The 260,173-nt window shown below is 46.6% G+C and overlaps 5 protein-coding genes across 14 annotated transcripts; 4 read left to right on the top strand and 1 right to left on the bottom strand.

The window, feature by feature from the left end:
• Window positions 1-4,630: 4,630 nt before the first annotated feature.
• On the top strand, window positions 4,631-22,898 carry LOC126542302 (serine hydrolase-like protein). Of its 2 annotated transcripts, none has more exons than XM_050189321.3 (4): window positions 4,631-4,861; window positions 9,646-9,750; window positions 16,972-17,422; window positions 20,075-22,898. In XM_050189321.3, exons 2-4 carry the CDS (start codon window positions 9,725-9,727, stop codon window positions 20,600-20,602), a joined length of 1,005 nt encoding a protein of 334 aa, XP_050045278.1. In that variant the 5' UTR covers window positions 4,631-4,861; window positions 9,646-9,724; the 3' UTR covers window positions 20,603-22,898. The 2 variants fall into 2 exon arrangements, with proteins under 2 accessions (XP_050045278.1, XP_054933130.1); XM_055077155.1 differs by lacking the exon at window positions 4,631-4,861 and adding an exon at window positions 6,571-6,661.
• Window positions 22,899-23,799: 901 nt separating this feature from the next.
• On the top strand, window positions 23,800-36,719 carry LOC126542301 (serine hydrolase-like protein). Of its 4 annotated transcripts, none has more exons than XM_055077153.2 (4): window positions 23,800-23,990; window positions 25,766-25,862; window positions 33,814-34,264; window positions 36,164-36,719. In XM_055077153.2, exons 2-4 carry the CDS (start codon window positions 25,837-25,839, stop codon window positions 36,695-36,697), a joined length of 1,011 nt encoding a protein of 336 aa, XP_054933128.1. In that variant the 5' UTR covers window positions 23,800-23,990; window positions 25,766-25,836; the 3' UTR covers window positions 36,698-36,719. The 4 variants fall into 4 exon arrangements, with proteins under 4 accessions (XP_054933128.1, XP_050045276.1, XP_054933127.1 ...); XM_050189319.2 differs by lacking the exon at window positions 23,800-23,990 and adding an exon at window positions 23,997-24,453; XM_055077152.1 differs by lacking the exon at window positions 23,800-23,990 and adding an exon at window positions 23,997-24,392.
• Window positions 36,720-50,058: 13,339 nt separating this feature from the next.
• Window positions 50,059-66,244, top strand: LOC126542296 (phospholipase ABHD3-like). Its single transcript, XM_050189313.3, has 6 exons — window positions 50,059-50,391; window positions 53,475-53,772; window positions 60,094-60,375; window positions 63,491-63,760; window positions 64,428-64,550; window positions 65,361-66,244. Exons 2-6 carry the CDS (start codon window positions 53,524-53,526, stop codon window positions 65,640-65,642), a joined length of 1,206 nt encoding a protein of 401 aa, XP_050045270.1. The 5' UTR covers window positions 50,059-50,391; window positions 53,475-53,523; the 3' UTR covers window positions 65,643-66,244.
• An 11,805-nt stretch (window positions 66,245-78,049) lies between these two features.
• Window positions 78,050-82,690, top strand: LOC126542305 (uncharacterized). Of its 3 annotated transcripts, none has more exons than XR_011892754.1 (5): window positions 78,050-78,569; window positions 78,675-78,794; window positions 78,996-79,134; window positions 81,545-81,796; window positions 82,249-82,690. XR_011892754.1 is itself a non-coding variant. In XM_050189324.3 (5 exons), exons 1-5 carry the CDS (start codon window positions 78,427-78,429, stop codon window positions 82,371-82,373), a joined length of 768 nt encoding a protein of 255 aa, XP_050045281.1. In that variant the 5' UTR covers window positions 78,061-78,426; the 3' UTR covers window positions 82,374-82,690. The 3 variants fall into 3 exon arrangements, 1 of the variants encoding a protein (XP_050045281.1); XM_050189324.3 differs by having other exon boundaries at window positions 78,061-78,569; window positions 81,545-81,785; XR_011892755.1 differs by lacking the exon at window positions 81,545-81,796 and having other exon boundaries at window positions 78,071-78,569.
• On the bottom strand, window positions 82,425-241,225 carry ninaC (STKc_myosinIII_N_like and MYSc_Myo21 domain-containing protein ninaC). 4 transcript variants are annotated; one of them, XM_050189309.3, is made up of 34 exons: window positions 241,133-241,225; window positions 168,187-168,225; window positions 166,746-166,856; window positions 161,444-161,620; window positions 159,211-159,386; window positions 152,005-152,109; window positions 146,933-147,032; window positions 144,881-144,957; window positions 142,108-142,253; window positions 121,992-122,057; window positions 118,662-118,752; window positions 118,019-118,183; window positions 114,409-114,525; window positions 113,584-113,688; window positions 113,372-113,455; window positions 112,657-112,807; window positions 111,750-111,801; window positions 111,538-111,642; window positions 110,569-110,671; window positions 105,928-106,054; window positions 103,813-104,023; window positions 103,003-103,144; window positions 102,706-102,859; window positions 100,663-100,751; window positions 99,732-99,899; window positions 97,902-98,170; window positions 96,498-96,609; window positions 95,277-95,430; window positions 92,027-92,148; window positions 86,012-86,140; window positions 85,579-85,724; window positions 83,866-83,978; window positions 83,629-83,728; window positions 82,425-83,543 (listed from the first exon to the last, which is right to left on the bottom strand). In XM_050189309.3, exons 3-34 carry the CDS (start codon window positions 166,831-166,833, stop codon window positions 83,303-83,305), a joined length of 4,185 nt encoding a protein of 1,394 aa, XP_050045266.1. In that variant the 5' UTR covers window positions 166,834-166,856; window positions 168,187-168,225; window positions 241,133-241,225; the 3' UTR covers window positions 82,425-83,302. The 4 variants fall into 4 exon arrangements, with proteins under 4 accessions (XP_050045266.1, XP_054933125.1, XP_050045265.2 ...); XM_055077150.2 differs by lacking the exon at window positions 241,133-241,225 and adding an exon at window positions 240,153-240,190; XM_050189308.2 differs by lacking the exon at window positions 241,133-241,225 and adding an exon at window positions 168,310-168,667.
• Window positions 241,226-260,173: the final 18,948 nt, after the last annotated feature.

The following is a 260,173-nucleotide window of genomic DNA, read 5'->3' on the forward strand; positions in this document are numbered from 1 at the left end:
GCTTGTTCTGCTTCACATGTGTAGCACCAGATGTCATACTTTGTATGAAAACCTCCAATAATGTTTCATTACCCACTTTGGTACACATTAAAGTTCGTTAGTGATGATGCCACTTGATCACCAGAAATGCATATATATAGTAGTACTTGCACGAGCTTATGCGATAACTGTTGTCTTGCAGTTTACCAGGAGTGGGAGAACAATTACATAGAGCACAAATTCATTTGCATGTGAACATTGGGATAACTATTAGTTGGTGCTATGTATCGACAAAAAGTATTTTGTTGCACTGTATTTATTACTTCTTTAAATGATTATCAATTTGATATTTGTGCAATCTTACAATGGTATAAAATCAAGGGTTTTACTATAGCTCATCTGGTCGGGAATTAACTTGGTACAAGAAAGACACTGACCACACTCAAAGTGAAAATTTTACTTTCGTTGTTGCCTTTCTTTCACTTTTGTAGTGACATGTAGAATAAGAATTCAACCTTCAAGGATTGTCAACATGGTAAGTAGAGAGAGAGAGAGAAGGGAAGAAGGAAAGGCAGGGAGGTTAACCAGACTGAGTCCAGTTTGCTACCCTACATGTGGTAAGTAGAGCTAACTATAACACCTACAAAGCTGAAACAAGCCTGGACATTGAATGTCTACACCACAGCTGCAGCAGTGCTTCCCAAGATGGCTACTAGCCGTAAGTGGAGGGAGCATTAGCTGAGCTACCAGCTGGTTTGCAGAGGTCTAGGTCTAGAGTACAGCTTACAAAAGATGGCTACTAACTGTGGCATTAGCTAGATCAAGATGAAGGTAGACATCTACTAGTTAGCTGCCTGCTTCCTGGGCAGCTTCCAGGAGCAGTTATCTAGGTTGCATCCAATAGGCTACCCCAGCTACTGTGTCACCACGGCTTGTAACAAGTGCTTAAAATGGGTCAAACGGATGGGAGAATGAGTAGAGCACTGCCATGAAAAGAGGCCAGTTGTCATGCCATATGTACACAAGTTGTCGCATAATCTGAAGAATATTGCTAACAGAGACAGCATTGATGCTGTGTTTTCCTTACCAGTTAAGCTAATGAGACTATAATCTTGTTAGAACTAAGCTAACATATATATAGAGAAAGATGGTGGTATGCGTGGTTGTGGTGTTAGGCATGTGCATTTATTTGTGGTGGTGTTGTTTACCAGCTGCCATTGTCTTATGAAAAGACATACGTTGGTCAGAGCAGCAGATGCGTCAATGCGAGATTAAAAGAACACAAGCATGGCCTGACCAGTTCACCTTGTTCCCACTTAGCAGACCATTGCAAGAAGTGCGGTTGTTTGCCTTGTTACACTAACACCATCGTTCTCGCCCGCAGTCATAATCAGCTTAATTGAAGAATCATAGCGTCTTTTCATATTTATCAACTTCAAGATGATTGTATAAGCCAACCATCGATACCTCTGCCACATGAATTAAGAAGTCAAATATCAGCTACATTCTTGCGCCTCGTAATCTGGTAGTACATGCGACTGTATGAATTCCTGTTTATATTGTCCCTATCCATGCCTTTTTTCTTTTCCTGTTTTCTTCATTTTGTTTCTATATGCTTTTTATATTGTGTCCGCCAGGTGGCATTTTTTAAAGGCTTATATTCCGTGTTTCTTCAACTGCATTTGCGTCAGTGCACAGTCCTGTTGTTTCTTTTCGCAGTCTGCATTTCTCTGGCGCTGTTTTATGAAAATATATGTGTGTGTGTGTGTCATGACTTGAATGGCATGAATGACAAGATGCTCGTGGTCATGATGCCATCATGGTCATTTCTTTAAATGTATATGTTGTTGTGCCATACTACGAGCACCTGGTGGCTACCACGAGGCGACGGGAGCCCCCACTTCTCCGCAACGAATCAAGGATTCAACACGGGAGGCGACTTCAAGAAGCAGCCAGCCATCTCCGCAGCGCCCAGCCATCTTCGCGACGAATTAAGAATTCGACGCGGCTGACGTCATCGCCCTGCCCCGCCTGGTTCCTGTCGACGCCCAAACTGGGCCGGTGTAACGTAAAACTATTCCATTTTGTTTTTATTCCAAATGGGCCATCACCGCTCGCTCATTAGTCAAAATATTTCAGGCCATGCCCATTTTGCCTGCCTGTTCCCTGCCGACGAGGGGTCGCCGAAGGGATTTAAGGGAGAACCGGCCCATTGTGAGGACAGAGAGTCGCTTCCAGCCGCCCAGTCAGTCTGATGTGCTCTTACTGCTACCTGTATGCTATCATCCACTATTTGTAAACATTGTATAAATTTTTTCGTTTCTTCTTCGTCTGCGGAAAGAGTCCATCTTTCGTCCTCCACCCCAAAGTCACAGCAATGTACTTGGGGGACTGACTAGATATTTGAATTGTAATCGTGATGCCGTCGTGGTTGTTTAACAGTATACATATGAGGATATGCATGACATGACACAACATAAATGACACCCGGTAACACTTCGCGGAACCCCAAATGATTCTGGATAGCCAGCTAATCTATAGCTACTTACCTGGCCAATTACGCTTCGCATAACATTGATTAACAAAGTGCGTGAGATCTCTGCATAACTTTTGTGAGAGTTTCTTTGCGTATTTATTAACTTTGCCGACAGAAACTGATTTTTGTTTTACTTTAGACTCAACTTCAGTTAGTAGCGTGCCATTCTCCATCACTCTACAACAGAACGCCAGAGAACATGGCCCAGTCACTATGTTTCGCCGTAGTGGTGAAAGCTGGCGCCGCCGTTCAGCTGCATAGAAACTCGATGGTTGCAGTATGCCTCGACATCGCATTCGGAAGGTGGCGCTGATATTGAGGTGGCCTTAAACACAACCTCTAGAGAACTTAAGGCCTTCTGGCTGTACCCTCTCCCCTTGAGCTACGTCACGCAAAAGAGGCCCACATAGAAGTTCCATGTGGTGTGCTACGAAGCTACGAGCGGTGCACCTGTGTTTAAAATAAGACGCGGAAGACCGAGTGGGCTACAATGGCGATAACAATTCGATTAGTTCCGGGAACCCTGCCGTTCTTTGGATAGCTTGGGGGTTAGAAAAGTCCTGGCACGCTACGACATGCTTCCGAGCGCACTGTTTTTTTGGATGTGAACCGTGCATGTAGTCTCTGTGCTTGTGGTGCGATTGCGGTTGTGTGTCCTGCAAGCCTTCATTGCCACGGAATGTGGATTACGTTCATGCCAGGATATGCCTAATAAGTGCTGCGTGCCCAATAGCTGGAGCAATGGCAAATCGGGGCAGAAAAATCATGCATTCATGTTTCCGCAAGATCAATGACAGAATATTGGGTGCCCATGCTAAGGCAAAGAAGAGAAAAGCTGGAATTCTGTGGAATAAGGCAGCTGTTTCTTTGTAAATAGTTGCACGAATGTTTTGTATCTCCATTGCTAAACTCATTCAAGGCGCTGTAAATACATGGACTGCGGTACTGTATGTAAGAATTCCTCGAAAGCTTACTTATTCGTTTAGAGCCTAATCTAGACTGGAATAAATACATGTGTCCCGAATGTGAAGAAGGGCACACTAGTGAAGTTGTCATGAGATATGTGTTATGGTGCAGTGCTAACATTGTGTTGAAGAATTTTTGTGGTCACATGAACGGCAAACAGTTTGACACCGACGATAAATCAAGGCAAAGCAGCTACTCTGAAAAAGAGGGCAGCACTGTGACTTTTCAATATAAGCGTTGCTCCCTGTCATCATTTACCCGAAATTCGTTCTCAATCCTAAGGTAGAACCATTTCATTTTTTATAAACTGGCTTTTTAATATTTAATAATGCAACGCGTAAATAGTTGTGCATAAATAAACTAATCTTGGAACACCCTCTGCGGGCCATATGCTCAACTATGCCTACAAAAATATAATAACTGCGCTTTGGCTAACGTTGCCCATAAGGGCGCGATCCCTTCGTTCAACCAATGCCTGGTTCAACCCGTATCCCTGAGTACGCCGCCGGCCTCTTCTCCGTGACGTCACTCGCCGAGCGCTCAGGCCTTCTCTTGTAGAGGTGGTGCCTTAAAGCCCCTGAATTTATTTTTCAGTAGCTTTAGGCGCCCTAGTCATAAGATTGAAGCAGCCGTTGCTGCAGCATCAGCGGTAGCGTCGTTCCAGACGATGCGAACATCGAATTTATTTAAGAAGAAACTAGTAATGTCCGCAAACATGGTACGTATTAAAGAAGCTTCATGCAAAATAGTACCTCTCTGCGAAATCTGAGATCAGCCTGCGGTTAAACACTGCTGTTTCGATGCAAAACACAGTAGAATGCTCTCTTTTTTAAAGGACATTGCAATTTACGTCAGATACTATGATCTCACTTTGCTCAAATCCTAATTTACTCGTTATTACTTGCCAGAATCGGCAAAGAGAGAAATTAACACCATAAAGCAGGATAGCAAATTGTTTTAAATGCTACTTCTGCGTTTATCCAAGTAGACGTTGATGCCTGAGCCTGCCAGAGCCATATGCCTGAGCAATGGCCTGAGCCGCCTCAGCTTTATACTCCGAGTTCGTAGTATCACAGCCGCCGACCGGATCAAGTTAGTAGCAGCAACGTAGCAGTTATTTATTGATAAAATTATACACGCAGATAACGCGAAATTTGTGTTACTGTGTATAAAAACACATACGGCACATTGGTATCGTCATCATCACAAGTGTTTTGCCGGTTGGTTTCGGTTGCGTCCCCCGGACCCCTGCTCTTGCCGGCTGTTGCTTATCTTGTCGGTTGTGTAGTGTAGCCGGTGTAACGCCTGGTTCGTCGTGTCAGTGTTCTGGATTGCCCACGTGTGCATAGACGGAAGGCACTGGCATGCATGAATGACTGCGTAAGTGGTGAAAGGACCAAACGCAGCTTGCGATATGCTCCTTTGTGTGCCACAAGCTACTGGCTTCATAGGCGGGCTGCTGTAATCAAGAACAACTCTTTGAGTAAATGGCTAAGTTTTATCGTTGTCTTCAAAGACACCTGCCTTTCGCTTCCGGTAGACGTAGGCGTTTCCTCACACATGCCTCATGCATGTCGCAACGTTTTGAGGAAGCGCTAGCACAGAACACCTATGCGCTAGCACGGAGTTTGGCGCTAGTTCCGAATCCGAGCAGTCGCTGTAGTTGCGGCAGCTGGTGAGCACTTCTGTCATTTGTCGACCGCTTAATAATGAAGCTAAACATTGCAAGCATTGTATCGTACTCATATCAGTGGTCAAGCTTGTGTTAGTCAAACATATGTTTTGTTATATGATGCGGAAATGAAATTGCTGGGTTTGCTGCATACAAGATGACTTGTCGTTTATTGTTGTTTGCTCTTTGCCGCCCCCTAGTGTCGAAAGTGTGGGCACGCTCAACGCCTCCTATAATAGGAGGTGTTGGCACGCTATATATGTACAACGCCTCCTATAACTATTATATTATAGGAGGCGTTGATATGTAGGAAGGAAAGAGAGAGAGCAGCCAGCTTTGGCATGGGAAAGCTCCTATACGCCAGTCCCTTTACTACTGCGATGATATAGTGAACTAAAGAAGGGAAGGATGCTTGATTCTGCAACCTGTGCTCCCGTATGGGCTGCAGAATTAAGCGTAATTTCGCTCACCCAAACCACGAAGAAGAATAAAGTCCCTTTGCTCTGTGTCGGCCCAATGCATGACCTCTTGCGTGGAGATCGTGATCTCGACGCAGCAAGAATCGAGATTTGCCGAGACGTTTGGTGCCCGGTAGTTATCTATTCTGTGGGTAGTCCCTAATCGATGTGAGCTCAGCCGGCAGCTGCTCGGCTGCTTTGACTGTGTCTGTCACGTGTTGGGACGACACACTCGACTTCAATCGCGTTGCGCGATGCTTCCTCCGATCCTTTTCCTCCCACCATGTGTAGCAAGCTTTGTGCTTAACAGTTGTCAGCGTAGCGCTGTCTTTCTTTGTAATATATCTGTCGCTGTTAATCTTTCCTTTCCGGTATTTTTATGCGACAATAGTATGTCGTTCAGCAAGCACCAACTCGGCCTAGATAAAGTTAGAATGCAACTATGCAGTTGCTTTATTTCGGAACTGTGATTGTGCGCGTATTGCAACCAAGACTGTTTTATTCTGTGGCACAAAACAATGTCTTATTGTTCTCACGTAAAACCCCGATAATACGCCATTTCTCCACCCCGGGTAAGTTTTATAACAGTCGGATTAAACATGATTTCTTCCCAAAGTTAGTTCTGCCCTTTCGTAGAGGGAATAAATGGAGATGTTAAAAAACCGATAAACTCTTCCTGCCTTGAGTGAGCAAGTGGTGAGGATTTGTGTAATAATTAACATGCAATTAGCATTTGAACTTCATCTAGTTTGCCATATGTTCGTCAGTACGTATGCTTGTACGCAGCTTACCTATTTGCCACCAACGTGGGTGCATGGGTCACTGGGTAGTCTATAGTATAATGTGTAGAGTATCGGGCTGCTGGGCTGAAGGAACTGTGTTCGAAACCAACCGTTGGACCAACTTCAACGGCTGAGTATGTGACATGACATGTGCCGCTCTTCAATGAAGCGCTTTCATGCCAACTTGGGTCGCTGGGTATGTGCTACTGGGTATATGCTGCTCTTCAATGAAAAAATTCTGCAGATCTTGCGTGCTGTGGGAATCGATGTAAGCAAAGATTTCTTTGTTGTTTGCTTTGATTGAAGATAGCCAATGGTGATGTTGATGGAAAATGTTTAATTTCTTCAACGTTTAGTCCAATACGAACGTAGTAAATAGATGTTAAATGTTACCTTGTGTGCACCACTTCTGTTTGTATGCATAGTACACGGAAAACACAAGGAGACATGTTTGCTTGAGGTGGTGTTGTGCGGCATTGTTCATAATCCCTTGATAGGGCTGGGCATTGTCATTGCCTCACACGGCACATCACATTATGGCAGAAGTGTTAACCTTTTGAATTATGGGACCAGACGTGCCAAAACCACAATTGGATTATGAGGCACGCTGTTGTGGCCGACTCCAGAATAATTGTGACCCTGTGGTGTTCCTTCATGTGCACTTAGATCTAAAACACAAGCGTTTTTGTATTTAGCCCCCTTCGAAATGCAGCTGCCGTGGTCGGGATTGAACCCACAACCTCAAGCAATGCCTCAGCCATGAAGCTACCGTGGCAAGCACAGAAGTGTTGATTTGATGTTCAATCGCTTCCATAGTGTCGCCTAGATGGTACGGTGCTTTAATGCGGCTTTGCGTCTGTACACCTTGCATCAGTTGTCTGCTCGACAAACTTGCATGGTGTTAATTTTTCAGAAATGGCAAATACGTACCGTATCGTACCTTGAACTGAAATTTATCCAGTTTGTCCACAACCAGTGTCGTGTCTGGTAGCAGCATTTGCTCACCTTACGTCACCTTTTCCCTCTCCCACCCTCCTCCTCATGTATGGAAACTGCAAGCAAAGAATGGCAAGGCTGTCACTCGCTCATTTCGGGACTGCATCGGTTCTGCCCATTCACTGCCTCCTCTCCATACGTCCTCTCTACCATTCTATCTACCTCACTTCTGGACTGTTGCATGTTGGTAGAAACATAAGCACTGCAGTTCCTGCAATGCTTTTTCAGGGGTCACAGATAATTACAGTTGTCAATAGGATATTGTGGCGACACCCAGGGAGCTCCAGAGGGCACTGTGAACGTATAACACGATGGAAAGGTTCAAACGAGTTTCTTGCATTGCCTTACCTCTCTCACACTCCACATGTATACGCACATTGTGTCCCCCCCCCCCCGCTACGCAGTGTGAAAGACAGCAGCAGAAGCATTGGAAAAGTTGAAGAAAAAGGCAAAGAAAGCGTCGCTTAAAAAAAATTTTCTTTTTAATTTCTCCAGTGCTGGTCTGAATAAAACACACATTATATATACTCAAGGCATATGCCATACAACTTCACAGTGGCGGTGCTAGATGTTTTAGCGTGTCTCGGGGGAAGCACGACAGGAGAGCAGCAGCAGTGCATGCCTCACACGTGACTTGTTTCGGTGCTAGCAATACGGGATGCCACTACGTGGCTCCAATGCTAACTGCATTAAAGTCGACATTTATTGTGAGATAGGTGCCGCCAGAATTATTATTGTTCGTGTATGAACAGGATATATGCTTCCTTTTTCTAAATGTCTAGGAAGAAAATACATATTCAATGCCTGCGGCCTTGAGTAAATGATGACAGTGTTGCCATATTAGTAGTCACGTTTACAGGAATGAGGCAGTGACACGTTACATTTCCTGCATGTTGCTTACATGTAAACGGCTGCAATGTGTTGGGGAGCAAAAGCAGGGCTGACATTGCTCTGCATTGTGAATGGTCGCTTTGACGTTGAGAGGATGTTATCCCAAGTCAGGTACATTCAAAGGCTTGACAGGTCTAGGACGGACACAAATGCTCAAAACGAAATGATAATGAATGTTTTGCTTGTTTAAGTAAACATCTGTGTCTGAACTGAGACCATTGCTTGTGTTAATTTAATCGTTTGTTAAAGGTACCAGGAATGTATCCTGAACTATGGGCACCAGACAACAAGAACCATTATTTCTCCCCTGTTTACCTCATTAAAAATAACACACGATTTTAACCACCCAGATTTTAAAGAACATGAGACAAGTACAAAGGACCCTACACGTAATCGAACGAAACACCTGCAGTATTGTAAATGCATGTGGTGCATTCGTCGCAACACCCTCGCTTGATTCTTGTTTACATGTCGTCACCAGCAAGTGCTCTGTGTACAGTGTGTCCTGTACCATTTTGCAGCAGGTGCTTTCTCCTGTCAATGTACAACTGCAGTTTGAGGTCAAACATCGAGCTCATAGCTAACAAAACACATCTCGAGCTTGCAATCCTGCATTGGCGTGCAACTTATGAACATTAAGTATGTTTGACGTCTTACCCATGCAAGAGGCATTCAGGAGCATTCGGACAATCTAAAAGGGCATCAAATTACGCAGTAGTTCATTCTGCCCTTCAGCAAGCTAACACATGAATGGTAATTTCTCGTAGCATACCTTGTACATAGAAGTGTCCAAATAATGCAACATTTTAATGTGGTCGAATACAAATACTCCTGAAAACGACCTTCGTATATCAAATATAATACTAAATCAAATACTTGTGCGAAGCCCGCTCGACACAAAGAAAAGGCTTACTTATGTTATTTCATGCATGTAATGCAGTTAATGAATGGATGGCAGGTCAATGCAGAAGCTTGTACATGAGAAACAACTGAAAGATGACAGCATCTTCTGCATCATGACTACGACAGTAATGAAACTACAGGACAACATGTCGCCACATTTACATAGTAGAATATTGCGTTTGTTGAGGGATCTAAGTATAAAGCGCAGCCCTGCACATCATTTTAAAGAAATTCAGTGATGGTGAGATTGTCCAAATAAATTGCTTTCCCCAAATCCAGACAACATAATTGTACTCTGTCTAAGGGAAGCATGCTTATTGGATGACGGAACAATTATGCAGAAATGATCTCCACTCAGGAACTTCAGCTCTGTGAATGCTGTTACTTGAATATGTAATCTAAAATATCTTGGCTTTGTCAAGCCCTCATTTGTTTTACTGGTGGCACTCCTTTCTCCTACAGTGACCTGTCTGTGCCAGGCTTGCCTTGATAGCTCATTTTAACGAAGATCGGAGTCAGCAGACCCTCCCTGTTTTTCAGCATGTTTCAAATAACAGCTGCTCTTAGGTGAGTGCATACTGTGCAATTTTTTTGATGCTGGATTAAGAGCAGAGTTCTCTCTTTTTAACCACTCAATATATGCTGTGAAGTAACACTGAAGCATCATAGAACTGATTATTTCTTTTTTCTTTTATGATCATGGTTGCATCTGTGCAATTTGTTCAGTGTTCAACATTGAGGTTTCTCTCACTGCATTCATGTAGTTATTCTGTGCTTGCTGTCTACTTATTTTTTGTTATTGTCTTGCTCCTTCTTTACACAGCACCATCTCAAAGCTTTCATAGTGTTCTGTGAAAAGAATTGGCAGTTATGTGTAACCTTATTCATTTGTAAAGTAAGGGCACTTCATCCAAATTTGTGCCACACTTTTACTGTAGCTTGGAGTGCTTATTTCTCATGAATGTTTTTAAAAGGGTGCATTGGTTCCATAATGGTGTGACAGCTGACGTTGTTATCATTGATATAGCAGGTAATTAAGTCACTGCAGTTACAATCAGCTAATAGCTTCATTAATTGTTCATGACTGAGCTGATGAGTCATGTAATGGTTGGCGCATTAGATGTTCATGATAAACTCGAAAACCTTGGGTTGCAAAAATTTAACTATGGCTGCAAAGAAAACTCAGTGACACATTTGTTTATAAAAAGCTTGTGAACCTGAATGTCTACATATAGTAAAATGCTTGTCTGGTGTGCCTTATTTGACCAATGGGTTTAATTTACAACAGTTGCTAAAATGCACGTGAAAGAAGTGTAATGTTTGTTTAAGCCAGTGTAGTTAATAGCTATTGGTACACATAAAATGCAGTTAGGCTTGTTTATGATAATTTTAAATTTATGTAACATATGCTTATTTTATTGTTTAGCACTATTATCACAATTCCAGGGGGGATGACCCGCCGTGGTTGCTCAGTGGCTATGGTGTTAGGCTGCTGAGCACAAGGTCGCGGGATCGAATCCCGGCCATGGCGGCCGCATTTCGATGGGGGCGAAATGCGAAAACACCCGTGTACTTAGATTTAGGTGCACGTTAAAGAACCCCAGGTGGTCGAAATTTCCGGAGTCCCCCACTACGGCGTGCCTCATAATCAGAGAGTGGTTTTGGCACGTAAAACCCCATAATTTAATTTTTTTCCAGGGGGGCATGGACTATGGGCCCCCTCCCAGTAAAGTTCATTGGAAAAAAATTAAGGATTTCTCTCTCGCTTTAGGGTTATAATGAAGAGAGCACATTTCGTTTTCCATTTATGCCTTAATGAGCTTTTTTATCACTTTTGTTACATTAAAGGAGTAGCAACAGGATATATTCTACTCCATTTTTTTTCCGTTAAAGGAATATTTTATACCTCTAAATTATAAAGAAAATACTGGCATGCCTCAGAGCACCCTGAATACTTTAATATAATAGCTTAATATAATAGCTCTGAAGTCAGTCTCTGTATCTGTTCCCAGGAGGTGACCATGTTGTTAAGTCATGATGCTGAAGGTGGTAACATCAGAGCAGAACATTGCAATGTTTTGACACTAGCTCCAGCTCGCTTGGTTGCCTCCTATGCTGCTACTTGTTGCGACACCTGCTCTAACAGCACAGCAGATGACTGAGTAAGCTAGAGCAAGTGCCAAAATGTTGAGATGTCCTGCTCCTATACATATTACCACCTTCTGCTTCATGACCTCAAAACATAGTCACATTATGGAAAGAGAAACAGAAACTGGCTGTAAAAAAGCTACTATAATAATTTATTCAGACCACCCTGAGGCATGCCAGTATTTTTTTTATGGTTTAGCAGCATGGGACCTTCATTTAACATATAATAAATGGAATAGAAGATATTGTCACTACTCCTTCATCCTAGAGGCATATTTGCGTTTTCCTTATACACATTTAATCAAGGCACATTTCAGGGCATAAGGTCCAGATCACAGTGCTGTATATGGCTTGCTCAGACTAAAAGAAACAGTTATGAGTGCTTGAACAGCACTGAGTGTTGCCTAAATACAGAACCAGTTATAGACCCCTTTTTGTGACACTCCCGTGAGCACCATTGCTTTCCTCAGCCGACCTCTGTTGCCTCTGTTCACAATAGCTGTGTGAATGACACAAAACATTTTCCAAACCTTCAGAAGACGTAAATGTTGCGTATTCATTTTCTTCTGAGCTTATTACGCCTTCTCCAAATGGTGTGAGCACTGCTGTATGGTGTGCATATTAGAAGGCAAAGATAGAAATAGTTTTCCCAAGACACGGCGGTATGTACTTTCAGTCTATGTAATAAACCAGCATTACTGTCATTCGCCCATCAGTGTTTCTTAATTGCCAATGGCTTAGAAACCACCATTTGTCATGTTTTTGATGCAGTAATGTTTTTGGTGCGATGTCATCACATTATTTTATACATAATCACCTGTAAATTTGTCAGTCGCACTAAATTTTATTATGCCACGCTCCAAGCTTAAAACATTTATCTTTTGAAGTTTTACAGTAGCTTACAGAACACATACCATATCATTCGTAACTCATTTACATTGTAACTTGGGTTGAAATGTTTAGCTTTGAACATTCTTATGTAACATATGTAAACCACTCATTGGTCAGCATACTCTACAACGAATGCACTCATATCTAATATGTGACTGAGTCTCCAAGTTTCAATGAATGGGGCTGGACATTAGTGGAGACAAAATAACACTTACGAGGGCGAGCGAGTCTCTACTAAATTTTCGGTGCTATATGGCCATCATATTTTTCTATGAGCTTTGCCTTTGATCAAGAATAATGGAAATATTTATTGGCTACTGCGACTCCTTGGTTTGAGTTAGATGACAGTTCAAAATTTTATTCCGAGGTTGTGGCAAAAAGAAACAAGGATGAATAGACTCGAGGAGAGTGTGTTGGGAGGCTAGTTGGGAGGACATCTTTTAGAGAACTTAAACTGTGCTAGGGACGAAACACCGAGGTAGATGAAGACAGGACGAACCCAGACTAACAACTGGTTTATTGAAATCACACAATGCTGCCTCTTCGAACTATGCACATGGCCAAGCCAGATCGTAACTGCATGACCATGGAACACTCCCTCGCCAAGCCCCTATCTACAACAAAAAATCAAGCTCTTTCTTGAACATATGCTCTGACAGTTCGCTGACGCACCTATTTGAACCATGTCTTGCTATCAAGGAAGCTTCCAAGATTTCACATGCCCTTTGGTCTTTTGCTCGCCCTAACACCTTTGTTTTTTCAAACATCGGCTTGCACTTCTTCACACATGACCTACAATGAACTGGCCGGTACTTTCCGCTGCCATATTTTAATGAATTAGAGTGGTCCGAGTTAGAGTTCTCCATTGAATGATTGTTAATACATCTTCCGGTTTGCCCCACATAGAACATTCCGTAGGTCAGCGGAAACTCATACACTTCCTCTGTGTCTGTCGCATAAAATACAGGTGCACATATGTACCATGTAGAACAGAGGTGGTGTACGAGTTTCCACTGACCTTTGGAATGTTCTATGTGGGGCAAACCAAGAAGATGTATTAACAATCATTTAATGGAGCAGTCTAACTGATTAAAAGATGCCAGCAGAAAGCATCTGCCAGCTCATTGTAGGTCATGTGCGAAGAAGTACGAGCCGATGTTTGACAAAATGAAGGTGTTAGGGCGAGCAAAGGACCGAAGGGCGCGTGAAATCTTGGAAGCTTCCTTGGAAGCAAGACATGGCCTAGATGGGTGCATCAGCAAACCGTCAGTCTATCTTTTCAAGAAAGAGCTTGATTTTTTGGTGTAGATAGGGGCTTAGCAAGGGAGTCTCCCATGGTCACTCGATTATGATCTGGTTTGGGCATGCGCATAGTTCGAGGAGGCAGCATTGTGTGATTTCAATAAACCAGTTGTTAGTCTGCGTTCGTCCTGAAATCATCTACCTTGGTGTCTTGTCCCTAGCGCAGTTTAAGTTCACAAAAGAAAGGACGAATAAAGCCTGGGAGGACAGTACCTACAATGAGGCAGAGTTAACAGAACACCATTAAGGAGCGCTACATTTTTATGCTCCTCCACTGTGAACACAAAGCACTGCGAGCTTTTAAGCTCTTAGCACAAAGATCCATGTGAGCATGCCACAGTTATCACTCCACTAGCCAGGAAGCAGCCTTACCATACAGCATATTTAGCAGATTTTTTTAATGCGTGCTTTAGGCATGCTTAAACTGCACAGTGGGTTATGAGGGACATAGTAGTGCTGCAGCTCCAGATTCATTTCGACCATCTTGTATTCTTTACCCTGTGCCTGAACCTAAGTAGTACCGGAGCGTTTTTGCATTCCTCTCCTTTCCGAACGCGCCCACTGCAGCCAGGAATCAAACTTTCACAGAGGCGATGTAGCAGGTCTCGAGGCAACAAGAGTCTAGGCACGGCACAAGTGACATCTGTTTGTAACGAGTAAACTTGCCGGTGAAAAGGGTCTATACATGACTCTTCTTGCTAAACTGCTGGCTGATCTCCACTCAGATTTTGAATAGAAGTACCATTTTGCATTAAGTTTAGTTTCACTCCATGTTTGTGGGTATTACATACCCCTCCAGTGCTGTCCACAATAGACCCAAAGTTGGTGTTGTCTGCGGTGATGCCACTAAAAAATGTTCGATTCTGCTGCAACAGAACAATGGCGTCTGTTATGGCTATGACGAGAACACCATGTTCACCATAGCTAGGACTGACGGCGCCACCATGATGTTGCAGTGCTGCCACTAGGGCTTCATGCTCTGGGCAGCTGGTCCTGTAGCTTTACAACCTTTTGCCATTGTGAGGCTCTCGTCTGCACCTACATTCTCTGTGTACACTCGTGTTGCTGTCATCACAAGTAATTATTGTTTACTCAAAACAATCATCATGCCACAAGATGAAAGTAATTGGGGCACAGAGTACCTGGAAATTATGTCACCAGCACTATAATGATGATGACGCATTGAAGAAATAATCACTGAAATCACTAATACAAGGAAGCTGCAGTCCCTTTCTTTTCAACCTAAATGGCTACAAGCACATACCTTGCATTTTTTTCTAGATCAGGGTCAGGCATGTAATTCTTTGTGTGCTTTTTGATACGAACTGATGGTGCAACTCCTCTCTCAACAATAGGCACTCGAGCATGTCTATGCTATTTATGAATTTATGAACATGTATATGAAATGCGTATTAATTTATTTATCTGACTTAAAATTGTGAAAAGTTATATGCCTGACCGCATGCTCATCACAAAATTGTATTGGTTAAAATTGTGCAAGTATAAAAGTTAAGAAATGACAAACAAATGTTGCATCTCCCTGTAGGAAACCCACAAAGAGGAGGTGAATAGCCATAAGAGCACCACTTGCAGTCAACTCTTTATGTAAAGTTGCTACTTAAACATCCCATAACAGCCAATTATCTGCACAGGTCTAGCAGTCTCAGTAAGCTATCATGAGAACAAACTCAAAAATAGCAAAGAAACGAAAAGTTGCCTAATTTGAAATATTTTCTGCATTGTCTTTTTCACCAGACAGTCTCTAGCACTTACTGGGCTCCCCATGCCTCACCTTGCACATTTTAGGCCACTCAAGTTGTGACGGTATTCTACACCCTTGTGATTATTGACTATTGCTTCTGCAACTGCAAACGGAAAACTGGCAGGCATTCTTGGAAGTACGTGTACTTTATTAGAACGTTCTTGAGGGCTAGTTGGTTCATACTTGAAGGGAGGATAAAACTCTGCAAAAAAATGAGGACAAGCTTGTTTTTTTGCAGGAGGCACCTTAGCCCAACATTGCAAAGGATGTAAAGGTAAAGGTGAGGGTAAGCAAAAGACTCCTTGCAAGCCGATCTTGGAAAACACAACCTTTTTGTTCAGATGGAGAGACCAGACAGAAAGGGAGATTGTGGACGCATTTCACATTAAAAACTCTAGCGACAAGTGTGTCAGCGCGCCGTCTGTTTCGGTTTTACTTGAAGAAATTGTTTTTTTGGGAAGCCACTCGTCAAAAAAAAAAAAAAGTTGCCCTTGCGCTCGGTTTGTTTGGTTTTTTTCCATGCATGTAATGGCTCGCAGGTTCAGGCTGAGCTTAATCATATACAGGGTCCATTATGAAAGTAATGCGTATGATTTTATTATGCTGCGACTATCCATGGCAGCACAGTAAAACCGGTCGGGAAATGTGGGGAGGGTTCTGCCCTACCAACGCAGCCGGTCGCCAGTTTACTCCGAGCAGTGTGAGCGGATAACACGGCACGATGGAGCGTTCGCTTGAACAGCAATACACTATCAAGTTTTGCATGAAGCTTGGAAAGAATGCAACCAAAACATTCCAGATGCTTCAGGAGGCCTTCAAGGATGATTGAATTTCAAGGTCACACTCCGGGAGGTGGCACAAGGCGTTCAAGGAGGGCCGGGAAGAGGTCACCAACGAACCCTGTTCAGGACACCCAACATTGACCAGAACCGACGAAAAGGTGGATCGTGTGCGCGAAGTTTTGCGTTCCGTCCGTCGATTGAGCATCCAGCAAATTGCTGACACACTACACATGTCCACATTTGCGGTACATGGGATAGTCACCGAGGATCTGCAAATGCGCAAGGTCTCATGAAGCTTGTGCCGAAAGTGTTGACGGAAGATCAGAAAGAACTTCGAGTTTCGTGCTGTCAAGAATTGTTGGATTTGATTCAAAATAAGCCGGGCTTTCTTGACTCTGTCGTAACCGAAGACTAATCCTGGATGTTCGAGTACGGCCCAGAATCGAAAAGGCAGAGCTACGATTGGCACACAAAATCATCCCCCCGCTCCAAGAAAGCGCGAATGAGCATTCTCTTAGAGTTTGCATTCTCTTATGTTATCTGCACAAGTGTGAGTGACGATGTGGTCAAGTACTGGAGATCCTGCTTGAAATAGCCTGTGCTCTGATTTTTAAGAATGAACAGTTGGCAGTCTGTGCTCATGGTGTGTTGTGTGTTTCTTTCTCTTGTCCTCGTTTTTTCATGCACTTTTAACCTCCCTTCATTCTTGGAAAGCTTATTGCCTCTATGAAAGGAGACAGTGTTGAATACTGCAAGAGCATTTGCCCTCACTGGCCACACCACAATGCTACATGCTGTGAGGTGCAAGTTCCCGGTACAACATAAAACCTTGTGTTAAAGCAGTATGGTGTTAATTGTAATGAATTGTAATTAACATAAGAATGACATATGCCTCTCTTGCAGTTCTGCAAAGCACCTGCGGTGGGTGCCTTTCAGGTGCAGGTTTATTAGTCAGTGCCACACTACCGCCAGTGAGGTCCCAGTTGTGGAGCGTGAGGTCCGAGAGCTTCAGATCCCCATTCCGTATGGGCACCTGGCTGCTAAACAGTGGCTGCCCACGTCTGCCGAGGACCCACACCGACGCGTTCTCCTGCTGCACGGTTACCAGGACAATGCTGGTAGCTTTGACCACCTTGTGCCAAAGCTTGACTCTCGATGGCACGCTGTGGCCATTGACTTCACAGGCCACGGCCTATCTTCACACTTGCCCAAAGGGATACCGTGCATTTCAATGCAGTTTTGGCTCGACATATCACGTGCGGCTAACCACCTTGGCTGGAGTCAATTCTCCCTGATTGGACATAGTGTAGGAGGTCAAGTGGGCCTGCACTATGCCTGCATCTTTCCTGAGAAGGTGTGTATTACAATGTCTGCCTTTTAGTTTGAGCCACTAATGCTATTTAAGGGCAACATAGAAAAAAATCTGTGGGCTCTTGCATCAGCGCAATCATCTACGGCATGAGAATGTCACTACTTCCTTCTATCAATGACTCCGAGTGGCATACCTAAAATATGACCCTGGCAACTCAAAATATATTGTGCACCCGTAGCTATGGCTTAGCGTGGCATCATATTTGTGTTCATGCCTTTCCTCAGTAAAGTGCCCCATTTAAATGGTGTCTCTTTGGTACTTGTTGTCAAGTCACCGAGTCTATGACAGTTAAGTTCGAGAACCGCTGCCGAGTGTCATCACACAAGGCACTTAAATCAGACTCTCAGAAAGCAGCTATATCGCTTTAAAAGGCATTTCTTTACAGTGAATGAAGTGTTCATAATGCCGGCAGAGTGGCTACGGAAGCTTGGATGTACCTGTCACGGTAACTTAGTGGCTATGGCATTGCACTGCTGAGCTCGAGGACACGGGTTCAATACCGACCGCAGCGGCCGCATTTCGATGGGGGTGAAATTCAGAAATGCCCGTGTACTTGGATTTAGGTGCACGGTTAAGAACCCCAGGGGGTCAAAATTAATCCATAGTCCCTAACTGCAGCATGCCTCATAATCATATTGTGGTTCTTTATGTAAAACCCCATAATTTAATTCATTTTTTTTTAGCTTGGATGCAATGCTCCTCTGTACATTTCATATTATAGTGTGTTCAGAACAAATTCAGAGCCAGAAAGACCTTGAACTTGACATTTTGATGCTCCATTCCTGACCTGAAACAATAACTAATGGTTCTTGTAGGTTGCACCTCTGAGCATCTTCTCTGGCTTTCTACAAATTCTAAAGTGTTCTAGTGAGCCTTCTACAATTTTCTGCATAGTTAACCTCCAGTAATTTAAAACTTATGTAGCTAAACATAAGCTATACATAATCCTACATACTACAGTAGAACCTCATTGATACATTTTTTGGGGACCACAGAAAATAAATGTATAATCCGGGGAAATCTAACATCTGATAGCACTTGTAGCAGTGGTATTGATGAGACAAAAAGCTACCCTCATGTGAAACTTTAATTTAACTTTAATAGAAAGCCAGCAAATTATTGAAAACTCACTCAGTAAGGCTCATTATTGTTGTCTGGCAGTTAGATTGAATGTTGAACATTTTTTTTTAGCAATTGTAGCCATATGAGTCGCACTAAACATAGCTTGTAATTTCCATTTGTCATTGAGTGAAATCTTCAATAATAACAGCCTCTTTTCGAGCCCTCACAGTCATTTTTCAGTTACCACGCAGCCTTGTATGTCGAAGTAACTGCAAGGCATCGAAGGTCATCAGACAGCATCCACAAACATAGATGCAGGCAAGCCCTTGCGCCTTTGTCCACCTCCTCTTGGGTTTCAACTTCATGAGATATGTTTAGGTTGGTGATCGCCAATGAAACATAAGTGATTGCAATTCTTTAGTGCTACATGGCAGGTTCTGTGAAGTGACCATTTTCAATGGTGACATGTGCAGCAGTCAACATAGGCACCATCGACAGGTGATGCCTTGTGTATTGGTGGTGCGCCTGTAAAGTCTGAAGACCTTGTCGTCCGGTAGACCACAGACTTCAAGTACAAAAAATTATTGTGAGGCTATTAAAAGAATATAAAAGAGCAGCCTCACCTAGGCCACCGTGGTACTACAGGCTAGACTTCAAGTGCAGTGAAGGACAGTACACTCAGAGAGCCTCCACTGCCGTTTATTCCAAAAAGAAGATGAACGCCCAGGCCAAGTCTGCTCAATCGCCACACGTTGCTTTCCTTTCTATTTTCGCAAGCTAGTTCTTTGATTTTATTAACAGTGCTGTCACAGTTTATGGACCTAACAGCTAGAAAGAAAAACATAGTAGACTGGAAACTAGTACACGTAACCTTATGGAAACTAAAGGGGACGAGTGCTTCACAGTGTCAAAGTGGGGAAAATGTAACAAACATGAATATATTGATGAGGATCTGCTGTAGTTGCTAGAAAAAATGCCACAGGTTTGCTCTCACTTATGGCGTCATTTCTCCGTGACGACATATTGCTAAGTCAGCGTGGATATCGAGCAGATTTAATTCATTCAAATAAAGCAGAGCACAATTTTAGGATATAGCTAAGTGCACCAACATGCGGCCTAATTGGTATTATAGAAGGTGTGTTCATATGTTGTTGCATGATTGGCATGGTTATGCATGATGTTGCAAGATCGTGAAACAATCTGCTTTAATGGCAGTACCACTGACTGATTGGCAACATGACATTTGCTCAGTGTATAGGCTGTCATAGCACAATAAGGGCATATTGCATCATGATTAGTTAAGTTTAATGAGTGAATTAATGAGTGATTTTTTTAGTCAATTACGCTCACCCACAGAATCTGTCAGCACATTCTCAATGCAAACATTGCTTGTATCATTGTCATTATTGTTTCCTTTCCTAGCATTTTTGATGTATTTAATTCATCACATCCATGGCATGCTCATGGGTGCTGTCAGCGTCCTTGCACAAAGCATTCTGTGAGCAATCTCATAGTGGAGCAGTTTGCTTCAGAATAGGTATCTACAAATACCCTTTATGTTTCTTTTTTCAGGTCCAAAATTTAGTGATGATTGATGCCTTGGCTCCTATGTTCGATCGACGTAGCAAACTTTCACGAAGCTTAAGAGAATTGTTAGAAGGCAACTTGCGGCTTGAACAGAAGGATCTCAGCAAGCCACCTATCTACACGGAAGAGGAAGTGATAAAGCTTTACAAGCATAGTGTAGTTCCAGGCTACCTTCCAGACAACATTAGAACGCTGATGAAACGTGGTTGCAAGCCTGCTGGAGATGGTCGCTACATCCTGACCAAAGACACACGGCTTAGGTACATCCAGTGGACTCGGATTGACAGTGATGCTCTAAAAAAATACTATAGCGGCTACACCAACAACCTCTTGGTAGTGATGGCCGTTCCTGGCTTTGGTGCCACATCTGCGAAGCACAAGATACTGTCCGACGTCTGTGAACAAAACTGCCGCACGTTTCAGATTGTTCAAGTAGAGGGCAACCACCATGTTCACATGACTTATCCAGATGCAGTGGCTAGTCACATACGTCCCTTTTTAGAACCACAGTGATGTCATAAACAATATAATAATGTCAATTTTCTATTGTCATACCTTATTCTTCCAAGCAGCCATGGAGATAATTTTTGCTCTGTGGTGATGCATTTCTTCCCCAATGTTTCATGTTGTGGATGATGTCATCTATGGCCTCAAGATGACTGTGCTGTGTATACTGCTGTTATTTGGTGAATCTGGAGGTGCATTTAAAATTTATACTGTGAGAAAACCTAACTATATAAGTTGGAATCAGTGTCACAAAAAAGAAAAGCCAGCATGCAGAACCCGGTTAACTTGGATGAATATGAAAATTGGTGGCTGGCATTCATCATCACTTCTGCGTTCCTTCTGCCTTCTTATCGTCTTTGTGCTACTTTCATTCACCGTGTCCCAACTAGACAATAAAAATGCCCTACTTTATTTCAAAACTTATCATCTTTCTGCTTTGCATATAGAAAATGCAGTTGGAGCCATTTTACCACAAGTAGAATATGATGCTCCATATTTAGCTATTTGGGAAGCTTGCTTAAAAAAATTATTCAGGACGGACCTTCTGGGCACTTGCACAGAAAGCATCTGAATTGACAATTTAAGACTGTAGCTTGGATGTCTATGTTCTAACATTTTTCTATCATAATATTGCACATGAACCTTTTACAAGAGAAAGTACAAATCCAATAAGATTTTGTCATATAGAAGTTACTGAGACAATGAGGAAGCTGTTTGGAGCAGTCTTTCGATAAGAATAACATTCACACAATTATATTGAAGCAGTGCACTTCAGCACAGCATAATCCTCTTGAACAAAGATCATTGTTGCAAAATGCTTGTTACCACCTGTGCAAGAGCACATTCATTCTGTCACAAAAAAATATGTACTACTTGACAAGCCTGCCACCTCTAATGGTTTGCTTAGTGTCTTAGCCAGCCCCAGAAGTTTGTTTTTGCCACTGCTGCATTTCACTTCACTATGAAGCAAGTGCAAATTGTATGATCTCCTTGAATGGACGCTGAAGAGGCATATTAGGCTGTATTAGTAAATTATGCAATATAAATACAGCTATCCTTAATAAGGAGACTTGGTAAACCAGAGAAGACCTATAAACAATATACCATTGGCAACACTGCCCTGACATTCTTGCATCAGCTTGGCATGACTTCAAGGATTTAAATAGTGTATGTCTGCTTGAGTATAGTTAATTGTTCATCGTTAAAAGGCTACATTGTATTCTAAAATAGCCAGACTTATCCTAGCAGTAACTGATCCTGCACAATAGTGGCCCAAATACAAGGAAATGCATACTACATAGAATTCTGTGATGTCACATTGATGTACCTGTGCCACGATTTCTGCATGAAATTCAGAAATTGGGCCACCAAAAGACACAGGAATGACATGCAACATCATTTCTGTCTGCCGTGTCTTGTCGTTTGTCAGTACTACTCAGCGCATTATAATATGAACAACCACCAGCTAGCCTAATTTCTTGCCATACTGAGAAAATGGAAGTTCTGCCTTTATTTGCTTGAGTTATAATCAACCATTTATTACAACATCAATGAAAATGAAGTTTTGAAACAATAAATTACCAGCTGCAGTCTTAACTCGTTTAGTCTTCCTCCTTAGTGACTCTTTAATGCCACTGGCATCTTCATTTGTCCGCCTATTCTTCGCATTCTCATAATGGGCACAGTAAGGGCTGTTTGCACTTCAAAGTAAGCGAAGCCTTCATCCGTTATTTATTGAACTGTCCAATATGAAACATACTATTTGTTTTGGATAGCAGCAGAACTTTGAGTAATTTCCTTATAAACGAGTGCTTGCCGTAAAAGCAGATCAGTCCTCGATTAAATGGAAGTATTGCATAAGTATAGTAGATTTCTTGGGCTGTTGGTGATGCCTCACCCCTCTTGCAGCATGCAAAATCAGTCTCTCGCACACAGTATGATTAGTTATATAACATATTTGATGAGGAACGTACCTCTGAAGCGTAGAGACGACCTCAAATGCCGATTTAAGTCTGAACACTCACCTTTCCTAAACACAAAACCGAAATCGAAGAGCTAGAAGTAATATTTCTTCATGCTCACAGTGGGAATATGCTTACTGTAACTGATACTACAGTCTAGTATGGAAATGTTGCTACTATAGTCTTTGTAATTACATGCGTGGGGAGTGCTGCATGCCATACATGGAACATTTGCAGTGGGTATTTCTCATATGTGTGGTCCACAGTTGCATACATCATTTGCTGTGTCTGTGGCTAAGATGTAACGACAACTGTACGACGTGGAAAACAGAAAATAAAAACAGCTGAATGTCATGATGCATATCGATAGGCACTCTTGGAATGTCGTTGGCGGATACCTTGCATGGCAACATTTATAGTGGTAATTGCTTGCATCTTACCTGCTTTTGAGACACGGTTAATTTCTTAATTTCCTCAATCTGTAAGCAGGAAAGTTAAGGTGATGGTTTTATTCCATTTCTCTATTATTTGAATAGAACTGGCGTGCACAGCTGATAATGACACTTGTCAGTAGCTTTGCCTGCGGGCTTGCAACATTCTAACAACATTCAAGATGTCCACAGTTGACGTATAGACCACCCTTGTGGCTTTTCCTCAAAGCTGGCAATGACAATGCACCTAATATGATTACGGCCAATTTTATCCTTGCTAATTGCTGTGGTCATTCGTCTCGATTCTCCGCGGATCACGAGCTGCGGATCTCGAGCGCGAAGGATTTGATGCATTTCATAACATGGGAGCACCTCACGAGGCCTCCGCACATAGACAGCCTCATAATACAGAAACATACAGTACTACATAAATTAGGAATAGGCAGTGGGAGGCATATGACTTGCGGACGAGGGCCGGGAGAGCCAGTAGGCCGCCTTCTGGACCAAGCGACCAAGCCCAGCTAAGCCCTTCGAGCCGCTCGTGCCAGTGGGTCTCTGGAATAGGGGCCCAAACCATCGCGCTCTATTTTATTTTCAATAAAGTTTTCACTCACTCACTCACTCACTCACTCATAATAATCTTGGCAGACGGCCAAAGATTTCGTGGTGAAAGAACTTTCAAAAGGTGATAAGCTAGTCTCTGCACCACTTCCCAGAATCACACACACACAAATAACCATCATCAAGCAGGATAGCAATTTGAACATGCTACGACTTTTTAAGCAGACGATATGATGCGAGCGTCCTCTACTCCTAGGTCGTCGGCGAGTCGCAGCACGTCACAAATGAAAAAAAAAAAAGGCGTTAAGTTGTGCAGACAAGGTTTCTAGCAGCAACGTAGCATTTAATCAGTTATTGATGGAAATAACTAGGCAAATAACGTAAAATATAAAAACGCATCCAGCGTATTAGTATCCATCATCATCAATATATCAACGCTATGTAAGTAGTTTCGTTTGGGCGAACTCGTGTATTTAGTAGTTTCGCCGGTTGGTTTCGGCTGTCTGCATAGTTGTCTCTTATGCTTGTGTCCCCCTGCTCCTGCTAACCTTGTTGGCTGCTGTTTGGTGTGCAGAGATGATTGTGCGCGTGCGTAAAGAACGCACGCAGCCTACAGCCGCTCGGGGCAAAAGTTGAACGATGCGTGATGCACCCCCAAGTTGCCCGTCTCATGGGCCGGCTGATGTAATCAAGAGCAACACTACCTGAATGGCATTTTTGTTTTTAATTTTTTTATTGTTGGCTTCAAGGTTCAAGGACACTTTTCGCTGGCGGTAGACGCAGGCATTTCCTCATGCATGTTGCAACGTTATAGGGAAACCTGAGTTAATTCCGCTCATTCTGGTACGTACGTCACTCCGCGCAGTGACCGTATTCGTCAGTTAATTTCGGCCGCTCGAACTTGGTAAGCAACTTTAAAATTTGGTGACCTCCTAATTATAAACCTATGCACAAGAGCACATTCAATAGTTTTTTTTTTTCTTTGAAGCTGAGGTTGCGTGCGTACTACAAGCCAAACAAACTATTACCGGTGTCACACGGCCACTTTCGATCACGATCCAGCCCAGCCCGGATCGAAATTCTCGACTGCGATTGGCTCCCTCCCGCAGCTTGCACGAAGGAGTCAGCGGCGACCGACAACTTCGATCCAGATCGGGCTCGATCGCTAATCGAAAGTGCGCCGTGTGACACCGGTATATGTTTCGTGTGGCACTAATTGCGGCCTGCCATGATCTTAAAAGTTACGTACCCTGCGGTGCACATAACAACGCTTTCGATCGATCCTTGTTAGCGAGAGCTCTAACCGACGCCTGATAGATTAGAATAGTTTTACGTTATACCGGTCCTGAACGGCAATTCCTTGCAGCATGTCCTTGGGGAATATTTCCAAGAGTTCTAGCTAGCTAAATCATTTTCCGTTGCGTCCTGCGCCAGTTGGTAGTGGTGCTCTATGCTGTCACTGCGCGAGGACAGTTTGAGGTCAAAAGTCGTCTTGACCTTGTGATCCTGACCTTGTGTGCGGCTTCTAAACTTCGAATATATTCGACGTCTTGTCTATGCAAGAGGCTTTCAAAAGCAATCAGACAATTAAGATGACAGTGCATCAAATATTGCATTGCAATTCATTCTACCTTTGAGCTAACCGACAACTGAATGGGAATTCTTTGTAACATATTTAAGGTGAACATTTCCGGGTGTTCTCACTAGATCATGGTAGAGTTCTAGGTGCTAGCCAGCTGAAACCGTAACCATGCGGCAAAACAGCAGCTATGCAAGCTGTAAATTGGACAGCAAACGAGGGTGACTGGACAGCTATTTTCACACTGTCACATCTTGCGTCCTGATTTAATGCTGGCTGTTGCTGGGGTATGCAAAATGTAAAAATAGGAAGAAGCTTCGAAGGTGACGCCACATCTGTAAACTTTGCATGTCTGTTTCAAGCTATACGTGCACATTGTCTGACACCAAACTGTAAATACTCGTTCATTTGGTTTCAGACAGTATTCATGAAATTTATATCATTGCAGATACTTTAAAGTTTGCAGTTTTATTTGTACACACCATGAGGTTTTGATTGCAAATATTAGCACATATTTATGGAAACAAAAATTGCTTATCTCCAACTCTGCGGGTGCTGTCACTTGAGCGTATAATTTAAAACATGTTGCCTGTGTTAACTCCTCATTTGTTTTACTACTGGCACATTTTTCTTCTAGTGACCTGCCCATGTCGGGCTCGCCTCATTTTAACAAAAATCAAAGTCGGGAGAACCTGTCTGCTTTTCAACATGTTTCAAATAATAACTGCTTTGAGGTGAGTATATACTCTAGTTTTTTTGGTGCTGCATCAAACTGGTGCTAAGTTTTCTCTTTGTGAGCACTCAGTATGTGTTGTGAAGCAACGTTAAAGCTGCATTGAACTGATGATTTATTTTTCCTTTTATCACCATAGTTATATCTTTGTGCACATTGTTCGATGTTAAACATTGAATTAAGTTGCTCTCACCGCAGTCATATGTTATTTGATGTTTGCAATTTACTTATTTTTGTTACTGTTTTTGTTCCTTCACATAGCAACACCTCAAAGTTTTCACAGCATTCAGTGAAAAGAATTAGTGGTTATGCATAACGTTATTCATTTGTTTAAAGTGCCACTGAGGGCACTGTAGTCATCCATATTTATGTTGTACATTTACTGCAGCTTAGAGTGCTTATTTCTGATGAACATGTTTTTAAAAGAGCATCAGTTGCCATGATGGTGTGATGGCTAACCTAGTTATCACTCACATAGCAGGTAATTAATAAGCCACTGCTATTGCAGTCGGTGGATAATGGCTTCATTAATTTTCCATAGCTGTGAGCTGATGTGTCATTTCATGGCCTGCACATCAGATGTTTGTGATAAACTTGAACCTCAAAACCATGGATTACAAAGAACTTAACTACTATATGGCTGCAAAGGAAACTCTGTGACGTATTTGTCTAAAAAAGAACTTGTGAGCCTGAATGCCTATATATATATATATTGTAAGCACTATTAACGTACTTCGTCGTTTTCATTTGTACATAGCCATCATCATCTTCACTGTTCTTCGTCTTCTTCGCGCGTGAGCTGGGGGCGTTGCCTTTGGTGGAATAAACAGCGCTGGACAACTTGATCGGTCTCGGTATTATAAAGTGGTGGAGGTACGTCAAGATCCCGACGTCCTCTCGCGTTCCCGTCCTCCCTGGAGCTCCGTTCCGGTCGCCGCCTGCACCCAACTACCCCTACAACAATGGACACTTCCGACCCCGGCCCTTCCGGCGCCTCAAACCCTACCACACAGACGACCCCACCTGCGGCGCCCTCTTGGACTGTGACGAGCCCTCAGCGCGATCCCCCTGTCTTTGCGGGACTCCGCGGTGATGACGTAGACGATTGGATCGACCACTACGACCGCGTGAGTTCTTGTAACAAGTGGAACGACACCCAGAAATTGAGGCACGTCGCCTTCTACTTGACCGGTGTTGCAAAGACGTGGTATTTCAACCACGAATCCGACATCGCGGATTGGTCCACGTTTACCTCGAAGCTGCGGCAAATCTTCGCTTCCTCGTCTGGCCGTGCAGAAGTCGCCAAACAGAAGCTGGGAACGCGCCGCCAACTTCCCCAAGAGTCTTACACCTCATACATAGAGGATGTCTTGGCTCTGTGCCGCCGTGCGAATCCTAGCATGACGGAAGCCGAACGCGTTCGCCACATCTTAAAAGGCATTGGGCCTGTCGCGTTCAACGCCTTAATCGTGCAAAATCCGGCTTCTGTCCAAGACATCACTTCAACGTGTCAACGCCTCGACGAGCTGCAGTCTATTCGTCTTCCACATGACAGCAGCGATCCTCAGGTTGCTCATTCTCCAGATCTACGTGCTCTTATCCGCACCATCATCCGCGAGGAGCTTCAACTAAAAGACCTAAAGCGTCCCCCTGCTGCCTGCGCACCAACCCCCACCTTCGACTTGCGCGAGGTCGTAAAGCAGGAGTTGACAGCGATGACTACACCCACGACGCATCTTGCTCCGGTAGCGCGCTCCACCCCTACCTACGCGGATGTTGTTTCGCTACCCACCCCTACCGTGACTTCCGTGCCTACTGGCGTTTCCTATGACCATTTGGCTTCGATGGGAACCAGAGCACTTGCTGCGCCATCGTACCCTCAGTGGCGTCCACCTCGTCCGGTTTGTTTTTACTGTGGCATACGCGGCCATATATCTCGCTTCTGCCGCCGGCGCCAGCAGGATGAAAGGCGAGGCTATGCTGAGCACGAAAGAGACCGCACTCGCCGATCAGACGACTACTATCCCGGACCGCACTCATTCCCTCAACAGCGTTCTCCGTCTCCACCAGCTGCTCCCAATCTGCCTCATAGTTCCCGTTCGGCCAGACGTCGTTCTCCATCCCCTTACCGGCGCTCTACATCACCACTTCGTCCCACTTCCCATTTTGTCGACCAGCACTCGGAAAACTAACTGTTGCAGTTTTTGGAGGGGAAACTGCTTCTTATCGGTCTTCAAAAATTCCTCCTGTTCGCCCGGCCAACATGCTTTCTGTGACTGTCGAAGGTGTTCCCGCATCAGCTCTCATCGATACCGGTGCCGCCGTTTCTGTTCTTCGGAGTGATCTGTGTTCCCGGCTCCGTAAAGTAAAAACGCCTTATCTTGGACCTATTTTGCGTGGCGCTAATAATGCATTCATTCACCCTGACGGACAGTGTACTGCTCGTGTTCTCATCGACGGCATACGCCACCACATCGAGTTTATCATCCTTCCAACGTGTATCCATGAACTTATACTTGGTTGGGACTTCCTACATTCTGCTTCAGCCGTCATTTCATGTAGAGAAGAAGTTGTCCACATCACAGATACAGAGCTTGAACCTGTTGCGGACTCTTCACTTTCATGCGTGAACTTGGTCCTCGCTTCAGACTACGTCCTGCGTCCTGGTCACGAAGACGTTGTAGCCGTAACGTCCAGTCAGATCGCCGACGGAGACGCCCTAGTCGCCCCTTCTTCCCACTGTACTTCTCGCGGAATTCTCATTGCCACCTGTCTCGTCCGGTTTTCACGCGGCCGCGCCCTTCTGTCTGCTTGCAACACGACCCCAGATCCTGTGATGCTGCCCAAAGGGATGACTGTGGCAACCCTCGCCGACACTCAACCAATCTCTCTAGTCACGCTTTGCCCTTCTTCATCGCCAGCACCAACCTCAGGTTTGGATGATTCTTTCCCTCCTCCAGCCGTTCTTGGTTCTGACCTAACAGCCGCGCAGTCCGAAGCCTTAATGGTGGTCTTGGCAAAACACAAAGCCTGTTTCGATAGCTGTTCCTCTGTGTTGAGCCAAACTCCTGCGGCTACACACCGTATCGAAACCGAAGGTTCCGCTATAATACGACGACGCCCCTATCGTGTATCGCCGTCCGAACGAAAGGTCATTGAACAACAGGTCGCTGACATGCTTGCGCGGAAGATAATACGACCTTCATCTAGCCCATGGGCGTCTCCCGTGGTCCTGGTAAAGAAGAAAGATGGCTCAGTTCGCTTTTGCGTGGATTATCGAGCGCTCAATAAGATCACACGCAAGGACGTATATCCAATACCTCGAATTGACGACGCTTTGGACACACTACAAGGGGCGGAGTATTTCTCCAGCATTGATCTTCGATCAGGATATTGGCAAATTCCGATGAACGAGACTGACAAAGAAAAGACCGCATTCGCTACACCGGATGGCCTTTATGAATTTAACGTGATGCCTTTTGGCCTTTGCAATGCTCCTGCCACATTTGAGCGCATGATAGACAACGTACTTCGTGGTCTAAAATGGAAGACATGCCTCTGTTATCTGGACGATATTGTCATCTTTTCGTCTGACTTCAGCCAACATCTTCAACGATTAGACGAAGTTCTCAAGTGCCTTGCGAATGCTGGTCTCCAGATCAATACAAAAAAATGCAAATTTGCAACCAAAACAATAAAAGTATTGGGTCACGTCGTCTCAAAAGATGGCATCCAGCCTGACCCCGACAAGATTAGTGCCGTTCTTCAGTTTCCTCGCCCCCAGCAACAGAAAGATCTACGTAGTTTCCTCGGCTTGGCGTCATATTTTCGTAGGTTTATACGCAACTTCGCAGCAATAGCAGCTCCTCTACACAAGCTACTGGTTACCGGTGCCTCTTTCACGTGGACTAGCGACTGCGAGTCGGCTTTTCAAGCTCTTAAGCGGCATCTTACTTCCGGACCAGTGCTTCGCCACTTCGTTAATCGTGCCCCCACCATACTCCATACTGACGCAAGCGCACAAGGTATTGGCGCAGTACTTCTGCAACGTGATACAGCATCTAAAGAGCAAGTCATAGCATATGCCAGCCGAACACTTTCTCCAGCTGAGCGGAACTACACCATTACAGAGCAAGAGTGCCTGGCTATCGTTTGGTCGATTCATAAATTTCGCCCATACCTTTACGGCCGCCACTTCACCATCGTCACCGACCATCATGCTCTGTGTTGGCTGTCATCAATGAAAAACATGTCAGGACGCTTAGGACGCTGGATACTCCGCTTGCAGGAATATGACTTCACTATAACGTACAAGTCTGGAAAACACCATCATGATGCAGACGCATTGTCTCGCTGCCCACTCTCACTCTCTCCAGGTAACGCGCCGTCGTCTTCCCAACCACGTCGTTCCGATGCTACGCCTGCCTCTCACCAACTCTCGATAACATCCCTGGACCAAGTTACGCTTTCATCACGCTCTGATTTCGTCTCGCTTCAGCGGGCCGACTCCTACTGTCGAGCTCTCATGGATCGCCTTAGTGGGTTCGCCGAACCGCCCAACAGCCGCTTGCGACGCCAACTTCGACAATTCCGCCTTCAAGGTGGCGTGCTACACCGCTACATTTACCACCCAACAGGTCACCGGTGGGTCCCAGTTCTACCTCGCTGCCTTCGTTTGCGGGTATTAGAGGCACTTCACGACGATGTATCGGCTGGCCACTTAGGCTTCCACAAGACTTACGACCGCGTAAAGACCCGCTGCTTCTGGCCTGGCCTATCCTCAACGGTGGCCAAATACATTGCCTCTTGTGCGTCATGTCAGCACCGCAAACGCTCGACATCCCCTCCTGCCGGTTTACTACAACCTCTCCCTTGCCCGGACGCACCTTTTGAATTTGTTGGCATTGATTTATATGGTCCCTTGCCGTTGACACCCTCCGGTCACCGTTGGATTGTCACTTCGGTCGACCATTTAACAAGATATGCCGAGACTGCCCCTCTGCGATCCGGCACCGCTTCTGAGGTCGCCGACTTTTTCTTGCGCGCCATCGTCTTGCGCCATGGGGCTCCTCGCGTTCTTCTCAGTGACCGTGGCAAGGCGTTCATTTCACAAGTCCTCGAGGAAGTTCTTCGAGCCACTAATACCGTCCACAAATCTACGTCCACTTATCATCCGCAAACCAATGGCCTTACTGAGCGCTTCCACCGTACGCTGTCTGACATGATTTCCATGTACATCCGTCCTGACCACACTGACTGGGATAAAATTCTTCCTTTTGTGACATTCGCATATAACACTGCTATTCAACGAACTACCGGCTACAGCCCTTTCTTCCTTGTGTATGGACGATCTCCTTCCACCATATTCGACAGAGAACTATTTTTCGCACCTTCTTCGCCTAACGCGTCGCTTCCGGAAGATTTCGCTGCCCGAGTTGCACATTGCCGTCAAATCGCCCGGCAAAGCACAGAAGCTACCCAAGCTGAGCGCAAGCGTTACTGCGACAACAAACGCCGTGACCTACGTTTTCACCCTGGAGACCAAGTCCTGCTTTGGACTCCAGTCCGCACCCCAGGCCTCTGTGAGAAGTTCCTTCCACGCTACATTGGCCCATACACCGTTGTGCAGCAAACATCTGCAGTGAACTATCTCGTTCGCCCAGTACACTCCGTCACTGACCGGCGCCGCCGGAATGCTGAAATTGTTCACGTCTCGCGGATGAAGCCCTTCACTCCCCGTTTAGATAATCTCTAATCTGCGGCCAGGCTGGCCGCTTCCATGACGGGGGGAAGTTAGTGTAAGCACTATTAACGTACTTCGTCGTTTTCATTTGTACATAGCCATCATCATCTTCACTGTTCTTCGTCTTCTTCGCGCGTGAGCTGGGGGCGTTGCCTTTGGTGGAATAAACAGCGCTGGACAACTTGATCGGTCTCGGTATTATAATATATATATATATATATATATATAAACCGTAATGGTAGAATGCCTAATGGTTTGCTTGATTTGACCACGGAGTGTAATGTTCAAAAGTTGCTTAAATGCACTTGAAAGAAATGTGATGATATGGAAGCTTGGGCGAGTTGGTGATTCAATGCCAACATGTGTGCACAGCGCAAAAGACGAGGACTGAAGCAAGAACACAATACAGGTGCTGACCTCAACTGATCTTTATTTGTGAAATCGCCTGAACTATGTGCACAAACAAAAGTAATGAAAAAAAAAGACATGTTTAAATGAGTGATTGAAAGAGCACTTGCACCGCCGTGCAAGGTCACCTTGGCATTCACTGCAGAGTCTGACTGCCATTGTGACCCTGAATTTGAAAACTGCGTTGTAATCTCCAAACACCGAGAACAGCTTACACGTGAAATCATAGAGGCTGACAAGACACAGTGGCTGGGCGACCTTTGCAAGTTCCAATAGAAACTTTTCTTTTTGTTCCATATTATAGGAACATGATAAACAGGTAAAACTGACAGCATGTACTTATATTAGCTTGCAGTTGTATTTGTGCAAAGAGAAGCAGTGTGTACAAAAACAGTTTGCTCTACAAAGGTGCATTAATTGTTCATTTTAAAGCAAAGCATTCTAAGCTAACCCTCCTGGACTGATTGTGGTTACTGCTGCTTGCCAAATAGCTCTTTCTTTTTTGGTTCCATATTATAGGAACATGATAAACAGGTAAAACTGACAGCCTGTACTTATATTAGCTTGCAGTTGTATTGGTGCAAAGAGGAGCAGTGTGTACAAAAACAGTTTGCTCTACAAAGGTGGATTAATTGTTCATGTTAAAGCAGAGCATTCTAGGCTAACCCTCCTAGACTGATTGTGGTTACTGCTGCTTAACAAATAGCTCACACAGAGGACGACACTCATATATAATGAATTGTGGCCTATTGATAGCCCCATCTGTACTACCCCTACAAATGTGCTGGCGGCCACCTGTGTTTTCTACAAAGTTACGCAGTGAAACACGAAACAGTACTTGTGAAAATTTTGGATGACAATTTGCCCTTTCATGACACTTCCTCCACCTTGCAGGATTCCACAGAAATGATTTACCATATTCAGTGTTCCTGTGCTTGAAGTTATCGATTAATTTGCCCTCGCACTGCAATTTGCTAGCCTCCTGGTTTGTTCAGATGGTAGAACGACTACCCCGAAAAGGCATTGGTCCCGGGTTCAAATGCCACACAAGGATGAATTTTTCATCAACTGCGCAGCTGTTTTTTTTTTTTTTAGAAGCCCACATGGGTTTCCTTTGTAGCTTCATGCTGCATTCAGGTGGATGACAATTTTTTCTTTCATAATGCTTCCTCTGCCTTGTGGGATTCCGCAAAACTGATTTGCTAAATATCCTCAGTGCAAGAAATGTACAGCTTACAATGCATAATTCCTTTATTAAAGCAAAGTCTTCTGTGCCTTCGTTCTTGATTTTTGGAGTGTGTGCTTTGTTGGCTTCTTGCCAAGCATTACAGTCAAGCACTTCTACGATGAAATTACCTGGGTAACGAAGGAATAATTCTGTCCCGGTTCTATTGTGAGCATCGTGGTGCCCGACCTTTACAGTGAAGTATTTCAGAGGCCTCAAGGACTTCTTTACAAAGGCGTTCAACTGTACTACCAATACAAGTTTCTATCACAACTACTTCTATTGCATCTATTTGGATCTATAAAGCATTTTATTCGTCCCATACATGTTTATACCATTACTTCTATTGCTTCAATTGGGACCCATCAAGCCTTCTTTTTATGAGACATCGTGCTGCCCTGTAGAAGGAACTACAAAACTGGAAAAAATCTATGTTGGACCTATAAGTTTTGCTGTTGGACATATAATTCTTCTATAGTACCAGTAAAACTTTTCATTGGAATAATCCCTAGAGAATTGTAATTAACTTTGTTAATTGTAATTAATATTGCAATTATACATACATACCTCTTGCAGGTCCACAAGGCACCTGCGGTGGGTGCCTTTCAGGTGCCGAGGTATTAGTCGGTGCCGCACTGCCACCGATGAGGTCCCAGTTGTGGAGCGCGAGTTCCACGAACTGCAGATCCCCATTCCGTATGGGCACTTAGCTGCTAAGCAGTGGTTGCCCATGTGTGTTGAGGACCCACACCAACGCGTTCTCCTGCTGCATGGTTTCCAAGACAATGCTGGGAGCTTTGACCCCCTTGTACCAAGGCTTGACCCTCGATGGCATGCTGTGGCTCTTGACTTCACGGGCCATGGCTTATCTTCACATTTACCCAAAGGGGCACCGTATCTTTCGATGCAGTTTTTGCTCGATATATCACGTGCAGTAAACCACCTTGGCTGGAGTCAGTTCTCTATGATCGGACACAGCATGGGAGGCGGTGCAGCCCTGAACTATGCCTGCATCTTTCCTGAGAGGGTTTGTATTACAATGCTTGCCTTTTAGTTTGGACCACTAATGCTATTTAATGACAGCATAAGAAAAATCTGTGAGTTTGTACATGCACATACCTTATAGCCATAAAAAATATTGTCAAGGCAACAAGTGTTTTCTGTTGGTTGCTGTGTTCTACACTAGAGAACAGGTCAAGTAAAAAAACTTAATAGGCAACTTCGTGTCTGCATGCTCAAGAAACAGCATGAAAATGTCAATGCTTCATTCTAACAATGACGGCAAGTGACGTGTAAAATATGACCCTGGCAGCATAATATATAATATATGCCATTATTTGTGGTCCAGCATGGCATCATATTAATTCTGTTCATGCAGTTCCAAAATGAAGTGTCTTATATAAATGGTGCCATTTTGACTTGTTATGAAGTCCCTGTGTCTATGACTGCTGAGCATGAGGACCACAGCGAAATGTAATTACATGTAGTGCCTAACTCATACTCTCGAAAGGTAGTTACATTACTTTAAAAGCTATTTCTCCATACTGAATGAAGTGTTTGCAATGGTGGCAGAGTGGATATGAGAGCTTGGATGCAATACAGTTGTGTGTGTCTCATAGCTTAAGTCTTCAGAACAGACACTGAGCCAGAAAACTTTGAACTTGATGTTCTGATGCTCTATTTTTGAATTACATGAGTAGCGCAAGCACGCAGTCACAATGAAGAGGCGCGCAGAACATGTCACTTTTTTCTCTTCGTCTTGTGTCTCTTCTTTGTGCTTGTGCCCTTGCGCTACACTATGTCATTAAATGAACACCAAGTAGCTGAGCAACAGATCCTTCTGCTCTATTTTTGTCCTGAAACAATGAACAATAAGAAAAATTTCTGGTAAGAAACACCTCAAAGCATATTCTTTGGCTTTCTACAAATTTTACATAGAGCCTTCTGCATCTTTCTGCATAGTTATTCTTCAGTAATATAGAACGTTTGCAACCTATCGTAAATATCTGTAGAGAATCCCACCTACTGGTTGCTAAAAAAATATCCTACAGGGCCACCATCATTTGTAACTTTATTTCTCCCCCACCATTTGTTGCTGTCAGTTGGGTCATTCAGTAGGTTTAAGCATGTGTTGCATTGAAAGGAAGCAGGATGAAGCACTTGCAAGACTGCGTACGTGCAAACTCTCCTGACCTTTTTGTAAAGTTGGCAAATTTGAGGCTTGTTCTGCAATTTAACGAATGTGGTGTCACGTCTTGCGTCTTACGTCAGTTCACGAAACAGTTCAAAGGTGTTCAAAGATGGGGCTGCACAAGATGCCATATACAGGGTACTTCATTTGATCAAGCTTATTCATTATAGTTTGTGAAGCAGGTGAAATCAGTGACAGCGAAGTTGCAGAAAAATCAGTGTGATCGAGAAACATTGCGTTGCTTATCAGTCTCTGCTGTTCCAAGTTTGCCGTTGCTTTGGTGCTTCTTTTAAAGTTAGGTTATCCTTAATGAAGTGCCTATGTAAAGCATAGAACTGCATGCTAAGGACAAAGTTCTTACAAATGCATGTATGAAATTGTGAAACAGTATGGTTTAGTCCTAGTACCATAAGTGACCTCTCAATGTCACATATGCTCGTTGCATGTGCTGAAATAACATGATGAGGGCATGCCACATAATATTATTCACTCATTAAAATGCCTCCACCGCATGTTTCAGCGCATTCTTAATGCTAACCTTGCTTGTCTCATCATCAATGTTTTCCTTCCCACAGCATCTTTTGGGCATATTGAATTCATCACATCCATGGCATGCTCATGGGTGATGTCATCATCCTTGCACAATGTGTGGTTTGAGAAGGCCTCATAATTGAGCTGCTTGCTTTCTGTAACTTTATGAATTGATATCTACAAATACCCCTTTTTTATTTTCAGGTGCAAAATTTGGTGTTGATCGACGTCTTTGCCCCTTGGTATGAGCAACCAAGCAAAGTTTCACAAACCATTAGAGCAGTGTTGGAGGGCAACATGCAACTTGAACAGAAGGATCTCAGCAGGCCACCTGTCTACACAGAAGAAGAAGTGATAAAGCTTTACAGGCACAGCATAGTTCCGGGCTACCTTCCTGACAACATTAGAACATTGATGAAACGTGGTTGCAAGCCTGTTGGGGATGGTCGTTATATCCTGACCAAAGACATCCGGCTTAAATACATCCACTGGATTCGGGCTGACCGTGCTGCTCTGAAAGAGTACTACCGTGGCTACACCAACAACCTCCTAGTAGTGATGGCTGTTCCTGGCCTAGGGGGCTTGCCTGCAAATCACAAGATAGTGTCTGACATCTGTGCACAAAACTGCCGTACGTTTCAGATCGTTGAAGTAGAGGGCAATCACCATGTGCACATGACTCATCCAGATGAAGTGGCTAGTCACATACGCCGTTTTTGTAAATCCACACTTATGTGATAATACATTAACCTAAATTTTCTTTTGTCATACTTTATCCTTCCAGGCAGCCAAGGTGATAATTTTTTCTGAGTGTTGCTGCATCTTTACTGATGCTGCACATTGTGGATGATGTCACCTGTGGCCTCAAGGTGGCTGTGCTGGGTACACTGCACTTAATTGCCAAGTGTGTAAGCTACATTTGAAATTCATGCTATGAGATACCTTAGATACTAGTTGGCATATTATAGCTCCACGAAAAAAGAAATACAACAGACAAAATACAATGAACTAGTATGAGCATGAACTGCAAACTCTTAGTAGCTGGCGTTCATCAAATCTTTTGCATTCCTTTTGCATTACTTTCATTGTGTGCTGCTTCCGTTGGCTGTATAGTAACTAGGCACACAATTTGTCATTTTCTGCTTTTTTGTATTGAAAATGCAGCTTGTGTCATTTTATCACAAATAGACCATGTTACTCTATGTTTAGCTGTTTGTAAAGCTTACTATAAAAAATATCCGGGGTCGACCTTCTAGGCATTCGCTCAGAAATTGTGTGAATTGACAATTTAAGAGATTTGTTTGAACTTAAATACTTTTACATATACAGTTGACTCAATAACAGTTGACTCAAATAAAATACAGTTGACTTCCGTTAATTCGACCCTAACGGGATGGACGAAACTGGCCGAATTATCCGGAGGGTCGAATTAAACGCGCCGTTGATTCACATAGCTATTTTCCCCTTTAAAGTTAGCTTCGACACAATACAACCGTGTTGAAGCATACTAGGGAAAAGGTGCCATTGTTACGGGATATAGCACGTGTTTTTTTTTAAATTTGAACACGTACATGCGTCGACCCCAGCCACAGTACGAGCACCAGGACGCCTAATCAGCTTACTGTCAAATAAGTTAGCAGTTTCAGATAGAGCCCCGCCTTTTGTTGGCCCTAAACGTCCCCTCGACTTTCGGAGTTTTTAATTTGACCTCCTTTCTCACTAGCTTTCCCGAAACACAGATGGTTTTTGTCCGTATCTCGGTGCACGGCGCGCGCGTAGACGCGTACTGGGGCCCGTTAACGTCTCGTATGTGCAGGGATGGGACTCCTGCGCCAAGTGCTCCATTTTGATACAAATGCCAATTCCTGCGCCAAACACAGGAACTTGACGAAAATTGCGTCATGCTGCGCCAGAACGGCTTCGGCATGTGTGCTCCGGCTGTGGCCGCGAACAGCGAGCGGATTTGTTGAGTGCGGCCGTTCATATGCCGCCCATCGCGTGACGGCGCCTTCCGCACAGAATTTTCGCGCTTATAACACTGAACTTTTCGGCGCTTCCGACATGTGGCCGGTGCGCGCGCGACAACTTGGGCGGTTGCATTTAGAGTGTACTAGAATACGGTTGAGTGGGCCGGGCGGCGCGGCACTCCCTGTAATGAAGTTTGCCTTAGAGTTACTGTATATGCTACCAAAGGTATATGCTACCTTTGGTAGCATATACAGTAACTCTAGTTTGCCTGTACATGTCGCGCCACCTAGCAGCGGCGGTGAGCACCCGCGGGTAGGCCTTCACCGTCATTTCACCATTGTCCGCGGTGCGTTCAGGCCCGCCTGAAAGCCTGCTTTTCCAATTTTCCAATGGATTCACAGCGGCCTCTTGGCAGCTCATTCGTGAGAAGTGTGAAGAAAAATAAGCGCCGATACCGCTGCGTTAAGGATTGTCACAACCGCAAAAGGGATGTCGCATCAAATTGTACCTCTTCCCCACAAAACCGGGGGAAGCAACCCGGTGGCTGAAGTGGGTCGTCGTGGTTCCTGTCGGTCTTGCGAATTTCTGTTAAACGAAATGCAAAAATAAGAATAAAGAAATAAAAAAGAACCAGCAGCGGCATCCATAAAAACACAATAAAGCGTCAACTGCATAAAAACGCGTGAACTGATTCCCGCTGTAGTAAATCAGTTTATATTGTTGTTTGGCTCGTCTTGCTCCAAAACAAATGCGAAGTGGTTGTTACGTGTCAAATCTAGCTTCGTAAGCGCTCCATGCTGGAGCTTTGTACGCACTGTGCTTCTTCCTGCGCCAAGGTCACGACGTGAATGCTGGAACCGAGCTCATTCGTGCCGATGTTTTCTCGCGCTTAGAACAACAGAACTAAGGTTGGAGTACACTGCAGCACACGTCGAGTATTCAAAAATTAGCATTTCTCTCGCCCACGCTAGCGCATATTTGTTCAGTCTTCACGTTGTTAGTCTCAGCTGATTGCTCTCTATGATGCTTCAGCAGTAATAACCTCTCACATTCGAGCACGAACGGGAATACCAGAATATGCTCGAGGCACTTTGTCAACGGCTAAAAGAAGCACTTATCTGCCAGTTCGCCAAAACCTCTGCAATTGTGAGATGCAAGGCACGCTCCAACTAATGAAGCTACAAATGACTTGAAAGACGTCCACGGCCGCGTTTGCTCACTTAAGTGGCATAAAATAATGATTTCTTAATTCACTTTGAGTGACCTCGTAGGCATGCTTGCTTCGTTCTGACAAATACTTCGCGACCTGCGGTGGTTGCTTAGTGTCTATGGTGTTGGGCTGCTAAGCACGAGGTCGCGGGATCAAATCGCTGCCACGGCGGCCGAATTTCGATGAGGTCGAAATACCAAAACACCTGTGTCATTAGATTTAGGTCCACGTTAAAGAACCCCAGGTGGTCCAAATTATTCCGGAGTCCCCCACCACGGCGTGCCTCCCAATCAGATCGTGGTTTTGGCATCTGAAACACCATAATTTAATTTAAGCACCTCACTGTGATGTCCGTGCTGTTTACTTCTTTGTCACGATATACATGGTTGTAGTTGTTTGACGTCCTTTCTAAAGCGTCGGTGGTCCAAAATGGGCCTCGATGGTTTCGATTGCCTTAAAACCGCAATTAAAACGTCCGACGGATTTCAAACGAGCGTCGCAAAAGCATGCCTCCGTAGCAGTGGCTGCCTCAGTGTTTCGCGTAACTGACACGGTGGCGCTGACGGCTGAGCCGATCGCTGCGCCGCCTGACCATTGCAGGGAGCCCATAGTTGAGGCCCAAAACAACAAAAAGTAGGCTGAAGGCGCTGCGAGCAAACTAGATATTACAGATATATAGATAGATGAGGGGCTTTATGGGCCAGCGGAGACGGCAGCGGAGCGCCGCACTAGAGTGTACTAGCCGCACGAAGCGAAGAGCGATCCCTCGCTCGGTCGAGTGGTGTGTTCGTGTAAAATTGAGTAAGCGGAGCGCTTTGCTGCGCCACCTGTCGAACAAGGTTGGAGTTACCGTAAAAGATCAGTACCAACGATGTCCGTTGCAGTTGCAATATTAAATTCCCCAAGGGAGCTGCTTGGAAACGTACAAAGCAGCACAAGTCAAAGTAGATAAGCGCTGGCGGCAAGGCCGGGTGTAGTCCTCTGCGTCTTAAGCGTAATAAGAAAGAATTCAGTTGAGTACAAAATTCACATGCAAAAAGAGTACGTTGTGAAACAAACATCACTCGGCGTGGTAAGTCTGCTCGGACAGCATCGAGGTGTGGTGCCTTCCCAAACGTGACGCGACCTTTTCAGCGAAAATGGAACAAAAATACCATATGCAACAACTATTAGCAATTCTCGCCCTGAACTACCTATTTTCTAAACACATTAAAAAAAAACAGTATCTAAGATGCCCGCGGGCGAAAAGAATAAAGCTGTTAAAGAAGCACTTGCTTGGTATAATTCCGATAAGACAGCGTGATTTAGACCCTTTACGAACGAGGGAGGGTGAAAACCTCGCACCTAAAAAAAAAATCAACACTTATGCATGAAGCAACTAGCGACAGTTCAACATGCGCGAAGCCACGCATTAGATAGATGAAAAAGCACGAAGTGTGCGACAGCTGGTGGGAGGATTTACCGGGCCGCATAAAACCAACAATTTCAGTTCTTGCAAGCTTCAGTAGCTTTAACATACAACACAATGCGCTCGTGCCGTCGTGGTGCCTAGCTAGCGCAACGCGGTAAAGAGGCGGCAATCAGTAGAAGCGGCAAACGGCATCCAGAACTTTAGCAAAATGCATGCTGCACTGCAGACGAACTTCGTCGATTACTCGTCTAAATATGATCGAGTTGAAAAAGCACCGACACGACAAAGGAAAGGATGAGAACAAACAATTTCCCGCCGAACGGCGGGCGATACATTGCTACCGTTTCTCCCACTGATGTGGCTTTGCGAGGAATGATTAGAACCGTATCACCGGCACGTCTTCACCGGTATTTGATCCCCCCACCGTGACACAACTCTTCTTCGACATTCCTTGAAGCTTTAGTCACCCCACACATGCGAAGGGTGTTGCTTATTTTGCTTTGAAAACGTGAATAAGACAGAGAAGCACGATCAACGTCGCAGCAAACTACGGCGCGCGGCTGGCTCCTTTCCCGAGTGTTCTGCGCAAGGCCGCCACCAGTGGCGCGTCCATCGGCGCGCACTATGCGCATAGTGGTACGGAAGGAGCACCAACAGCAGGTTTCGCGGCTTCGCAGCTATTCCTTCCTCTCTACGTCACACTTATTATCCGTCTCTCAAGGTCGACTGATCACATTGATAACAAAAGCCCCTTGATAACGCGGCAGAACCGCCGCTCTTAACACGCACGAAACACGAAAAGCAATGTAACATGCATAGCATATTTCGAAATCCCGGCTTTGCTTGCACCGCATCGACAGAGTGCGCGCGCAGCTATATTTCGTGCTAGAAATTTGCTTCGTACCAAACCAAATTAAAGTGACGGTTTTATTTTTCATGCGAGTGTATACCTTCCGCAAAAACAAACTCGCGGCAAAAAAATAAAAGCGAATAAACAAACCGGGAAGCGAACCACGTGTAGAGAAAATGCAAAACCGATGCGGTCAGTAAAGTAAGTGTACCACTTTTAAATGAGCCGAATTGGCAATCAGGACGTCTGTAGAATAAACAGAAAAAGAAAACCATAAGATTTCAATGCGCCTTGATCATCTGTGAATTCGTAAGCGCCGTTCATGCCTAGAGGACGTGTTCGAATAGATGTCCTTCTGGAGCTACGCAGCGCAGTACTGAGTCCGCTTTACCATATCTTCAGTATGGCTTTCTTGATGACAGGTGCTGGAATTCTACGGCAGACATCCGTTATCCTTGCCTTGAGCTCATGTGACGTCGTCGTCTCGATCATGTAAACGCGATATTTCCCATGACCCCAAGGAAAGAAATCGAGTGGACAGAGGTCAGGTGACCTAGCCGGCCAATTCACTGACCCGCGCCTTCTAATGCGCGTGAAAAGTCGCATCCAGCCAGTTTCGTGCTCGGCTGCTGCTGTATACTGGTGCCCCATCCTGCTGATACCACAGAAGTATAAGATGTCACAGCGGGTCTTCGCTGAGAAACTAATCCACCACACCAAGTACTTCGTCCACGTAACCCTATCCAGTCAATGTGTCATCGAAGAACGTGGGACCGATTATAGCACCGGCGTAATTTCCGCACCACACATGGAACGCCCACTGGTACTGGTGCCGAGTACGCTTTACCCAGTGTGGATTGGAGTCACTCCAATGTGTGCATTGTGCAAGTTTACCGGGCCGTTTCTGCAAAAATTGCTTCATCTGTGCACATGATGTTGCTCAAAAAGTCCGGTGACTCATCGGTTTTTGTGAGGAACCAATCCAAGAAATCTAGACGATTCTGCAGGTCCGTATCTTCCAAGATTGTTGCTGGTTAAGGTGAGGCGAGAGAAAGGCCGAGTGATTTATAATCCTCCAAACTGATCACTTGGAAAATGGTACCTGGGCGGCCACGTCCCACACGCTAGCATGAGGGTTTGAGGCCATAAATGCGAGAACAACCGTGCGTAGGCTAGGACTCGAAGATCCGCCGCTTTTTCTGGAAGCTGCTGGTTTGTCTGAGGTTTTCATAATTTCTGATTATAGTCGACGCTTGTGGTCTACCGCCGCACTTCCATGACTGACATATATTTCCGGTCTTCCTCTTATTGCAATTTGCAGCTCCCAAGGCAAGGATCATGTTTTCCTTCTGCTCATTAGAGAAAGACATGGCGACTGGGACGAAACAAAGTGCACCTTTAAACTTTTGCACTGACATTATCAGTTTGCTTTCGTAAAAAAAAGAAAAATGCCATCCGTGCACTTTATCTACGCTAAGACAACAGCTATCACAGCTTGTTTCCAACTAACAATAAACACGACGTGTAATTACTTCGGCATGGGCGCGGCAGGTAAGGCTGGGTCACGATGATTTTCTTTGTTTCCTTAATTTTGTTCTAATTCAGAAAGGACCTATTCGAGGGCGTTGCTTTATGATGCGGGTTGGAGCGCAGTCACGTGGTATTTTTCATATTTCTCGAAGTTTATTTATCAGTCGGAAAAACTTAGTACGCAATTAGCACGTCCCTGAAAATACTGCAGTTAGTGTCCCTTGGATGCGCCTACAAATGCCTCATTGACCATTTGATAATTCGGATAGTACGTCTCGAGTTAGATAATTAATTACAGTTATAACTAAATAACTCTCAGTAATGAAAAATAATTACTGGCGGCTACTCCACTGTACTGGAAACAATATGCACTAGGTTTTCTTCGAGTAACGCAATTGCTCCTTCTTTAAATCTTGGTGCATCATAGTTAATTGGGACACCCTGTATATATTTATGACCTCTGCAAGCAAGTGACGATGTTTCTATCCCTAATAAAGGTAACTTATTGAAAGAGTTTCTCTTTTTCTTTCATGAGTCGTTAGTATTGCTTAGTGGAAAGAGAAGCAACACTGAAACACATATCATTCACGTGCATTTCACACGCCGTTGATAGAAGACTCTGTCGAAGGGGTCACTGCGGTCTGCAGGTTTTTTTCAGGGTCAAAAAGCACGCAAAGCTGTTTGAAGCGAGTTGAACATACAGCAATATATTCCTTCTCTAGGCATGGGCTATCCATACCTTTAGAAATATTTTTTGATTGGCTACATCCTCCTCTTTCAAAAAATAATTAATTGTGGGGTTTTATGTTCCAGAACCACGAATTGATTATGAGGCAATCTTCTTTCAAAAATGTAATAAACTTTGTCCTGTGTATATATTTAAATATATTGTGCATGTGCAGGGTGTTTACAGCGGAAACTTAAAACAATGTTGTAGTGATAAAATACGGATGAAGCAGCCGCCGTTGATGCTTCTAACGCGCTTGTCATCCTACTGTCAGGATTTGAAGAAATAAAGCGAAATTATGAATTAAAAGCTGTGCACGTACGCGCCAATAACGATGCAGGAAGCTATTAGCCCCAATAAAATTTTAGGTGAAAACGTAGAGGCAAGTCAAAAACCTGAAATGGTGTGGGTGACAAAACTCTGGTAATGAAATTTTAGGTGTGTGTGTGTGGGGAGGGGGGTAGCCTTCAGCATCGCTGGGGGGGGGGGGGAGTCTCGGGCCTCTGCCCATTATAAGGAACATCACGGCGATGTCGACGGCAGAAATGCGCCTGGAGTGTCCATATAATTGATATCACAATGAAAATAGATTGGAATAGCTTTACGTTATACCAGTTCGGGGTTGATCGCGGCTCTCTAGGCCTGCGGTGACGTATGGTGACCAATTATGTTACCCTGTCGACTGGACCTCATAATTTGAGAACACTTTCCGCTATCATCATGAGCGTCGGCGCGGGAATATATCGCTCGGTCGTAGTACCACCGATGTTCTCGGCTTTATAGGAAAGCGTGCGCTCGACACACACTTCCATATTCTAGTACACTATAGCTACAAAGCGCGCTTCTACTACGCGCTTCGTGTTGGTTTATTCTGTGTTACATCGTGGTTTCGAAGTGCGCTGCCTCATTCCATTATTCCAGCAAAATTCAGATTGGCCTGCTCTAAACTGCTTCAAAATGAAATTTTATCAGCTCCATCTCAGCTAAGTGAAATTTAGACTGTTAACCAAGTTGCTCCAAAACGCAATTTTACTTTGTCCAAAAACTGCTCCAATATAACTTTGGGCACTCTCACCCCTGTATATACAGGGTGTCCCACGTAACTTGAGCCAAGTTTTTATATGAAGGGCGCGTCGGCAGCGAATTGAACAGAACGCATACTATTCGCACTGTAGCCTACAGTAACTCGGGCAATATTTTGTTGAGTAACTCAATGAGTAACTCACTCATTACTCACTCAAGTTTATTTACCCAACCTTTTTAATTATTGACTGAGGACCCCAAGTATGACACGCAGATTTGTAGAGCACCTTCAGAAACCACCGATCGACTTGTTTGCCGTACGATACGTCCCACGTAGTCCTTTTTTCCAAGTTGCAAAGAGAGGCCGCGAAATACGAAAAAAGCCACGTGACGGAGCGCTTGCGCAGTGGTATTGTAGTGCTCTCGAGCAGACACTCCAGGGCATATGGACACTCCAGGCGCATTCTTTCCGTCCGCATCGCCGTTGCCTTGATGTTCCGTACAAAGTTCAAGGGCGATAACACCGTCGCCGCGCGTCGTACGCTGTATGGGCGACTGAAAGCACGCGAGGCAAGCCGGCCATCGCGGCTCAATCTGGCGCATGCGATGGAGAAAGCGAAGAGCAAACGCGCCATCTTCTGTCGCGCGAGAGGCCGTGTTGGGATGGAAGGGAGGGCAGTAGGCGGCGTCGTGCTCCGGCAGCAACTGCGCATTTCGCGGCCAGGTGCAACAGGAACTGGTGATCGCGGCTCAATCTCGCGCGCCAACAATGGCGGAAAGCTGGCAGGCAGCGCGGGAGGGAGGAGGTCGGCCGCGAGCCGTACCTCGAAAGGGATCTGCAGATGGCTCATACCTTTGCGCTTCTCGCCGCTCTTGCGCTGAAGCGACAGACCGCAGGGCACGGAGGAAGGAAACCATGCCACACGGCCACTTCGCTCGCTGCTGCTGCCGCGCTTGTTCGCACCAGCGTCCAAGCGTTTTGCAGCGAGCGTGTGTTCATGTTTGCTTGTGTGCGCTGACACCACGCTTGTTAATTCAGTTAGTAAGGGAATGTATCTAAGTTTATGCGGCCGATAAAACTATCATCCTTACTTCGCAAAGCTGTGTACTGATTTACTATCGCAACCGATGTTTCGCATTTCGGGCGAAACTGCGACTTTTTTTCAGTAAAGAAGGACTTCATAGTATTTTGAAATAATCGGGCTGGAACTGGCAAATGTCAGTAGCTTTTCCTGCGCCATATTGGTCCAAAATATGATAAAATACTTGGAAATCTGATTTCACAGCGACATACCGGTGCTGAGATTTAGCCATGAAATGCAAGAAACGGAAACATGAAAAGACACTACACAGGAACGACGTCTTTAGCCATGAAATGCAAGAAACGGAAACATGAAAAGACACTACACAGGAACGACGTCTCCCTCTATCGTTTCCGTCTGACATGTCTTTTCGTGGTTGGTCAGTAATACTTAGTTAATCTTACGCTGCTAAGAACGAGGTCATGGGTTAGATTCTCGGCACCGCGATCTGCATTCCGATGGGGGCAGAAATGCAAAAAAAAAAAAAAAACGCCCGTGTACCGTGCATTGGGTGCACGTTAAAGGACCCTAGATAATCAAAATTAATTCAGCCCCCCCACCTCCAACCCACTACGACGTGCCTCATAATCATATCATATATATATATAGCTTTGGCATGGGAAACTCCACAATTTAACTTTTAGCACTATAGTTAATCGCAAGATGTTCAGCCACCAACTGTCCCAATTGTTTTCCGCCATACTTAACAAATAGAAGTTTGTCCTTTATTTGCTTGCATGAGTATCAGCATTTGTTTTCCCAAATGTAGCAAAATAAAATTTTGAAACAATAATTTACCAGTTTAAACTCACTTAGTGTTGCTCCTTAGTGGCCCTCGAACGCCACTGGCGCCTACCGATGTTCTTGGTCCACCGCTTCGCATTATAGTAACATGCAAGATCAGGGCTGTTAGCCGTTCATTGTAAGTGAGGCCTTCTTCCTCTGCTGATTGCATACCAGTAGAAAATGTGCTGTTTGTTCTAGATAGTGGTTATTTCATTACAATGAGTGCTTACAGTAAAAGTACAATCAGTCTGACTAAATCTAAGCCTTGCATCAATATAGTTAATTTTCGGGCCTGTTGGTGATGCATCGCATCTTTTGCAGCATAAAAGAACAGTCGCACACAGTATGATTTTTTTGGTGAGGAACCTTCCTCTGAAGAATATGTAGACTGCTTCAAGTGCTGATTCAGCTTTGGATATTCACCTTTCCTAAACACACAAACCCAAATTCAGAGAGCTAGACGTAATAATTCTTCATGATTGTTGTGGCGAATTGTATAGTGGGAAAGCAGCGTACTGTTAGTGCAGTGATTCTTCATTTTTCAGCAATGTGGAAGCGTCTCTAACTAGTCTTTGTAGTTACATGCGTAGGGAGTGTTGCATGTCATGCATGGAACGTTTTCAATGGCCATTTATCGAAAGTGTGGTCCACGGTAGCATGATCACTTTCATAGAGTTTCATACAATTACTAGAGGGAACTATTGCGCTGCGATCGTTCAGCCACCATGAGAATGATGACTATAGGACATGGATTTGTCCGATCTTCGTGCTTCGAGTTTCAGACATTCTTGTTGCTCCATTTATTACGCTTTATCTGGGCTTAAATTGACCTAATTTCAAAGCAGTTTATGCTTTTATTTAATGCAGAAGGTAGTATATATAAGACTCTGCAAGCACGCATAATCACTGCTAACTGCAGTGGCGCCACTTGTCCATCCGTCCGTCGAGTAATGGTTTCGATATCGGGCATCTGTGCTAGAAGTCCTGTGTGCAAATGGTCATTATAATTATTATAATAACCATTCATTTTATAATAACCATTATAAAATGATTAGTTTACAAAGTCACGAATCCGTTTGAAGTCAGAAGGACGAAGTATCGGCAAATGTATGCATCAGCCATCTCTCCCATGCTGACTGACAAAACACCCGCCGTGGTGGCGGAGTGGCGATAGCGTTGTTGTACTAAGCAGGGCGCGGGATCGAATCCCGGTGGCCGCGTTTCAATGGAGGTGAGATGCAAAAACACCCGTGTACCGTACATTAGGTGCACGTTAAAGAGTCCCAGGGGGTCAAGATTGATCAGCAGTCTCTCACTACGGCGTGCCTCATTATCAGATCGTGGTTTTGGCACTTAAAAACCCAGAATGTATTATTCGCTGACAACATACCGCGTCGGAGGTTCGTGCGCCCACAAATAGGTGGCGGTAAGCGCACAGAAGTTTGTGTATTTATAGAAATTCACCTATCCAAGCCTGGACGACTGTATGGCTTTTTGGGGATACGATACGGAAGGACTAACGGAACGGAGCACTAACGGAACGGAGCAGATAATGACCCCGGCCACCTATGGCCAAAGATTGCTACGCATGAATATTTGTTTTGCCGTTGCAAATGCCTTATCCTACAGCCAAATTTCCTTTCTGCGCGAGACAGAAAATACAGAAAAAGAATCATATCTCATCCATAAGTTCAAGACATTGCAACCAATATGCATAAACATTTCAACGGGAGTTAAGAATCTATTCGCTATGCTAAAATTAAAGCTATAGTCAACAGCGCACTTAGTTATTTTTCATTGGGTTGCTTAGTGTTTTGTTTCTTCCTCTTCTCTTTCCTCCTTTTCTTTTTTTTTTCTTTTATTATAGATTTATTCCATCTTAGTGCATTTTTCTCCACGAGCACCATTTCCTCCCGCTTCTTTTATTCTCTCAGAGAGACGATAGCTCACTGACTTGCAGCGGAGCAGATAATCTCCCCACCTGGAGGGGAGATTATCCAGCGAAGCTGTTAGCCTGTCGGTCATCGGCATTTTTCGCCTCCACGTCCGTTACCAAAAATGTGGGCCGATTCCGGCGGTAGTGCAGGGTATAGCGCAGTGGCTCCTACCCCCGTAAAGCAGATGCGTCAAGCATTCAGCCAAGTGAAGCGAGAAGTGCATACATTATTTGGAATCACGCATACCATATACAGATCAGCATTCGTTTCAATAAACAAGCATCCGAACCACATAATTGATGACAAGGCGCTCCTGAGAACGACGCGAAGCACGTAGCACTCCCCGCGTACGTTTCCCGGTATTGATTGATTGATTGATTGATTGATTGATTGATTGATTGATTGATTGATTGATTGATTGATTGATTGATTGATTGATTGATTGATTGAAAACTTTATTATTCCACACAGCTGGGGTGCCCGCCTCTTAACATATATATATATACACGCAGGTAGGGCGGGGAGGACGAAGCAGTCCCTGCGCGTTGAGGACGGTGAAAGATTACAGTTGCGCAAGTTGCCGTCGCCGCGGCAGATTGCGCATAAGTGACTTCTCTGGCAATTCATATATAAAAGAACCTGCCTAGCAACTGATTTCATTGTTGCTGTAACACCGCAACGGGTACGCAACGCATAACTCCCAAGGAGCACCGTATACGAGGAGCGGCAACGGGAAAAAGAAACGGCGATACGAACAGCGGCGTGCTGCCAAAATTACCATTACTCCCATTACTCTAGATTACCATTACTCTGAAGAATAACGCATACCCCCTTCCGTTGTGGTGGAACAGCGGCGTGCTGCCAAAATTACCATTACTCCCTTTACTCTAGATTACCATTACTCTGAAGAATAACGCATACCCCCTTCCGTTGTAGTGGTGGTTTTCAGCAGCTTCGCTGGGCATTCACTTTCGAATGCATTCATATTTTTTTCCGAATGCTAATGAAACGAGGAGCCACACGATATATTTTAATGACGGACCATCGCCGCCCAAGGTGGCATGCATGGGCACTGGCGGCGATGCCAGGTTTGGACCTTCGCGGAGTAAACATTGCTCTCCTAGGCCGCAAAAGATGTCAGCAAAAAAAAAAAAAAAAGAAAAAGAGGTTGAAAAATGCTCACGAAAAGGGCATTAAGCTGTGAAAGAAGCAGATCACTCTGGGTGGTAAGCTTGCTCAGACAGCAGCGAGCTACTATTAGTGACTTCACAACCTGGAACCTTCGACGAGTCACGTAATAAAAGCCGACGCGCTTGACCCGCAGATCTCAACCCGTCGCACAGGTGCGACATAATGCTAACGCATTTCTATCGATCGCGTTAAACTTACCGCTAAATCCCCGCTAAATTTCTAAACACACCTTCGTTGAGTGTTTGTTTTCTTGCGTTGCTAACTCTTTAATTTCCTTGTATTTCATCTGCACGTTCTACACTTTCGGGTCGCCTGGCATCTTGTCCTCGTTGATGCGTCGAGGCGTAAAAGTCGACTGCGTAGAAACCGGGTCCGGAATGAGCAGAAAAAAGAAGAAGGGGTAGATATTAGGAGCGATAGCTTCAAGAAGCTTTATCGCCGGCTAACTCGCATGTACACTACTGGGAGGCAGCCTATCTCCTGAGGCAAGTTCACCGTTCCCTCTCGTGAAAAGGGTGAAATTATAGTAGCTCTTCTCGAGGGACGGAGACCTTCGGGCGAAGCGAGAGCGATACGATGTCATAGCAGGCAGGCCGAGACCCTGACACGTCACGACCACGGTATGTGATGCGATCGTGACCGAACTTTACGAGTCCGTCAGTGAACTGGGGCGTCCGAGGAGCAAGCAGCTGAACGACTTGTTCGCGGCGCACTTTGGTGAGAGCTTTCATTTCTTCACTGTGCAACTCTGGCTTAACCCACCACCGCATCTCTGACCCTGTGGGCTTTTGTATGGACGGCCGGATTACAAAATCCAAAGGTGGAGATGCGGGATGGGTTGCTGAGGTGAAAACGGTGGGAGGAGGTGGGGCGGGGGGGGGGGGGGGGCATGGCTATTCCTCGGGTGTCATTATAAATGGGGTCAACTTTTTATAACTGTTAGGCTTCGGGTAAGTGGCTACAGCCTCCTATAATATGATTATCGGTGAGAGCATATAAGTTACGAAATTAAATAATCGATTTATAAAGGTGCACGATCAGACAAGGAATGAATAGCAAGCAGCGTGTTGGAGCCTTTAGTTTGGCTTACTGGTTGCCAATACTCTAGTTTATGTCAAACGTCACGAAACAGGCAAGGGCCCGGGCAAGAAAAATAGGATAAATGCTTGCGGCGGGCTTCTTTCTTCTGTTTGTGTTGTTGTGCCATAAAAGCCTGACAAATGGCGTAATGCTTTACATTACATGTTCGTTGTAATGCCTATGCTGTTTAAGGGTTCAGTAAGTGTTTTGCGGTACCTGTTGTCGAGAGGTCACAACATTATGGGCCACCATATTAGAAGACAGAAATTAGGCATACCTGTTGCGAGGCGCTGGGCAAGCACATATTATAAAGTGGCAGGCATTTGGTGTTGGCAAGGGGACAGCATAAATGCACTCTGGAAAAGATATATAGTTCGGACATGTTATGTTCAGTGGAGCATATGCGGTGTGTTCCAGGTTCCAGAGGCTGTATTCTCTGTCGACCATTTTTCGGGTTTAACTTTTGCGTGACGTAACGACCAGCGTGGCGTCTCATTAGAGCGATAGACGTCCTATCCGCTGCATTTTAACCCATGAACGCGCTCTGAAAGTGATATCTCCGAACGTGATCGATCGATAATGTGGCCCCATGGTGGCAGCCACTGTAAGGGCCCACTTAGGCCCGCAAACTTCTCAGTAACTAGTGACGAGGGAGGGGGCAGACAGACGGCGGGATGTGTGTCCTGCAGGAGCGAATATTTATGGTCACAAATTATGGGTCAGTGATCATGACGGAAATTGAATTTAATGACGGCAAACGAAATGAACGTTTCGAGCATGTCCTTGAAATCAGTGTACATTTTTTTACTCATGTACTGGACGCATGTATACCAGACAGCCGTCATCGTTCCTCGGCGCTTGGTGAAAGCAGTGAAGCGTGTGGCGTTTTGTGTATACATATGCTGCGCCCTCGATAAAACAGCTGTGCGCGTGCGGTCAAGGTTCACGGATTCGCATTCGCGAGTGCTCAGTCGACGGCAGTGTTTCGTCCCTGTGACAGCGTAGCGGAGCCTCGCAAACGATCCCGCTTTTAAAAGTGCCATTGCATACACCCCCTGCAGGAGTTAAAGTGCGGGGTAAGCGACCGATAACTGAGAGAAGTAATATACAGAAGAAAAACTGGCTGCCGCTTTTGCACTCCATGCCAAGCATCCACCCGGAAATGTATGGTTGCCGCCCTCGCTGCATGCATTAACACTCCTATCTCATCTATGATGCAACACAGCGCGCACATAACCATGCGTGCGCGTACCGGTGCTTCCTGAATCCACCCCGACGCTCGCTCGGGATTTTTACGCCAGCCTCTCAACCAAAGTATCTTCAATTAATTTATTGTCTATCCCGCACAGGGCGCCAGAGCTTGCCACCTGCTCGTCGGCTGTCTATAAAGAAAAAAGCTTCAGCTGTAATTCTGATCGTATACGGGTTCAGCATATTCCGTTCCCTCCGCATTTCTATATCCCTCGGACGCCTCCATGTGTGTACGTTTGCTTTGCTGCTGCTAACTACTTAGATATCACTGGCGAGAGAAAAGCGACATCGTGTCGCTCACCTCACACCTGAAACAAATGCGTCGCGAAAGGCGGAGGTTTGCAGCGACCCGCCAGCATGGCGATGTTGCGCGGTCGAGTCCGTGACGATGCCGGCCACATGCGTGAGAACAGGGATCGGCACGTGTATGCCGCTTGCGCGAGCTGCTGTTTTAACATGTGATTGGCAGCGTAGATTAAACTGCTACGAGTTGCGTGAGTGCGCCGCGGAGTCGCATTCCGTCCCTGTAACAAATACGCTATTGGTATGATATATATGGCGTAAGAAATGCCTACAGTTTTCATTCAAGCGCCCGCAAGTAGTTATTCCCGTTTCGAACGTAGAATTGTGCTCTCTATAGACACGGCCCTGCTCAGTACTTCGCCCTGTTCAACGAGGGAGGTCGAAACTCACCTTTAGGTGTAGAGTCATCGGTTGTATGCCAAGGGGATTTCTAGGCAGCCGCAATGAACCGCGAAGACGAATGGGCACAATCAAATACCGTCACAATTGTGTCAATGAGTGGGTCTTTACCCTTCCAGAAGAAACCGAAGACTGATGCACGTTGTTGACGTCCTGACAGATCTCAAAATTCTCAACAGTATTTTTTTTTCTAATTTATAAATTATATTTCTTTAACCCACGCTATTCTGTGCAAATGTGTTTTTCGATCGCTTTAATCCTAACATACACATTCTCGAAACCGCCTGCACTTTGGCCCGTCCAGTTGTGGGTACGCGTCAGTATTTGGGGACAAGGCAAGATGGTGCGAATGCGGTGGAATTGGCCAGTCGAGTTGTTTTAATGCGAGAGGTAAAATGTACACGTTTGCACATAAAAATTTGACAGAAACGTCGTGCAAAATACGTAAATCGGCGTAATGCGAAATAAACGAATATTCTAGCGAGGCAAGGCGCTTGCTCTCAAGAAGAGCGCAGTCGTTGACTGCCGATCAAATATAAATGGAAAGGCCTTTGTGGCGTTCCCACTGCAATTTCGTTGCCTCGCGAGGTCGCTCTAAATGCAAACGCTGTTCGTTTTTTTCTCGAGTGCTCTGTCTCCCGCTCGGGCGTGCTAATAATTCTGCGCGAACACATGTGGTGCGCCCAGGGCACGCGCTGAGGAACCCGAGGTCGTGCGTGCGCGTGCCCGTGTTCGAGCACTTCCTCAAGACCTTTCCCGAACCGCAGGCGGTTCTGTTCGGTCGACAGCGCGAAGGCGGCGCCGTCGGCGAAGAAGATGAAGCCGCCCGAAGACGGCGCGGCGACGGGGACGTCCAAGCTGGAGATGCTGCTGTGCGCCTTGTGCGCGTTGTACGTCTTCTACTACGTCCTGGCGGTGGAGCGCAGGCCGCGCCTCGTCGGCCGCCTGGGCAGCATGCGGCGCTTCATGCATAGCAGGTTCGGCAACTTCCTCAGCGCCTTCTATCGCACGCCCATCTGGTGCGTCGGTGCCAACTTCCAGTCGCTCGTGAGCTTCGTGTACCAGGTGTGCAATTCCTCTGCGAGTTCCATCCTGTCCGCCTGTCGGTCCTTTTTTGTCTCTGCCACTCGCGCGACACTATCACTGTGCTGTTCCTTCAAATGAACATATTCGCCCTTGAATCTTCATTCATGTGCCCAGATCTACCCGGTGTCTTGCCTTTTTTTTTTTTTTTCTGACTATACAGAATTTTTAAACACCGCCTGTATCACACGGAAATATTCTAGCCCATGAGACGGATTACTCGAAGAGGTGAACATACTTCTATGAGAAGTAGACATACATTATAATCTAATAAACGAAATTCATAAAGCTTTTAACTGGTTAAGTTACGGCACATATTGTGTTTCACGAATTGTAGCCGCGATGAGTCCGTAAGACATCTCCAATGAAAAAAAAAATTGTGAGGTTGTCACCGGTTTCGAGATATGCGCCGTCAATCTTGCGGTGAACATGCACTGTTGATCCACTTACTCCTTGGACAAAACGCCGTTGTATAGACATTGAAGCCAAAAGCAACCTGAACACCAGCGTATTTCGTCGCAGACTTTGAAAACAACTATCTCGAAATGATGTTGTCATCCTGATAACCTGTTCCAAGTGGATACGCCTTCCAAAAGTCATCGGCTGCAATTGATAAATTGCTACGTACGTGCCTCAAAGTAATTAGTTAAGAACTTAATGAAATATCTTTAATTTATCGATTGTGCCTTTCGATTTCTCGCGAATGTCCGCCTCTTCGAGTAATCCACATCAAGGACTAGAGTTGTGCTATCTACCCCGGACAATTTTTAAAAATTCTGCATTGTTACGTTTCGCCTACAACGCGCGGTAATGCCGGCGCGGATGCAACGGACGCCGGGGCTTTGTTCAAAACGGCGGACATTTTGGCCTGTTCAACGACGCCGCAACGCCTACCCGCCAAGCGTGTCCAGGCGTGTTTCAGTGCCACGTGTCTTCGTGTGTGCGTGTGTGTGTGTGTGCCCTCGCTTGTCAAAGCGCGGCAGCCGGGGAGCGGAGTTCCCCGAATGAGGGGCCTGGAGGTCTCTCGGCTCAACCGCTCGCGCCGTCGTGGGCCCCTGCTGCGCCGTCCCGTGACCTTCATCCCGTGACCTTCCCTCCTTCCCTTTTGGACCGCGACGCCGAGGGTATAAGAGCAGCTGCCCCCGGACGCCAGAAGAGAGGCTCCGATTTGTACTATTGAGTTACGTGCTCTCCCGTCTCTCCACTCCGGTCGACCTGACCGGCCGCTCTTTTGCTATGTTAGAATAAACAAGTTGTTTTGTTACCAGTCTTCTCTTGCTTTGCCGGGACCTTCGGATGCTTCCAGTGCCCCAGGCCGCCAGGCCAACGCTACCCTTGGGGCTTGCGACCCATTGGCAATAACGGGCGTCGGCACCGAGACCCCAACAACTCGTGCCAGCGGTACGATTCCAACATCTGGTTGCCAGCGGTGAGATCGCGACAACGGAGGCCAGCAGCGAAGAGATGCGGTTGACTGTATGCTGAGCAGCACAACGACCATCCGGGAGCAGCGCAACGAGCCCTGTGTGATGACTGGTTGCCTGCAGCGGAACGACTGCGCTGAAGTCTTGGCTGCAAGGTTTGGTGAGTGCGGGACTTTCTTCTTCTGAGTTTTGCCAGGCTTTTGTTAGTGTTAGAAACAGAGCTGGTAATTGTGGTTGTCGTTGCTACCGGGTTAGTTTGCGGCAAGACAATAGTAGGCAGTAGAGAAAGCAGCATTCAGAGCAGCCATGGATTTGAAGTCGTTGCGCAAACCGAAATTGTTGGAGCTTGCGAGAGAGTTGGGTCTGGATGTCTCAGACAAACTCAGAAAACCAGAACTGCTAAGGGCTATTCTTGAGTTAGAAGCTGAGGATGACGAGCTGTCGGAATGCCTTGAGACCATTGAGGAGAGGGAGACGGCAAAAAGACAGGAGCGCGAACGAAAAGAACAGAAAGAAAAAGAAGAGCGTGAACGTAAAGAACAGATAGAACGAGAGCAACAAGAAAAAAAAGAAGAGCGCGACCGTCAACACGCTTTGGAAATGAAGCGTCTCGAGTTAGAGATGGAACGCGCTCGTAATGGAAGTCAGGCACACGGTGCAGGAGAACGAGTATTGTTCAAAATGACTGACCTGATGCGGCCGTTTAAGCTTGGAGAGGACATTGGTTTGTTCCTGGTTAACTTTGAGCGAACGTGCGAGAAGCAGGGGTTCTCTCGGGAAACGTGGCCACAGCGCTTGCTCACTTTGCTACCCGGCGAGGCGGCCGACGTAGTCGCTCGCTTGGAGAGAGAGGAGGCAGAGGATTTCGACAAAGTGAAATCGAGTCTGCTAAAAAAGTACCGGCTGTCAGCGGAGGCGTTCCGTCGGAAGTTTCGGGAAAATGAGAAAGGCAGAAGTGAGTCATATACAGAGTTTGCGTACAGGCTTATGTCAAACATGCAGGAGTGGCTCAAAGAAGAGAAAGCGTTTGGTGACCATGAGAAAGTTCTGCAGTGTTTCGGGCTAGAACAGTTTTATAGTCGGTTACCTGAGAACGTGCGGTACTGGGTCTTGGATAGGCCAGACGTTAGTACGGTGGCTAGAGCCGCTGAGTTAGCCGAGGAGTTTGTGACGCGTCGGGCTCGTGGAGCTAAGGACGGTCAAAAGGGTGAATTTGGCTCCAAGTTTGAGAGGCCAAAGTTCACGCCCATGAGAGCAAAGGGGGACACACGTAGTTCGGATGCGAGTGAAAGCAGTCCGACCGAACGTAAGGAGACGGCGGCAACCGAAGCCGAACGCAGAAGGCGGTTCGAGATGAGGCAAGCGCGCGTTTGTTATACGTGCCAGAAGCCGGGTCACTTTTCGGCGCAGTGTCCGACCGAACGTAAGGAGACGGCGGCAGCCGAAGCCGAACGCAGAAAGCGGTTCGAGGCGAGGCAAGCGCGCCTGTGTTATACGTGCCAGAAGCCGGGTCACTTTTCGGCGCAGTGCCCAGAAACAAAACCAAAAGTCGTGTTTTTTTCATTAGGCAGCACTGACGAGAACATCAAGCTTCTCGAGCCTTACATGCGAGACCTCCTCGTGAACGGGAAAGAGTGCCGAGTGCTTCGCGATACCGCAGCTACGATGGATGTCGTTCACCCCTCTTACGTAGAACCCGATATGTTCACGGGCGAGTGCGCATGGATCAAGCAAGCTGTGGAAGCTCATAGCGTGTGTCTGCCGGTAGCAAAAGTGCTTATTGAAGGACCTTTCGGAGCACTTGAGACGGAGGCCGCAGTGTCATCTATGCTGCCCCCCCAGTACCCGTACTTATTTTCGAACAGGTCCGATCACCTCCTGCGCGAGAAGGGGCTTTTGTTTGGTGAGGCTAGCGTTCAGGCCTTAACCAGATCGAAGGTTCGGGAGCTCGCTGCAAAGGCGGTAGTTGCGGGGCCGACGTTGTTGAACGATGAAAAAGGGTCAGAGGCGCAGCAAGCTGGTATTCGGAGCACGCCCGAACGGGATAAAATTGAGCCTGTAGCGTTAAGGGTACCAGATACTGGAGAGGAAATTCCCGATGCGGGAAAGTTAGAAGAGCTTCCGGTCGAGCTTCCGGGACTAGGCTCAGTGACAAACAGGAAAGACGCCGATCAAGTCATTAGTGACTTAATAAGTAAAGCATCGCTGTCGCCTGAGCAGAAAACAGAACTACACCAGCTCTTACAAGAGTTTCAAGGTCTGTTCTCTGAGAGGCCTGGTAGGACTTCTGTCCTTACTCATGACATAGAACTTACCTCCCCAGAGCCAGTACGATCCAAGGCGTACCGGGTGTCACCCCGCCAGAGCGATATTATGGAGGCTGAGGTAAAGAAAATGCTACAGCTCGGTGTTATTGAAGCGGGTGAGAGTGATTATACCTCCCCTTTGATTTTAGTTGAGGTACCGGGCAAGGAACCTCGTCCTTGCGTCGACTACCGCAGGCTTAATTCCATCACTAAGGATCAAATTTATCCGATCCCTAACATCGAGGAGCGCCTTGAGAGAGTGAGTAGCGCTCAGTTTATTTCCACCCTAGATCTTGTCAGGGGTTATTGGCAGGTTCCACTTACAGAAGAGGCTAGTAGGTATGCGGCGTTCATTTCACCAATGGGGACATTCCGTCCTAAAGTTTTGAGTTTTGGTTTGAAGAACGCGCCATACTGCTTTTCAAGCCTCATGGATAAAGTGTTGCGGGGACAGCAAGAATTCGCTTTACCGTATCTAGACGACGTAGCGATATTCTCCGCATCCTGGCCGGAACATATGGCGCACTTGCGGGCAGTGCTAACCCGCCTGCGCGATGCGGGCTTGACAGTCAAGGCTCCCAAGTGCCAGTTAGCACAGGCCGAGGTTGTCTACCTCGGACACGTGATTGGTCGGGGTCGTCGCCGCCCCTCTGAAATAAAAGTGGCCGCTGTGCGAGACTTCCCGCAACCGCGCACGAAGACCGATATTCGGTCGTTCTTAGGTGTCGCCGGCTATTATCAGAGGTACATTCCCAGGTACTCTGATATCGCGGCTCCCTTGACGGATGCTCTAAGAAAGACAGAGCCGCAAACAGTCGTCTGGGATGAGACGAAGGAAAGAGCTTTTAGCGCCCTAAAAAGCGCCCTAACAAGCCAGCCTGTGCTACGATCGCCCGACTACACAAAAGGGTTCGTTGTTCAGTGTGATGCTAGTGAGCGAGGCATGGGCGTTGTACTGTGCCAACGGGAAAATGGAGAAGTAGAACACCCCGTCCTGTATGCTAGTCGTAAGCTGACGAGTCGTGAGCAGGCGTATAGCGCCACCGAGAAAGAGTGTGCGTGTATCGTGTGGGCCGTTCAGAAATTGTCATGTTACCTAGCTGGCTCGAGGTTTATCATTGAAACGGATCACTGCCCTCTCCAATGGCTGCAGACCATCTCTCCCAAAAATGGCCGCCTCCTGCGCTGGAGCCTCGCTTTGCAACAATATTCCTTTGAGGTGCGTTACAAAAAGGGGAGTCTCAACGGTAACGCCGATGGCTTAAGTCGAAGCCCCTAACGTGGGAATCAGCCTCAAAATTGCTTGTTACTGATGTTTTTCTTCCTGAGGCAGGATTTTTTTCTAACTTATTGCTTTTGTGTAGTGTTTCAAAGTGATGATGTGCTTTTTAGTGCAATTTTTCCGATTTGTGGACGCGTTCTGAGTGCTGCTAAACTACTGTAAGGCACTAGGCAGCAGTATAAAAGGGGAAAGAGCCTGGCAGGGCTTAGTGAGGGTTGTGCCGTGCTTGCTGACTGAGCGGTTGACTTTCAGGCGTGGTTCTAACGCTTACCGGAAACGAGAACAAAAATGTCAACTCTCCCGAAGTCACTTTGCAGTGTCCTGTGTGCACCTGAACGTGAGAACGAGGCCTTCTCTGTGCGCTGCGCTCAAGAAACGCCAAGGACGCCCAACTTCGGTTATGAGCATCATCGAGCGACATCCCTCCGGACAGCGGATGCAGTCCCCTGACCATCGGGATCTCCTTCCCCCGGCGGGGCGGTCTGTTACGTTTCGCCTACAACGCGCGGTAATGCCGGCGCGGATGCAACGGACGCCGGGGCTTTGTTCAAAACGGCGGACATTTTGGCCTGTTCAACGACGCCGCAACGCCTACCCGCCAAGCGTGTCCAGGCGTGTTTCAGTGCCACGTGTCTTCGTGTGTGCGTGTGTGTGTGTGTGCCCTCGCTTGTCAAAGCGCGGCAGCCGGGGAGCGGAGTTCCCCGAATGAGGGGCCTGGAGGTCTCTCGGCTCAACCGCTCGCGCCGTCGTGGGCCCCTGCTGCGCCGTCCCGTGACCTTCATCCCGTGACCTTCCCTCCTTCCCTTTTGGACCGCGACGCCGAGGGTATAAGAGCAGCTGCCCCCGGACGCCAGAAGAGAGGCTCCGATTTGTACTATTGAGTTACGTGCTCTCCCGTCTCTCCACTCCGGTCGACCTGACCGGCCGCTCTTTTGCTATGTTAGAATAAACAAGTTGTTTTGTTACCAGTCTTCTCTTGCTTTGCCGGGACCTTCGGATGCTTCCAGTGCCCCAGGCCGCCAGGCCAACGCTACCCTTGGGGCTTGCGACCCATTGGCAATAACGGGCGTCGGCACCGAGACCCCAACAACTCGTGCCAGCGGTACGATTCCAACAGCATGTAGTCCACCCGTATACCGGGACGATGCGGCTTCAGTGCTTAATTATGTGATTTCCAGGGCGAAGCAAGCAAGACCCTCGTGCTTTTGTCTCTTTTCCTCGACCCCGCGGTTTCCTAACCTTTTCGGAAGCTGCGAAGCGGAAGGAGCTGCGAAACGGTGTAACACTGCAGAGCTGGCTGCCGGAGCTGTCCTACCGGCGCGAGTACCTGGTCCTGTCGGACGGCGGGCGGCTGGCGCTGGACTGGCTCCACGAGGAGGCCGAGGCGGTCCCCGTGCTGCTCGTGCTGCCGGGCCTGTGCGGCGACAGCCAGGCCTACTACCTGCGCTCGTTCATCCCGCTGGTGGAAAAACTGCGCTGCCCGTGCGTCGTCATGAACGGCCGCGGCCGCGGAGGCCTGCCGCTCATCACGCACCGCATCACCCACATGGCCAGCGTGGGAGACCTCACGGAGGTGCGCGATGTGTATGAGCACAGCCCGGCGAGCATCGGGGCAGGCGCTCTTTGAAAGCAGCCGCGGAGGGCATGCAGTTGCCCCCACTTTGCTGTTTTCGAACGGACTCGTATTAGCACTCCAGGCAGACATGCCATCGCCTCTTTAATAATACCGGCATTGGATCTTGTTCTAGCACTGTTACATTATCGTCGCTATGTATACCATCACTTTGTTGTCGTCGTAACCGCGCTGCCCTTCTTTTTCTGTTCGAACTCTACCATGTAGCTTCACCTACTTCAAACTTCTCAGTTGTATCGCGCCTCGAATTCCGCGTAAGATCACCAGGGAGCATTGACCTTCCCACCTTCGTGCCTGTCATAGCCAGCACTCAACATTGTAGTGCCCGCGGACTACTCTCGTTGGGGCAGGTACACGTCACGTGATGTAAATCGAGCCACTGAAAAAACAAAAGCATAATTTATTCAATGGGACCTTGCAGATCACGCCACATATGTTATGTGACGCGCAGGCTCGTAAATTACCGATAGGAGTTATAGTGGGCGCGAGGTATACCAGTGAAAGTGGAAGGTTGCTGTTTAGTATTAACCACCTGGAGAGTGCACGACTTCTTAAATGTTTTTCTTCTCTCTCTCTCTTTTATTCCGTCCCATGCATATACTCGACGTTTCTTTTTTTTTTTTTTTGCGGAATGATTTATTTTAAAAGAAACGCATATTTAAGCGCCTGCCATGTTGCAGATAGGCTAGGTGGCTAGGCTGACGTTAGCAGTGCGAAAAAGAAAAAGAGTCGACCGTAATTTTTTTTATTACCTAAAGTTTGCTCATCAACTTTTTAATTGCTCGCTTTAGGGTGTAAATTTTAACTGCGAAATTAAAGCCGAAGAGTTGTGATCGAAGTCACGCCTGCTTAACAGAAATCCTGATACTGCACCACTTTTGACATATCTGTTCCCAAAATCTGCTTTTGGGAAACTGTTAACTGGAACGCCAATGTATTTCTTACCACGTTTTACCGGTCGAATATCGTACCTCACTCACGTATACACCTCACTCGGCGCTACGCCGAGACGTAGCGGAAACACAGCAGCTGAAGAAGCTCAATACTTTGTCGGAAACGTCCACCTCATAAAAGCGGTATCCCGGCCGTGGTAATTACAGACAGGGGAACCTCGTTCTGGGCCCCGAAATTCTAAATGCAGCTTTGAGACTTGGTGAAACCGCTCACCGGAAAACGTATACCGTATCTGCCACCCGAATCAGTGTCGCGATGTCACAAACGCAGGAGCCAAGAGCACCGATCGAGAAAATCAGAAAACAGGACAGCTAGTTTTTATTGCTCCTAGCCAAGGACGCCCTCTTTCTTTTATGTTTTCCGCAAATGCCGGTATACGCGTCCTTATCGCCGCCTTCAGGTGCACTACAGATGCGGCACACTATAGGCTCCCTTCAAGAGGAAATCGAAGGGACCGTGAACAATTTTTGTTTAATCAAAACTTCGCATTTATGGCAGAAGCGATCCACAAAATTCAAAGCATATACTGTTCCTGACGCACTCAAATATCCACGGCAGAGAACAATAAATGAAGCAGCAACAAAACCAAAAGGGAGATGCAAGAATCGATATTTATTGATTTTTAATTATATAAATATTGCAATTCAGCAAGCAAACGTGTGCGCTGTCACAATTACCATTACAAATTGTATTAAAAAAAATCACCGCCCCTTTGAGTCCGAACAGCGAAGCTGTGTTAATTGCACCGAGTGTTACACCATGCAAGTCAAACTTCGCAAGCAGCCTATATTGTAAATGTTTTGTTTCAGCATTCTTTCACCTCGTTTTCGCTTTTGCGTGCTTCGCGTGATGAGCATGCTTTAGGAGTGCTATTTTTTTTTTTTTTTTTTTTTGCGGTTCTCTCAGAGCTTTTTTTTTTTTTTTCGTGAGACAGGCCCTACGACGAAGAGGCCGTTCATGAGCCAACTCTCGCTGACGCTCGCGGTAGGCAGCTTCTTCCTCAGGAGTACCTGCTACTCGTGGTCTTCCCATAGTTGTAGCTGGGATGGAATCTGCGGAACCACTAATCCAAAGCGCCGTATATTGGGCGCGAGGCTCACCACTGGAGATGCGAGCGCTGCAATCGTTCTTTTTTTTTGACGATTGGTTAGATTGGTTTGACGATTGACGGGACTGCCGGCACCCACACGCTCCTATAGTATAGCGTTTCAATCGCTGAGCACTGTTCGCTGGCCGCAAACAGCCAGCACACTTGTTTCTTTCGCGGCACGGTGGAATCAATCGTCGATAAATTCGATGCCGATCTGCCTCGATCGCCAAAAATGCACCTTGTGACAACCATATAAGATTTGCGTATAAGATAGCATTCTCACAGTGGAAAAGGGGTTGGTGTGACCCCTTTCCCCTGGTAAACTCTTTTCCTCTCCCGCAAGGCCACGTGGGCCCTTTTTAGCGAAGTCCGACAACGACCGCGCAGGGTCCGCATAAACAGCTTCACTGTAAAATTCTTCAGCGTCCCCATGTGCGTTGCTGAAAAAAAAGAAAAGAAAAGGAAAAGCACGAACGTATCGGGGCGTTCTCGATCACCTGCATAACGTGTGAAGAGCCGCTGATTTCTGTGATACCTGGGCAGTGACCTCGCCATAAACTATCATACCGCTGAGGCACCTCTGGAATCTCCTCAACTGTTGTGTCTGCTGTCGGCCCAGCAAGTTTCCGCCTCATAGGTGACGCTGTTGCCACGTCATCATTTCTACGTCATGGTCCACAGAAACGCCATTTGCCTCTCAGGTAGAGAACAGAGTCGCGTCTGCCGATCCGGGCCTATCGCTCACTCAGTAGCAGGCGTCTGTAACGTCTGCGTAAGGTCTGCTTAACCAAATTTGCGGTTCGTGCTAAACGTCCTTTCTTTTTCCTTTTTTTTCTTGCATTGGGTATATGGGGCAGCCAAATGCTTACACGCTGTTTCTCATATTGGAAACTTCAATAGGGGCTCTACTGCAGATACATCGACGGTCGCTTGCTCGAGGTCCAACATAAAGGATCCGAGCGTGAACGTGCTGACCGAAGCGTTAATCAAGACTCGTACGCACGCGCGTAGGTCGTCGACGAGGTTCGCCGACGGTATCCCGGCCGAGCCCTCCTGGCGGTGGGCCACTCGCTGGGCGGCCTGCTCATCAGCCTGTACCTGATCAAGTACGGGCAGGAGGCGCGCATCGACGCCGCGCTGGCCATCTCGACGCCGTTCCACCTGGCCACCGCCAAGCGGAATCTCGAACAGTGGTGGAACTCGAATTACGGCGTGCTCATGTACATGGCCAGCAACCTGGTCGAACACCTCAAGATTAACGAAGACGTGCTACGCTTCAGCGTGAGTCACTTTGCTCCGACGGCGGCTGTCTATAGAGAGCGCTGGAATCCAGGCGCACAAGCTCGGGGCAGTGACGCTATTTTATTTTGGTCACATTTCGCAGGCTTTCTACGAAAAAAAAGAGACTCATGTAGATGATAATGACATGGAAACAACTTTGTGGACTTCTGCAACTATCCAAATCCGACTAGTGCCTTAAAACAAATATTTATAATTTTGCATAATCAAACAACTAATTACTTAACTAACCGCAATTAAAAAAACGCTGTCAGTAGCTCAAGACGACTTTATGAACGAATTATGCCGTTGGTATCACTCGCGCAAAGTGTATCGCTCAGTTTTTAATGTTTAGTTCTAAACTTCTAGCTGCGTGAAATAGACGGTAGACTAGCCAGCCATAGCCATGTCGGAGAACGCGGCATGCAAAACAGCGAACCGTGGTCTATAGTGATTGTTTCACACCGCTGCCACAGCAGCCACCGACGGCAAAAGGTCACGATAGTGGGAGGAAAGAACGCAGGAAACGAACCTCGATAATTATTTTCACTCTGACCACGCAGCGAAAACGGCAACAATATTCGTGGTTGATTCCTATAGCTTTCTGTATGCAATTAAACCTGTTCATTGCGGTTTATGCGTCAGACCGTCGACCATGTCGTAAACGCAGGAGGAGGTCAACGCGGACGACGTTCTCTCCTGTTGGACGCTGTCTCAGTTCGACAGGACCTACACGGCTCCGGTATTCGGCTTCAAATCGACGGAGGAGCTCTACGAAAGTTGCAGCCTAAAGGTAATGTTACTTGCTTGCGCTCGTGAATTGGAATTTTATATGGAGGACGGAAACGGTCTGTAGGAGGGAGCATGTATAGGAAACTATATATATCCTCGACAAGGTAACCTCCCTTCACGCCGCCTCTCCCACTCTATATATTCGGGGCTCATCGGCGCTTGTTGACGTAGAATTTTGCGAAATAGCAAGGCAAACAGATCTACGCTGTTTTTGGACATTATAAAGCCATTATATTTGGCTCGCTGTAGCTCTTAGTGGCGCCCTCATCACTATTGGCTCTCGCCCGTGGAGTTTCCCCATGACGCTCTCCGCTCTACTATTCCGCCCTATGGGCGGCCAGAAATTACCGCTAGCCTATCACGTGGTTCTGGAAGGAAACCAAGGACAAACTAAGGAAACACGTTCACGTTATGCCGATACGCGCGTGTCCGTGTCTGTTATGTTGTTCTCGCGTTTTCCTTGCGCCGTTTCAAAGGTGCTCTTGCCACCGCGGGGGGTATCTAAAGGGACCGGCCGCAATATAGACTCTCTCTACGTGCTTCTCCACATGTAACAATATTGTACCCGAAACAAGTAATCACAACGCTCGTTGTTGGGCGAGTTGGCACTTAGTAGATGCAATGGTGTATCGCCGCAGCGCGAAGAATGAGGATACGAACAGAAACGTTTGTTGGCGTTCGTGCCTGTTTTTGTTCTTACCAGCTTTCTTCGCGCCGGCTATACAATAGTATGCAGTACCAAGTCGGCCAATCTGCTATACAGCTACAAGTACGCCTGGCAAGGTTCTAATGGCGCAGCGTATATACGCAGGGCAAGCTGTCTCGCGTCCGGCGGCCGCTGGTGTTCCTGCTGGCCGGCGACGACGTGTTCGGCTCGTGGCACACCTTTCCCGAGGACGAGATCATCGCCTCGCCGTGGCTGGCCGCCGTGGTGACACCGAGCGGCGGCCATCTTGGATTCGTCGAAGGCTGGCTCTTCCCGCGGCCGCCCTTTTACGCGGAGCGCTTCGCGGCCGCTTACGTGCGAGAGATGCTGCGAGTCGTCGAGACTCGCGGCGTCGACGGGCTCGCCCAGCTAGGCAGTGATATGTAACCGCTCGACCCTGCGTCGTTCGATTATGCAGCGCAACTAAATCTCCATATTGCAGTTCGTCCTACGGATTTCTGAGCATGGTTTCTCATCCTGTCTCTCTCGTTCTAACCTCCACCTTAGTTTCAGTTTCCAATTTGCATTGTTATGCGGTGAATGAGGAATAAGTATAACGCCCACCTACTGGCATTAAAATGTTACCGGGAATCGACCGTAACACGAATAATCTAAAGGATGCTGCTCGCTCATGAATCTATCTTGGTAGAGATTACTTCTCGTAACCCTCCCACATATGTCCTTTCACGCTCACTCATCGAACCTGTTCGTCGGCGCATGTCTCTAACTCATATATATATATATATATATATATATATATATATATATATATATAATGCAATTTTCAAGGATCTATGAAAATGAGTACTTCCGCCCGAGATTATTGCGTCTTCTACATGGGACAGCTTTTCATGGGGCTGGTGTGTTCGTCTCCATACCACGTCTGTGATGTCGTGCGCGCACGTGCGTGTGCAGGCGTACGTGTGTGTGCCTCTGTGTTATGCGCTCACCCCGCTTGCGTGAAATAAAATTTGCCATGCGCGTTTAAACCGTATAGGCCTTCGCTCTGGATCAAGGCACAACAGAACTGCGCCGCACATCCAGTGGTGCAGCGTGGGTGGCAGCCAGTCCGAATGCCGCGCGTTGGTTGGTTGGGCACGCACGATGGCGACGCTGACGGAAATTCGCGTCATACGAATTCTGTGTTGCAGCGTGGGCTGTAATCTGTTTCTGAGCTTAGTGGGTTGTAATCTGTTTCTGAACTTAGTCGAAAAACAAACATCGGGAGACGTGCTGTCGTCAAGGCGCTTGGCTAAAGTGCCAGCTAATTCTGCAGCTTGGTAAGCAAGCAGACTTAACCTGAAATATGCTGTACGTATGTCGCAATTTATCTACATGTGCCTGTGTTTAACTTGTGCGTTCTATGCGGCCTCATGAGTATCGGTTGTACATGAAGTCGTACCTCGTTATAACGAAAAAGTACACGAACCAGGGTTCTCGCGGTAAAGCTGAATACCCTCACCGCCTATGTAACTCGAAATCGCGTGTGGACTGCATGCAGTTCAAACTTGGCATCGTGAGCTTTCCAGTGCAGCCGTCAGTTTCACTTAGTGCATCTCCATTACGAAGAAAATTAGAAGACTATTCGGCGAGGCTCTGGCCTGTGTGCTTTTACTTACGGGCACGTATAATACATGCAGTCCACGCTGCGCCGTTAAATCGCGCCCGCAATAACCTGCTGAATACGCTGAGCAAAGAGATCGTATATTTAACAATCCGTTTAACTTTCCATTCTGTTCGCCCTTCGTTTTTGGCTCTGACAAAACCGCGTCGCTGTTATCGTCGGGATTAGGCGCGGGACGAATGATAGGAATAGGAAATCAAATGTACAACTTCCTCTGCTTTCTGTCCATCGTGGTGCATGCTTTCACCCCTTGCTCAGTTTCTCAAAATGCACTTGCACAATTCCTTTCTGCGCGCAGACCTCATTCCACCTCCAACCTACGTCTCACCATGCAGTGATCACCGTCACAAAGTTGGAATTTTGCGGTGTTGCACTAGGGAGCCTGTATGTCCCCCTGTACTGAGTCATTTCCAGTAGACGAGAACCACCTGCCTGCCGCGATTATTGCTACTGAAGACGGTGCACTATTTCGCACGGCTGTTGCTGACATCGCCACAGGCTTCGCATGCTTAACACCACCTTTTGCCGCGGGCTTTAAAGAAAAAGCTTTCATTGCCTCTTCTCGGAGGTATGGCGTTCGTTGTCGTTTCCTCGCCGCGTATATTTGTGGATATGCGTATACATATGTACGTATATGAATGTGCGTGCCGTGTGCAAATTTCGGAGACTAATACCCTAGTTACACGGGCAGCTTAACCGCGGTTAAACTTAACCGTGGTTAACTCGCTCAACCGTGGTTAACGCGAACCCTAGTCCGCCAGAATTACACGGGCTATCCCGATCACGGTTAATGGTCTGATGACGCGTCACGTCATCTCTTGCGTAAAGGCTTCATTCTGAATAATTTTTCTTGGACATTTGATTACAGTGGTATAAAGATGTTATTTTTCAGCAAAACAATTGTCATATTTGAGAGTTTTAACGTGTAAGACTGCGTTTTGCAGGTGTAGGTCATTTATTTTCGATACTCCTACTCTCAGTTGTGAGCATGCCTGGTGGGCATACAACTATTTAAAAAGTCAGAATTAAGGGTCACAAATGGGTAAATATTAAATAAAATTAATTCCACTGAACGAAAAGGTAAAAAAATATTCTTAATGAACAAATGAATGTTTCGACTAACAAACATTGGCTACATAATTAAAAGGAGTACAACTTTACGCGAATGCACTTTGGAACTATACGCTTGCATTTACAAAAGAAAGAAAAGAATTAAAAAGGAAGAAAAGGCAGTGCTTTCAGGTGTTAATGTATGTACTTTGCGATTTCACACTGCACAAATTATCACAAAAAAAGTACATGTTAAAAATACTGAAGTTATAAGTTTAAAAGCAGCGCCATCAAACTGGACGAGAAAGTGAGACGCACACAAACACACAGCGTTTGTCTGGGTCTCACTTGTCCAGTTTGATTGCGCTATTCTTAAATTTCGAAATTTGTGCGTAGCCGTCATCACTGTGTAGAGGCGCGCGTTTCGACTAATTGAGTGCAGAGCGGCCAGATTATCTGCCCAAATGTGTCGTATCAGTGCCTCAGTTGTCGCGTCAGGCCATATGATACGCTTTTTGGAAGGTATCTGGGAAGCGCCAGCGCTGCACTCGGGAGAAGTACTGTGCGCAATTTTGCCCGTTTCCGAAACGTCGGTTACACTAAACTGAGGTTACCAAGCTCGGTTGGCGGTCAACCGCGGTTAGCAGCCTAACCACAGTTTCGCCTGCCGTGTAACCGCGCTAACCGCGTTTAGCGATAACCGCGGTTACGTTAACCGCGCTTAAGGTCACCCGTGTAACAAGGGTATAAGTGTTCAGTCCCTGGTTGGAAAGAGAGCAACGGTAGGACGAACGACAACAGTTACTCCCCATGCACTTCGCTCCATGCAGTTACTCCCCACATCGCTCCATGCACTTCGTGTCATGGAGCGATGCGGCGAAAACGGTATTGTTTATAAATCGTGAATAGATCGAATTTCGTGCACTGTCTATTGAACTACATGCAAAGCTGCACTTTGCCTCCTCGTGAGAAAATTGCGTGAAACTTAAAAGCTGGAATGTGAAGAGCCATGCCCTTCGTGCGCACACCATAAGTGAACGATGCACATTAAACGCACAAGTCATTAATAGACGGCTAGATTGTCTTGGTCAATAGTACCTAAGTTCCTTCTGTTCCAAGGAGGCCGCGAACTTAACTGAAGCGATGTGTAGCTCAAACGGGACACGTATAAGCGACAGAGAAAGTGACCCTCTCTGTCGTCTTGGGTGTCCCGTTTGAGCTCGCTATATACACGTATACATCGCGTGGTGACTCAGTTTAAATCACCCTGTAGAATACTCTGGCTGATTTATTTTCGCAGTCGCCTATGGTTTCAAGAACACTCAACGTTAGACTCTCACCGCATAGCATGCACAAAATGCCGAGTCGCTTTTATATTGCCGCACTTGCGTTCCGATGCTTAACCTTGTGTCAATATCCGGTCCTGTCAATAAGCGAGCACCGTGGTGAATGTTGACCACGGTACAAAGCAACCCCTCGAATTCAACCAAGTTTTAACATGGAGTGTTTCTGAACGTAATTTAAAGAAAAATGTATTTTTACTCCAGGAGGTACACACATTTTTCGGACGCGCTTAAGTACATCCTGATAAGGTCGGCTTAAGTTAGGTTCACGATACAAAGGATCTGGGAAAATAGAGTCCACTAGTGCCGCAGAAATTGCTTTTCGACTGGCAGTGAACATGTACTCCAGGCTGAATCTAACTTTTAAGAAAAGAAATGTGTCAACAACCTCCTTGAGAAATCCCCAATGAGTATGTGGGACATCTTTGGCATTTGATGACACTAGTATATTAGGAACATAATGAACTAAACGGAGTTGAGACATTTTACGCCAGAACGGATGATCACTTTCCCGAAAGAAAAACAGGCGAGAAACAATTTGCCTGACAAAGAGGTGGACTAATCCTAGACCACCACGTTCGACTCTGTCGACTCCGTCGACGTGCCGAAACCATAGATCACTATTTCATAGACTGTAGGGATGCTGTATCTTTTGGGGACATTCTCCAATGGACGCTTAAAAAGTACATTGACATCACTCCATATTCAATTACGTTTCTTCCGTTTAAGGTTACGGGTGATCCTCCCTATGACATGTTCATAGTATTTGGCTTATACAGCCTATAAAGATGTAGACCGTGTGATCGCCAAGCCGAAAGCCCGGGATCTGCAAAATCCTTCTTTCGCGAAAGTGCTGCTTATGTAAGAAACGTGTACGCTGCGCAGGAACCTCCGCCAGACTGGATGCACTTGTTGGATGCATGTGTGTGTTTGCCTGAGTTTTAAGTGTGTAGTTGTGTCCACTTTGTAATGTACCTTCAGTTTTGTTTTCCATATAATAATAAATAAATACGGCCACCGTGGTGGAGTGGTTAGAATACCTGACTTGAGAGCGAGAGGAATTGAGTTCGAATCCTACTTTCGGACACTTCATTTTTTCGGCTCAGTAATTTTTTTATTTGGGTATAAATGCCTAATTTCATTAATTCCACCTTTGCGGAGCATCGGAAAGAATTACCGTTACTCCCTTGAGGATCGTCGGAAAAAGGCCACTGTTAGACCTCGAAGGAGTAAGCGCATGGGGAGTAACAGTTCAACCCATGTCAGTTAGTCCCCAAAAGGACTAATGGTTGTGGCAAATCAGTTAGTCCCCAAAAGGACTAACCTCCCTGGTCCCTTTTTTTTTTTTCTTATAGAGTGTATCGGCAACTTGGGCCACTGGGCATGCATGTGCCCGGACAGACAACTTGCTGCTGGCCCAGTGCACAACTTAGATCACCGGATGCGTGGCACTGGGCACGCGCCCATTCTTAACCAATCGCCCGAATGGAAGTGATAAGCTTTTATCACCGCGCGCATGGCCGATCCTCCAGAGTGGGTTGCGCCATTTCACTTGGGAACAAGGATGTGCAAATGTTACACAAGCGATATGGAGCCTTAAATCTATTGTGATATGTGTCGTACTTGCATGTGCATGCACCTAGATCTCGTCAACGTTCTTCCTTCGCCAAGCACGTGTTCATGTTCGTCCTCGTGACGCAGACGCAGGCGACGAGGCACTCGTGTCATTCGTCACTGCTGCTACCTCGCCAAACAAGAAACAAGCTTCGCGCGTCATTTAGATTCCAACATTGCGTTGGACTTTCTCATGTTTTTACCCACTTTCGTCTGTAATATCATTGGTCTTCGGGGCAGAATATGATAAATAAATAAATTGATCGTCACAAGTTACGACCATGCGCTTCCTTGTTCTCGGCGATCATTTGGGTTATCAGCATTTCTAGAACGTGCTGGCGAAGCGCTGCTAGCCTCCGATTCAATGCACCTCCCATTATTGGACGCAATGCGTAAAGAAATGCAATTAGCATTCTAGGGAAATCTGTGGAAAGGTAGGGAGGTCAGCCCGACAAGCGTCCAATTTACTAACCTACACTGCGGGGTAAGAGAATAGGAGGGAAGTGTGAGAGAGCAAACACTGTGTGCACGCTTCACTGTGCGCAGCGAAGCACCGTGGCACCGAAGTTCAAGCGGCTGCTGTATATGTCTTGCCTCGCAATTATACTTTGGGCTGCCGTCATCCAAACAGCGCATTCTTAATATACTTCACGCACTTTCCCAGATGATCCTCTTGATTTTCTCCCGCAAACTCGGGTAATGGGTCGTCCATGGTCTAATTGACAGAGCATAGGGCTGCTGTACTGAGGGAATCGTGTTTGAAACCAACCATTTGACCGACTTAGGTCACTGGGTATTTGCCGCTCTTCAATGAACCTCTTCGATGCCATCTTGGGCATCGATGCCATCTTGGGTTACTGGGTACGTAACGCTCCTCAATGATGAAAAATAAACCCTTTAAAGAAGTAAGCAGGAATAGACGGAAAGACAGGGAGGTTAGCCACTTATCATACCGGCTGGCTACCCTGTGCTGGGGAAAGGTGGTAAGGGGAATAAAAAAGGAATAAAAGACATTATAAAAGAGATGTTACAAAAAAAAAGAAGAGCGATAAAGAAAGGGGAAAAAGGAAAGGAGAATACCGCACTGCTTATAAACTCTCTAAGACCAATTATCCTCAACATGTGCAACAACCCTTTAAAATTTCTCCGGTGCTGGGCGGAATCAAACCCGCTCAACACAAAAATACGCGCCACACGCGTATTTCGCGGCGGTGCCGCTAGATGGTGCAGCGTGTCAGATGGATGTAGAGCTACTGTATAGGCTCCCTGTGCCTATGCAGTAACTCTAAATGGATACGCAAGATAGGAGCCCTGCTGCATACACGCCTCGTACATGACGCGTCGACAGTCATCGTCAGATGGGTTCTGCCGGCATTTTGTTGTCTATAAGCGTCCGTTTGCGAACGGCAAAGGGCGTGGTACGAAATAAGAGGCTTGCAACGCTCGGCTGGCACGGTCACGAAACACCTACTTGAGCGCGCACGACGATGGCGAAAAAGGGATTAGCGTTGACAGCTGCATTAGAGCAAGCTGTCACCTCGCTGACGAAGACGCGATTCTAAACAATTTCTTATTGAGCCTCAGTGGTGCGCAGCGGGCTTTTTTTTTTTTTCGCATAGTGGTCACTAACTGCACACCCTCGACTTTCTTGGCGGCCATGAGGGCGGACGATCGTTATAACGAAATAATGAATATAGCGAAATGTAGCTCTCCCTTCATCTTCGTTGTAGCGAGCTTTCACTATAACGATGATGCAAACCAAGCGAATTTTTTTTCTATGTCTCACTGGTATTCACTGGTAAGGTTACGTGTCATGCTGACTTGTCTACACGGGGACCACTGCGACAGGCAAGCGCGTACTCTACACAACGCACGCGGGAGCTTGCAGCACTTTCCGATGCCAGAAAACTAGCGGCTACAAAAAATAAATCATGAACGTAACAGGTGACCAAGCTGATTGGAACGCTAAGATCGTTGTCATCAGCGTAAATTTCTGCATGACAAGAAAAAAGTCGAGATGACTCTTCCGGCATTCTCTAGTTAATCCTCAGCCACGTCAACCAAACACCTCCCCCCCCCCCCCACCCCGGCCAAGCAATATACAGGTACACGAGAAACAAAAATCGAATTTTATTTAAAAGAACAAGGAACACCGCAATAAACTACGGCGTCTGGCATCAAAAAAAAAAAAAAAGGGGGGGGGGGGGGTTGCACACCGACTGTGTCAGCCATGCGTAAACAGTACGAGTTTATATACCAGAAGTTGCAGGAAGAGCGGTCAGGCGAACCGTAATCGTAGGTCACAGAGGCCCTAAAGAAACGTTGTGAGCGGGGGAGTCCTGTACTTTGGCTACAATCCTGCTCGTATCCTGGCGTGCAGGCGTGCGTACATATGGCTACAGCCTCTCGGTGCGATTGCGCGCACGTGGCCAGATGTCTGTGGTTATCTAACGCACAGTCATTGCTGTCACTCGTCCACGAGAACGCAGCCACGCGCAGCTTATGTGCCGATTTATCTGTACGGGCTTTTAACGGGAAGCATTATCTAGGAAGCTAGGAGCAAGATCACGCAAGGTCATTTTCAAATTCTCGGGCCACCTTGAAAATTCAATTTTCCGCTTACAGTCATGGAAAAATAGAGCTACAATCTTAAACTATACCTAATAATGTCAATAATAATGAAAAATCATGATGACATATGCAGTAATTTATTAATGAAATTTAAGATAAACCTCAAGCTCTTGGTTTTGTGAGGAGTGTGAAGAGATAACTTACAAGTCTGAAGATAGCCAACCTGTGTTGCTTTAGTAAGGGCACATTTAAAGTGAGTAAAGTGACAATACGGCACCTTGGGGGGCATGGGTCCTCTGGCCCTCTGGACACGAAAGTCACATCACCTGTCACCGCCACCTTCACGCGTCAGCGGCGTAACTACTGCGCAGCTGGCGCGCGCTTATTGATTGGTGCAGTGATTGAACGACAGTCGCCGCTCGCCATTCTCCACAGCTAAGGTCCCTCGACAAACCTTTCTTAATCTAGGAACCTCATCCAAAGCTCCACAGCTGATTTTGCTCTCGCGAGGGCTGCAAACATACTTTGACCAAAGAAGGTGAGCGTTGCTTCTACGTCATGCGCCAGAACAGCCAGGGATGGGCAGCGCTACCCTTATCTAACGGAAGAGAAGCAAGAACGTTTAGCTCGCAAACGCGGAGATAATAAGGAGCCACTATTGTAATGCTTCGCACCACGATAACTCCCTTTAATTTCGGTCGTGTATTTTTTTTTAATAACGAAAATTTCTGAGCAGTTCGAGTGTCAAAAAATAAATAATAATAACAATTATGGGATTTAACGTCTTGATTCTGCAGAGTGTCTTTTTAGGGACGCCGTGGTGGAGCGCTGTGGATTCATTTTGACCAGCTTAGCTTAAGCTTAGCGTGCACCCAAAGAACAGTACACGTGCTTTTTTGCGCAACAGCGCTTTAGTCGAACTTCGTATGTGCCTGCACCCTTCAGTGAAGAAGTCGTGCTTATTCTTTGAGAGGACATTAACGCCGTCATCTAGTTCTGACTACCGCCGGCGAAACGAAACAAAGACACTGCTTCAAAGTGCTTCACACTTGCGTTTACCAATGTGTTTATGCGTGTGCGTTGCAGCTACGAGCACGTGTATACGGGTTTGATTCCTCGTTCGAGTAAGAAACAGACAAAAAGATTGTGCAGATCCCACGCACTGTGGGAATCTACTTCATGCGAAGCATTTTTCAGGTACCTGGCTATCTGGCATTGTTTACTGTTTCGCAAAACGGCGCCAGGTGTGTCAACGCGTTCATGTAATTGAGTAATTGTGTGCGTGGGTCGCGAGCGTACGTGCGTGTGACGACAGCAGCACGACGACAACCAAGTGGTAGACGATCGTATATGATGGCCATGGTATGCTTTGCACGCCGGCCGTTCGACGCGAGCCTACGACATGGCGACTTTGGTTTCTACATAGTTAGTGGACGAGAGTAAGCGAGAGAAACCGACGTCATCAGCCACCACGTGTTATACAATCGTATACGTATGCATATGGCTATCTAATGCGGTGCATGTCAAAACGACGATGGCATTTGTACTTCGGTGAAAAAATGTTAAAACTTAATAAGTTTGGGCCATCATGAAATCTGTACAACGTCGCAGAGTTTCTACGTACAGCGTAAGCTACAACGAAGAATGTACTGGGTAAAGTGGTCCGGTCCCGGAGATCGTACAGTCTATAACACGGCGCCTCAAAGCGCGAGCTGTCACAAGAAAAGACGAGAAAACGGCACGGCGTGCTTGCGCCAATTGTGTCAAAGACCTGGCTGGCTTTGGAACGAGGGACAGCATGCGTGCGACCTTGGCCTAATGACAAGCAATTGACTTATCACGAGGTGGTATCAGTCCACTTGAAACTCTGTTAGCTCATGCATGTCGTTCAGTTGACCAATCATTTAAGTATACTGAAATTCCGACGAACAATGGGCTCACTGTTTCGGTCCAACGTGCCTATCTTCCATAATCTAGTCCAAGTTAGGAAAAAAAAAACATATCAAATGGCACGCCTTCTCCGTGGGGTGCAAGCAAGTATCGGATGATATACTGATTCAAAATGAAGTCTTTCTTAAGAGTCCGTTGAAGCACATCCCAAAACAATATTGCATCTTTAGAACTTACGAATTGTCATGCTCTACAGTTTCAGTTACGTCATAAAGGCTACAATTAGATACAAGCAGACACAGCGTCGCAAGTACGGGCAACGTACCAGCTCGCTTTCCTTTGTCGAGCTCATTGCCCTCCTCTACAAGAAAACGTCACCCATTTGGCCCTTGCCACTCCCTGAGCTGATGCGGAGGCAACAAAGCAAGCCATGAATGGGAGGCCATTGACGTCACAAATCGACAAGAGGACCAAAAGTCTGCGGTGGGCACTCAGGCACTGGTACCTCTATGAACGCACCCACAGACCTCCCTGAGGTGACTGCGACAACCAAAGGTTTATTCGATTCAGCCAAGTTTCTCTGCGCCTTCTGCACCTATTACCAGTGCACTATGCCTAAGCCTTTTATTCGGCGAGGTGCAGAGGTGCGCCCTGCACCCCCGCACTCGACTGAACAGGGTGCAAGGCAAGGTGCCGCCGTGGTACAGTGAACCCTTGAACCTTGCAAGTGGGTGTGAGTGGGTGCAGCCCGGCACACCATAACTGGCACCACCTATACCTTTTCGTTTGTGGTGCCGTGTACCTTTTCGGAATCGAACAAACCTTAAAAAGTACGAGCAGCGGCGCTGCCAGGTGCAGGGAGCACACCGGGCACGTGTACGGTGTCAGGTAGTGTGGCAGTCGAATGAAAAAAGACCAATTTAGATATGGCGATACAATACCTACACTTGCCTTCTCTTCACAGACGGAAGCATCTGTCGATATAGCGGTATTATAGGGTCTTATAAAATACCATGCAAGTATTGATGGGGCAAATGTTTAGCATTGTTAGCAAAAATGCCACCAAATTCAGTCTTAGTGACTGAAACAAAGGAGTCCGACGAAACCCCGCGTAGGTGAACATTTATTGGGGTGCAATGGTTTTTGTAAGAAAACAACTTGAGGGCAGCGTAAGCGAGATGACCTTGTACAAATGATGTAAATACATTTCTTCTAGTTTTTCATCACGATGCCCGCTTTCGTCGTCGTCTCCCGATTCCTGCGGTGAAACCACGCCTCGCTCGGTTCAGATCATATCACCAGCAAACGGAGGCCTCAGGAGAGCACCCGAGATTGTAATAAAGCAAGCGGCGCAGGATCTCCGGGGTGATCAAACGCTGGAAGCAGGGCGGTTCGCATGGATTGGGGCCGCGGAGGCTGGAGCGTTGCCCAGGGGTGTTCGCATATAAAATTTACGGTCCGTGATAGTGGATAGCCGATCATTTATACACCCCTGGCACACGCAGGCCTTAGAGATCGAGCGCGAACCCACGGACCAGTCCGGGTTCCAGCTTAAGTGTCCTAGAGGCGCCGCCAATAATACCATATAATGACATGTTGTTACAACTAGTAAAAAGAGAGAGAGAGAGAGAGACAGAGAGGAAAACGAAAAAAAAAAAACCCGCCTAAATAAATGTAATCACACTTTAGCGCTGCAGTGACTCATGCACTCTAAAAAAAGTTTGCACCCTTTGGGGTGTATATCTGCCACAGAACGATAATCGTCATCTGCCTTAATGCGTTTCCTTTCTTTAACGCTGCGAGCCCGGTACTTTCCAGTAACGAACGGCATGCGCCGGGGTTATCAGCATGACATAGCATTCCCGACAGGAAAGTAGCGGGCGCGGCGTTTTCAAGGAAGGAAACGCATCAAGGTAGATGACGATTATCGTTGTGTGGCAGAGATACACTCCAAAGTGTGCAAACTTTTTTTAGAGTGTGGAATACTGCAACGTCAGTTAGAACCTTGCACATTTCGGCAGCCCATAATTCACGTTCGTCGGAACTGTAAAATGTGCAGCGGTAAAACTCAGGTAGTGACGAAAATAAAGTACGGAACTCGTACACACCGCGAATCAAAATAAGCAAGCTTATGCACTCTAAGAAATGTTTACACCCTTAGGAGTGCCCCTTCTGCCACACAACGATAATCGTCATCTGCCTTGATGCGTTTCCTTTCTTTAACGCTGCGAGCCCGGTACTTTCCAGTAACGAACGGCATGCGCGTTATCAGCATGATTGCATTCCCGACAGGAAAGTAGCGGGCGCGGCGTTTTCAAGAAAGTAAACGCATCAAGGCAGATGACGATTATCGTTGTGTGGCAGAAGGGGCACTCCAAAGGGTGTAAACATTTCTCCGAGTGTACACTCTAAAAAAAAGTTTACACCCTTTGCGTTGTATTTTGTCCCCAAACGATTGTCCGCATTTCGAGCCCGGTACTTCCTAGTCACGAACGGCTTGCGCGTTGTCAGCTTGACACAGCATTCTCTACAGGAAAGTAGCGAGCGCCGAGTTTTCAAGAGAGGAAACGCAAGCAAGGCAGATGGCGATTATTGTTTGGGGACAAGATAAGCCCTAAAGGGTGTAAACCATTTTATAGAGTGTACCACGACCACTCGCCGAATATACGCGCGGACATGGGTATCCATCTGGCGCAAACGGGCGCCAAAACTGTTCCGACGATCGAGTCATATATGGTATATGGAATAATGATAGTTTACGGGACTTCGTGGCATCTGGACAGCGTCGATATCGCCGCGTTGTGTGCATCCTGACGAAGCTTACGAAAGCGAATGGAAAAGTGAGATAATGCTTGATGAATGGCTTAGCAGATGGCAACACAGGCAACACTGTCGTGAGGAAATTCCGTAAGACTGCATAAGACCTCGTGATCGCGGATCGCGTGTCATAGCAATCGGTCGTGAACAAATATCCCCAGTTCTAATGAATATATCCTAAGCTAGCGTTGCTTTCCAGAGAAGCTTTGGCCTTATTTATGTTTAGATATCTCAACTACTGAACAGTATTCCCGCCATCGCAATGTCCGACAATCCGGGTACGAGATCCGCGAGCGCACCCAGCCAGTGGGCTGCGGATGCTGTGGCCTTCGTCCTGAAACATTCGAGAGCTGGCATCGTGCCCCTTTGCACCAACGTTGCCGCGATACTGGAACAACGGGATAGGTAACGAAATGCTAAGATTTCAGCATGCCCGTGCGCAACGGCGATAAAAACACATGTTTTGGTGGTGTCTAAGTAACGTTTTCATCCGTAATTCCATGTTTCTAGGCTCGCCCACGAAAATGAAAACCTGGGTCGTGAACTGAAGAACTGCAAGGCAATGCTTTCACTGCCCGAAATGGATGAGAAAGTTACTCCGAATGCACATTCGCCGCAGCATGATCCAGAGTAAGTTTGCTCATTACCTAATGGTTTAGTTCACAGCTTTGCTTCTTCAGGACCCACTCTTACCGTTGCATATGGCGAAGACGAATAATACAGATGTAATGGTTAAGTACAGTTGCTCCCACATGCCTCCGTCTACTTTTTATTTGCATCTCGAGCCCCATCATATATATACGAGCCCTTGTTTGCTTCTTTCTTTGACAGACGAGCATGTGCCACAGGACATGATGCATCTACGAGCAGTTTCCAACCACTAACTGTAAGCGACACAGAAAATTGTGGCAGTGTTATTGTGGCACCACTTGTCAACAGGGAAAAGAAAGGTATCATCGATACACTAAAGGTAAGGCACAATTAAATCCTATTTTGTAGGTGGGTGTCATGTTTATTTATATTGGAAATTACAACTGACCGGTGAGTGTTGTCAAGTCTGAAATTCTGTACACAGCACAGGTAGATATTCATGCTGCTCTTGAGGAAATAGTGTGCGGCAGAGAAAACAATCTGTTAAATGGGTGCAAGTTTTGAGTTCAATGCACGGCTCTCAAAACTGTGTGGTTGCCCCCTGGAAAATAAGCAGTCCCTTTCAGGCCCAGCACGTAAGCCAGTATGCATTTGCACCACAGTCAACTGGTTGAGCATTCTTGACAGCACCGATGCCTGTACCAGTGTATCAGTAAAGGCATTCTATGAACTGCGCATGGAAGTTATGAAACTAATGGTTGCAAATACTGCTGCTCACTCTTAAAGGCATTTATATGTTTCTTTGTATGGTGAAGTTCATAAAATAGAATATTTGGCTGCTGCTGCTCTTTTTCTCTTTCCTTTTCTTGCATGTTTGCACATTGAAATGGTTGGAAGTGCATGGTAACTCATCACTTAAATAGTTTTGCTAGCAATTGCTTAACTGATTAAAACAACTACTTTATCTGCATATAAGCTGCACTAGTGCTTATCAGTGAAAAACTACAAGAAATAGCTGGGCTGAGCAGTGCCCTTATCAGAAGTGAAATTGCTTATAATTGATACTTTGTAAAGTAACCTTTTATTGCTGCATGCATGTTACTATCTAGCCTACTGTACTGCAGCAGGCAGTGCTAATTGAGGTACTGTCCCCACTGGGCCACTGGTATGTGCTCGAGTGATATCTTTTTAGGTGCATAAATGAAGCCTCGAACTGAACTACCTCCTTATAACATCCGACATCTTGCTCACCTTACATAATATTATATCGACAAGAATGATCTGTGTTACATCACTATTTTCTGTCAACTGGTGGCACAGGAATATGTACCAGAATAAGCAATTGAGGTCCTCATCATTGAACAGTTATGCAAGTTATGTCACTGATGGCATAAATAACTTGAATAAACGACAGGTCTGAGCTAGTCCACACCAAGTAAACATGGTGTATTTCAGCACAGAAGCTGAAGTGCAAGAAAAAAAGAATATAGATACAACAAAAGCATGTTTACAACTGCATTCTTACTTGGAAAAAAAACAAGCACTCACTGTATGAGAAATAGAAATATGAGGCTCTAGGTTGTCTGCAGTCTCAAAAGCAGTTACAACTACTGCATAAAGGAAAGAATGACATTAGGTATACCATGAGGGTCGTTAGTTCAGTTTTCGCTGGATGCAGAGTCAAGCTTTCTTTAATTGTATCCTTTTGTGATTTTCACACCACTGTCTGTGTGCCCTCCTTTTGAGCTTCGTCTTCTTTTGCTACGGTACTTCAGCTTTATATAACAAATTATATTAATTAATCCAGTGTATGACGTTCAAATATGTATTAGTCTGGTGTGTTAACTCTATTCTTTCGTTAGTGTGCCAATGACATGAAATTTATTGTTACATTACTGCAAGCCTTCTTAATTTTCTGTGAAAGCAATGAAAAACACATGCGAGCATCCTACCACATTGCTGCAGGCCTGGCTCCAATTTTTTTTCCTTATGCCTCTTTGCACGAATTAAACTTACACAAGTATGTCCAGCGATCAACTTATTGGCCAAATTCATAGCTTTTCTAACACCTTGGAAATGTTTTAATTACTGCGTCAGTGATCCATTGCTGCTGTACAAAATATTTTATGTTTGCAAGATGTGCAAGTGGCCACATTGCAATATGTAAGCTTCTTATACATTTTAGCTGTTTCCTGTTGACTGTGCACTGCATTAAAATATTAAGTTTACACATTACATTTCTTGTTGCCTGCCAGTGAGTGAGACAAATATGTTGAAACACAATCAATTTATGAGCTCCTTGGCACCAGTTTGTATGGGAGTACTTTTTTTTTATATGTCAGAATGAGCAAGCACCCAGCATCCTTACTGGCAAAATATTTTGCAAACATATGCAGAGTTACTTAAGCTGCAATAATTATGATGGTGGCAACTGTGAGTAAGGCAGGGAAAGATGTGAAATAGCAGTACTTGTCCTTAAAGCCAGCTTGAGCTTGTAGCCTGTCTTGCCATATCTAACTACCCAAGTGAAATTTGTGGCTATAAGCTTGCTGCTTCCTGTGTTGCTGCTAATTTCAGTGGCTGCTTGCGTGCACATATTGCACAAACGTTACTGTGAAAATGGAGCACTTTGTAAATTTCCAATTACCCTTATTCAGTACACATAATGCAGCACACTCACTTTTGCCTAATGAACGTCTTTTATTGCCAGGTGCTATTTGGAGTAAATATTAGGTGCTCTAAATGCAGACAGCAGTTACTAATAACTTTTATTACACTGTATTGAAAAGGTTCTACGGCAGTTGCATCAGTTTGGGAACCCTTGGGTGCCCTTAGACAGCTGTCTTTGTGAAGCCTGCAAATCCTTTGAAGGAACCAAGGCTTCGCTGAAGGCTCTTACCTTCAACCTTCTTGACAAAGGCCACACCGCCATAATTCGAAGAAAACTCTTGGGAAAGATTTGTTATGTTGGCCACCTCGACACGAGTGCACCACACTGGATTTGGCTGGGTCTTGACCTGCCTTACCCTGGTTAGTATGAGGTAACTGAGAACAAGGACCTATTGCACGCAATACCTAGTGCAGAACAAAAGTGTAGAACATATACATGCCATATAGCTAGTGTTGCATATGATAACGATTCAAGTCAACTTAGTTTTATTTAGTGACAGCTCAGATTTTTCTTTCTTATGCCAAAGAATGCATGTCAATTACTTTCACAAGGGCATATGCATAATGACATGATGCTATGTGTTGTATCATAGTTACACTTTGTGTTATGCTTTATAGTTCTTTGTAATACCGCTAGTTAAGGTTCACAAACGCGTAAAGCTTTATCTAGTTACGATTGCATGCCATCCATCAAACGCACCTTATGCTATTGCTATAAGTATCAATATTAATTTTGTAGCCACAGTAGCCATTATCTTTGTAGCCTTAATTCTAAGTTAGGTTAAAATATTAACTTCTTTTTGCCTTTCTCTGTCACTGGCAGTGGGATTCTGTGATGGGAGACTTGGTGGAAAGACCTACTTTGAGTGCAAGCCATGTCATGGAGCATTCTTCAACGTTTCAAGTGTCACTGCAATAATTGCTCAACACAGCTTGCAGCTAGGCTGAACACATGCGAGCACATCATGAGAGGCAATGTGAAAAATACAATGCATGATGTGAGGAAATATCACACTTTTATTACTGAATAGTTTCACTCTGATGAAAAATGCTTTGTACATCTTTTGTACAGATTGTTTTATTTACACATTTCACATTGTTAGAAATTATAAGTATTTACTTCAGTAGAGCATACATGCTCTTCCTCCTCTGCAAAGGGAATATGAAGGTTCAGGGCCCTGAGAATCTTTGTTACATATTCCGTTCTTGCACAAACAAGGTGTGCAGTGTGATCTTGAATAAATACCTTTCTTTTTCATGAGAAACCTCGTTTAACTTTCTGTGCGTCTATATATGCAATTGTTTTTTGGTGTGTGGGCATTCTGTTGAGGCTGCGTTCTGGCTTAAAATGTGGCAAAACCGGCCTTGTAGTTGCACAATATTGCTTTCAGCGACTGTACACAAAATGTGTTCTTCATAGCCACTAGTGTTTTCTTTAGCTGTAACAGCCAGTGCAACAGCACACACAGTAAGTGTGAGCATAATACTGCTACTAAAAGGTTTATAAAAGCTTTATAAAAGCCCCAATTTCTTTATCACAGTTGGTACTTGCTGGTGTCATGGCTATTCCTTTTCTTGTACTTCACCTGCATTGTTTGTATAGTACCACATTTACATATTTGGTTAAAGGCGATTTGAACAATACCTCTTTGCTAAACCTGATTTCCCCTAAAAGTGGGCGTGGCGTCCTTGAACTTGAATGAGCTAGAAATAAAACTCGCGGTGTGTGCTTACTGTGTATGACATACACATTGCAGCATGGCATAAAGAGCTGCAAGGACGGAAACGAAGAGACTAGTTGTCCTGTAGTGCTTTCACTAGAAGCAGGACCAGACATCCTGCAGCTTGTACAGTTGATGCCATTGTAGTTGTAAGGATCATGTGACTGAAGTTGATGACGATATCAAGCCCTTGCAACGCTTCAAAGTCTCTGTCGGTGCATTATCTGTCTTACGCAATAGCTTGCGAAAATCGAACACGCCAGGCGTTTGCCTGTTCGGCGATGGCTTCGGTGAAGGAGGAGGTTTTCGCAGGATCTTCTTAAACTGGTAGGGACCTTGATTTGGGTCGCTGTCCTGCTGTGTGGGCATCTCACAGTGGACTGGTGTGGTGGGCTCACTATAAAGAACAGAAAAGTTGCCGTAACTCTGTGACATTCTAATGAAAGCACTGAAGATAAATGCCATCTACTGGCTGTGCTCACATTGTGTGGTTTTCTTTAAGTGAGCCTTCTTGCCACCAGGATTCAACTTCAACAATTGTAGGCCTGGGACCACTGCTTAGGCTGCTTGAGTTTCCAGAAGCTGAAAGGAGCAGATAGTCATGGTAGTATTTCTGTTGTTGATTAAGCTTTATTGCCAACAAGTACCAACTAGTAGTGCAAGTACCACTTTGTGTGCCTCTATTTCTTTGTAACTTAAAGAAGACATGGACAACTCACCTGAACTTGCATCTGTCTCATGCTGTCTCCTCTGGTCCATGTTGACTCCATTAACTCCATTGCGCAACTCCCTTGGAGCTGGTTTCACAGGAACCTCTGTGACCAGTATTTTCCTGTAAAATGGTGATGTTTTCATTTGTGAAACTTATGTGACACTTCTGAAAATATGATGTTTTCTATTACAATTCGAAGCAAATGCAAACATAAGCTTCCGCTTCTTAGATTACTGTGAACGTATATTAAGACTGTTTGAATTTGCTTCACTACTACTGCTCTTTTTTAATAAATCAGGTGGATACATGTATACATATTCTGGTGTGGCATTGCCAGAGCAGGAATTTCCTTAAATTTTGTATTCTAGATTGCTCAGTGTACCTCTATTTCACAACAAATAGCACACGGAATCTGCCTGTATTTCCTAATTACTTTTGCAGATTGCATGCTCCTTCAAGCAGTGGAATGGGTTTTGCCGCATTGAGCACAAAATTTCTGCTGGTTATGAGAACTAAAAATAAACATTACCCTTCATGTCAGCTCTCTACAACATATCCACTTTGCAGTGTGCAAAGCACTAAGGACAGATGCTCAGCATTAGTACTCCAGTGTGGACATCAGCCAAGCACAGCAGCACTCTATTTCAAGCCATCCTCATGTTGGCACCAAAAACATTATTCTGCCATTGAGTCATAATGAAGGGACTATAGTATCATACTTTCATTCCAATGACTTCATATTCTCATTGCAATCCCAGTGTATTCTGATTACACTTTGCAACCCCCAAAAATGTGACCATAACATTGTGCGCTTCAAACAATAACACAGAGACAGACAATTAACATTTAAATTATGCCTTTCGTCTTCTTCTTTGTTGTGTTTGCATAAGATTCCATTGCAGAGACTTGCAGTGACAATTTGGCAAGTATGAAAAACAGTAACTGTTATCGCTTGTTGCAAGGCTATTTGTTTCATACTAATAGGATGTGAAACAATGTGAAATACATTCTGCTATAACAGGACATGAAACAGTGTGAAGGTTTCCTGTCCTGGTTTTACTCCACATTGTTTCACATCCTGTTAACCTACAATAATACCTTCTTTCCCATTGCATAGTACTAGTACATTACTATATACTCTGTGTCGTGCTTAGCAGGCAACATTGCAGAAGCTACGCTAGTAGTGCAGTCATAAAAGTCTCACTCCGCCCATTTTGCAGCGCAATCGCTTTTGATGTGCAACGCTTTCTACTGAATAGCTACTTAATATATACAACTACAACTTGCGAACATAGGGCTATGTCAGTCCACATATTTTTGTGCGCAATTGTGTTTTCAGCATGCGACGTAGTATGCTAAGGCTGTGAGCATTAAGAGTGTGCTGTGGTCACTGGTCGCAGGAATGTGCAACTCTGCTTGTTCTGTGGTAAATAGATTCAGGTCTACAGCATAATAATGTAACATTATGCGACATAATGCTACATTGAATTGCATGAAAGTTACGTATGTTTTCCTTTCATAAGGAATGCCTCATTTTTTGGTTGTGAATGCGAACAGTAAGAGAAGTCTCTTGTAACCATCGTAGCATTGTCTGTTATGCATGAAATGGGTTATAGTGTCACTTGAGGGTCATTTCCCCCCCCTTTCCTTGCTGAATTGGTCACATTTACATTGGTTCTGAAAGGCTGATAGCAATACATGCTTTCTTTTTTTACTGTACCTTTCTTCTGCTGGGAGCTTGTGAGTGCAGAGATCAAAGTTGTTGAGATGCAAAGCTTTCTTAGGTTGTGGCCTTTGTTGGTGGTGGTGATCTTGGTTTCTGCACCGACCATTGATTCTTCGCTCACTTGGCACAGGAGTCTCATCCTGTATCATTGAAGGCAACAGTGGCATGACCACATTTTAGTAAGCTGCTCTCCAATGTTTCTTGATGGGCTGTTCTTTTTTTGCTTTTGTGGGAACTAAACAGAAGCCAGATAGTAATCCATTAAAACATGCTTAGAAAAAATTAGGTTTACAGGTCCGTACTCAGCACTGCTAGTAGGCTGATGGGACATAGATGCAGCTTTGAGAATAATTGTACAGAGCTCAGTGTCTAAAGCTGTATGGAGTTATAGTATGCAACTACACTTCTCAATACAAGAATCACGTACCACAATGGTTTCACCGTTCCTGGGAGAGAGACCAGGCACCTGGTGGCAAGTCATGATAAGCTGTGTGATGTTGGTGTTCGGGTGCGCCTTCTTTAGACAGCGATTCCTGCTGCTTGGGCAGTGGTGTACCTGCAAAAGCAGTGCATGTATGCCGCTTTCAATACCGACAGAAAAATGACAATTGATCAGCTGTACTTCCCTAGCCATAAAGCTGTAAAACCTGTATGCTTTCTTTATATTTAATTCGCCGTGTTTTCACAACAACATTACACGTGCTAGAAGTCCATTATTAAGCACAAACTGGGTTGCGGCACATGCGCCAACTTTGCCTTGCGATTCGGCTTCGTGTGAATGCGGCGTGCATTGTCGTGAAACCACACTGCAGGGTGAAATTGCTGTTGTGAAGCCGTACCGCACCGGTGAGAGCAATAATGGTTGAACATTCAACAAATTTTTATATTTGTACCTATTACTCTGCGAAAGCATTTTAAACCATGGATTCAATGATTTACACGCAAGATTATTCGTGAAAGTTGTACGCGCGGTTTTTCCCTTATTTTCGGAGGCTTGGGGTACTTGGAGAACAGCTGAAATCCGGGCTACAACATTTGGGTACAGAATGATTGTGGTGTCTTTGGCACCAAGCAAGAACACAAAGGAAGAGCAGAAACAGCAGGTCAACAACGCTGTATTTGAGATGTTAGTTTTATGTAGGAATGGCTTATACACGCGGAAATGCCACACATGATTTGTTCTCCGAGCAAAAAACGCCAACTTTGTATGCACTTCTGGAACCACCAAGCACAGTTAAGAGCACAGGGGTTTATTTGCAACTCCATCGTTTTCTAACTCCTCTTTCTCCTCTCTTAAGCCATACCCCACTACTGGCTCATGTCTAAAACTAGCTATGCGCCAGAAGAAGAAAAGTTTGCCACAGGTGCCCCCCCCCCTCCCCCTCCCTCCTCCTGCGGACAAGTGGTCGTGGTCACTTGCACAGGTGGTTGAGCCGGTTGGATTCTTGTGATGGCAACTCTGTCTTCATGCCCATTGTGCAGGATTGTGAAATGGTGTTCAGAATGTTTGATAATGGGAAAAGGGCCGTCTTAGCGGGGCTGGAGAGAACGGCAAGGCATGTCAACATGGACAAAAACGTATGAGGATGTCTGCAGGTTTGGGGGTAGGAAATGTGCTTGTTCATGCGAACAGAGGTTGGCGGTGGACGCAAGTTGTGCATGAACATGCATAGATGCTGGACAAACGAAGATGGATCCGCAACATTCGGTGTAGATATGGGGCTGACGAGGTCATCGAGGAAGCGGAGGGTGCAGCTGTAAGGCATCTCAGCTTCAGAGCAGGCAAGTTCTCGGACTGTTGACCGAAGGCCGAGCAGCACGATTGGAAGGTGCAATACCCAATCCTCTGTCTCTCGACGATGCTGTTGGATGCAGAATGGTAAGCAGTTGTGTGTATGTGTGCACAACCCAGAAGGGATGTTACAGACGTGAAAAGTGCAGTCTCAAACTCTGCCCCGGTCGCGGGATCGAATCCCGGCCACGGCGGCCGCATTTCGATGGGGGCGAAATGCGAAAACACCCGCGTACTTAGATTTAGGTGCACGTTAAAGAACCCCAGGTGGTCGAAATTTCCGGAGTCCTCCGCTACGGCGTGCCTCATAATCAGAAAGTGGTTTTGGCACGTAAAACCCCATAATGTAAATGTAATGTCAAACTCTGCCCCGATCAATGGTCGTCCTTGATGGTACACAAAAATGGCTAAATCAGATAGACTGATAAGTATGAACGTAGTCTCTGCCATTATGTCGGGCATTGGAGCTGCTTCAGGCCACCGTGTGTACCTAACCATACACGTAAGCAAATACACATAACCACGGCATGGTGGCAAAAAGCCAACAATGTCTAAATGAATGGTGTCGAAACGTGCATCGGGGAGAGAGAATTTGCCCAATGGAGGCTTGGTGTGTCGTTGCCCCTCGATACGTTGACACGCTGTACAAGTGCGGACCCAGTCGTGCATATCAGCGCGTATACGTGGCCAAATGTAACATTCGGTGACAAGTTGTTGTGCGGCACGTATGTACACCTGGATGGCAGATTGAGTGCAGTGTATCAAAAACAGCACGACGAAGAAGAGCAGTAACAAATGCGGGTACTGTTAGGTGGAATGTCGCGCCAGAGTATGACGTCGTGGTCGGGAAAGTTGACTTGCTCCAAGCGGAGGGATGCAGAAGTTCATCGTCGGATGCTTGAGCCGCCGTGAGTGAAAAGGAAAGGTGGATGGAACTTCTCATGGCGTCTGTGGTAATATGACTGAGAGCGTCCGCTGCCTTGTTAAGGCTGCCTTTGACGTAGCGTATGCCTGCCGTGAATTTGGCAATAAAAGCAAGATGCCAGAGCTCTCTAGGAGTATGGGTGGCACTGCAGGAACGTGAAGCCGAGACAAGTTGTTTGTGGTTGGTAAGAATTATAAATTGTCACCCTTCCAGGAACTAACTGAAATGTTTCACTGTGAGGTAGGCCGCGAGTAGCTCCCGTCTGAAAATACTAGAGCTTTAGTTTAGGGGACGCAAGCAGCTTGCGTACGCAAGAATTAGGGGCAACGGTACTGCGTATGCGCAGACCGCTACGTCTCCATGAGTCTTGGGTTGTTGGGGCAGCTGAAAACATCGCTGCCCCTAAGAGGTCGCATTACCCACGTGACTTCTGCGGTGTATGAGAACTTACGAGAAGCGAGACAAGCCGTGACAAGCCGCCCGTCCCGCCACACAGATGGTGAACATGGCTGCACCGACGAGGACGTGTGCATTTCTCGGCCGATGTGGTAAAGCTGGTCGCAGAGCACACCGGCACGCTGTTGCCGCAACGGCGGCATGTCAAAATTTGCAGGAGGCTCTAAATAACCAAAACATAGACCACAACGGATTATGCTGCGTGAGACGCCTAACTACAGTTTACCAAATGCATGTTTGGATCGCTTTGGCTCGGCCTCAGTCGTATTGTAGGTGCGTAGATAATCTTATAAATCTTTTGCCTAGTGTCAATAGATATCGTTTTTGTATATATAAACTGCTTTTAAGAAAAATAGTTTAATGTACTTTACTTCGTATGCTCGATTTCATATTTCAGAAAATGATAATGCAGCAACGATCAGACGTTGATGGCGCTGCGAGCACATGCGACCTCACTGCGACTTTGCATTTGGCGCCGCTAGCGGCGCCAAACGCAAGCTGCACTGATGTCGCATGCACGATCAGCGTCTGATCTTTCCTGCGTTATAATTTTTTGAAACATGAAATCATACACATGAGGTAAAGCACATAAAACTATTCTTATTAAAAGCAGTTAATAGAGAGGTTTAGAGTGTCCGGTATTCGGGTAAACGCAGGCGGACACCCGTTGGGACGTAGCCGTAAAAGGGAGCGGCCTGCATGGTGCAGCCACCTGGTGGCGCAAAGCTCAAACAGACAAAAACAGCTAATATTGCAGTAACCAAGTGTATTTTACTTTGCTGCGGGTGTAAGTTTTTGGCAGCAACAGGATTACGCCAGTGCCGCAAATTTACACCAGCAGCGAAGTAGAATAGACTTGGTTACAGCAATATCAGCTGCTTTTGTCCGTTTGAGCTTTGCGCCACCAGGTGGATGCACCATGCAGACCACTCCCATTTACTCCCCCACCCCAACTGCGTTTATCCGAATACCGGACATGCTAAACCTCTCTAACATATAAAAACGACGTCTGTCGACACTTGGCGAAATATTTACAAGATTATCTGCCCGCTAGCTACTCGTAAGTTCTCGTACACCGCGAGAGTCTCGTGGGTAACGTGACCGCTTAGGGGCAGCGGCCGCCCCTACAACCCGAGGACGCAAGTAGACGTAGCGGTCTGGACATGCGCAGTACCGTCGCCCCTAGTTCTTGCGTACGCAAGCCGCTTGCGTCCCCAAGCGCTAGGCAGGCCAACGCCTTGCGTCCCCTAAACTAAAACTTTCTACTGTATCGGCGTTGTTACGATTGGCCAGCGGAGGTAGTGACCTGCTAGCATTTCCTGCCTCCCCGCTACGAATCGCTTCGTGAACCCAACAATGCGCCACCCTCGGACAGTGCTACGGCGCAAGCAGGGCGAGACACGTTTGGCGGTCCGTTCACTGTCGCCCTTCACGGACCAATAGGAGAAAGAAAGTCTTGGAGAAGGGTGACCTAAAGCGTTCCCTCACGGACTCCGGTAACCGCCACGGTCGTTTGACAGACGCCTCAGCTAACTGCTGGGTCCTCCCAGGAACCAAGACGCGCCAGCTTGAGTCAAGCGTGACAGATCCTGCCTTCGAATGTCCCTTCTGTTTGTTCAGTGAACAAAGGTGCAGGAGCGAGTGTGCGAACACTTGCCCTCAACACTGGCCCTTCGACGACTTTGGACGCTCCGATTGGACGAAGGTTGGACGGCATTTTCCCTCGCCTAGGGATCTAGGGAGGACAGAGGGGGTGCAGACGTTTTTGGCTCCTTGGTGTACTTAACTTCAGTCATGCTAGACTGATGAGAAACGTTCTCCACTCTTCATGTAGATATTCTAAATAAACCCAGTACGCCTCTTTCTCGATGAGAACACGTTCCTCCTTTCAACAACGTACTTGCGTGGATGAGTCGGACGACGCCATGAGCCACCTACTCCTTTTACATGACCGGCCCCAACTCTTACAGCGTTCAGTGTCGCGTAACTTGCGGGAAAAGAACGAGATGGGGGCCCATGCACCATTAATCCACTGATGAAGAGCGGCTCCCACGCCTTCCGAAGAAGCGTCCACAAGAAATAGTCATCGCGCAGCTGCCTTTGCGCTGCGCGACGAACCGAGTACAGCAGCCGATGCCGCCCATGTCGATCCACCATGTCCACCCATGCCGATCAAACATGATCGGCATGGGTGGACGCAGGCGATGTGGGACAAGACGCGCAATGATGCGACGGTTCAAATGGCGAGAGCGGTTGTGACTAAGCGCTCGAGGCGACATAGTGAGCAAGGAAGGCTGCCCGCAAGTCGTAGAAGTGCGAAAACACCCGTGTGTTTAGATTTAGGCAGTGTGTCGAAATAGAACGAAACGAAAAAAATAATTAAAAAAAGAACGAGAAAGAAAACCATTTTAACCTTAACAAAAACATAAACCGAAAAGTTATTTATTATTTTGTTTCCGAGTGAAATCTCAATATTGATCGGTGTTTGGTTCGAGAGGAAAGTCCGCAATCCGAAACAACCGACGTCAGGCAACTTCAGAATTCACGTGTATCTCAGGGATCTGCGTATGCGCGTATCTCAGGCAGGGATAGTGCGAGTGATAGCCGGTCGAGCGCTTCAGTAATCTAAGCCTGCTGCTCGGTGCACTAGCAGATTGGGATCGTAGCAAAACCCGAGGCCTGCGCGCTGAAGAGCTTAGCGTTTCGTTATCTGTGGGTACAACGCTTTGTTACCGAAGTTTTATCGTTCATTTCTGTTTGTTTAAGTTCATTTTAAGTTAAATACTATGTTTTTATAGTTACATTGCTTCGAAAACTTTTGCATGCGAACCAAAACAGTTATGAACCGTTACGGATAATTTATTTTTGTCATTCTGGAGCAGAACTGAACGTTTTCAGTGGAACGAAACTTAAACCAGAACGAAAAGCATTTTGTTCCGACAGCCTGGATTTAGGTGCACGTTAGAGAACACCAGGTGGTAGAAATTATTCCGGAGTCACCCACTACACCGTGCCCCATAATCATATCGTGGCTTTGGCACGTAGAACCCCAGAGTTTAATTTTGACATTGTGTAGCACATTGCGTGGTCTTAAACCATTTGAGCTCATCCATGATTGTGCACGATACAGCGCCAGGGCTAACAGATGCACCAAGGCATATATAGGGCCACCCACCAGACTACCAAACGTTCGAAGCGGGCCAAAGTTGAGATTTTTTTTATTTGACTGCCATTGGGCGTAATAAAAATGCGCTCTATCGCACACGTACCTTCTGGCAAAAGTCGAGTATCTTGAGGCACTTCCAAGTGGAGCCGTTTGGATCGGCACACTTATGATGCGCCATCTTTCTTCGGTTCGCCGCCTCCTTGTTCTTCTGGATCTTCATTTGACCTGCAGTGTTAGGTGAAATCCCGGCTGAGACAGTAGATGGGCCGTGCCATTTGTATTTTGCTGTTAAAGGCCAACTGCAACCAAATAGCAGATCGTGTGAAAAGCCTAGCTTCAAGGGGCCCTTAAACACTTCTAATCATAGAATGACATCACTATTACGTCGCCTCACGAATCTCCTGCTGCAATTATTTTTCGAATCCTTATCGGAGTTATCGGACCGATCAGCGGCTTTCTGTATGTTTACATTTCCATTAGCGCGCAGGAAGCTACACAGGGTAGACGGCAAGGGGGCGTAAGCAAACGTGTTGGCCTAGAGTTACTGTATATGCTACCAAAAAAAATGGTAGCATATCACGGAGGAAGGAAACTAAGGAGAGGCCCTACCCCACGGAGGAAGGAAACTAAGGAGAGGCCCTACCCCCTCCGCGCGCTAGGAGAAAAGTGTGGCGGAAATGACGTATAGGTTCTCATTTCTTTTGCTGCTTTTTTATTTTTTTTGCTGCATGGCCACGCCTTTTGGGCCACAATGGCGGCGTTGTTCTGATTTTTTGAGCGCGCACACGTGTTGCTCTGGTAGGTTTCGTGCCGTGGCAAAGGCGCTGTGTGGGCGGGTTTGCGTTAGTCACCGTGTCTTGTTGCGCTGTGTTACCTGCACCGTGCTCTGCCGGATGTTGCGCGAGCGCGCGCGCTCCGCGTGCGATACCACGCGCAGCGCGGCGTGGTTTCGCGAAAGATGTAAACAAGAGAGGAGGGTGGCACAAAAGGCGGAGCATCGCCATGAGCAACGCCAACTTCCGGCTTCACTTTTGCTTCACAAAGAGTGACGTCAGGGCCTCTCCTTAGTTTCCTTCCTCCGTGCCCTACCCCCTCCGCGCGCTAGGAGAAAAGTGTGGCGGAAATGACGTAGTAGGTTTGTCATTTTTTTGCTGCTTTTTTATTTTTTTTGTTATATGGCCACGCCTTTTGGGTCACAATGGCGGCGTTGTTATGGTTTTGAGCGCTCACACGTGTTGCTCTGGTAGGTTTCGGGCCGTGGCAAAGGCGCTGAGTGGGCGGGTTTGCGTTAGTCACCGTGTCTTGTTGCGCTGTGTTACCTGCACCGTGCTCTGCCAGATGTTGCGCGAGCGCGCGCGCTCCGCGCGCGACACCACGCGCAGCGCGGCATGGTTTTGCGAAAGATGTAAACAAGAGAGGAGGGTGGCCCAAAAGGCGGAGCATCGCCATGAGCAACGCCAAATTCCGGCTTCACTTTTGCTTCACAAAGAGTGACGTCAGGGCCTCTCCTTAGTTTCCTTCCTCCGTGTAGCATATACAGTAACTCTATGTTGGCCCACTGGCCCCGCCCAAAGGTTGCACGCGATACTGCTCGTGGCGGCACCCCGTGGCGGCTGCGGTATCTACGCTACGCTTTTAATCTCGGAGGCCACCTGCAGTAGACGCAGCAACGCGCAGCTGTCGTGTTTAGACCATGCATGCAAATATGCAATGGTTTTTCTGTCATTTTGAGATCGCAGACATGCGTATATTTCATTTAACTCATATGAACAATAACTGTATTACTAAGAACGTTCTCGCGATCACGAAATCAGCCAATAGCTGCTGTGGGTTCACCTGCTTGCGGAAGCGAGAGCAAGCGATTTTCCTCTGCTTTTGACATGATATTTTAAATTCCCTGCTACGTGCAGTGCAATAATATTTGGGTCGCATGTTCATTGGAGTCTCGTTAAAGGGACCGACAACAAGTTTTCATGGTACCTATTTTTCTTAATGCAATGAATAGCTTACGGTCAGTGTCTAATGATGAAATGGTAACGAGGAAAACCCAGTGGCACATTTTGTATCAGAATTTTTCGATCCGCAGTGAGGACGTAGTCGTTCACTGGAAGCATGCTGAAAACGGTGATAGGTGAGCCATAGCCTCCTAAAATATAGGAGGCTATGGGTGAGCGCGATAGCAATTATACGCTGGCATTAGTGGGAGGCAGGCGACAAGTGCGGACGTAATTGTGAGAGTCTTATTTTGTTTATCAAGTCAATGTTCCTGCGATTCGTGTTTTCCGAAGTGTTAAAGTATTTCTGCGACAATAGCTGCGTGTTTTCGTGGTTTTCTGTCCAACTGCTTTGGTATTTAACCAGCCAAACGAAACCAATAGGATCGAAAACGAAACGACGCTTTCAGACGTGATACGCAGTTCATCGTGTTGCCGTAGCCATGCGTGCGCTTTTGGTTTCCTAAGCATAGAATAAAGCGCAATTGTGTAATAATGTAGCAACTGCAATTTTAAGCAATAATGATGTTGTACCTAATAACAGCCGACTTACGTACAGCAATATCGTAGACTACATCCGAAATACCAAGATTTCACCGCCGGGCCTCGCCACTTACTGGTTTTTTAGACTTACCTTGCCAATTTAAGGTTATAATTCCTATTTAAATCGTGAACGGCGTGCTGGGCTGTATCATTATATATAAATCATGGTCATTTCATTTCCATCAACGTCTTACAACACATTCTGGCCAACTGTCAGTCCCTTTAACAGATCGGCAGCGTTTTTTTTTTCTTTTACCATGTTCAAAAAGTGTTTCAGGGTCCCTATAAGAACACTGTAGCTTAGAAGAGTCTCCTTGCAATATTTAACGTTTGAAATACGCATGAATGCACCACGGAAAGCTCGTTTCTGATACCCAAATTGAGAAAACCGGCGCCATCACTGCTCGTCGGAAGTGACGCGTGCCCATGAGCCGCGTTCCTCGCATACAATGTGGGGCGGCGCCTGCATGTACGCGCGGGCTCTACGCGCGGGGCACTGGAAAAGCTCCGAGGCGACGGCGTGCTGGGACTTACGTTATATATCGACAACCACTAAGTGCATGCGTTGTCTGCTTAGGTGCTGTTTAAAGGCTGCCAATGAGAAAAATACGCAACTACCAGCCCTACGTCTTTGCCAAGATTGCTTTAGTGGTATATATAGAATACTCGAAGCACATTTAGCGTAAGTGAAATTTTTTTGCAGTTGGCCTTTAACAGTAATTGCTTTGACAGTGTTGCACCAAGCAGATTGCATTATCGCAATGTCAGTGCAACATATAATCTAAACAGAACGTTGCGCCTTGCGGCTAGACTTACACCGCTGGGCGACCAGTGCAATGGCAAGTCTCCTCTTCTGCACGTAGCGTTTTGCGAGCCACCTCCGGACAGCCGACTGCGCGATCACTATCTTCCGTATTTGCTGCTCATAAAGTCGAGAAAGGTATTCCACGTGGTAGTACTTCAGGAATACCTGCAAGAAGTGCGCAACCGTGGCAGTTACTTCAAACTCGAGATGCATTCGCTGCACTGAAACGCCCGTTTTCCAGTAGCACCATGCAGCGGAGTGCAGATGTCTTGCTATCGTTTGACAACTTTCGGGGATATCTTTGCGCGACGTCGTGACATCAAGTGCGGCGACGCTTGCAGGCCCAGCCGATAAACGGACGCGGAAAGTGATATCCCTGAAAGCGATCTATTGACAATGTTGCCCCTGCCAGGTTATTATTTTGGTATTAATATTTCCATTCGTGCACACTTGCAAACCTGCTGCAGCGATTCCGCACTGGAGCTGAGGAATGTAAACCTTTTTAATGAGATATCTCGAAGAAGTAGACTCGAAGTGGTTGGGGAAGGAAGTCGAGGAACGCTTCGGCTTTTCAGAATGCGTCAGTCGGTGGTTTGAACTGACAGCGTATGTCTCGACGTGCCATCGCGCTTGAGAAAAAAAGAAAAAAAAAAAAAAACTTCACGAAATGGTATATGACCCAGGAGAAAGAACACGCTTCAAATCTAAAGCGCTATCGTGTGACCGAAGCGCCGCATCAGATAGAGAAAATACTCGTTGATTGTGTCACTCTTATATATCGATGTTATGTATAATGAAAACTATGTTCCGACGTTCTGCTCGACTCGACGCGGGGCGATTAGTGGCTATGTTGTTATGTTGCTGAGCACGAGGTCGCGGGTTCGACTCACGGCCTCGGCGGCCGCATTCGGATGATGCCGGCAAGCAAAAATTAAAAAAAGAAAGAAAGAATAAAAATAACGTTTATGTACCGAGTTTCGGATGCATACTAAAGAACCTCAGGCGGTCAGAATTTGGTTTCGGGACGTGAAAACCTGCAATAAAATTTAACATCTGTTCGAATTATAAACACAAGTGTGCACAAGACCCCTGGTGCGTGCGCGATGTGAGAATAGAGCACGTGGATTTCTGTGCACTGATGTGCGCCGCACGTACCTACATGGATAGCGTCGAAAGATCCCGTGTCTTGTCACTCTCCATTAGCAGCAAATGAAATGCTGATAGCGCCTTACCTTCGACTTTCCGATAGCGTAGTCGTCCATCTTGAGTCGCACGAGAAGTTGATGACACGTATCCCGGTTGGGGACGACCTTCTCGTCGAAGGAGAACGCCAAGAAGCCGTACCTGGAGTTGCAAATTGTAAGTTTTTGCGATCTTGCAATAGCGTTTGTTAAAGCATCAGCACACATTTCTTTACCGTAGGACGGGAACAAACAGTGCTTAATATGGGACGATGAGAGCACGACAGACAAGGGTCTGACAAGACACAGCACCTTGTCTGTCGTGCTCTCACCTTAAGACTTAAGTCTTAAGGGAGGTTTGTTCCCGTGCTAATGATATACAAGCCAGCCCAGTTTAGCACACTCCTGCAGTTAATTTCTTTACTGTAAAGCGCTTCACCGTATTCATAGAGTTATCTTGATCCCGAGAGGGAACATTGTGACGAGTCATATGGCACAGTCTGTACTGACTGCATTATGTTTATACCTTTAAATCGTGAAGCAGTATAAGTGCGTGTCGCTTTAAAGCGACCACTGCTCGAACATAAGCTTTTACGCTGCCTCACTATAAAAATAAACGGAGTATATATAGATATGTGCCATTATCTCAGCTGGATGCAGCGCAGCCATCAGATGCTGGCTTCTAAATGAGCGGTTTTCCAGGGAGAATTGAGTATGAAATAGCATACTGTAATTTCATTCGTCAGTGTACGAGGTTCAGTACGCGATCGACGTCTGAAAGAAAGTCGTGTGCGCTTAGCAATCGAGCAACGGTGGCTGCTTGCCACGCACGGCATACAAGACGCGGCCGCGGCTTCTCGTGCGGTGCATCACTGCGAAGCCCCTCTTCGGTCAAGGCGGCGGACTCCACGTGCTAGAGCCACTGGAAAAAGTCAGTTTCGTCCGAAAGGCAGAGCATCGATTGCGATAGCAAATTATTGCACAGCCATACGAAGTAAGAATAATAGTTTTATCGGCCGTAGAAACTTGTAAACATTCGTTCACAAACTAAATTAACAAGAATGATGCCACGCGCGCACAGGCAAACATGAACACATCTCATTAGATGACCGCGGACACTCGCTGTCAAAACGCCGGCGTGAGGAAGGGCTGCAGCAGCAGCGAGAGAACGGCCCGTCGTGCTGCCTCTCCATTCGACGCGAACTAAGCGGTGATAACACGGCGCACACGAAGCTATCAGCCCTCGGTGCGCCTATAGACTCTGTACCCACCGCAGATCGCTTTCAAGATAAGGGCCGCGCTCAGCCGTGCCATACGCAGGCGCCGCCGCAATGGCCCGGCTCCCAACAGTTGCAGGAGAATGCAACAGCCTGTGCATTGCATCGCATAACGCTCTGCTTCTGGAAATACTTATCCATTAAAACAAAGATGGGATACGACAAGGTGCGCGCTCACCTCTTGAGCAGCTCGGTGAACGAGTACCGGTGCGAGAAGCCCTGCTGGCGGATGTAGATGGTCTCGAGGACGCCCGTGTAACGCAGCTGGCAGAGCACCTTGTCGCGCGAAAAGCCGCCAGCGAGCCGGTAGTCGTTAGGCTTCAGGCAGCGCACGAAGTGTGGCAGCCCAGCGCTCATCTTCTGCAGCAGGTCCATGAGCGAGAAGCGGAACGAGGTGCTCGTCGTCTGCAGCGCCTTCGCCTGGCTCACCAGGCTCTGGGTCGACAGCTGCGCAGGTGGGGAGTGCGCATTAGCGCATTTAGGACGTTTCCTTTTTCTTTTTTAAGCATGAAGCGCTTTTAGCTTTCGTTGTCGGCGACTTTTTAGGGACCTTGAGCCAAAAGCTAGAGCTGTTATCCGGGCAAGTTGCGAGAACAAAACGAGATCACTCGGGCAACCAGTCAAAACAAAATGCGGTCTCTGGCGCCCAACCCTTTGTACAGGACCGCGTTAGATAGGCTAGTTGTTACCCAAACAAGTTACAAAAATATTGTTTCTGAGTTCTTCCTGTTTGTTCCCAACATCACTCAAGCTGGAACTTCTAGCATGCTGCAGTTTTATTTGTCATTTCCAATCGGGCGACCTTCAAAAGGCAGATGCCTTTGGCAGATGCCAAAAGGCATCTGCCGAAGGCATCTGGCAGATGCCTTTTGGCGCTGAGACAGAGTTGCCTGTTCTGTTTTGAACACCAGCGGTCCGTGAGTTCCGTGGCGCGGGTTTCGCGTCGCCTCTAGAGATGGCACCATGAGGCTTCAGGTGCTTCTAGCTGGGCAGTGAGCTCTGTCTCCCTGGCGTCTTTCGCTGCCTGTCGTGCCGCCTGCAGCCGGTCTCCTTCTCCTAGCTGGGCAGCGTCCATATGGACCAGCGCCCAGCTGGTCGGTATGGCGTGGTGCGGTATGGTGTGCCGTTGCGAACATGCAGAACACCGATTTTAAGATTGCGGCTAGTATCATCTCCTATCAATCTGCTTTGCCTGTTGCTATTTCATGCTTACATCTACTCTCGATTACGAGAGAGCCAGCACTTTTTTTTTCGGGAAGTGCTTTCCACCTGCTCATATATATATCTATATATATATATATATATATATATATATATATATATATATATATATATATATATATATATATATATATAATTTGCTTGCAACTTGAGCTTTCTCTTTTTTGTGAAGAAATTCGTGTGAATAAAATTTTACTAGGTGATCTGGCAACGAGACCAATTGTCCGGCTACCCCCTGCTTGTGTAGTAGTGCGTCTTTGTAGTGCATTATTAACGAATGTAACCACGGAAGGCGTGGAACCAGGAGCTCCAGAAGTGTGTCTTGAATGGGGGAGCAGGACCTGGGGCTCACTTCGCCTACACAAACTTATTTTTGGTGTTGTGAAACCGAGGCTTAATTTGCTATATTAGAGAGGGGAGGGAGGGCTGGCCCACAGAGCTCGAGGGGCACTGCCCACCAATTGCCGATGGAACCTGTGCGGTTGCTGTCTCCTAATGCTCCAAGGTTCCGGAGCTCCTGCGCGGAACACTGACTGAAGTTCCTGCGTCTCTCTCTCTCTCTCTCTCTCTCTCTCTCTCCTGGTTGACCAGAAACGTGTCAAGAACATGCTCAGCTTCAGACGGTTACTTGCTGTTCTTTGTATATTTAGTAGTTCTATACTCCTGTAGGAACTAGGCGGGACTCTAAAAGGCATCAGATGCCACGTGCAGACCACGGACCGCGTGTTTGAGACACCTGGCATGCAGCAACTCTTCCGCAAACGATTACGCCGTAATAGCTCCTTACATTTTGGCAGGCGTACTGAGATGGCGTGTACAGCTGACCCGTCTTGGTGAGGGGCGACTGAAAGAGGGTCTGCACAACGGGCAGCTTGGACTGTCGCAGAAGCTGCACGATCTCCGTGGGGAGGAAGTTGCGGTTCTTCTCCACGAAGCAGCGGGCGTCGTACAATACCTGCAATCGTGGAAACGGCCCTACTGAGCACTCTACACTGTGCTTATGGAATTATCAAAATGTGCCCACGCGGCGAGAAAGATTTCTTTAGTTGGTGAGCGTAATCGAAAGCCGTACGATACGCTATACGATATACTTATGATATTAACACCACGACCCGTACTTGCTACCACTGCTAGCCGTGACATGGTGCAGGGTAAAATGAAATCAAAATTTCACGCATATTGATCGACTCGCCTGTCAGCTCGACCACTGAGGCATTCTGCACCATCGTGTGCGAGGCTCTCCTGTGCCTGCTCTCATTGCGCCAACATCGTCAAGACACACACGCTTAGTACGTAGCGTATACCAGTGACGCTATCACATATGCCGGAGCGGAGACAAAGTACCGTGTTAGAAGTTTACTACTGGGTTTAAACGAAATGAAAAAAAAAATAAGAAGTGCTGCGGAAACTAGCAATCGCTATATATTAACTTCTTGGAAGAAAGCATGCTTCCACGTGAAAGGTTCCCCATAACTTATAGCATGATACTGCGCAAATTTATCGTACTTTTTCACCCGCTATTGATGAGGACGAGTAAATGGTCGTCATGACATTAGGCAGTGTATGCCGCTGAAGATATATATATATATATATATATATATATATATATATATATATATATATATATATATATATATATATATATATATATATATAAGGCGTATGAAAAAAGCAAAAGAAAAAGTAAATTGGGTGGTCATAGATTGCGAAGTGCTCACCTTGCCAGCATGATGCCTGATGGTAAATTGCAGGGCATTGGACTTCGGTCGGATGTAATACTTGGACTTGATGTTGTTGTGGAACTTGTCTGTGCATATAAAACAGATGTCCATATTCACAGCTAGTAAACTTGAAGCGCGAAGGAAAAAAGAGGGACGAAAGTACAGACACGCACATGCGCAAATCACCAGTTTAATTTTTATTTCGAAACAGCACTACTATATACACAGCGAAAAAAAAATGATATATTAAAGTATGTGGAGGAACGAGGGACCAGAACAGCCTGCCCATCACCGCACTACGGCAAGGCACGTGCAGGGTTGATATCCAGGAAGGCTAGGTATTTTCGAAGAAGGTGAATGGACGAGATCCTGAGACCCCGTACACGCCTGGCACTGCACGAACCCTTGCAACCACGAGACCCAGCACGTGCCGTGCCGTATATATATATATATAGTGCGGTATAGTGGGCACACTGTTTTGCTGCCTCACCTCCCTTCCTGAATATTTTTTGCGTGTGTATGTGCGTGCGCGCGCGCCCTCTGCGTAACTGTGGCGAATTGTAAGATTTTTCTTTTTCAATTTTCGTCGCGAGGCGAATCCGTATACTCTGAATCCGAATCCACATTCCCTAACCTTACTTAAGTATATTGTCACGTTCCTCCAAATTTCTTGCTGTGTTTATTTGTGAATTAATAATGCTTTCATAATAGTTGTCGCTGGATGCGTAGACTGAAAGGCAAAAGAAGAGACGCACAGTGGTTGGAAACCTGGTCAAATTGATATCGGTATCGAGGGTCATAAGTAAAGCCGTCTCTGTTCGACGTTTGGAGAATAGGAAACGTATATTGCAGAATACGAAACGTAGACAGGAAAGGTGACTAAAGTCGAGAAACACGGAATTCGGAGTTCCAAGTGTCGCGCAGCTAAATAGGAAGTGTCCCACGGCTAAAGAGGAAGACAAGTAGGGCGCAGTAGACAGTGCATTGTTTTCTGCGCACGGATTATCAGCGCTACGTTCAACACTTCCTGTTTTCACAGACGAAGGTATCATCTGCAGTAGGGAGCATCGAACTTACACTCCAGAAGACTCCTTTTCTAACTCAACACTATAAAACATGCAAAGGATTAATTATGTGTCACTGGCGTACAAACATGTGAATGCGTTTTAGCAACCTGTATGTACGGCCACTTACTTGAGTCTAGTTTCAGTATGCAGCTGCTGAGCACGTAAGCGTACCTAGCTATTTCTTCATTCAGGACAACACGTGTACCAGACGTATAATCACCAGGTCACCTGTCGTGTGTCGGTGTCCATTTTAATACCGACATTTTGTATTTTGTTTGAAAGATTGTGTGAAAGATTGTCTTGTTACTGCCTTAAGGGCACGTGTAACCGATGCCACTCATAAAACTATAATACGAGCTCTACCGTAATGTGCCTGGGATCGCAGCCTCACGGGCGCGTTATTTACGCAGGTTCTTCCAGAGTATTGTGTATTTTACATGACGCGCAATCCACTATATACGCGGAACGTAACCTTGAAGTACCTCGACTAGGTCAGAACATGTTGCACCATTTGGTTATCATTCCTGTCCTGGACATATTTATCGCGTTCTGGATTATCTCGGGCTCAAACCTAGCTTCTGTGTTTGGCTAACCCCATTGGAATCGGCGCCCTTTACTTGTTTGAAAGTGGATGCTACGTGGACGAAGCACAGCTCTTGACTCGGTGGCCGTAGGCTTCACAGCACGTCTAGTTGCTACGCAACGGTGCAGATACACCATGCATGGTGCCTTTGCACCAAATTTTTGCTGTCCTTGGCATGACAGGAACATCAGAAATTATGTTATTCACTTCAGGGACTGAACAGGCATGTGACAGTATTTGACAGCAACGGTGACAAATCTGGGCATACGGGTATGAGCATGTCGGCTATATCTGGGCATGCACGTTTAAATAACCGAGTTCGTAGCTCCTGACATCGGAGGTTGCACCACCGGCGTGAACGTTGGATTAGCCGCAGTGTTTCGCACTCACCGATGAGCGACTGGTCCGTTGCGCTGGGGAAGTGGCTCTCCTCGTCGAGAAGCGCCAGCAGTCCCAGCGGTCGGCCCAGGAACATGTCCAGCACGGGTCGGTTGTCGCCGAACGATACCGGCTGGACACTCAGGCCCTCGTTCAGGTACTCTTGCTGCACGCGACGCGGAACGCGTACAAAGGGCGTCATACATAGCTGTCGCCGGTGCCATGTGGCTACTTGGAAGGATAGTTTAACTCCAGACATGCGAGCATCTCACACAAGTCGACATTTGCGACGTGAGCTGCTGGCCTCACCTGTTCCCACGCAAACACGTGCTGGTTGAAGAAGAACTGAATCTGCTCGTTGGCGATGTTGATGCATAGCTGCTCCAGCGAGTTCTTCTGCAGGTCCTCAAAGCCAAAGATGTCGAGCAGGGCAACGGATAGCGGAAGGCCGCTGAAACGAGAGAGAAAATGTTTGAATGCGTGGTGTTTCGCGCGCAACGGGCATATTACGAGTCGGTAAGGACGCCGCAGACCTCCCTGTTGAACCCGAATATAAAGCTAAGCGTTCAGCACTGCTTTCGAATCATGTCACACTAACGTTTAAAGAATATATATTTAGACATTGTTCTCAAATTTCACTGCGTGCATCAGCTTTGGTGTCGTAGCTGACACGCACTTCGAGAAATTCTGCTTTATTACGTTTTAGGTTAGGTTAGGTAAACGAAGTGGACGTTTCACGATAGTGTAGCCAGTGGTAATTGCCTTCACTCTTTTTTTTGTGCATTCCTTAAATCTCGTTCGAGGTAAGAAGAAGGAGATACAGGCGAATGGCATACCTCCAACAAGTGCTGCTCATATTATTGAGTTAGCAGCCATCGCTATACGATTTGCTGAAACCTAGAGGGTTTCAGCAAATCGTATGCCCGTAAATTATTTCCAAATTCAATTTGAGTGCGCAGGCTTCTATTCCTCCTCTTAGAGAGGTCACAACAATGCGCCTCTTAATGGCTTCAGTGTCGACTCACTGTATAGTACCACAATGCCAAATTTAAAAAGCACAGCGAGGGAGAAGGAAACAAGTGGAATGCGCAGCATTTGGAAAATAATTGTAATACTGACATGGCGATGCGTCCCAGCGCTAGATGTCGGTTGATCTGGTTGACGATCCAGTCGAAGAGCCGCGCGTACAGGGCCTTGGCCATGGCGTCCCGCGCGCACTCGGCCTCCTGTGCCGAGTTGCAGCGCGTGATCACCTCGCCACGCATCACCATGCTGCTCGAGGTGAGCGCGTCCCGCAGCGCGTTTCCCTGCAGACCCAGCAGCTGCGCAACTGTCGTCAAGGGAGAACGGGCGAGTAGGTGACAAACGAGAAGGCACATAGACCTCAGGTCATGTCCGCTGGAATGAAGCCATATATAGCCTCTGAGGTGAAGCGCACTGCGCACGCTCTATCGCAGGGGCTGTATTTTGGGTCGATCACTTTTGAGGATATCACTTTAATTGCACATTTCATCGTATAAGCGGATTTGACACCCATTGGTCTGATGAGACGCCGCGCTGGTCGTTAACGTCACGCAAAACTGAAAGTGTCCCTTAATGTGATCGACCAAGAATACGGCGAAAACATTTTTAGAAAATGACGAAGTTCAAAAGGTTCTAAATAGACAGAACTAAATTTAACCACGATGTCTTCGAGGCTAACTCGCACAGTAACAACGATGCATCCGTATATTTTTCCACGTAAGAGCGCAGAGGAAACGTGGTATCCGTGCGGTTATCAATATAGAAGAGTGGTGCGCGTCACTCTCACGTGATACGGTAGCGCTCTCAGTGTGACCTGCAACGACAGCGGCGACAATAACGTATTCCGCAGTTCGTAACAAAGCGTGAATGCCACGGAAAATCAGCGAAGCGAGAACACAAGAATCAAGCCTTTACATCAAACATTCTGAGACGCATCGGCCCAGTGAAAAGCATGGTGCGCCATGCTTAGGATCCAGCTCGTGCGGTCCGTGCGATACTTTGCGTCGCTTTACACATTTTCATTGGAACGCGCCTGAAAAAGGCAAGGTATAATATAAAACCCGTGCCAGGTGAATGAATTGACAGACGCCCCCCCCCCCCTTCCCAACAAACAAAAAGAAAATGAAAAAAAAGAACCAACTATACGACATACGTGCTGGGGAATCCAGCCACAAAATATATTTTTGCTTCTGTTTTTTTTTTTCTTTTTGGCTACTTAGACAAGTCGGAGGTAATAGCTTACTCACTAAAACATCTGGAGCACAATATGTATACGAGGCTGGCCGGGCCCTTTCTCGTACATCATATGCGCATATAAGAAAAACGAATACAGTAGCCACTTATGCAACAAAAAAGAGCTGAGGCGTGCAGACAGGACACAAGAGTAGAGAAGTGGACAACACGAACGCCGACAACGCGAACAGTAGCCACGAAGCGCAGCTGGAGCTGCATGTGATTGTGATCAATTGAAGTCACAGCTCTGCTAGTCTGACACGTTGTTTTTCCTGCAGCGGCAACTATACCAGCTCCACTGTCAGCTGTACCAGCTCCGCCGTCAATTATACCAGCTCCACCGTCAAAGCGACGGTGCAACCTAGAGCAGTAGTCGGCCAAATTCGCGCAACTATTTATCTTCCGCAGAAACTAAGTCCTCGCTTTGCAATGTAGTTCGGGCTATAGTTAAAGATGATCAATTTCAGATTGCTTCGATCTGTGCAAGATAGCATGGACAGTGCACCGAAAAACTAGAAGCTTCGTACACAAGCGGAGTTTCGCTTGCATGTTTTATTCTCCCCGGGGTTGGGCTAGCTCGGAGACGGTGGGTAAAGGAGGATATTTTGCGCTGATGCTGCGCGGATTAGCCGCTACCCCGACTCGCTTGGCTGAGTACGGTAACGAGTTGCAGTGCGATGAAAATGTAGAGGGCCGTCATCAAGGTGAATCCGTGGCGAGTGAAAGGCGGGGCGAATCGCAAAGCACTTTTCGCAACAAAGCAACCAGTGCGATTTCCACGCACAGCGAGAGCGCCGTCAGACCCGGAAGCACGCGCGTTGTAGACGCGTGCGATGGCACGGTGCACCGGCCGGGATTCGCCATGCGTATCCCTGGGCCGCTGACGGTGCTGGCGTGTGCAGCGCACGCTAGACGAAAAAGAGAAGCGGCACTCGCGTGCTTAAGCGTCGAGGGATTGCAGCGATCTTTCTCTCTCACCGATGGGGATCTTTTCGGCGTTGACGATGATGCATGTGTCGTTCTGGAAGGTGGTCTCCGCCTTGCGCACTTCCACGTCTCCCAGATGCACGATGGCCGCCAGGATGCGGTAGATGGTGTCCGTCTCCTGAGCCACCCAGGTGAAAGGAAAAAAAAAGCAAAATAAACAATATATTCCAACCATTGGGCTGCGTGCGGTGTTGAACAAGAAGCGAAGGGGTCCCGCTTGCAGTCTTTATTTTGGGATCCCTTCCTGTGTACAACTCCGTAATTACTTTGTTTAGCGCAAGACAACGGACACAAAAAAGACGACCAGGACAAGGCGCTACTCTCAACTCTCAATATTTCTCTCTGTATACTACTGTTTTTCTACTAATTTACTTATCAATAAAATTGAATTGAATTGAATTAAACGTAATACTTCTCACTTGGGTGCCATTGATGCGCGATGCCGAGCTATATATATAGTAATCAAAAGAAATTGTGCATAAAACAACGCTTATTTTTTCTTCCCCGCTTTTTTTTCCTTGCTTTCTTTACAGCGAAGCTGTTAGCTACTAGTTGGTGAGGAATTTTCCTTTCCGCGTGCGCGGTGCTCACAAAAATGTGGGCCGATCCCGGAGACAGTGCGAAGAAGCAGGAATCGCACAGTGTGCTGCTTCTCCAAGAGGCATCACGTGAAGTAATCAGGTGACATCATCACTTGACGAAGACTTCATTGCGTGACGTTACGTTTAAAGTGGACGTTATCAGATTACGTCGTCAGGCGATATCGTCACGTGACGATGCCGTTGTATATTCGAATTGCAATCCGAAGCTATCATGTTTGCAGCTTGTGTGTAATGCTATGTTCAGACTACGTGCGCTACGTACGGATCGTTCGCACGGAACGTAAGCGTAAACGCAAAAAGCGCAAGTACTTTGTTCACACTACTGCTGCATTTAGCGGAAAGTACGCAACAATCGCAACCAGCCTGGGCGTAAATGTTGGAGTACCCGCTACTTTTACGACTGTTACGACGCCGCCAATGCACGAAGCAGTTTCGGTTTGCATCTTCCGCTCACGGAGCTTCCGGCCTCCCCATATTCCGCGTTTTCATCCGGTGACCGCCTTCCCAGCCATCCGGCGTTGCAACGCTGTTCCTTGCTGCTGCTGCCGACGCCAACCGCCTTTTCCCGGGTTCGCGCCGAACGCGCGCGGTGTCCCTGAGTGCAGTGCGGTTTTCCGGTCTCATTGTGTTGTGTACATTGCCCGTGCCTAGTGATGATGCTAAGTGCGGAAGCTTCTTCGCTGTGCAGCGATGAATAACTAATTGAAGAAGTGGGACAGAGGCCGTTACTTTATGACTAGCGCCTGAAAACTTTGGGCTTGAAGAGCCTCGACCTGCGCTAACAGCCGCTTGCTGATCGGCGCCATGTTAAAAAATGCTAAACGCGGCTGTCCCAGAACGGTGATTGGCCAGTCGTAAAAAACGTATCTTATCGAAAGGCTCAATGGGAACGTAGGCGGTTGCTAACTGCGTAAACAGTCGTTCCAGCAGTTGCGTAAATTGCAATAAATACGCCACTTATAGCGGATGCGACTGTAGTCTGAACGCGGCATAAGTCGTACTTTACGAATTTTCTGACGCAATTTGATAAATTCGATTAGTTCAATAACGCACTTGCGCTTGGGGCAGGGCCGAAGAATGAGGATGTATCCTGCACTTCCGTACATGTGCGTGCGCGTGTGACGTACGTGTGCACATAATGTATCCATCCTTGATGCCTGGGCGCTCTGCCCGTTGCATCGGTCGCACAGCGTATGCTGCGACCGTGATCGACATTATTGCAGGCACTGTCGAAAAAACGTACCTCCACCTAGCTGTCGCGGCCACTCAGCCAGACCTCAAACGGCAGCTGGAAAAGGGCTTTGTCTGAGTTTGCGCGTAACCGAAATATGTTTTCTAGTATATTCGAATTACAATCCAAAGCTATCATGTCTGCAGATACTCTCTGTGCAGGATTCTCTGACGCAATTTACTTTGAAAAATTGAATTAGTTCAATAAGGCGCTTGGAGGAGGGCCTAGAGGAATCAGCATTTATGCTGCACTTCCGCACTTGTGCGTGCGCGTGCGACTTACGTCGCTTGTGGTGGTAGTGCTTGTCTAATGTCGTCTAACGTCGGTTGTACTTGTCTAACGTTGGCAACAGCTTCGCTGTACATGCACTTTACAGGGTGGAATGATGACGGATTTTTTATCCCTGTGCCTGCCATGACAAAAACGAGGAGGCGAGAAGTGGGGCGGAGGGTCTAAGGTGGCTATATATATATTATATTACAAAGTGCGCGCAAGAAATGACATTTTGTTAAGGAGAAACTAAAATTCAGTAATTCAAGGTCACTTTGCATGTTATAAACATAGTGGCCGGTTAGATAAGTTATTCTTGGCTATCGGCGCGCTCCTTTATCTTCACACTGTCACTTGACATGTATTCCTCCTTGCATCTGCTGGAGCTGTCGATGCCTGATGCTACCTCGTGAAAATTTTCTCGTTTCGTCGAGGCTGTTAGTGGCGCCATACCACTTTCGAATACAACTGAGCCTAAACTTGCGTTCACACATTTTTCTGGCTCCTTCATGCCAAAGAAAGAGCATGAGGGGTTTTCTTATATTCCGGAGGTTCTTAAGCTTGAGACATGTTATCTAATAATTGTTTCATTCAAATATATGGGCAGTGTCTGTGTAATTTCAAGGCACCAAACTTTAACTCAAATTCGACACCCTAACGTGAGAACATAGTTACAATGACAAGCCAACTAGTTTTACGAATGAACCACATAATAGAAATGCCGCCATAATGCGCTGTTGTTTTCGAAGAAGAAGAAGAAGAAGAAGAAGAAGAACAAAACTTTATTGGTAGAAAGAACTTCGTTGCCCTTAAAACGGGGTAACGTCGTGTGGTCGGGCCCCTATTCCAAGGCACCGCTGGCCCTCGCCATCCTTTCTGCCCTCCGGACGAGCCTGAGCTGATCCCCGAGGGCGGAGTTGGATAGCAATGCGAAATATTTTTTTTTTTTTTTTGTGACTTAGATTCCACCAATGCAGGCCATCGCACCAACTGCTTTCTTCCAAACTTGGGAGCAACATCTTGCCCACAGGCGCGTTCGGCGATATGCAGCTCGAATAATCGAGCCATGTCTACATGAGGTTGCTCTGTCTGAACTGTGACGCCAATGTAACAAAGTGAGTGACACCGGAATTACATGTCACCGAAAGAGCAAATGTACTGAGCACACTTGCGTAGACTGCGTGACGACGTGGCAGTATGCATCATGGCAAATGTCGCCCACTTCTGCGTGAATACCATACATATAGTACATACGGCAAATTTGAGAGTTCTGGTTACAACTGTACTATTACTAAACCCCATTACTATTACTACTGTCGCGTCCGCTGTATGAAGCTAAATGGTGAAAGCGTCATCCACCTAACCTTATTTCATTTCAATGGCAGGACATTACCGCCGATTCCTTGTTTTTAAGATTCATCGTATACCCCCGTTGCTTTAACATCGTATGCTCTAACGAAGGACGCTGTAGTTGGCTTGGTTGATCTTTACTATATGGCACAGCAGGCTGCAGCTCAGGTTATGCGTAATATTCCGTGACCATATAGAAGCGTCCTCAAAGCCTCTCTTTAGTAGATGTAGCTAATAGGATGCGGACATTTCGCATGCGTCTACGCAGGTGCAGTCATGTCTGCTAGAAGTCTGTTCGAGGAGATGCGATTAGCGTGTGAATTGCTGCTCTGTGCGTGCATTCACGAAAGCTACGCCGGAGATAAACATTGGATTCGGTGTGCATATGCGTGCGCGGTATACGTTACGAAGCACTCTGTGTTTCGCGCACGCGCGCGTGGCTTACGTAGATGTTATAGTTAACGACATGACTAGGCGCGTTGTTAGAGCGAAATGCCACGGTAAGCACAGATGCGCGCCGAAGACGAAATTTACCGCTGTACTTTTAATACTGGCCGATCCAGGGGAGGAGGCGCCCTGCACTCACTCCGCTTCCCCTCGAAACATGCCGGCACTTCAGAGCTGAAATTGAGCGTGCAGTGAGCAACAACGCAACCCGTCCCTCACCTTCCTTGATCCTGTCCTGAATCCGCCCCTGATGCTGTATACTATTTTTCACGTTTGTCCAGTTTGTGTGACCCGCTATCGCCCAGTTTTACAGTTTTACCTTCACATCGGCGACAGAGCACTGGTGATAATTTGTTTTTAACATACGTTCTCCGCTTTAGTCATTTAGACTTAAAATGCTCTAACGCTACAACGCTGACCGTATCGTCGTCACGAAAGTTCTCCGAGTCTTCTTTGCCAGAGTGCCAGCGATACGCAAAGCGTCACTAATAGCCTCTCAGGGGAGATGTGGTTAGCGGTCCGTATATAGGCGCTATGCGTGCGTCCACGGCAAGCGCCCCTAGCGGAACACTAAAGCTATCCAGAGGCACCACAGCGGATGCGCATGATAAGAAGCGATCTGTCACTGCCAGAGCAACCGCACGGGATGATGGAGTTCAGTTTTGTATACGTGTGGCCTGGTTATATCCTTCTCCGCACACTTTCCGCAATTTCGCGCGTGGCTGCACTTACGGCTGACCGAAACCCAAGCAGTTGGAAGCCTTGCTTGATGTTGTTCAGCCTGTCGACGTGAGTCGACGCGGTCTCCTTATCCGACGCCGCACCGTTGAGGTACCTGCGGAGAAAGCGCAATCTTCAGGTGGCTCGAGGCCGAATCGCTGCTCGCTGCGCGTGGATGACGCGCTCGATGTTGTTGCAGACACTTTCGAAGAATCTCAATTACGTGCGCATTTCGTTCCTTCTCGGCAGCTAGCCCGCCCCTCTATACGCTTGTCATGGTCTGTAAGCATGACATATGCGTGACGCGTACCGTCTGGGCCGCAAAAAATAAAAGTGTAGCTCACCGCAAGCGTGACCGCAGCGCGCGTGGCGCTTAGTGAACGTGCTACAGTTGTCGACGCTGACCTGCTTTGATAGAGCAGAAACTCAAGAGGCTATGCAGACATTCTACGCCCTCAAATCGTGTCTGCCCATGTAACTCCAAAAGCACTGCGGTGCTTCGCAGTCGCTGATAGGTACAGTTTTCTTTTGAAAGCCCCCGGACGTACATACGTTACATACGGATCCTCATATCCAGCGTGAATGGTTCCATAACTTTATTTAGTCGCAAAAAAGGTGCCCTGGGATCAGGAGCATTGAACAAGTTGCATAGAGAGCGGGAAAACACCTTTAAGAATATTCTGTGGTTCTGAACGCGTATTTTGCGAGAGACCTGTCGTGGTAAATACTCTTGTTTCTATATGCCATACATTGGGGCGCGTCCTGTACATTCACGTATGTCCCTGTAGACGGCGCTAAGAACGTTTGGAGCTGCCATGGAACAGCTCGCTTTCTTTTCTAGACAATCATTGGCGCTGTTATGAAAACGGGAGCAATTATGTATAGTCTCTCAGCTGTCCATTCCAGCTCAGAGCTCAAGGAAAATGTGCGTTGTTTTAATCACACGTTCTTGAATTGCAACCCTTGGCACTAGTCACTTGCCTGTGCTGCCTTTTGCCAGTGGTATCGAGGTAGTAATTTCCGAGCTGCCTGATGTCGGCCAGACCGTCGTACAGGTAGTAGAAAATGTGGAAGTTGCGCTCTTGTCTGCAAAAAAATAAAACAAAAAAGAAACAGGATTCCCATGATGCTTCGTACTAACCAACGTTTCTATTATTGCTCTATGCCAGTAAAAGGCAATACAAAACACTTACGGTGCTTGCCACACCACCCGAGACTGCTCCAGGAGGTAGACCGATAGCTTACCTAAACATGTGGAAAAAGAGGCATATTTAGCGCTTGTGCTGCCGGATACGCCGGCGGTGGTTTGGTGCGCAGATATGAGAACCAATCACAACAGCGGCCTACAATTTACTTCTGCAGACATGAACAATTGCATACACCCTGCACCGTAGGTATACGTCTTGCACTCTCTTTTGACACCACGCTCTCATTCGCAAAAGTCACACTCAAGGACTAAGCGTTCTCACAACGAATTCGGCGTCGTCACATTGTACTAACCATCCGTGGCGTAAACGCATATGGAAGAAATGAAAAGTTCGTAAATGGATAAATCCAAAAAGAATTGAAACATAGAGAATGGTAGAGGTTCATTCTTAAACATAAAAGGAGTGCTGGCAATGTCTTTGGCCCTGAGGGTATACTAAATAAAGTACTAAAAAATAATAAAACAAAATAAGCTGTCTGTCCCATTTATTAACTCCGTTTTCATTTTTTATTGACCTCAATGTTGTGCGTTCAATTGGTGTACATTAGTGTGCTTTCACCATCACCTCGATGACGTGAGATTACTCTGCTTCGGCCTGCGCCCAAGCAGAGTAAAACTACTCCACGGGGAGGTACAAGAATTCTAAATAAAAATGGAGTTTAGTATAGACTAACTATAGTTAGTTACTACCCGAACTCGAGCTGCCATCTGCAGCAGCAGTTCCTTCGTTTTGAGAACGTAAGCAAGTGTCGACATTCAGTGTATTGCGAAGGCTTCAAAAAGGGCTGGCCCTCTCTCCGTAATGCAGGTTACATATACACATCAGGATTTGGTGCTGACCGCACGGACGGGCCTATTCTATGCACACGGTCCATGCGTCGAGGTATACGCACCTCCGGTGATCTTTCCCTGCTCTGTGAAGGTCAGGTCTAGGAACTTTCCAAATCGACTCGAGTTGTCGTTGATGCCCGTCTTGGCGTTGCCGAACGCCTCCATGATGGGGTTCACCTGCAAGATCTTGTCCTCCAGGTTGCGGTTGGTCGCCTGTGCAGCGCAGCGTCGAGGAGTAATTCTCGTTAAGTCCGTCAGCAAATCCTTCGCGGAACGCATGCGGAGAATGCTAACAAACAAGCCAACGCGCTGTGACAGGAGTAGTATACCATGCCTCCAGAGACTTCAGGGATAAGGCATGGGCGTACGTCACTACAGAGTATATATGTATATATAGGCGCTGAAGACACCTCGCTGAATTTCATGTAGGAGATGCAGCTGTGTACCATACGTGGCGAGATGTTGTGGATTGTGATAGGTTTCATAACGTATAGCACTTGCACAGCAAAGCATAGTATACGCGATGGCACTAATACAGCAGTTCTGAAAGAAGCAGCATAACCGGGAGCAGTTCGTTTTAGCCACCTACAGTAGTGTACTTTAATTGAATACAAGCAAAATAATTCTTGCTTGGATGCTGATTAGCCCTACCATTTTGTTAAGTTACGGATATACAGTGTGCCGGAAAGATGTTGGAGGCCTGATGAGTGCAAGAAAGCAGGTCTGCTAGACAGCGTTAGCGGCCTATGGCGACGCGCTTTCGCTGTTGTCACGCACCTTTCCCAGAGCCACAAGTTGCCTGAGAAGGAGGTTGGCGCTCTCGGTTTTGCCGGCTCCGCTTTCTCCGCTGATGACGATGCACTAAAAAGAAAAAAAAAATGCTTTCGCAAACTGATGCCGTTTCCGAATAAGCATTTCGGAGCATTTACCGATCTTGTTATGATAAATGTCATTACGGTGGCTCAAAAATCAGAGGTACCGAATCTCACCTGGTTCCTCTTTTGGTGCAACATGCTGTGGTAGGCAGCATCCGCGACTGCGAATATGTGCGGCGGGTTGTCCAGTTTGGCACGATTGCGGTACCTCAACGAGACCTGCAGCGTGGACACGTGGATGGGGAGCACGCAGGGAAAGATTTATCGAAAGTGACACTGCGGGCCCTACGCCATGTGATTACTATGGGCACCGTTTCATAAACTAACGTGATATCTGTTTTATTTCAGGGCACTAATAAACTATTAAGCTCGCTTCGTATTATATAGTGATAACAGGTGGTAGTAACATTCCAGGGAAACGTGTTAAGCCGTACAGCTGTATGGTAAAAAAATAAAATAATAAGCGATAGTCCGTGGTCCGCAGGTGAGAAGCAGATTGACCTATTTATCATAAGTGCGCTCACAATGTAGTACCGGCTTACTAATGAGGCAGTGTGGTTGAAGGGTTAAATGCAATGTTTGGAAGTTTCGACAAAGTATGAAATAGAGTAACGGCGATCATGTCACACTCAAGTTTTAGATGGCTCGGCTCAGGATAGCGAAAGCAAACAACAAACTTTGCAATTTGCGGGCCGCATATGCTAGGGACTCAGTGTTTTGCTTCGAATTGCAGCGGGGATAATAAGTGCGTCGCGGTTGCAGATGGGCAGCCTGTACAAAACTTATCCAGAATACCGTGTTTCAGTGTAGCAACGATGCCAGAGCTCCTTTTAGTACTGTGGAGATATACGAATTGCAATACGTCGGAGCAGACTAAAGGCCTTTCATACTCCTAAATAAATGAGAGAAAGAAAAGGTACTCCGGTAGTACGATCTTACCTCTTCGGAGTAGATAGGAAGCTTCTGGAATGGGTTCATGGCGAGCAGTATGTCGCCGATGTACGTGTATATCTGGCCCCGCATGAATCTTTGGTACAGCTGGTCAACGATGATCTCCTGCAAGAGCGGACATCCGATAGCATTATCCCGTCGGTCGTCTCGTAACAATAGAACAGTTTTGATTAACGTGCATTTGGCAAAACAGCCCCAACACATGAGGCGCAGACATATGGTCTTGCCCTGTTAGCATGGAAGCGCGCTATGCACAGCGAATTAGTTTCCATTCATTCCCTGCTATAATTGGTTGTTTCGTGAACTACATGTTCAGAAGTCATTTGCCACTATTGAGTATCTCATTAAGCTTGAGGCTGGAGCTTCTGAAATGATAATTCGAAGGTTCCAAGCACATTTTTTATACTTCTACATGTCTCACCCTTATACTCGTGCTCCGCTACAGTTAAATATGGTCAGCCGCATAGGGCTTCCCCATGGAGCTTGCTGCTTTCGTGAGTCACTTGTGAAGTTATTCAGTCGTTTGTCGCGGTTTTTATACAAAGGCTTCTGGGTGTTGGGGCTTCCTCTAATAGGTAAAAAAAATTATGCTTTGATGTTTGCTTTACCATAATTAGCCCTGTGAAACTTAGTCAAATTTTCCTGTGGACTGCTGTGAACCTTTGGTTTAGATCCGTGAACCTCGTCTGGAATGGCAAGCTACCCAAAAGTTATCAACGCGGTTATTTAGCGTAAAGCTATGTCGTAATCAATTTTATGTAAAGCAGTTTCTGACCGTTTTAGTATATGATGTTTTTCTCAGAAACTAGGCCGTTACCAAAAACATATACATTTACATAAAACTACAATCTGTGGATAGACTATTGTGCTCGCTGTGGGCAATTTCAGGCAGGCTGATTGGGCTTGTTCTGAGAGAGCTATCCGTTTGTCGACCCGAATTAACGTGGTGATTTTACCGGCAGTGCACAGATTAACCATTAATATTTATGGCAGGGTTTGGCATGCAAAGAACTGCCAAATAATTAGGACCTTCGATCGTGGCACTCAGTAAGCGTCTCGTATGGGGAGCAAGAATATCTTCGTTGTTGCAGTGCAGCGATCGGTTATGCACCCGACGACATGAGAAATCGCTGCTATAAACGCAAAGGCGCTAGGGCACTAAAGTCTCTGTCCCACGCACGTCCTGTTGAATTCCTACGGACCGCGAGGACCTTCCAGATGATCTTAATATCGGTTTAATATTTATTTTGTTGTTAATGTTCGGCGCTCTTAACTAGTTTCCTGACATGGAATACATAGCGGTTTGTCTTTTGTTGACGTACGTGGGCGCCCGGCTTATGTCAAAATTCTAGTCGCATCAACGCTTCTTTCTTGTTTATTTCTTCCCTCGTCGAACCGAAACAATGCTAGTAAAGGCGCTTAAGTGGACAGAACAAAACAGAGCGTGATTAAAACACGTGGACCTTGTTTAGCAAGCCTCACACGGTAATTTATTCTTGTTACTTATAGGCCTAAGCTAACAGTGCCCGATTGTTTGTCAAAAGGGTAAATTACTGTTCCACTGCTTTTACAATTCGAACACGACAGTACAATTAAAATGGGATGCATAAGCGTGCGCGTAAGTTTATCCCACGGGAGCACATGAGCACTTTTTTTTCGGAGCACCGGAAATTATAGCTTCGGTTACGTGAATGTCTCATCCGTATTATAGGCTGCTCATGATGGTCTCCTAGACAACTCCGCAAACAGACGATTCACATAAATAGGTCACTGGGCTCACACGAAACGCTTCTGTTCAGCAGCAATTAAACACACGACGTGCTGCGTTTATAGCGTCCTGCAAAATGACCTGATTGCGAGACGTTCCGGTTGCTTGGAAGATTACAGTCGCACAAAAGGCTCTTTCTTATACGGTTCCACGAATTTCAGTGTCTGCACGAAGAAACGCTGCAGACTCAAATAGGTCCAGAAAGAGATGTACGCAGGCTAATTGCCACCGTTACTCATTCAACCCTTCTATTTTCTCTCCTTCATCTCGCGATGAAATTCGGTCGATCGTGCATAGGAGTCACCATCGTCTTATCGAGCTGACCGTTATACCAGACGAAGTTTAATGACCGGCATCGTTATTTTTTTTTCTTTCCTGATTTAAAGAGCGATAGAGAAACGAGAAATGAGGCACAGCTGGAAGAGAGACATTAGTCAGAGGTAGTTTAATTGACTGCACTGCAGGAGGGCTGGGAAAAGGTAGAAAAAAGAAAGGAAATAAGCACGACGACTTTAAGAGCGTACACAATTTAAGCGTAGCATTCGGCACAACGCTTCGGCATGCAACTGAAAGAAGCGCGCTTGCGGCCTGTTGCCCGGACGTCCCCTGGGATCACTGAAACAAAACCCCAGAGTGTGCTGTTCTAATAGCGTTCGATTTGTTCAGTCGATCCAGCACGCCGTCTTGAATCTGTCTTTCTATCTTAATCTTTTTTCTTGCTGATTTCATTCTGCTGAATGAAATCAGCAGAATGAAATCAGCAGAATCACCACAGCAGAATGAAATCAGCAAGAAAAAAAGATTAAGATAGAAAGACAGATTCAAGACGGCGTTCTGGAACGGTTGAACAAATCGAACGCTATTAGAACAGCATACTCTGGGGTTTTGTTTCAGCGCTCCCAGGGGACGTCCGGGCAACAGGCCGCAAGCGCGCTTCTTTCAGTTGCATGCCGAAGCGTTGTGCCGAATGCTACGCTTAAATTGTGTACGCTCTTAAAGTCGTCGTGCTTATTTCCTTTCTTTTTTCTACCTTTTCCCAGCCCTCCTGCAGTGCAGTCAATTAAACTACCTCTGATTAATGTCTCTCTTCCAGTCTCGTAAATGTGATTACGGCGCCATTTCCTTGTTTCCTAAATTATTTACAGTTCGAGGACATTAATAAGAAGCAGTAATTTCTACTTTTGCTGTCGGATTACTGAGTGCTGTTTTTAGTATCTCATAAAAAAGAATAAAGAAAGGAAACTTTTGTAGCAAGCAGATAATTCAACTAAAAATTATAAATTAGCAAATCACATTCACAATAAAATTCGTGAACAAAAGGAATGTCCATGCGCTAATCATCGTTTTTATCGCCTTGATCGACTGTAACGATAGACTTCCTTCATGGCAATGCTTGCATGTAACTCCAATGTGGCCGAATGCGTTTGCACGCGCAAACAGCATAGATGCACGAGCAATATATGCCTTAAACACCCACCGTTCGCGTTAACAAATCATTGACCGTGTAGGAAATTCATTGCTCTAAAATCTGTTCTTTTATGTTCCCTGCTTTTGTGCCACTAGTACTGCAGTCATCTTTACTAATGTCCACCGCAGATTCATTCAGGTTTCCTTCACTATACCTAAATCCCAGATCCCAGATTCATGCCAGATTCATGCTCACTGACACCTCTTGGTGTATAATGCGCCACGCTGACAAAATATGCTCTATGACAAAATATGCTCTATCTCCACACGGCGCAGAAGTAATGTAGAAATCGGCAAAATTTTCTCCCACGGCGCCCTGCTTGACCGGAACCGGTTTCCTCTGCGGTATGAGCGCACACGTACCTCGGTGAGCGTCTCGAGGGCGGACAGGTCGTCCATGAGGATGGGCGTGGGCCTGGACTTGCGGTCGGTCTTGAGCTGGCCATGCTTGGTTGTCACTTCGGGCAGCCGCTTGCTGTAGCCTACCTTGCGCTGCGCCTTCAGTATCCGCATCAGCTCCTGGCGGATCTGGCCACAAGACACGTATCTTTATGTGACGTGTCTCAGTACGCGGCCATATAAGGCCGTGGGGGCGTGTATAGCCTTACGGTTAAACGTGGCACGCTTCGCAATTACGCTCGATTTAGGCAACAGGTGCACTCAACGGCTATAAATGTAACACCTTCATAAGCAACAGAGAGCAGTCGATATTATTCTGCTGATCAATAGAAACTCGTGAATCCGCGTTCGTTTCGACAAAATCTACTGTGGTCTGAACACAGCCTTACACATTTCTGCCGTGCTCTGTTTCGTGAATATTAGTCTATGTATATGGAAGCTACTTATTCTCCGCACGGTCATAAAATGGTAGCCTCACGGTGATTATAGACCCTTATCATGGAAATTGACAATGAAAATTTCCCGCTCAGCGCAATTTTGAGAGAAAACAACGATGCGCACCTACAATGCGTTACATGCGCATATATAGAAGAAGGTCTATAGGTACCTCTTCAGGATGCTTCGGGACCTGAGCGATGAACTTGTGGTTCATCAGGTCCGACATCAAGGGCCTCTTCTCGTAATCCTTAACCAAGCACCTGCGGTAGTCAAAGAACGCAGTTGTCCTCAAGGGTCAACCAAAAAACAAAAGCAAATGCTTCACAGCGTCTTACTGTCGTGTTCTTTTTGTTGCTTTCTAAGCTTTAGCACTCAGAAGATTGCAAACTTCGCTACGCTCACAACGGGTGTGCTGTGCCATGGTACCTAAAGTTAGTGCTTGAGCGAACGGGGTAACCATACCGTTTCTCATATATACTACACAGAGGGATATCCGGCGCCACCGTCTCGAGGGTTTCTTAAAGAGCGCTTTGACACCATATATCAGTGCCGCAATCTGGTAGGTTAAGCTTGTGTGGAAAGTGGCTTGACCTAAAAAGCCATGACTGCTGAAATAAAGCTTTTTTAAATTAAGTATTCATAAGAAAGTTGTGGTGCTTCCGTAATATATGATGCATTTATGTTTGCTCTCTTACGCTGCTTGCTTGCCCTCTGGGCAAATGTAAGAAACTGTGTGTGGCTAGCGCTTCTAAAGTATACTACAGTTACGACTCTTTTATATTCTCTTATAGCCACATTTCTCGGATCTAAATGAGGCTGTTCCAACTGAAGTTTGACTCTGAAAATACGTTGGAAGGTTACCACAAGATAGCGTTAGTAATGCTAGCTCTTGTTATTCTTAACATGAAAAAAAAAAATTACGGTGGTGCAACGATTGTACGACCGCAATAAGATAAACTTGTGTAGCAACGGAAGCAAGTGAAAGAGTACAGATGCTCGAAGGCAGCGATCGAAGACCGAAATAGCGTTGTTGTCAAATTTTCCGAGGGATATAGGCGCTGATTAACCTTCTTCGTGTAGGGTCAGATATCTTGCGCGAGCCTTCAAGGCACAGAAACCGGGTCTCACACCGCAGAACCATATGTGCTTGCGCTTATAGGCGACACTTCAATTGATCTGTCTCAACAATTCCGTGCAGCGCGGCGAAACCTGCTGGTCGCGTCAGCCGGCCAGAAAAGAAAGCCGGAATAAGAGCTCCTCTATTATGCGCCTTTGATCGCTCTCGGCGTGATGCCCACTGAATGGTAGCTTCATGGAAGGATCAGTAGCGCACAATAAGCGAGCGCCTCTCCCTTCTCAGAACATACAACACGCTCTCGTTGCTAATAGGTTGACATGGGCCCTGCCCTTCCTTGCCGTCAGTGAGACGGAGTGTAGTCACAGCGCACCTACAACCAAATTGAATAGTACTTTCATTTAAAGCTTTCGAAGTTAACGCTAGGTCGCTCACAAAATCCGCCCGTCATGTTCACCTTTTTCTGGCACTGGGATACCTTCTTGCTGTAGTTTGTTCATTTGCAAACTTTGCAAACGAACAAACCACGTTTGCAATTTGGAGACCGTTCGATATCGATGTGAAGGCCACCAAGGTAATAAGCTTGCTCAAATTCGCTAATCGTGCTGAACTCTAGGTGCCAAGCAGTATGCACTATATGGGCGTACAAGACACGCAGAGCGCGGTCACGCTCAATTTTGTGCTCGCCGACTGAAGTTTAGTTTAAGTGCGGACAGATCAGGGCGAAAGAAGAGACGCGGAAGCGTACCTACAGGACGTGAGCGCGCCAGTTCCAATACAACCAGCGTTCGAGAGGAAAGGTGCAGCAGGGTCCCCCGCTGGGCTTAAATCTGCGGCCAGGTGCGAAGAAGAGCACGCCGCCGTGAAAAACGCGTCTTCGTCGAGCCGCGCCCGTCTTCTCCGACTCGCGAAGTAGGTGGCCCCGATTCAAGCCTTTATACAAAACCAGTACCTCACCGCCGCCTTCTTGTGCGGACCGCGTCGGGAAGGCACGAGACATTATTATACGTCTGTGCGCGCACCCTCTCATCGGAGCAACCGCGTCATAAGCGACGCGCGTTAGCGTCTAGCGGGAAAACTAATTTTCTCCAATGCCTATACCTCATAGTTGGCCAAGCGGTTCTAATGCATCGCGGTTTTCTCGACACCGTATGTACTTACGCGGTGGCTAAAAATAGAACGACACCGCTCTGCAGCTGTTAACTTGCTCCTGCTCTGCAATGCATGCGCCGGTGCAGGACCTGGGAGCAGACGGGCGTGTGGCTTGCCGTATAGTGTGAATGCATCCTGTATGACTGCGGTCTTTGTTAAGCAACAATTACAAAAAGACTACCTGTTCTCCCCGAACGTCATGGGTTGACTAACAGAGCGTCAGCTGGGCGGGCATTGTGCTTTGGTCAGGAGAGCTTAAGTCTGCAAGCCGTGAAGTCACATCGACTAATGCAGTTCATTTTGGCTAAAGAAATGTTCGCTATACTCCTTTCTATGCATACATTTCTTTAAAAAATTTAAACGTATATTGGTTGCACATCCGTACAGTACCATTAGATGTGTGCGTATGTCCTTTATAAACGTGAGAGCCAATGTCTCAATATCTAGCTCTCTGAATATGACCTTACGTGGAACTGATTTGGGCGGCCGCCGACGGCCGCCAAAATCAGTATAAAAACGTGAAGGGTGTCTCTTGGTCTCCTGACTTTTCTATCTCTCGAATAGGAACAGAGGATTTCTCGATGGTTCTTCTCGTTGCGCAAATGTTATTCTTTTAAGAGCTTTCCGACGCGTGTGAACGGCGCGACATTTCTCACCTGCACTGTCCATTCGATCATGCATGAGCCACGCGAATAAACCCGTGACGTTATTAAGGTGGTGAATACCAATAGAATCCGCGTCTAGATCATCCACGCAGCGTGATTTACGGCAAATGAAATTATGCCTTTCAAGGGCATGGGATGCATGGGAGGCTTTACGATTTCTTCGGTCTGCAGCCAAAACTTAAAAGGCACGGGGCGGGGAACAAGTGCCCAGTAGCCACCGCCAGCTTCTGTGCGTGTTCTCGCCGCCTTATCAGCTGACAAATAGGAAATGCGCATCACATAGGTATGAGGCTAATTTTTCTCGCTCATAGTAGTTCAGCCGATAACTATGGTCGCAAGTGATAAAGGGAGAACATTAGAACAGACTTTACTGTTAGCCGACATCTCAATCGCCGACAGACACCTGCTTGGTATCTGCAACTTCGTACGCTGAATGCGCCTGAGCGGCGGTCCATCGTCAAAGCGAAACTGCTAAGCCCGTCCTAGCTCAGCCCACTCGAGCGCTACGAGCCGGTGCGTACCGGCCTACACTGCAACAAAGTGCCGCAAACGAACGCGAAGCAGGCATGCAGCTACGCACGAGAGGAACAACGCGCTATATACTCACACTGAGAGGAAATCGTTGAAGTCATCGGACCACTCGGCCGGGTTCTTCAGCTTGGGCGGCGGGTTCCTGCGTCAGAGGAGATGCGCCAGCTCGCTGAATTCGGCCGCTCGGTCGCCGAGCACATCATGCACACTGCACTCGCGCCTGTGGCGGGCGCGCGAACCATTACGGGCGCCGCCAGAAGCGCCGCTCCTCAGCGAGGAGAAAGATGCGCGGACGCGTGCGCCGGCAGCGTCCACGGCATTCTCGCTTATTTGCCTCTCTCTCCCTCTCTCTCTATCTCCTCGTTTTTCCTCGGGGCATCATCAGCATCCTTACCTGCTTGTGTACGTACGGTCTCGTATACCGTTCCCCCTCCGATCCCGTTCCCCTCTTTCTCCGGGTCACGTTTCCTTGGCTACTCGTTGCTCTTGTTGCTTCTCGCTCTCATTGCCCCTCTCTCTATCTTTTTTCTTTTTTTTTCTATGCACTCGCTGCTTCTTTTTTGAGTTTCACACGTCTCCTTACGCGGGTTATTATCGCCGTTACGATTCTATTGTCCGTGTGACTCCATTACGCGGCGGTGGCGATCCAAGGACTTTCTTCTTCAACACCGCCGCACTGACCCAGCTTCTCGTGGTTTTTCGTTGCTGTGTAGCTGTTGTTGTTTCTTTTCCGACTTGACCATCTGCATCGGTTCTTGGTTGCGCTTCAAGGTCTAAACGTGCCCTGCGACGTTATGCCGTGGGAGCATCATTCCGCGCCGCTCAGAGACAAGGCCGTGGGATCAATTTTCGGTCGCGGTGGTCGCGTTCCGACGGAGGCGATATGCGTGTATTTGCAAACGCCGTATAGGTGGCCTCCTTCGCGACTCCTCGCATCTTCTGGACGCCCTGAACGTATACACGGCGTTCCGGTGCTTCGAAATGACGCTTGGAACATAAATAGGTCGGTGCATATCACGAGTTCATCACTGGGTGTTTCTAAATACTTGTACAGTTTAAATGAGAAAGGAGACGCTTCTAGCGCGACATTTTTCACATGCTTGATAGGATACAACGTGATATGACATGATATGATATGATACAACTTCATATGATTTTAGTTCCATTATTGTGGAACTTCCGTATCAATTCTGCGTCATCTCATATATATATATATATATATATATATATATATATATATATATATGACGAAATGCGCACGAGCCCCGTACCCCGTACGTAACATTTCAGCATGGACAAAGTGTGCCGGTCAGAGGAACGACGAAAATAAAAAGGTCAGAGTTCTCGCACAGCTGCATTTGAGGTCCATGAGATACTCACACTGCGTTACAAATGTACTCAACGCACCTGCGGACCAACTCACATTCTAGAAGAGCAGTCAGTTATATGAAGTATGCGGTCACGAGACAAACGACGAAGTACAAGTCCCACGCACGTGCCTGTGACCTCTTTTTTACAACTGGTCCTTTCTGCGGGACACCTCGAACAGGAAGCTTCCTCAGTAGGCCACGATTCGCATATGCAGATCGTTAATAGGCAGACGCGCTTGAATTCAGGGCACAGGTAAACTGTACTATAGGTGCCACACACAAAGTACCTTCGCCACGCGGTTACAAACAACCAATTAAGTATGCATAATGTTCGTTGAAAGATAGAAAACGCTTACTCTTTCTCTCTCTCTCTCTGTATATATCCATTATATATTCGTGCTGTAGCCATTCTTCCGCCATTCTTCAAATATCTATTTGTGGTAAAAAAAAAAAAAAACTCGGAAATGGGGCTAAAATCTCTGAAAGAAATTAGCTTCCGCCAGTTGGCGGCCATTACTTTCCATGTCCATCTAGGTGCACATGCACAAATTACGTTATGAACCGCCGTCGTCATTGTCAGTCGAGTCGGAGAGGCGGTATGTGAAGATTGCGTTTAGAAAAAGAAGAGCGCTCGGGAACTAAATCAGGGACAGATCAAATTGACCAAGCTTTGCGCTTATAAACGCTGTCTGTCATTAGCAGATGTGATTCGCCGAATAATCATCATTATCATCATAATAATCATAATCATCATGTTATGGCCACTGCAGGATGAAGGCGGGTGGGGGCATAAAATAAATACTATGTTTTCGACATTACCATTTGACAAATGTCACACGAACCACCGTAGCGGATGGGCAACTTTTTTGAATGTGGGCCCAGATGATCAGGATTGGTAGGGAAAATATACTGAAGTCAAATGCACTTCTATCTCTGTAGTGAAAAAATACGAAGTGGGAAGCGTTGTCGTGATGCACCAGTCAACGCCGTTCTTTTCAAATTCAGAGGCAGTGGTTTCGCAGATTTGCCTGCAGCTACAGGTATATATGCCACAGCAGTGGGTGAAACGGGACGTTTTCACTACTGTGACCGCATCTATGTGCGCAGCTATTGAAGACTGCGAGCCAACTGCTGAAACGCGGTGACTGTGCGAGTTGTCGTGCGGCTGGCCTCCCTCGGTTTCATTCTCAGTGCAAGTCCATTGATCCTAGCCAAAGAATTACACTGGCACGACTCAGGCTGCCTTTGCCAAACACTCGTTGAATAGTGCCTAAAGCTGGAACTCTCTATAGTGGAACTACTACACGTGGAACTACCTGGTTTCCTAAGGAATACTTGAGGGAGCTCATTGTTCCGTTTCTAATACGCTGCGAAAATCGTCAGTGGTCATATGAACTGCGCCAAAGAGACCCACGCAATAAACCCGAACGTGCGCCCACCTGCATGAAAAGTTTCAATGACACAAACATCTGACGTTAAAGCAGGCGACTACAATCCAAATGGATCCGCCGCGGTACGGTAGCCCAGTGGCCATGGTGTAGCGCTGCTGAGCTCGAGGCAAGGGGTGCGATATCCCGCCTGCGTGTACTTAGATTTAGGTGTACGTTAAGGAAACCCACACTGTACAAATATTCAGACCTTTAAGGGTGTTTTCTTGTCGGACTGGTTTTCTTACACCCTTACTGTTAGGGCCTTACAAAAATTTATAGAGGCCGACAACGGAGCTCTAACTAGACGTGCGATGACAAAACAGGTAGTTAAAAACTATGTAATCATTCTGACAGCCTTGGGGTCACAGAAATATCCGACAGAAGAGTTTCATATCTCTCCCATGTGAAATTACCTTGTCGGATATTTCTGTGCGCCCAAGGCTGTCAAAATAATTACACAGTTTTGAACTACGTCTTTTGGCATCGCACCTCTAGTTACAGCTGCATTGTCACCATCTATATATATTTAGAAAGCCCTAACAGTAAGAGTGTTACCGGTGCGACAAGAAAGCACACTTGAGGGCGTAAACATTCTTATAGTGCAGTTGGTCAAAATTATTGGCATGCCTCATAGTCGTGATTTTGTCGTGTAAGACCCCAACACTTAAAAAAACAATTTGTTTGCAATTCCAATGACAGCATTAGTCCCCGAACCTTTGAATCACACATTGTGCGCAGCGAGAAAAGGTTATTCATTTATAGCACGCCTAGGTTTGTGTTTAAGAAGGCAAGATAACACGCCCAGCGCCAACCAATGTAACAAGTACTCACGTCAAGCAGTGCTCACAGCGTATGTCTCTTTATGTAACGGCGTCAACGTACTGCCAGCCATTTCGGAGCCGCACGCTCTCTCTCTCTCTCTCCCCTTCCCTTTTCTTTTTATTCGTTTCTCGCTTCCTGTTATTGTAGATAGAAAACACGCTGGTTCTACTCCAGCCAGCATGTTTTATAGCTTCCTGCCATTCACGCGGTCAGCGCAAAGCGCAGGGAGCGGTTCCTCCTTGTTGAGCTACATATTCACCTGGGTTAACACGTTTCCTTTCTTTCCTTATCTTCGCGGCATGTTAAGAGAGACGGCGACCACTTTGAATTTGCTTGCCTTTTGCACCCATTCATTCTAGTGGCAACCAGAGGCAGGCGAATGCTTTCATTCTGGCGTTCTTCCCTGTCCTCTACGTTAAAAGGGTACGGGCATGATATTTTCGACTGTTCATTTTTTTCTTCTTTCTTGCGTTAAATGACGTGTAAATAATTTATAATAATAGCATTCCTGCAGTCAGTTTTGGTTTCGTTTCTTAGGAGGATATAGTGTCGCGACGTCACGGCACAGTATGGAGTTATGTGGAAGGAAGACATTGCGACATTTTGACACGTGCTCATGGCTTACTCGGTCGCCTCGTATGCGGTTACTCGTTGTGAGGGCCAGTGTAGCAGCATAGCGGACGACTGAGCGAGTCACACTCCCACGTGACCACGCACTGTGCCGTGACGTCACGACAAAGGAGAAACCAAAGCGAAACTGGCTGTAGAAAATCCATTATAGTACATTATTTAGAGCGCTGTGAGGATTGACAGTATCTTTTCTGGAATTTAAAGGTACCGGACCTTCACTTAAAGAAAAAAAAAGGCTAGAAAATATCGTGTAAGTAACTCTTTAAGCATCGTTTTCACCTTACACTTATACAAACGTTGTAATGTTAACACTACCTTCTTCGCCCTCACCCTAAATAGGTAATTGTCAGTCACAGTCATAAGCCACCCGCGCCCTCGCTTTGCTTGCAACGTGGAAGCACTATTCGTTGAGTTTTCAAGGTGATCGAATGTGTTGTGTTCACATGCGTTAACAGGAAGTAATATAGATATGCCATCAACATCGCGTTACTCAAATAAAACATGTTTGAATTGATTAATGTTAGCCAACGGCTAGATGAAGATTTGCGTAGCGTATTGTACTAACTTTGGTAACAAAAATGCACCTTTCGCCCTTGGTTCAAATTTGAAAGCTTTCAGAGAAGCGTGATTGAAAACTGGTTCGCTAGTTTGACGTAATAGTTCTGCGGAAAGCCGCAAGGTGGAGAGAAGTAATTTATAAAGGGTATATGAGACATCTACCCAAACGTAGTTAAGTGCTACAAAGGAAACCCATGCGGGTTCCTCAAAAGAAAAGCTTCGCAGTTGAAGAAAAATTCGCTAGCTTCGCTAGTTAATAAAATTGAATAGAGAAGTAAAAACGCGGCTGTCGCACAAGTTGTGTTGTAATGTGCACAACATCTGCAGCAAGCGACGGCACTGCTTGATCCACAGGTGTTCAATATCGTGCGATACACCGCACAAGCATTCGCTTTTTATAGAACTTGCAGGAAGAAAAAGAAAAATAGGAAGAAAGGAAAGAGTGTACTGTCGCATCCACGCGCGCTCCGTTCTGTGCGCTCTGTGTGAGGCCTTATGTGTCAGCGCTGCATGATAAACGTATACCACGACAGTGGAGTGCATGACTGCGCTTTAGCTTTTCGAGATATGCAGGACTACCCTGACTGTTGGCAACGTTGCAACACTTGCGGGGTGTGTAGACGGACCCGCCAAAGTCGAAACACCCGGCATTTCTGAACCTGTTCATCGAACGTATGGCGAGGTCACGAAATTCTAGCTATGCGCGTGCGACGTCCGATGCACGCGGTGGCAGACGAATTGCAGTCAGGAGCAGTTGAACATCGTCGTTGACGTGAAGCAGATGTAACGCTACTATGTTGCAGCGGAAGTAAGGCTACTTCCATGATATTGACGTGCATCCAAAGTACCAGCTACAGCGGAGGACAGTTTTGCACACACGTGCAGTAATGCGCTCGCAAATAATATGCGCCCGTAATCACGAAACTTCGAAACGGCCTTTTCTGATTAACTGGTGCTCGGGCGCCCGCAGCTCATGATTGGAACCATCTTCCCGCCTCCATCGCTGCAATCTGTGGCACCACTAATTTCAAGAAGATTGCCAACGACTACATATGTACTCGCCAGTCCTCTCTGCAATGCCCTCGGGCCTTAAGAGTATGCAAATAAATAAATAAATAAATAAATAAATAAATAAATAAATAAATAAATAAATAAATAAATAAATAAATAAATAAATGTTCTGTGGGACTGCCAACGCCAGTCCCACAGAACATTTACATTTATGAATTTGGGCCCCGATCTCAAGGTATCGCCGGGCTTCCCGTGCGGAAGCCTACTATAGAATTTATACGGGTTCTGTATCTACGACTATTTAGGCGTCGATCGAATAACCACATAGTCTTAACGTACATGGTACAAACGCCGGAATGATCGCACTTGAGAACAAGGGCATATGCAAGAAACGAATGTCCATGTCTATCATACAATTGAAACTACCACTTGAGCGATTTCTGGCACATGCGCGTTGAAGCTCGTCAGCAATTAGTAAACTGATTTGGTGCAAGTCTCAGTACATCCATTATTTTTAAGGTACAGTAGTAAGAAAAACTTCAATACCAACACGCTTGGTGATGAATTATCACTAGATTGCATTTAGGAGGTGTTACTGAATATTGACGGGAATGTAGACATGAAAGAAAAAAATAAATTACACGCATGCGTAACGTGACACACAAACCATCGTTGAATGCGTAAGCAGCTCACCGAGATGGAAGAGAAATGCCAGTGCGATGCATTACTAACACCATAAAGGATTTATCGGCCGGTGTTTTTCAAGCACATTCACATACATAAAATGCTAATTGCATTTAGAGCGCACGATTAAAAATAAAACCAAACGACATCTGTGGGCTTGTCGTTTTGTTTCGTGCTGCCCTCACAGAAAGGCAAACACAAGGTCGGCGTAGCCTCGATCATATATATTAAAATACAAATGGAGAAAATACGCGCCGTAATACTGGTATGTAGACTAGAGATCAAGTTGCTCTCGAGTTTCTACTCCCCGTCTATAACAAGCGACAAGAATGCGCTACACCTTTATTGATGTTGCCTTCTCCGAACTAAGCATCTAGGACATATTGTATCTCTCTCTGCACTGTTGCCGTCGGTGAACTGCGCGCCCGCTAGTGCAGGCCAAGTGTAACTCCCGTTCCAGGACGCCCAGTACCGTGTAGTTCTGTTCTCCAGATTCGCAGTATAGAACAACAGTAGTGCAGGCGAGAGCAGACGCGATAATGACCGCTTTCCGCTCTGCTAGCAAGCGTTGTTTCCAGCCCCGCCTACCCCAACGGGATGTTTTCCTTCGCTACGTCAGGCGTGGATAACTACTAGTACGCTCAAGTTAAAAAATAAATAAAAAGAAAAGATTACAAGTAGTCGTTCACAGACTCGCGATTTGAGATTTCGAGGCGGTCGCTTTACGTGTGCGCGTGTGCGTAAAGGCTTGTAATGATACGCAAATCCCTTTTCGCGCGGTCTACGGATTCGATGATGAATGAGCGTAGGCATTCACGACGTTTGCGCTGATAGTCACGAAACGAAAGATCCGCTTCTGCTATACACTTAAGTGACCTGATGTGTCAGTATTCACTTGTATTTTACGTCCCGATTTAATGGCTCTTATGGAGTGCTCGCGGCGTCATTGCTTGGGCACGATGGCCACGCGGCCCTCTCTAAATGAATAAATAAGCGATGAAATAAAGTAAACTCGGCAACGGGATCAAAGGCAAGCCTTTTCACGATGCTAAATCGTTTACACTATTAGAACGTTGGAAGTATTGTATGCACTAGAAGAACCTTTCTGGGAATTTCCGGACAGATCTCGAGCGAACAGGGTAAAGGGTATATTGACATGGTTCCGGGAAGTCTGAATAATTGTGGAGGATATTAGAGAAACCGCTGTACCAAATTCAGTATTAAAAATTCAGTGTATCTCATCCACATTGATGATGATGATCCACATTAAGGATTTTCGTGAGGGAAGGTGACGTTAACAAGATCCATCATATGTTCTTAAAAGAGCTCTGTTGTTATGGGGTCGGGCCGGAATAATTAGCCTCTTTTTATCTTCAGGGTGTCTACCAACGGGGAAAACCGGGAATTCTCAGCGATATTGAACAGTCTAGAAAAACTCAGGGAAAACTCAGGGAAATTGTGCTTCAGACAGGGAAAATTACCTGTCATTTTATTGAAAGGGAACAAAAGTCGCCCCACTGCTGGCTCGAGTAAAAGACAGGAATCGTAACGAATTGTCTTTGACGCGGTGCCGTCGGCTGGAGGAGTTGCCAGTGTGCAGTCAACGACTGATTTTCCGGACGCCCGATTTTTGTGAAATGCCCGGTAATGCGGACCGCTTCGCGGCACCACCACGTGCCCCATAGAGTCAATTGATGTATAAGAACATCTGTAATTTAAGACGCAAGAACCCTTCGCTGTCCGTTTTTCCGAACTTTTTGCCGCGACCGCAGGTCCGAAACGGCATTAATCAAAGCCACCACCGCCGTTTTGATTATCCCGCCGCCTCGAACCAGCGCACTCGCACGCAGATACGCACGCAGATACCGCGGCAACGCTAGACTTAGCTGTTTCGACGTTCGCTATTAAAGGGCCCCTCACCAGGCCCCATAGTAAATTTTGGTTATATGCTGGGAGTTGTTACGTGTCCTCTAGGGAGCGTTCTGCCGCAAATTTTTTTCAAATCGGCTCATATTAATAGCCGAGATAGAAATATTTCAGTGCCGCGAACCCATGATTTCAGCAGGCGGGCTCCACTGCCAAGCAAGACGCTCTCTCCAAATGGCCACGTCTAGGCTACGCAAGCGAAATTCCTTCCCAGCCTTCTCCCATATCGGACCTCGAGGATCGCGTGACGCATACGTCACAGGCCCTGCCTTCATTTTTGTTTGCTCCTCGCCTTTCTTTTTCGGCGCCACGCACTTCCGCCGACGACGTCGCGCGCGAGATGTCTCGTTCGCGCAGCGCACGATTTTGCACGCTGTGCACAAGAAAACATGACTAGCGGTATAATTCAATGCTACACGAATACTGAGGAAGAACAAGCGGATCGCACAGCATGAACACGCACTGGAACACGGTAGAAAATGGCATAGTTTCGGTACTTGCGCACGTGACCGCACGACCGTGGGAACAAGCAGGCGAAGCGGAAGTACCATCTCTCTTGCTTCGGTGCGAAGTAAAACAAAAAAAAAACACGCAGAAATTCCGTTTGTGTTTTATTATTTCTATAAACTTCAATTCGTCAATTCAAGCAACAGGTTGCACAGATAACAGATGTCTTGGATAATTCTCGAAGTCACGTGTCACTACGAGCGGCGTCACACTGCGGGCACGACTACGTAGGCGCAGTGGCACGACTACATCATCGTCCGGCTTGGCGCGCGGCGGCAGCAAAGAGAAGGAAGAACGGCGTTCTGTTTGAAATTTCAGATCTTTCCGCGGCGCGCAGCGATGTAATACTGTGCAGACACGATTTGTTATCGCGCATTGTATGCTCTGCGCTTGTCAGCCCAAAATGGCCAGAACTGGTGAGGGACCCTTTAAGGTTCTTGCCGTTCGGCGCCGTGTTTTTCATTGAAAGAGTTCGCCGCTGTCAGTAGTGGCACCGACTCCACCTCTGTAATCCTCGCGATTGGCTCCGAAGCTTAGGAAGCGTAGCGCATTGCATAGTCCCGGTTCCCGAAAGGTAGCTTCGCCTCAGCACCGAGATGTTACGCGGTGAAGCGTACGTGAAGTATTGCGGTGAAGCTTTACAAGCGTGGGAAAGGACAGTTGTCACGGGACACAGTACGTATTCTATAATTATACATGCGTGCACTCGCCGTCTCCTGTCAGAGTACGAGCACCGATATGGATAATAAGTGTACTGGCAGGCCTTCAGAGCTTTTTCGGACGTGTTTGTGAGGATTTGAGCCTTAAGTAAAAGACATGCATTGATTTTTTCGGACTGCCCGATTTGATTTTTCGGACGTTTTCGTGTCCCCTAGGGAGTACGAAAAATCGGACGTTGACTGTACAATTGACCAAGAGGATGCTTAAAATGGTCCGTGGAACGATCGCGCGGCGGAACGAGGACAAGAACAGAAAACCGTCGCATTGAGGAATGATCGGGAAAGGAACTGTGCCGCCTCTTCTTTGAAGGAGCTTGAATCCGCTGTGGTTGCTCAGTGTCTATGGTGTTGGGATGCTGGGTACGAGGTCGCGGGATTGAATCCTGGTCACGGCGGCCGCATTTCGATGGGGGCGAAATGCGAAAACACCCGTGTACTTAGATTTAAGTGCACGTTAAAGAACCCAAGGTAGTCGAAATTTCCGGAGTCCTCCGCTACGGCGTGCCTCATAATCAGAAAGTAGTTTTGATACGTAAAACCCGATAATTTAATTAAGGAGCTTGAGCTCAAGAAGTGTTGGCTGACGCAAAGATGCTGGTCACCCTCATCCAAACCAAAATACACTCTTGAAATCAGTGAAACACAAAACGGAGATATTGTGCGTGGGCTATGAGTATGTGAGGACAGTCGAGGTTGACTTTCCAACTGGTGAGAAAATCTCACTTGTGACAAAGTTCAGGCTCAATACCAATGATTTTGCTGTCACTTGATAGAAATAGCTCATTTTCAAAAATATTTGATTCTGTATGCATCTCTTTTTATTCGTATTTGGAGATGTACGACTCTATTTACAATTGGCTTTATCATTTTTCTTTTTCGAAGATATTTTATTTGCTGTGCATTTTACTATCCCCTACCTTCAGTTTTCTATTTTGAATAAGATAAACACTACTCCTTACTATTCAAACTGGATTAAGTTTTCTTTAATTTTTAATATGCTTACTTGAGAGTGACGGCATCGCGTGACGTGGTGTCAGCCTGTCTTGACATAAAATAGAGTTCTGCATCGCTCAGGGAACTCGAATATGTCAACTTGGTAGACACCCTGATCTTCCTAGTTTCCTTCTCATTCGCCAGTTGTTTTTCGCTTTCTTTTTTCTCGAGAGCTCCGTTTTTCAAGTTCTGAGAGCACATATTGTTTTTCGCAGTGCCTCATCTCAATCCAAGGCGTGCGTTTCGACCTCTTTTGCTTTCCTCCATTATGTTTAAGAGCGATCTTTCTTATTCAAACACCAACTCTTTTAAATCTCCAAACCGTCTTTTCACGAGCAACAGACCGGTGCATTTTGATAGAGATCGTGTCATCCCTGACAAACGCCAATTAACCCATATACAAAACCCAGAGAAAGCTTTATTTCTAGCCATGTTCATGCAAAATAGAAAACTAACAGCAACAAAATGTTGCCTGAGTAAGAAATTGGGTAGTATAGTGGTTCATTAATAGTTCTTCTGCTGCACTCTACTAAGAAACGCTACGGGTACTGCCTGTTTCCCAAATTAGAATTGCGAGATATCAAACTCAGCGTAGCAAAATATGATACTTTCTACTTTAGTTACGCACGTTTTTCCCCCCTTACTGTCACAGCAGTCCTTACTGATGTCAGTAGAGCTTCGGTGGCACGTGTGTAACGGAGTGATATACTATTTTGTGGTGGCCTGGAGTTACGTAATTGATTTATATAGCGCTTGACGTAGTAATGTTAGCGTATTATTTAATGTATTTAATGCGCCGATGCAAAGAAGGGACGTGTTCAAACTGCTTCTCAGCCAATATGCGTAATATTTATGATAATTTCATTCCCTGCTGGCTATCATTGCTTAATTGTGCTGCTTAATAGTGTCGAGTGCGAATCTTCGGATGCATCTTTGTTGTCCTGAAAACAAGTGCGATAACTATTTTGTATTATTTTTTGTGAGTCATGTGAAACACAACACAACAGTCGAGCGATGGCTTTGTCCTGTCCTCCAACGGACAGGCGATAGCTGAATATTTGCGCCCGGACATGTTACAGCACTCCTATTTCGACACCGTTCGCCGAGCTGTCCTGGGTTCAATTAACCATTGTCAACCTGGCAACACCTAAGTTGGTTTGGATATGCCTGACCTGCACACTACCGCATTTGTGCCGGCTCCACACCAATACCTCGTTACTGAACGCTGCAAACCTCCTCATCCTTCAGTCTTCACTATCATCATCAGCGTGCTGCGTTGCAAAGCGTTTAATTGTTTCAGCGAATACCCGCCGCAGTTGCTCTGTGGCGGTGACATCTTGTTGATGACCACGAGGTTGCAAGTTCAATTCTCGGCCACGGAGAGTGCAATTCAGTGCGATGGAGAAACCAAAACGCTTGCCTACTTGTGGTTGCACTGCCTCTCACCAACTACTTGCAGCGCAGCGAAAGGTACGGCTTGTTTCAGGTAATCGGCAACGAGGGCTGGCTGCGTGTTTCAGAGAAGGGACGGGGGTTCGCCCACCTGTGCATTGCTAATCTTCCCGGTACCTCTCCATACAGCCTGTGTCCTCGGAGGGACATTGGCGGCCGACGGTGGGCGAGCCTTTCTTAATTCTAGGCCCGTATACACAAAAAGCTCTTGCGCTAGAACCGTTCGTCAAAGCAAAGTCCAACCAATCCTGATGCAGGACATAATATTTGCCAAGGCAGTGAGCTTGTGGCAAAGAGCACTTGCGAAAAATTACATTATGGCGTTTTACGTTTCATAGCCACGATCTGATTATGAGGCATGCCGTAGTGGGCGACTCCGAATTAATTTTGGCCGCCAGTTTTTTAATGTACTCATAACTCTAAGTACACGAGCCGGAATTTCGCCGCATCGAAATGCAGCTACTGCGGCCGGAATCGAACCTACGACCTCGAGCTCAGCAGTGCAAAACTAGAGACCAGCCTGCTACCGAGTCGGGGACAATTACGAACGAAAATGTTTGTTGATTCTGTGCCTGGTTCTCTTTTGCGTTTGTCTGAGGTACGCCGCAAGCTTCGCTGCACTGCACAGTTTTGAGGCGGAGCCTTCCTTTATTGCGTGTCTTACTGCAAACAGTGCAGCGACGAATTTTAAAACCTTATTAATTCACTAGGGTAATTCAGTTGGTAATTCAGTTGCTTCCTGCCAATAACGAGGTATTTCCGTGTGGTTATGATGTTTACCGGTGTGACAGAAACACACATGGTGGCGGCGTTTTTCTTCTCATTAATGAGTGCCTTCACAGTACTGAACTCCCTACTTCTTTCAATCAATCTGAATCCATATGGTGCAGGGTTAGAATGAGCAATGGCAATTACCTTGCTGTTGGGTCTTTTTACCGGTCTCCTAGTTCTTGTAATCCGGAATCATTTACCGAGCTATCAAACTTTTTAACTGCCGTAAATACTGAGTATATACTTGGGGGTGACTTTAACATGCCTGCTGTTGTCTGGGAAGATGGCAAACCTGTGTTCACAGACTCGACTGCCATATCTCTTGCCTTTTCAGAGTTTATTATAACTAATGACCTAACCCAATTCGTCTCCGAATGCACGCGACGAGATCATTTTTCTGCCAGCACTTTAGATTTGTTTTCTGCTAGCTCTGAGTCGCTGATCCAAAATGTAGCTGTCATCTCTGTTATCAGTGATCACGATTGCGTTGTTGCCACGTCTAGTGCCGCTTCAGTTAGACCAGCCCATAAATATCCAAGAAAGGTTTTTTTCTACGACCGAGGGGATTACATGTCTTTATCACGAGAGCTTTCAAATTTCTTCCCTATCTTTATGAGGTCAGCCAGTCAGTGGACATAGATGAAGCTTGTATTCTTTTTAGAGATAAATTAAAGGCGTTAATTGAAAAATACATACCTTCCAAACTTTTGACAACTAGGCGCCGGAAAGATAAACCTTGGGTAGATAAGAAAATTCGCTCGCTAATTAACAAAAAACGCCGCCTGTATGCTTCGTATTTGAAGACTCGCAATCAGTCTGTTTTCCATGAAATGCGTCACGTGAACTACAAAATTAAGCAAGAAATAAAAATAAATAAACAAACTTATATCTCATCGCTTGACGCAAAGTTGAGGGATAATCCTAAAGAATTTTGGAAATTTGTTAAAATAAATGGTAAAGTGGGCACCACTGTCCCTATTTTGTCAGTTGGCGAGAAAACAGTGCTTGATGATTATGAGAAGGCTTGCTGTCTGAATTCCTATTTTAAAAGTGTTTTTTCTGAGACGTACACTGGTGAACTGCCTGAAATACAAGAAATAGTCTACGAGAATATGCCTATGGTTACTGTCACATATAACGGTGTTCTGAAGCTTATTTCCAATCTGAACAACAAATCGGCTGGCGGTCCTGATGGTATTCCGTCGCAGGTATTGAAATCCTGCTCTCAAGAAATTGCGCATTTTTTGTAGCTCTGTTTATTAAATCATTAAATACCATTTCATTACCTGCAGAGTGGAAGGTAGCCCACGTCGTTCCCATTCATAAAAACGGTCCCAAAAATGTACTAGAAAACTACAGGCCTATTTCTCTAACATGTGTATGTTGCAAAACAATAGAACACATTATATACAGTGCTGTGATGAAACACCTTCAAAGCAATAATTTCTTTTCGAATTTTCAACATGAATTCAGGCCTGGCTTGTCATGTACGACTCAACTGGTAGAGTTATCCCATGATCTCTTTTACTATTTTGACCTTGGATTTCAGGTAGACTGCATATTTTTGGATTTCCGGAAAGCTTTTGACACCGTTTCTCATGCATTGCTTTTACATGAATTATCTTGTCTCGGTATACACCCTGCAATAGTACATTGGATTGGAAATTACCTGTCTGGACGAACACAGCATGTTTTAATAAACGGCACTAAATCAACACCTGTCACCGTAACCTCTAGCGTGCCCCAAGGGTCTGTTTCGGGGCCCTTGTTATTTTTAGTCTTTATAAATGACATTGTCCACACTCTAGAATGCAAAGTGAGGTTATATGCTGATGATTGTGCCATATACAAGAATGTAGAAAATGATTGTGATGTTAGTAGTTTGCAGAATGATCTAAACAAAATTCATGCTTGGTGCATTAAGTCGGGCATGTCCTTGAACAGTGCTAAATGCTAACTTGTGTCATTCACCCGTAAACGCTTTCCTGTGAGATCAGTGTATAAATTGGACGGACTACTTCTTGATAAGGTCCAACACTACAAATACCTCGGGGTCTATTTTTCAGACAATTTAACATGGAACAGACATATTGAATAATTAACCTTAAAATCATGTCGTATGCTAAACCTTGTTAGACGTAATTTTTATAACGCCCCCCAGAAAGTAAAAGAACTGCTTTACATAACAAATGTTCATCCGGTACTCGAATACGCTTGCCAAGTATGGGACCCTCGAAGCTCTAAACTTATAGAAAAGCTTGAACGCGTCCAAAACCGCGCTGCAAGATTTGTTTCTGGTAATTATAACTTCCGTAGCAATATTACATTAGTTAAAAAGGACCTTGGTTGGAAAACACTAGCACACCGCCGATTAACTGCAAAATTAGAACTATTTTTCCGAATCTACTCTGATCTCACAGGAATAAATAAGAACTTGTACATTTTCCCTCCCCACTTCATTTCTAAACGATGGGATCACGAACTGAAAGTTCTTGAAATGCGCTGTCGTACTGATGTCTACCGTAATTCATTTTTTCCGCATGCTTCCGCACACTGGAATAGGCTTCCCAGGAGCATTAGTGAATGTAAAACGTGTTCAGAGTTTCTGTCTTTATTGTCACGCAGTCTGTCGTAGTATAATATCATCCAGTTTTCTTTATATCATTTGGCTGGCATTGCCCTTCATGCGATAGTGTACCCTTTCCATTTCTGTCTTGCAATTTTGCACCGCATTTCACTGAAGGCCGTTTTGCCGTCGAGATGACTCATCGATGTTACGTATTTTGTTACTTTTACCATCTGTGCTTGGCTGTATCAAGCTTTTGTCGAATGTTCATTTTTCTTCAATTTGTCCCCCCTGCAATAATGCCCTTGTGGTGCTGCAGGTACTTGCATAAATAAATAAAATAAAAATAAATTAAGGACATGCTGACGTGCTTTTTACTGATTGCTGAATAGCTTTATCGGCAGCAAAGGGGTGTGTGTGGATAAGCTTGATTTCAGGCAGTATGTTTTGCTTTCTCGTTTGGTCATTAATTTAGGATAGCATCTGTCGTTGTGATTTACTCTTTCGATTACGCGCACTCGCTGTTGTTTCAAGTGCTTACTGACTAAAACGAAGGACCACAGAAGCAGGCTTCTCTGTAGAGCGTAGAGAGAAAAGGCAACTTCAACGCACACTATTGGAGAACACTTACTTAAAATTGCGCCGAGAATTTAGCATTGCCCTTAAAAAAAGGCAGGCAAGTCCTTGTGGAGTCATCTGCTTCGGCAGTATGTAGTAAATGTGTGCCGATCAGTGGTAACGAGGCAGCGCTACCGTGGCCAGTCTCCGTTGGCTCTGTATTAGCGATGGCTTCTCTGCAGTACACGGAAGCTTTAGAAGCGTGCAACAAGACTCTTCAAAGGAGGAGCAGGCGTCGTTCGGAAAACGAACGCGCAACTGGCGGTGCTCCGATAAACTTCATCGCAGTGTTGCACGTGGCGCGTGCATCGTTCAAGTCTTCAAGTCATTCCTCGGCCCCCGCTGTGTGCTCAGTCTGTCGGGTTTGCAATCCTGACTGTCTTGGTCAGAGCCAGTGAGGCGCTTGGTCGTGGTATCGTTCACACCTTGACGGAGACAGTCTAGGGCTCTTGGAAGCTTGCTAGCTGGTGAAACGGTTTAAACTGGCGCCGTACACCTTCAGCACGGGAAGACTAAGGACGAAGCTATAGTACGCGAAGGAGAAATCGTTTTTCTCGGCGACCACTGCACCGAGTTTAATGAGGTTTATTGCATTTAAAAGTAAAGTAAAATGTAGTGATTCTAGGAAGCAGGGCTCGCATTCACAAAATGGCTTCAAGCTAGAATTGTTCGTAAGAGAATATTTCAGTCAGTTCCGATGCTGGACATATTATTAGCGAAGGCGGCCGGTCAAGGAAAAAAGAAAAGAACACTTACAATGAAAAGTGTCGTGAATTTGGCTCCAGATATTTTATTTATTCCTATAACATTTAAAGAAAGTCTCACGATAACAAACTATCAAAAACTGAAGTATCAGATTTACAACTCTGTCTCAGCAATGAAAAGCGATATTATATTTCTGTTAAGTGCACCTAATAGTGGATCTAAAACGGAAGAAATTGGGTGTATGTTACACGGCTCGGAAATATACGGCTAATTTGTGCGTAGGATTTTCCCAAAACCCTCCTAAACATTGTAATAAGTTCACGTACGGTGTAATTGCATACATCTAATTTGTCCGCTTAAGAAGCTTTAACAGATGCAGTTTATAGACCGTTTCATCGGCGAGGAGGAATGTAGCCTCGAACCAGCGCGTCGCGCCGCTTTCCTCCTGGCACCGGTATATGTGGATTTCGTTTTCTCCCATCTGCACCTTTGAACAACAGATGTTTAATTGCGAACTAGTGCAATTCTAACGTGTTTTGTCTGCGCTTGTTGCGATGTCAGATGACTCAACGTCAACGGGCTACCACTGCGCTGTATTCAGCTGCAAAAATAACTTTCGGAAGAGAACGTGAAGTGCTTCTTCAGCTGCGGCGACTTCATGGACTCCGCCGCTTCCGTTGCAGACAAGAAGAGTCCGCTATGTGTTGCCAGCACAAACAGAAAAGGCTTGAAAAGAGTTGGCTTGGCTCGTCTATCGACAGAACAACGGTGACAGGGGCCAGCCAGCCATGACGTAGGCGTGTACTTGGGGGAAGAAACGCGGTACAAATATAAGAAATGGCTTTACAACAACGCGAACTGATTGCGCCAACTTTTTATTGTGAAAAGTGGTTGAAAAGGTGAAAATATAGGTGGTTAACCCAAGTCACGCTCTCTCCTGTGAAACCAGAACGATGGGCGGCTTTCAGAATATGCGAGGTGGGCTATCGACATCACTCTCACTTCTCATCGTTGCTGGAGGAGGGACTCTTACTTTTATAAAGGCTGCTCAGATAAAAACAGGTAAAAAATACTGCTTACTAAATATCCACGCGCTTTTGGAAGCAACGGCTGCAGATGTAAGCACCACCGAAGGTGCAACTTTGCGTTGCGCCATAAGAAACTGGGCCCCTAAAAATCGGTTGTCAGTCCCTTTAATAGAGTTCAAGGCTACTCATACAATAATAACACGTTGCAACTGTGTTACGTATCGACAATGTTCAGTCTTGACTAGCCTCCTATTTCTATCGTGGGCAGAGCTGTAGCAGCGCCTCTAGGCCCGTCGCCGTTCGATAATGAGGCTATTTCTAAATTACAAGCTTAGTAAGGGCACGCGAAGAGGTTTCCCAATCCCAAAAACTTGTTGACACCTGTTGGGAAAACGCGGAAACTTTCCACTCGTCGTCAACAGCACGTTCGCATTGCACCCTCTAAGCGCAATCCCATTTACCAGCATGGCGTCGGACGATAGACGGTGCTGTTATCTCATAATGGCGGTGGCCTCAATAAAACGGTCTATATAACAGCAATATCGGTTTTTGGTGCACAGTTCTGTGCTTGTCAGCTTCGTTCTTCTGCCTTACTTTTAACTTGCATATTATTGGTAATTAAAAAAGTACCCTGTCTAAAATTAAAATTGTACTTCTTAGAGTAGCTAGAGTTGAACGCTTTCTTTCAAATGCAGCAAATTTCATTCCAATTGGTTCAGCTGTTGTCTCATAAAAGCATTTCTGAGCATTTCGCGAAAGGTACAGGTCATGTACTTCAAGTAACGCAGAGGTACAAAGGGAATTTATGCGGGTTCATCAGAAGAAACGCTTAGCAGTTGAAGAAAGAAACATCCGTGTTGGCATTGGGATCGGCGCCTCAGCTTTCAGATCGGCTTTCCAAGGTCCGCACTGTACCAACTGAGCTTCGCAGAGGGTGGGGCAGTATGAGGACGCTGGCACGGTGAGCGGCATCGGAGCCAGCTGAGGTGGAAAACGACGTCGAAAGCGCGAGTGCATTCGTGCGGTTACGCCGAGGGACGCCGACGAGCCAGCTGTGGTAGTAGACGACGACGACGAAGGGGCGAGCAGTGGCACGAGCGCATTCGCGAGGTTACACCGAGCACGGCCGCCGACGCTCAACCCACGAACGGGCTTCCAAGAGCTGCGCTCTAAAAACGGAGCTGCCTTCACAGGGCCGTAGCCTTCGACTGTCGTAAGACAAGGTGGCGCGTCATGTGGCGGAACGGTCGAGTTGTGGTGCTTGTCGAAAAAAAAAAAATATCTTAAGAGGAAGCTTTAACTCGGGCCCAATGCTGACGCGCCTATTCAAATACATGTAAAACGCTGAAACACTTTTCTGAGATAACCCTGGACCGATTTTAATGAAATTTGTTGCATTTGAGAGAGAAAGGTAAATTCTAGTGACTGCATGTTGGAAGCGGAATTTCTATTTAGGGCTTCAATTTTGTTAAAAGAATTTTCAAAAATTCGTAAGTTCGAGAAAAATAAAAGCACAAATTTTACAAATTAGTAGCTCTGCATCAAGAACAGATATCGCAGTTCTGTAAACGGCATCGATTACATCACTAAAAGCAGACAAATCCGATATGTCAATTTATATCTTACGCGAATTCGTTACGTTGTGTAAAAGGATTCTGAAGCAGCTGTATTTCCATATTACTAAACTTCTGAGATTCATGTGCAACATATCAATTTTGTCTGCTTTAGATGTACTATTAGATGCAATTCACATAATTGTGATATCGTTTTTCATTGCTGAGTTACAGAGTTGTAAACTTGAGAGTTTCATCTTCTGAAAATTTGTGATTTTTGCCAATTACTAATAAAAAGTGACGACCTAAATCAAGGATTCGAAACGAACATTCGCCAGATTTTAAGTTTTTCAACAAACCTCGTCAAATTTGGTACAGTGGTTGTCGAGAAAAACGAATTCTCCGTTTACATGATTTAGATAGGAGCACCCAAGCTAAAGCTTCCTCTTAAGCAACGTACATATCGCATGTGTCACTTAATATGAAGCAAACTTTTAAATAAAGTCATAGATCCTAGGACGTTCACTGTAGAACGCTCTACAATTTCCTAATTGGAAGTTTTTCTCTAGATTTACGACTTGCAGGGTTGATTAATTCATTTTGACTAATTATGCAAATACAGATATTGCACAAATTGTGTGGTTTGCTCGATTTAGTGGTCAACAAGATTTCTTTAGTCGTGACCTCCTACAGCTCCACAAATATTTTTTAAACCTTGGCCGAAGATAGCTGGGACACCATGTATATTACGACGGTAATTGATACCGGAGGCACATCGTACAGAGATTGGCGCTGCGACTGTTATGTGTACAAATTGTATTCCTATGTCCACTAAGGAGTATAGCTTACCTCGGTATCTGAAAGAGCGCCCTCATGGGGTGGATGTCGGCGAGCGGCGGCTCTCCCTCGGCCAGCTCGATGGCGGTGATGCCCAATGACCAGACGTCGCAGCGGATGTCATATGAGTAGTCTAGCTGCCGCTCGCACGCCACCACCTGTGCCGGGAGAATGGACCACATTCCAGCTTGCTCACTTTCTTCGTCTCACGTTGGCTTTGTCTCGCTTACAGTTGCCTTTCATATTTCTAAATAAAACTACTCTCTCTCACTGTGAGCGGTCGTCACCTCAAACAAGAGTTTTCTGTTACTATACTGCATCTGAAAGACAAGTGTTGACATGGCGCATTTATAATGCTGCACAATGTTTTCACGTTACTTGAATGTTCACACATCACTTGCACGAGTGCAGTCGAACAAAAGATTGAACCGTTCAGTATATATATATATATATATATATATATATATATATATATATATATATATATATATATATATATATATATATATATATATATATATATATATATATATATATATGTGTGTGTGTGTGTGTGTGTGTGTGTGTGTGTGTGTGTGTGCGTGTGTGTGTGTGTGTGTGTGTGTGTGTGTGTGTGTGAGAAACCAAAATCAAGCTTCTCCTCAAAGCACCAACGTCGCAGGTAAAAACAGTTCCTGCGTTGCCGAGGAGCCTGCTTTTATGCTTGGTGGTGGTGGTGTTTCTCTGAGTGAGTGAGTGAGTGAGTGAGTGAGTGAATAAACCTTTATTTGGTCCAGCAAAGCGCGATAAAACGCGCACCCGGCTAATCCCACGACGGGACTGACAGATCTAGTCTACCGGCCCGATCGCGGGCGCGCTGAACGGCCAGGATTTGGTCTTCAAAGACGGGACTTCGCAGGAGCGCAGGAGCGTGTTTCTCTGATAGTTTTGATAAAATAAACCGTTTCAAAACTTGCACGGTAACTAAAACAATAATGGTCCTTCCGTGCGTTGTAACCGCAGAAGTATTACAACTGACAAATGACATCAACAGAATTCTGCTAGCCAGCTTCTCTGCAAAGCGAGATGCTGCTTGCCTGCTTGCCAGCGACATTCAGCGAAGAAACTTTTTTTGCCTATACATAAACTTTACAAGGGAGAATATTGTTACGGAGTGACAGGACAGCAACAGGTCGCCGGGACGAAGTAAACGGCGTTCAGCCTGCGCGAGCTGTTTGTCCACCATTTGTTTTGCCCGTAGGCAAAACATTCATAGATGGTGGACAGATGCACCTGTACACATCTAACTAGTCTTGTAATATATTTTAAAAGCGAAGCGTTTCCTTGCGAACCTCGCCGGGTTTCGTTACCGTGGGTGCTGCGGCCTCGCCGTTCTCTAACGGAACCGATCAACCAATCACAGCGGAGGCCGTGCGCCGCGCACGCCACTGGGTTCTTTGCACCACCTCCAGACGGCGCTCGCCACCGCGCATTCGCGGCAGTGGCGGCGGCATTGCATTAGCCTCTCTACAATGTCTGAATAAAGCCTTCCGCGTGACTTTGTGCCGATATTCAATAAACACAAACTTGTGTTTCGACTCTTTGTGCCCTCACACAAAGCTTCGCTCTATATAGATTCCAACTCGTTGGATCTACTACATTGTTTCTTTTCCTTCCGCCTCCTTAAAACCAAGCGGAGGTGCTGGGTTTCGATACCAATATCTCTTGCTTTCATAGCAGCCGACGCTCTCAAAATTAGGCATTCACTACTGTAAAATGCCCCATGCCTTGCCGCACTGTGAAAGCGGAAGCTGCACGCTTACAGCATCACCAGCTGCTGTACCGACCTCTGGCTCAACACACGGCATTTTCTGTCCTTTGTGGAGAGGCACATGGTCGGCATGACGAGGACATTGGAAGTATTGGATATGCCCTTCCCACGGGAAGAACACACAACTTTAGCAGCACATACTGCGAAAACTCGACGACCGCTTGAAGCCTAAGAACTTCACGAAGGTCGTGTCTATCGAATCGGCCACCCCGCTGACTTGCGACGTGTTAGATGACTTCCGAACCTTATCGCAGATATGATGAACCGCTTTAAAGAAATGACGAAATCGGTGACCTGGTATGAATATATGATGGCCAATAGCGTTAACAAACGAGGACAGAACAGGGAGAAAGGACGAGGTGCACCGGCACCATATGAAAGGTTTGCTGTCGAAAAAAGTGGTAAAATAATGTTACAAGAAAGTTAAAACCACATTTCTGGTTTTTAACTGTTCTATGCGCTTATGTAGTGTACCTTGGATTTTCCAAAATACCTTAAATTGGCAGTCAGCGCTCGTGCCTTCCGCTCTTCTTGTGACCTTGTCTTTTTGTTTTCTTTTTTTTTCTGCGATGTACCGAAATTTGCGCTGATATTGCAACACTATGACAATATTTGGGGCTGCGTGCTGTCTAACATCATTGTTCGACATATCTGAATTGAAAATAGCCACTAAGATGGCTCAGTGGCTATGGCTTTTTGCTGCTGATCACGAGGTAGAGGGTTCGATTCTCTGCCGCGCTGACCATGCTCTGATAGAGGCGGAATGAAAGAGCACTCGTTTGCCCAGTAAATGGTAGACAACATTTTTCCGGAGTTCCACATTGCTGGATATATAATAGCTCGTAAATTCCTTTAGGGCGTTTAAACACCATAAATTCATCTCGTGATATGAAAACAAAATCAACTTGATCACGCCTCCATGCGTTAGGCTATCTTGTGTGTGTAAAAGAGCAAGCTTTCTCTCAGGCCACCCACCTCAGGCGCCATCCAATAGGGTGTCCCAACGGAGGTGTTGCGCCTGCCCATCGTCTCGTCCAGGTGAGATGACACACCTGCGACCAGAAAACGTGTTCACAGTTCAGGACACTTCCATGGTGTATAATTGACGCGGTCTAATTTCAAATTAGCTGCTAGTCCATTTTTCTGTCTGGGAAAGGTGTGAACTGAATATGAATAAAAGGTGACAGTATTGCGGCGACGTGTGATAGCTGAATGTTAGGAAGAGTATTTGGAGAGCAAAATACCAAGAGCTCTGCCCATGCACATGGTGGTCGTGAATCACAATTCAAAAAACTACAACGAGGAACAATTACTTCAAGGACATTTCACGAAGGTTCCATCACAGACCCCATATTGGTGTTTAGGAATGATAGGTTTTGTTTAATCATGCGTTGCTTTCCGCTATTATAGGGACCAAACGCCTAGCGTTGCAAGCGGAAATTGGGAAATTAATTTTTAAAGCCTCCGCACTGTACTGACGCGAAGACTCGGTGCCAGAGACAGCTACGGTCTACCATACGAAGGCCATGTTTAACATCCCGAGTGTCCGGCCACAGCGCGCGCGCCTGCAACGGACGGGTGTAATCTTGTTAGGCATGTTTCGGTACAAGGACTATCTGAGAACGGGCGCTCCGGGCTGTGAAGTAACGAACTAACGAACCTGACGACTATTACAGATCAGGATAACACTTTTCTTAACTCACTCTTGCAGTAGGTGCATGAAGCGAACCTACATGCTTCCATTTAATTGCATTCCCCCGTTATGCCGCATGGAAGCCGACGCGATATTAAGGAAAAAAGAAAAGAGAGACAGAGAGAGCTTGTCTGTGACATACTTTTATACACTGGCTATTTCGCGGTGCAGCATGACGCTTTTCATTCTTCGAGAGATCTTGGAAGTGCAGAAAAATGAGCAACAAGTTGTGGTCGTAAAAAGGCTAGAACTTAATCTGACCGCAACATAGCTTCTCTGCGCAGATTGTTGGCAATGCCATGGGCATTGCCTTGCTTTATGAAAAAAACAAAACATTTATTCAGGGTTTCCTCGAATTCAATGTAGATATCATTGTAGAAGTTATTCATTCTAATAATCATTAAGTAAACCACTGCTTCGTTATTTAGCCAGCACTCTGTTAAAAATGAGGTAGCTAAAGGAGGTCCCAGTTAGTCGTATGAGGATATGTGAGTTTGTACAGGTTTCCCCGCTCAATTTAATCGAAGCGCCAGTCAATTTAATCCGAGCGCCACTCACTTAATCCAAGCACCACTCAGTTTAATTCAAACACCAGTGAATTTAATCCAGGCATAACGGAATTAAGAATCTTTGAATTTCAAGGCTTCTGAAAATTTGCGGACATATTATGAATTAATACCTTGAAAATGAAAGCGAGGTCAGAGACCAGTAACTATCCTGCCACGTGACTAACGACCACTTTTGGAAGTTCTTATTTTCTACTTCGCTATGAGAGCGGCACAGCAGATGACAATTCTCGAAATAGATTGAGAGGTAACGTCAAAATGAGTACGTTTAGTTAATGATACACATGCGATTTGGTCGGGGCTATCAAACGAAACAATAACGAGTGATTCGATGATAATCACTAGGCCCTCGCCGGGAGGCTTCTGTCGCTAGCGAATACGATTCACTATTCTACTGCGATATCCGCAGCCTCTAATCGAACACCTTGTCATCGATACCACTAAAACACTCATGAATAACATTTGCATAATACACCTAACTGATATGGTCCAGTCACTAGTGAGCACAAGTGAAATATAATGCGCAGTTCAGGGTTCTCGGTGTTTTGCACAACATAACTTCATATATAGCCAATGAAATGCGATGAAACGAGTGAGTGACTGACTATGCATACTATAACACAGTGCTTTAGTTCTGTTCCTCTTTGCGAGCCGCGATGTGGAGAATGAGCAGCAGCAGTGTGGTGCGCCGCTTGTGATGACGCAGCCGCATTGCTCGGCGTCGATTCTATACCGTCGCGAATCACGTCAATTGGTGGCGGTACTTACCGAAGTCAACCAGCTTGACGGTACCGGTGTCTGTGAGCAGGACGTTGTGCCCCTTCACGTCTCGGTGCATGCAGTGGTGGGCGTGCAGAAACCGCAGCGCCTGCACATATTGTATCAGAGAAGAAAGGGTTGGTTGGTGAGAAAACATTCGTTGCTGTGCGTCTACAGAAACAACGGTGTTCGACTCTCCCTGTAGTGACCACACCATATTAACCAAGCCGACATTGGAAACGCGATGGGATGGTGTGCCAAAGAACTGTAGTGCGACTAAAGAAAATCTGGAAGGACGTCGTTATGAAGGCTCGAATAAAGGAACTGCGTCTGTGAAAGGACCACTGAAAGATATCAACTTGAAACGTATAGCCCAATAGCCTCGTAGCCATTGGATGATCTTTGTCGCACGGTATGAGTGTGCTTAATATTTAACCGAGCTCTGCAATACATGACTGAAAACAAATGTAATCATGAAGCGTAATCACGCAGGACACAGAGAATAAACAGGAGAACTAGGGTGCCGTTATGCGCTCCTTCTCGCCTTCTTCAGAGCCGGGTGAGCGAAAACGCATCGAGGCACCCTAAGTAGAACATGTCACCAGTGCCGCGTTCGTTGTCTTGTTTTACGAACTTCCGTTCATAGACACTGATAGTACGATACAATGTGAATCGACAAGCGGCGTAGGGAGGCGTGCATTCGAACATTCTTAATTAGCTACTTTCAGCTGTGTCTCTTGCACATTATTGCGGGACCGAGTACAGACAGTTCACCGTGCTTTGGCAAGACTTACGTTGTTAGGTATGCTCAAGTTCTATGTAAAACTGGACACACATGTAGAGGAAACATGTAGCAGCGAAACGACTCAGCACATTTTTTTTGTTAAACTGCGCGAAGAAGACGGGACAAACAGAAACATAGACGCGCATGCAGAGCGCAGACTTCCAACTGGCTTTATTTTGTGAAGGTAGATAATTTATAGGGTTCTCCAAAATATAAGGTTCTTCACAAAATAAAGACAGTTGGAGGTCTGGGCCTTGTGTGTGAGTCTATGTTTCTGTTCATGTCCCGTCTTTTTCACGCAGTTTAAAATTTTGCTAAACCTATGAACTGACTAGCCCAACAACATGCCTTACTACGAAACGACTCTCAGCCTTGCTGAGATGCTGGGCTCGATTCTCTGATCGAAACGGATCATTGTCCAGGGGCACTATAAAGGAGAGATATTCCAAAGTTTTCTATTCCAATTATGCACTCAGCCCTTGGCGATTGGTCAAAAACTTTTTGGACCACCCCCACTTCGCCTATCTGTCATGCGACGGCACGAAAACAGGGATGGCTTCTAATCAGACATGACGTGTACACACTGATTATGCATGATTCAACCGAACAAAAGAAAAATAATTATTTCTGACTCGACGCCTTTTCGCCATTAACCATCTGCTATTGGTCAAAAGGTTTCAGGCTGCACCTATTTCACCTGTATGTCACTCGACGTCAAAAAATCGCGAAAGCTCATTGCGTCGAAGTGACGTGTACGCGTTAAATATGCATTAATATGCCGAACAAAACTGGACTTTTTTCTGAATAGCCGAAGACTGCCTCGTTCCGAAAGGAATAGAAGATTTATTCATTTATTTACTTATTTACTTTATTCCCCACAGTGCCTTAACAGGCATTACAGTGGGGAAGGGTGTACACAAAAAAGATAAAGAAATGCATACAGTGTGAGTCACACAACCAATAAAAATAACCACTAATCACAATCAGTCACAATATACACATGTCATTGGAACAAATTTAAACGCGGTTATGCTAACATAGAAAAGAAAACATCATTAGACATAACAGAGGCAATATTTGACGGCAATTGGTTCCATTCGCGGATTGTTCTAGGAAAGAAAGACAATCAAAATAAATCAGTTTTGCATGCGATTTCCCGTACCTTGAACATATGATCAACTCGGTCTGAGACATAGTGAGGTGCAAGCAAATATTTTGTGTTCTCAATACCGACCGCCCCGACCATGGTAAACAGTATGAAATAATTTCAATCGCAACTTACGTCGACGATTATCTAAATGCTTCCAATTCAGTGTGTCTTTTATACTTTGTGCCCCAATAGTCCTGCGGTAATCGCCTGACACAAACCGTGCAGCCGAATTTTGAATCCTTTCCAAATTATCATTGTCTCGCTTTGCTGGAGGGTCCCAGACTGTGCAGGCAAATTCAAGAAGTGATCTAACATTGATTTTGTACAATGATTCTTCAGTAGGTACAGGAAAAGTTGTGGCATTCCGACGCAAAAAGCTCAACACTTTCCCAGCTTTGGCTGCAACGTAATCAACGTTTCTGCCACCTTAGCGAAGATGTAAAATAAAAACCTAAGTATTTGTAATCTGATAGTTGTTTTAAAGGTATGCTGCTCAGATTATAACTGCTCATGTGTGGATACCTTTTTCTGGTAAATGTCATGTACACAGTTTTTTTCTCATTTAACTTCATATGCCACTTTACACACCACTCGTTGATTTGCCTATATCTTGTTCGAGAACAGCCACATCATCAATGCATTTCACTTTCCTGTATAGCACACAATCATCGGCGAACAAACGCACCTGAGACTGGATACCATCAGTTATATCATTTATCTATAATAGAAATAACAGTGGACCCAACACATATCCTTGAGGTACACCGGACGTGACACTCGCGATGTGAGATTGAGCCCCGTTAACAATGAGAAACTGCTTTCGTGATGCGAGATATCATCTTATCCAAGAAATAACCTGTGGATGTATATTATAAGCTCCAAATTTTTCCATTAAGGAAGCATGGAGTACAGTGTCAAATGCCTTCTGGAACTCCAAGAAAGCACAGTCTACTGAGAGTCGATGATCGAGGGATTCAGCTATGTCGTGTGTAAATTCTGTTAATTGTGTAACGCAGGAAAGACCTTTCCGAAACCCGTGCAGAGCTGGATTAAACAGACAGTGTTCATTAATATGCGCTACAACTGTAGTACACAAGATATGCTCTAAAATCTTGCAAGAAATACATGTCAAGGACACTGGTCGGTAATTCGCTACTTCACTGCGAGCGCCCGACTTAGAGATCGGCACAAGGCTCCCAACTTTCCACTCGTCCGGAAGACAGGACTGTTCTAGAGATTGGTCATAAATTATCTTGAAATATGGCGCGACTGATATTGCACAGAGCTGGAGAACTCTGTTTGGAAAGCTGTCTGGACCACAGGCCTTTGAAGCATTTAATCCCAGCAACAACACCTCAATACCACGTGCGGGAAATTTAATGTTATCCATCTCGCCTATTTCGCTCCGAGGGTCCTGTGTCTTCCCATCAGTTCTGACCACTGGGGTGAAGACAGAGCTGAAGTATTGATTAAAATTTTCGGCCTTGGCAATGTCGTCATGTACCGTGTTACCGCCAACGACCAATGACGGAACAGCTACCTTGTCCTTACCATTTCTTTTAACATGCTTCAAAATTCTTTGGGATTTTGTTTTAATCTAATGTGCATAACAATCCTTTAACATCAATCCTTTAACATCAATACAATAACAATCCTTTGCATTACGAGTAGCAACTTTAACTTCACATGTTATATCCTGCAATGTTATTTTATCCTCTTCTGTAGGTACCTCTCGAAAATTGCGATAGCATCTCTTCCTTTTCTGTGTTAGTCCGTACAACAGTTTTGTAAACCAGGGTTTACTTTTAGCGCGCCTTGGGGTTAACACCCAGGAAGGAACAAACTGATGCTTTAGTTCCACTATTTCTTGTTTAAATAATGTCCACAGATGAGCTACACTTTCATTCTCAAAGTTGAAAACCCGCATGGCTGTCACCGATCGCTCAGGCACTGGCTACTCGCACTTACCGGAGAGCATGGGTTTATTTGCGTGTAACAAAACTTTTTTTCGTGGCCGTATATCGTTATCGAGCCCTTTCGGCCCGTATACAACATTGCTCTGCCAACTCTTCTTTGCTGAGGATCCGTTTTAGCGGCATTTTTACCTGTCCGTTGCACGCCGCCGCGATTTTCGACAAGCCACCGCAAGCTAAGTAAGGGAAAACGGACCAATCGCAGACGCCGGAATCTCCCTCATTATCCGGTTATCTTTCTTCCGCAAGCTCGTTCGGCCCCATCCAAGCCATCTCCACGTCAGCATGCTCCTCGCCTCTTGTCAGCCAATTAGATAAGAAAAACAGCTCAATGTAGGCAATGTTATTCGTTTTGAAAGCAAACAAAAGTGACTTCCTATAAACGAGGAGAGCGTTTGATTGGGCTGTTCAGGCAACGCTGCGGATCACCGCCTGATGCTTGCGTCGGCGGTTACGTAAATATGATGTCAGGAGATTGGAATAAAACATATTGGAATAGTTTTACGTTATAGGGCTCCAGTTGTATCGTTTGCTCTCAGAGTGGAGTTTGTATACTTTAAGGCGTCTTCATACTATTAGAAATGCCGCCATCTCTTTCACTTCGCAGATGCATTCTGTCGTGCTCCCAGTGTAGTGTCGAATAGTCTGGCATCGCAGATGCATTCTGTCGGGCTCCCAGTGTAGTGTCGAATAGTTTGGCATCGCAGATGAACAGCAATGTTGGCTGATTGGTCCACATCCGCGAGATGTCGAGTGATCTTCTCGCCTTCAGACTAGCTCCAAATGTAGGCGCTAGCTTCGGTTTGAATCAGCAGATTAGAACTTTCTTTTTCTTTACTAAAAGTACTTGGCTTCGATAATCTGAGCTAGTTTTTGTTTCAGCGCTCAGCTAATTAGCTACAACACTCAAATTTTCTTCGTGAAACAAAGACTCTTACAGATAACATTGCACTTGAAGGCACAGAGTGATGCGAGAATATGGGAAAGCTTTCGTCAGCTGGCGTGGTCTCTGGCGCCGACGAAAACAAGCGAAAGAGCTTCCTGTAGTCGAACAGTGCTGCTGTTAGTGCCTGATGGCTGTTCTTCGTCACGCGCAAACGCAACAACTGTCGCTTCTTGTCTTAGTTTTTTTTTTCCTTTCTGCAGGGAACGCGTGTCACATGGAAGCACTTACGTCGATGGTTTCCCTCAGGATGTAAGCGATGATGGGCTCGGGAAGGTTGCTGCCTGACTTGCGCAGGTTCTGCACCAGGTCGGTGACTGAGCCGCCCGTGCAGAGCTGCGGAGAAAGAAATGGAACATAAAAAGAAAAATAAGGACACCGCCGCAACATTCTCGCACGACACGCTTCAACGTACGACGCTTCTGCAAGGCATTACATTCTTAGAATTATCAAGAGATGCAGCGGATTCTGCAAGGCTCACTAACTGATGGAATGTTGTTGTCTGTAGAACTAACGGCTTACAAATGCTAAAAAGCACTTTACTACGAATTCTCAAAGTTCACGTGAATTTGAAGTAAACGCCACAAACCTTAGCTTCAAGTACACCTTGGCGTTGTTCATCAATTTATAGGATACCTATTATAAAATGACAATAGATTGTGAATAGACTCGTCCAGAGAACGAACGAACATTTATCCTCCAATGAGCTTATTAAACGCATTTTAGAAATAAGTTAAAACGATATAAGTCGACTTCCGTTAATTCAACTCCGGTTAATTTGACCTTTTGGTTAATTGTATCCCTGTCAAAGGTCCCGACTGCACATATGCATTTCTATGGGCCCAAATTTTGAATTTTATTGAATACTTAGTGCAGATACAAAAGTATAGATATTTAGTACAGAAAAGGGAAATTTTCGATACTAAAATTAGCCTTCGCCGGATAATTCGAACTTTACCAGTCAACGCGTACGCGCCCAACCCCTGTGGAGATTCGAATAGCGACCACTTTAGGCAGCGTCTGTCTCGGCGGAGATTAGGGGTAAATGCGGAAAACACATGTCATCTCCCGTCGAAAACGCATATTTGTGGCCTTCCTTAGGAAGGTTTTCAAGCAATAACCATAGCTCACAATGTCTGATTACGGTATTTACCCGATTCTAACAAGCGCTTTTTCTCATTTTTTTTTCACGATAATTCGGCCGCAAATTCCCTGAGCGGTGCAATCAGATACAAAACCGAATATCAAAACTGCTTTCGAGGTGTTTGTATGCTTTACCGCAATACAATATTGTCTTGCGGCAAAGTTAATTTTAAAAACGATGCGGCAAAGCTAACTTTAGAAAACTAGCTACCATTGTGCAACACGTATTAGATCCTTGCCCATATTTCTTGCTAAAATATCGGCTGCTCGTTAGATCTCCAATTTGTTTAGGAGCTTAAATGTAATTTCTACGTTAGTTTTTTACTTTGGACACATAGAAAGTGGGCGCGCGTTTGATTCGGAGTGTGTAAGAACCGGGCATATACTGCCAAATGAATAAGCGGTGTGTTTGACGGTTTTTCTAGGTTTTGTTCAATTCGACCCGCTGGATAATATGATCAGTTTTGTCGCTCCTGTCAAGGTCGAATTAACGGAAGTGGACTGTATTATCATCTTGTTCAAATGTAGCTGTTGCAGTGACTATATTCACCACTGTCACTGTCATCGTTGTAATAATCTACATCACGCGATATAAGTCCACACCAGAGCACGAAGGCCCCTTCAGTAATATTTCAATAACTTTGTCCTGGGCCGTCCGAACTCATCCCAGGCCTGCAAATTTCCTAGTTTCATATTGCTTCTTCTAATCCTATCCCTCCGCGCATAGACTGCGTCTCCGGTTCCTTGGCAACCATTATGTTATTGTAACAGACCAGCGGTTTTCTCTGCCACGCGTTGCATGATGTGCTCAACTCCACTTTTTAATCTCAACTTGGCAACCTTGGCAACCATTATGGTCCAACTTGGTCCCTTGGCAACCATTATGTTATTGTAACAGACCAGCGGTTTTCTCTGCCACGCGTTGCACATCTGCCTTCGTTTGCTTTCTAATCCATACTGCCGTCTTTCCCTCTGTGGATGCTACCTTGATGCAGTGATGTTAAATCGTCTTTATCATATCTCAGGATAAGAAAAGGGCTGGCACTTTAGGGCGCGCTTTACTGCTATAGCAATTATACGGACACCCTAGACGCACTTTCGCCATCGTCATTGCTGTCGCCGTGCTTTCCTGTAAAGTTCAATTGCAACGAGAAGGAGCGGCCCGCGCACCGTATGTTGGTGGCCATATGATGCGGCAGGTCATCTGCTGCTGCGGGGGACAGGGTGCAGGGCGAGCATGCAGACTTGATGTGCGTAGATGCGCGTCTTCCCACGCGCCTCCTGTCGGAGGTCGCATAGGCTGTGTTTTAAAGACGCTGCACAATTGAAATGTTGAAGCGAGAGACATCCGAAAACTTTCGCTTTGGAATAAACACGCGAGCTTCCGGCTGCCGGCACTCCTTATCACACCTGCGTTGCAATAGTGAGTGCTCGCGGTCACCGAGGGAAATCTGTTCATGTTTGCCTCTTCGCTCGTTACACAATATCTGTTTAGTTAGTAAGCGATCGAAGGTTTACAGCAGTTTATGCAACCTAAAGAACTACGAATCATACTTCATGTGATTGTCTAATACCCTGCTATCGCTGTCATTGCTGCGCTTTTCGGACGAATCTGCGACTTTTAGTTGGCAAGGAATAAAATAGTCCAGTCACGAGTTAACGGCGGTGTAGCGCAGTCTCTGTCAGGAGTGCAGCCACAAGGCGTAGGGTTACTACCAACTGGGAAAACTGGGAATGCTCAGGGATTTTGAATAATCTGGAAATACTCAGGGAAAACTCGGAATGTGTGCTTCGATCAGGGAAAATGAGCAGTTATCTTGTTGAAAGGGAACGAAAGTCGCAGTAATGCTGGCTAGAATAGCAGAGTAATCGTAACGAGTCCACCTTGACGCCGCGTCGTCCGCTGGAGAAATTGTCAACGACCGACTTTCCGGACGCCTGATAATTCGAACGGCATCGCGGCACTACCACGTACCCCATGGAGTCACTGTAGAAGAACGTCTAAAATTTCGAACGCGAAAACCCTTCGCCGTCCGATTTTTCGGGCTTTTTGCCGTGACCGCAAGGTCCGAAACGGCATTAATCAAACGACCACCACTGCCGCCATTTTGATTACCTTGCTGCCTAGCTCGAACCGGCCCTTTCGCACGCAGATCCGCTGGCAACCGTACCACCACCGCGGCAACGCTAGGCCTAGCTGCTGCGATGTTCGCTATTAAGCTTCTTGCCGTTCTATGCCGTGTTTTTCATTGAAAGACTTCGCCGCTGTGAGCAATGGTATCGACTCCGCCTTTGTGGTCCTCGCGATTGGCTTCGAAGCTTGCAAAGCACAACGCGTTGCATAATGCTGGTTTCCGAAAGTCAGCTTTGCCTCAGTATGGAAGTGTTACGCAGTGAAGCATACGCAAAAGTACTGCGGTGAAGCATAACAAGCGTGGGAAGGGGCAATTGTCAACGGACACAGTATGCGTTCCTTAATTATACACGCATGCATCCGCCATCACCTGTCACAGTACGAGCACCTATATGCCTAATACGTGTACTATCAGGCCTTCGGAGCTTGTTCGGATGTGCCTGTGGCGATTTGAGCCTTTAAGGGCAGTAAAAGGCATGCATTCATTTTTTCGAACTGCCCGATTTTTCGGACGTATTCGCGGCCCCTAAGGAGCACAAAAAATCGGACGTTGACTGTACAAGTGACTAAGAGGAAGCTTCAAATGGTCCATGGGGTGAACGCGCGGCAGAACGAGGACGACAATAGAAACGACTTACGCATTGAAAAGTGAATGGGAAGGAAAGTGTGCCGCCGCTTCTTTGAAGGAGGTTGAGCTCAAAAAGCAAAGTGTTGGCTGACGCCGACATGCAGGTGTCCCTTATCCAAACCAAAATAAACTCTTTAAAGCAGTGAAACGCAACACTGAGGCTTTGTGCGCAGGCTGAGAGTATGTCAGGACAGTTGAGGTTGACTTACTAAATCTTGAGAGAATCTCACTTGTGACAAAGTTCAGGCCTCATACCAATGAGCTTGCTATCAGTTGATAGAAATAGCTCACATTCGAAAATATTTGCTTCTATATGCATCTCCTTTTTATTCGTATTTGAGAACGTTCGATTCGATTTGCAATGGGTTTTACCAATTTCTTTTTCAAATATATTTTATTCGCTGTGAATTTACTAACTTCTGCCTTTTGTTTTCTTTTTGAGTAAAATAAACACTACTCCTTACTGTTCAAACTCGATTAAGTCGTGTTTTATTTTTTAACATGCTTACTAGGGAGTGACGACATCGGGCGACATGGTGTCAACCTGTCTTTACATAAAACGAAGTTTTGTGTCACTCAGGAGATTTCGCAAAGGCGCTCACGCAAAACCTGGAAAACTCAGGGAATTTGGAAATGTCAACTTGGTAGACACCCTGAAGGAGCCTCCCAGTACCTACGGCCAAGGCTTTGGTGCTCGTATTGCATTAGCAGCGCTAGCGAGCGCAGCTCTGGAGGCCGGCGAAGATACGCGCTTTTTTTTTTCAGTTTCGAGGCGCAGGGTACGTAAAGGGGTCCGCGCGACCTCAGTACTTGTGCGTGCGCATTTCCCCGTACACTATTGACAAAAGCTGCGCGTAGAGTAATGAGATAACACTGTGTTCTTATGACTAAGTAATAATTATCTTTGTGTTTGCTTGGACGTTATCATGATCACAACGTTTGTGTCACTTAAATTAACCCAGCAAACACGGCAGAAGGACCAACTAAGTACACATGTGAATTCTGTTTTCGCTTGTTTGTCGTGTGCGTGATTGCGCATAACAGACTGACTTACTTGGTATTATTTCGCACCAACTGTGGCTTAATGTGTGTAGTGGACCGACAATACGTAAGGTCCGTATTGGGCCATTAAGCATCTTCTCCGCCATATACTATATAAACTGGTAGAGGCTGATCTATACTATACGTGCTGTTAGCGTGAAACGTGCTTTAGCGGAGCTTCGCACGTGACTCTAACTGCTGCAATTGAGGACAGACTAGGTCTTGCGTAAAAAAGTAGTGAAGGCGACATAAACTGCCTTCATTTTTTTGTATTCCTGGAATATCCGAAAGGCTACACATACCTATCGCCTCCTCTGGAAATACCATATCCTTATGAAAATGTAAAGTTATATTTTTGCAATGCCGCATCGCGCTATGTATGGGGCCGGTATATCCTTGACAAGATGACTACATGTTAAGCTGACGCGTTATTTTCGGGTCTCCGCTGTACGGATGCGGCACTCAAAGTTACCTTGCGGACATTGTTCACCAGTTGCATCCCGCCTTACCGGCGAGTCCTGCCGCCATGACATGGATACCGCAGCTATTCCAGAAAGTCAGTTCATCAGTTTACAAAGAAACCGCGCGCGCGGATTTGCAGTGTGGACCTGTAAGCATGTATATGTGGTCGTTCCTCGCTGCGTGAATCTGCTTGCTCTGATTGTGTCTTTTTATTGACGAAGAAAAGAACCTTAGCCAGAACTTAACTCAGCACCTTGAATTCTCTAAGTGTGCGATAACATACTTAGACTGTGACGTCGCGACAGCTGCGCCAGCGCGCGTCACGGGCGATCTGGCACACTCTCATTTATCAAATTGGCGTTTATAAACCACGCATCTTTCACAAACTTGCGATTTTGTGCACACTGTGACACCGCTCGCATACGCTCAACATACTTCGAGTTTTCTGTTAAATATCTACAAAGTGCGTCAAGTTCGCATACATTGCTGAAAAGAAATGCGTGACCGATGGTGGAATCGAGCGTCTGTCTTCCAGCGCAGCAGCCTAATGCTCGCAACGCGTGCCCCTCTCTTGCCTATAAGCCACTCTTTGAGACGTCTGGCGCGTGCGTCACGTGGCAATTTCTCGCATTCTTCCCTCGTGAAAGCTAGCGCATTGAAGTGCTGTGTTAGACTGCACTGCCCTCGGAATCGGCCCGTATTTTCTATCAGATGCATCCAAAGTGGCTGAAGTCTGCTTATAATGCTATCGCATTGAAATAACGCGTTGCAGGGGATGCACTAACAAAGAAGAGAAGCGCTGTCATTGGTTCGATTACGAGCTCAGTATCTGAGGGTCTCATCGACGAAATCTGTTGTTTCATAGGAAAGTCAAGCTCGGTCACGAGGCTGAAAGGTGCGAATGCTGCTTCTGATAATTATTTTTGCTGCCAAGAATTGCTCACTGTTGAATGTAAGATACCTGTTTTTAACGTCTAGGGAAAACACGGAGAAGGAGAGAGATGGAAATTCAAGACGATGAGCAAACCGAGAACAAGGTAAAAGCGGGAACCAACGTTTCGACAAGTGGACTTGTCTTTTTTGAAAAAAGACAGGTCTACCTGTCAAAACGTTGGCTCCTGCTTTTACCTTGTTCTCGGTTTGCTCACTGTTTTTAACATGTTATTCAATCCCATCAAGGATGTATACCTGAATGTTGGTTTTGAATGATTCGACTTCAATGAAGAAGGGGCTTTGTTTTACACATGTAGATCGAAGTAAACTGTTGATGTAAAAGAAACTGAACGTGTAACTTTCTGGTGCTGCTGCGGAGCAATTCAAACAGGAAATTGTTTGTCTGAACAAGTCTGACATCAAGAGCATCATTGTGCGATCAGAAAATCATACAAAAAGAAGGACATTTAGTGCGCGTCGTTTGTCAAAGCAATATAAACGATTAGTGAGCATTAGGGGAGGCATGATAGTTAATCTAGGTACATTAGTCCTCGCTTTCTCGTGCAACATCGATGCAGCAGCCATTCTTTCCGTGTACTTATGCCATTTCTTGCGAGATAGCAATTAAGGGCTAGTGCAAGTAGAAGGCCCTGTGTAGATAACATCTTACACATTACGCGTGTCCATAAAAACGTGTACCTGTGTTGATACCTGCCGAAAAACAAGTAAATCAGATTTTCGGTTGGCCAGGCTTTTCCCGAAATGATAGCAAGAAAGTTCATGCCGGCGTAAAACACGGTATATATGCTTAGAACAAGTATCATTGCAACTGCGTAGCCCCGATGTAAACTATCAAGTGGGTGCATCGGGTATTGAATACGCGTGCCTCGCATACGTAATACAAAAGAAATAACTCAAGATATTGTCTCGATGTTTTCAACTAACGTATTGCACCTGCGGCGTAAGTCTAATTGTTTGCCCTTCTCAAACTGCTTGGACTGTGTACAAGGGTGCTCGAATGTTATCGCACGTCGAGTGACGTTACGGGAACACGTAGCTGCACGATTTCTTTCGTCCGAAGTTTGTGTGCACGCACCTCCATAACGAACCAGACTTGGTCGTCCTCCCTGCAGGGCGCCGGCTGGAAGAAGATGCCGAAGTAGGTGGGGATGTTCGGGTGGACGCAGAGGTCGCGCAGCACTCGGTGCTCCTCCTCCATCTCTTCCACGTTGTCCGCGATATTCTCCATGATTTTGACCGCCACCAGCCGGTCTGCGAGCACAGAGCCGGAGACCAATAAGGTAACGCTGTCGGGCAGTTTCCTGCGGCACTTCATGCGGCATTTCTTCCCGCATTACTGCATGCCGTACTGTATGACCACTAAACAGGATGGGAACAAAGTGGTTGCTGAGTGCTTCGAAAAAAAAAAAAGAATGGACCGTAGTGCGAGAACTATAGCTATTCTACGGCAAAGGAGATAGGCGAAATTAGCAGACCATAGAAATCACTTTAGAAAGGACAAAAGTAAAGGGGATGAAGGGTGGATAGGGGGGCGGGGGGGGGGGGGGCTGTCGCTTTTTTTAGCCCCATTCTAACGGTAATATAGCGGCTTGCGCTCAACTTCAACAAGTGATGTCGATGTGCGACACAAGTTATCATTCAAGTTGGTCCAGGACAGGCTCGGAAACATTTAATTTCCAGCCCACATTTCCTTTCTACCGGCGTCACCGAGTTTTCGCTCCCGCTACATCATTGTATATACCGCAACGCCTGCCGGAGAGGCGCTTCAATTGGTCGCAACAAATTCCGTGGATATCGCTGTCGTACGAGTTGACCGTAAACATTGTGAAAAGACAACGAAAGAGAGCGAGGCGTAGGGTGTGGTGCAAGAGACTGAACACATTTCCGTGTCTCCGCAAGGGCCTGCACAATCGATGAGCTCTAGGGGATAGTAAGCGCAAAGGTGTGAGTGATCTTAAACGAGAAAAGGAAGAGATAGGTACAGCGCCGTTACTGCCTCTCGTGCGAGGGCACTTCCACAGCGCTGTACTGGTGGGGGAAAGGGATAAAAATAGTAGGGGAGAAAGAGTGTATAGAGAGGAGAGAGGAGCCGAGCGGTAAGGCACGTCAAATGTATCGCGCATAAGCGCAAGATCTAACGCATCCCGCTCGCGCGGACGCCTACTGCTAACTGCACGCGTGGTATAAGCCTATTTAGGACCGCTTTCGAAGCTTCGCGAGGCGCCTTTCAACCAGAACACTTTGAATCTGACAAAAAAATAAATGCCATCATCACCGATAGATCTTTATATACGCTGTAGTTGTACGTATGAGCTTCGATATTGCATTATCTTTAGTGGCGACGCAGAATGCATCGCGTATATTGCAAATGCACAATGTCTTTATTATACTTCCCTTTCCCAAAGACGAACATAGGGTCGCCTTTACTCTCTTGGCGCATATGAACCATCCCCCGTAATAAAGCTTTAGCTTCAACATCAAAGCTATTTGTGAGGCAACATTAAAGCGCTAAAAGGTTGAGTGCATCAAAGCATTGCGCGCTTAAATGAAGCGACGTCTGACACGGGTCCAGCAGACAACGAGAAATTCCTCTAGGTATAGCGACGAACGTAACAGAGCACGACCAAAACAGCTCCGGGACGAAAATAGCCCTGCCATATGTGGTAAGCGCTACGTTGTTATCATGTGCTGCTCTGCCGATCTGCTGTTGTGTCTACCTCGTTTGTGCCTGTGCTGCTTTGCCAGCGCTTTGACGTACGCTCTTTCGTACTAGTGAACACCAGTACACCGGAGTGGCTCCGGCGGGATTGGAACTTCGTGCATTCCGACAGGACGCGAGTCTTAAAGCCATGCAAAAAAAAAAAAAAAAATCACATGTTTAGACTGGCGAAGTATCATTTCAAAACTCTTTCGAACTCTTTGCCAGAAAAACAATTATTGACGTATTTCACTGTATTTTTACGTTTTCCTGTTGTTTTTATGTAATAAAGGTTACCGAATGTTTCCTGCTCGTTTCTTTGTTTTGCTTTTGTTTACTTCATTACGCACACCAGTCTCTAATCAGAATAAACTCCGAGCAGATGGTGGAAAACCCATAACGCGGCGTAGACCTGGTACGACAATTTCAGGACGTTGTCGCCGCCGTTGTCCCGTTCTTACGTTTTCTCTGATCTAACAAGCCTCCGCTCGCAGTCCAACTCACGCATTCGGTATCCCAATGAGTGTAACACACCTATCTGGTGTGCGTGTGGACGCCAAGCGGGCGTGTGCGGAGCAGGGAGCTTAGTAAAACGGGAGAGGGCGCATACCTGTGAGCTTGTCCCTTGCTGCGTACACTTCGCCGTACGTGCCTTCACCGACCACCTTGACCAGCTGGAACCGGTCACCCGGCGCCGGCATGCACAGCAGGTCCAGGTGCTTCGAGATGCCCCGGTAGTAGGCGGCCACCTTAGGATCATGCTGCTGGTGCTGCTCGGGAGACGCGCCTGCGCGTGCGCAGCTGCATTAAGGAACTCGAGCATTTTCGATTCTGGGCGCTTTAAGCACACTTAACCGTTGTGCCAAAGAAAAAAGAAAGGTAACTTACACATCATATCACCAACGCTTCGCACCCTAAAGGAGTTTTATTTTATACTTTCATGTCGACCCACCATCTTAACGACAACGAATGCACTTGTCACTCAAATCTGGAGGTACCATGGGAGCGGCGTACGCTTTAGATACAGATTATTTATTATTTATTTATTATTTACAGATACTACCATCTTGCGTTAGCAAGCCATGTCAGGAGTGAGTTCATAAGTCTTGAAAACAAAGAAAGATTAGCAAACATAATTGGGCAAATGAATGAATTGAAGCGTCCTTGCGTGAATGAATTCATGCAAGGACGCTTCAATGTTATTCCAAAGTTCAATGGGGGGGGGAGAGAAGGAAAACCTAAATTAATCCAAAGATGGCTTTAGGGAAACAAGGTTCAAGGGATGGTGCCATCTGGTACGGGGTGCTGTGCAACTTATGAAAACAGTGGGCAATAAATGCTGGAGTGTTGATTAACCATTTTCTGCATGAGACTGATGCGCTCGCGTTTACGTCTGAATTCTAGCGGAAGCAGTGATAGCTCGGCTGCACAAGAGGTAGGGGAGAAGAGGCGATCATGGCGGCGAAAAATAATTTGCACTGCTTTCTTTTGCTCTGATTCAATATTATGTACATCGCAGACATGGTGAAAGGACCAGACAATGGAAGCGTATTCGAGTACTGGTCTTACCAAGCTTTTGTAGGCGGTCAATTTGCATTCTTTAAGTGCATTCTTAAGGGTTCGCTTTAAGTAGCCTAACTTTCTCTGTGCTTCGCGCAAAATTTTGTCTGTGTGCCTGTGCCATTTCAAGTTAGACATGAAAGTTATTCCTAAGTATTTATACTCTTTAACACTGGCCAGAATATTACAGTTATAACCACACGTGAACCTTAGATGTTATTTTTTTTTACTTGTAAATGTAATCGATACAATTTTCGTAAAATTAATAGCCATCTATACCATTTCCTGCTCTAGTGACAGAAAAGTGAAAACGCTTCGTTTAGTTTCTCTTGGTTAGTTCGGTTAGAAACACTGGAATAAAGCCCGCAATCATCAGCGTATAATCTTATTTTAACAGAAGAATCACCGATGGCCTCAACAACATCATTAATATAAATAAGAAGCGCGAGTGGCCCCAAGACCGAGCCTTGTGGGACCCCCGAAGTCACACTGATTGTTTCCGACTGTGCATGAATCAAATCAACGTACTGAGACCTCGAACGTAAATAATCAGTTAACCAGGCAAGGAGCTTATCTTGTTTAATGATTAATCCAAGTTTATGGAGGAGCTTAGTGTGACATATCGTATCAAATGCTCTTCAGTAATCTATGGATACTGCGTATTTCTGTCCTAATAAATTTAATGCTGAGGCAGTGTCGTGGCTGAACTAGATTAGTTGCGATGAAGTAGAAAAGCCTGACAGAAAGCCGTGCTGTGTCTGAGATAGAACGTTAACGTTCGGCTAAGTACTCCGCAATATGTTTGCGAATTATATGTTCTAAGAATTTACAGTGGGATGGTCTCAAGAATATTGGCGTGTAGTTGGTTATAATACGCCTGCTGCCGAATTCCCGAATAGGGATGATTCGGGCATTTTTCCAGAGTAAAGGTACAGTTGATGTTTCCAACGACTGCTTAAATATTACTGTGAAGTATCGCGAGCTCGACTCGAATATCGTCTTAAGAACATATATGGAATACCATCTGGTCCTTCACTCATTGTTGTGTCTAAATTAAGCAATAGGTTATGCACACCGGGTGCGACAATGTATGCTTGGGAAGGGGGCTAATATTACAGCGGCATTAAAAAGGGGTGTGGTTCCGTCGTCCAAAGTGAAGACGGATCTGAAATGATCGCTGAAAGCCCGAGAAATGGCCGAAGGGTCAGAGCAGGATACATAATTGAGAATGAATGAAGAAGGGTTCTGATCAGGAGGAACGGCTGCTTTCCAAAACTTGGCAGCTTTTTTTTTTCTTTCATGAAAGTAACCAAAGTATTTTTGAAGCAAAATGTTTCGCTTCAGTGATTCTAGCATTTAGTGAAGCTTTTAGTGACGCCATTAGGCAGGCCTCGTTGGGAGAAAGAAAGCTGCGGCGCTTCCGGAGCCTTCTAATGCGACGAATGAGCTGAATTATTTCTCGCGGGTAGCAAGGTTTTCGACCGTTGCGCTTTACAGGCCTGTAAGGGACGTAGTGATGCATACAATGTTTTACCGTGCTACAAAATATTGCCTGCAATCTGTCTACATCGCAAGAGTTACTACATGATAAGAAGTCTTCAAACGATGAAGCAAGCATGTCAATAATACAATTGTCGTCCGCACAGGAAAAATTAGGAACATTTCTGTAGGATGGCTGTAGGAGCACAATTAATTTTTCCTAATGTTTAGTTTTCATTGTTGTAAGTCTTGGTTGACAAGTAGATGAAGTTATGATTGCCGCACTGAAACTGTCTAGCTTTTAGGTCGACACCTCGACAATGGCCAGCAGGCAGGTTGATTGAATATGGCAAATAATCGAGATAGAAACAGACGAAATAATGTAGAAGGCAGGGGTGATAGCGAAAAGTAGTTGCAATATTGCAGCTAGCTCTACGTTCATTTTAGCTTGCGTGTGTGCTGCACACCACCAGGTTTGCCAGATTGGGCTATTAGTAGCCAAATTGGGCTACTTTTTGTCCGAGTTGGCGTCAGAATTTTCCTTCTGGCTATGTGGCTATTTTCGGGCTACATCTTTTTCCTGCGTAAAAAAAAAGTAAGAATAGTTTAGCAGAAATGAAAAGCACGCTGGAATCAAAATGCAGACGACAGCAGGTTAAAAAAATTGAGCGCGTCTGTTAAAAAATCAAAATTTGCAAGTTCTACGTGAGAGAACACATATGCATGTCAAAAGGTCAAGTATCGCATCCTTTTGGTAATTTGAATTAAGCTGGCCTCAGGAAACGCGTCTCCATCCGCGAACTAACGCTACCCGCGCGCGCGCGCGTCAGTGAGCATAAGACTGTTGCTAGCTGTCTCTACATGTGAGCTTTCGGCGTCCTAGGTACGTTTTAAGCCTGAGATGCTTTTATCTCCCGTTGACGGTGCGCTTCGGGTGACCTCGGTGCCAGAACGGAGGGACAACACCGAGCTGAACCTAACCGACATTTGCCGAAATTTCTGCCTGCCGCATGGCGCCTACGAGGCAATTCATTCGGACCCTTCCTAGCCAAATTGCCCTTGCTCCAACCCCAACGTAGAACATATCCTCTTCCGTTGCCCCACAGCCACCACAGCCATCCGTTCCATACACAACTGCAAACCCTCCTCCGGTTTTTGCTATCACTACCCGTATCAAATGCCGCCATCGAACGAGTGTTCAGCCAGGTCTCGCTCATTAAAACCGACCTTCGAAATAGAATGTCGAACGAGACATTGATAGCGCTCCTTCACGTGATGTTTGTCCTGTCCAGGAACGAAGGCTGCTGCAAGGATTTTAAACCGGGCCAAGAACTTTTGTCCCGTTTCAGCTATGTCATTTTGTAAGGACCAAGCAGTTCCACTTCGCAATAAGCTCGTGATGCTTAATCACAGCATACATTTTATGTCTATATAGCGTACTATATTTTGTGTTAGACTTTGTCTTGCAATTTTTTTGTAGTTTTACGTTTAGTGTATTCTGTGGTGTTAAGCGAAATTATCATGAGCTGTAAGTAATAATACTAAACGCCTGAATGCATGCCATGGCTTAGCGTGTTTAGTGCGCGGTGCTATTTGTGTGTCGTTCTTCTCGTGATATTTTGGTGCTCTGAGAAAAATAAAACAGTGCATTTGCAATGAAGACCGCATTCGCCTTATCATGAATTTGCATGCATGCCAGTGTTTCTGCCCTTCTTGCGCTTGTGCAGCATCTGTTTTCCGTGCCGCATGACCTCCGTGACGATGCGCGCGGAGGTCATGCGTGGTCATGCGTGGGAAAACTAATATGAAGGTATTCTTGCCGAAAATTAATGCAATATGCTTAAGAAATGACTTTACAAAAAGACAAAGCTTTTTGGCTACTTTTGGACCACTCAAAAGTGTCGCTTTTGGCTACATTTGGGCTACTGCGGATGCCAGTTTGGCTAGATACCTGTGGTTGGGGCGATCTGGCAACCCTGCACACCACGTATGCAATGTTTACGGCACTGTACTGACTACGTCGTTCGCCAACTATAGAAGAGTTAGGCTGTGAATCGCGACTGCTCTAGCAAGTCACAAAAAGTGTATGGCGATCTCTGCGCCGCAGACGCAAGGGCCGCTTGAACGGTTGCGTTGGAACACGTTCGGAGTTTTCATTCATTCGTGATAGCACTAGCCGTTGTGTTTTCGATAAACACGGGGAAGCACACGCTGGAACACAGCGCAACATTTACAGCAAAAGCTGTATATGACTAACCTTCCTTAGTTTTTTCGGCCTCCGGCAACAGAAACAGGCTTAGCGGTTTCTAACAAACCCGTACACAATGGGTTTCAAAGTTTGTTTGTGATCACGTTCGGGTGCAGTGCGGCGGCGCAGATGTTAAAATTCGGAACAGATTAGAACGCTCACCGTGAAAAATAGCGTGACGTCAAAGTTATCGCGGTATATAAGCAGGACAGGTATAACGGCGCTAAAGAACAGCCGCGTTATCGATGAGGTGGACACGTATAGTTAGTACACCCGAAGAACAACATGCGTACGAGGAGCGCCGGAGGGAACAGCAACGAGCATGTAAACGGCGCCGGCGCGAAACGACCACCGACGAAGAACGTTCCCGCGATGCTGAATGAACAAACGACAACCATTCCACTCTGTGAAGATCGAATGGCAGCGAAAGCACTTTGCTTTTCGTTTGAGAGCTTTGACTGTCGTCAGCTTTCGCTGACATTTCATCTTCACAGAGTGGAATTGTTGTTATGGTGCCTCTTATGTGTCCCGTTTGAATTTAGCTTGCTAAGGCGAGAATCCGTCAATGCCACGCAACAAGTACTCGTCATTGTTCATAATAAAAATTTTTACCATGAGCACCTACCTCCTCCTCCGCCTGCTCCGCCATTGTAGCTGCTGCCAGTGTTGAGGGGAAGGGGCTTCAGCAGGCGGTACCGGTGAGACTCCTCCATTATTTCACTGTGTCTAGCGAGGCCTGCGACCCAATGAAAAGAATTCTGCATTACTGACAGGTCATTAGCATTGCTGTCACAACTGTTGCCAACAATAGTGCCACTACATCCCTACTACTAAGAACTCGCGGTGCTTGCTTGTTTGCTTCGTAAGGAAGTCTCACGATCTCTACCGCGAAATGTGAAGAGCTTTATTGAAATTACTGTCAACCAGTGAATGACAAAATGTGCCGAGCATACCGAAGATGAATAAGCGAATACTTCCAGGTGGTCTTGTGGACTTAAAACTGCGGTGTTGGTTTTGAATAGGGAACATCGCACTTGGTCCGTCTGAACATGTGCTAGTTGGCGTGGCTCCATATTAACAAACCGCTCAACAGATTCTACGTGGTTAGAGACTGCGCTTTGCCCTCTCCTTACCTATGTCCACACTTTTGCAAAGCTTGTTAACATGAAATCGTGCTTGGTACCACATTATTTGCGGCAGTTATATTGTTCAGGCTTGTTATGTACCAAACATCGCGGGGCCAATGTATGAACCGGTGTTCGGAATGCTTCTATTTCTAAAGCGCCATCAACTATTTGCCGTCGTAGGGGCTATCGTATGGTCATCACGCCGACTGGAACGAGGGGCGAACACCCGAACTCGGTCCTCCGAGGATGCGCTCATACGCATGAAACGTTGTGTATATGGGGCGTGGACTTCCAAATAGTCATTTCGTAGAAAACTTGTTCCAAATGTTGAGTGAGAACGTTGCAACTCTAGTATGCAATACGCTTCTTTCGCGTAGGGATAGCCATAGAAACTTTCACTCAATATGATTAAAGTAGCACATGGTCGCTTGGCATATATATGCTAAAAATAGTAGGCAGCGCTACCATACGTTCTTCACAGTAAACTTTACCACCGTGAAAATGATGTTTCTACCGTTAAATTTTGTATGTTTTTAGTGCGTCTCGGCAAGTCCGGACGATTCGTTACAAACGACGGAGTCAGTTATTTTGTTGAACAATACGCACCAAAGAAGGCAACCTTGTCATCAAGATAGCGTGCCCCTCCCCCCCCTTCAAAAAAAAATGAGAGAGAGAGAGAGAGAGAGAGAGAGAAAAGCAGCTGTAAACCCTTAGCATTCTCTTAAAGTTATTAGGATCAAAACGCAGGTCGCTGTACAGCAGTAAGCCTACTATCGAGCAGCACATAATTTAGCAAGTAGTGTTGACTCTCAATTCAGAATAAATAAAGGCATGCAGGAGATCACTGAGACGCATCCACTCAGTTGCAACCAAAACGTCGGCTCCGAAGAGCACACCGGGTTGCGTTCCGATTAAAGAAGCAACGGTCAAGCAACGCACCTTCGCCTTCGTTCTTGGGTAGTTCATCTTGACACGGACCTGGAATGGCAGAGCAGGAGGCGCCATTAGGTAACGGCAACCAGACGCACGTACACTTCGGCACAAGCATAAAAACAAGCGCACTCTTAACGGCCGTGATCCCGTGCATCCTTTTGACCTGTTCCCGCTGAACGGCCCAACACTGACGCCTTCGGCGTTCCACGCGAATGGCCATAGCCATGCGGACGTGGTTCCTTTCCGAGAAGCTCCCTTTCACGGCCATGATATTTACTTGCGATGCTGTCGGCATCGGTAGTTGCTACGTAGATTTCGGTCTGTGCTTGCCTCGCGGCGACGGGCGGGAATTTTGACGAAGTGAGTCCAATTCGCTTAGCCTAAGCTTGAGGCGGACGACAGAGAAGTCCCAGTCACCCCGGACTGGGGCAGAACCCCGGCTGGGGGTTGACCAGCCGCCCGTCCACGCCGGCGGCCATTGTGGACACTTCGTTGTCCTTATAGTTTACCTTTGAGGGCTATATCCCACAGTGGGTTTGTGCCATTATACAAGGGATCATCATCATCGTCGTCATAATCGTTTGCGAGCGTTTCCGTCTGCTTCGCAATCGACCGTTCAGCTGTAGCAGTTACGACCCTCTATCTCACTGAGAAAATCCTAAGGCAGACTCGTATATATCATTCTTGCACTTGCTCGTCAGGACCACCCTGATACACTGGCCGAGCAAACGCAGCCCAGAGGACGACGGCCGGCAGTTCAAGAAGAATGACCTTAGACATCTGAGAAGCTCGCTATAGTGACAACGTAATAGCTACTGACGCTTTTTTTGTGCAACGAGAAGCCAGAGGTGGGGATATTCTTTGACTCTCTGCAGGGATTTTACCATGTTCAAGGCTTTCCACACTTCACGTCCATATTTCAGCCAGAATTACTAGCGATTGCCTTACCCTTACGAAAACGTCCCCAGAACGCTTCGTTATCTATTATTGTGACTGACTTCCTTTCTGCATATGCACAACACTTACCGCATCCCCAAATTCGACAATTATGTGACCGTTTTGTTAAGTGGTTCCTCCGCAGTTACGACAAGTTCGCTTGCTCGAGCTCGGGCTGGATCGCAAGCGTGGTCGGCTGCGGCGTCCGCCGAGCTTTAGGCCTATAACCGGCCTTATCGCTGGCTGTCAGCGGAGCCGTCAATGGACAATGCGCCGTTGTAAAGTGTTTCGTCGTGCGCAAAAGCTTAATTTCAACGAACTGGCGGATGCACTCGCAAAAACACCTTTCGGTGGCCCTGTTGTCTCTGTTGTGCCGACTTTTGACCGCGGCTAGATATGCTACCGCGGATAGGTACACAGACATTTCTCCATATCTGAAAATTTTGCAAAATCCACTCTCACACCTTCTTCTCACTTCCATAATCTGTGTTTCCCCTGGAATAATAATTGGTGTCCCTCAAGACAATTTGGAAATGTTATTTTACAACACAGCGCTGTCGTACTGTGCCGTTAAAATCTTATATAAATAGGTCTGACCTGGCTTTGTCCCCTCTGTGTTATTTTCGCAATGTACCTGAATCTATTGGGAATTATTTTTCTACCGCTGGTTGTCAAGACAAAAAAAAAGAAGTTTAATTCGGCCAAGCTTGCCTATCACTAACTATTTTGAAACGGCAACAACGTATATGAAAGCCATTCTCTCCCTCGGGGCGTCTTCGTTGTGATTCAGCCTTTATTACAAGCGATTTTATTGCGATCTATAACTTTATTAGAGACACAAGACGATTGCGTTATTAAACTTTTTAAATTATTTATTGATACTTTCATATTATTTCTTGGTATTACATTATCGCAAAATGTATTATAACGTCTCGTTTCTACATTTTTTTTCTATAATTCACGCTTTAACATTCTAGGTTTCATTTTGATTGTAATCGTATTAAAGACCCTTGTAAAACACTTATAAAACAGCTTGCTTCTTGCCCCATCCCCCGTAGTGGGTATTAGCCATTGTTGGGAAACAAAATGAAAAAAAAAATCATTATCGCTCGCGGACATTCTCACAATAGGGGCCCTTTATATGTAACGTTACCGTGTCTAGAAGAGTAGCCACGTTTTAAAAGATGTATGCGGGTACCTTCGCGACTTCAATGCCGCCACTGGAAAGCTTCGTTGCTAAATTCTATTCGACACCCACCATTGTCTTACATTTACATTTACGTTTACTTTACTTGTTATGTTTGCATTAAAGAAATTTATTCTTTTTATTTTCTTATGCGTATGGGTTGCTAGGCTGTCGTGTGTAATAATTTACATTTTTGCGTCGAGCCCTGGCTACAGCCCCTCCCCCCTCGCCATTTTTTTTCTTTTATGTGCGGCGTCTTATTACATTCTGGGCGCAGCAGCAACAAGAACGATGACGACAGCGATGACAACGAATTCACCTGCATTTATCGAGCTGGTGGGAAAATATTCATTATTCAGGCTCAACTTTTTTCCGCGTAACAACTCTCTCTGTCATCTCTCTCTCATCAAGCTCACTTCATTTAGGTATATCGATTACCCCGCTCTCTGTCCTCCAACGATGAGCTGTGATCGCTTATATGAAAGGTTCAAAGAGAGTGGCCGTATCCTAATGAAATAAGGGTGTGTTAATCAACCGAACAAATAACCGCAATAATATATGCCATTTACTTAAAGAAAGTACCTTGATGTCTTAAGTTGGCAAGTTGTTTGTAGAAGGACACCATGGGAGGGCCTTAGCGTCGCCGGAGATCGCGGGGGGTTAGATAAGCGCTTAATTACTTATTTCTTGACATCAGTATTAGACAATTTCATGCACCTTAAGGTTAGCTCACAAGGTTATGTTAGAACCGACGACCCCTAGAGGGGTGCACGGATAGATACTGCACGTAAGGTACACGGTTATGACACAAGTTCTCAATCCTGCCTGAACACTTCGTTTCCCTGAATGCTCATCATGGGCGATTCAACATCAGGTCCGCAGCACCAAATTTTTGACATTCCCATTACCTAGTAGAAGCGGCATACTCGAATTCCTACATATCTACATATTCAGCGCATTTTTTTTTTTTTACCTAATAGCTAAACGTCGCTTGCTCTATTGTGGGGAACTCGTCATGAAATGGGGCTGAGCGATCACGTTCGGAACGCTGAATCGCCTTTAGCTTGCAACCAGGCTTTAATTTACCCTTTCCTCCTTTTGCTCCATCATAAACCGTCATGCTTGTGGCAAAGCGTCAAACAGAAGAGAAATTTTTACTACTATTTCTTCTTTGCGGCCTCTGCCTGTTCTCTGCCGAACAATGAGTCTTGGAGCTAGTGTGGAGGACACACCCCACTTCCTCCAGTGGCAATGTTGTCCTTCGAATGTCGGTGCCCTACAGCACCTGACTCAGTCTGCCAATGGGTGTGAAGCGACGGCTCGTGCGGCGGGCCACAGACGATTATCGTGTTTAATTAAAGATCCATGACCCTGACTGCTCTGCCAGGCGACGAGCGCTGCACAGTGTAGCAACACGTCCGGCGAGCGGTCGTTCGAGTCTGTGCGGCTGATGATTCATAGGAGGAGACAAGAGGGGCCTGTTGTACGCGATCAAACCGTGCTCTCTATAAGATCGATGGCCCTGAAAGCTGCGCTCGAACACTACAATGTGTCTCACATGTCCGCAAAAAAAAAAAAAAAGACGTCCTTACGCGACGGCCGACCACACGCGCGCCTGCCCATACGAGGAGGAGACAAGTGGGCGGGATATGTGACCAGGTCGTGAGCGCGCGGGAGGTTGCACAATGGATAGCACACGGTGGTGCGACTACGGCAGCATGCGAGGTCACCCCTGGGCCAATTTGCTCCGTCGACACAGCGCGCTCTCGCGGTGGCTAATAATGGCGTTGCGCGGCATTTTGGGGCGACTCCGGGCCCTGTGTCGCCCCCCCCCCCCCCCCCCTTTTCTCTCGCCGCCACCCTGCCGGTGGCTTTCCTTTGTGGTGCGCTCGGCTGTGGCCGCCCGGCGACGACACGTCTTTGTGGAGCGCAACAAGGTCGCCCGTCACGGTCTCCCGGCGCCCAACTAGCACCGCGGAGGAGAGGCCTGGAAGAGGACGCCGCCGCCCCGAAGCCAGGAAGATGGAGATCTACACCGTCAGCCACGCGCCAAGTTTGTCACGTGCCAGCGACTCTCCAGACAACGGCACGCCAGCAACTCGTCTCTTCAAAATAAAAAAATAAAGAAATAGAGGGAGAGAGAGAGAAGCCAATTTGCTCGCGCCTATGGCAACGACGGCTCTGCACTGTGCGCGTGGTCTCGAGCGTAGCGCTGCAAGAAACGCGTAAAGAAAACGCAACGGCGCGCGGTGGTTCGTCTTCGCCGCACCGAACGCACACACGGCAACCTATCTTCACCGCAGTGCGTCGGACCCGCGACGCGGTGAGGCGCGTCGTGATTTTTCCACGCGGGTAAAGTATACACGGGAGCCAAGTTCTTTAACGGAAATGAACAAACAACTGCGTGTATTATGTGCGAACCGCGTACTGCTCAGGCCGTAATAAGCAGTTAAGCACCAGACGGCATCGTCTCCCGCCACAAACAAACAGACGGCTTGATTTTAACGTTCGGTGTTTTGTATCCCCCTAGTTATTTTCTCTGCACACCACATTGCAAACCTTTGTGCACTGTTTTGATCTCTTGTAGTCAGGCTTTGCTGTTGCTCTGCCTGGCTGCGATGCAGGCAGGAACTGCTTTGCGTCTCACATCATAAGTCAGTCCTCTCTCCTCGCACAATGCGAAGGTGCAAGTTCATTCCTAACACCCCTTGTACAATATGTGGCCCGTTGCCTCCAAATCCCTTTTTTTATTTTTTTTCATTCACTCCAATGCGATTATTCAAAATATTCATTCCAGATATGAAGTCCGGTGCATGTGGAACTTTGCAGAAGTGAGTCACTCATATTCTTGTCATACGCTTTCCAGAAATTTGGCACTGAATTTATCTAGACCTCTGTGCTGTCACAGACGGCGGAAAGCAACCTTGAAGTGTGTTTCTAATTCTTTGAAATTGCGTGAAAATCCAGGATGCAACAGTTACATGGCCAATGTACTCACGTAGTTTCATATTCAACTTTGCGTTTAGGCAATGAAATGCCGTTTCCATCATTGCAAGCATGAGGAGATTACTTCTTTCACGTACTAGGAGTCGCAGCTTTTGACATCTTATTGCGGTATTTAAATTTGAACAAAAAAATTACGAACCATTCCCCTACCGGAAAATGGGGGTAAGCGAAGCTTGTCCTGCGTGCACCTGACCTTCGTCACGGTTAGGTAACCCACAGGTAACGGTAACGGGGAGCTATGCAAAGGGGGAAGGCAGCTGGGGAGGATCAGGTAACAGCAGATTTGTTGAAGGATGGTGGGCAGATTGTTCTAGAGAAACTGGCCACCCTGTATACGCAATGCCTCATGACTTCGAGCGTACCGGAATCTTGGAAAAACGCTAACATAATCCTAATCCATAAGAAAGGGGACGCCAATGACTTGAAAAATTATAGACCGATCAGTTTACTGTCCGTTGCCTACAAAGTATTTACTAAGGTAATTGCGAATAGAATCAGGAACACCTTAGACTTCCGTCAACCAAAGGACCAGGCAGGATTCCGTAAAGGCTACTCAACAATAGACCATATTCACACTACCAATCAGGTGATAGAAGAATGTGCGGAATATAACCAACCTTTATATATAGCTTTCGTTGATTACGAGAAAGCGTTTGATTCAGTCGAAACCTCAGCAGACATGGAGGTATTGCGGAATCAGGGTGTAGACGAGCCGTATGTAAAAATACTGAAAGATATCTATAGCGGCTCCACAGCCACCGTAGTCCTCCATAAAGAAAGCAACAAAATCCTAATAAAGAAAGGCGTCAGGCAGGGAGATATGATCTCTCCGATGTTATTCACAGCGTGTTTACAGGAGGTATTCAGAGAACTGGAGTGGGACGAATTGGGGATAAGAGTTAATTGAGAATACCTTAGTAACTTGCGATTCGCTGATGATATTGCCTTGCTTAGTAACTCAGGGGACCAACTGCAATGCATGCTCACTGACCTGGAGAGGCAAAGCAGAAGGGTGGGTCTAAAAATTAATCTGCAGAAAACTAAAGTAATGTTTAACAGTCTAGGAAGAGAACAGCAGTTTACGATAGGTAGCGAGGCACTGGAAGTGGTAAGGGAATACAACTACTTAGGACATGTAGTGACTGGGGATCCGGATCATGAGACTGAAATAATCAGAAGAATAAGAATGGGCTGGGGTGCGTTTGGCAGGCATTCTCAGATCATGAACAGCAGGTTGCCATCATCCCTCAAGAGAAAAGTTTATAACAGCTGTGTCTCACCAGTACTCACGTACGGGGCAGAACCCTGGAGGCTTACGAAAAGGGTTCTACATAAATTGAGGACGACGCAACGAGCTATGGAAAGGAAAATGATAGGTTTAACGTTAAGGGATAAGAAAAGAGCAGATTGGGTGAGGGAACAAACGTGAGTTAATGATATCTTAGTTGAAATCAAGAAAAAGAAATGTGCATGGGCAGGACACGTAATGAGGAGGGAAGATAACAGATGGTCATTAAGAGTTACGGAATGGATTCCAAGGGAAGGAAAGCGTAGCAGAGGGCGGCAGAAAGTTAGGCGGGCGGATGAGATTAAGAAGTTTGCAGGGACAACATGGCCACAATTAGTACATGACAGGGGTAGTTGGAGAAGTATGGGAGTGGCCTTGGCCCTGCAGTGGGCATAACCAGGCTGATGATGATGATGATGATGATGATGATGATTAACGGTACCGGGTTGCTTCGGTATCCCGCTCCCTCAGCTCGGGATCTTCTCGTTGCTGTCGGATTGCCTGGGCTGGGGCGACTCTAAAGGCGCGTTTATAGTGCGACGTTATCGGCGCGCGGGCGAGCGTCGTTAGACGCCGGGCGCGTCGGAGCGCGTTTGCCGCTTCCGGTTACGTTGGCGGCGCCTGTGCGTCGGATGATCGGTCGAATTATAGACGCTGTTGTTCCCGCCAACGTGACGTAACGGGCGCGCTCGTTCACGCTACGGCTGACTATGTTTAGGCCTTAAGGCCCGTTTATAGTCCGACGTTATCGGCGCGCGGGCGAACGTCGTTCGCGGTCAGTCACGCTACGTCGGTTGCGCTGCGCCAGCCGAGATGCCATCCCCTCTATACTTCAACGCGCGCGCCGTAGGCTGATATCGTCGGAGCATGCGCAGAAGGTTCGCCAAGTCGCGCGCCGTCCGCAAAAGCCGTCTGCGGAGTTGTGTTGGCGCCTTTTTCTTCGCGCGCAATGCATTGTGGTGCCAGAGTTCCGCCGACTTCGACGCGCGAATGGCTCAGGAGCCATATCGGCGCCGGGCCCGTCGGAGCGCGTTGGAAGCCGCCGGTAGCGCGTGCGCGCGCGCGCGCGCGCGTGCGTTACGTCGGACTATAAACGGCCCTTTAACGGCTGGGTCGGCGCGTCGACAGCGAGCCCTTTCAAGGCCGAGTTCTCGCCGCCGTTCGTCGAACGCTGCCAGTTCCTTGGGGGAACGCGCGGCTGTCCCATCCGTTTTCCGTGAATGAACTGAACGGGAACGAAGCCGGCGCAGTGCGCGCGAAATCCTTTCCTGCCCTTTCCCTCCCCGGCGGAAGCGGAACGGCTCTGATTGGTTGCGGAATCCTTGCTAATGACTCACGCTCCGGCGCCGGCACAGTTGACAACTTATCAAACCGTCCTTTACCGCAGCTGCTCTGCTCTGAGAGCAACTGCGTTTTTGCGTGCCCCCGACAACGCCACTTGCGAGGCAATACAAGTTTCGCTTGAAATGACATCGCTTTGGTAACATACCAGTCGACAATAAAACGCAGCTTGAAGAGCAATTGTGTCCCATAGCTGTATTCGGGTCTCAATAAGTTATAACGCCGCTTAAAAGGCGAGAATACTGAAGGTGGCAATTTTGTTCGATGATGGTATAAGGTATAATGGTATGACAAAACAACAACAACAACAACAACAACAATAATACTACTACTAATAATAATAATAATAATAATAATAATAATAATAATAATAATAAGACTGTGCTCTCACTTGTCCGCATAGTTAGGTCGTTCTGAGAACTAGGTATACGTCAACTATACGTTCGTGCTTACTTGAGTTACCGTAATGCTTCGAAAGTATACGCGTTTGCGAGACGCATCGACCGTCTTTTGCCTTCTTACTTCTTGCATGTTCGGGAAGACAACCACACAGAGATAACGTTTCTTGGTCCGTGCGGTACGAATAGCGAATGCAGCGAGTTCGGGAAAACGTAGGCTCGCTGTGGAACGCTGCTCGAACCCCTTTCTTGATTGCCCCGTCGCTCCCTCGCCGTTCGCATCAGTGACCATGGATCCATCACGTTGGCGAGAACGAGTTCTCGCGCTGCATTTCGTCCGTCGCAAGCCACTGCGTCGCGAAACTGGTCGCTTCAACGAATCCGAGGGATCTTTCGATGGCGCGAAGTTATCCTTTGGTTCTTCTGCGTTCATGAACCAGCTAGCGGCAGCCGGAGCGTAGCGTATAGGCTTCGGCCTCTCAAGTCAAACTCGCGCTGAAATGAAATTCTCCGTTCCATGGTGTATAGTGACCGCGAACAGGCGCGGCCGCTGTCAGTCAAGTACTGCACCGCTGCACATTCATCACTATTTGGCGTGCATGAACTGCCCCTGAGACAGGACCGTGAATCGGAAAGGAGGAAAATTCGACGCAAACGCGGAAGGCAGAGGAGCGCGTATGCGCGTTCATCTATACTACACGAACTGGGTTTCGTTTCTTTTTTTTTCAATTTATATTGTAGTGCACTGGGTAATGGCACTTCGTTCTAGCCTTGCCGTACGCTGAAGCACCGGTACACTGGCCATAGACGCGTCCCACAGCGACAGCCGTTCTCTGAGCCCCCCTCCCCCTCCACACACACACAGACAATCGTGCTGTATACGTATACAAGAACCGCACGGACTGTGTGCACGAAGCTGAAGGTGTGGGCGGCGCGCCATAAATAGCCCACACGCAGCTCCTTAAGAGTCTTCGCACATCCTTCTAGAGCTATAGCTGTTGCCGCGGTGGTCACGGTGTATTGAGACGCGCCAATTGAACAGTAGAAAGAGGTCGGTGTGTGCGGTTCTCTCTCTATCTCTCTCTATCTCACTCTCGTTCCGTACGGATCTCAAAGAAGCAGCGCCAAAGTCTCTCGCGCGGATGGTGGGCCAGTCGATTTCGTCTATTTGGCTTTGTTGCTCTCGTCCCGTTGCTCCGAGCTCTGCTCATCTCGAGCTCAATTCGCTTTCTCTCCCTTTTTGAACGCTTCTGCTCGACTGCGTCGCGTCATTAGGCAAGGAAATCGAGTGGAACTAATCGGTTTCCTCGCGCTCGAAGCGCCCGCCCCCTAGGCAAAGTATTTGCTTCTGAAGAAGGCGCCCATCTGCGCGCAGTCGATGCTTTTTTATGACGTTTTGAATGCTACCTAATTGAAAGCGTTCAGTTTGTAGCCACACACGTAACAACACCTAACCACTTCTTCGTGGATGCAGCGATACACGACATTTTCGCAGCTATGTATGTCCATGCTATTAATAGTCGACTAGCTCGACTACTCCGCTACGAGGTCAGCCGTTACACATGCAACACTAATAATTGCAGGTATTTTTTCTTTTTGTGCCCCAAGAGTAATTACAGTTTGAAGACTTTCCCCGTGTTCTTAAACGATCCTCGACCACAAGCTCTTTCTCTACTCGACCGAGTTGAACACGACGCCTGCCTATGACGGATGAACACGCCACTATTCTCGAGAATTTCCGTGGATGACCACAAAGCGAAATGAACATTTCTCTCGAGCGATGGCGCTGTCATTTACTTCCTTCAGACGAGATGGAGAGTTGAGTGGAAGAAAAATGTTCTAGATACGGGGGCTTATCATCCAGAATACTAGAAAGTTAGGTGCGTCGTCATTTACTCGTGTGCTAGCGCTTTAGGTGTTACTTCAAATAGGTGCACATGCCCGCAGCTATAATTAGTGCATGTGTGTTCGTTCTCAACGTTAAAATGATATTTTATGTTGTTTTAGATGAATGTTGTTATTATCGCCGTGTTCGTTTTTGCTAGTCAATAACTTAGCGTACTTTCATTATTCAACTTGCTATTTGACTATTTTATATATTGTTGCTACTTAGTATTTGATTCCAGTCCAAACAAAGCCTGGCCCTTTGGCGTGCAGTATAGTGAATGAATCTATAAATTTTAGTAAACAAACAGATACGTGGCATCACTCGTGCATGCGACGGTGATCAAGAGCGGTAACCGCAAGCAACATTGCGTGTTGATATTTTTTATTGTTTTTCCCCCTTATTTTTGCCAGAGTATTGTAATTGGGATTTGGGGATTGTCGGCCATAAAGCGACCAACCTTACCATTTTTCTATATTTAATATAAAATATATTAAGAGCTAAACCCTTATAATGTCTGACTTGCATGTTACGCGTCCAGAACAGCAGTTCTCGTCTATGCATTATGTTGCGACAGGGGCCACAAATATTGCGGACGCGTGTGTAGTCAGTCCTCTTCGTGTGTAGACGTAAGTTGCCACAGCGCTTTGAATGTGGCTGGCGAGCTTTCAGATTCATCAGAATGGGCACGATTAAACGTTAAACAAATCGAAATGAAAGCGTGCTACTGCATGAAAAATTTAAGAACTGTTTTTTTTTCTACTGAAATATTTTTTCTCTGAAATGCAATCAGCGTTTGTCCATGCGTCCTTCATTCTGAGGCAACCTCAAAGGATGCGAAAGAATAAACGCTTTTTCTTGGCGATCCACTACGATCCTGCCTTGCATCCCCCTATAGCTCTTGCTCGTGATTATTCTAGCTATACCACAAATGCTCCCTTCAAAACCACGAGATCCATCTGGCACGAGCCCACCTCAATCCACGCTCCTCGGTATAACGTTCTTTTCTACACGTGCCACGTACGGATCACGTAACAAGCGCGCACGCGCGTGCATAGTATGCAATCTCCGATCGCGCGCGCGCCTTGCGGACCAGTCAAGGGCACGCCTTTTTATCGTAATCCGATGCGCTTAACAGCGCGCGCAAGCGCGTTAGCCTCGCGCATAATCTCGCATTTCAATCTGCTTTTCCGCGTCTCGGCGAGATCGGCGCGCAAACGCGGGCATTTCTCGGCGAGAGGAAGACGCGACCCCGGCGCGGCGCACGCAGCACCGAGTGCCTCTCGACGGTGGAGGCCCCGCTTGCATGCATGCACAGTTTAAACGTCCCAAACGGTACGCAGCAACTGTGAAACACGGGACGCGCGCATCGGTCGGCGCCAGGATTTTGGAGATAAAGCCTTATCGGCTCGACGGCTACCGTCACGTATACGCGGCACGTGTGTTTGTGTGTGTTTAGCGCGCACGATCGCATCGTGCGTTGAGCGAGAGAGCGCGCAGCTCCCCTTCCTTCTGCGTTTATCCGGGTCACCTAGTTTTTGGGAAATGATCGTCTCTTAGCGACGGGACTCTCCGCGTGCTGGCGCCGTTGGCCGACGAGGAAGAGGAGGAAGCATCGGCCGCGCGTTCGCCGATATCGACGCGATTGCCACGACTCGCCGCTGCTTCGACCGCGGCGTCGGATGTTCTCTCGCGTAAGCCGTAGCCGCCACGAGAAGGAGCTGGGGGATTTTCCCTGCGTGTGCGTCTTGCTTCGCAGCGTCGCAGCGGGAGAACGTGGGATGGGAAGCGAGAGCTGCGGCTGTTTTCGTCAAGTGACCAACAAAGTGCGCCGGATCGGAAACCCGCCGAGTTAACCGAAATCTTAAATCGTCGTGTGAGGCCAGATGCACCTTGTCCTTTGTTTCCTTTGGGTCTTTAACCTCGTTATTAGTTATTTTCCTTACTGAAGCTGCAAACAGGACAGCATGCATGTTTGAAGAAAAAAAAAAACATTTCGGGAGTTTTCGCGCGGCAAAATTACGATGCGATTATGAGGTACTCTGTAGCGGGGGACTCCGGATCCTTTTTGACCACCTGTGAACCTAAATCTACAGGAGCGTTCTTGCACATTTCCCCCGTCGAAACGCCGCCGCTGCGGCTGGTATCGATGGTTTCCTCGCACCTACAGGAGTCGCACATCGGGCTCTCGGCCATTCCCATACGATAGGAGTATGCGTTCGTGAACGCCACTCCCAGCCACAAGCGGTACAGCAAGGTTGTTTCGCCGCGGGAAATGCTAGATGGCATGCCACGATATGCCTGAGCCAACCATTTCAGTGGCGTGCTCCGGCCGCACACCGAATGCACATGGAAGCTGCTTGCAGTGCAGCGGATGTCCTGCCTATTGCCCGTTGTCCTTCCGTTTGTATTCGTTTTCAAGGATGATTGGGCGGGCATTCCGCCCAAAGCCCACAGTGTACAGTCGAGTCCACTGATAACTTAAAGATATTGACATTTGACCCCCAACGACAATTAAAAACACTTTCTGTCGTAGCTTCTATCATACATTATACCCGTCCATCTTATGTGTCGATATCTTACTCCTCACATCGCATCACCAGAAGTGTTATATCTGTCAATTTTAACGTACCCCTAGAAAATAATTTATATGGAGAACGTACTATACAGATTCTCGGAGCCAAACTTTGGAATCAACTTCCGCTTCATATAAAAGAGTCTTCTAATTTGTCGTCTGTCGTTAAGAGATATATTGTGCATAACGTTTCAACAGATTTTTTTATAATAAAAATGTGTACACTTGCAAACTGACAAAGAAGGTGTATCCGTGTTTGTCATCAAATTTAAGGTGTTAGGATAACCCCTTTTTGTATATCTTATGTGTAGTCAATTTTTCTTACAGCTGTTTCTTTTCTCTCTTTCGTGTGTTACCAAATAACGTGTTAAATCTATGATACTATATTCATTTGTAATAGCGTCTCTTTATTATGCCAATCTAACTGGTAAAACATTATTTTTTCTTACTTGCACCAACACTACTCTCATGTGCTAGACCCCTAACTAGCCTCTCTGGCTATGGGTTTAGACAGTTTCCGTGTATTTTTTATGTGATGCAAAAAGAAAGAATCAATTGAATTGAATTGAAACAAGCGTTCCCGTTACGTGGGATAAATTCGTTATATCGGAACGTTTGCAATAAGTACAGTTTGCAGAAGACGGCGAAACGTGTGAACCTATATCTTAAAACTCCAGTGACGCGAGGCAAACGATCGCCGTCTGCACAATCGCAGCAGGCAGCAGCGGTTGAGAGAGAGAGAGAGAGAGAGAGAGAGAGAGAAATGGAAGACAGGAAAGGCAGGGAGGTTAACCAGACGCACGTACGGTTTGCTACCCTGCACTAGGGGAAGGGGATATGGGGATGAACAGAGAGAGATTTTGAAAAAAGCGTATATCCTGCGAAAAATCGCAGGTTTCTTTTTCTTTTTCGCATTTTGCACCTAGAGAGTAGCGGAGTACTTGGGCAGTCACTTCAGCACCAAGTAGCGCACGTCCGAAGGCAGGGATTAATTGATTTACGGAGTTCTACTGTCCCAAAACGACACTACAGTGCTGCGAAAGTCGCCGTAGCGGAAAGACCTCGTTCTTCATTCCGTCTAAATTCGCGAGCGCTCTCGCCTTCCGACCCCGCCAGAATGCGGCCGCCGCTGCCGAGGATCACGACCTCGCACTCAGCAACACGACGCCGAAGCTTCGCGGAGCCACAATGGCGGCGAAGAAAAGAAAATGGCAGAGAGCGATCACGATGAGCGAAACGAAACCTGAAATGCAAACTACGCGGCTGCGAAATATTTCTGTTGACCCTGCGTGCTCGAACCTGCTTCCGTGTGCCGCGAGCAGCCTTAGTCAAATCCGCGAGAATTAAGAGGGAGCTTTAGCTCCGGTCCAACCCCGATGCCGCCTATTCAAATATATGTACAACGCAGAAACGCTTTTCTGATGTAACCACTCGGCCGATTGTAATGAAATTTGTTGCATCCAAGAAAGAAAGTTAAATTCTAGTGACTGTTGGAAGCGGAATTCCGATTTAGCGCTTGCATTATTTTCAGAGAAATTTTCAGGAATTGGTATGTTCGAAAAAAAAAAAATATAGAAGCACGAAGTTTACAAATCCGTACCTCTGCACCAAGAACAGATATCGCAGGTCTGTAAGCTGCATCCGTTAGAGCATGCAAAGCGGACAAATTTGATATGTCAATTTATATCTCACGTGAATTTGTTACATTGTTTACAAGGGTATTGCAAAAGTTCTACTCATATATGAGTGCCTTATCTGAGAGCCATGTATAACATATAAATTTTGTCCAATTTAGATGTACTATTACGCGCAGTTTACAGAAACGTGATATTATTTCTAATTGCTGAGTTACAAAGCTGTAAACTTCATAGTTTCGTTTTCTGAAACTGCGATTTTTGCTAATTGTAACGTGTGTGGCGCACCTTCCTCAGTCTTCAGCTGATTTTGCGGCTGCTTTGTCAAGTACGATCGCGCATGTCAGTTTCGTCAGAGACACAGCGAGACTCCACGCGCACAAAGTCTGGCGTCACAGTGGCCGCATATAAGTTCAATAAAACAGGAACGTACAGAGCAGACAAGGGAGAGCAGAATCATACTACCTGATCGAGTTAAGTTCCACTATCCTCTTTTCCTTTCCCGCCTGTGCCCTATCTAAACCTTCTCAAAAGCCGAACGTCAACCCCTGCCATATTTTCGTGCCGTCGTGTAGTCCCTTCTTTCCGCCCAAGTCCCATTCGCGTTTCTTTTGCTCACCCAGACGGCCGTCCTTGTGTCCTCCTTCGTAACAACCGTATACGAGCGCTGTGAATGGAACCATTGTGTGTTGGCTCGACTGTATATACATACTACCGTAGCAGCGTTGTTTCTGCAGTGACCGGTCTGAGCGGTATATCGTTGTTCACCGATGGCCCCGTCCTCGACGGTAGCCTCGGCGTCACTGCAGGAACGCGTGCTCTCCTAAATGGTACCACGTGACGCGCGGGTAGCCACGCTCCGGGCTCCTCGCACTCCGGCGTGTAATCGTGTAAGCGCGATCGCGACGGCAGCGATTGTCGATACGCGAAGCGCGCAGCCATTTACGTGCGTACTTGCTCGCACACTACTGCGCCTTCAACGGCGGCGTCGATGCGGCGGCAGCGGCATTCCTCGGGGCGATGCGAAAGACCTGTCCTTCGACGCGCGCAGAGCGCTCCTTGTCGGTCGAGGACGCGCGCGCGCGCGGAACCCACACGGGCTTCCGCTGGCCGCCGCCCTCGATTACCGGCGGTCGACGCAGTGCCTCGGTGCCACTCGCATCACCCACTTGCAAGGCCGGAACTGGCCTTGATGCTGCTTTGATAGACGGTGCCGCCACCTAAATCTTCAGATCCAGTGACGAGAAAATTGAAATTGCATTTTGTGTCTTGCGGACAGGGCGTGCACGCTTTCGGTTGGTGCAGGAAAATATCACAGCATTGTCATATACGCAGTAGAGAAGTATAGTGGAAAGGCGCCGGGTCAGCCCACTGATTCAAATAAGACGGTCAGTGCCGGAATCAGTTTCCTTGTCCTCTGAACTCCAGAAGGGGCGGAGATGTCCGCACCTGTCGCCTTCTTTGTGGGATCGCCAAGTCTCTGCACTACGAAAGCGCCCAGACATAAAGGAAGCTCAACAAAACGCGATATTGAGATTTATGGGGCCCCGGTTTGCTTGGCGCCCCGTGGTTCTGTCAGCGGGAGCAACAAATATAACAGACCAGGGCGAATGCTATAGTTATTATTATCATTATTATAATTAATAATCGCAACCGTCGGCGCAGTCAACAACGCTCTCAGCTTGAACGGCTCACCCTTACTGAAACGGGGCGCTTTCTTCTGTCCACGCTTGGCTTCACCTACCATCAGCAACAGGGCCCCAAACAACCGATCCTGAACGACATCCGTAGCTGGATCTACATAGACCCTATCCCTAGAAATATGCACCCTGAATATAACAGGGCCCGGCGCCAAGCTCGGGCCGGAGCTATCATAAAAGCCCTTGCCCACGTACCTGGCGTCACATTTGTTGATGCAGCCCAATACTCCCATGGCACAAGATTTGTGGCCGTCGCCACACGCGATGGAGTCCTACACCACGCCTGCAGCGTCACTACCCCCACTGCGGAGACGGCTGAAGAGGTGGCCATCGCCCTAGCCGCTTTAGATCCCACCTGTCACACCATAGTGTGTGACTCTCGCTCAGCCGTTACTAACTTCAGCAAAGGCCGTATTTCTCCCCAAGCTCTTCGCATCCTCTGCCAGGCACCACACTCTGAAGACAGCATAATCTCCCTAACATGGATCCCGGCCCATGCCGGCCCTGTCCACCCACACCTCCCCAATCTCAACGAGGTCACCCACTCCATTGCGCGAGGCCTAGTCAACCGCGCCGGAGTCACTGGAGATGAGTTAGGCACCAGGGACAGTATGACAACTTATAACGATCTCGTGAAGGCATTTTACCTCAGTCGCCGAATCTTCCCCCCGCCTCACCCAAAGTTCAGCCGGGCGCAGGCTACCACCCTGCGTCTATTACAAACAAACACGTACCCTTCACCCGCCCGCCTCAACCTTATATTTCCGGACGTCTACACTACCCCCAACTGCCGGTGCTGTGGAACTCACCCGGCTACACTTCCGCATATGCTATGGGAGTGCCCAGCACAGTACACCCAGACTAACACCACGACTCTCTCGTCGAGGTTGCATGAGGCTCTGCGGAGCTCCGCCCTCGACGACCAAACCTGGGCGACCCAGCACGCCCGCGAGGCGGCGGCGAGGCAAGCCCTCGACGTCCCTTCGTGGGAGGCTTAGGCCCGGCCATCATAAAGTGCTGGTTCTACAATAAAAGTTTATTCCTCCTCCTCCTCCCTCGGCGCAGTCAACATCATCGTCATGAACAATCGCCATCTCCAGGTTGGACTCGACATACGCTGGCGCGAGCTTTAGAGCTTTAGCACGCCGTGTTGGGCCTGCAAGGAGATCGCACTTCGCTGCCATCATTGAGAGCCGCGCCAGTAAAATTACTACGTACATCACTTTCAGGTTCGAGCAGTGACACTACATCTATGAGAACACTTACATGAAGCCGACAAAAGGGGGTCGAATCGGGTTGTCCTTTGCTTGATGGTGGTCGTGTAAACAACGCTAGCCGGTCGGGCTGAGCCTGCTCAACTGCGCAGGGTACCTGACTCAGGCCAATCCGTTCGCAGCTCACACGTACACGCGGCCGGGTCAAGTCGGCGTTTCGTAGCCAGGAACGATGAATCGGGCACAATGCGTTTTATCTCTCACATAGACAAAGGTTGAACAATGTCGACTCGTCAGGTACGAGTACATATAAACGCTGTCGAGTCGTCCTGTCTGAGCACAACTTATGACTCGACCCGCTATTGCGGCGTTCGTGTAAACGCAGGTTATTTCGCGTTCTGATGTAGTCACTAATCGGATGGCGGGCCGATAACGAGCTCAGCCTCGTGGACAATACATTATAGTCCTACATTACTCGTCGCGAACGTGGACATCGGCACCCGCATGGGCTGTCAAAGAGCCGGCTGCAAACTGAAAGCCAACGAGACACAACCAAGTGGCTAAGGGGAGGGGGCCTCTTTTAATGCGTTATCATTAGGAGTGTCAAAGTGGAAGAGAGTACATGTGTGGGAAGCCGGCCATGTGGTAGAGGTAGAGCGGAGAGCTTAGAAGAGCATCTATGTATGTATGTATGTATGTATGTATGTATGTATGTATGTATGTATGTATGTATGTATGTATGTATGTATGTATGTATGTATGTATGTATGTATGTATGTATGTATGTATGTATGTATGTATGTATGTATGTATGTATGTATGTATGTATGTATGTATGTTAGTGCAACTGACAGTGATCTGCACCGGACCACCGTCGGTTGCACTTCGCTCGTCCAAGAGACAGGACGTGTGTCGAGTGAGTTCCTAAACACTTTGCAATGTGGTAAACGCGGTCTAAATCATGAATCCAGGACTTCAAAATGTGCGACGTAATGCTAACGAATTTCTTTCGGATTTACCGCTAAATTGCCACTGAAGTTTCCTTAGTGTGATGACAACTATTGTAAGGGTACTTGCCGCTGCCATCTAACATAGGAGTGGGGGTGTTAAACGATGTGGGATACAATATGGTGGAAGACCAGCCAGAAGATCCACGTTGCACGCACCGTTGATGACGTCACAGTGATGATCCTTGTTTTTTAATATTTGCCTTGACTAAAAATTATTGCTTTCCGGGAAAGAACGCGCGCTTTAGCGCGGAATCCGTCCGCGACTGGGCGGTCTGACGCTCTCCAGTAAGCATGACAATGGGGGTAACAATACAGCATTTACAGCGTGTCCCACGTAACTTGAGCCAAACATTAAAAATATGCAAATGCCATGTAGCTGTACAGAACCAAGGTACTGTTGTTTGTCGTCGCTTGGAGATACTCAGATTATTTCTTCATTCCGCCTAAGTATATAGTTAGTCTTAATTAATTAATGAACTTCTCAAATATTATAATTAGATGAAAGTGTCAATGAGAAAATTGTTGAGCAACATGAAAAACTCCCGATACAGCTTTCTGTTGCTCAATACGTGCTACATAAAATTGTTTTTGCGAGCATGAAAGAAACCCACCAATAAACGCAAACTGCTCAAGCGGCCAGTCACGCGGCAATATTGCGTGCATTTGCGGCCATCTTTCATGCTCGGAAAGGCACTTTTATGTATAGCACGTATTGAGCAACAGACTGCTGTATCGGGGGTTTTTCATGTTGCTCTACAATTTTATCATTGACACTTTCATCTAATTATAATAGTTGAGAAGTTCATTAATTAATTAATTAAGACTAACTATATACTTAGGCGGAATGAAGAAATAATCTTAATATCTCCAAGCGACGGCAAACAACATTACCTTGGTTCTGCCAACTACGTGGCATTCGCATTTCTTTAATGTTTGGCTCAAGTTACGTGGGGCACCCTGTATATACATTACGATGGAATACTGGGCTACATAATGTATTTTGCGCGAGCAGGGCAGGTCCACATTTGACGGCGATGACGACTGTATACGAACGTCGCTCGTACGAGTGTCATAACGTGACGTCACGCAGCTTAGGCGACGCTACCGCCAGTTTCAGCGCAAGCAAAATATTCAACAAAAACTGTACTGACTTAATAGCATCGGAAGAAAAGGCTATTTTTGAGGTTAAGAAAGTTTAGTGCGGGTTATGGTTCAGAGCCATCTATAGCGAAGGATGAGAGATGTGTCAATGCGCTTCTCCGAGATTTTTTTTTTTTTTTTTTTGCCTACACTGTATGCGTCACCACGCATCACCGCTTACAATCATACTGACTGTCTATACTACAAGCGTTATATTCCTCTCTTTGTGTGCGATTGTGCGAAAACTTGATCGCGTAAAGCAGCACTGTGCGTCCGTCGCTGCTCTCCATTCTGCTTTGCGATGTTTGTCACCAGCTCGCTCGACTGACCTTGTCGCGCCGCACTTGTGACGCGCTGAACCGCTTGCTCGAAAAATGGGAGCAAGGGCAATGATTGACGCCTCCTCGCTTGCGAGGTCGACTCCGCTTCTTATCCAACGCCACGGACGACGGTTTAATGCGTCGCTAAGGTCGTCGCAGCTGTGTCGCGCGGCAAGGTGCGACTTTCAGACAAGCACAGATATGCACATCGGCACGCTGAGAGCGGTAGCCTGTAACAAGGCGTCAAGCGGGTCAGTTTCTTAATAACACGGTGTACCGTATCTGCGAGCTCGTTGGCATTCGATGCTGCGCATTAATTATCCGCAAATGTTTTGCCTGGCGCTGTAAGGTTGGGAGATCTCTGCGTTTCCTGAGATTACTTACGATTCACAAAGTGTACCCTGCAGGGTGGGAGAGAAAAATTTTATGAGCAAGGCCTCCTAGCTCGTTTGCCAATCTGTCTGGCTTTACCTTCAATTTACGCCTTGTTTTTGTTTAATATACGCATGGCGGTAACGAGTATGGTGCTTGAACATTCAATACAAAATATTCGTTGACTTTCTATATACCTTTTATATATTTTGAATGTCTTTTGCATAAGCTCAGTCGAAATTCAGCGCACCTTTGAATTGGGTAAAGGATCCAGAGGCACCCACGTTAGACGTATCGTGCAACAATCAGACATGTTATGCACACGCCGCGTCCATTTAATTATCGCGCTGAGTGGACGTCCTTGCATGCTTTGTTGGTTAAGTGATACGTCTTGTGAGCTTTTCATAATTGGACGTTGCACGGGACCAGGACCGTTTTCGAAACGCGCGAGAACAAAATAACATAGCATGGCATGGCTGTCCACGGCGAGCGTGCATCTATATAGCGTTTTCGTGGCAGATATTTCTGATACGTAAATGTGTAGGAAGTTACCCAGAAGAAACCTTAACGCGCCTAATTCGACTAATTCCTGACTTTCTGTGGTTCTTATCTGGCGGCGTGAACCTTGAAATCAAATGATGCCGGTAGAGCTGCAATAGTCATACACAACACACATTCGCGCTTCGTGTGGTGCGCTTTTCGTGCCTTCTTAAAAGTTAATTTGTGCTGCTAAACAGGGCGTTTATGCAAAACAAATGAGGCCGTTCCCACGCTGCTGTCGGTATGCACGCGGGCTCGTTCAGAACTACGATATCTATAACGCGCGGTGAAACAAAGCCCGGTGCGATCTCGACCCGCGCAGTATCATTTGGCAGCGGAAATGCCTTGCTTGCTCGACCTCGCCACGGCAGGCTCAAGAATTCATGCTCGAAGCCGCGGTGCGCACTGGCTTACGCGCACCGGGCGCTGCCAGCTTGGGCTTTTGCCGCGCACGCACGCTGGCGAGAACAAAACGCGCAGACAAAGTATAATAAGATACACACACACACAAAAAAAAAGAAAGAGACGCAATTGCAGGCAGGACCGTGCTGTGCAGCCTATCGCGCAAGAACGGCAGCGGAGAACAAAAGGCGCACCTTCTTGGGCGACCGCGTGACTCGCGGCCTTCACGCCGATTGCTACACACTCGCGAGGGTCTCCACTGCGATCGGAAGCCGCGACCACAGCGGAACACGATTTACGGCGAGCAGCAGCCAGCTGCGTGCGCGGCCACGTCTGGGAGACTGCCCGAACGGCGCTATACAGTTGGTGTACTATGTACTCCGAAGTGACCTTGCGCCTCAGTGGGCATGTCTGTGCGCACGCTTTTGCTCGGCAGTAGCACAGTCCCCGGTGCACTTGTCTACAGACCGCGGGAGCCGTGCGCTCAAAAGTGTTCGCGCGCCGTCTATACTGCGTAACCCCGTTGGTTGAGACGATTTGCTTTGAACGTGCGCCACCAACGAGGCACGGTTCCCGATGTATATTACATATCGTATACGTCCCTCGCTTTGTAGTTGACTTGTGCGGCCAACCTTGATCAATGACACCGTCCGCGGCTCCTATATATGGGCCAGGCGAGCCTCGGCATTCGCCAAAGCTCAAATCACCGGCGCGAATTATCGCCACGCATGGCCGATTGGCCACCTCAGCGCCTGGCTTTGTTGCGCAGTGAAAAGCCTGCGAAGCAGTGACCTGCAAATCACGCTGCGCTAATTTGGGGGAAATTCTTTCTAACCAGCGTCTCAGCTGGCGAACTTATTCAGGAGTAAAGCGTTCCAGCGTTCCGACAAGTGCAACGGGGAGCTGTACAGTGTACTGGGGATTTTACAGTTTCGAAGCTACTATCTGAGCGCCAAGTGCTTCCCTCAGGCCCTCGAGTAAGTACTTGGCGCTTTAAAAGGAATTCTTTACTACTTTTTGAGTGCTGGACAGAGTCGAACCCGCTTCATAACACGTATATGCGAACAATCTTGTCTGAATATCTCAGCTCATGCGGGTCACGCGCGGACTTCGCGGCGGCGCCGCTAGATGGCGCAGCTAGTCCAGTGGGAAGCGTGAGAGAGGAGCCCGGCTGCAGCACCCGTTTCATGCATGACACGTTTGGCGTTGGCACTACGGTGTGTCGCTACACTGCGTGAATGCTAACCGCATTGATCATTAATCGTGAGATGGGTTCCGTGGTATTTTTCTTTTCTTTTTTGCTGATGCCGTGGTCTCTAAAATTTCGCTCCCGAGTGTACATGTAACTGCCACGACGGTTATTGCTAGTGCACGTGGTATGTTTGCCTTCTGTACCGCTGTGTTGGTTCTTGACGAGTATAAGTACAAAGGTAGTTTGCTTCCCGGCTTCTCTCGCGACTTTTGGCCGACGTTTCTCAGCCGTGTACGTTTCACTCAAATGTACGCCTCATCGACCCTTTCTGCACTGAAAATACGGTGTAGGTGCCTTAGTGGAGGTCAGTGTCCCACTCCGTACGTTATACGCATATAATTTCAAATTATAACTCGGTTATACTCTTCAATATACTATATTGTCTCAGCGCTGACTACACAACGAATGTCAACTTGTGTATCGGAGATTTCTCCACGACAGCACATCATATGGTGTCGTATTCTCGTGTTTCTTTAATTTAGTTATTTATTTATGTTGGTGACACTGTGGCCGCACACGTGGATCGTTCAGCGGTAGTACAAAACCAAAATTATTCCATTCTTGAAGAGCCGAGGAGGATGTGAAAGTAGCGGATTGCGGACAGAAAAAGAGGAGAAAGAAAGTAGGAACGAAAGAAAGAAAGGAAGAAAGAAAGGGGGTAATGGAGAAAGATGAATGCCACTGAACGTCTCAGCACTGCCTGCCTCTCTCCCACCTAAACAAAGTTATGTTTCAGCTCAATCGGGTACTTCTAACTCGAAAAGGGAGCAGAGCGCTCTGGAGCAAAAATGTTGATGGCGGGTGAGGCAAACGGAAAGCTATATATAATAGGCCGGTGCTTTTCAAAAGTACTTTGCGGGCCTCTAAAAGAACAACAAGAAAAAGAGAGCGATAAAGAAACGGAGAATGAAAAGGAAGAAAAGGAAAGAAAAATGTGCGAAACGTAGGCAAGCGCAATGTGCGGGACCCTTCCCTCCCACCACCTTCTCCGCCCTCAGCGCTCCAGTATACGGGCAGCGCCGCATAGCTTTCGGCTGCTGCATGCATTCTAACGACCAACCACGCGCAGACTGCGGCCCCCATTCCTTGCGGTCGCCGAGCCATTGAATCGGATCGTGAAGTCTTGATCGATTCCGACTGAATGGCTTTCCTCTGCGCACGCGCCCAGGTCAGGGTCCCATTGTGCTTTGCTGGTGGGAGAGTCACCGCGCGGGCTGAGCCGGCCGCACTGCGCTGAACGCATTCCCCTTGTCCCGCACTGAGCGTTCACGTGCCGTATAGGCGCACCGGTTTGCGACAATTGCTTCGCGTTATGGTCGTTGCGAAACTCCGCGACCTGTCGCCGTCTCCCATGCGAGGCAGTAATTGGTTCACTGCCTGTGACATATGCGTTGACGTCTTTGGCGCGGGGGGGGGGGGGGGGGGGGGGGGGGCGTACGTGCGCGCGCACCGACCTGTGTATGGGGTCACGTGTTCGCGGTAAGCCGCGCGATTACGTGGACGCTACGAGGACGCTTCATGCATGTGTGCGCGACAGGCGGCACCGCTGTGTTCTCAGCCCGTCGTGCCTGTTATGGAGGACGCGAATGGGATCCAGTATGAGGGTCTGATTGATTGCGGTACATTGCTGACCTAGATATGCGCCAAAGGCCTCTCTCTCTCTCTCTCTCTCTCTTCCTTTTCAGTTAATTCGTAAGCAATCGTAGTTTTCATCTTCTGTCTTCGAAGCTCGGCTACCATCGGCTACAAGACGCGAGTTGCAAATCTATAGCAACTGTTGAAACAGGAGGCAACGGCCAATTCGCAAGATATATGTACTTCGTGCACGCTTTCTGTTAACTCTTGCTGCGCTTCTTAAGGAACTACTCTGCTGACCACTCCTGAGTACGCTCTAAACGCTGTCTTGCATGCGTGCGGATCACTTCTTGAGGCTTTTCTCTTTTTTTCATTTTTTTATTCCTATACCCATTCACCCTCACTGGGAGAATAATGTGGCGAACCTGGCCTGACCTGCGCATCGTGGTTAAACTCTCTTAACTTTTTCTCTATTTATCTGGAGAAATAGTAAGCACTGCCCACGTCACGGATCGGCATGCCTGCACGAAGCATGACGAGTGAAGAGGATGCTTTCCTACCAAGCTGTCGCGTGCCTGTTTCTGATTCCGATTCTGGCTCTCCCATACAATCTTTCAGAAAGAGATTAGTGCGGATTTAAGTCGGGAACCAGACCGACATGACGGAGCATGTGTTCAATACAGGTGTCACCCTCGAAGCAGGGAGACATCACCGAAGCAACTTGCTACGTCGGGCCTCAGCGACGACTAAGTTGAGTTCGTTCGCTACAGCGGACATAAGGAATGGACGCTGGGCAAATGCGACAGTAATTGCTCGCTTTATTTTGCGGCTGCTTCTTACCAGCAGAACCCAGGGCTCCTGACTAAAAATGAGAACATGTACGCGTCAATACGTTTCCAAGAGGTGTGGCTAATCCACACCGCTATAAAAAAATTTAAAGTAGATAATAGGGCCCTATAACGTAAAACTATTACAATTTGTTTTTGTTCCAATCTACTGACGTCAAGTTTACGTAACCGCCGACGGAAGCATCGGGCAGTGACCCGCAGCGTTGTCTGAACAGCCCAATCAAACGCTCACCTCGTTTAACGAGGTGACTTTTGTTTGCTTTCAAAACAAATAACATTGCCTACATTGAGCGCTTTTTCTTATCAAATTAACTAACGAGGGGCGAGGAGCATGCTCAATTGGAAAGGGATTCGATGGGGCCGAGCCAGCGCAGTGAAAATCGGTAAACGGATGAGGAGGGTGGTGCCGGCGTCTGCGACTGGAATTGCAAATGAATTTCTTTATCTGCAATTGTACACTCCCATCCTACATCCGGGGGAAACATTTGGAGATATGTGGTGCTTTCTTCACGCCTGCATAAAGAAATAAGGCTTTGTTACTATCAATATCCACAATAACGGTGATTCCGGTTTGCAGACAATCATTGGCTGACCTTACTTGATGACGAAGACGAGAATTAAGGGCCATGACTCTGAGAGCCATGACATGTGTGGCACGTGCGCGGGAATTATGCAATCGGCAGTTCCTCCGCGTCACAGGTTTGCGAGCCCCCCGTGATCAGCTGTGAAGCCACGTGATTATCAGCTGCGATGACTTGCTGTGTTGCGCTCGACTAGCTGCGCCTTTGACACTCGTTTCGAAGTGGAGCCAACGCTGCCCGCAATTAACGATTTCATCATTAGTCATTCGGGACACAGCTACTTATAAAAGCAACAACATATATATATATATATATATATATATATATATATATATATATATATATATATATATATATATAAAACCAGAAATGTATGCCAGTACACATTTGGAAAATTTTTCTCACGCCACAAGGTCCCCTTATCGGTAAGTAAACTTAGGTCAATTTAGTAGACTAGTTTTGTAGGGGTAGCAAGAGGCTCTGTGGAAGCGGGATGTGCTTTGAAGGTGTAAACCACCCGCGAGCCACCACGACCTAAATCCGGTCCTGCAGCAATCGGTGTGCATATCGTATTGGCAACTAAGCTGTCGTTTTACACGGCCGTAATTACTGACTATCTTATTGTTTTAAACCTGCAGATACAAGGGCTTGCAAACAACTTTCGCCCCCCCCCCCCCCCTCCTGCACAAACGCAGAGAAAGTGGGCGCTTGCAATCAAAAGCTTGCACCGCCTCCGTGGAACTTGCTTTCTATCGCCGTTCGACCACGCGCGCGAAACAGCGCCCCTGGCTGCCAACCGAGGAGCAAGTGTGAAAGATGACGTGCTCGACTTACACACTAACACAGGTCGCGATGTTTGCATTGTAACGGACCGTACAACAATAGAGAGAACCAACGATAGAGCCGTGTGAGTTAGAAATGACAGGTCAACGATTACGAGTGAGCGCTCTCTTGAGACAATACCGGTTCTGGCAGGTAGTACATGGTTTCGAGCGCGATCTACCCAGCGAAACAATACACAGGAAGAGCGTTTTCTATACGCGCGGCGCTCGCCTTCAAAGGTGCGCGAGTGATAAAAGAGGTCCTAGCTACGAGCCCAATCGAACGATCGTCCGAATTCGTGCAAACTTGTCCGAACGACCGTAATCTCCGCCACAGTCATCGTTCCACTGAGCGCTTCGACTTCCGCCTCCTTGCGGCCTCGTCAATATACTGTACGCGCTATACTATATGTGCGGGCGAGCACGATAACACGCCCGAGCGACCGCCTCGCGTTCGGGCGTCTTCATTCAAACGCGAAAACGTTCGCCGCCCGGAGGCGACAGCTCTCGCGCGCAACGCCCCTGCCGACCTCCGACCTCACGCTTACCTTTCCCGCGGGACTCGCATTACTGTCTGGCACGCTGGATGTGCCGCCGCGAGGCACGTCGCCGACGTCGACGACGTCCCAGTTTCCCACGCGAAACGTTCCGCTAACCGGACACTCGCGCGCAGGCGCGCCGCTTTGTGCAGACAAGGCCGGGGACTCTATATACCATGTAGCTATCTGAGAGAATAACAACCGCGCGAGTGGCCGCCGTTTAGAGAGACTTCGCACGCCGTAGTATACGCGCTCACGGAGGTATACAACTTATCGTCTGAAAGCGAATCTCGCGCCGCCCATGGGAGCGGAGCTCCATGCAAATGACAGCGGCTTTCCCACCACGGCGGCGTCTGCTCGCAGCACTGCGAGGCAGGGTCGTTTATCCGTTTGTCTATCGATACGTGCGGCAGCGATGCGTAAAGCTAAAAAAAAGCGCTTTGCAGTTGGTATAGTTCGTTTGGTTGAAGCACGCGCGGTAAGCGCTAAGGCTATAGCCCATAGAACGTTTAATGAAAAAGGACCGGGCGCACGCAATGCTTCACATGCATGCAGTCTCGTTTATCTTCGAAACGAAGAACGCCAACCGAAAAAGAAGAGGGAAAAAAAGAAGAAAAAGAAAGGAATGAACTGCTTAATTTCCGTGTCTGATTCCCTCTTTAAGGAGTCCTTCTATATGCTTTCTGACGCGTATGTACTCGACTGAGCATAAGACAGATAAGAACTATAGCTAATCACAATGAAGCTTCTGTCCTGTCCTGTTACTTGCTAGAATCTTCGTGTCTGTGACCGGTATAGCCGTTTACCACCCCCTCTCTTTACAGCGCTTTAAGCGTTGAACAATCAGGAGGGCGCGGTCGGCGGTTGCTTGTGCTGTCGTGCGTAGTTAAGGTACATATGTATTGTTATATGCGAGAATGCATGCGGTTAACCAAAGCACCAATAGGTCGCAGTGTTGGCTATACGAACCACTGGCCGCCACATGACGCGGTAGAAACAGAGAGAGAGAAAAAATAAAGGAGCTTGAATGAAACATAAGTCAACTTCGCCACCCTGCACATGAAAAGAGTCGTAAGAAAGAAAAATAACCAGGGGTGACAGTATAGCTGGGAATTTCCTATAATGTCATTTGACGGCAGATTCCAGCATCGCTCGTATGTCGCTCTGCAGGCGAAGTGCAAGAAAACGCCACCATAATATTTGCTTCCGTGAAAGGTCAGGCGCCCAGTTTCCTCCACGCACTTTGTAGACGTCGGCGTTGGACTTCGATGGGGAGACAGTGTCAGAGGTGTTGGGGTAGCCCCTTCACGAAACGCCCCTTCACGAAACGCCCCTTCACGAAAATGAAGAGCCCAATTCCAACGAACAAAAACAATGAATTTGCGAAGCCTACCCCCTGCCACGTGCGACATAGATGTAATTCATTGTACGCGAATGAGGGGCCCGTTAATGACTGCAGTCATAACGATGCGTGGAGGTTGCGTTCGTGGCCATTTCATTGAAAGGACGGTCAGCGAGAATTTGATGCAAATACAACCACTACGCAAGACCATTAAAACGCGAAACCGTAAAACCATACTGATACAGAAATTGTGGTGCTTTTAATAGAGCATTGATATTTAACAGATACTGCAGTCTTTCCTCGAGAACCTTGGCCGCACGAAAGAAAACTTCAATAATTGTTTCCGAGGAAAAGCGTGTAGTCGAATGGACATCATCCGTGTACCGCATAGCTTACGGGCTATTCACATCAACTAAGCGTACAGCGCGTGAGGCTTGCGTAAGTATAGCGTGAGCAGGCTAATGCGACTTCGCTCAGATTCGCTTTTGAGGAATAACTTGCGAAGCACGGCCTCGGCGCCACATAGTGGGCCAATCACTGTCCGTTCCTTTCCTTTTTTTTTTCGTCCCTGTAAGTTATTTTCAGGAACAATGCGAGAATTATATTCGCAGTCGCTTTCTAGACGGACTACACCGGCAGCGCAGAGTAATAACCACAGCGCCACGCTAGCAAAACCTCTTCCTTTCCTTTTTGCTTTCTTTGTTTTGTTTTGTTTCTTTCTTTTTCTGCTATGATGCGTGGTTCTTGGGCTGAAGCGTCCGTTCCGGAGAGTGGCTGGGTATCCCGGAAACGCTTTAAATGTACAGGAAAAAAAAAAAGCTAAAGAGGAGAAAAGAAAGACAATCCGGCTGTCCACCACCGTCCGGTTTCTTTTCCTTCCTGCCTCGTAACGGGAAGCGTCGTTGCAAACACGTACCGAAGCGCGCGCTCAAGTGCGCGTTTAAAGCGAAGCGGTGGTATGGTAGTGCGCGCATAAAGGGCTGCCGCAGCCCCCCCCCCCCCCCCCTCCTCCCCCAAGGCGCGGCGGCGAGGAATTTCCACGCACTGCGAACGTAATTGCGGCCGCGCTTGAGCACGACGACTGCCAAGCCGCCTTCTCCCCCCCCCCCCCCCCCCTCCCCTTCCCCCGGCTCTCCCATCACCGCTTGCTGCCGTAGTACATACAGCCGCGTGCGAATTGGGCAGCGAAAGTGCTCTTGCCACGAGTCGTAATAGATGCGAATCGCGCTGTATGTTGGTCGCGTAAACAAGAACGCGGTTACGTGCAGTATATTTATGCACGCGCGGATCGAGGCCCCCCTCCAAGTTTTATTTCCTTCCGCCTTTGCATAATAGTCCACAATCTGCACACTCTATAGAGCTCGATGCAATAAGTGCGCCTGCTATTCGTTCCACTATGTTATCTTACGTCGGTAGCTGTACTGTAACTCGCGCGGTATATATCCGGCCGCTACACGAGCATGGTGCTTAATTAAAATTACCCACAGGACACGTTCCTTCCTGCTTCTTGAAGCATGCGTCTCGAGCGTGCAGTGTCATCTAGGTTATCTCTGTAAGCAGAAAAATTGTACTCTGTGCATAGCCCTGGTGCGATATGAATTACTTCGCGGTTTATTTTTCTTCCTCAAATTTTTATTTTGCGCCTTCTCTCTCTTTCTCTCCGCGTGTGTGTATTAGACCTCTTAGACGCGTAAGTTTATTCTTATGTTACGTTTTGCGTTTAGGGGATGGCCGGCTCTTCGTTGGCCTACATATATATTTTCGGAGGTTTACATCGCTTAATAAACGACGACTGGTACAGCGTTTTGCTGCGAACGCACGGCAGTCCACACGGTGCTTCTTGCGTTTCGATGCTCGCAAATTGGGCACGGCGTACTTTAAAACCCTCTTCCTTCTGACCATATAACCCCACATATCCTTCGGCAACGGAAAACATGAGAACTGGTACAGCACACTCCACAACGAACGATCTGTTCAAAGAGTGCTGCTCTGCACTTATACTGCCCGCACGCTTGTGGCGACCTCTTCATTGCTTGTCGCGCCTTTCGTTCAAGTAACCAAATACATTCCAGATGATGTTTCCAACTCGTACGTGCGACGCCGCCGAATCGTTTGAGCCTTTCCCAGGGGTTTAGGCGTAGGAACTATAGACTGGGCCCGTGAGTGTACGAGGAAAAGTTATAAAAAACGTCAGGGCTTCTGCGCCGTGCTTTGGGAACATAAGGAAAAGCTGGAAAATAGAAGAAGGACATTAAAACTTAATGAAGGAGAAAAAATAAGTTTAAGCGATAGTGTCGACCTGAGGAAACAAAACAGACAGCGCGTTAAGTATGTTGGCACGCGTTGGACGATCAAATTAAAGAGCTCGAAGAAGTGCGCCCGTAGAGGGAAAGTAATTCACGAAGAAGGCCAGAGGGTTGCGTGCAAGTGAAACGAGAAGATGCGCGGCAGCCCACGCGGAAGCTGAAGCGACCGGCGACGTGCCGGCGGTCGCTACCGTGCGGGGCCGAGAACGCGGGAAAGGCGAGGGTCGAACGCGGAAACAGCCGGACGAAGACGGATGCGTGGGACGACGGGGAAGTTGTCACCGCGAGTCGGTCACGTTCCCCGCCGAGTATCTCTCTCCCAGCGACAACAGCCGCGGACGCTGCGGGAACTGTCGTGTGCCAAGGCTGGAGGCGGCAGTGTCTGCCTTCCTTGGCGGACAACTCGGACAGGCGAAAGTGAAAAGCCGCTTTCCTGCTGGCGTGTGAGCAGAAGCATATGTACGCCCGAGGCGGAGCACGTGACATGCAATACTGCACACCAACGGGGTATGCGTAGCTAACTCCCGAGGTCATACATCGCAGTATCTACGTTACTTGCACGCAAAAGCCGGCTGCATGTATATGATATATATACGTGCGAGAGGGTCCAGCGGCGTGTGTTACGAACCGCAACACAAAGCACAATACAAAAAGCGCGGTGTCGCGGTTCACGTTTGTTATCGATTTTTCTTTCAACATCCACATAAAATGGGAAAACAACGATGAGGCTCCGATAAAAGGATGAAGAGAAGGCAATGCTTCGGTTTTGCTGCGTGGCTTTGGTGCCAGCGGTGATAGAGATCAAACACGAAGAACGTCCAGCCGACTGCACCGCACGATATTGCGTGGTCTCGTGGCATTGCACAAAAGCAATGACAACAAATTATTGCACGATGTGTGCTGCGAGGTTATATTACCTGCTGCGCATATAAATTTAATAGCGCTGTAGTAAACGCTGATGCATCATTTCACGGGTGTCTTGGTACTTTTACATAGGCACAGAGCTTTGGAAAAAAGAAGGGTGGCTCCAGATTCCTGTGCAAATGATGTTTCTTCAACGAAATTTCGCTTTTAGAGCTAGACACCCTTTCTGAGTACAAGGGTGTGAGTTTATTGACAAACTTACACCCTTATTCACTTTAAAGGGCGTAAATTATTTTACAGTGTAGTGTAATTACAGAAACTTGCTAACGATACGAATAAACTAAGGTGTGAAGAGCGGTGGTGAGAACGGTTGTTGATTATACGAAAACTATTCGAAAAGTATTCGATTCAATTCGATTTTTGCACTACTCGGTTCGTATTCCATTCCGACTCGAGAATTACACTATTGATACAACCCTACTTTTACGCCTGCATGTAGCTGCTAGGCAGAAGCACCCGCAGCAGCACTGCAATGCACGCACGACATGGCGTCCCGAATCGTGCATGTACTCTCGTAATGGCAAAGGTAACGGATCAAACGAAGCAAAAATAACGGAAGCACTGTGTTGTAAAAATATACTGTACTGCAACGAAATAAACAATAGCGTCATTAAATGAGCGCGCGTTGTGCTATTTTTCAGCCATATGGGCTAACTAAAAAGGAGGACAAACGAAAGTAAATTCGGTTGACCAGGTCTCAGCCACGCTAATTGGGGGAATAACTGAAAATACTGAAGAGCAGAAGAGAAGACACGCGTTTAATTGGCGTTTAAAACGATGGAGATGCAATAGAACTTTAGGCTGGGCCGCAGAGCTGGTCCATTTGGGAACTATGTAGGCCGAGCAACGCTCAAAAAACACCCATCACAAAAGGGGCGCGTCAGGGACTGCACCCGTCCTGTCTGACGTGTCGTTTCTGCGTCCTTGTTTCTTGCCGCGCTGCCCAGTCTGTACGTGCTTTGGCAAAGATGTGCTCGAGTGCTCGCAGCGTCGTCGCTTGGCAGTTACCGAAGCTGGCTGATTTCGAAAACTTCATATCTTTTTGTATTCTTTAATGTTTTTAGTTTGCTGCATTCTTCATTGACTTGCAAGGACGTATCGCCAAGCACTTGCCTTCCAGGAGCGTCTTCTGCTTAGCTTTCATCAGACGCACCAAGAACTTGTCCCAAAAGTGCTCTCTCTTTCCTCACCGTTGGCAGTTGTCCTTCTATCGGCGATATTGTCGCGCCACTTCCACACTGGGCAACATTCCGAACTCTTAGTAGCATCATAAGAGCACGAAGGGACTGCACAGCTCTCATATGCTCCTCACCTGACAATGACGTTTTCGTTATGTTTCCTTCCCATGAAAAACTATGTGAATTGCCTTTCGCAGAATGGCCGCTATAAATCCTAGCGCATGTATTTGATCATTACATAGTGTGAGAGCCGGTCTCCAGGCTCAAAACAAAACTGAATATAACTTTACTAATAACACAATGAAAATTGTACAACCGTATTTTATTTTATAAAAAGTGATCATAGAGAAGTAACATTACAGAAGAGCTTGCGGTTCGGCGCGTTGCAAGAGAAGCACGTGAGACAGGCGATGAGTATCAGTATGAATTTTTTACAACATAGCGTATGTAGCATGCTTAATATATCTTTGGGGAAAAAAGAGACGTCGAGGGTCACCAACAACGCACGGTGCGTTTAAAAAGGTCATCGATGCGATTTCCACGTGTTTTTTAGGTGTCGCGCAGATTACCAAAGCTTTTGCAACTGCTGCAAGCATACACGATATGGCTTTCGTTATGGAATGTAAATGATGATTATTATATTCTTTATGACGGTGAGATGATGATGTCTTGTAATCGACACATGTTTATTTATTGTAAACGAGTATGGGATGCACGTACGACTACAGGACTCAGTTTTTCCAATCATGTTTAACGGCCTAAATGTGTCCTTGATACGATCAATAACGAAAAGAATTCACGAGTCATTCAAGTCTGTGAAGGTGGATGACCAGCGAAGCTGTTTAATGCACGACACAGAGGTGACCCAGAATATTGAACAAAGGTACAAACATATTTATTGTCCTAATCTGTGGTCATCGTGACAATGTAGGCACGCACACACGTTCGCGTATGACCTCTGTTATTAAATGTGTCCGCCACGTAAGACAATGAACGGCTCATACACCCTTAAGCAATGGCTCAGACCCCCATAAACGCGGCCTCCCCATTACGACGACAGAAGTTAAATTCCATGCTGGAAGAATGAGCGGTAACGGAGCCACCTGTGGAGACGACGACGATCGAGCCATTGATGATGATTATAGTTCTTCTGCACAACAGAACCAACTGCGGAAGAAGACGACGACGACGAACGCGCGAGCAGCGGCACTAGCGCGTTTGCACGGTTGGCGCCAAGAATGTTTTAACAGTCCTCTTTGAAAAAGTTGTACAAAACATTTTTTTAAACATCTGTTCTTACCCTTGTGCCAGGGACCTCCTTGGGTCCCGCGTGGGACGAGGGTAGTTCAAGCACGCTTTACAGATCCCCGAGTCCACAGAGGTATGTGTAATTGAGCTTGGACTCTATCTGTACTATCACCAGGATCGGCCCACATAATGATTCGTTTTTGTCAACATCTCGGACACATTTTTTTCCCCAGATCCTAGCCATAGAGAGCTTCGCTGTAAAAAAAAAAGCCGCCAATGACCCTTTATTCCACGGTTCACCCATTCAGTGCGCGCCAGCAGGTCCGCCGCGAAGTAGCGCTAGAGCGCGCGATGCGTTACAGCGTATTCGGCAGATGCTATCGGCGCGCGCGCCACGCGAACTTGACCGTCAACCGGTGGTGCTTGGCCGACGCCGTCGGCATTCTGGCCACACCGCGACTGCTCAGCCGTCCTCGGGTTATTTTCTACGCAGGCACTCTTCGCTGCCGAGGGCTGTCTGGACCTGCCGGTGCCTCTGCTCGCTATAGTGTAGGGGCAAGGAAACCGCGCCCTTACAGCGACGGCCTTGGCCAGCGAGAGACTGTCGCCGTGGCAACTGCCCATGTTACATCATGAAGACGTCTGCGAGTCATTGCTTTATTCTCGCTAGAAACGTGAAACGGCCTCTGTAATGTATACTCCAGCCATGAAACGGGACGCAGATAGCGAGATATAATTTGAGTACACTCTCAACATAAAGCCAATAGAGGAGGTCATAATAAAGCCCGTGTTCGGCTCTCCCTTAACCAGTGACGCCTGCAAGCTTCCCATGGAGATTCTCACTGAGAAGCGCACCGATGGCATACGGGTTTCAAAAGTTGTGTAAAAGAGGGAGAGAGAGAGAGAGAGAGAGAGAGAGAGAGAGAGAGAGAGAGATAGAGAGAGAGAGAGAGAGAGAGAGAGAGGGTTGGAAGGAAAGACAGGAAAGTTCATTAGATTTTACACAGTTTGCTACCATACACCTGAGGTGGGGACGGGGGAGCGGGCGAGAAAGAGAGAGAGAGAGAGAGAGAGTTCGAATTATGCGCCTGCCCTGGACGATGCCCAGCGCTTCTACAGTCGGACACTCAAGTCTGTCGCGTTAAGGTATTGAAGAAGAGCTCGTGTGGCTTTCTGGGCTGATAGGCTCTGAGGCCAGTCTCCCAGAACTTTTGCTTCAGTAAAGTGTAGATCGTCTGGTCTGCTCAAGGCACGCTTGAGAGTCTGACGATATGTAGAAGTATTTGTGTTTTAGAACCAAAGCAGTTCAACGCAGAGCGTGCACGCCTAACAAGCAGTTTCGAGGCACTTCTAAAACTTAAACACATTCAGGTATGTGCAATAATCAGGTGGGTCCTAGCGTTAACGCAAGTTACGTTAAGGACTTGGCAGAAAGTTGTTGGGACACCAGGCCACAAAAGGCTCCTGCTTCAAGGGACATTTCAGATAGGCAATATCTTATCTAATATATATATATATATATATATATATATATATATATATATATATATATATATATATATATATAGTCGAGTTTGGAGCTACACAGCAAACACTAACAAAAAGAGACCGTATATTATTTCGCATGGACACGGGCGAATCGGGGCGCCGAGATACAGCAGTGGTATCTATCTATCTATCTATCTATCTATCTATCTATCTATCTATCTATCTATCTATCTATCTATCTATCTATCTATCTATCTATCTATCTATCTATCTATCTTTTCTTTCTTCCTTTCTTCTTCCTTCTTTCTTTAACACGAAAGTGCTTTTACCCGCCGTGGTTGTTCAGTGGCTATGGTGTTGGGCTGCTGAGCACGAGGTCGCGAGATCGAAACCCAGCCATGGCGGCCGCATTTCGATGGAGGCGAAATGTGAAAACACCCGTGTACTTATATTTAATTACACGTTAAAGATCCGCAGGTGGTCGAAATTTCCGGAGCCCTCCACTACGGCGTGCCTTATAATCAGAAAGTGGTTTTGGCACGTAAAACCCCATAATTTAATTTAACGAAAGTGCTTTATGTCGGGGTCCACCGCCAACTTCCTGTAACGGATGTGACGTCGGCATGAACGCGTAAAATATGCTCTCTCTTGACAGGGATGGCGCCACCATCTAGGAGCGGTGAAGTACTGCATCATGACACTAACGAGCGCCGACAGTGGGCGCTTCAGTAGTTTCAGCGGAGCAAAGACTCCAACGTGGTGTAGCCTGGTGTAGGCGGTGTAGGTCTGCTGCTGAGGTGACAACGCAGTTTCTGCGCATAGTTTGCCTTTCGCGTCCAATTAGCCTGACCAATTTGGATTTAGATCCGGTTACTCTACTGGCCTAGCACTTGCATCTCTTACTGATCAATTAAAGAAAGCCATTGATAACGGTAAATTCGCCGCATTCTTATTTGTAGACTTTTCAAAGGCATTTGATAGCATTGACCACGAGATTATTTATCTTAAACTAAGTTCAATTGGTATCACAGGTCCTCCTTTACTACTATTACGCAGCTACTTACGAGGCAGATACCAGGTTGTTAGTGTTTCCGATGCTCATTCTAAACCTAAAATGACTAATTTAGGTGTACCACAAGGATCCATATGGGGCCCGTTACTCATTTTACTTTATATGAATGAGCTACCTAACTGCCTCGCATCTTCTAAATCTATACTATATGCCGATGATACAACAATTACTAATTCTGGCGAATGTCTGTCAACGGTAATAACCAAGCTTAATAGTGATCTTTATAACTTGTTAGAATGGTGCAAAATGAATAGACTTGCCATTAATCCTACTAAAACTAAATTTATTTTATTCTCATCCCAAAATAAATCATCACTAAGCATTCCGCCCATTTCCATTGGTGACCATTTATTACCAGCAAGTGAAGAATGCACGTACTTAGGTGTTATTATTGGCTGCTACCTAAAATTTCATCGCCATATAACGCATATTAAAAAGAAGTTATCACATGGAATACGCATTCTCATCAGGGCGCGTCCATTTTTTTCACGACCTGTGTTGCTCTCACTCTATTTCGCGTTTGTACACTCTCACATTACCTATTGCATAACCTCCTGGGGTAACACATACGCTACTCACCTAAAGCCGATGCAAACCATCCAAAACCAGGCAATTAGAATGATCACGTCGAATCCACACACCGCCAATGCTAAACAGCTACTACAAGCAAATAACATTCTAGACGTTGCAGCCCTTGGCAAGTATAACCTTGCCACTTTTCTTTTCAAATTAATAAATGACAAAATATCATTATCGCTAATTCCTATATCATCTCTAACAAACACTAACTCAACTCGTTTTGCGCTGCATAATAACTTCATTCTGCCCAAAGTGCGCACTAATTATGGGAAACAGACAGTTCACTTTGCAGCCATATCATCATGGAATAATTACCATTTGTCATAAAACTCCTGAAACCCCATCGATAATGTGGTGAACTTAAACATTTCCTGTTATGTGATATGTAAGTGACACTATGCACTGTATTATCTGATATTAGTTTTAGACCTGCCATTCTTACGTACTCCAACGTGTAATTAATTTTTTTTCTGTAATTTTTTTCTCTTTCTTGCTCTTTTACTTTAGTTTTATTTAGTTTCGAAATATTGCTTACTGCCGTTATATTGTCTATTAATTACTTCGTCTACTTAGATTTGTATCTCATTATTTATCATTGCTGCAATTGTGCCAATTGAGCTGTCGTTGCTTGCCAAATGAACTTTTATGTTAACCATGAACAGGAGGTCCCAATTCAGTTTTAACTATGGGACCTCCTTCTGTATACCTCTATCTGTATATTATTTTTATGTAATAATAAAAATTGATTGATTGATTGAACGCCTCGTCGCCTACGGAGTGCAGCTTCAACATGCATCAGCAGTGCTTACTTACATGCCGCCTTCTGCTTCGCTTGCGATGGCACCAACTAAGAAAACTGCTGCGCTAAGCGGGGCAGAAAGGCAACCGCGTCGACGGGCTAATCTCGTTTTTGTGCGGCGAGAGACACGCCATTGTGAAGCAGAACGCCTTCGCGCGTTCTACCGATTCCTATGAAAGAGGGATCAACTATACCTTTTTATTTCTTTGTTCATCTATGTGTGCTGGCTACTGCGTATAATTCTGGCGTTTACTCCAGGCGGTCCCGCTTTTTCTCACCCTTTTTTTGCTACCTTCAATCAATATTTCGGCTACACGCCCCCCACTCGGGCTGTTGTGATTCTTCGCCCAGTGGGACATGTAGCGAATATACCGTCCGGATCACCGTATCCGAAAACAGGCCTAAGTGCCAGCCCTTCCAATAAATATATTCCATCATCGGCAGCAGGTATATGAGCTGAGGTACGTTGGTTAAAGAACGGCTGCATATTTCTTCTTCTGAACTTCCCCTGACTCCTTTGACGAGTACACAGTAAAAAAGTTGCGCACTTGACGGTGTTGGTTGTTTCCATGGGCAAATTGTTTATGAGGAAAATTGAAGTTTCTTTTTTATTTGGCGGCTCTTTTCGGCAAGTAAACATGAAGACACGAAAACAGACGACACGAAAAATACATGAAATTAACTTTCACAGCTGTCACTTTCAAACTCTCTCGTCAGATATTTCGGTGCACACGAAGAGGTCAGAATTAGTACACGTTTTCAACTATGACGTGTAGTTCATCATAGGTGTAGTTAGAGCTTGCTATCGTGTACGTTAAAAAAGACATCACGCAGAAAGTCCTCTGGTAGTTGTCTTAACTATGCGTAAGCATTGTGCCACTTGCTCAGCGCTGCGGCGACACGAACTGGTGCGGACGGCGCCGCAAGGAGCATCGATGACGCAAGCAAAGTAGTGCAGTTGGCGGCGTCAGGCGCGCTGATGACGTTCCGATCATTATAAGCCGTTATCGCTCTTTAGCGCCTTATCCATGCGCGTCGAACCATTATGAACCGCGACCAAACGTAATCGGGCGGCGGCACCACCGCGCCGACCGTACCTTGAAAGCTATATGCGATGCCGGCAAACAGAGCCGACTGCTGATACCTTCGCGCACTGTGTTCTCGTCACTTACTTATAGCGTTGACGAGAAGACGCACGGGTCCGTATCTTGAAAGCGATCTGCGAAAGTGGCTGAGTGCGGCGTGTGCTGAGAGCTCCGTGAGCGCTGTGTTCTCGCCGCTTCGTTGGCGTTGAAGCGAGAAGCAGCACGAAGGTGAATTCGCTAGCTGCTGCGGGCGGTATACCTTGAAAGTGGTCTTCTTACGGGACGGACGGACGGAGGGACGGGCGGTTTTCTCGCTGTGTAAACATAGAAATTCTTACGCATCGAAATAAAAAACATTTTTTTACAGTGTTAAGTGTAAGGCTGTTAGCCATTTGACCAAATTTTAACTGGGTATTCGAACCCTCGAACACAGGCCGGGACACAAGTTCGCGCTCACCGCCGCTAGCGTGCCCTCTCCCACTTCACCGCCTTCGCCCAAGAGTGCACGTGACGGAGTTATCAAGAGCGATCAGGAACGCTGCTGCCACCGCCGTCGCCACGCCACGGCAGCAGCCGTGTAGCTCCGGTGAGGGAACGACTTATCCGGACGGGCGCGCTCCCCTTGGATAGCGTGGCACACACTTTTCGTGACCGGTCACGCGCTGCCAGCAACACGTGACGTAGCTCACGTAGCGCGAGACCGGCCTCAGGGCAACGCCACAGCCGCATAGCACTTGATAACGCCACGCTGGCTGGCACGCACTAGACCGAGTGCGTCTGCACCCCTCATGGAACATTGACAGATCCTCTTGAAAGCGAGAGAATGAACTTTAAATCAGAATGATGGCTCCGTGACCTTAGCAGGTGTGAGGGTCAGTGGCGAGGACCATGAGCAAAAGCATTTACCTGTGTTTCCCGCGACGCATAAACGCTGGAAATATGGCGATAAAGTCACTGTTAACATCTCGGATATCATAGAGTATCTGACAATCACCTGGAGGGTAAAGTGATGCCGCGGCGTCGTTCTACGCGTGTGAATGCCGGAAAGCAGGGACTACAGTGATTGTTCAGCTGTACTCGTTCTATATATGCTAGTAAATCTTACTGCAAAACGAGCTCAACTAAGGTAGCTTTAATTGCGCAGCCATGACGTTGTTCTAGACCAAACCACGTTTAAGAAAAGCCGAACCATCTAATGTATCTCAGCATTCTCGCATATACGGTGTCGCCATATTTGTCTCTAAGTCAGTACTGTAAGAAACTGTGGTGGTTGGTATGCAAATAAAGCATAATTCTGGTTTTCTCTTTTTATGTTTGTGGTCGTGTGTATTCCTCACCATCATGTCTAATGTACAAGAGGAAGAAGTGTCCAAAAGCAGCGGATTAAATAATCATTTTAGCCATATGCTGGCCTTCAAACTTCAGCCATTGGTGCACTGCGGGAAATACAACATCACGGTCTTTGGAAGGGTCCACTATACTGTTATATCTGTCTTCCTAAGCGTGAGTCGGAGAAAGAGAAGAGGCGAGAGAAAATTATGCGGCAAGGCATAGAGCCCGAACACAAGAGTCATGAGAAAGTACAGAGGAAGAGAGGATCGGCTATGTGATCACCGCCAAACGAAGGTCAAAACGTTATCAGGAGACCTAAGTAGCCACACACGAAACACGATGGAGCCCTTTTGCGAGGGGGCCAGCCCCCGAGCCCACTGCGCGCCGCGAGCACGCGCTACGCCGCAGAGCACGCAGTGAGGGCGAACGCGTGGTGGTGAGGCAGAGCCACCGCGCGCGCGAGCGAACGGGCCGTCGTCTTCATCGACGAGGAAGGAGCTGGATCGCCGCTTTCTGAAGCTCCACGCCCGCGCCGTGGCCTCGTGGCCGTCACGGTCCGCGTGGAAAGGCGGGGCAGGGTGAGTGAGGGGCCTGCAGCAGCGCTATAGATCGGCCCGTTTTGTGCACAACAAAAGGCCGCGCCGCTCCGGCTCTCCGCCGGCCGTCGACCACAACACCTCACCTGCTGCTGGGCACGCGAGGAAGGGCAGGAAGAGGACCGCGTCTTCTCCGAGCAAACAAGGCGTGCACGCGATAGCTCTTCTCCGCCCGCTAAGGTCGCTCGCTCGCTCGGCCGCGCCGAGATCGTCTCCCCGCGTGTCGTCGACCGACGACGTACGCAGCGCCCGCTTCCTGATTCGGAGATGACTGCCGGGTGCTTTCTTCGTAGGCCTGCCATTGCGCGCGTAGACAGGTACCCTCCTCTGAGAACGCTCGGACTGCGGACGCCTTCTTCGTGACGGGGGGAACACCGGCCTAGAAGCGTGCGGTTGTGGAAACCGGCTGTGGCATTCCCATTGGCGTTCACTGGGCGGGAATGAATGTAAAAGGGGAGCGTTTGCTTCGCTTCCTTCTTAACTCGCCCTCTTACAGCGGCCGCTCGGGTCGAGCAAAGAAAACGCTCCGTTTCCGTTCCAACCATTGGCCCTGACTCACAAAGCACTTCGTCCAGACAAACAGGCGCGAGACGATCGTGACAGTGAGCGTGTTGTTAGTGAAGGCAGTCGGTCAATGACAAACATGTCTAACGAAAGAAAAGGACTATGAATTCTGACGATTACCCTTACTTCCGCCTTTCGATATGTTCTAGATATCCTGCTTTGTAAAATTTTGTCGTGTGTGTCAGAAAGCCGAGTACAGTGGAAACCCGTTTATACTTTCACTCCTTTGTTGCGTTTTCCTAGAGGGTATACATTGCGTTTGCGTAGTCGGGCTCCGATGTATGGCTTTTACACTCTATAGCTCGTCGTTTCGCAGTGTCGCTGAGGCTTACGTTGCGTCTTAGAAGAAGCAATAACACAATTTCACCTTTGGTGAGGAAATACGCAGTTTACTGAATAGACAGAGACGAAAGAAAGGAGAAAGGCAGGGAAGCTGACCATAACAGAAAATCCACTTTGCTACCTGGCAATGGGGGATGAGGCGAGCAGAAAGAACAGAGAGAGAGAGAGAGAAGCAGAGCACAGACATACTATCTCAGCCAGTCTCGATAACCGCACACGATCACGGGACAGGATCATGTGCAAGTACGATGAAGGCTAAAGCCGTTTGTGCGGGTTTGTGGTCCTTAAGGATTGTAGGCAGTGCCATCATTCGTGGCGATGACTTACGAGGCCGGCATTTCGAAACGATTTGTTCTGACAGGGGTCTGTGATCAACGCGAGCTTTAAAGGAAGCTTTAGCTCGGAGCCAACTCCGAGTTCGCCTATTCAAATACATGTAAAACACAGAAATACTTTTACGATACAACCGCCTGACCGATATGAATGAAATTTATTGCATTTGAGAAAGTTAGATTCTGGTGACTCTTTAATAAGCAAGTTTTTTTTTTATTTATTGCCTAAACCTTTTTAGAAGAACTCCCGAAAATTGGAAAGATTAAAAAATTTTGAAGCACAAAGGCAAATCCGTAGCTCTGCACAAAGAACAGATATCGCAGATCTTTCAAAGGCATCTGAGCATTTGAGTCAGGCAAAGGCATTTGAGCATTGAGTTGTTAGAAATTTCGGAAATGTCAAGAATTTTCTAGAAAAGATTAGTACCCTAAAAAAATCAATTTTTCTAGTTACTAGATTCGAACTTTCGTTTTTAAATGCTGCAAACCTCATCAAAATTGGCGAAGTTGCCAATAAGAATGGTTTCTCCGTTTCCATGTATTTAGATAGGGGCGGCCGAGCTAAAAGCTGCTTCTTAACGCCACCCTGGATGGGTGGGCCATGCATGCAGTTGATGGCACCGTGCTATCATCGCCGTCGCCTTTTTGACCTAGTCACTATCCGGCAAATGACTTCTGCGGAAATCAGCAAGGTGGAGGAAGTTCGATGAAAAAGGGGAAGAAATCCATAATAGCCATGTTACCTATTCACAGTATGCTCTTTTTTTTTTTCTCTTACTGAATTATCCCGTCAACCCCTATCTTTATTTGCGTTGTTTCAAAATACGCAATACCTTGAGAACATACCGCGTCCGTTCTGGCAGTGATGCTTTTCTCTGTAATCAACATAACCTGAGTCGAAGATATGCCGAACTCTATATGGCATCGATAGCGGTGATGTCTGACTGAACTTGAGGCTTTCTGTTAGTGAGTAAGCACTTGCTCTTGCAGCAGCGGGCAGGAGACTCGGACACGATCGTATACTGCTCTTGCACACGCAGCCCTCAGTTATAGTGCGCGCGTGCTCCCTGCAGCGAAACGCTCGATTCGACTACCGTCAGCGAGGAAGCGAGCGCACGCCGACGAAAGTGCTTGGTGCGCGCTATAGAAACAAATCACTGCGGCAGGAACGATGGTCGAGCTAAGCTCCCTGCTGAAGCCCGCCTACTCGTTTTCCCGGCCGCCCCCACGCAGCTGGAACACGCGAATTGACGCAAAGTGCCTCGTGAGTCACTTTCGGCGAGCGTGGCCGCGAGAACATTAATTTCGTGAGCCCGGTGTACACGCTGAAGCTTGGGTACGGCTAGGCGTTCTTGTGGCGCGCGCTTCTAAGAGTGCGTAAACACCATGATCACCTGATGCGTTGCACGTACGACGCTTTTCCGAGATTCTCGGTGAGGCGCCCATTACAAGACCGAGCGCAGCCTCCGTGGACTCTGGCGTCCAAATAACTGGCCCGAGTAAGCCGTACAGTATATGTGCTGTGTAGGGACTGCTTCGTTCTGCGGGTGTCGCCCTTCCGCGCGCATTCTGTGGTGCGATTGTAGCGTGAGCACCTTTACTTCCTGAAAGGAACAGAAAGACCCCGCGCGCACACTGTCACTTGGGGTTGCGCTTGTGCCCAACGGGCCACATGTGCATGGAAAGTGCACATTATTATGCGCTGTTATCTGTATAGTCTGAGTTACATCTTACGTTGCCCTTCCTGCTTTGACCAGAGTAGACCTGCAGTGTATTTGTAGATAAAAGAGAGAAAGAACTGTTTTCTAAGTTGTTCAAGTCGCTTTGCGTGCGCGATTTACTCAACAGTCACTTTTAAGTGCATTCCAGCGTGATGACATGCCGAATGTGATTGATGTACAAGTCTGTGACTGCCGCAATGAAATGAGAAAAAAAATGGTAACCTGAGTAAGAGGCGGAAGAGGCTGACCTTGAAACGACCGCTTGTCCGCGTTATGGAGGCCAGATACATAGGTATACATCAATTTCCGCGGCAGTTTTCACTTTTGAGCGATTGCTGCAAAGGTGCGCACGGTCAGCTAAAAAGAAACCACTCTCGCTGTGTTACATCCTTCAATACAAAACTCTTCGCACTGTATTTAACAAAAAATTGCGGTCAAGAAAGCTGAACTGCCAACACTGCCAGCCGTTCTCAGCTCCAGCTTCCAAACGCTCTTCGCGGTGCCGCGGTGTCCTGCGGGTAGCGCTTCTTCGTTATCCAAGAATACAAATAAAGGAGTCTTCCTAACGTTTCCTAACGTTCCTAAATACACGTATTCCCCATAACTCCTATATCAAATAACATCATATGACATATATGGGATTCTATATGTTTCATACCGGATTATTGGATATGAGATCCATGGGGCGTACGAATTTTTCAATATATGCTAAGCAAGGGCGAAAAGGGGGAGGGGGAAGGGAGGTGAGTCGGTTAAACATGTCTTAAGCAAAAAACCCGCTCGTACATCCACCAGAACTTCAAGAGCTATAACAAATGCGCAACGATAACGCGTAACGGGTTCTGCGACCACGGACGCCGATGGCTTTGTCTCGCAAAACTATTCTGGAACATCCAGCGCCAACATCTGTTTCGTTGTTTCCCGCATTGCTGTCACCACAGCAGGAGAGACAGCGACATTCATTTTATCACAAACCCGGGCTGTGACAAGTCTTCATCTTCAAAGACTCCGTTCGTAACTCTGAGAATTCACAGCTGTCTATTCTGTACCTAGGCAGCATAGTGTCATATATTTTTTCTTTGACACAAAGCGCCACACAATTTCCGTAGGCACGAGTCGATTCAAATGCAAATTCCGTACGCATACGAATGCTGTCGCGGACACGGCGACGGCACTTAGAGAAAAGTATTCCTGCTGGCGCGACGTGCGACACTCTCTGAACCATTGTCTGGGCAAGTCTCTCTCTCTCACTCTCTCTCTTTCTTTAGTCTGGCCACCTGCATGCTAACTACTCGGCACAGCAAGACGCGGCGAATGTCGTATGCACGTGGCACTCAAACCCGCTAGCACAAGCAGAGCAAACAGAACACGGGGTTATTCGGTGGGCTTCTTTTTCTTCGAAACTTCTTCCAACCCGTCCCGTCCTTCCTTTTCTTTTTTTCGACTTGCGTTTGTGGAGCGAACGAGGCAGATGGCATGAGCTATGCGGACGAAAGAATCAGGCGGGTCGCATTCCGAAAGCTGATGGACGACCGAGACGTCTTTATCACGCACGGCATCGAGCGACATCTCGAGCGTATGTAATATATGCGCGTCGGCTGTAATTGCCGTTTGTCCTATATGAAGCTCTCCAGTGTCTCCCTCTTTCTTTAGTGGAATAACCATCGTTAGCTGAGGCCACTATCCTACTCTCGACCATCCACGAAAGGACAAATAAATAAAGTATCTTATTGCCTCGAAAGCGTTTCGTACACATGTCGAAGTCACGTCGTGCAGATTGCTTGCATGCGGGGAGGAGACCTCTCCGTACGTGCGATCACGAGCAAAAAGATCTCGTTACCGCTGCACGGAGCCTACTATTTATTTATTTATTTATTTATTTATTTATTTATTTATTTATTTATTTATTTATTATCTTTTGCGGCAAAGGAACGGGGGGGGGGGGGGGGGGGGGACTAGCATAACGTGAATGGGCATTGCAACGTCACAGTGACGAAAAACGGCTCGAATGCAAGTCGACCAGCACTAGAGCTGTACCCAGCTATACACAGACTTTCATGTTCCATAAGTTCACTCTGGTTTCTACGAAGGTTATGGCGCTTCCCGTTGTCCGCGACAGATTAATTGCGCTCGCACATTTATGAGCGGAAGCCACGTCAAATTCTCTTATTCCAGTTTCTCAAACGTAAGGAACTGAGAAGTTGTTAAGTCACAAGGAGAACAGAGGTGCAATAGCGAGACTCCTAAGGAACAAATGTCGCAGTAATTTTTGCTAGGATAAAGCCGCCTATATGATACGCACAACTGCGACTGCTGCTGCAGCAGCATCAAACATCATTCCGTTCAACAAAAAGCTCGCCATTAGAAAGTTATGGGCTTACAAGAGACATGGAATCTGGTCCTGGTACGGTGCACGTAGCGGGCGTAAAGCCAGTATACCGGGTGTTTCAGCGAACACTTTCAAAATTTTAAGGAATTGCCTGTGGCAGATAGCACAGTTCTATAGTCTGTGAATTGGTCCACTCGAAGAGGCGTACATTACTTGCCCAAAAAATTGAAATCCATAATTGACTAATTAACAAAAAATCACTAATTCAGTTTTTCAGTTATTACCTTATGGCACATATTGCACTTAACAAATTCTAGCCGGAGAGTTCGCAAGGCGAATCCACTTGGAACGAACTCTCTGGGCGACACCAGTTTCGAGGTAAAAATCCCCGAACTTTGGGGAGAAATGCATTGGCGTTCCAGCTACTTTTGCACTTCAGTGCATAAAACAACGTTTTGTTGAGAAAGTAAGTGGAACGACAGTGCATTTTTACCGCAAGTTTGACGGCGCATATCTCATAAATGGTGTCATTCACACAATTATTTTCCTGTGGCTATGCCTTGCGGTCTCACCGTCTAGAATTTGTAGAGAGAGAGAGAGAGGGAGACTCTTTATTAGAAAAGCAGAGATTTTTGCCGGCGCGTATACAACCGCGGGCATGCTACTCTGTATAGGGATGGTGAATGGGATTAAAGGATTCCAGAAGAGAGTGGCAAAAGAAGAGAATAAAAATAAATATGAAATGCGCAAGTGGACCTGATACTAATATTTACGGTTGATATGGCGCGTAAATTTAGGCTTTTGCGTATGAAATGTTCAATATTTAAAGCGGCGGGTTTTGGATTTATTGTTCAAATACCTGTCAGAAATCGGTCTAGAATTTGTAAATTGCAATATGTGCCATAAGGTAATCAGTTATAAACTTAATTAGTGATTCTTTGTAAATTAGTCGATTATGCATTTCAATTTCTTGTGCAAGTGATTCTGCCTCTTCGAGTAGACCAGCCCATTGACTAGAATTGTGCTATCAGCCACGGACAATTTTTTAAAAAATTTTGAAAGTGTTCGCTGAAACACCCGGTATATACGCACACAACCGGCCGCGAATGCGCGCACGCGCAGTCGCGCTGTAACCTATAGACGCATTCCTCGCCGGTACCTGGTCCCCGGCTTGCTTTATCTGTCTGTTAAATGCTATATGTGCGACGGCGGTAATCAAGCAGTGCGCATCCCTCTGCATTGTTTCGTTAGGAGCAATACCGTGTGCGACTTTCCTATAGACTTCCGTCTTCTAAACTCGGTTGTCTTGGGTTAAAAACCACGCTGCCAAATCCGCGCAGTAAATAAACCGCGTCGCTGTCACAGCTAAAACAGTTCCGAAACGCGGCATTGAGCCAAGCCGCTTGCAAGAAGAACTTCAGTTTGGCCTATAGTTGGTGACCGCAAATTGACCATATTGACCATATTGACCGCAAATAAAGACGGTTTTTTTTGCGGTCAATATATGGTATGCAGTGTATACGCTTGCAAGAAAGCGAGCGACTTTGTTCTCAGGGTGTCTGCTTCGCTATAGGATGAAATTGAGCGCGCTGAAGTGGGTGGCACTTTCTCGCGGCCGATTTCGCGACCACCAGAGTTCCTTAACGCACCCGAAATCTCCAGTGCACGCTTATGCGTTCTCTCATTGTATTCCCATCGAAATGCAGTCGCCGCGGCGTCGTTAGCGGGTCTCTCGGCGAGAGTTCACTTTCGTTCCCCCCACCGTGCAGTAGTAATACCTCGTGACAGCAGTACTCCACGGCTCTCCCTCTCTGTAGGATCGTTATGCAGCGATGGCCGTGATCGTGTGTGTCCCCACGTTAGACAATGTTCTGAACAATGCCTTCTTCGCATCATCATAATCCGCGTACGCGTAGCTGCGCTGGTCGCGCGCGGCAGTCCCTCCGAAATGCGCGCCCGCATGCTCTGGCATGCATGCGCCTGCAGGAACCCCCGAGGGCCGAAGCGCGGACGCCGTCCCACATCAGGCCGGCGAAGCTGTGCCGCATACCGTAAAAACCCGCGCGTTACACGAACACGAGTATATATAGTGTGCGGGTTTGTCGTAGGGAAACACTATGTACAGATGGCAACAAAACTCGACTGTCAGCCGCGCACAGTGCGACATATTACACCGTCAACATTCATTCGCGCCACGTTCCGAGCTCATCCATATTCATTTGCGCAGCCGGCGCCCACAGCGAGACGACCTTCAGCGACAACTACTGTGGACTCGCGTTGGTTGCAGCGCCAGTAGGATTTCGCGATCCTTCCCCTAACGAATCCTTCGCCAGACTTAGCACGTTTTCCCGCCCTCCTCTCCTCTCCGCGCCGAAGCAGACGTACAGCTACGGTGTTTCGAGTGCTTCTTGCAGATATGCGCGAGCAGCGTCGTGCTGCCCACGATAGTATCATCTCACCGACATTGTATACGGGCGTTTGCGTGCCCTACATCAGCTGCTTCTCGTGACCTCGGTTAAATTGTAACCGTTTTCCCGTAAGCTTCCAACTGCACCTCTTCATGCAGCTCCTCAAGCCGCCGCGGTATACCCCAGTGGCTGTGGCGTTGAGCTGCTCAGCTCGAGGTCCCGAGTTCGACCCCGGCCGCAGCGGCCGCATTCCGATGGTGTGCAAAAGCGCTCGTCCACCGCGCATTGGGTGCACGTTAAAAAACCCCAGGCGGTCAAAATTAAAACGGAGTTGCTACGGCGTGCCTCATAGATCGTGCTTCCCACGCGTAAAACCCCAGAATGCATTTATTTATTATCATTACTTTTTTACAGCTCCTCCGACAGTTATGATCAACGCTGTTGCAACCGGCATCACAATATGCCCGCACTGTAAGACGTAATAGGAGTCCGAGCTTAGAACATAATATAATTGATCTGAATACAAATAGTAATAATTACATTCTTATCATAAAGTAAAAAAAAAAAGGAATGCAAAAGTCGTTGCGTTACACGCGGGATTTCACGGTATCCCGCGAACACCACAGCAGCGAGCGAGCGGGTCGGCAGCGAGCAGCCTCGACGTCGAGCTGCACGAGGTCAACGCACCGCAGGGCCGCCATGATGACAATGGAAACTCGGTCAGGCGACCCTTCAGCCGCTGGACAGCCGGCAGCAGCCCGAGTGGACGACGCGGCGCCACTGTATACGCTGCCGGCGTGCGGTTAGCGCTGTGCTGGGAGCCGGCCGCTGGCGCGACAGCGCTCTCCGGCGTTTCGTATTGCGAGGCGTGACTGGGCGTGACAGCGGGGCGTCGCGGCCCGCGCTGCGTTGCGCCGCGCGGGGCTCCCCTCTGTACATCGTGGGACGATCGACGATCGAGCCACGTCGCCCGGAGGGACAAGGCGCTCGCACGCGTAACGTCTTGCGCGCGCCGTCCCGAACAGCGTCTCCCTCTCCGTTCGACGGGTTATTATATTGCGATGCGTAACTCCTCCAAGCGGCCGGGGACCGTTCGCTTATAGATATACGCTTGGCTAACGCGCCGGTGACGTGTTTGCGCGGCCCTATCTCCTTGCGTAATGCGCGAGCCTTAGGAGGAGATGCAGTAGACGATTGACTGTATATATGTGTGCTGCGGACTTGTACGCGTAACTCTGATATAACGATTGACTGCATGTGCTGTACCTGTAACTTAGAGCTAGAGGGAGAAACATTTTGTAATGGATGCTGGAAACGTTCGCCTGATCGTGCGCCTGGCCTGTTTTACTCCGGATGACGAGGGTGACGTGTGAAATGGCGCAATCGTGCGTAATGTACACACGCACACGACATGTGCACACCAACAAGTACGACAAAGGATTTGGTCTGAGAAATCAGAGGTGTATCATAGCTAATGTATTCGAGCAATTGCTAGAGTAACGCGGTCTCGAAGAAATGTTTCAAATCAACAGTCGTTTACTTTATCTAGAATACTCATGTGAAAGCAACTTATTCGCTTTCATAAGACGTTATTCATAAGACGACTCGAATGCATTTGCGGACAAGATGGAAGAAAGGAAAGAAAAAAAATCTTGGAGCGTTCTTTTTCTTTATTGCTTAGTGGATTAGTTCGAACAGGCTGAACGCATTATTTAATAATAAAATAATAAAACTCAAGTATTTTGTCGTTTAGCTCTTGGGCTTTGGCAAAGTAGGTTGCTATCATATACGAATTTTGTAACGGATTTTCCGGCGGTCTGAGGCCACCTGTGAGAAAGTATAATGTCGAACAAAATATACGAGGCATTTCTTTTTGTGCGGAATACTTCTCTTTAAAAAGGAGAATGTGATATCTGGGCCCCTTCGTTCTTGCAGATGGGCTACGTGACTAGGCGCACATAAGCAGCAAGAACATGTTCAACAATAACTTCTCTAGTTAGCCAAATGTGCTGATTAACTTTTTAATTACCAATTTCAGTGTACATGTAATTGCGACATTGAAGCCGATTAGTAGTGAAGTCTTGTCTACTTGGCAGAAATGCGAAGACTGGCACCACTTTGAGATATCCGTCCGCAATAGCTACTTTAACATTAATTTTTTTTATTGCGAGGATAAATGCCTCAGGGCATACAAGGGTATGGGATGGGGGTGAATAAGGATGATTAAATGAATGAAAATAGATTTGCTGACCTAATGAAGTCCAAGAGGGATCGATAATGCGGTCCCTGCGTCCAAGCAGTGTAATGGCTCTGATTATGCGGCGAGAGTCCCGCTGCTGCGAGGTGCCGGAGCCTCGTCGGTTTCGGTGCAGGGCAAACCCACGAGGCTCGACGTTCCACTTAAGTTCGTCCACAACATTTAAACAAGACGCTTTTGGGAAACTGTTAACTGGAACGCCCATGCACTTCGTAAGACATTTCAAAATCGCATATCTGGAAAGTGGTGCTAGTCACGTCATGGGACAATGATATTGAAACATCCATACGGCAGTTAATAATTGCTCATCTGATTTATTTATTTATTTATTTATTTATTTATTTATTTATTTATTTATTTATTTGTCGATCAATCGATCGATCGATCGATCGATTTATAACTCGCAAAACTACACCTTAGCTGTGAGAGATGCAGCAAGCTGAAGTCTGGCGATCTGACTTTGGTAACCTGGGACGGAGTTGGGACGCGGTCGCCACAACCTGGATTCGAACCCGCTACGTCGTGTTCACCAGCACAACGAAACAACGCCTTATAGCCTCGTCCGTGTAAGTACAGCGCGTGCTCACTTGACGGCTATTTCGAGACGAGCGCTATACGCGATGCGTAACTCCTCCAAGCGGGCACCGCTCGCTTATATAGATACACGCTTGGCTAACGCGCTGGTTGACGTGTTTGCGCGGCCCTATCTCCTTGCGTAATGCGCGAGCGTTAGGAGGAGGTGCAGTAGCCTATTGACTGCGTATGTGTGCTGCGGGCTTGTACGCGTAACTCTGGTATAACGACTGACTATAACGAAGTTTCGTCACTGCACACCGGTGTCATATATAACGCCGTCCACGAGCCTTTATGACGAGCGGGACGGGCGCTGTGCGCTGGCCGTTTATGCTATGAGTGTGCATGGTATTAGCAGAGTCGTACGACGCTCACGCATTGTTATACGATACGCCAACATCGATCGATACGCTGGCATATATATATGTCAAAGGTAAATTATTTTGCGCTGGTCGCGGCGCTGAATTTATAGTAAATGACACGTCGATCATTTCATCAATGTGCTGTTATGTACGAATTATACTCATCTCACAGACTTGATTCGCTTGCTTCGATCTTGCAAGTTAATTGAAAGATAATGAACACACCTTGGTCTTTGAAGAATTCATTTGCAGGAGCATTGTGGTCGGTGCCCTCTGTACAGAGGCTAAAGAAGACGTGCGTCTTCCATGTTTTGTTTTTCAGTTTGCACATCGCGCATAGATAGAAGATCGCTGTGCAAAGAGAGAGAGGGACAGAGAGAAAGTGTAGAAAAGACAGGGAGGTTAGCCAGTGTAAGTACCGGCTGACTACCCTGTGCTGGGGAAAGGGGTAAAGGGAATAAAAGGTGAAAGAACAAAAAAAAAGGAATTGTGAAAAGAATTCACACAATAACGCGGTGCTACGCGCTACAACATTCAAAGACGGTCACACAATTCACAAGCCCTTAAAAACTTGAGCAGAGCCTTAAGGCCTTGACTACCGAAACCCGTCAGGACCAGTGTCGTAGAACTTTTTATCCTGCGAAGGGGCGATCGTCCAATCTTTCGAGCGCGGTCGCGAGCACTTTTCTTGACACAAAGTTTTGCACGGGACTAAATATGGTCACTGGCAATGAGCCGGCATCATCGAAAGCCCGTACGATCTCGATGAAATAATCAGAATAAAGGACGCGTCAGAACGCTAATTAGCGCAAGCAGGCGCAGGAAATTACGGGCGGCTGTCCCGGTGTCATTTACTCGGTATACTAGTGTGGTTAACGAGCGAGCCTTTGGCGAGACCTGTATGTAAGATCCCATCGGGCTCCGACTGCAGGCTACCCGAACGAATGCCCTTCGTGATTGCCATTCGTTCCATGCACAACGACCATGTATAGCAAGACGTGCCCGGACGCTCGTCAAGGGTGCGGTCCTTGCATAGCCCGTTGACCTTGAGGCCCGGGTTCCCCTCGTATAAGCACCACGGTATAGGCGCGAGTGACGCGGCCACTGGAAATGGTCCCAGATGGCTCGCAATCCATAACCGCTCTGGGTGGCCGAAGCCAAGAGAGGCGTGTTCGGCATTTCCCTATACATAGTGCGGCGGATGCGAAACCGCATCACGTTATATAAACACGTCTGCGAACACGACAAGCATCCGTGCACGTTTAAACAATCGTCGATGGACGTGGCCGGGGCCAACAGTTTGTTTGGGTTTCGAGACGTCTGTGGCGCAAATGGAACGTTAACCATGACTAGTGGACCCGGTGGTAGAGCGTAACTTTTGTGATATTGCAGGTATAACGTCTGATGCTCTTGTTCCGCCTTCTTTTTCACGCGTACTGTACCATGACATTTAACGATACTTTTGCTTTCATACAGAAAGCCCTATATTTGTCCTAGCAACATTGTGCATATTGTCTGTTACATTAATTAATATCCTAAATGACCATTATACAATGACGAGAAACGTCTTAAATTGAACGAATAGACACGTAAGCGTGGAAGTTACGCACTTGGTGAGTGTTTCCGGGGTATCTGACGATAAATAGATCTAGTGCAGCATGCTTTATGACAATTCAACTCAGCATTCGACAGGTAGTTCGTATGAGACCGTATGAGACCTAGAACATATTCCGTGTAAACATCGAGGGCTTTTTTGGTGCAGTGCGGACGACGAGAACAAATAATTGCAAACGTGATTCGAGCACTACGAAACGGTGCGTTTCATGTCCGCAGACGAACACGACAAACCCTGGTTACCCTCAGCGGTAATGCCTTATGGGGAAGCTTTCCTGCTGCTCTCTAAACGTCAGTCAAACTCGTCCGATCGCTGGTGGGCGTGATGCATCGAAGACGCACCTGTTCTTTTATATCTTCATTTTATGTCATCAGAAGTCCTTCTTATGCGCCGCTCTCCAGCCGGGTGCGCCGTCACACAACCAATGGGTCACTTCGCGTATACGCCCAATATGTGCGAAAGTAACAGAGCAGACAGGTTATCACTGCAGTGCATTCCGCATAACACAAACTCGAAACGCGTTCCTCTACTATAACAATGACAGTGTTCTGCATGCTTCACGTGCCCATCATATACGTGGGGCACACGTTGCGTGGCCGGCGCTCATAAAACAATAACAGGTCACCGAGGACGTCGCAATGAGCACGGAAAGGCATTTCCTCTTATAGAGCCAGAAGCAAGAACAATGCGAAAGAGAGCACGCGGACTTTCATTACCTAGGTTGCTTTGGCGCAGTGTCCCTTTTCGGCAACAAGCAGCCAAGTGTACCACATGCAGGTCACCGCACGCGTCGAACGCCGAGGCAAACACGGCGTCACAGCGGAAGCCGCCGTTGATACGCGTCGTGGCTGCTTCGTACGTAACGTCGCAGTAGCACCAGTGGCGTGTATGTAACGCGCGGGCAGGAGGGTCGTGTACTTCCGCCCCCGTCAGTGCACGTAACGGTGTGCCGTCAACGCCCAGCCCGTGAGAAGGCGTGAGAGTCCGCATGACTGCCGGTGCTGCAGCCGATGGTGGTGAACCGTCAAGGCCGACTGAGCCCCGTCCTGCGGTCGCCGATCTTGGAACAATGGCCGATTAGCATGGACCATTACACTTTCAGATTTTCCACACGAGGTGCCGTTGTCGTGGACATCCATGGGCTCGCGGGCAACTGAAATTCGGCCACGCGGTTTCGTATACGGGACACCTATGCGACGAGCATGCGAGCCCAGAAGATTGAATCTACGGATATTTATAGATTATGTTGAAAGATTAAACTGCCAGCGTGCGTGCGTGCGTGCGTGCGCAAGTGAGTGAAGTGAAGTGAGTGAGTGAGTGAGTGAGTGAGTGAGTGAGTGAGTGAGTGAGTGAGTGAGTGAGTGAGTGAGTGAGTGAGTGAGTGAGTGAGTGAGTGAGTGAGTGAGTGAGTGAGTGAGTGAGTGAGTGAGTGAGTGAGTGAGTGAGTGAGTGAGTGAGTGAGTGCCCACATTATTTCGTCTATGCGCATCATGCAAATGGCGGTTATGTCCGTGCCTCGAGGAAGACGTCGGAGTGAAATCTGCTATACTTACATCCCCATCCTTCCAAAAAGTTATGAACACAACAGAATCACATTGTTGTTTCGTCTTCGCTGCACCCTGTATATGCAATTATAGATACCTCCGCATCATGCCTACACCTGCTGGATATGTACGCGCACGATGCTAATTACACAATCCACATAGCATATCTCGCAGACGTGCTACGCACTGACAAGCACTTGCTTTCCAAGCTCGCCATCTTATCATTGTTCATCATCGGTCGTCAAAGCTTATCCGCGTAACCATAATTCACCCTGACAATAATCATTGTTTCCTTTCCTTTTATCGCACATGCCGTGATATCGATGATGTCGTCAGAAAAAGAAATTATAGCAGATTCGTGCAACTTATATTAAGCATCTATTTACTAAGGAGATCGTCAGCCGTACAACACGGTGAGCCCGTACTGCAGCCGAGTGACCAAGACATCGTCGGCACGATGTTCGGGTTGAAATTAGCAGAGCTTCTCAGAGTTTGTTTTTTCAAGCATCTTACCCTTCATTGTTTATCCAGCTCAAAGCATTCGTAGCTGAATCGACAATAGCAATAGCGGCGTGACTACGACGACGACGAGGAGAGACGACGACACAGACGACGGCTACAGGATTATTATGGCTTGTTGTCCTTATGTGTAGCGGTCGCTGCAAAGCCTTCGCAGCACCTTGAACAAAGGTGGTACGCCGTAAGGATGTATTCGGAGCTCGCCGTGGGCAATAACCAAATGCGCTGAATGCTAGCAACTGACGCTGTCCCCGACTTGACCGTGTCCCGTCTTTAAGGGGATCAACGGTTGAACTTCGGCCGCCGCCGTTCTTCCGAGACCATGGATTTGTTCACGGCGCCGAGCGTTTGTTTTTCGCCGCACGCGCGCGGGGAAGCTCATAGACCGAAGGCGCAGAGGGGCCGCGATTTCGTGGGCTCCTTCCTCGCCCCCCTTGCTTGCCGTGTTGTGGAAGAAGGTCAGTCGCAGGGGTGAAGGTCTCGCCGGATCGGCCGACCGCCCGAGTACTGGAAAGACGTATACCTCCCTCTCCAACCTGCCCTCCTTCCGCATGAGCACAAGTGAGGAGTGATTTTTCGTTCAATGTGCACGAACGCACACACACACACACACACACACACACACACACACACACACACACACACACACACACACACACACACACACACACACACACACACACACACACACACACACACACACACACACACACACACACACACACACACACGCGCGCGCGCGCGCGCGCACACACACACACACACACACACACACACACACCGCAGACCACCTCTGGGCCACGCGTGAAACCTACTTTCCCAATTGGCCCCACATAGCGGCAGCGGCCGGCGATTTCGTTGTGCTCTGGTCGAATCCTATATATGCAGTTGCTCGTAAGCATTTCTCCTCCGCACCTTTCATTGTTTTGCTTGTTTTTATTCTTTCGCGTTTTATTTAGTCCCACCGTGCGCTCTTTTTCCTCCATTTGTATCGCACGTATATTGCGTGCGACCGCACGCACGAATGGGGAGCAGGCAGAACGAGAGACAGAGAGAGAGAGAGAGGGGGGGGGCGACCACACTCTTAGAGAGTTCCTCCTCTTTCGTTTATGTTTGGCGCATCTTCCTGATTAGTTCCCGCGAGATTTTATTTGGCGTCCTCGAAGGCAGCCGGCATCTGGCGGCACGCTATACCTTTATAACTGCGCTGGTCTATACAAGCAGTCGAAAAAGAAAAGAGCAAAAAGGAGCAACAATGCCTCTTAGAGAATAGGTCAGACAGTTTCCAAGGAACCACTTCCCGCAGATACTATATCTGCGAGCAAGATTTCGTTCTGAGATGAGGAAAAGGAAACGCGCGGAACAACGACCGGGCACCCCTGTATTTGGCTTGCCCTGAGCGAACCCGGGTCACCCGCTTAGAGTAGAACGAGAGCAAACACTGCGCACGACGAAACTTGCTCATACACATCACGCGCGGGACGCGGGTGGGGTGCTTGGGCGACGTGAAACTGCGTTTCCCTTTGTTAAGCTCGCTGAGCGAATTACTTATTGTGGTCATGAGAATCTGTTTGTACAGTTGCTTATGTCCTTGAAGGCGCAGATTTTGTACGTTGTTCAACAGTGCTACATCGCTCGCTTGCTTCCTTGACGCTGGTGCAGAAAGCACAGCCTTTCTTTTACGGGCTGTTTGCTACCGTTTGGCACGGTTATACGGTAGAACGAAATTTCTGTAGACAGCGATGAAGTTTAAAAGACGACCAGTGCCGCCTCCTTTACGGCAGCGTGATCCACCTTCGGACCCGGTTTCGAATGTTAGAATGATACGCACGAGCGACGGATGGCGTGCTGCAGGGTAAATGTCTTGGCACACAGTGTTCGTTGCCTAAGGAAAGGTAGGAGAGGTAAGAATAATAGAAATGGACACCGGCTGCTCCACAATCATTGTAGCAAGAAAGAAATGTTATGACGAAAAGCATAGGTGTGCGCACAGTGTTATACCGTGAACCCAGAATTCGGACAGATAAATGCTCGTATCGTACCGTATTCCATAAGAAAAACACGGACAAGTGCATACATCGCGCAGTCGATCCTTACCGGAATTCATTGACAGTTATAATTTTGGTTTCATTGCTGGGGCGCTATAACGTAAAGCTATTCCAAACTTTCCTACTCTGTTTCTGCAGTCAGCCCCCCGCGATTGGTCAAAATGTTTTCAGGTCCCCACCATTTCGCTTGTCTGTCACGCGACGTCAGGAAAACCGCAAAAGTTCCTCATCTGATATGACGTGTATGCACTGGTTGTGCAGGATTAGACTGAACAAAAGGAAACTAATTATTTCCGATTTTACGCCTTTTTCACCATCAGTCGAAAAACTTTCGGGCTGCGCCCACTTTGCCTGTCTGTCAAGCGACGTTACAAAACCGCCCGCGAAAACTCACCGCGTCAAAGTGACGTGTACGCAATAAAGATGCATTAACATGCCGAGCAAAACTGAATATTTTTAGAAATAGCCGGAAGCTGCCCCGTTTTGAAATGAATAGGCGATGGTTGCCCACTGATCGCTCTGGCAATGGTTATTCGGAGCTACAGGGAAGAATGGATTTATTTGGGTATAATAATAATTTTTAAAAAATCCAAGGCAGTATATTGTCAGGCCCTAGCTTTCAGCCCGTACCCGACATCGCTCTGCCCAATTTTTTTTTCACTGAGGACCTCCTTTAAATGCATTTTTACTTCTTTACTTTCTGCCAGACACCGAAAGCTAAGCAAGAGAAGCGGATCAATCCCAGACGCTAACACCACCCTCCTCATCCGTTTATATACTTTCTCTGCGCTAGCCCGGCCTCACCGAAATTCTCTCCACTTCTGCATGCTCCTCGCCTCTGCTCAGCCAATTAGAAAAGAAAAAAACCTTTCAAGTAAGGCAATGCTATTCGCTTTGAAAGCCAACAAAAGTTACCTCCTATAGACGAGGAAGCGCTTCATTGGCCATTGCAAACAACGCTGCGAGTCACCGCCCGATGCTTGCGTCGGCGGTTACGTAAGTTTGACGTCAAGAGATTTGAATAAAGCAGATTCGAGTAGCTTTACGTTATAGGGCCTGTGTGCTGTGCGTCGGCACATGGCAGCGATATCGGCCGAGACTGGATTATTTGGTTAAACTATGGCGTGTACCGAATTATAGAACTTCTTTCTAAGAATTATGGGTCATAATACGGTAATCTAAACTACAGCCAGTAACAATAAGGTTGAACAATGACGCATTGCATTGTGTGGCAGAGCATTTAATTGCACGGCGCCGTAAATTTTATCCTAGGAGGCGGTAGCCACCAGCACCAGTGCCTTCAATATACAGCCACTAGATCTACTACGTAGTCTCCATCTCTCAGGGAAGCTGGGCCCGAATTCACAAAGCTTTTCATTTGTAATATTTGCCGTTGACCTGCCGCCTTCGCCAATGATATGTTTAGCACCATGATTGGCTGAACATTTATCTGAAACCTCCTACACCGAAACCTTCTACACAATGCTACTGTAGGAAATTTCTGTGAATATACTGGCCGGATTCCAAGTTTCAGTGCTCACGTGAGTGTCACCAAACAAATAGGTTCGATGGACAAGCGTTGAGTCCGTGCGGTGCCAGCGACTCATTCCTTCGTTGAAGAGCGAAATCCCTCGCTTTAAATTGGCACGGGCTCGCGGCCCAAAAGCGAGAGCTGGTCGCCCCTTTGTGTGGTCTAGCATATTCACGTTATAAGCCTTGCCTGGCCGCCCGTGCGAAGACAGCATCGGAGTGCATGCCCTCGAAGTGGTGATCTTGAATTATTAACGAGGGAGTCTTCTAGCTACACTTCCCAAGTGAGCGTTCGGGCCAATTTGAGCGAAGCGATACCATCAAGCAACCCCAGGCGTGGTCCACATTAACTTGCGCACAAAAAAGTTCTAACGCTAAAACTTTTTGTAAGGGCAAATGCTAGCCAATCGTTTGACATATTCTAAGCGCAAGCGGCTGGACAATGGCAAACAGCTTTGACAAACGAAAAGCTTCGTGAATTTGGTCTCAAATGCGTTGGCTTATGCGCGAGTTCGCGGTATGCCGTAATTGCGCTCCACAGTGAGAGTGCTTTAAGATGGCGTAGAGCACAGTGACCGAATCAATTAGGGTCGCGTAAGGAGCAGTTTGTGTGTGGGTGCGCTCCTTCGCGAATAGCGGCAGGCTGTGTACGCTGCGCATACGCAAATACAAGCAGCGCACACCATGGATGCCGGCGGTCGTTGGCCCTAAGCTCTATAGGAAACTCGACGCGCTGTCACTGGGACGAGCATTCGCTTCACGCATCAACGGGCGCGAGCCCGGCGAGCGTGGACGCCATGGGTCCCTCCACAGTGAAGGTGGCGGCGGCGGCGGCCACTTCTCGCGGCTGCTCGCGGCACCTGTTCGGCAGCGCGCCTCCTGACGCCTCTTTGTGTGTGTTGGCGGCGGCGCAGAAGGCGCCGATCCAGGGAAGCGACAGAGGAACCTCGCTTTGAAAGCGACACGCGCCCAAGTCGTGGTGCGCTCCCTTCTCGCCTCTTCAAGCGTGTGCGCCTCCTCTTGCCTTCACTTTTCTCACGCCAGAGAGCACAAGGCGTGCGACGAGATCGTACAGAACCGGGCCCGTATTCGCAAAAAGCTCTTACGCTAGAGCTAATTCCAGTCAATCCTGACGCTGGAGAGAGAGAGAGAGAGAGAGAGAGGCAGGGGAAAGACAGGGGTGGTTAACCAGAGATTATCTCCGGTTTGCTACCGTGTACCGGGGGAGGAGGTAAGGGATGCGAGTGGTGACAGAAAGAAAAAGAATTAAAAAAAAGCATACACACCTGCACACACACGATACATAACTTTCTGCGGGCACTGTCATGCAGTCTGAGAAGGCGTTCGTAGTGTTACGCAGTGTAACTGTCCAATCCTACGTCACACAGTGTGCAGTCACAATTTGTCCTGACGCTAAAATTATTGTATAGGGAACGCTGCCTACCGACGGCAAAATGCACTTACGAATGAAAAGCTTCGTGAACAAAAAAAAAGTTGTTCTCACGTTAAAGCTATTCGTGAGAGCATATTCTAGCCAATCACCTTATTGGCGCGAAAAGGAATATCATTGGAATGGAATCGCTAAAGTTATCCCGGCCGTCGTTCTGTACGGTTAGGCATAATTAAGGGGTTGCTAAACCCGTTTCCACGACTGTTTGTCTGGCGTTCCGCTGCTGAGCACGAGGACGCGGGTTCGATTCGCGGCAGCGGCGGCTGCGTTTAATAGGGGCCGCATGCTTAGATTTAGGTGCACGTCAAAGAACATCGACTGGTCCAAATTCATCCTGAGCCCTGTACTAAAGCGTCCCTCAAGCCCCAGTGTCGCGTTGGGACGTTAAAGTCAATCAATCAATCAATCAATCAATCAATCAATCAATCAATCAATCAATCAATCACGCTGTGTGTATAATTGCCATAATGACATACGCCTCGAGCGAAAAATCTTACTATGGAGAGCCCAGGGCAACACTTTTAGGGGCCCTCTTCGAATATATCTTGGCGTTAAAATTGTAGCGGTAATTCAAATACGCAGGCTCGTTTGTTTCCTTTCTATGCTCAAACAAATGTACAGTGCTTAGCAATTGAAACGCGATACTCGTACAACGTGGCGGTCGGTACTTCCTTGCGCCACCGGTGGTGGGCGCTGGTGACACTGCGATGATGCATTTTTGTGTCACGTGAAAGCGAGAACCTTTTTGATGCATCGTAACTGCATTCGGCCTCCTCAGCGACCACCCAGCGATCCCCGGGGGTGCAAAAAGTGCCAGCCGCCATGCTGTCTGAGTATCGCGTTTCAATCGCTGAGCTAAGTACGTGCACGCATCGGTTAGCACTGGTGGCTTTCGACAGCCGCGAGCATGACTACTCGAGGGGGGGGGGGGTTATACTATATTATGTAGATGCGCGGAGCTTAGCTTGCGGCTCAAGCCTTAATCGCTGGGTTAAAGTCTTTCTCTGGAGACTCGATGCCTGCCACAGGGCCGTCGGCCTCTGCAGAATTTTTACGGAGACAGCAGTTAAATGCTCGAAACTGGGTTTCCAGCGTCCGTGCGCCCACCGTGCCGACGACGACGTCCATCATCGTGAAGTCGTCTTCGTTATAAAGTCGTCGTTATCGTGTCGTCGCCAGGGCACCTCCTCACCTTGAGCTTCATCCCCGCCGTAGGACGAAGAGCAACAGTACTTTGCCTTACGCCACTGCCACTGGCATCCGAACTCGCTAACCAAAATATACGCTCGCGCGCAGCTATGGCGCTTGGTAATTCGTGCGAGGTTTCGCACCTTACACTAACTCTGAGAGTGATCGCGTCTGTGCAAATATTTCGAAGGCCACAACAGGTAATGCCAATAGCCGATAGCGGACGAAGGCGACGTCGTGTGCATCGCAAAGTCGTTGTTTTTGACAAGGTGGCGGTGTCCGTTGTAAACGCCTAGCCTAAACAAATGGCTTCGTAGCCGGATAATTTGCTGAAGCGTTCTGTATTTTTTTTTTCTTACGCTCCTTTCACGCCCCGACCTAGTCAGTGCTGGGCAGTATCGAAGGTGCATGTATCTTTGATACTATCTTGGATACTCTTTGGGCATCTTGTAGCTGCATCAAGATACGTCTGGCAAGACATGCATCAGTGTCTGTATTTCCGATACACGAAACAATGTATCGTGTATGTTAAGATACAAGATACTGGTTATCGCAACATCACCGCGCGAAACTATAACGTTGGCTGAACTCCTCAATTTGATACTGCTACCAGTAAGCCACCTGAATAAAACTACAGGCAGAGCCATTCTTTTATCTTTCCGCCAGAGCCCTCCAGCGAGGGCATGCGATAAGGTCTGCGCGTCCATATTGGTGGAACAGAGTCACGTGGTGGCGGTCCCGCCGTCCCGACAAAAACAAGCGCGCGATAGTCTGCGTGCAGCAGTCCTTGTGTTTTCTTGATTTCTTGTTTTTAGCTGCGTCGGTGTCATGACACTTGCTCATATATCCGCCGTACTTTGCTGCGTACGCCAATGCGTGCGGCGTCTCTCGCGCAAATTGTGGTGCCGCGATATATAGTGACGTTATCGAAGTTTCTCTTGCGTGGTGCTTTGTTACAGTCTGAAGAATGCAAGAAATGGGTTGCCTTGCGTGTTGTGGCTTTCACACATTGTTTTGGAATGAAAATATTGTACCTTGAGAAAGAAAGACAAAACTTTTGTGACACTAACAGAAATTTAATTCAAATGAAACAAGGTTCGTGGGAGTTATAAAATTTCCAAGCAGACATATTTGTCCATACGTGTTTGCTGCTGCATTATATAAATCTATAATAAGACATTTGCGAACGTATCGAAGTATATCTTAGGATACAAATGGCAAGTATCGTATCGGATACAAGAATTGCGGAAGTATCTTGTATCTGTATCTCAAATACTTGTAGCCCGAGTATCTTGTATCATAATACAATTGCAAAGTATCTTTGCCCAGCCCTGCCTACAGTGAAAGTGCTGTTCACTGCCCTGAATTTCGAAGCGCCAAGCGTGTTAAAGGATCAGAGTCGTAGTGCCTGTTCGTACGAATTTCATCCCTCGCGGAGCGGCTTCAATGCTCATGAGAGAAATTGTACATGGTTTTGCACTCGTACACTTCACCCTGGCGAAAGAATAATGAAGGGGCTATATCTATAAGGAACGTATGTGACGAAGGCTATGTTGATGAAAAAGGATGACGAAGCAAGTGTTCGCCAGACCGCGTTGCGCACAGGCTAAAGTGATGTTGCTCGGAGACCAACGGTAAATTCTACTGAATCACATAGCAACTCTGTGTGGTGTTCAGTTTCCACAGGTGGTAAGCTATATAACAAGGTTACACGTCGAACCGCCCGGAAACATCTCTCACCATCACAGCGCCCATTAACACGTCATCAGATCGTAGAGAAATGCCAGACTTTACGAGTCTGCATGTCTCTCGTATCGAGATCACTGCGTCGATTAGCGGTGCTGGCAGCGAGACAAGTAGCATGCACCGGCCGCTACGGATCTGTTAGGGCAGCAGTTCTTAATTGGGCGAGCACGGGTCGCACACAATGCCCGCGATTTTCGTTTCTCGTGTCCTTACGCCGCTCGTTCAATAAACAGCTTTCTCAGAATCACGCGACGAGAAAAAAAAAAAAAAAAAATACGCGAGCCTCAAGACGACGTAAAAAATAAAAGAAAAAAGAAAAAGCCGGCGCGTAATGCACACCGGCGCGGCATCACCAATGCCGTGTACCCGACGTAACCGAGACCTCGCGACGCACACCAACATCCGGCGACGATAACAATAACGCAAAAAATCTCGACGCGAAAAAAAGAAAAATAAAATAAAATAACAAAGGGCGACTCGAGAAACCGCACGCGCAGACGAGAGTATAGCACGGTCGTGCGTCGACATACGGAATGCATTCAGCGCGGCGTCCACGTGAGGCAGCAGCAAAGAAAAGTCTCGGGTGAAAACGGACTCGGGAGAAAACAGATTACGCGAGGAGCTCTAAGCCACGTTCGTGTATACGTGAAGATACATGTACTCGTGTACTCGTCTGTTACCGTCTACCATATATGCCGAGACGTTGAGAGGCACACGTATTGCTCGCAGTGGAAAGAAGAAGAATAGGTGGTACGAGGAAAAGAAATTATTACACCCCCCCCCTCCCTCCTTCCCCCTTGGAGCGCCGGTCGTACAGTCGTTGTCGTCGTTCGTCGCTGTGTATTTTCCTCGCTCGGATGCTTTCATTTCTAGGCTCGTTCACGGACCATTACGCGGCCGGCGCACGCGCAGCGTGTACGCGCGATTACGTGCGCGCTCCGTTCCAGATTCTCCACAGAGCCTTCGAGCAGCGCGCGCGAACGCGTCCTCGCAGTCCGTACGCTGGTGCCTCGTATGCATGTGTACACACAGCGCTAGGTTTCGCGCGTATACCTCCACAAAGGAACACCAACTGGACAAGCCGGTGGGCCGCTGCACTCTACAGGGCTGAGCCAGCAACTCAGGAGAGCTTCGCGAGAGCTTCCCGTAAACGCTTTGACCAGAATACGGAATTGTAGGGGGCGTGGAGGATGGCCGCGGTGCGGGATACGTAGCAGTGCGGTGTTGCGCCATTTAGCGCCTTAGCCCGCTCTGCCTATTCGGCCGGGAAAGCAGGAGAAATTACCTCTTTGTGTGTGTGTGTATATATATATATACCTTCTTCTCCTTCACTAGTGTTGCTTCTCAGAAACGTTTTCTTTGTCGTTTTTCTTTCTTTAATTTTTACTTCTCGCACGTTTCCCTCTTTCGCTTCCAGCGTTTAGGTTTAATGAGGGAGAAAATCGCAACCACTGTGTTTCTTTGTAAAGGCAAACATTTCAGGTTTCTGCTTTCAACGCGGTGCCCGCATTCAGAAAGACATTAATCTTACACTAAAGCCATTCGTAGGAGCAGATGCCAAGCAATACCGATGTCGGACAGATATTTCGCAAAGGTGGCCGGCCAACGCCAAACAGTACTTGAGAACAAAAACTTCTCAAAGCTTTGCTGATTTGGTCCCCGATGCTCAGCATTATTATTCAGAGAGAGGCACAGATCGAGCGTTCCTTCCTTCTTGCAGGACAAGATGAGTGAGAACGCGTCATAACACTAGGCTATCGAGAGGGCGCGTCTATCGGCGAGCTGTAGAACAATGAAACACTATGTATGTACGACTAAAGTAAAGAGGATCGAGGGCGTGCCAACGAAAACATTTAATCACCCTGCGCGCGAACGCCTCTAAAAGAAGCGTGTGGTGTTCGCTGTTGCATCCGTACCCTCGTATGTGTATAGTTAACGGCCGTTGTCGTCCGATAACCTAACCATGTTTGCGTGTTCGTGTACGTGATATTTAATATGTAAATTTTAGCTAAGGTTGCGCCGCGTACTGCGATTATAGGTGAAGTAGCAAGCGCCGGCGCTATTGTATTCCCATGCGCTCCTGCGACGCGGAGTTCGTGTAGGCGTTTCGTTCAGAGATACGTATTTGGGTGCAGTTAATCTACCGCCTTATCTCTGTCGAGGCGTGCATCCCAAGTCGCTGTTAAATTTTCAATACCAATGACATATAAGCATCGCATTTTCAGAACTCTGAAAGATTATACAGTGAACATTTATTTAGACTGCCTTTTCCTCCTGACGAAGATTGACGTCTAAGAATAATTTTTGCATCGATATGCAACTAAAAAAGCGCTCTTCATACTCGTAACGGGAAAAGAAGTCATGCTATTCCACGTGCCAAGGCTAAGCGGCGCTGTACCTCGTCGTCATTGCAGCTATCAACATATTGTATACGCGTGGGTATACTGGCACTGCTGTTTTGACATGAGAAACGATATATATCTTGACAGACTCTTGAGAAACGATATATTAATTGTAATCTTATCGTCAATGGCTTCGCTAAAGGCGGGCTGGAAATGCCTGCTGCCAATAAATAAAAGTACAGCGAGGAGGACGACGTGTTAAAGAATGGCAATTCCTTTGTCAATTCGTCACTTATGTTTCTTTTTTTCTCTTTTTCTGTATCTCTGAGAGAACAAGTTGGGAACCTATGGTGCATTCTGAGACAGAGAAAGGTGACAATTTAAGCATATAGAAGTTACTGCGGTTATATAGCATCATCAACTACGCACACTGACGTACGTTTGTTGCACGTAGATTGCAGTTCTGGCCCATGCGTATGCTATGCACCAGTACTCTTATTCACGAAAAGTCATTATGTTAGTAATAAAAGAATGAATCATATGCACTTCGGCCAGGGTGACCAATCCGCTCGGCACAGTTGGCTAGGACTTTGGGTTGTTATGCATCGAAGAGTATCGACTGACTGCCTTTTCAGTTGACGCTGATAACGTTGTTCCGTATAATGGATGAATTGTCCCCTTTACTACTTTACAGTGTCGGCATGCCAAGAGCGTTGCGTCGGCATGCGCTTTCTTCCTCAGCGGGATAGCATCAACATGTCCACCGAACGCACAAACCGTGCACATCGTGTTAAACCCAATTCACACGGCACGATTTAACCCTTGCGTCGCTGCGATTTCCGCCGTTCTGCGACTATAGTATAGGCAAATCTCGCGCTGCTGCTCCCGAACCAAATGACGTGAGTGCGCTGTGGTGAATAAAGATCGAGGGCAAGTGAACGTGTGTGTTAGACCTTAAAAACGGTAGAGAGAATGCCTCGTCCAGCACCATTAATGCATCGCAGGCAAGGGAAGGTCGAACGTAAAAATAACAGAAGCACTGCGCCTAGCTCAGTGACTTAGCAACGCAAAAATAACGGGCGAGTTTCATTTGCCGAAACAGTTCGTTGACTTCGGCAGTTCCCAGCTCTTGCGCTGGCTTGCAACAAAAACTAAACAAGCAGACGATCGGTCGTCGGTATGCGTCTAGAACTCGCTGAAACAGAAATAATGATAAAAAAGAGGCTGGGATATCACGGAGAAGTTGCCAGGCTTCTCCAGTGTGCCTGATAAGTGCGCTTGACGTTGCCTTCAACTTGCAAGGTCAGAATCGTAAAGCATATTTTTTTTTCTTGTCGGCCTTGGTTATGTTCCTTTGAGGGAATGCTGTTATTTTTTTGTCTGTAAGGCACACTTCGTCATCCTTCCTTGATAGCATCGATTTCCTGTGTATTTGAACCTCAGAGGCACTTGGAAGAAAACATAGCGCACAACAGAACCAACAGGCTCACATGCACAGCCCGCTTATACTGAATAACGTTGTGATAAGAAATTAATAAATTTTCGTAGCCAAACACACGAACTTTTCCTGATGCATGCGTTCCCGTGCTTCCACTCAACTGAGGTTCAAATACTCTAATAAACTTTCTTTCTGTCGTTTTCTGCTCGCTATACGCTGATAAACTACCAATCGTACGAATAAACGAGAAGAACGAGGGTTAACCGAGGGACCCGATTCTTTATTAGTCATATCATAAGAGGCCAACAAACACTGACACCAAGGACAAGACAGGGGAAATTACTTGTGCCTAATAAATGAAATAAAGGAACGATAAATTAATAGAAATGAAAGTGGATGAAAAAACCCCTTGCCGCAGGTGGGGAACGATGCCACAACGTTCGCATTACACGTTTCCATTAATTTGTCATTTCTTTATTTCATTTGTTAAGCACAAGTAATTTCCCCTATGTTGTCCTTGGTGTCAGTGTTTGTTGGCCTCTTATTACAATCGTAGGAATGTATTACGAGGGGAAAATAGAATAGCAGTTAATTAAAGCTATGGAGCCTATAATAAAGCAACTAAAGTTAAGATAGCCTATGTAATCAAAGAAAGAAATGGTGGTAGACATGACAGAATGACAAAGGCGTCAGAAACAGTCGGGAGGTAAGGCAGACGACGCAAAAGCAGGTTCCCCACGGAGCTACGGGAACAATTTAGAATGTACGTGCAACTTTCACCCGAGAAACCCCTTGCTCTCACGTAACCCTTAATTCAACCTTTCACGCATATGCCGCTACGCGTATGAATACTCGCGAAGTGTGGCCTTATTCGCGAGCGCGTTCGCATGAGCAGCGTGCAAGTTTTGTAAGGCCGCGGGTGCCAGGTCGTCATGGCGAACGAAGTGACAGCGAAACAACTAACCAACGACGTATACAGTTCTCACGAACAGAAATATTCTTCGTTTTATCCGACCCCATATCTGCGATCAAGTATTCGACCCGGCGGCCACCACCGTTCGACAACACTCCCAAGGTCTTTTAGCAAAGCATCGGCAAAGCCGGTCGACACGCGCACTGCAGCGATCGCAGGCTTTTCTCTCAACCGGTGCGCCAGAGGAATCGCATCCTTTATCAATGACGCCGGTCTCTGAAAGGTCATGGTGCCTGCGCACCGCTTTGCATCCGTCTTCTCGGCGCCCCGTTGGACTGCACGCATGCGCGTCTCATCCCGCCGCCGCTTCCACTGGGAGCAGCAGTGTACACGGATTAGGCTTAAGATGAAGCGCGCGATCGACCACGAGCGTGCGAGGCGTCTTCAGAGATCACGAGGGATGAAGCGGACCCGAAAGCACTGAACTTGGGCACCTCTGCAACATTGAATCAATCTGTTATAACTGTCGCGAGTTCATGAAAGAAGATTCTCAAAAACAAAAGCTTATGCACGATGGCACCATCATTTCGCTGCGCACCACATTACCGATTCAGTCTTAATGTTTCGAAGCTAACGAGTGACCAGTGGTGTCGCCGGGACCGCGTCGTTCATCAGTCGGACCGTTCTTGAACTTTCGGAGCCCAGAATGTTTAGAGATCAAGTGGGACGCTTTCTTTCAACCAATACCCGCATACAGGAGCGAAGGAATAAACTCATTTAAGAAAGGGACGGTGACGTGGGCCTGCGGGGTTAGGGTGGGGAGGGGGGGAGCAGTTAAGATGCTGGGTGTGCATCCAGCACGGAGTCATCAAATGCGAAGCACCGCACTGCGAGAATGGCCTTCGCTTCGTCTTTTTCTGGGCAAATGCAGCCTTTGTAACAGCTTTTCTGTTTACATGGGCCGAGATGATTTCTGAGCGAATTCTCACGGTGTAAACAACAACAACAACAACAACAACAACAACAACAACAACAACAACAACAACAACAACAACAATAATAATAATAATAATAATAATAATAATAATAATAATCGCCTGTGGTTTGACTTGCTATATGCATGCAGCTGGGCCCGTATTCACAAAAATCGCTTGCACTAGAGTCCTTCGTAAGAGCAAATGCTATTCAATCCGGATGCTGAACGTACTGTTCAGAATCATCATATTGTTCAATATAAGTCTGTAGGGCAATGGCAAAGAACACTTACGAACTAAAAGATTTGTGATTGTCCCTGATATTTTCTGGGTCCGTATTCGCAAACAGCTCTTACGACAGAATTGTTCGTAAGAGAAAATTCCCACAACTCATGATGCTTGACATATCATTAACGACGGCGGCCGGCCAATGGGAAAGAGCACTTACGAACAAAAAGCTTTGTGAATTCGGCCCTTGGTGGTCTTAATTGAATGACTCATCCGTGTTCGTTTTACTCTAATAGTTCATGTATTACCGTAAGTCCCCTTTACTCAATGATCATTCTCTTAGCCTGTAAGGTACGTGAATGAAGAAATTGTAAGTTGACAAGACGTCATACGCCTGGCTGCAACCGTGTTGATGACGTACTGAGTATGCCACGGATGAAAACTCATACCGGTTATTCGAAAAGGGCTAAATCTTTGAAGGAAAAAAAAGAAAGCTGTTATTCACTGAGAATTGAATTTCGGACAACTTGCCAGAGCCCGGCAGTCGTCCAATCAACCGAGTAAAACACGAGACAGGAGCGCGAACCGGATTACTGCTCCACACAAAGTGCATGATGTTATGATAATGCATCAACCAAATGAGGTCTTATGAAGTTAGCACAGGGTATGTAATTCTCTTCGCGGAAGGCAGATTCCATCTTCCTTTTTTTGTGTTTTTTGATTTTCAAATTAACTTCTCTTCACGTTACTGAGCTTCTAAGCATCAGCACTGCGCAGCGTTGCGGGAACCCTTCCACAAATCTCGGCGTCAGCTGTTGTTAGTCTCGCGGTGGCTTCGAAACCTTTGGTTAAGCGTATACCGAACGCCGGTGATGTTAGGCGATGTTTTCCTTATTCGCTAAGGAAAAAGATAATCCAGACGACAGAAACAGCAACAACAAAACGCGCACCACGGTCGCATTATTACGCTCAACATGTTCCCCTCTGCATTTCTTCTCGTTTCGCTCCCACATCACTCGTGCGCAGCCTGGCGTCTCTAAAGCTGATTCAGGTTGTCGAAAGCAGTTGCCAGCCTGCTCCTCGCTTTCGCTTTCCTGTCAAGTGCATGCATGTTTTCAAAACAAATAGTAACCATAATGTCGAAAGTGAGTTAACTCTGCGCATGCTTGCTATAGTCTGCCGGCCCCGTCGTATATGCATTCGCTATACCGTATTCACAAACATTTTCTTACGCTAGAGCTGTTCGGAACAGGCAGCAGCTAATCGCAGTTTGCCACCAAAGGCAGTTTGCCACCAATGGCAAACAAGTGCACTTACGAAAGGAAAGCTTTCTGACAAATGCTCACCTTGAAAGCAATCAAAACGAAAAAAAAAAAGGTTTATTTTGGGCAGCACATTATTCTCGTAAGTGCAAATCAGAAATTACGTAATACATCAGTTACCACTTGATTAATTATTGAATTTTTTTCTCGTTGTTGTCTTCAGGGGCACGTGGCGTGGCTTCAGGCACTTAGTTTTATATTCGTCCTCCAAACTCTCTCCTATAGTTTACACTGCAATGCGTAAGGAAGACACTGCAGGCATATATATATATATATATATATATATATATATATATATATATATATATATATATATATATATATATATATATATAACATGGGGAACAACGATGCATTTCGCAGCGAGTCTGGTGACGCATATCTCGAAACTGGTGCTATAGTCTCAAGTTTGCTGGACATGCCTCTCGCAATGATAGGGTTCGATTTTACAATTTCTTTTCATCTCTAAAGTAAGGAATGAAATGCTAGTTAGTCAATATTAGACGGTTAAAGAGTTGATCGTTGATTGCCACACATTTCTCTAGAAGTGTCGGCCGGCACGAAAAGTGCGTGGTGGAGCGAACTTCTCTATTCCTGACGCACCGTTATCGAGAATCAGTTATGTCGTTTCCACCGAAACACCTGCGCGACGATCCGAGCTTTCGCTGTAATTTTCGTAATGACGGCGCTCCGTACTCCCGCCTCGATGAAGCCCGAATTTCGAAGCTGCTAACAGACGCTCCCATCGTCGCCGTGTCGAGCGCAACGCGAGACGTTCCTTATTCAGTTAAGACAAAGCCGGCACCGGTCCCCACCGTGCGTATATCTCAAGCGTGAACGCACGATCTCGCCGCTTTGTTCGTGTCTTCTTCGCCGTCTGCGGCTGGCTTCCTCGTTCTCTTTGTCACCGGTGCTTATTTAAAGCTCCTTCGCGAAAGTCAAAGAAGACATCGTGCACGAACACGTCTCATCCGAGAGAGCCGAGCGACGCTTCGTCCGAGATGCTTGTCAGTTGCGATGCGTCGCTCTCCTTCCTTATATGCGGCTCGCGTTCTTTTTGTTTTTTGTTGTTTGTTTTCCGTCGCGCTGTATACGCCTCCGGACGCTTGCGACACGACGCAAGCAGCAGCACTACTCCCATCGAGAAGCTTCCTCCTAGATATATGTCTGCGCACGCGGCAGGAATGCCGAGGCCACTGCGGGATAGACAAAATTATACGCAGACTGTCTTCGGAAGTTTAGCGCATGCGTTAAATTTGAAATAAATTTCGAGGAGGCCAGCTTTATTTTACTGCAGCGAATTTCGCTTTGCATAGCGGCCACTGAGAACTCTCGTGTTTTCGCATGTGTTGGCACAAATCTCCGCGTTGTCAGCGAGGTATCCGCAAACGCTTAACCCCGGATTCTTGCACGATCTGTGTGGTTCGCGAGTTCTCTTATCAAACGGGGCTACTTCTTGATCAGGGACTTCCTTGTTCGATAAGTTCGTTACAAAAAGAAAAAAAAGGACGCGACGCTATATTGGGGCTGTGCGATGTTACCTAATCTAGTTGTCGCAAGCGCGGTTTTTCTGCCAAAGTCTGCCAAAAGCGTTGTCGTCGTCCGCTGTCCTTAAAACGACCGAAGAAATTTTCGGAGCCTTCAGCCGACAGTAATATTCGTTTGATTCCAATTATTACTAGATATTGAAGTCGCAATGAACTTAGTATACACACCGAATTTCCAGACGTTCTTTAGATCCGCCACTACGCTCCGGCAAGATCACTACATTGCAGTTCATGTGGCACAGTCAGTGACGCAGTGTTGTCTACGGCTTGGTCACATGACCTCTCGGTTAATTTAAAGCAAAATGTCATAAAAGATTTTTTTTAAAGTGTCACTTAGTCGAACTTATCTCTCTTTACATGACGGCCACTTTCATGGAGTTTATAATGTGTATTCCAATGCATACTAGCCAGCGACCAGCCTGGAGCTCTTGCTAACGGGGAACGCAGCCATCGGACAGGAACACGAAGAAGGCACCTCAGCCAATTACAAAAGATAACGGCGTTGTGAGCACTTGTAAGATCTAGTGGCGAACAAAATCGTAGAGCTAAGGGCACAGAGTTGAGCCAAGTGGTCCTGTTTCCTTGTTAATCCGTTGCGCATTGCCAACCGTAAACTGTTGCAGGGCAGGAATGCGAAGATTATAAGGGTTCATTACAGCCGCGGGTTTTGGGGATCCCACAGATAGCTTTTTTTTTTCCTTTCTTATTTTTTTTACCGATATACGTAGCGGAAAAATTTTGAACCAGTTCCGATGACACATTGCGTCGCTCCGGAATGCACACAAAGCGTCCCAACACACAAGAAAAAAAAATTATAAGGGACTGTTCGCTTTCTTTTCTTTATTATTTTTTTACCCCGCTTATTTTTACGTTCAACTTTTTCTGCTACGCAGGAAGCAGCGGCCAAATCATTTCAAAAAGCGTCCGCCTCTCTTGTGCCGCAAAGAGAGCGCGCGCGCGCAGTGGTGCGCATTCGAGTATGGCACGCATAGCACGCGCGCGCGCGTCGGAAGGACGACTTCGGGGACCGTCGGGGAAGGGCATACCGAGGCGCTTCTCGATCGGCTCAAAAGATAATCGCGAAGCTAATCCTGTACGCTGCTCGCTCGACCAGAAACGAGGAACCCAAACAGAAGCACAGCACTTGCCTTCGCAGCGGCGACGTTTTGAAATCCAAGCCAATCCACAACGAGAGCAGACGACACACTGGCCCACGCGCTCGACTGCTCCACGCGCCGCGCGCAGGCGACGGAACAGCGGTGGCGCTGAAGTCGATTTTCCGCTTCTTTTCTCTCGTCTCTTTCCCTCCGTTCGTAGCCTCCTTCCTCTCCTTTCGTTTCACTCTCTCTCTCTTCCTTTCCTCGTCGCTCCAGATGCACGTAGCTTTGCGCCCGGTCCCTCACTCACGTAAGATGCATTACGCATCGATTCGTTTGGCTGACCTAAACAGTAAGAAGTTTCCGCCGCGACATTTACCTCATCCCTTTTACCTTCATAGTCCATGTAGTCTGAGAGGGTTAGAGGACACAGCTAAATTCCTGTCCTAATGGCATCGCTTATTGGAACTCGTAAATGCGGGTAGCGGATGGTTGGAGTAACCGACAATAACGTAATCGCCACGCTCTTATATCATTTAGTAACCGCGGCAACACAGTTCAGCGCATTCTTTTAAGCTTTGCTCCCGCGGAGTTATTTCTCACCTTCCTTTTTCCTTTTCTTTTTTTCGCTATCCAAGGTCTTGTACAGCGGTTAACTATCGCGTCTTCTGATGTACCCATACGTCGGAAAGTTGTATGCGGAGTCTGCTGACGAAACAAACATCTGTATGGATTATTGTGACGGATCTGTAAGTCAATTGTGACCATCTGTATATATATATATATATATATATATAACTTAGTGGATATTGCATGCCGATCATTGGTTTCATGGAACCCGTCTGTCTGAGAAGATTTGGGTTAAAAGAGAAGGGAAGAAGCACGCTGACTGTAGGTTAAAAACTCTAACAAGAAAGTGACGTTTCGGTTCTCGCACGGAAGCCTCTTTCACTGCACGAAACAGGACACGACAGTAGGAGGTGGTCCATGGCCGACTTCCATTCCTCACAGCGGGGCGCTCTTGCAAAACGGCACAAGCGAAGTGGCTTTTATTTTTCTTCCTCGCTGCTTTCTGAAAGCGCACGCGTACGCTGCTAACGCTAAAATCTCGGTAAGCGGTTATCTCACCACTGACACTTCGCTCGTAATAAGGGACTTCACAGGTAATATACTGGTACGCGGCGCTGCCCGCACCTTCCAGCGTTTTGTTTGAGAGAGAGAGAGAAGGAGTTTAATGGAAACCGAACATGTCAGCCATACTATATGCCGGGCTTGCTTCTGCAAAGGAGGGGTTTGAATTGTCATGAAGAGGAGAGCATAAGCAACAATAACAACAACCATAATCTCCCTGTATACAGTTATCGAATAGAAAGGGGGAGGGGGACTAGAAAGAAACAAACAAATCAAATTCGTATGACTGAGGAATGTTAATGCTTGAGGAGCCTGCAGCAGATCGTGGTGATCGTGTTTCTGAAAGATTGAGGGATTTTTGTGAATACGGGCCCTGGGCCCTGGGCCCGTACTCACCAAAATCACTTACGCTAGAATTGTTTGTAAGAAAAGTTCCATCCAATCCTGATGCCTTTCTTAATATTATCGAAGGCGCGGCCACCCAATGGCAGGGAACACGAACTAAGAGCTTTGTGAATTCGGCCTCAGTTCGGTAAGATCGTGGAACACTATAGTAGTACACTTCTTTAACGTTCTACAACTATAGCTTCTCTGCCATTGCACAGTGAAAGCAGTGCTCGGACTACATAGCAAATGAGCTCCCGCGCACGCGAGCGCGCGTGTGTATGGAAAATGTTATAAAATATAAAAGGTAAGTATGATAATATGTGCGCAATCAGTCAGGGTTCAGCCCTACAAGGAGGGATGCCGCGCGTTGTCTGATAACCTCGGCATGAAATTTTACAAACATTTTTTGCAAAGGTACTTCTGAGAGCGTTGTTTGTCATTACATGTTGCATGTTATCATAACCTTCTGTATTGGTATGCCGTCACCTTCCTGAGCAAGACTTTGCTTGATAAGAACTTCATTTTAAGCGCCAAAGTTTAAGCGTGCTGCAGGAGTGACGACTCCTGCAGCACGCTCGGACTATTCATGCAATGAACGCCACACAAGCGGCTCAATATGTGCTCAGTCTTATAAACTAGGGTGTCGAACCGAACCCGAACCGAAAACCGTATCCGAACCGTAATTTTGAGTGGTACTGAACCCGAGCCCGAATGGCGATATTTTTGGAACGTGCCTGAACCCGAACCCAACCGAGCCGAACCCGAACCGAAAAAGAAATAGTAATAAAAGTTACCGGTTCGGCACGAAATCGTTCTAGCATCTAAGGCGACAACAGGTGCTCAATTTTTCGGTGCCCAATGCTCAACGATTCTTCGAATAACTGCTTCAGTCGGTGCACCCTACTAGCAGATTGTTAGGACTCACGAGTTACGTTGTGTGCAGGACTGGGGATAGACGATGGGTATGTTATAGGACACTTGAAGTCGTGAGGCACTGCGTATGAAGGGCTGCAAGCTTTTTAAGCATGATATCTCCCTCAATTTTGATTAAATCAACTGTTATTCTATATTCTTCTGCATCTTGTCCCCGGGACGTTTCTTGCAAGGCAATTTTAACTTTATTGAACCTCTATAGCCTGTTCATCCTTACTTCCAATGAAAGTAGCGTGGCTGCGCTAGGTACTGTACAGGTCAGTATAGAAGTCTTCTGCTGCTCTTACTATATCATCGAAATTGCTGATGAAGTTACCCTGGTTATCTTTCAGTGCATACATCTTGCCTTGTCCTTCTTTTCACTTTTCTCAGTTTTCTTCTCACTCTCACTGATTTCATGCTGCAGCCATTCTTTACTGCTTCCTCGATTTTTCCCACGTTATAATTTCGAATATCCATTACTCTCTTCTTGTGTATCATTTTTGACAGTTCAGCGAATTCTATCTGAGCTCTTGAATTAGACAATTTCATGCTATGTCATTTCTTTATTAGGTCATTTGTTAGTTAGGAGAGCTTACCTACTGGTGGCCTTGGTGCCTTTCCTCCAACTTCAATTGCTGCTTCTGAAATCAGCCTAATTGCGGTTTCTTTCATTCATTGCCTCTATCTTCATCTTTCTGTTGCAAAACTGCATATTTGTTTGCGAGCACCAGCTTGAATTCGTCTGCTTTTACCCTTACTGCGTGTAGGTTGTCCTGCTTGTTCTCGACTAATTTTGCTCTTCCTCTCTTAAAATTGAAGCGAATCCTGGACCTCGCTCACCTATGGTCACTGCCCTTTAACCTGTCTAACACTTCTTGATCCTGCACTATGCTAGGATCGTAAGAGACTACGAAATCTATTGCATTTCTTGTTTCTCCATTAGGGCTTTTCCAGGTTCACTTCCTGTTACTACGCTTCCTGAAGAGAGTATTCATCATTTGAAGTCTATTCCTTTCAGCGAATCCCACCAACGTCTCTCCTCTAGTCGATACCGTAGTTGCCAAATGCATGTTCCCCAGCCTTCTTTATCCCCACGTTTGCATTGAAGTCGCCTATGACTACAGTATACTGAGTTTGCACCTTTCCCATTGCTTATTCAGCATCTTCTTAAAGCTGTTCTATTTCTTCATCATCATGACTGGAAGTTGGAACATAGGCTTGTACTAGATTTATCTATATCTCCTATTTGGCATTATTGCGACGACTGCTGCTCTTTCATTGATGCTGTAGAATTCGCCAATGTTATACGCCATGTCCTAATGGATTAGACATCCTATCCCGAATTCTCTCTTATCTGGAAGATCTCTGTAGCTGAGGACGTGGCACTGTCAGCACTGTAAAGCCGCACCAGTTCTTCTGACCTCGCTAAGATCAACAATACCCCAGGCAATGCCTGACAATTCATCAAGGAGCCCTGCTAAGATAGCCTCACTCGAGAGGGTTCGTGTGTTAAACGTTGCAAGATTCAGTTTCCAGTGGCGCCCTATCCGGATTCAGAGATTCTTAGAACCCTCTGCCGCGTCGCAAATCTGACTGTCGACTCGGTCAGGTGCACCGCAGCCGCTGCGCACTGAGGGCCATGGGTTAATTGGGTTAATTGTAAGAGGAATGAGGGAGGTAGAGGCCTAATACTTGCACCAGGTAGCCGAATTCCTGTTCTGGTGAGGGAGTGTCTTTTTTGAAGCTTAGTGGGCCTTCCTAATGTGGTTGAACTTGGACTAGTGTAACTCCGATGATTTCCGGCAATTCCTTTTTTTCTGTGTCGGGCGCCACTCCAAGCCTGAAAATGTAGTAGACTTATGGCTTCCTGATTAGAAACCCAGGGATCTATATACCTCTGCTCCACGCCATCACAGAGCTGGAAGAATGCTAACGCTATACTATTCTATAAGAAATGGGAGACGTTAAAGAATTGAAGAATTATAGGGCTATTAGCTTGCTTTAAGTATTGCATAAAATATTCACCAAGGTAATTTCCAATACAATTAGGGAAATGCTTTACTTCAATCAACCAAGAAAACAGGCTGTCTTCAGGAAGGGATATTCTACAATAGATTCAATAGTTACCTGATTGACAACATTCATGTTGTCAATCAGGTAACTGAGAAATTTGTGGAGTACAATCTACCTTTCTATATGGCTTTGATAGATGATGAAAATTAATTTGATTCAGTAGAGATACTAGCAGTCATGGAGGCATTGCGGAGTACAGGGAAATATGTGAATATCTTGGAAAATATCCACAAATATTCCACAGCTGTCTTGGTCCTCCACAAGAAAAGCAGAAAAAGAGAGAGAGCAAATGATAAATGAAAGGTAGGGAGGTTAACCAGGACTGAGCCCGGTTGGCTACCCTACACTGGGGAAAGGGAAACGGGGACGGAAAGATTAAAGAAAGAAGAGAAAGTCTACCGGGGATATCGTTCAGTCACTCAGTCCGGATCACAGACGCTGACTCAATCCTGTATCTTTCAAATATCGCAGCAGCGCTTTTGTGGCCTTTTGTAGCTGCGATATGCGAGGCCATGGTCCCAAGATCTTGTTCAAGGTGAACGGTTTTCTATCTAACTGGTTGAGAGCTGTGCAGAGTTCTTGTCTTTCATTTTCAAATGATGGGCAGTAGCACAGTAGATGGTCTATAGTTTCTTCGACACCGCAGGCATTGCACTCGGCGCTATCAGCCATTCCAATTAAAAACGTATATGCATTCGTGAATGCGACGCCCAAGCGTAAGCGGCACAGCATTGTTTCCTCATTACGCGGAAGCCCTGGTAACAGCCGCAGTTGCATAGATGGATCGAGGGAATGCAATCGATGTTGAGTGAAATCAGGTGTGTGCCACTTCTCCAATGTCATACGGTGCGCTAGCTTGCCTAAGTTTTGGGCTGCGTCAGTCCGCGATAAAGGTATAGAAACAAGGGTTGCTCCTTCATGTGCTTTCTTAGCAGCTTCGTCAGCGACGTCGTTGCCGGAGATACCGCAATGGCCAGGCAGCCACTGAAACACGACGTCGTGCCCTTTCGCAATCATGTGATGGTGCATTTCTCGTATCTCCGATACGAGTTGTTCACAGGACCCGCGACGAAGAGATGACAGAAGACATTGTAAGGCCGCCTTTGAATCACAGAATATTGCCCACCGATTAGCCGGTTGGTTGTTAATATAATCTACGGCACCTCGGAGGGCAACAAGCTCCGAACCGGTCGATGTTGTCAAGTGAGAAATCTTGTATCGGATGCTTAGTGATCGTGATGGTATAACCACTGCAGAAAATTACCTATCAAGAAAGGGGATCAGGCAAGAAGACACAGTCTCTCCAATGGTATTCGCTGCATGCTTAGCCTATAGGTATTCAAGCTGTTAGACTGGGAAGGCTTAAGAGTGAGTATCAACGGCGAATATTTTAGCAACCTTTCGTTTGCAGATGACATTGTCCTGTTCAGCAACACTGGAGATGAATTGAAACGAATGGTTGATCACCTTAACCGAGAAAGTGCGAGATGGGGTTAAAGAGTACAATACAGAAGACAAAGGTAGTGTTCAACAACCTGGCAAGCAAACAAAAATTAATTATCGCCAGTCAACCTCTAGAGTCTGTGCAGGAGTACGTTTATCTAGGTAAATTACTCGCAGGCGACCCTGACCGTGAGAAGGAAATTTACAGAATAATAAACATGGGTCGGGGGAGTGCATACGGCAGGCATTAACAAATGCTGACTGGGAGCTTACCACTGTCGTTGAAATGTGTGCAATCATTGCATTCTACCGGTGCTAACACGGGGCAGAAACTTATGTAAACAAAGAAGCTCGACAACCAATTAAGGACCGAACAAAGAGCGATAGAACGAAAAATGCTAGGCGTAACGTTAAGGGAGAGGAAGAGAGCGGTGTGGATCAGTGAGCAGATGAGGATAGCCGATAGTTTAGTTGACATTAAGAGACAGAATGGTGCTGGGCAGTGGGCAGGTCATGTAATGCGTAGACTAGGCAACCGGTGGACCATTAGTGTTACAGAAGGGGTGCCAAGAGAAGGGAAGCGCCGTCGAGCACGGCAGAAAATTAGGTGGGGTGATGAAATTAGGAAATGTGCATGCGCTAGTTCAAATCAGCTAGCGAACTACACGGGTAATTGGAGATCGCAGGGAAAGGCCTTCGTCCTGCAGTAGACCTAAGGATAGGCTGATGATGATGATGATGATTGTAATGATGATGATGACGTGCTGGTAACTACGGCCACCTCGGCAAAGACGCTGGCACTTCTGAAGTCGGCCATGACAGTTGTGTTCCGCGGCCGAAAAGTTACTTCTGGAGCTCCACGGAATCCAAAATTCTGGTGAGCGTCCCGATTCGGCGTTAGCACAACTTATTACTAGCACTAGATGCGCTAGATGAAGACGGAGAGCGCAAAAGGCGACATCCTCAGGGCGGGATATCATCGAGTTCAGCTGCATGAGTTTTTCTAACCATAACAATGTGGTCACTAATGGATGCCAGCACCTTCTCAGTGACGGGTAACAGCGGCCGTATTAACGACATGCGAAATCTGCTTTTCTTACACTCTTCGAGTTGTAGAAATTATTTTGTGGGAATTTGTTTGCTTTTCACTTTATTGCTCGCATTTAGCAAATACAAGACTACGGGCATGTACATAGGCGCAAGCATAAACGACGTATGGTTCAGCGCAAACTGTCCTTCTTCATCGTTCAGGTGCATCAATGTGCTCACCTGCTTCTAAAGAACTAGCAAACTGAGCGAAATGTCAAATGCTGGCTTCTTTCTTCGCTGCAGACTATAGAAGTTTGAAGTTATAAGTTGTGTAATGCAATGTGAATTCGTGCTGTCTTCGACAGCATAGATCACGTGCCACAGTTCGCTCACCACCAGCCCTGTAGAAAAAAAATCACTGATGCAAAACAAATATTAACTGATTCTGATGCTGTCAAAGTAAGGATCGAGTGTGGAAGCTACGCAGACCTTACGCTGACGCAGGGATTCTCAGTGCAAACTTCTTGCAGCGTAAGCTTCTCCGTGATTATTTCTCTCGTTTTCATGCATATCTCAAGCGACGCTGGCTCGATGTGAGCCGTCAGTGGCGTTGTAGAGGCCGTACCTCGATTGCGCAAGAGATGAGACCGACGGGGAAGCCTCGGCCGCTAGTCGGTGCATAGCCACCTAGATCTAGGAGGCTATGGTGGGCGCCCAGTAAAATATTGGATAACGCTAGCTTCACGTTCAGACCCGCTCAGACCATAACGTACACACAGCAACACAGTAGGAACGCTTGTGTCCTTACGTACAACTCTCGTATACCAGCAGCGGAAGGCAAAACGTTGCGATTGCGCCGCCACCGAGGGCAGCGGGAGCTGAGTTAACGCTTTATTAGGGATGGCACCGCGGCCTAATTAATCGCCACTGAAGAGAGAGAGAGAGAGAGAGAGCTGGGCTTGGTGCATAGAAGAAATGCGTTATTTCTTCTTCACCGCTGGGAGCACAGCTCAGCGCTTATAAGGGAGAAAAGGGTAGAGGAAGGAACATAATAGAAGTAATATGGCAGTCGGCAGCAGAGTGCCTCGGGCAGTGGTCGTAGCGTTTATGGTGCGTACACTTTGCTTCGTCGCTTTCGCAGCCAAACGCACTCCGCGCATCTGAAGGCCCTCTAACCATCCGCCTGCGAGAGGCGCATGCGCCGTCAGCACGACAGCACAACAACGGCGGCACCGACGGCGCGATTGCCCCCCGAGCTTCCTTATAATGGCTATCGCAATAAAATAAAAGAGGATATTTATTTGCTGTGTACGCTGAAAATTTAGTGCAGGCATCTCTTTCACGCGGTGGCATCCACTTGCCTTTTGTGATGTCAGGATGCTCTGCTGTCGATAGCGAAACGGTTTGGGACACATGGCGGGCTGCTGTTTCTTCAGCTTTTAGCTCTGTATAATTTCTTTTTGCGCAGAAGTGTGAGCTCGAATGAGAAAACGGAACTGACACGGGATTATCTCATAGACTAGAAAACAGCGAATGTACAAAATGTAAAAATGAAACCAGCAGCTCACCCGTCATTGGTTAGACGATGACCCTGAAGCAGCCCGCTTACGTCCACCCACCAGGATTTTAATGGGCGTGGTGAGGTTAGAGATGCGAAATTTCCAGAAATTTCGAGTGGGATTTCTTTCCTGTTACCTTTAGGAAATTTGGGGCATTGGGAAAAATTGAAACTCCAGTAAAAGTAGGTTATATTTATTATTCCAGCAATAAAAAATAATATTCTCATGATATATACTCTACAATTAAGCCGAGAACGCGAGAACAACGGAATGAACGCCTTGTCTAGCAGTGTCCGAGTCACTCTCGCTCGAAATGCTCGTTTTAGAATTGATCGCGGCTGCTTCCGCATAAAAATTTTTTGTACGTACACGCGTTTTCTAGCACGTTTACTTGTAAGCTTTGGGCGAAGCTTGTGAACATTTCCAAACAAAGACCAGTTTCGTTCACACCTGGCAGATGGAGAAGGTATACCTGCAGCAGCCTAGAAGCTATAGGTGTCAGCGACTAATTAGTGCAAAGGCTTACCAGCAGGTTTACGGTTCCACGTACGTGCTTCCAGCAGCGCCAGGCGCCAGTCCTGGAACGAAACCCAGAGGGCGTCCTGTATTCCGCCAGGTTGGAAATCTAGGGCGCTATAACGTGAAACTATTCCAAACATCTCTATTCCAATTCTGCAATAAGCCCACCGCGATTGGTCAAAAACATTTCTGGGCCACAGCCACTTCAACTGTATGTCACGCGACGCCACGAAAACCGCGATAGCTCCCCATCTGATATGACGTGTACACACTGATTATGCACGATTTGACCGAACAAAATAAAAATAGTTGTTTCTGATTCGACGCCTTTTCGGCACTAGCCTTCGGCTATTGGTCAAAAGTTTTCGGGCAGCACCCACTTCACATGCCTGTCACGAGACATAACAAAACTGAAAAGAACTCAACGCTTCAAAGTGACATGTACGCGTTAAAGATGCATTGATATGCCGAACAAAACTGAATTTTCTTCTGAATAACCGCTGGCTGCCCCGTTCCGAAAGGAATAAAAGATGTCTGCTGACGATCGCTGATGCACTAGCTACTCGCACATGTCGGAGAGCATGGGTTTATTTGCGTATAATGAAACATTTTGCGTGGCCGTGTAACGTTTTCGAGAACTTTCGGAACGTTTACGACCGCGTTCTGCCAACTCTTCTTTGCTGAGGATCCGTTTTAGTGTCATTCTTAAGCTTCCGTTGCATGCCGCCGCGATTGTCGACCAGCCATTGCCAGCTAAGTAAGGGAAAGCGGACCAATCGCAGACGCCGGCACCACCCTCTTCATCCAGTTATCGATATTCAGTGCAGTGGCTCGGCCCCGTCGAATCCCTGGCAATGCTATTCGTTTTTCAAGCAAAAAGAATGACGAGGAATGAACGAGGATTTGATTGGTCTGTTTAGACAACCCTACGGGTGACAACCCGATGCTTGCGTCAGCGGTTACGCAAATTTGACGTCAGGAAATTGGAATAAAAACATATTGGAATAGTTTTACGTTATAGGACCCCTACGCTACGTTTTAAAAACGAAACTGAAAGCGCACTGAAAACTGTGCTGCTGTTTTCTTGTCGTCTCTTCTAGAATAGTATGCTGCACAGCAGAGAAGGCGAAGTATAACTGTATCTGGAAATCTTAATGTTTTCTTCTTTCTTTTTTTCACTCTTTCAGTGCTTAAAAACAGGAAAGAAAACTTTCTTTTTCCCGGCCCTTACATCGGTAGGTGAAGTAAGCCCCATCCCTCGGCGTCCACGTAGGGCTCGTGACATGTAGATTGAATACTTTGTGGCACATGTTGAAATATTACTGGCGTTCAGTGTCATAAGTGTTCATGGTTTTCCCCGTGCTTTTTATTTATTTTTTACTCTTTCTTTAAAGCGAAGCTTGCTTTGTCCTTTCCCCGAGATTCAGCGTTCCTCGTTGTTTCCTAGCCGGATATATTTGTGTATGTATCCAGACAACTTGAACCACTGGGTATCTGCCGGCTGCTGTCCTGCCGAGCAGACAGCTTAGGCTCACCGTGCCGCAAGGAACAGGGACAAAAAAACTTTGTCAGTCGACAGCCTGGCGGGTTCCGTGTACCCTTACAGACAATCAATGGCAGTGCGACAGTGGCAGCTACCAGTAGTAAAACTTTATGCAAAGCATGAAAACGTGGATACTAACGAGAATACAAAAATTATCGCTTGTGAAATCCAAAAAGAAAAATAAAGTGTGCAGGTGAAGAACATACCCATCGAAGTACGAAAGAGATAAATACGTACGGCATTTCACAAATTCAGTACAAATCAACCGGGGTCTACATGATAACCGGGTAAAAAACTAACAAAAACTACCTAGAAAATAAAACTTGTGATCACCTTGCCTCATCTCAAGGAAATTTGTGCCACAAGAAATTATTCAAAAGTCTGCTTTATTGATGTTATCTACTGCTATAGTCGTGAGTTATCCTACAGAAAAGTACTAGCCAGACTGTATTGCTCCGGAAACTGTACACTTTTTCGGGAGCGCTTCTTAGGTTGCACAGTAACATAAACTGCGTGTTATTATACATTAAACTCATTTTGTAACAGAGCAATAACCTTTACCTGTAGAACTGCTAAAAAGGTAATATCCTGTTCGGATATTACCCAACATAGATGATAAATAGATGATGCGACGGCAAATCCCAGGGAACGTTTGCAATTTGACGGGGAGCTTTCTTCTGTATTCTGTTAATCCTATGTATATTTATGTGTTTCGTCATACCCCACACTAGCGAGCAGTGTGGGGTATGAACTTACTTGGGCGAAAAAAAAGCGAGTTGTACTCTAAAAGCTTCAGCCTCGCAGGTGATACATATACCAGCAGTTGTACAGCATCTCAACTGTTCTAGCAAAATTACGAAGAATATGCTTAATTTGAGAATTCCAGAGACAGTGCTCACTGATTATTACGCCAAGAACTTCAGTTTCTGTCACTAATTCAATTTAATTGAGACCGAAGTTAAGACTGAAGTTAAAGTGTATATGCTTCTGGTATGACGTAAACAAAATTGCTTTTGCCTTTTTTAGTTTTGATATGCAGTTTGCTTGCAGTACTCCAGTTATTTAATTTATCGAGAAGAATGTTTGCCTTAATGGAAAAGTTATTAGCGCGATCAGAATTTAAATATTTACTTGTATTATCAGCCTAGGTTATGAATGAAGCCTGCTGCGTTACGTTTACAATGTTATTAATAAACAGATCAAATAATAAAGGTCCTAACACACTGCCCTGAGGAATACCCGATTTCAGTTTCTATCACTGAAAACTCTTTATTTATTGCCACATGTTGCTTTCTGTTCATTAGGTATGACTGCAGAAATCTTATAGCCTGGCCGCGAAATCAGTTATGCTCTAATTTCGCCAATAATGTTGGGTAACTTAATGAATCAAAAACTTTTGAAAAGTAGAAGAAATGAACATAAGTTGTTTGTCTTCAAGAAGTTTAATGATAATTTGTTTTTGCTTTAATACTGCCAATTCTGTGGACTGTCCCTCCCTGAAACCACATTGAGAAGGTGATATTAACAAGTGTTTGTCACAGAATGAATTCATACGTGTAATTGAACAGGTTTTCTTTTATCAGATTTGAAGACAATCACTACTTTTGCGCGCTTCGTGTCGTCCAGAAATGTTCCAGAGTCCAATGATACGTTAAAGGAAGGAAGGAAGGAAAAAGTGGAGAAGGAAGGCAGGGAGGTTAACCAGTTTTGCCTAACCGGTTTGCTACCCTACACATGGGAGGGGGATGGGGGGGATGAAAGATGGGGAGAAGAGATAGAGGGCACATAACACGGCACACACATCGTTGGTTACAGTCTGTCATTCTTGTGTGGTACGTGACATCACTGTCACAGTCGCTTGTCCAAGCCCGTATCCTTCATAAACCGAAGTAGTCCCTTCGTCGCCTTCAGCTGCGATGTCTTCAGTCGGCGATATGTGAAAATGGTTGCAACTGACAATGGTCTACTGTCAAGGTGCGCTAGAACGGACGCCATGGACTGTCTCTGAACATTATATTCAGGACAGTCGCACAGAATGTGTTCCAGCGTCTCCTCGCAAAGACAGGCATTGCAGAGAGCGTTGTCGGCCATTCCAATGCGAAACGAGTAAGATTTCGTGAAGGCCACCCCTAGCCATAAGCGATAAAGCAGGGTGGCCTCACTTCGGCGGAGTCCGGTTGGCATACAGAGATGCATCAAGGAGGGCAGGTCGTGTTGATGATCGCTGCGGTTGGTCTGGCTGCTTGGTGTGCACCATAGAGAGAGCGTGATCTCCTGTGCAAGCACTTGAAGTCTGCTGGCTGCGTCGGAACGTGAAAGTGGTATGGCCTCTTCCTGTGTGTCTTCAAGAGCTGTCCGAGCGGCTTTATCGGCGTTAAAAGTGTAAGGACAGGTATAGTACCTTCTCCGATAAACTTAATTGGCTGAAATCTAAGCCCGTCAGTGTATCTCGCGTTAACATTATTTAGCACTATGAATGCAGAACGAACCTCATAGTAGCTTGCTGAATTCAAGAATGCACTCTGTTCGTTTGATACTGTCAAGTGTGACATCCTCTATATCGGCTGGCGTGATTGTTTGGTTTATTTTTTTCACCAATTAGCGTGACTGTGGTAGTGAGGTTCTTCTCAGGTTCCTGTTGAACACCTTTGATTTCTACATTCTTTCTGCGCGACTGTTGTTCGACCTGAACGATCGTATGCATCTTCATGGGCCTTCACCTGTTGTGAGATCTCATCGCATTTCGCTTGAAGTCGAACGTCCGAAGACCTGAGCTCATTGTTCGTGGCTTTGATTTCCTCATTTTCTTTGGTCAAGAAATATAAGGCTACCCTTAATTTATATCATTTCCTTGCGCAGTTCTCTATCAAAGTTCTAGCTGAAATCTTTTAGCTCAGCTCGAATTTCCTTATTTATTTCCTCAATCTGAGCGCTTACTTCCGTAGACAAAACCATGATGTAATTGCATCCCAGTCATTAAAAGCAATGTGACAGCAGTAGCAGCAGCAGCAGAAATACGCAGACAAAAATAATACAATAAAAGCAAACTGCTCACACACCTGTGTGTAAGATGCACACGGTCAGTTCATCGAAGTTTGTTTCCGCTGCTTGAGCAGCCAAAATCTCTCTTCGCAGCCAGTTCGTTTATTCCTTTTTTATAATAACAGCGAAGCTGTTATTGCGACTAGAAGCACTCAATAAAGTTATATGTCTGTTTTCCTCGGTTTCCTGAAAAAAAAAACTATACAGCTAACGAAGTTTATATTTTTGGAAATATGGGATATGTTAGGGACGCTACACAGGCAAGTTTTGAAGTGTGTGTGCTAGTTAGGGGTCAAGTTAAAACTGACATACCCTCTCTTTCGGCCTGTTTGGACGCGTGATATACGAAACACTTAGAATGTTTTCCCAGTGCCCTGGGAAGACAATAAGGGTAGCAATTTCACATTTACAGAAAATGGAGCCCATGCTATATGTGACGTGTACCGAAAGCTTCATGTGTGTCAATTAATTGCATTCGTTGAAAATGTTTATTGAATACTCGTTTTCTCACGATACTCATACGTTACACGAGGCGTGTAGTTGATTTTCCCGGTCTCTTCAGTAAACTATACAATGTACATTGTTGATATTTTATTGAAGTAAGAAACAAAATGTGAGTAACGGATGATAACTGTTTAATTGGTGTAAGTTAATTATAGTCTTTGTCGAACATTAGTTATTCAAGCATTTTATAGTGTCTTGCTGCCGTTATCCGCAATGTTTACAGAGTTCTAGAACTGCACATGACACCGAGCTCGAATTCGGTACAAATGGGTAGAATGTTAAGTGTTGTTAAGTGTAAAGTGGCGCAACTTCAACGTTTATGGCCTAAGTAGAAGCGTTGCAAATAATTGCTCAACCCTCATTTTCGCCCTGTTATTATGCATTAGCTGTTTATTTGGTTTCCCTGGTGGCCTAGGGGAACCAAACAAATCACCTTGTTTATTTAGTGAAAATAAGAAGCATGTTACGGGTAACGTGTAGGAAAATTTTAAAGCGTGTGGCGTGACCCATTTGCAATAAATTACGTATCAAAGCGTTCCGGAGCGTTATCAGTGTTTTACTAACGGCATAAAATTTTGCCCTTGCATTACTTGATATGTAGCCGACATTAAACTTAGCGAAACTAATGGTCCGCTGGTTATCTACCCTGCGCATTACATGGCCTGCGCAGCTCCATTCGTTTCTCTTTATGTCAACTAGACTATCGGCTATACTCGTTTGTTGTCTGTTCCACACCGCTCTCTTTCTGTCTCTTAACGTTATACCTAGCAATCTTCGTTCCATCGCTATTCGCGCGGTCCTTAACTTGTTCTCGAGCTTCTTTTTTAACCTCCAAGTTTCTGCCCCGTATGTTAGTACCGGTAGAATTCGCTGATTGAACACTTTTATTTTCAACGAGCAGTCATGATTTGGTAATGCCTGCTGTACACACTCCAACCCATCTTAATTATTCTCTAAATTTTCTTCTCATGACCAGGGTCACCTGTGAGTAATTAACCTAGATAAACGTACTCCTGCACGGACTCTATAGGCGAATGAGTACATGAAGTACGTGTAAATACAGCCGTTGAAAAATATTTCTTAAGCAAGTGTTCGAAAGTCCAAACCTCCGTCATAGGCTATGGCATATTTCTATGCGTTATACGAGGTTCGTGCATTTGCCCGGTGTATCCGGTGAACTAAACGAGACCCCTTTTTCATGTTTGGGGAGGGTAAGGGCCAGGTTATGGGTGATATGTAGGCAAAGTCCGAAGTTTCTGGTTTAATTGCGGCCATTGCAATGAGTTACATTTGCAAGCGCTCTGGAACGTCGTGAGCATGTTTTATGATCGGCGCAGAATTTAGCACGAAAATCTAGCATAACTACAAATGCCACCGAGATCAAATTCAGCAAAAAAGGGACGAATGCCATGGCAAATCTATATGCGCAGTTAAGTACGTGTGAATCAAGTCGTGTTAGCCCTTGGTGAACTAAACAAGGCATTTTGTTTATATTTGTTTAAAATTAGGGGCAGGTTATGGGTACACGTGTAGGCGAAGTCCAAAGTGTGTGTACTAATTTCGGTCTTAGCAATAAATCCCGTATGCAGAGGGTTAAGAGTGTTATAAGTGAACTGATAGGTGGTGCAGCGCCAAACAAGACCGAACGACGAGTAAAAAGACGAGCATTTTTCGTTCTTCCGTTTTATTTTGCGCTGCACCGTTTATAAGTACGGAAAAGCAACTATAGCCCAATCCACCACCCTTCTAAGTGCTTTACGAATAATACAGAATTTAGGCCCCTGCCTGGGGAGAACTATGAACGCCACCGAGATCAAATTTAGCGAAAAGCACGGGAACATTACGGCGAGCCTTCTTGCGAAGTAAAATGTTTGCGGATGAATCACATACTGTCCTTGTAAAAAAATAATTTCTTAACAAGTGCTCGGAAGCGTTATATGCGGGAAAGATGTCAAACGGGCCAGTTATATACGGGCAACGTTTTAAACTGTGTGATTTAATTACGGGTAGCTGAAACTCTCATTGCAACATGCTCGAAAGAAGCAGCTTGGCTTTTAATTGGGTTCCGATTCTGCGACGTCGCACAAGTCTGCTGACATTTCTTTTTCCTTTTCATCATTGGTCATCGCGCCAATCCGGAAATAACGTTTGCCGCAACAGCATGCTTATGAAAATTGAAACAGTAGAGTGATGTCACGCTGGCAAAGACCACATCAGACTTTCGCATCCTTAGCTTCTGCTAACACGTGGTTGAATCAGGCACTGCGAAGGTCGTCGACTACGAATCGTCATTTCCAACTGCGTACGAACGATCTTCATAAGTTGTGCGTCATCGTCGTGAGGTCCTGACGGATTGTCCCCCTCCCCTCCCCCGTTGTGTGCAAATATAACCTGCATATACTCCATGGCATATAGCAAGGCATGGCATCTAACTAACTAAATTTATACGGAACCTCACGACGACGGTGACGACGACGGCAAAAAAATTTCTTGTAGTGTCTATATAATTGCTATCGCTATAACACTGATTTTCTTGTTCACACTTAAGCAATACGCACAGCGATGCAACAGGTTCTCTAAATCTTTCATGCATTTTCTTTTTTCAAGTTTAACGACTGAATGTTACATCTGGTCTGTGAGGGACGCCGTAGAATGCTCCAGGTTATCCGGAGTTATTTTGCATGCGCGTAAATATCAGTGAACGTGTGTTTCCACATTTTACGGTCACTATCGAAACGCGGCAGTAGATTAAACCCTCGACCTCACGCTTCGTGATGCAACTATAGCCACGTCGGCGAGGTGGACACTGGGCACCTCCTCTGGACTTGCCCCTCTCTACAGGCCCTCCGCCAGAAACACCTGCTTCGTTTTCTTTGTTGGGTTTCCTTTGTAGCAGTTGCTACGAACGGGTGGATGTCTGATTTTCTCTTTATTTATTTAGCTGCTTCGATGTGGACCACCCCCAGGTCGGCAGCCAGATGTAGACAGTTGGATCTTGGGGCCCCACCACTGGACACTGTTGGACTTCCTCCGAGAATCTGGCGTGTATCTACACGTGTAATTAATTCTTTATGCCAGAAGGCACGCTGTAGCAAAAAAAAAAAAAAAAAATCTATAGCCGCGGATTTGAAGGTACACGGATTACTGTAAGTGATCGGCCGCGTCAAACACCTTTCCACTAATAGTGCCGATCATTACGGTTTCTAAATATAAGCTTACAAAAAAAAAATATAAGAAGAAGAGGCTTAATGACCTGCGCATTTATTTTCCTATACATATACGCTGTCTTTCACGATTTCCATTTCCGCTTTGGTCCAGAATCGTGACTGTTTCGGGCGGCAGTCTGCGCCGCCCGCTTAGTTTGAGGAAAATCTTCTTGGGCATTCATAAGCTTCCACAGGCTGTCGGTTGCCCGCGCACTTTACCTTTTCCGAGCTGTCTCTTTCGTTTTGCGCGTCCTGCATGCATTGGTAATGAGTTGGAGTCCCTTTTGCGTATAGTTATGTGAACCAACTCGCCCGAAACGAGAAAAACGTTCCCGCACACCGACCGGAAAGATGACATATTTTCGTAAGTTGCGGGAACGTTTTCCTCACCGCGATTACGCTTATTGCGTATACGGCGCAGGTTTATTTACGGCACCGGACGCAGGTCTGGACGCGCTTTGATTTAAAGATGGTGGTCCGCTCGCGTGTGTTCCTTTATGGCTTCAGTTTGTAAATTAGTTCGGTTCAGATTCTCCGTTGTCGCTACAGCGCTCACCAAAAAAAAAAAAAGAAGGGGGGGGGGGAAATACGAACAAGAAGAACACCGGAATACTGAAGGACGGAATGAATCCTTGAAGCGCTGAGCACTTCCTGCTGGCCTAATGTCATTTGTCGAGGTACGGGGCAAAATTACGTCGCGTCAGAGCCGAGTCAATTAGTTTCATATTTTATTTGGTACAGCTAGCTACACGTCCTACTTAACTTTTTTATGAACCAAAATGAAGCGTTACGGAGACGCTTATGGCCTTCCTGCGGCACACACTTGTCTCGACCACACACACTGAGAGTGCTGTGTATTCGTGAGTGCGAGTATGTGTGCGCTGCGCGAGTGCACGTGTCTACTTTGTGTGCACGCGTCATTTTTCATGTGTACGCCATCGCCTTCGTCTGAAGTACCGCTTCGCTTTTGTCGGAAGTCGCCAGCCAAACATTTCCAGCTTTCATTAAACAGTCTCACGTCGCTCTCACTTTCGTTGCACGTATTCCCTACAGTGCTTGATAGGCGACCGCCTTCACTGTACGTCTTGTAGCTGCTGCGAGACACTTCAGCACCTTATATTTGAGTGTCCCGCTTTCAGTGCGCAGCGCATGTAGCTAGTGAGAAACTAGCATCTCCCTGGCCTGCGGTGTACGACACTCGACGAATGTTTGTACCCCAGTTGTGCGTCTAAACGTGATAAGGCTCCTCGGGCTCTACTTACTTTTCTAGAGGTAACTAACTTAGGTTCACGTTTGTAGCGTCGAAACTATTCTATTCAACATTCTGTAGTAGCGTGACCTTCAGTGATCGGCCCTAGTGTGGGGGATCTGTACTATGTTCTACTTTATTCTTTAGATTTGTCCTGTTGCTCTTCCTTTCCTCTTTCCTCCCCTCTTTCCTATCTTCCATTTCTGTGTTGCTGTCACCTCCCTTCTCAAGAGTAGGCAGGCGTTGTGCCCCTTCCGGTGGCAGTTGCCAGCCTACTCCTCGCTTTCCCTTTCCTGCTAATTGTGTATATGTGTTCAAAACAAAAAAATGATGATAATAATAATAATAATAATAATAATTTCACGAAGAGATTCAACGTTGGGCAAGTTTGAGACCTCTGTCTGTCTGTCTGTCTGTCTGTCTGTCTGTCTGTCTGTCTGTCTGTCTGTCTGTCTGTCTGTCTGTCTGTCTGTCTGTCTGTCTGTCTGTCTG

This window comes from Dermacentor andersoni, chromosome 2 (genome assembly GCF_023375885.2).
Source record: "Dermacentor andersoni chromosome 2, qqDerAnde1_hic_scaffold, whole genome shotgun sequence".
Taxonomy (NCBI): Eukaryota; Metazoa; Arthropoda; class Arachnida; order Ixodida; family Ixodidae; genus Dermacentor; species Dermacentor andersoni.

Excerpts from the sequence above, each read along its gene's own strand:
- ninaC (XM_050189308.2), bottom strand. The coding sequence starts at position 168,475 with ATGCCGACAGCATCGCAAGTAAATATCATGGCCGTGAAAGGGAGCTTC. Across the intron at positions 152,110-159,210 it reads AAGTCTGGTTCGTTATGGAG|CTCTGCACGGGCGGCTCAGT; the intron begins GTGCGTGCACAC and ends CTTTCTCCGCAG. Across the intron at positions 98,171-99,731 it reads CTCAGTACGCCTGCCAAAAT|CTGTCGACCCAGAGCCTGGT; the intron begins GTAAGGAGCTAT and ends CCACCTGCGCAG.
- LOC126542302 (XM_050189321.3), top strand. The coding sequence starts at position 9,725 with ATGTTTCAAATAACAGCTGCTCTTAG. Across the intron at positions 9,751-16,971 it reads CAAATAACAGCTGCTCTTAG|TTCTGCAAAGCACCTGCGGT; the intron begins GTGAGTGCATAC and ends CCTCTCTTGCAG. Across the intron at positions 17,423-20,074 it reads CCTGCATCTTTCCTGAGAAG|GTCCAAAATTTAGTGATGAT; the intron begins GTGTGTATTACA and ends TTCTTTTTTCAG.
- LOC126542301 (XM_055077153.2), top strand. The coding sequence starts at position 25,837 with ATGTTTCAAATAATAACTGCTTTGAG. Across the intron at positions 25,863-33,813 it reads CAAATAATAACTGCTTTGAG|GTCCACAAGGCACCTGCGGT; the intron begins GTGAGTATATAC and ends TACCTCTTGCAG. Across the intron at positions 34,265-36,163 it reads CCTGCATCTTTCCTGAGAGG|GTGCAAAATTTGGTGTTGAT; the intron begins GTTTGTATTACA and ends TTTTATTTTCAG.
- LOC126542296 (XM_050189313.3), top strand. The coding sequence starts at position 53,524 with ATGAAGCCGCCCGAAGACGGCGCGGCGACGGGGACGTCCAAGCTGGAG. Across the intron at positions 60,376-63,490 it reads GCGTGGGAGACCTCACGGAG|GTCGTCGACGAGGTTCGCCG; the intron begins GTGCGCGATGTG and ends GCACGCGCGTAG. Across the intron at positions 63,761-64,427 it reads AAGACGTGCTACGCTTCAGC|GAGGAGGTCAACGCGGACGA; the intron begins GTGAGTCACTTT and ends TCGTAAACGCAG.
- LOC126542305 (XM_050189324.3), top strand. The coding sequence starts at position 78,427 with ATGTCCGACAATCCGGGTACGAGATCCGCGAGCGCACCCAGCCAGTGG. Across the intron at positions 78,570-78,674 it reads ATACTGGAACAACGGGATAG|GCTCGCCCACGAAAATGAAA; the intron begins GTAACGAAATGC and ends CCATGTTTCTAG. Across the intron at positions 81,786-82,248 it reads TCTTGACCTGCCTTACCCTG|TGGGATTCTGTGATGGGAGA; the intron begins GTTAGTATGAGG and ends TGTCACTGGCAG.